We start from the raw sequence: 228,953 nt of genomic DNA, 5'->3' as shown, positions 1-228,953 counted from the left end.
AAGACTCTTTAAAAAACTTTGTAAACTTGAGTTGGGATTGATAAGGAAGTTTTATTTTATTTAAATTAATATTAAAGATAATTAAGCATGAATAAGTATATTTAACTCAAAAGCCTTCAATGCAATTGACGATATGTGACTTATTTCAAGTAGAATTAAGTAAGCTGTGAAGAAGAATTTTGTGTTTTGTATCGCTTCGTTTAAAGAAACTATGAAGTTGTTTTCCAGAGCTCATTAAAATAGGTTATCCAGGAAAAAAATCACTGCATAGCCGGTAATGTGGTTATATTAAAGGCAAAGTGGTTCTTAATACAAAAAAAAGCAAATACACAACTTCCTTAAAAAGCAAAGAATTGACAATCAAGCTTCATCGTCAGCAACTTAACAAGGAAGCCAGTCGAGAAAGGCCCAAATTCAGTTGACCCAAAGAAAGAAAGTAAGAACACATTATCCATTAAATTAAAGAAGCCTAAATCAAGGTCAATTATGAACAAATCAGTCTTAACGATGAATGGCAGTTGAGAACCTCTATCTAACAGCCTTGTGAAAGAATGCAATCCTTTTGCGAATGTAAAAATACTTAAATTCAAATTAAAGACTAAGATAATTGAATTCACCTCAAGACTGTGACATCAAATTTTACAAGTAGCAATCATTTGATCTTAAAGATTGCAATCATTTTTACCCCAATCATTTGAATGAAATCATTTCATTACAATCACTTGAGACTTTAAGCATTCATTTGTAATTTTTGAGTCTTTTTCAAGACCTTTCATTTTTTGTAATTATTAGAAGTTCTTGCAAAAATTACAAATCACTTGATTGAAATCAAATGGTAATAAAATAATTTCCATCTTTTTTAGCTCAAAATCTCTAAGTGAATACAATAAAAAATTGCTTTTAAAAGTCTGTCCAGTGACCTGGGAAGGATTGAACTATTCCATAGTATCCAAAATGACCTATAACATTCTATTGAAAAGGTTTTAAATGACATACTCAAGTTTCTTAAATTAACTAGCAACTGTTGGGGTCAGTTTTGACGTCGCATTGAAAAAGTTATCAATTTGTTTTCTTTAACAAACTCTTCTGACTAACCGAAATGACGCGATGTATCTATATTTTATGATCGAAATTTCAAAACAACAACACTTATGACACAGGATTTATTCAATGAATTACAAATGACTAATAAAGTGCATGCACAAAAATGGTTAACAGAGTCAATATGAATGACGTTAAGTTGACCATTTTTTGTTGATATCCGGAGGATTAAATCAAGTGGTTTGATTTTTACACTTGATTAAATCAGGCAAATCTATCACGGTTGCCCTTTTGTTTAAAAAAAAAACTTAATTAGCTCGTGATTTATTTCTTCTTCTTGTCACAAGCCCAGCCGCCATAATATTGCAATTATCGCCATATTTCAAAATATTTCATAAAGCTGTTTATACACTTAATTAAACTTCTTATTTTACTATTTTTCAAGGGCTGATAATACAATGCCACTCTTTGTGTGATAGCGGTATCTTGAGTTCTTTTTTTGAATTTGTTTTTAAAGGGTATGTATTGTTTTCGGTTAAAGAAATAATATCAAATATATTAGCAATCTCACATAAGGTCTATTTGCCAGCATGTCTCCTTGTCTCGGTTGATCAGACTTTCAAACCTCTTGTAAACGAGAAGAATTTCGAATGTTGACGATTGGTTAGTTATGATTTTGGAATTTTCTTGAAAAGAAAGGTTTGAAACTTTTGTTTTACTTCGAAATTCGAGTTTGAAAATAAATCATTTAATATCATTTTTAGAAGCAAAAGCTTTAAGGCGATTTTTAATTGTACACAAATTAAAAAAATTCGATGATAATTTGGTTATGAGTAAATATTTTGGTTCAAATTGAAAAATCTGATATAATTAGGAAAAGTGGAGTGATGGTTAGTGCGTAAGACTGCCACTCTAGAGGTTTTGGGTTGTGTCACCTAAGATTTTGACATTTGACACTGGTACTGCCTCTTGTGAGGTATTGAAAAATCCTCTAAGAGTTATTGTTGTCATCAAAAATGGTCTCTCAAAATCTCCGTTTGTCTTTGGCATAAGAACTATAGGTCTCCTCCATCGTTGAAACGAATCTCACATAGGAATAGGTTGAGAATTTCAAATCAATAGGCCCATTTAATTTATTTTTTTATTAAAAGTTTGGACGGTTTATATTTATGATTTGAAAGTTGAGAATGTTAAACAATTTCAACATTTCTGTGCAGTAAGATTTGGTAATTAATCATGAATCGAGTAACAGCAGAATCACGGTTCCAAATTGTGTACATTATTTTGTTTGTCTATAATGTCCAGAAAGATTAAATCAATTTAAGATCAAGTTTATGCAATTGCCTTGTGAGCCTTTATAATTTTTGATTTTTGATAATCAGGTGTGTATAGAAAGGCTTCAGATTATTTTTGCGTCAATGTTGGCAAATTGTGTTAATCAACAAACAAAATCATGCAGCCAGAAGTCAGAAATCCTGTTCGATTCAGAAAAAATAGAGGTATGGTTATACTTATCTTATTATTATTTTTTTTATAGACACGAGACTATTTCAATTAATTTAGAAATCAACGTAATTCAATTATTACGCTCTATGTCAAGAGCTTTATAGAATTACCTACCAATTTACATCAAGTGTACGCGTGATACTTTGCTTCTCTAGTCTCCAATATTATGAAGGTTACATAAAGGTAGTTGAGATACTTAAGATATACGCGTGTTTATAAAAAGAAATTGTTTAACAAGCTTGTGAAATTTTTCAACGAACTTTGGATTTTTGGTGATTCTTGTATAGAATTTTTGGAACTTACAAAAGATAGTTTATTTTAGTTATGAAGGCTTCAAACTAAAAATAGACTTTATTTTACTTTACGAATTCGTGTTTATATCAAAATATAGAACTTTTTAAAGGAAATCAATGGATGTATATTTCATGAAAGACCATATCAGTAAAATACATAAATTAACACATTTGCGGCTCTTTGTTTTTGATAACTTGACGAATCTTTAACCGAAAGTTGTTCAGGTGCATTTTTATGATTTTAATATTAATGTGGTTTTTATTTTACTCATCAAATGTAAAATGATAACATCTATTCAAAATAGGCAGCTGCTCAAATAACGAGCTGTTAAAAGTAAAACCTGTTAATGGAAAACCTTTTATTAATACAAACAAATTTGTAGATGAATTACAAAATTGAAACATTTCCATTTCTATGAAATTTTATACTTTGAGTTCTTTTCTGTTATTGGGAAATTTTTAAAAAAAAGGCCACAACTATGCGTAGAAAAGCCGAATAGTATTAATTTCGGTCTTTTAGTGTTCGCTAATTATAAAATAAAATTGATTGTGGAAGATAAAACTTATTAATAGTTTTGTTTTGAATCTGTAGACTTAATTAAAAGAAAATATTTAAACTTGGTAAGTTTTTCCATTTTTTTTACAACTATCTGTAAGCAGAATTAAGGGGGTATTCTGGTCTAGAAATTAAAAAAAATCGATTTTTTTTTCTTTTCATATTTTCATAGTTTAACTATTTAAGAATATGTCTACTAGAGGATTTTCCCAAATTCAAATTATTTTCGGAGAAATAAGTATTTTGCTGAGCAGCCATCCAAATCGGTTGGGCTGCAACTAATAGAACAAAAGACATAATGGGGTACTTTAAACGCGTTTTTCTCAGAACTGTCTTTTTGAATCTGATACCCACGATTTCTCAGGTTCTGCCGAACCGATTTACTTGAAATTTTAAGAGAGTCTTCTTTAGGGACTTGTCTACGTCCAGAACTACGGCCATCCCCCAATTTTCATTTTTACTATTTTTAACAAATCGAAGAATTTTCAAAAAAATGGTAAATTTTTTTTATTTTTCTTTAGACAGTCGCCATTTTGTAAAAAAAAATGTTTGTAACTTTTCCGTAGTTCCAGACATTGCGACATTATTGTAGATTAATAATCTTTTTTAGTTTTTGGTTTCAGATTTCTAGGAGAGTTAAAATCGTGGGTATGGTCACGCACCAAATTTTTGAGACGCACCACTCCATCAGCTGATAACTAACGGAATTTTGATTTTTTTTTACTTTTTTATTTTTTTTTGTATGCTTCTAATGTTAATAAATAATGTATACAAAAATTGATGGTAAAATTGTTGCTTGCTTTTTTCTACAGCACTTCAAAAATTACCTAAAATTCATGTCTCTAGACCAGAATACCCCCTTAAGCATTTTTTGAAATATTTTGTTAAGAAACTGGCTACGAAGTCAAGTAAGTATGTTATCATGAAATTAAAGGTAAGACATCAAGCTTAACTTTGGAACAAAAAAGTATATGTCAGCAATAATTTGATCAAGTTCTTCACTGAATCAGGCAGCGTTAAAGAATTTATTTCAAACAATTTTGGAACTATATTACTAGAAATAAATTTAACGTAAACTAATTAAATACGTATAATCTAAAAGATTATTAGAATTTTGTTATCTTTAATTTTCTACAAAAATTATAACGATACGTGAGATATGTGCAAAGTTATGAGCGTTTGTAGAGAAAAAAAGCGATTTCTATGGTGCCAATTTTAAGATCAATTATGTCGAAAACCTCTTTTAGGATTTTCTTAAAACTTGACCATTTCCATATACAAACATCCGTCAAGCCACAAACAAAATTTTTTCTATCTTCTTTGATTTGAAGAAAAAATTTGTTCTCATTAAAAAATGATAGGTAAATGCAAGGAAAAATGAAAAATTATCGTTTGAGTGAAACTTAGTCGTCTATAATTTGAAAAGTACTGAACCGATTTTTATGTATGAAATGTCACTAGAAAGATAAATTTGTCGCAAATAATACTAATTAAAAAAATTTAAATAATTTTACAAATTAAATAACTAAGACGCTAAAACACAAAAAAATTAAGATTTTTTAGAAAATGAGTCATAAAACTTGTGTTTTGCAACCAATTTTCAAAATTCAAATTTTATTATATTCCTGACAAATATACAATGATTTTGGTGTATAAAACATTTTGATACGACCACTACAAGCTTCAATAAAGCGTCTTAAAGGTCCTCCAAAATAAAATGGAACAAATTTCTAGCCTCTTAGTCGTTAAGATTTGTGTTCGGAAAAATTCTGATAAAATTTTCGAAAATGACTCAGAACTTCGGCACTACTTATCCGATTTGAACAAATTAGGCATCAAATGAAAGCTTACAAAAAATACATTTTACAAGTTACCTTTAATTTAACTAATACCATACTTACCGTACCTTTCTGCACTCCGGGTTAGTGACCTGCGCTTATAGAAGCAAAACCCAGATAGAACCTATAAATAAAATTTAGAAAACGTTGCTCCAATAAACTTAACTTACCGTAAACGATATTATATGAAATTCTGACTAAAGTGTCCAAAAAATAAAACTCTATAACAATATTTTATACCATTGTAACTTTTTTGTTTTATTCATTTCGTCTTTGCATTTCGGTTTTTGTGTTTTCTTTATTTTTTAATACTGCAAAATATGTATTAATTTTATTTTTTCACCTAGCAAAATTTAACATATAAATTATACATAAATATCGATTTAAAATATTTAATTTATTTTCGTTTTGTATAAAAAACATTCTTTTTTTTATTCTTGTTTAATTAAAAATAATAAACGACTAGGATTAAGAAATAATTAAACTTATTTATTATTACATTTGTTTAAACTTTTTAAGCAACATGCTGGGGCAGTTAATTAAAAATAATATTAATAATAAGCTCAACGACACGTCGATACGAAACCATAAATGTTCGTTTTATATATTATATAAAAATTATTTTATTTTCAATAACTTTATTTAAAAAAAAAAGAACATAAACATTAAATTAAAACAAAATAATTAATGTTATTAAATTCTATATAGTATTTTATTTTTGTTTTTACAATTTCAATATTAACATTCTTATTTCACAAATTAAAGGCATTTCTCTTATTTGAAACATTTAATTTATTTATTTTTTCTTAGATTTGGTTTTGAATTATTTTCTTAAACAATTAATAGTCTTAGTTCTTAGAAATTTATTGAAAACTTTTGTTTAATTTTTATTTTTTCGATCGAAATTATAATTTTACATTTACATACATCTAATATTTATACCTATGTATATATATATATATCTATTTTTATGTACACTTTGGTTTATTTTTTTTTTTAATTTTTGGATATAACAACAAATTAGATTCTTAATTTATTTTAAAAAATAATTATGTTTGTATTTTCTGCTTTTAAATTCTTGTACTGATGAAATTATTTTTTCTTTCATAGAATTTTGCTTTGGTATTTGAAACATGACTTATTCGTTATGTTATTGAATTGAAAATTGTTTTGATTATTCTTCAATTGTTTTATTTTTTATATTAAAGATGGGGTTTGTGATTTTCGTTTTATTTTATATTTTTTATCATATTATTAGTTTTGTACCATTCAATCTTATGAATCAGGATGATGGGAGTCGTTTAACTATAATTTGTAAACTTTAGGTAGGACAGTATTTTTAATATTTTTTTTTATTGAAGTTGATGAATTGTCGGAATTATATCATAAATTAATATTTATTTTACAAGGTAAGGTAAGAATTTATTATTTAAGAAAACATACAATAAAGAAAAATTTAAGTGAAATCTGGGTTAAAAATGTACTTAAAAGAAGCTTGAGGTTCATATTTGTTTAAGCCCAACTAACTCTACTATCTTATTCACGCTAAGAAATTCGCATTAATTAAACCCAACGAATAAATGCAATAAGCTTAAATAAAAAAGATTTCTATGACCTTAATTTCATGGTTCAAGTTCTTTCCCAGGCTAAGAAGGGAAAAACCAACTACAAGTTGTTTTCAGCTTAGTGCGAATATTATTTTTTTATATATTCAGTTTGTAATTGATTTTCGTGAAATTTATTTTACATTTATTTTACATAAGGGCCGTTTTTTGCAGCTGTTTTGTGAACGTTTTAGTTTTTAAAGTCAATATTTTTGTTTTGCTCTCATAATACTTGAGTCTAGTTTGAATATCTGTTTTTGTTCCGGAGATCTTTAAGCGAAAACCAACTTCCAAAAATTTGAGTACCATTTTTTGAAAGTTTATGTGAAAAAACATAAAACAAAATACCAATTGAAAAACTATTATCTTACGTTAAAATTCTACACAAAATGAAATAGTTTTGAAATCAATACATTTATTTGACATTTATAAATCACTGTTATTTAATTTTTGTGCCGTAGTTTTTGTAGATTCTTCATAAAATGTTCAAAAAAGATAAAATTAGTTTAAGGCCATAGATGCAAAATTTTAAGCAACCTATTGTTAAGGGCCTAACAATTTACTAGTTATTAATTTGATACCTTTTTAGCAATTTATTGAGGGAGTCCAAAAGTTCAAAACATCGCTAAACACGTCTAAAATGTGACAGTTCTTGAAAAAAAAAACAAAACAAATACGCTCAAACGGACCTATTTATTGAAATTCCCAACTATTGAATGGAAATTTTTTCCACTGCGCTTATAAGAAATAAACAAATTGTTAAAAGATAGTAAAAGGTTAAAATAGTTTAAAGTTAGCTAATTCGCCTTTTAAGCCTAGTAAATTGCTAAAAAAGAAGTTAACATTTTAATAGATTCAAATTTTGGGAAAATATTGTTAATTGTTGAAAAGATATTCGAATCGAAAATCTATTTTTAACAATTCTTATTCGATTTTTTTAACGTTTTTTTTGTTTGCTTAAAAAACAGTCAATTTGATTTTACCAGAGGTCAAAAAGTTATTCTTCGATGAACACAATTATTTGAATGTCTAATATCATTTGTTGTTCGCAAAATATTTGAGGTGACAAACATTTTACGTTAGTTCTTTTAAATAACAAATTTTGTATCACGTTACAATCAATAATTTAAATTGTAATTGAAGTCTCTAGCGTAATTGTTTCGAGAGATATTTTGGGCCAGTAAATCTGCCCATTGGTTTTCGAAAGATCTTTCGTCATCTTTTGGTGTTGATTTTTTTGTTTAGGTTTTTATTTTTTGTAAAAAAAACTGTCAATTTGATTTTTTCCAAATTTTTACCAGATGTTAGAAATGCTATTTTTCATTGTAACAATTTTTTTTAAGTGTTTCGATTTATAAAAAAACCGCTGATTGGATTTTTTTCTTTCCAAAAATACACTTGTTTGGTATCACGTTACAATATATTATATACAATTTAATTCAAGTCTCTAGCGTTTTTGGTTCGTAAGAGATTTAGGGTTTATCAAAATTTTCAAACTTATTTAAACTGCTATGGTAAAAAAACCCGTCAAGCAATTTTCTTGAGAACCCTTTCTGCATCTTTCTGTCTTATTATCTGTACAACAACAATTATTTGAAGTCGATATCTCTTCTGGTTCTTGAGTTATAGACGACGAAAAAAACGTCGCAATCGTACGGACGTACGAACATCGCACAGACATCTTTCTAAAAATCTTTTATTTCAACTCTAAGTACCTTGAAACGTCAAGAAATGTCAACATTTTCAAATTGCCAAATCGGACTCATTAAATTCTTATGGGAAGTTAATAACTTGAGGATACATTAAGTGCCATTATAAAACTGAAAACTAAAATTATTTAAGAGAGGCCATGGCCATTCGTAAAACAGTACGGAATTAAATTAGAAGCGAATCCAGATCCGAATAACATTCTACGGTTAAGGATTTGTATCAATTTGTTAATCTTTATATAGAAAATATCTCAAGAAATATCTTTTGTATTTTACGATCATCAAAACTACGCGGATTCCTATAAGTAGTTAATTTAAAAAAATGTATTTCCCCCTAAAACTTATTACTTACATAAATACATAAGTAAATTAATTTCAAGAATACTTAAAAGTAGATTGAATATCGATCCACGCAAAGAGATTATTATTTTATTAAAAAGAAGAGTTAATTAATTTAATAGATAATTGTTGTTTTTCAAAATAAACAAGTTGCAAATAATTATTAACGATTCTTGCTTTGAAAAATAAAAAAAAAATTCTTTTATATTTTGATAAAAACAAAAATCTATAGGTTATACGAGTACAAGTTCAGTTTTCAGTACCTACTGCATAACAAGCGTATAGGAAATGCAGTTGTTTATTTACTTTAGAATATTTTCTTTGATCTTGATTCGGTGAAATGAAATAATACTTACTTAATATTTGATAAAACAAAATGACGTCAATTTTCTATTAGATACCAAAAAAGGGTGTAAATAGAATAAACAAAATGATTTTTATTTGGATTAAGTAGATAAACAACGACATAAACCTTCTTATTAAGATTATTTATTATTTAGTAGCTACTAGTGAAAAGAGCTATTAAGGTTAATTCTAGATTTTTATTTGCACTTGAATAATAAGATGCCCTTTCAATTCGTTACCATACAATTTATCAAAACACGAAAGATGATTTGGCTTTCTTCAATACAGTCGTTTTGAATATTCATTCCTTGTGGATACAATAAATGACATTTAAAAACGACCTGTGTAAGGTGGAAATGGAAATCACTTTTGAAAGCTATGTTTCCTATGAAGTCGAAGTTTTTGTAGCAATAAAAATAGATTTGCCAGACATTTACAAAAATGCAACTTTTCTTCGTTCACTTTTTCAGCTGAACATAATTTTTCGTTGAAAATCCGAATCATTTTTATATATTTCAAGGAGTCAATCAGATATGTTAAGATAGCTTGAGTTCTTGAATTTAAATGAACTGTAAAAGCCATACATTGTCGATCGTAGCGAGGTATCGTAAGACCCATGTTTTCCACAACACTACAGCCTAAAACAGAAAAATGTTTGCAGTTGTTCTTGAGTAACGCACACGACTTCTTTATCACGCATTCCTTTTAGAAATTGAGATGTTTTTGCCTGTCAAATGTCAAAAGATGACACCTTCCAAAATAGCGGACTATTCAAAATGAAATCACTTATTGGAAAACCTTTCTAAATACAGACAGGTACTATAACACATTTACAAAAAATTCGGTGACGAAAAAAATAGTGACCTAAAAGAAGCGATGGTGAGTATGCATTCAAAAATAGAATTTCTTGATTGGGAATTTTAAATTTATGCACATAAATTTCATATTAAGTACATAATTTTCCTTCCAAAATTATTCAAAATCAAATACATATAATTTAAAAAGCAATTAAACTGGTACCTGTGCTACAACTAAAATTAATTTCATGTTTATTTATATAAACAAAAAATTGTAAAACGTGTGTCCTAAACATAACCATTCAAAAGTTTGTATGCATCTTTATTCGGAGAAATTAATTGGGTAATTATAAGAGGCTAAGAAATTTATTTATTTTGTTCATATAAGAATGAATTTTCATTTTTTGGAAAGACATGTTACTTGTTGAATATCTAATTTATTGAAGTTTGAATTTTATGTATGTATTTCTATTAACTGAAAAGATTATACTGTTGCTGAGCGGAAAGGCAAAATTTTGGATTTTATTACCATTTCCTATAACAGAAATTAGGCGAAATAATTAAATTCACAGACCAAGGGGGCATATAATAACTTGATAAGAAAATAATTTATAATTGTGGATAAGAAAGCAAATCAAAGATTTTAATGAAACTTTTGTATGCTTGCTATAAATTTAAAATTAACTAAAATAACACAAACAAGGGGTGAAAAAGCACCTTCACCTCAATAATAGATAATAAATTATTCAGTATTTTATATTTGATTAACATATATTTAATTAATTTTAAGCCTTGTACTTATCTATTTATATGTTTTTGCAATTAAAAAGAGCCACATTTTTGGATAAAGTTAATAAAAACTTGCAGTTATGTGTCCAGCAGCTAGATTAAAATTTTATATTTTAAGCACGATCAATCAATTGACGTAAGCATAAACCTCTTCAGGTGCAGAACACTGTACAGAACATGTCTGTAATTTGACGCTTCTTGGTTTTCAAATCAATTTATTTTGAATAAAGTAAAGAAAGCTTCAAATAGCAATTATTATGATATAAACTATAGAGATACTTCGATCTTATTGCTTTTAAATACATCAAAACATGTGTTTTGTAATTTAAGTAATTTACAAAAATGAGCAATCTAACTCTCAGTTCAGGATCACATGTTTTACTCATATCATTTATTGATTGTTAGAATTTCTTGACCGGAACAGGAGAGCTTATTTATTTATTACGTGTAATTAGATATATCACGAGCATTAAAGATGATTTCAATTTACGTTAGTCTCTTATTGATTATTTAAATTTGTTTTGTAATTTTTCTTTATAAAAGATTTATTTTGAATTTTTATAACGTTTTAACTTCTAGACAAGAATGTCCCTTAAAACATTTTTGAAGGATACGTAATTTGATTGTTGATAATTATTTCGTCTTGCAAACTGTCCATCTCTCAAAATGTAAGCATGAATAAATAATAATAAAAGGTTCTCCAATAAAAGGTTCCAATTTGAGTAGTCCGTTATTTGTTAAGTTATCATTTTTAAAACTGTCATCTTTTGACTTTTGATAATCAAAAACCAAGCCATTTCTAAAAATGGAATACCTTATTAATACAAATTTAACAGTCAAGCTTCGAAGTTTTGCCAAACAAATTTCCTGACGATGTTATTTTTTGAAGAGGTAATCACAAATGGTCAACGAGATCTTGTGATTTAAAAGCTTTATACTATTTTCTTTAGCTTCGCATAAAAGATAAGGTCGATTCCAATCCTCCACATTCAATTCAAGGCCCTAAATTGGAATTAGTGAAGTTATCGATTACCTGGAAAATGTCATAAAAAGTATACAGAGATGCAACCGCAGTCGTGGTGGCCATTATGACAGTCATACCTTTCAAAATCCCACAGTTTTAAAGGCAATAAAACAGACTATTCATGACGTCGAAATGTTGTTAGATATGTAGTAACGGGTACTTTTCGTATGACAACTGGACTCAACTTTTCTCGACGTTTCAAGGTCCCTAGAGTCGAAATAAAAGATTTTTAGAAAGATGTCTGTGCGTGCGTGTGTACGTACGTTCGTACGTCCGTACGTTCGCGAGTTTTTTCGTCGTCCATAGCTCAAGAACCAGAAGAGATATCAATTTCAAATAAATTTTGTTATACAGATAATAAGCAGAAAGATGCAGAAAGGGCTCTCACGAAAATTGCGTGGTTGGTTTTTTTACCATAGCAGTTTGAAAAAAAGGTGAACATTTTGGTTAACCCTAAATCTCTTTTTTTATAATATATTGTAACGTGATATCAAATAAGTATATTTTTTGACAAAAATCCATATAACGGTTTTTTTTTATAAATCAAAAAATATGAAAAAAAAATGTACACTTCCAAAATTTTACGACTGAAATATGATTTCATCTCCAAAACAATTTTGTGCAACGAAGAATAATGTTTTTGACATCTGATCAAATTTTGAGAAAAATCGAATTGACAGTTTTTTTTAATAAAAAATAAAAATCTAAAAAAAAACAATACTCAAAGTTGGTAAAAATTGAATATCGATTCAAATATCTTTTCAAAAACTTGAAAATTAGGCTTCAAACTTATTTTATCTTTTAAGAAATATTGTTTTCAACATTCTGATAAATGTTGAGAAAAATCGAATTGACAGTTTTCTTACAAAAAATAAAAACCTAAAAAAAAATAATAAACGTTGTTAAAAATTGATTTTCGACTCAAATAACTTTTCAAAACTTTGATATATTGGCTTTAATTTACTTTTTTCCTCCAAAAATAATGTTGTCAACATTCAGTAAAATTTTGAAAAAAATCGAATAGACAGTTTTTTTTTACAAAAAACTAAAAACCAAAAAAAAAGTTAACAAAAGTTGGTAAAAAATGATCTTTTCAAAACTTTAAGATAATAGCTTCTAACTAATTTTTACTTATAAGAAATATTGTTTCCAACATTCGGTAAAATTTTTAAGAATATCGAATCTACAGTTTTTTTTTTACAAAAAATTAAACTCTTAAAAAAAAAACAATACTAAAACTTGGTAAACATTTACTTTCGACTCAAATAGCTTTTTAAAAATTAAAAATATTGGCTTCAAACTTATTTTAGTTCACAGAAAATATTGTTTTAGATATTCAGTAATTTTTATATAAAAATCTAACAGTCCGTTTTTTCATAAAAAATAAAATCTACAAAAAATAGTACTCAAATTTGGTAAAAATTGATACGAGTACATATAGACAAACTTTTAAGCAGGACAAATCGACACCCAGCCTCTCTTCTTTCATCATAACAGCCACACAAGTGGAAAGTGACCTTGTCCAATTTGGACTGCAGAATAACTACAAACATCTAGCTTAGGGACCGATCTAGATGGAGAAGTTTGTTGGGTGAGATAAAATAAAATGTGTAGTTAAAAGTCTTGACCTTTCAATCTATTTAATTAAACATTTAAAAAGCTGAATTTGAGAAACTACAGAGACGATTCATTTAGAACTAAGTTTGCAAATTGAATCTACATAATTTTGTAATTTGACATTAAATCGTAATTCAAAGTAATTGGAAAAATGATAGGGAAAATGTGCTTCTTTTTTAAAATTTTGTTGCCTGATTCTAATCAAGCAATCATACATCCAAGTTAAAAGGGTAATAAGTATATTGACATTGGGCTTAATCTTTGAACCACATAAGATACAGAAATTGAATATTTAATCGTTAAGTATTTTTAAAAATAAGTTTTTTTTTATGATACCATGTATTAGAATTAAGTCATAGCTATAAAAGGATAATTTTGTGCGAGTGCGAAAGGTTCTTGAAATAAAAATGAGAAAACTTAATTAATAACAAAAGAAATCATTGTTTAAATTATAATTTTGTTTTTCATAACCAAAGCTTGAATAAAATGTTTTTATTCTTTTTTAAATGCAGTTGTTTTAAAATTGTTTATGTATTTAATTTTTGAGTATTGATAAATATTTAATTAAACTAAAAAGATTTATATAATTAATTATATTATAATATGTTTGCATTTTTTAATTTTTTTTAATACTTATGTATTAAAATTTTTGATTTTACTATTTCATTTATAAATTATTATTTTAGGTTTTTTGTTTTTTTAATTAATTTAAATAATAATTTAATCTTTGTATAAATATAACTACTCAGTGTATTATATAAACTACAAGTGTTGACTCCTCATCTCAGACTGCCGTTTCGTGGTCTGTTTCATCTATTCGTCCCAATCGCCATGAATTTGGATCACCTGCTATAAAAAGTTTATTTTTTCTTTTAAATTATTTTAATTACAATAAACATTGAGTTATTTATTTTATTTTATTTATGTGTATGTATGTAATAGTTATGGAAAATTCCCTAAAAGCTTTTGAATAACATGCTGACACATTTAATTGAACTAACTAACTATTTATATATAAATTGATAAATAATATAATATGTACCAAATAGCATTATTTAAAAATGCAGGATTTAATCATTCATTTGTTTTTTTTTTCTTTTAAAGGGAAGGGAAATTATTTAAACAAACATTTCTTTTAATTTTAAAATGTAAATAGAAAACTTTTATATTATTTTTAAATTGCTTAAAATTTACATATTAATTTTTTTTAATGTGGTCAGCTACATAAGTATTTAATTTAACTGGAAAATAATAATTCATAACGCTATTTACACTAAATTTCCTACATTTAAATTAAAACACTAAATTAATTTAAGTGAATATTTGCTGGTGTTTATATATTTTACTGATTATTTTTTAAAGAGTCAATAATTATTGTTTAAAAAAAATTTAGTTAATTGAATTTTAATTGATTCAAAATGGAATGTATCATCTTTGTTTTTTGACAGATGTATTATTTTAAAATTAAAGAGGTGGGAATGGGCTATTTCAAATTATTTTCCTATTGTGTATAAATTTAAAATCATTTCTAACCTCAATATGGTTTTTTTAAGAATAAGTAAATACAAAATAATTTTAAATTTCGACTACAAATCTTCATCAAAATTAATGTTCTCAATAATTAATTTCGAACTTTAATTAATTTGTTGAATTAGACTTAATTTTTGTCCTTTTGGTGCTTTCATTTGGTTGTATTAAATTTGTGGAAAATATCAGAGATCTGGACTAAACGTGTCAAAACCATTTTTAAAAGTATTTTTCTTAATAAAAAATAATATATTTTAGACCAAAATTTCTTGACAGGTTTCCTGATTTCTTATTACCTTAGTGTGTTACTTTTGTAATTTAATTAAATTAATAGAAAAATATTTTCCTTTAGGTTTTTATTAGAAATTAATAAATTTGTATCCCTAACTCTTAAGTTATAAACAAAATTAAATAAATAAAAATACAATTTAATATAATTAAAAATAAAATCATCACAACTTACCGCAATAATAATACTTTGATATCCTAGGCAGAGCTGGGTTATGTATGGTTTTATTTTTGGTTTTTAATAATTTATAATTTTTTTTTGTTCAAAACAAATCGAACGAACAAAAATTAGAAAAAAGAAAAGAAACAAATATTTTTTGGATTTTTATCAAAAAACTCAGATTTTTTTGTTTGGTTTGTTTTTGAATAAAGTATATTTTTTTATTATTATAATTAATTTTAATTTCACAAAAAATGTTTATGATGGTAGGATAAAGAGAGTAAGTGATGATTTTAATGAATCAGTGAAAGATATAGGTACATAAAATAAAATTAAATGATTTTATTGTTGTTATAATGTTAAATTAGTATAAGTAAGGTTTGGTTGTTAAAATTAGTTTTATTTTTATTTTTGGAATTTTCGTTAAGGTGTGTTTATAAGTTTTATTTTTAAATGTTTATGTTATTTGTTTTGGAAAGTATTGTGATGTTTACAAGGCTTTTTGTGCATATTAATATAAAGAATATAAATGTAATATATTATATTAAAAACAACATTTAAAACATATAACATGCAAATTAAATGTGAACTGGTTATTTATTTATTCGACTTTTTAAGTTTTATGTTTGCAGAGTTTAAGTGTGTAGTGTGTTAAATTAAATATATTTATTTTCAAACTGAAAGACTTATAATATTAAATTTCAAATAAAAGCCAATTTATTAATTTTTTTTTCAAGAAAGTTTATTAATTTTTTTATTTGTTTTTGGTTGCTGTTTTAATTGACAAAATTAATTTTAAGAAAATACAAACTAAACTTAAAACAATAATAATAATAAAAATAATAATTAAGCTAAAACATCAAAACATTTTGGAACAATAGAGGTTGTTAGTTAGAATAACAGAAGAAGAAGTTAGATTTTTTAGTTTTTGTTTTTATTAATTTTTATAACACGCATGGTTTTCAATCTAAAAATACTATTTTCGTAGTAGGTCTTTCTGACAGCTATCATTTAATTTATTTTCAATTGATAGTTTGATTTCGCTTTTTATAATGAATAGACTCGTGCAGATTTATTGTCAACATAATTGCGTCTGATATTTGGTCTGGCCTCCTAGACCGTGTGATTTAACACCGTTGGACTATTTTTTGTAGGCGAAGTCGCTTGTCTACGGCCATAATTGCTGCGAAAAGTGTTCGAAAATTGGGTTTATCGACTAGAATTGATTCGAGCGGCCACTTGCCCTAAATGTTTTTTTTATTTTGTAATGACAAAACTATTGTTTCTATAATAAAGCTAAATTCTTATCCACCGCATTGAATTATATAAGTTTTATTTCTTTATAAAAACAAAACTTAAAAAATACCCTTTACATGAAATGCTACTAAGTTCTGGGTTTTTACTTCATTACTTTCTTGAAAGGAATCTAAGCTTTAGAAAAAAGTCGTTTTGCTTTTAAGAACGAAAAATGTAGGTATACCATTTCGTATTTTTATACTTTTTGTTTCACTTGTTGGGATTTTACGTGGTAAAAATGAATTTTTGACCTTTGAAAATTGTTTTTACACGCTGTGCAACATTAAACATACATATGTTTTTGGAAAGATCTAACATGATTGAACCTATGGCTGTGTAGATCATTTGATTTGACTTTAGAACACCTTGGAAATCAAGTAAATTATATTTATTTTTAAATAATTAGTATTTTCCAAATTTAAACTCGAAAACACCAGAAAAGATCTTGGACCTTGTAAGGTTGAATATTTCTGCTGCTGGTTCATAGAAGATGAAGATTTTTTCTAAATCAATCACATTGGTCAAGAAAGTAATATCTACATATTAGAGACAAGTGATTTTAAATGATAAATGAACGGGGAGCAAAACAATAGAAACAAATGTCAAAACCATTTCGAAGTGGTAACTTAGAGCTTTACCAAAGAAAGGATAGTTTGAAAAAAAAAAAACAAAATTCTCAATTTTTATAAAATACATTTTTCACAAAAATTATTACTTATTTTCAAAAGTAAATGTATATAATTTATTTCCAACGAAAATAAAACAAATCTCTAACGATTTAGAATAAAATATTTTTATAATTGATGGTTTAATTTGTAATTGTTTTAAAAATACAATTTCATTAAATCCTTTTTTTTAATTAAATTTTAAGATGGAATTAACAAAGTTTCGAACATTATTTTAATTGCTTTAAAAAATAGTACTTGTTAAATTTTAAAGAACACAGCTCTTAAAAATTGTAATAATTTTTGTAGAAAAAGTATATTCTTAGACTTTATAATTTTGTTCATGTTTTTTTTTTTTTAAAGCTTAGTAAACAATTAAAATATCATAAACAGTGTTGGAAAAATTAGACAAAATAACTTTAGGTATGAAATGTTTTTTGAGTATATTGGTGTTACTAAAAAACATCGTGCAAAAACGTTTCTACTTAAAATGATACTTCAGGGAAGTTTAGGCTGTGTATTCTTTAGATTCCAGACACGACGACGTGCAGAATCTGTTGAAGATTCTAGAAAACTATTTTTTTAAATGCTTTACTTTTGTTCAGACAAACAACGACAGGAATTGTTCGTTTATTTTATTGCTTAGTTATAGAAAGATTATTATTTTTTAACAATTATTATTGTGAATATTGAAAGAAATGATATGTAAACCAACAATAAAAACAAGTTATTAATTATCTTAAGTTTTGGTCAAAACTACATAATTCTTTAAAGATTCATTATCGGTTGATCAACTATTCTGAAATTTGGTGTAAGCATATTAAGACTGAGCTTGGATGCACAAGTAGGTACAAAATTATCAGAAAGACAGAAATTTCGGGGCTTACTTTTTTGATTATTTTAAAACTTTTAACTTCTATTTGTATCTGTTATTTAAACATTTATCTCCTAGTCCCAATGCTTTTGAAAACAACAAATTATTATTAATACAAAAAATCAAACAAAATTATTAAATAAATATTGAAATATTTACAAAAATTATACAATTATACAAAAAAACTATATTAGTTAAATTATAATTATATTTGTATGTGTGTTTTTGTTTTCACAAATCAAACAAAAAAATATATAATAAAAATAATAACAAAAAAATTAAGTTTTAGAAGAAAATTAGAAAAGAAACAACATTAATTTAAGAAAAACAAAAAAAAATAATTGAAAAATTAATTTTAGTATACATATAATTTGTATACATGTATTTTTTTAATTTAAATGTATCAGTATGTTAGCAGGGAGATGTCGTTTGATCTCTATAAGCTACATTATTATTTTTACTCGAAGTAGAATCTGAAGCAGCAGCAGCAGAGGACACCAATTGAATTCGCTTTTGATATGTACGGCCAAGCAGAGGGGCATGCTCTTCTATAAAATATAAACAAAAAACAAAAATATTTACGAAAAACGAAGAATAAATTAGGTACGAATAATAACAACAAATTACGATTGATTTTTTTTTGTTCAATTAAAAGAGGGATGATGTGTGATTTTAAGAAAAAAGTATTAAGACGGCTTTCGGTTTTTATTTTTGGCAATAGAAAAAAGACAACAAATGAATATGAAAGATATAAGCTTTAAGGAAAAAGAAAAGCCCTTAAAATGAATAGTAAAAATGGGAAAAAGAATAATTAAAATTAAAAATTATTAAGAATCGCTAATCTTATTTCCTTCTGTATTATTTAATTGTAAAAGGTTTTCTAATGATGCAATATTTTCGAACAAAAATATTTCAAAGTTTTCAATAGTTAAAAAATTATTTTACAAGATTAAGTTTTAAAAAAAAGAAAAATGTATTCTCAAATAACTTGTTTTAAAATTTCATCAATATTGATTTATAAAGGTTTTTTTTAATAAGAGAGCACCTGATGTCACTTTCAAAGCTATGAAATTTTGAAATTTGACACGTAAGAACAACGCCACTACTTTGTGTAACGATAGACTTATCAACAATTCTGAAAATTTACAGTCAGCATCACAAAATATTTTAAAACATGTTTGAACTATGTCAGTGAATAGTGGAATTGTCAGCAATGTCACGAAAGAACAACTGAAAACGTTTTTGCTGTAAAAGATCAAGAAAGCCCAGGTATTTTGGTCCAAGTCGGTTTTTGGAACTACGCTTTCCACAAGACTTGAGTCATAGAACTTTTTAAAATAAAGTAACATATCTCGTATAATCTACCAATCGTTTCTTCGCTGATTTGTTATTTGAAATTGTAAGCTTTCAAAACACCCAAATGTGGAAAGAATTTTTTTTACTAAGTTTATAAATACAAAGTTTATGTCGGGTTTTCCGAAGAAGGTCATATTCACATGAATAGGGGCACTATCTAATTTTAACTGTAAGACGCTATAAAGCAAAGAAAATGACAACAAATCTTATCTTTTAGGTAAATACTGGTTTTATTGAATGGATTTAAATAATTTTTAGTAATGTGTGCTGCCTGCTGATTTCTGAATTACTTTGAGTAACCTGTGGTTTATGAAGGATTCACAGAGTTCTGTCAGATAATTAAACGAAATTTGGTTAAAGGACTTTTTTATGGCTTTACTTATCTCTTCGGTTTTTGTATTGTCGTCTTTTTTCGTAGACTTTTATTGAAAGTAAAAATGTTGAAGTTAGAAGAATATGGGGGCTATGGTAATAGGGTCACATTTTGCCACTGACTCCAGGATTTTGTTGTTCGTGCGGTATGTATTGGTGCATTATCTTGTTAGAAAGTTCATCGTTGGCGACCTAATAATTCAGAAAACTGCTGAAGAGCTCGGTCCAAAATCGATTTGTAAGTGATTGCCGTCATTTCAAAGCATTTAAAATCCAGCTCTACGGTCCCGTAATAGGAAATTGCTCCCCGTACTATTACACAGCCTTCTTTGCTGTGCCGTTTTTTAAGACAAATTTCTTCCTTTCTTAAATTATAGAAATAGCAGCTGTATCCATCAGATACGTCCAAATTAAATTTGTTTTCATCTACAAAGGCAACGGTATACCAAGCTCGATTCTACATAATGTGATTTGTTGCAAAATCAAGGCGATGGATCCTGCGTGCAGCATTCAATTGTGATTTTTCTCCATTTTGTTGCTGTCGTATATGGTTTGTCCCATATCAGCCATACAATAGTCGATCTACTTGTATTAACCACAGCCTTGATTTTACTAATGGAAAGTCTTAAATTTGAAGCAGCTCTCACTATCCTGAAATGATGTGGATTTCTTGACTCTTCCTCTGTAGTTTTTCTATACCTCTCTGGGTGCTTGAGGTAGTTATATATAAAATTTGAACTTGTTCTTATTTTGCTGGTCATAACACGGATGGTTTTGCCAGAAATACCGGTAAGCTCGGATTTGACCAATTTCCTCATTGGTTAAAACTTTACTTCTAGCCATATTTCTTGATTCTATCAAATTAATACTCGTGCTATAAGCTTGCAAACAATAAGAGTATCCTTTTATCTGATTTATAACAAGCTAATACGTAAATTTAGATACTGTCCCTATTCATAGGAGACAAAAAAAACAACAGGTACTTTTTATGACCTTCTTCGGAAAAACTTCCATAAAACTTGTTTTCATCAACTTAATCTAATTTTTTTATCGTCAAATTTAAAAAATAAAAAGTGTATTTTCAATTATGGGTCAAATTTTCACGTCGAAGGCTACGTTAAAAAGGAGCAAAGAATATCGAAGAATAATTTTAGCAAAGCCCATCCATTGTAAACGTACCACTGTTTTGTACAATTTTTGGGCTTGCTGTATGAATGGACTTTACAAAAAGGTGCAGTTTTAAAGGTGAATGAATTGCTCTACTCATCTGATTTTGTATAGATGGAATTGGAAATTATTAATTAGACTACATTACAAGTCACGCAAGCAATGAAAAAATTCCATTGTTGCAAGAAAAGTTTCAAAATAAACCACGTAGTAGAAAACCCTTTACATACTTCCTAACGAGACAGTTGAACTATAAAAATGGTCAAATAAAAGCAATCGTTATCGGCTATATGTTCTTTAACGTTTTTTTAGTCAAATTTGAGGCTTTATTCCAATATAATAGGTACCATAATTTTTGGGTCTACAAAACAAATCAATCAATTTTCCATCTAAGGAACTATAAAAACGAATGTCTTTTAAAAAAAAGTTTAAAGAAATTCCCTTTAAGTTGTAGCTTTCACAACTTTCGTGATATTGAATTTGACTGAAATTGATTTCTGTATGCAACAAAATCCTGAAGTAGGAACCTTAATTACACGTAAAAAGGAAGCATGGTAAGCACATAAAATATGTTAAAACTTATATGAAAAGCAAAAAAAAACATAAAAAAAAACAATTTGAAACAAAAATTAAATAAATGCATAAAACAATTAATATACATGCATCGGAAACTCTGTGAAACAACATCGATTCAACAACATGCAACAACAAGTGGAACTCATATAAAAGAAGCAAAAAAGCTTACAATAATTATGTGAAAAAAAGGAATCAGAAAGCATATTTATTATAAGTTAATATAAATCCTGACACTAAGTAGGTATATAATATTTCAATTATATATAAAACCAACCACCATAACATAATAATTATTTAAATTGTTTTTGTTTTTAAATTTTACATTGAACCCAACTTACCCTGCAGCTGACGGTTGATTAAAGCTGTTAGCCCGTGTCCTTCGGCACCTTTTTTCATAACCAACATTGGCTTATCTTCAGCATCGTCATAGCCACCGGATGGCAAGAAACCATTGCTGGCCATTGTTTCACTAACCTTTAGTAGAAATTGCCAAAATAAATTACATTAAAAAATGTGTAATTATTTTATTTATTGGGATCCAATAAAGTACATAAAAATGTTTAAATACAAGGTCATTCAATTTTTGGGTTCAAAAAGAAAAAAATTGATTAACATTTTTTTCATAACAAAGTTTGAATTTTTTCAATATTATTATTAAAATGGTAGCTTTATTTTTTCATTATTAACCAAATGACAGCTGCGTTTGACAGATGTCAACGTTCTACTTGAAATCGTAAAATGAATGACCGTACATGTAGCTCTTACATTCATGTGATATTTTGTATCAAGAACTTACCTGCGTCACTTGCATCAGCTTTTTGACAACGTCCCTTCCAAGGATGTGATCGAATACAGATTGCAGGAATGGTTCAGCCATTATTGAAAGTTTCAGTTTATCTCGATGCCAAATTAACACCCGAGACTCCTCCATTGCCATAATTGACACCTTTATAAAATACAACAAAAATAAAATAAAGTTCAATTTTAATCCTTTACCCAATCAAATTACACGAATGCAATTCATATAGTCAAGTATAAATTACCTGAAAATAGTCGTCCGTTGACACCCCGAACCATTCGGGTGAGTCTAGGAACTGATGAGGAAACACTATGTGCAAAGCTCTTTGATTTTGTGATACGACTAATCTGTAAACAAAAAGTACAAATAATTTATTTTTTTTGTTACAAAAAAAGAAAACCAAAGTGCATAAAAATGGTATACATCTTTTGGATAAAAACAAAGAACAAATGGAATACTTAATGCTAATGACTTTTTGCTCTATGGAAATGGTTTTTGATGGGTGGTAAGTAAATTCCTACTCTACATACATTACTCTCTCGAATTAGGGTAAATAGAATTAAAACCATAAAAGTTCTTCTTTTTTTTAACGTACGTTGATATATCTACATTTAGAATCCTGGTTGGAAGTCTCTTTGGTATAAAAAGCAATCTAAATAAAAACATACCCTCTAAGTACTTTGCCTAGAAGTGACGACTAATAAAGTCCAAAATTGTTTGTGGTTAAGCTTAATTACGTGCTTTTTGCGTGTACATTTTCATTATGTTCTCAAAGGAGGATCTACATAATATATTTTTTTTTGTTTTTATTCCAAATGAATAAATTAAGATATTGATTTGTGTTGTCGTGCGTTTTATTATATTGGGTATTCGAAGATATAGATCAGAAAAGGTTATAGGACCTACAAGCTAACAATTTCGAGTACGTTTTTTTGTCATAAGGAAAAATGTTATGATTACATTATGTTGGTTCTAATTGATTAATTATTATTGCGTGGGACATAATATCGTGAATTTAAAGAAGAGCATCAAAATTGGTCGAAAAGATCTATAACAAATACACTACTTTTTAAATACCTGAAAATCCGTTTCTATACCTTTAAACTCACTATTATTCAAAAATCAAATCCTTACTTCAGATTTAGAATGGAACCTTCCATTTGATTTTGAAATGAGTCAAATCTAGAACAGTAAGGATACCTTTTTGTTTTACTATATAGCATGTGTTGTTTTTTATGTTAGAGGCAGACTTGTCTTTGCGTACTCGGCGATTTTTTCTGAAAATAAAAATTGTTTACTTTTGATCAGAAGCAGCATCGCATGAACATTGCCGAAGACATGTTGAACGACGTCAATGATGATCCTGATCTGCTCAAAAGTTTTATAACTGGTGACGAATCATGGGTATATGGTTATGACCTCGAAACCAAAGGCCAATCATCCCAATAGAAGAGCCCAGGAGAGAAAATACCAAAAAAGGCAGGCCAAGCTCGTTGAAATGTGAAGTTTTCTTTGATTACCATGGCTTTGTGCATCAAGAATCACTAACACAAGGGCATACGGTAAACAAGGAGTATTACCTTGAAGTTATGCAGTGTTTGCGTGAATCAATAAGGAAAAAATGGCTGGAAATGTGGAAAGAAAATTCATGGATTTTCAACCATGATAATGCAGCTGCGAACAAGTCGTTATTTGCGAGTTGTTTTTAGACCAAAAACAGGACTTCCATCATGCCTCAGCCACCGTATTCACCAGACTTGTTCCCATTGGCCTTTTTTTCTTTCCGAAAATGAAAAGGCCCATGAAAGGACGAAGATTTACAACGATTGAGGGGATTAAGGCTGAATCGTTGAAGGAGCTCAAGGTAATACAAAAAAATATATTTCAGAAGTGTGTTGATGACTGGAAAAAGCGCTGGCACAAGTGCACAAGTTCATGGTAGAGGGAGATTATTTGGAAGGGGATAGATAAATAAATGTATATTTTTTTTTATAACAATAAAAACTCACCTTACTTTTTGATCACATCTCGTATTTCTCTAGATTCGCAAATATAAATTTGTTGAATGGATTTTCTTATCCCACAATCTAAGAGCCAACATTAATAATCAAGTTATTGTGCAAAGTTTTGGATGTGAAATCAATAGATATGTGTTGAGCTTTGGAACAGGGACTCAAGTCACCCCACTCATAACCGTGACAACCAAAGGTATGACAAATTAATTCTAGTCATTTCCAAAATTTAATTGTTTAAAGGGGGGGGGGGCATCTTTGACTTGTATCTTAAACCCAACAGGCATACTTGTTTAAAGGTGTGACAAAAATGGGCTCATTCAAAATGTAAAAATTTGATTTTAACACCTTCTTTTTAAGACCCTTTTTCGATCCACAAATGTATTTACTGTTCGCTTAGAGTTTTTATGCAGATCTTCTTTCTTCTAAGCTATGTTTACCTTGAGGTCACACAAGATAACCATCTAGATCCTCTTCTGTTTGTTAAATAAATAAATAAATTAAGTGGCGTACGAGTTCATTGAGAACTAATTTCTAGTGACTTACATTCCTGTGTGCGAGTAATATTGGCAGCGATAGAGGGGATCAACAGTTTCAAGCCGAATCTAAACGACTAATTTGAGAAAGCACTTTTCATGACAAGAATTACTCTTGAAGGAGTTGTCAATTCCTCTCAAGAGGAGTAACTTGCAAAAAACTTTTGATGGCACAGGCGGCGATTGAACCCAAACCACTGGCATAACAGTCCTGCACATTAACCATCATGCCATCGGTACTACTTCAGTTTATTATTTTTTTAAATATAGAAGCATGGGGACTTATGAATCCAATATTTTATTTTAGCTTGTTTGGAGCAATATCTGTATACCGTCACCAGTTGGTGTTTGGGATTTGACATATGCCAACTTTACAAAACACTTTATCTCTTCAACTAATATCTGCTTTTCCAATACTTTTTCATAATGCTTTAAATGCACTTTGTATCAAAAATTATACCATAACTTTAAGTCGCTCTAAAAGTGTTTTTGTTTAAATCAACAACAAACGGAATTTTTTATAAGAGAGAACAAATATTTCTAGACTTAAGATAAAACAAAAACAAATCATGATCGATCCTTTACCAGTGATTTATGAGTTATCATTAAAATTACGTGCGTTTTTTGGAACTCCATATATAGTACACTCAAAAATTGCCAACAAAACGATCCGCAGTGACCAGATTTTTGTATTTAAAAATTGGTAGAACTGAAAGAAGATCTGTCAAAATAATAATAAAAAAACGCACAAATAGAAGAAATTTTAAAACTAAGAAAATGGAATTGATTTATTAAATAAAACGAATTCTGCATTTCAACGATAAACACAGGCCTGAAACCACTCCAATTATGACAGGCTCCATAAGCTTCATCCAGTGATAGACCACCTCAACGAAAGGTATGCTCCCATGGGTCAGTGACTCTCTGTTGATAAGCAAATGTGAGCAACAAAAATGGGTAATTTCATGGAACAATATTTAACCTTAAATTTAAGATTCAAACTGCATATGCTGTGTCCATTGATGGGATATGACTATAAGTCAATCATCTATTCCGGAAAAGACAATGATCCCATCTTGGAAAATGATATGGACGTTGGAGTGGTTGGAAATGTTATGATAAAACTTTCTCGGGTAATAGAAAGAAGAGTCAATCACATTGTTTATTTTGACAATTTTTACAGCTCCCTGCCAAATGTGTATAACATAGCCAAGGAAGGAATTTGATGCCTGGGACTGTGCAAAGAAACCGCTTCAAAAAAATTTTAAGCTACCGACGAAACAAGAAGTTATGGCTATATCGGTGTCAAGAGGATCGTTACGAAAATATCGAGATAACTGCCTTGAGCTGGAAGGATAACAAACAAGTGACTTTTTGGTGAACGTATGTGGGTGCAGATCCTGTTTCAAGCGGAGAAAAGTACGACAAGACTAAAAAGAGAAGATAAAAAATATTCTGTCCAAAAAGCGTCAACGTACAAGGCCAAATGGGCGGATTGGATTTGATGGATACGTATAATTAGGACGGTACCGTATCGCATGAAAAGTAGAAAATTGCAATTGAGACTTTTTATCACCGCCTGGACTTAACTGTGACAAACTCATGGTTGGTATATAAGCAAATTTTGTCTAAGGAAATGAAAGGACCGAACAAAATTTTGAATCTAGTCGATTTTAAAAGCGACTTGCCGAAACGTTTTGTAAATATAAGGCATAAAATTAGCCAAAAAGAGGTTGGTCAAGAAGCAGCAGTAGTTTTTCGGAGGAAAAGGCCACAAAGCGAAGAAATGTTCCGTCAATGGATGTGATACACGATGGGATGAGCAAACACGGAAGTTACTTTGTTCTTGTAGCTTTAATTATTAAAGCCTCGAAGATTTGAAATTATTCTTTTTTTCATTTTAAACAATCTCTTGTTAAGGGCTAAGTATTGTACTAGATTTCAATATAATAAATATTTACCAAGTTTATTTATTTCAAAACTTTACCTTTATTCTCTTTTATTTTTAACGTGAAAATCCATAATAAAAAACATTACGATTTTAACTTAAGTAAATTGTTAATAGAAAATTAGATATTTAACATGATATTTTATTAAGCAAAATTATCTTTTGAGCTTAGTTATTAAAATGGATGTGCAAGTTTGTATATCAATCGTTTAAGATTTTGTGGCATTAACCTTAAAAATGTACTTTTAATGTTTTTCTGGCATAATTAAAAAAAATAAAACAAAAGTTAAGCTGACCCTTTGTTTCATATTAATTAAACTTTTAGAACATTTCCTAGGTAAAACTTAAAAAATTAAAGAAAAATAAATAGAAATTTCCAATCTCACGCTTTCCTCACATAAAAATGTTAAATCAATATTTTACTCCCTGACTGCTAAAGCAATTTATTTTACTTTTTTCAATCAATTGAATAAGTGCATACCGAAGAAATGTTGTTACAGCTTCTTAGCAATAAGGTGCAAAATTTTTGGATAGCAACGATAAAAAGAAATTTTCCATTCGAAAAAAAGGAAAAACATATTTATTTTAAAAATTATTACCCATTTCATTGAAGTTCAATGCACTTTGAATGTGTTATCGTTATAAGTATTGCAATTTTTATGGCATTGACCTAAATGTACGATTTTCATTTTGTTTATTTGAAAACTTAAATTTTATAGCATAACAATAATTTTTGAAATATTTTACACACTTTCCTATTCCTATACGTGATGCTCAACACTTAAGTAGTTGTTTATAGAAGATAAACATTTTGGATTATTGTTTAAATTATAATTGAAGGCCATTAAACACGAGTATTATGAAAAATTTTGTCTGATGTAATAATTGAAAAATATATTGAAATATAAAAGTAAAATAGGTTAAGAAAAAATTAACTTACTTTCCGGATAACACTAGTGATAAGCTATCGACTTTAGTTACTTTTTCTTGAGCGTACACTTCCTGATACTTAAGCGATCGTATCAGTTTCATGCAATTTAAAATTTTTCTAAACTGATGCCTGGACACACGCAACGGTTTGAAGAGAGATTCATATACCTGAAAATAGAAAGAAAAAAATATATTTAACTTTTTGCTGAAAAAGAAGATATTTCAGTGTTTAAAAGTTTTATTCATATATAAACACAGTTGGGGTACCCGTGGCATGATGGTTAGTGCGTTGGACTGTCATGCAAGAGGTCTTGGGTTCGATCCCTGCCTATTCCATCTAAAGTCTTTTCACGGGTACTGCCTCTTGCGAGGAATTGACAATTTCTCCAAGAGTAACTATTGTCATGAAAAAGTGCTTCCTCAAAAATTAGCCGTTCGGAGTCGGCATATAAATTGTAGGTCCCCTCCATTCCTGACAACATTACTCGCACACAGGAATGGTTGAGAGTTGTAAGTCACTAGGCCTTGGTTCTCAACGGACTGTCGCGCCACCCAATTTATTTATTTTTTTTTTTTTTTATATAAACACAGTGGAAACTTCCACAATCCTTAAATTTGAAATTGTAAGTAAAGAATTGCAAAACATTTTGACAGCTGTCAGTTTGTGTTCAGGGTTGCCATTTCAGTTTGTTTCCAAATCAGGCGATTATTTATATCACTTAGTTCTATAATTTAGTTTACAATTGAAATTATTCATTTTTTTAAAATGCTGTTTAGTTTTAGTGTGATCTAAAAATTGAGAAGTGCAATTTATACACACGTCAATTTCTTATTCGAACACATGTCTTATTCGAACCTTGAAAGAAACTTTTGTTAGTATTTTTGTTTCTCTATGTTTGTTTGAAAAATAAGCACTTTTAGGCTCTTATGAATGTTTTTTTAGAATATTTGGCACGGTTTTTGACAAATGTCTTTTTTATTTTTTGTCATTTTTCAATTGTTTAATTTTGTATATGCAGTGTCAAACTTGATACACATTGACATTTGCTATATTTGACTCGAAAAAAATAAAAATCGCCATTTGGCTATTTTTGGATATTTAAAATTTACGATTTTGAAATAAATAAAGCTATAATTACTTAGCCTTGTGACTAAGTATGTTATGATTTTTAATAATAAGCATGTGCTAGATACAATTATTAACAACCTGTGAAAGTATTTAAAAGTAAAATTTCCGTAAAAATTTACGACCCCACAATAGAAAAATAGGTAGATCTTGGCCGTGAACCAAAAAAATTAACCGAAAAATAATAATATTCTTTTCGAGAAGCCAAAAAAAAAAACATTACTCGTGATATTTTGAGAGATAAGAAAAATTAAGAAAACAAAATATTTGCACTTGGGTAAAATGTCAACGATTCCATTAGCATTGAAAAACCAAATGCCAATGTCAATAACGTTTACCAAAAATGCACACCCTCCTCCTGCTACCACCAAAACTGTCAACAAAATAATAAATAAAATGTGGACGAAAAGTAGTGTTAATAATTTAATAAACAAATTGAATGTATGCTGTATAAAACATATAAAATGTGTAGGTATTAAGACTATGACATTAAGCACGAAATTCTGTAACAACAGGAGGTGTGTCAATTTTGACGTAACCAAAACAGTTGTTTTGTATAAAATACGCGTCACAAAAATCGCTCAAATACACACATATGTATGTATGTATATGTGTATCACGCTTATTTATTTTGTTCCTGTTTACTTATCAATAAAAAAAATATCACCCCATTAGCAAAAGTTCTTTAAATGATGCGATAATCAACAGTGTTGTGAACAAAATTCAACCAATTTGTTAAATTAAAAAAAGTCCTCTCTGATAACTTCCCATTCGCTCCCGTCAGTTGATTACTCTAAAAGTTAAAAAAAAATTAATAACATAGTTATGTGTGAGCCCAATAAATTTTAAGGCAATGACTTAATTTTTTCTCATAATACTTGAGACGATTTCTTATCAGTTTTTTTTAAATACTTGTAGTTGTAGGTTGTCGTGTTTTGTAAAAAAAGATGCCTGTTGAATTTTTCTAAGAAATTTACTAAAAATAAGAAGTAATATTGTTCATGTATAAATAAGTTTTCTTTTAATACCTATTTTCGTTCCCGAAGCGGAAAACCAATTTTAATAGCATTTTTTGAAAGTTTTTATTTCCTTTATGAAAAAATACGGTTTGGATTTTTGTAAAAAATGTTATGAACATTTTGCATTGAGTTTTTAAGCCAATACGTTTATTTATCCTCGAGATATTGGGAATCTTATTTTTAATAATTTTGTGTAGTATTTCTTAAAAAAAATTATTTACAATTGGATTTTTTTAAAAATTAAATCAAAAATGTTTAAAAAGATAAAATTAGCTTAAACCGAAGCCCAAAACCTATTTTTACCAACTTTAAGTAGTGTTTTTTGGCTTTTACTCTTTTCCTCATAATTTAAACAGATGGTAAAAACGGATGAAATATCCTTTTTTGTTTGCAAAATGTTCATAGTGACAAAAACACCGGTAGGCATCTCTCTATGAAATTTGTATTAAGGGTCTAAGGAATTTGAAACGTTGTTAATTTTAAAATTTTAAATTACACAAATCTTATGGATAAAAATAACTTGCTTTGAGTAGTTTAAAAGTTATGCATCTAACTGACAGAGTTTTAAAACTGAAAATTGTTTTCAAAAGTCAAAGAGATATTGTGATCTTTTCTAACCTGCCTTGCCATTTCATATATATATACCATATCATTAGAGGTATCTCGATACTTTTATTGGTTTTAAAGATGGCTCAAGCAGACATTGATAAAACCGGATACTATTCTCCGAGCTTTTTCTTATATTTTAAAGTCTAATTGAAATAAGGACAATTACCAGGACTAATTGTCCATTTGATTAAAACTACATAAGTTTATAATAAAAAACAATATGAGGCAAATGACTGTTAAGTTATCGGTTGCATCACCAAATCCTTTTCATAAATTTGTTTAATTAAAATCTTATAATTCCTGACCAAAGAAATAATCGATTATAATACGATAACGTCATTTTATTTACCGTTGCACTAGCCTCATTTTTAAATAGCCATCAGCAGCTTAAAAATCAAACCACTATAAAAATGGAGAGGCTTTTCAACTATCATTAGTCCGTGCCTCAAATACGACTGTTCTACCTTTTTTTTTGTGAAAATGAGAACCGATAAAAGATCTATAACATTCAAGCCTTACGGACTATAGAAGCAATAATCTCAGTTGAACGACTTAAAAGGCTACGATTCTTTGAATCAATAATTCATTCGAACAATTGAAATTATTCTTACAGGTGCTCTACATGCAACTCGAAAGGTGCTTGGCCACTGCTCTTGTCAATTTAAAAAGCTTCGAATCATACAACATTCAGTTCTCAGATTTTTTACAGAAAAAGTCAGAAATTTGTATGACAATTTTTGTTTATGTTTCTGAAAATACGGAATTCTCTAATATCTTCGAAATATAAACTGTCCAAGTGTTTACTTGGACAGTGTTTACTTTTAAATGTCAAAAAATTAATGGCTGAAACACAAACACGCTTCAGCTTTGCCTGACGTTTACGAGCTACGAAATTCAATGCATGCTATCACAATAAAGCTTCGACCTCACGTTTTATTTGACAATCTTAAGGAAATAACGTAATGTTACGTAATGTGACTCCAAACGGAAGCTCTAGTTCAACAGCTGTAAAACAGTCAAAAAACAAAATACATTTGCTTTTAGAGGGAATCTAATTGGTTATTATAGGCTGGGTAAGCTACTTTTATCAATTTCAAAACTCATAAATTTTGTTTTTATTTTGTACAAAAATAACAGCTGCTAATGACAGAAGTGCCATTTTAGAAATGTCATATATGATAAATGTCATTCAAAGCAAATACGAAGCAGACAAAACGTAACACAGACGAAGCCGAAGCTTAAGCGTGTTTGTGTTTCAGCTATAAAGCTTCAAAAGTGACAGGTGCTTATCTAAAATCAAAAAGGCTCAAAAGAACACCGATCGTAAAAACGACAGCAGGAAGCATGTACAACTGGCCATGGACATTAGACATCATCACTAAAGATGGTTTTTGAAATTTCGGTACCAAATTTAAGTTCATCATTCTTAAACTTCACGAGCCTTCTTAAATTGTTGTTCTTATTGTATGTTGCGTCATTGATAAGTTGGTCGTTGAATTAAGTTTGCGTTAACAATAAAATATCAGAGTTGTCAACTTTAAATTAGAGTATTTTACATTTTGAAATAAATTTTAAAAACTTCTTCACACATCACTGTTTTTATTTTTATTATATATATGTGACGACGTAACTTATTTTGGCATCATTAAACCGTCCGAATAATGGAATACAAAAAATTTCCGATAGCCGTTCGTCAAATTATGGTCTTGTGACTTTGAAGTCTGTTTGATGGTTGACTGGGTTGGCAAGATGTCAAAAGAAAAATTCTGTAGTATTTAAATATTATTTCTACGCGCTTTCTTAATGCTGGCTGATGAATTCAATCAACTCAAAAGCGCGTGGGTATATTTATAAGTTTATGCAGAGGGTGCTAGTGCTATATTTAATGAAAAACTAGGGTGCTTTTTTTGGGAGGGCTACAGCAGAATAGGTAGCTCTTTATGTATACTCTGTTTCTTCTTATACCTATTACTGTCCAACAAATTGATTTATGTAAGTTGTTATTGTTGGGAACAATTGTGAAAATTGGTTTGACAAGAATAAGGGAGGGCTGTGGGGACATGGGGATGTGACTGGGACAACTAGGGACCTACGTACACTACACCTATCTAACTACATATACATAGGCATAAACAGGGAATACGAACAACACGAACAACAAGAATGAAGCTTCTAAGTTATGCATTCAATTCAATCGAGGAAATTAGAATAGCAAATGGATTCGCTTACACAATTTGACGGTTGTTGTGCGTGATTACATAAATTATTAGAACAACACGGTGTTGGTTTTTATGGTGTATACGGTAGGTAGGTTTAATATATTTTACCTATGAAAATTTATACTATACAAAAGTGTGGTTTATTTCCATTGGGGGTAGGGAACCCCTAAAGGAACGTTCCTTATACAATATAAAATATATAATATTTTGCTGTATGAATTAGGTGTCAATAACAGTTTTTAAGCACGCAACTGACAATTATTGTGCTTGTAATGCGACAGGTGAATTAGTGATTTATATTACATATTCATGTTTAACTTTCACTCTTATCAAAGTGTCGGAAATGTACTGTTTGTTTGTTTGTTTTTTGTTTTTTATTATTATTTTTATAATTCAATTTTAAGGGCACAGTTCTCGTTAAAGTTGATTTTGTTTAATAAAAACAAAATTGATATGGTTGTTTTTAACGTATACATTGTTACACTTTAATTAAGTTAATAAATCATTGGAGGTATTGTAAGTTATCAATCATCTTTGTTATATTTAAGAAGAAGCGAATACAGATGGTTCTTGCATATCCTAAACTGAATGTACAACCACATTATTGTTTTTCTAATTTAAAGTGACTAAAGAAAATGTGATTAAGAAGAAAGAAAAGGAAGTGCACCTGCAATCTAAATAATAAGTACTAATTTATCACTTTTTCTAATACAGAAAAATGGATTAATGATAACCAACATTATTTCCACAGAGAAATCTTGATGTGAAAACTTATTTACATACATATATAACATTGGTCTCCTTATAAAGTGGTTAATAAAATACATATAATGCAAATAAAGTCTTATATGGGAATTATTGTAATCGTAAACAAAATTCGATTCAAACGGCACATTACTATGAGAATTGGAAAAAAATGAGTCCGGATTAGCGTAAGGCAGTTTTTTGGTAGTTTCTACTAATTTTAAGTTCCCGGTCAAAAATATAAGGATTTTATTCAAAACGAACCGATAGATTTTTATTAAATTTTCTCTAAAATGTTTTCTTCACTTTTCTTCACAAGCTCTTATACTGTCTTAATAAAATGTTAAAAATGGAATGTACTTAAAAAATATGTGTACGCAAAAATAAAAAAAATATCATAGAATATACAAATATAGTTTAAAAAACGATCTAACGATTTTCAAAAAAAAGAATTTAATCAATCAAGGCTTTTTCAACAGCTTTGCACTTTCAAGTTCAAATACAACATATCCACAAGGTCTGATCACAAAGGATAAGTTACAATGGGCTCTCAACAGCTTCAAACCATTTAAAGCTGCAGGACCAGATGGAATAATACCAGCAGAATTACAAAAAGCCTCTGATATAATTGCACCAATCCTTGAGGCAATTTTTACCAGCTGTCTTTACTTGGTCCATGTTCCCTGGGCATGGAGAGAAGTCAAAGTTGTCTTTATACCTAAAGCAGGTAAATGCTCCCAAGTTAATCCTAAAGATCCACGACCTATAAGTTTATCATCATTCCTTCTTAAGACCCTGGAAAGATTGATTGATATCCATTTAAGGGCACGTATCGATACAAGACTTCTGTCTTCGTCTCAACATGCCTACTGTAAGGGTAAATCGGTGGAAACAGCGTTACACACTTTAGTACGCACCATCGAATATTCCCTCCATCATAAAGAGTTCACTATGGTTGCTTTCCTTGACATCGAAGGTGCCTTTAACAACGTGGAAACATCTGCAATTACTTCTGCACTGACATCTCTAAATGTAGAGAGTTCGCTTCGGGAGTTAATTCATTTAATGCTTACTAGCAGAATAATTAATTCAAAACTGGGCAACTCTTCTAGCAGACGATTCGTTAGTAGAGGGACACCGCAAGGTGGCGTTCTATCCCCTCTCCTCTGGAACCTAGTGGTGAATGAAATCCTAACTAGTCTGGATGCGGAGGGTTTCAGAGTGATAGCCTATGCGGACGACGTTGCTATAGCAGTTTCAGGAAAGCATCTTAATATCCTAAAAGAACTCTTACAAAATGCCTTGGACAGACTAATACTCTGGGCTGATCGGTGTGGACTGGGTGTTAACCCACACAAAACCGATCTGGTCTTATTTTCGAGGAGATACAAAATTCCATTTGTCAACCCTCCTTACATTAAAGGAATCCAATTAAAATTCTCAGACGAGGCCAAATACCTAGGTTTTGTCTTAGACAAAAAACTAAATTGGAAACGCAACGTACAGGAAAGAGTCAAAAAAGCTACTGTAGCTCTCTTTTCTTGCAAAAAAGCTATTGGTAATAAATGGGGTTTACAACCCAGAATCACGCATTGGCTATACACATCGGTAATCAGACCGATTTTAACGTACGGTGTGGCAGTATGGTGGACTGCTTTAGAGAAAGGTATAAACAGGGATAAGTTGAATAAAGTTCAACGTTCAGCCTGCCTATGTATAAGCGGATCGCTTCGCACGACCCCGTCTGCGGCACTGGACACCTTGCTCTACCTTACACCTCTTGACATATTTAGTAAACAAATAGCTGCAAGCTCTGCTATCCGCCTCAATGCTTCGTCGCAGTGGACTAACAACAACATTGGCCACTCCGTAATTCTAAGGTACTTAGAATCAATTCCAAAGCACACAGACTACACCATCCCCCAACTACAATTCGATAGGAATTTCCAGATTTCTATACCTACCAGATCTTTTTGGGAGGATAGGACATTCTTAGAGGATGAGTCAATCCACTTTTACACACATGGCTCAAAGACCAAAGAAGGGGTTGGTGGTGGTGTGTACTCTGAACGACTGAAATTAAGTCTCTCATTCCGCCTTCCCAATCATTGTAGCGTGTTCCAGGCGGAACTTTTGGCGATTAAGGAAGTCTTGTCTTGGCTCAAAGAAAACGTGATATCAACATCTGATATCCGTATTTTCTCCGACAGCCAGGCCGCTATCAAATCTCTGGACTCTGTCTCTACAAACTCTATAACAGTCCATAACTGTCGATCATCTCTAATGGAGATGGCGCAACAGTTTAATATTCACCTTTGCTGGGTGCCGGGCCATAGAGACATTCCAGGTAACTGTAAGGCAGATGAACTCGCCAGGAACGGTACAGTACAACCCATCCTACCACGTTTGGCAAGTACTGGCATACCAATCGCTACTTGTAAACTGCTACTAATGCAAGACGCTGTGAGGAGGGCAGGCACCAGGTGGACCAACATCACCACGTGTCAAGCCACAAAAAACATCTGGCCCACACTGGATTTAAAACGTTCAAGGTGCTTGCTCTCTCTAAGCAGATCGCATATAAGCTCGATAATAGGTGTCATAACCGGACACTGTCTAATAGGAAAGCACGCCATGAGACTAGGCGTATTTTCAAATGACTTTTGCAGAAGCTGTATGGACGAGGAAGAGGAAGAAACGGTTCTTCATCTTCTCTGCACATGCCCTGCTCTAGCTCGAAAACGGAAGAATTACCTAGGAGAATTCTTCTTTAACGATCTAAACGATCTAAATCATATCGGGATAATCAGCCTCTCACGTTTCGTAAGAGACTCTAACTGGTTCCATTGAGCTTAGGAGGAAGCCTCAAGATTCATGTGGTATCACAATGGGCCATTAAACTGGCCTAAGTGTGTCCGTTCCATCTTGGACAGCCACTATAACATAACCTAACCTAAGGTTTTTTCTTAATTAATAAAATGGTAGTTTTTTTTTACTTATTTATTTATAAGTTCTATTGTTAAAAGAGTCTTTGGATACAGGGGTAGATTCGTGCCATTAAGCTGTGCACTTTATTAACTTCCCTTACTAAGTTATTGTAATGGGTCCGATTTGTCGAATTGAAAGTTTTGACATTTCTCGACGTTTCAAGGTCCAAAGTCCGTACGTTCGCGACGTTTTTTTCGTCGTCCATAGCTCAAGAATCAGAAGAGATATCGACTTCACAAAAAAATATTACTCAAAGTTGGTAAAAATTAAATTTCGACTCAAATATCGTTTCAAAATTTGAGATTATGGCTTCAAACTCATTTTATCTTATAACAAATATTGGTTTGACTATTCGGTAGAATTTTGAGAAAAATCGATGGACAGTTTTTTTACACAAAATAAAACCCTAAAAAAAAATGTATACAATTCAGTAAAAATTAATTTTCGACTCAAATAACTTTTCAAAACTTTAAGACATTCGCTTTAAACTAATTTTATTTATTAAAAAATTTGTTGTCAACATTCCGTAACATTTTGAGAAAAATCGAATTAATAGTTTTCTTACAAAAAAATAAAAACCTAAAAAAAAACATTACTAAAAAAAAGTTGGTAAAAACTGGTTTGAGATATAGGCTTCAAATTGATTTTATTTTATAAAAAATATTGATTTCAACATTCAGTAATTTTTTTGTAAAAATCTAGCAGTAAGTTTTTTTCATAAAAAATTAAAATCTACGAAAAATAGTACGCAGAATTTTTAAAAATTGATTTTTGGTTCTTGATATCTCGTGAATAATAGAAAACATTGACTTTAAATTCATTTCATTCATCCAATTTGTTTTTTAAAAATGCTAATTAAATTGTTAAAAAACGGTTAACGGTTAACGACCCCGTTCACAAAAATAGATTTTAAAATCAAACTATTTCATCATATCCAAAATATTGATGGTTATTTTTTAATTTTTTAGAATATTTGAACTGATACATTTTTTAACAAAACTCGAAAACCTACAAACTATTAACAAGACAAATTGACAGACAGGATGGGAAGTTATCAGTGTGGGTCGCATCACAGACTCTTTTTTATAAACACTTAATACCAGCCCCAAATCGTACAGATTTTATGTTTTGTACCAAAAAAATATCATATTTAAAAGAAATGTTTTGTTCTTGTTTATGTTTTTGAATTTATTTCAATATCTATTAATGAATCACTTAAAAATATCTATTTTAAAAAAGTCCACAAATTATTATTGACATGTTTTTTAAAAAATAATAATCATTGAAAAAAAATGAAGAAAATAGTGTTTTTTTGGTGATAGTGTGCGGTGGCGTATTTACGACACATTTTCAATAACGAGTTTTTAGTTAAATGAATGAAATATTGAAAATACTTAAATCTTTCAAGAGTTCAAAAATGAAATGTTAACAACTAGAAGTAGCTCGTAGAAGGAATGCTTTTTAATGGGGGACAGTATCGCTTTTGTATCAATACGTCTACTGCTGATCTTATGGTTTATCTTATGAACAGTTAACAAATCTTTACATCGTTTTTGAGAAAGTAAAATTATTGCGCTTGATATTTCAAAGGCATCGAAAATGCGGGCATTTGGTATTGATGAATGTCTTCTTTGTTGAACCGTTTTCAGTTCTAGGTAATTAGGTACAGACAAATGGACAAGTCGTTCTAATAAGAAGAACTTCCAATTGGTGGAAAGTTGATACAACATTCAAATATTGCAAAAATTTGCGTAGAGTGGTTCTATAAAAACCATACGAATTATTGGTTCTAAATTTCCTGGAAGAAAAAATAATATTTAAGAAGAACATTTGTGCTATTTTTCATTACTTCGGGGGATATTTTACTATCAGAATTATTGATTTACTCATTTTGACTTTTGAAATATGTTATTACAACCAATCAATAATAATTTGACCTAGAAACATTTATGTTTGTGTTGCTAATTTTCTGAAAGGTTTAAGAAAAGTTTTTTAGAAAGTAATATAAAATGATCCCAGCTTATCTTTAAGCATTATGTCATAATCGCAAAATCTCTTAAGTATTTGAAAACTTTTGAATCATTTTTGGAATAATTAGTTTCAAATTTTAATTTCTTCTTCTTAAGTAGTAAGGTTTTCATACAAACCATAATATTAGATTTGAATTAAATTTCGAGTTACATTTTTTTCGGAATACTGAAAATATTTGAAATCTAGGTAAAAATTGAGAAACATCTTTTTTTCTGAAACATAATCTGCCTGAAATGTTGATTTGTCTAAAATAAAAACAGAATTAGAAAACTATCAGTAGGATTTTCATATGTTTTCTAATAAAAAGGTTTTACTATGCCACTTGCAAGTTTTGAATGTTTGTTTTGGGTTTCTCCAGATTTTAGACGTTAGTTAAAACATTTCACGTCATTTTCTAATAAAGTATACTATTACCTTACTATCATACTATTTTCCTATTGGTTTTGATAACATCCGCACTTTCAAGTAAACAATTTTAAAAATAGTAATCAATAACATACTTGAGAAATTATATTTTTAGTTCTCAATATCTATAAAATTTTCTTGAATTGATTTTCTTCTATTTATTTTCATGTCTGTAGATAACGAACAATTTGAAAAACACTTACTTCATACCGGCATATGTACATATGTAATAAGTTCGTCAAAAGAAGTACTTTTCTGATAATGATAATGAACTTTCATAAGTGATGTTGATGCTATTAATATTTTCATTGAGAACTTACATCCGATTTGGAAGTAAGGAACAAGTAATGTGGCTATTGGAATAGATACAAAACTGAAAACATAAATAGTTATTTTTCGTCCTTCCATCATTTTATGATCCATAAATTGACCAATAACAACTTTTAAACCGAAACGAAGCCATCTTACCTATAAATTTTGATACAAAAAACAACCCACATTATTGCTAGCCTTAAGGACAAAGCTTTGACGTTCTTTTCACATACTCGTATATGCCTTCTAGCCCTTCACATAAATGTTCCTCTTTTCGTTTCGCATTGCTGAAGGCTTAAACGTAATTCTTTTTACGAGCAGAAGCTTCAAAAATAATAACATCCATTTCCCAAATTATGTACCTACCTACATATATGTAAGGTAGAGAGGTAGGCTTAATCCCCGTAAATTGGCACACAAACTGTATTCTATAAGTATATATATAAGATTCTGTCTCTTAAGGCCATGGCTATAATTTGCTTTACTTGGCTCAAATCCCAAATCTGACGAACCTGTACCGGTACCAACTTCACATAGCTAGGTTTGTGTATTTCCTGTGCCATCTTTGTCGTTTGTATAGCAAAGTCGTTTTTAATTTGCTATGGCTCTGCATATCAGGTGGAAGAAGAGAAGCCCGAGACGTGTGTCTGTTTAGCGTGTGTCTGTTTAGCGTGTTTAGAACAGAAGTTCTTCTTCGAGTTCTGCTAAAAGACAACGAAAACTTTGGTGTTTCTACCTTTGCTTCTAAAAATACCAACAACAACGTCGTCATCTTCGCTCGTCGCGCCAGCTATAAACAACTTTGCAAAAGACCTCACACACTATATTGCAGCAATAATCACATCACACATATCACATAATGCGCTTTGGCTTTGGGTTTGGCTATAATGGTCATGGGGCTGGCGTTGGGGCATGAATTCCAGATGCATGCCAAGTGCCCAATAAAACACGAGGCGTCTACTTTAATTATGCGCCAGCCATCCGTGATCCAACGCAATTTACAAGTGGCGATGTTGATAAGTTATAAGCAGGCACATTTGCTGCCCAAGCCCATAATGCAGCAGGGCAGGGCTGGTTGTGTGTAAACTGCAAGTGAAGTCGTAAAAAGACGAACGCACTAAACCTAACCATACTCCTCACCAGACTTCAACCACAATGACGATGATGATGACGACGCGGACGAGTCGAGTTGAGTCGAGACGATGCGATGGATGGAAATGAATATGTGCCAAAATGATTAATCTTTAAAGCGAGTTCAATTGCAGGAGCGACAACCGACCGACAACGCCAAGGAAGTAAAATTGCTTACCAATTTGTTGCGTCTTAAACCAACAGAAGGGTCGGTGGCAGAGAATGGATTGCTCCTACCAGGATACCACTGAAAGGCTTTTATAATATTTATGGAGTCAATTCCCTAATATAGTTATGGATGTCATCGGTGTACCCTGCTGGCAACAAATTACGTATTCCCACAATTCGTCAGACAGGTTCGCCTCAAGTTTCGGCATTGTTTGTAGTTTCAAGGCATTCGACACGTTCGACGTGTCCCTTTCGGTTTTATGTGGGACATTTAATGCGCGAGTCTGAGCAATTAGGTTGGGATTGTTGTAAAATTTTAGCAAAAATGCAAAAGGAACTTGAAATATGTATGTCTGGATTTTTTTTGTATATATAGGCGTAAATATTTTATAGTACTCATAAATGATGAACATACAGCTGAGTGGCTTAATTATCAGAGAGCTCGTAAAAATTAAAGCCATAATCACTAAGTAAGCTTAAGAATATATACATTGGAGAATTTAGTTATCCGCTGAACTATTAAGGATGTAGTGAACTATTTTATAAAATGATATTTAAATAAAAAACAATACAGTAGCATGTTTTTCAACTTTTCTATTGTGTATGTAATTGGTTAAAACATTTTTGTTCAGTTGTTTTGATGTAAAAAACAAAAAATTTAATTAAAATGGAAAGAATTGTTGGTTAACGACATATCTGAGGCCACCCAAAAATTGTTTAAATTGTTTTGAAAGTCTTTGCTGGTTTTGGTTCTCTTTGAAAACCATGAAATTATATTCTGGGAGCCCATTAAATGTCAAAAATATTAAACATTTTCAATTCGGCAATTCGGACTGACTTCAATAACGGGGAAGCTGAAAACTAATAAGATATCAACTTTGCAATATGTGAATTCCCAATTCAAAGCAAAACTATTCGGTAATAACATTTTTGCTTAGAAACAAACATCTTAAAAAGTGTCTGCGACCCACACTGATAACTTCCCACCTAGCCTGGTGATTTGTCTTGCTTAAAACTTCAACAAAATATTTAGAGTCGAAAATCTTTTCTTAACATTTTTTTTGTAAGTTTTCAGTTGAATTTTTCTAAAAGATTAACTAAAAATTAACAAAAATATTTTGCATATGATGAAATAGTTTCATTTCAAATTCCATTTTTGTTAATGAGATTTTTAGTCGAAAAGCAATTTTTACCAATTTTAGTAGCATTTTTTAAAGTTTTTATTTCTTATATAAACAAGATTAGATTTATTTAAGAACAATATCTGGAGTTAACAACAAAACCTAGTACAGAGTGAAATAATTTTGAAGACAATACCTTGATTGAGATTCGAATATCAATTTTTTCCAATTTTGCGTATTGACTGTTATATTTCTATAAATATTTTACTGAATGTCGAAAACAATATTTTTGTATAAGATAAAATTAATGTTTTAAATTTTTGAATAGATATTTTAGTCGAAATTCAAATTTTACCAACTTTTAGTAATGTTTTTTTTTGTCTAGGTTTTATTTTTTGTAAAAAATTATTATTTTTATTTTTCTAAAATTTGTACTCGTTGTCAAAAACGTTATTCTTCGTTGTATAACATTATTAACTTCCCATAGGAAGTTATTGTAATGGGTCCGATTTGTCAAATTGAAAATGTTGACATTGCAAGATCCTTAGAGTCGAAATAAAAGGTTTTTAGAAAGATGTCTGTTCGTGCGTGTGTGCGCACGTTCGTACGTCCGTACGTTCGCGGAGTTTTTTTCTTTGTCCATAGCTCAAGAACCAGTTGAAATATCGACTTTAAATAAATTTCGTTATACAGATAATAATGCAGAAAGATGCAGAAAGGGCTCTCAAAAAAATTGAGTGCGTGGTTTTTTTACTATACCAGTTTAAAAAAAGGTGAACATTTACTGGTTAACCCTAAATATCTCATTAACCACCCTAGAGATTTGATATAAATTGTGTATAATAAATTGTAGCGTGATACCAAACAAGTTTATTTTTTGAAGAAAATCGAATTAACGGTTTTTTATAAATCAATTAAACTAAAAAAAAATTTTACACCTCGAAAATTTTACGAATACAAAATGATTTTATCTCCAAAACATGTTTGGGCAACGAAAAATAAAGTTTTTAACATTTTGTAAAATTTTGAGCAAAATCGATTAGACAGTTCTTTTTTTATAAAAAATAAAAACCTAAAAAAACATTACTCAAAGATGGTAAAAATTGATTTGAGATATTAGCTTTAAATCGCTTTTCTCTTTTAAAAAATATTGTTTTAAGCATTCAGTAAAATTTTGAGAAAAATTGAATTGACAGTTTTTTACAAAAAATAAAAACCTTAACAAAAAAATTAATAAAAGTTTGTAAAAATTATTTTTTGAACCAAATATCTTTTCAAAACCTTGAGATATTGGCTTTAAACTGCTTTTATCTTATAAAAAATACTGCTGTCAACTCTCGGTAACGTTTTGAGAAAAATCTAATTTCTTACAAAAAATAAAAACCTTAGAAAAAAATTAAAAGTATTGTCTTTAAACTCTTTTTATTTCAACGAAAATACTGTTTTCGATATTCATTTTTATGAAAATCCAAAAGTCCGTTTTGTCATAAAAAATAAAATCTTTAAAAAATAGTACGCAAATTGGGTAAACATTGATGTTCGGTTCTTGATATCTCTCAAATTAATTTTATTGATCCAATTTGTAAAAATTTAAGAAATGTTACTTAAATTGGTACAAATTTGTTTTCTAATAAAAATCGTTTTAACAAAACTAGATTTTCAAACTAAACTATTTCTTTATATGAAAAATATTGTTGGTAATTTTAAAATTTGTTAGAATAATTTAACTGGCAACTTTTTTAACCCAACACGAAAACCTACAAACTTCTAAGCAAGACAAATCGACAAACAGGATTCGAAGTTATCAGTGTGGTTATCAGCTGGGATGCCAGCCTTTTTTACTTGCGACATATAGGAACTATATGGCAAGTTTTGCATTCGTGCAAAATTTCGAACTCGAGATTTTAATCAAACATGATATTACGATGGTAGACAAGTCGAAAAAAGTGGGTCCCGCGATTCCGTCCGGTCGGTTTTGTCTGTCTGTCCACGCTCCTACAGCCTAAACCATTGGGTCGATTGAGTTCAAACTTAGAAGTTAAGGTTTTGAGCAGATTCGCGTTAGGCGTTTTTTTCATTTTTTTTTTAAGATCGAAACTAACAGTGGCCCCCATACATTTTTTTTGGTCAAAAACCGAAAGTTCGAATTTTCTCAAAAACAAACCGATAGATTTTTTTTAAATTTTCTCTAAAATTTTATTTTTTAACTTGGCTTCTTTTTATAAGAAAACCATATTTTTGTATTGCTCAGGAAAGGTACCGCTCATAGAACCGTTATTTTGTTTTTTAATTTTCTCAGCAACTTGTTAACTGATTTTAATTAATTTTTTTCTGAATAAGCTCCTATATTGCTTTTACAATATTTGATTAACAAAAATGCAATTTTTAATTGTTTGGATTTTTTAAAAAATATTGAAATTTTATTTTTCAAAAATCTATATCTCAAAAACGGGTCAACAATTTTTTACGAAATTCAAACGTAAAACGTATATTAACAATCACTAAACAACTGCATTCCAAAAATATTTTTAGAACAAAATTGGAAAATTTTATATATAAAAAATTAATTTAAAAAAAACCGCTCTAACGATTTTCAAAATAAAAATTTGAAAAATCAACGGTTTTTTTATTTATAACATGGCATTTAAATTTTTGAAGACAAACTTATTTTTCAGGTAAAACTTTGAATCTTAAAATATTTTTTTTTAAATTATTTTTACTGTGCATGAGCCCGAAAGTGAAAGAGCGCATTATTTTGACAAAATTGTAATTAGATTCATATCTTTTATCCAAATTAATGCATTTGGTACACATTTATATGATATATTTAATCAACAATCTATTTTAAAGAGTCTATCAAGAATATTATTCATTACGAATAAGGTTGTGAAACAACCTGGCCTTCGCCTATATAAAAAAATAATTACTTAGTACAAGTTAAAGAAACGGGCCAGAAAGAGTATATGTATTTTCTATTAGAATCACTTTTTCAACGCATACACATTGTACCTATTTATAAAGGTATTACGTACAACTTCTACAACTAATGCTTACGTGTCACTTCTTAACTAAAATCCAAAACGCACAAGAGCCTGACTGTAAACAACACATGAACAGCAATTTCTTGTACTTGTTCGTATGCTTGTTTTTTAAAACTTTAGTGAACAAAATAGACTGAACGTAAGAACTCCATGTTTGCGCTGAAAACTTAAGAAGGAATGTAGTATGTACCTTCTAGCCACCAATAACATTCCTTCATTATCATTATAAACATGTCCTTATCTATCTATCTGCATAAAGCTAAGCACGCCAAGTGAACTATTCTATGGTCGTTTTAGACATCTACCTGTTACCTAACAACACAACTAATAGGCGATCGAATTGCAATTTAAACATTCATGGTCTGCCTCTTTCTTATCTTATTTATTTTCCATCCTGGTTCTTCTAATATGAAATTACAATAAAGCTATCTAAAGGAAAAAAGCTTTTAAGGAACAAGTTGAATCATGAATCGCATCGTAGCTTTATACATAATAGAAACCATTTTTCATATACAAAGATCGTACCCAAGTAAAAGCAGACTAATGAATGTAAATAAAAACAAATATCGGTAAAAGATCCTAAACAGCTGACTTAAGCATGCAAAAGTTTGTTTCATCCCCTTATTAGATACAAAATAAGCCATTTTGTTTGTTATATGAAGTGCATTGATATAAATAAAACAAAAACAAATTCATCAACCTTCCTATGGAAGCCTTTTATGTGAAAACATATTCGGGGATAGACTCAAATAAAATGAAGGAAATTGTGTTGACTTTTTGGGTCGAAAATTAATTATCTCCCTTATTCTGCTGGCTGCTTATGGGAATGGGAATAATATTTTTCTCTCGCTCCCGCTGAATTTCTCCACTTTCGATACTAACGCCACGCCAACGACTCGCATCTGGTCGCCCCAAAAGTTTCTGCTCATGAGAGTACTACGGTTTTCATATACAAAGATCGTGCGGTTTTTTTTGACAAATTAAATGGCATTTATATCTTTGAAGACAAACTTACATTACAGGTATATTTTTAAATCTTATATAAGTAGTTTTTTAAACAGACTCTTAGCATACAGGAGCAAGTTCGTGCGACCCAGTCGTGCATTTTATTTTTAAATAAATTCATAAAAATAAATTAGTTCAAGATGTTATTGGTTCGTGAGATATTTTGGGTTAGCCAAACTTAAATTGCTACAGTCAGTATAGGAAAACCACCCGCTCAATTTTTTTGAAAGTCCGTTCTGCATCTTTCTGTGTTATTATCTTTATAAAAAAAAAATGTATTTGAAGTCGATACTTAAGTGGTTCCTGAGATATGGACATATGGACGACGAAAAAGCTTACAAATGTACATACACACGCACACACAGACATCGCTCTAAAAATCTCATTAAGATTCTAAGGAAAATTTATGGCAAGTATTCCATTCGTAAAAAGTTCGAAACTTCAGATTTTTATCAAACATGATAATTATGATGGTAGAGAAGTCAAAAGAAATAGGTCCTCCGATCCCGCCCGTCTGTCTGCTTGTTCTCCCCTATACAGCCAAACCATTTTGTCGATTAAGTTCCAATTTAAAAAATTAGGTTTTAAGCCGATTCATTTTAGACATTTTTCTTTAGACGGAAAACAACTGTCGCAATTATATTTGATGATAAAATAATGTTATTGTTTATGTTTTGATTTTTAAGAAAATATTAAACTTTTTTTTTAATTCGATATCTCTAAAATGGATCATAATTTGTTTACGATATTGAAATATAAAAGAACATTGAAATGAATTTCAGTTGCACCTAAATAACTGTTGTACTCGCATTTCAATACTATCAGTTAGACTGAAGTTATTTATTTCTTTCTTTTAAGTCCTTAGCTTAAGAAACAAAAACTTATGATCATGACTTAAATTATTCCTTGAGTTTAAAAACTGAAATAAGTTTAGGTAAACTTAGGTGACTTAGAGGAAAAAGTGCTTATCACAAGCCGCAACTTCACAGTCCTGTTCTTTTCTTGATTTGAGAATTGTATCAATTTTGTCAAGATATAATTTTATTAGCAGAAACAAAATTGCAAATGTTATCTCATCCGAATCTGATATCAAAGCCAATATAAATTCCTTTCTTTTTGAAAATAATATGATTTGTTTGAACGAACTAACTTATGGAAACAATTAAGAAGACAAATGTCTGCAATAATTGCTTTTTTGATAAATTAGTTTTGGCTCTTCTATAGATACTATAGGTTCTGATCTTACATCTGTTTCATGTAAAATACTACTTTATAGAAATTTCAAACTCTTGAGGTAGTAACAAAAATATTACAGATATATATTTTCTATATTGTTATAATTTGTTTGCTTTGGCAAAGTCAGTTTAATAAAGATGTACGTCTATTATGGAAAACTCCAGAAACAGGACGTTCCTTTTTGTGTAGATAGCTATTTTCTTCGTTATTTAATTATACACTTTTGTAAACAATTATCTTACGTTTGTAGTAATTGTTCTCCAGTCATTAATCTTAATTCGTTTAACAACAAATAATAAGATTGGCGAACTCTAAATTTCAAAATAAAAGCAAGAGAAAATTTGTTTTAATAACAGACACTATGTCATAAAATGTCAATTTTTAAATACCCTACGAATTTTTAGTTTTACTTTTTTTTATGTATAGAGTGTTCTTTCAACATTTAGCAACTATTTTTCAGCACCTAACAAAAATAACAAATGTTCACTTAAGCTCATTCCTTACAATTTATAAGGTGAGTTATGTTAAAATAATAGAAACATAATGTTCCGCATTCAACATTAATTAATAAGACAAATTGTTTCAGAGCAATTATATTGTGTAAGGCAGGTTATGTTTCTGCATTGAAAAAATACAAGCATCTCATTCATAAGTTAACATCTGTTCGTAAGGCTACAGTAGAAATTAATAAACATTATTGTCAATGCTTTCTTTCCAACTGAAAGTAAGTACTATTATGATATAAAAATGCACATGATTTTTTTTGCAATGAAACATTGGACCACATAGTCTCTAATTTATTAATTTATTTCGCTTTCCAATTAAAGCTAATACAAAAAAATAACTGATACAATTAATCGCCTTAATTTATTGCGTTCTTCAGATTCTATAAATTATAAAAATGCGACTCTCGTAAAATATACGTATAATAAATATGAGGACTTTGGTCAAAGCCTTATTTGAAAAGCCAGTCATAAGTTACGACTAGATTGTAACTTAAGATATGCTTAGCTGTAGATAATGCTCGTGTTATAAGTCACTCCCACAAAATGTAGACTGGGTAAGCTTGTTTTGAGTAGAGTTGTCATGTGACTATTAAATATTGAAAATGGTTTTAAAATAAAATGTTGAATTTAACATATGTTTGAATAAAGGGTGTTATTCATGTTTTCAATGCCAAGCAGGAATTTATGTATAAACTTGGCTAAAAATACTGATTTGCTTAAGAAGCTTACATAAAAACCGTCGATTAATCCGCAAAAGTTGAGAATAATTCTGTAGCGGTCTTAAAAATCCAATACGGACCTTGTTTCTATTTTCTATTAAGAGAACAGTTTCTAACAATAAACACAATCATGTTAAAAATCCATGGTTGCAGATTAAAGTCTAAAATGTTGACAGAATAAATTACTTTTATTTTTATAATTTCAAATTCGATTATAAAGTCTATTTTTTATAGAAAAACTTATCAAATATCTGTCAAGAATAAGAATACTAAGACGTTGAACTTTTATATGATTCCATAATGAAGATAGTTAGACAGGTGTTGATGCTTATCTTGATTCAGAGTTCTAAAATTGGAATTTGACCTTTAAAAGCCTTTTTAAATTTCATGTCTTTGTACATGCATATAGCTAAAGGTATTTCAATGGAGCTGTTAACATTTTTGAATAACATAATTAATGATTTGAATAGGTACTTCGTGTTATCAAATATTTGCGAAGAAGACACAGAAAATGTAAATCGCAAAAATAAAATGATTGATTAGCTTGGGTTATGTTAATGCCTTAGTCTCCAAATAAGATGAATTGGTTTTGATAATATGCTCAAATGAATATTGAGCAGGAAACATAAAATGGCAAAAAGTGAACAAATACATGGAAAAATAAAGAAAAAAAGGATAATTTGTGCGAAATGTGATTTTTATTTTTACAGAACTTGAGATATATTGAAACATAAAGTTTTTAGTGTACTTTATTATATGTATAATGAATGATACTGATGATACAAAAAAATAAATTGTTATAACTAAACTATGGTTAATATTAAATACATAATCTAAACAACCCATTTAGTCGATAGATTAAATTTAACTTTAAAGGATGTTGGTTTTTGATAACCTTGAAGAAAGGGCAGTGCGACAAGGCAATCAATTTTTTTTCTTAAAAATTTAAGATTGAAGTTCAAAGATCTAATGGACTATATTAAACTTTGTTATCAAGCAAAACTTGAAAGTCATGCTTTTTTGTTGATTTGAGATTTTTATCAATTTGTCAAGATAAAATTTTATAAGCATAAGTAAAAATCTAAAACATTTATCTTATCCGAATCTAAAATCAAATATAATATTTTATTATGTTTGAAATAATGTTTATACCACAATTCTTTTAAAGGAAAAAATTGTAATAAACTACTGGAAAAAGTTCTTTATTTCAGTTTTGTTTGTATTGAAATTTAAAAAAGATGTTGGAACATAAATTTTTATTATTCATTTTATTCCAAAATACTTTAAGTAATGTTCCAATAATCTATACCAAATAGCTTTTTTCTAATTTCCATTCTTTTAATCAATGGTTACGACCAGTTATTGGCTTTGAGATCAAGAAGGATGCTTTTGATTATTATCGACGATATCCCAACAGTTGAACAAGAATCTACCACGATCTTGAGGAAACAGATATATTTTGTTCGTAACATAAATTCGAAAAAAACATGAAAATATAGAACTGTACGGTTTTTTTTAAATCTTCATAAAAGAATTAATGTAAGGTTTCAAATTGATATTACTTTGTTCTAAACTACCAAGATTTTAAAAATAAATTATAGCCCGTTGGAAAAATTTAAAAAAATGTTCCCTTAATTTTTTTCTCAGAGCTTTAAAATGATTTTTTTTATCTTCTCAATATATATAAATTATGCGTCATGATGTTCGTCCGCGAGGGACTCTTAATCTACTTAACCGGTTTTCATCAAATTTGTACACCGTGTGCAGTTTGATCCAACTTGAAGATAAGACAGCTAACATCTCAATTTATGATTTCAATATTATTTTATTGCAAATTTATTTGTCTATTATTTAAAAGTCAAAATTATCAGTTAGTTCCAAACGATTCTTACAGATGACAGCATCTGTTTATTGGATTGAGAAAGTGTTCAATAGATGGTGCTAATTTATTTTGTAGTAAACAAAATACAGTGGATTTTACTTTTCGATTTTTGGTTTAAGCATAGCCGGCCACGTGTTATTGAGTGTAGTATAAATTAAATTCATATTATAGTGAATACAATACAACCAAATACGCAATGCATAACAGGAAGAGAGCTGCTCCTGAGCTCTATGAGCAGAAGAGGCGAGAGGAACGCCGACTTCTCAGAAGGAAAAACAGAGGGCATGAGAAGCGTGCGGTCGAAGATGTTGAGAGGTATAAAAGCAGGAATGAGGTTCGAAAGTTTTATGAACAAGTGAAACGAAATTCACAGGTACATAAACCTAGAACCGAAGGCTGCAAAGACGAAAGTGGAAACATCATAGTGGAACCGCAGTCAATGCTGAGGATATGGAGGACCACTTCTGCAGACTGTATAACGGCGATGAAGAACTGATTTCCGATGTCAGGCAGGATGACCCATTCGATATAGACGACGAAAGCCAACAATCCCGTCCTCCCGACTTAGACGAAGTAAAGATTGCCATATCTAAGTTGAAGTCTAATAAAGCCGCTGGAGCAGATGGCTTGAATGCCGAGCTCTTTAAAGCAGCTGGGGATAAGCTGGTTAGGAGCATGCACCGACTTATCTGTAAGATATGGTCGGAAGAAAACATGCCCGATGAATGGAACCTCAGTATTGTTTGCCCGATCCTGAAAAAAGGAGACCCTCTAAACTGCACCAACTATAGAGGAATAAGTCTACTTAGCATCGCCTATAAAATCTTCTCTGCCGTAATATGTGAACGTCTAAAGCCCATCGTCAACAACCTGATAGGTCCTTATCAGTGTGGTTTTAGACCAGGAAAGTCCACAGTTGATCAAATATTCACATTACGGCAGATCCTGGAAAAAACTCAAGAACACCAAATCGACACCCACCATCTTTTCATCGATTTCAAGGCCGCATATGACAGCATCTACAGGGACGAGCTGTATAGAGCCATGTCTAGTTTTGGCATCAATGCCAAACTAGTGGTTTGTGCAGGATGACCATGGAGAATTCACGGTGCTCCATAAAGTTTGCAAACAACTTACAGAACCTTTTGATGTCAAAAAAGGCTTTAGACAAGGTGATGCGCTGTCATGCGATCTTTTTAACATCGTGCTTGAAAGAATAGTGCAGAGCTCACACGTCAACACTAGAGGCACTATCTTTCAAAAGTCTGTCCAATTACTGGCTTATGCTGATGACATTGACATAATCGGAAGAACTCAGCGTGATGTCAATGGGGCTTTTGTGAGTATTGAGGCAGAAGCGGCAAAAATGGGTTTAACGGTTAATGAGGGCAAAACAAAGTACATGTTGTCGTCTAGAAAGGACATACAACACGGACGTTCTGGTCAAAACGTCACAATCGACAGACGTAACTTTGAGGTAGTCAAGGACTTCGTCTACCTAGGCTCCGCTGTAAACGCAGAAAATAACACCAGCGCTGAGATCAAACGCAGAATAACTCTTGCTAACCGCTGTTTCTTTGGACTAAGGAAGCAATTGAGTGTTAAAGTCCTCTCTCGAGGGACCAAAGTGTTGCTATATAAGACCCTTATCATCCCCGTCCTGCTATACGGTGCAGAAGCATGGACCATGACAAAAGCGGATGAAAGCACCTTGGGTCGCTTCGAGAGAAAAGTTCTTCGTGTGATCTACGGTCCCGTATGCATCGAAGGGGAGTGGAAGAGAAGATGGAACGACGAACTGTACGGGCTGTACACCGACGTAGACTTAGCCAGAAGAGTAAAAGTCCAACGACTAAGATGGCTGGGTCACGTAGAGCGCATGGAAACCAATGCTCCGGCCCGGAAAGTCTTCGAATCCGCATCCACGGGACAGCGCAGTAGAGGAAGACCGCGGATCAGGTGGCGCGCACAAGTGGAAGGTGACCTCACCCAACTTGGAGCGCGAAACTGGAGACATCTAGCTAGGGACCGAGCTAGATGGAGAAGTTTGTTGGGTGAGGCCCTAGTTCACACAGGACTGTAGCGCCACCTTAAGTAAGTAAGTAAATACGCAATGCATTAAACTGTCAGATAATTTCTGCTCTCTTCTTTAGACATCAGGCTATTTTGGCAACCAAAAATGTTGATGTTGACAAAATTAACTTCCAAATACAGTTGTTGCCAGGCAATCTGATGTCTTTAAAATCAATCGATACTGTTGTTAATGTAACGTCTCTACGATCAATTGTGTTCAAAGTCCTTCGACTTCAAATCTAAAAACAATGAATTTTTATACCAGATTTAACGTTTCCGTTCGTAAATAATAGTTTCATTGTAATAAGGGGTAACGGTAGTAGAAAATAAGTCGTGACGGTGGCCATGTTTTCTTACAAATCGCACCTATGTAAAAAAGCAATGTGGTGCCCATGTCTGTTGTTCTCTTATTAATTCCTTTAATTAGCTTACAACAATATAATATGACAAGAAATGTTAGCCATAGCAACCAACCCGTGGCCGGATCAGCTAGTAAACTATAGGCGCAACCATTTTTTACTGATTGTTTTAAACATTTTAGAACAATTTGAAAAAGAAACCCGTTCGAACGGTTTGTATGAATGCCATACCTTCCCTTAAAGACCTTAACATGTACTCGTTTTATTGATCTCAAGTAAAAAGATATTAAAACATAAAATAGCATAAAAATCACATGGCCATAATTGATAAACCGATCGTTCAAAATTTTGTTTGTTTTTTTAAAAATTAATTTACGATTCTTCTAACAAAACACGAACAAAAAATTGAGACAATTATTTTAAAAGCATTTAACCAAATGATCATTTTTTGTACTTTAGACCTGTATCAGTTTTCTTGTCAGACAGGTAGACAATCATCATTTTGAAACAAGATCCGCAACTTACGTTAAAGAAATTTGTACACGCTTACGTAGGTGAATGCAGAAAACTTTAAAAATATAAGAATTTAAAAAGAAGACCGCAACCATTCAGCTGTTTTTTGTTTTAAAGTACTCGTATAAATGATATCTGAGAAAAAAAGTCTGTCTAGCAATTCTGCACATGCACACGTGCCACCGATATAATTTTACATGTCTATCAGTAATTTTGTTAACATTGCAATTTTTATAATTTACATAAAAAAAGAACAAGGTTAGTGAATGAGTAATGACGAACATGACCATAAAAAATGCTTAAATTATGTTGATATGAATTTAATTTCTCATCATATGAAATATAGTTTTCCGATACAAAATTAAATTTTCCCAGACGTTACAAATAATATAATGCTGAACGCAGTTATTCAATTGTTGACATATTGACATTGTTTCGAAACAAAATTAAAATTCATTGGAATTAAGTGATGAAGTTCCTTTTTCAAAAGCTTTTGATGAATGGATATTTCTCAACTTTAATATCGATTTATTTCGTACTGACGTATGGATTCAAAACAAAACTGAAAGGTGAGAACTGCTTTTGGGTTGAAGAATTGAAAATTGATTTACAACAAATAAAAGCTTGACCTTATAAAAACCAGATTTATATATGTGCGTATGTTGTTTGAATAAATAAATTAATGCCACGCGAAGATCATTAATACATACTTTTAATGACTAAACTATTTAAGAACTAATTTTAATTGTCATATCTATATAAGCTTGCTCATAAATACATATTATATTCTTACATGTAATTAAGATTGGTAGTTTTGAAACAAAGCTTATTAGGATTTTATAGCAACCACGCGCAAGTTGCAAGCGGAAATAAACCAAATACAAATTGAAGTTTGAACTTTAAAGTTTTATAGAAGGGTAATTCGTATATCAGATGAATTTTGAACGTTACCACTCTTTTGAACGGACATAAATACATTCTAAATAATGACAGAGAAGTGGAGTAAGGGTAAAGTGTGCCAATATGGAAATCAATAATTAAATAGTTCGTTTGTTGCAGCAGCAGCTGTCAGTGTTACCTATGACATTCAAGTAACAACAAGGTTTGCCATTTTATTATGCCGTGTTGCATTCGTGTTGTTGAACGTGTAAAAATTAGTAAAACATAATGCTTTAGATTTGAATACACAGCGTGTATTTGCCGTCAAGTTGGTCTTTGACATGGCTCCAATCCATGGATTTTTCCTACAATTTCTTGGAACTAAGGGAGCTATAAACAATAACAATAATTGTTGATACAAGAAGAAGAATAGGTAGCAGACGCATGGCGGGCAGGATCAAAGAATACCCAGAAATGTCGATTTAGCTTCATTTCAGCTGAATTGGTCATCAAATAACTCTGTGGAACTCAAATTATATCGGTACTACTTTGAAGTAGAGTTTGCAGTGCGAAAGTACATACTTTAATATTACTGCTAGATCTCAAAAGCAATAGATTATTCTTAAAAATATGTTTACAAGTTTTTTTTGATACTTTTTATTGAAAATCTTGCTTACAAATCTTGGAAATCACGTTTTATGTAGTAATTACTAAAAATGTTGTCAAGAATGGAGGGGACCTACAGTTTATATGCCTAATCCGAACGGCTAATTTACGAAAGCAGTTTTTCATGACAAGAGTTACTCTTGGAGAATTTGTCAATTCCTCACAAGAGGCAGTACCCGTGAAAAGACTTTAGATGGCATAGGCAGGAATCGAACCCAAAACCTCTGGCATGACAGTCCAACGCACTAACCATCATGCCACGGGTACACGGGTAGAGCTTTGGCAGGACTTTATTTTTTATAAGAACGTCTGGAACTAGCTGGGAAATATTTGTAGTTTTTTATAACAAAAAAAATGTTAATAAATAGTATGGCCTCATAATGTGTAAGTTAAGTACCATAACATGGTCTACGCAGTCATTGCGTTAATCTCTAGCAGGTAATTTCAAAAGTTATTTGCATTGTAATGGATAACACCGTTGACACCGTAGACCATCGAAAAGTTTTCCGAATATTATCGTTTGGAATGAGATCTTGTTTATGATATGGCTGATTCGGCGTTTCTACATGAGGTACATTCAAAAATAAATTGTTTTTGAGGTTTTAGAAAATTTAAATTTTTACACAATGGGAAATAATTTGTTTGTATTTATTATGAGTTAATTTATTTTTAAATAAGCATTTTTCCATGAATGGAAAAACCTTTATTTAAGCCTATTCTACATTTCAAAACCACAAAACCAAAATGCAAATTTATTTAAAAAAAAAAACACCTTTTTCATTTGAACATTTAAATGAATCAAAAGTCGAATTATAAAAACAAACTTTACATACTCTTACTGTTAAAAAGTTATAAGACCCTTAAAATAAATATGTAAGCCCAAAGGAGACCAATAGATTTTATGTTACGAGAAAGTTATTGTTAACGGGCCGATTTACCGAATCCAAAATGAAGATCTTTGTTGACGTTTCAAGGGTCCTAGATCCTTTTGATAAATGTCTATCGGTGTATACCTTTTTTCGTTGGCCATATGTGGGAACCAGAACACCGAAAAATGCAGAAAAGACTTTTAAATAAAACACAACTGGGTCGTAGGAATTTGCTTGTGTTTTGAAAAAGTCGCTTTAAAAATATTTCCTGTAAGATTTAAAAATGTACCTGAAGAAAAAGTTGTTTTTCAAAAATTTAAACACCTGTGCAGAAACAAATTATTGAAATCAGTTCATTATTTCTTATAACAAATACAAAAAAAAAATAACGATTCATTTGGGGGTACCCTTCTGAATAGAAAAAAAAATATTTTTATTGAAAGACGCCAAGTTAAGAAAAGATTTATATGGGCAATACTGTTATATTTAGTCTTTGCAAACATTTTAAATAACCCAACGCAAATCTGCCTTAAACCTTATCTTCAAAGTTTTAACTCAATCGACACATTGGTATGGGCTTTAGCGGCGAGGACAGACACTTTTTTCGACTTGATTGACCCCAAATATGTACATATGTATATTTTGAACCAATAAAAATAACAACTTCAATTAAATATTATTATTATTTACATTGTGATGTGATACTAAATTAAAAAAAAGGCTGGGATGCGACCCACACTCATAACTTCACATCCTTTCTGTCGATTTGTCTTGCTTAAAAGATTTGTAGGTTTTCGTTTTGTGTTAAAAAAGCTGTAAATTTATTCTAACAAAATTTTAAATTTTGCATATGATGAAATAGTTTGATTACAAAATCAATTTTTGTTAACAGATTTTTTAGTCGTTAACCAATGTTTTATAATTTTAGTAGTATTTCTTAAAAGTTTTTATTTTTTATATAAACAAATACAAATTGGATAAATAAAATTAATTTAAATTCAATACTTTCTATTGTTCACGTAAAATAGAGAACCGAAAATCATTTATACCAAATGTTTGTACTGGTTTTTGAAAATTTTATTTTTTTATGAAAAAACGGATTGTTAGATTTTTATCAAAAATTCACTGAATGTCGAAAACAATATTTTATATGGGATAAAATAAATTAAAAACCAACATTTTTAGTTTTTGAAAAGAGATTTGAGTAGATAGTCAATTTTTACAAAATATTTAGAAATGCTTTTTTAGGTTTTTATTTATTTTTGTTAAAAAACTTTCAATTCGATTTTTCAAAAAAAAAATTTCGAATGTTTAAAACATATTTTTCATAAGATAAAATTTGATTTACGAAAAAATAAAAATTCATAAAGTTTTGAAAAGATATTTAAGTCGAAAATCAATTTTTACCAACTTTGAGTAATAATCATTTTATTCATAAGATAAAATCATTTTTTATTCGTAACAATTTTTCAGTTTTTTTGATTTATAAAAAAAATTAATTGGATTTTTTTCCAAAAATATATTTGTTTGGTATCACGTTACAATTTAATATATAAAATTTTCCAGTCACAGTGTTAGTTGTCATACTCCTCCTAAAGGGCTTAACTGATCTCAATGAAATTTTACGGATACATTTGGTAGATCTGGGAATATGTTTTTGTCTATTTTTTAAGTGCTATGGTTTAATTGCATCAACATCGTACACGGTGCAACTGTCTTACGATGGTATTCAGAGACGCTATGTACATTGATTGCTATTGAGGATCTTTGCATTATCATTGCCAACTTACCACTCATTTATTTCATGTTTAATACACACTGAATTAAATCGTGAACTACAATACAATACTGTAGAAATGACCGCGATTATTGCTCGCAACGTCCCACTAATGAATGAAGAACAAAAAACCACTTATGACCACATTATGCTCGCAGTTTCGGCAGGACAAGGTGGAATCTTTTTTTTTTTTGGATGCACCAGGTGGAACTGCTGAAAATTCCTTATTTCGCCAATTCTTGCTAAAATACGATCAAAAAATGGTATCGCATTGGCTATTGCATCTTCTGAGATTGCTGAAACTTTATTGGATGGAGGCAGAACAGCTCATTCAGTATTTAAACTGCCACTAAATATTCAAAATAACCTATGGCAACAGTGTAAAATTATAACCGAGGAGGAATGCATTATGGCACACAAAAATTCGCTTGAGGCGTTGAACAGCGATGTCAACGAATAAAATCTTAATATACAACATTTGTTACCAGGAGACTTGGTGTCATACAAATCTATTGACATAGTTTGTAATACTACCGAAGCTGTAAATTATCCAAATGATTTTTTTAACTCATTGGATTTACCAGGCATGTCACCGCATAATTTTCGACTGAAGGTTGGATCTCCGTTAATTTTACTTGGTAAAACCACGATTGTGCAACGGCACGCGATCATTGATTAAAAATTAATGAAAAATGTTATCGAAGCCATAATTCCAAATGGCAAATTCAGAGGTGAAAGCCCTATTATACCCACAGATGTTCCAATTCGATTCAAACGCCTTTAGTTACCAATTAGATTGACATTTGCAATGACTATCAATAAGTCTCAAGGCCAAAAGATCCCTGTCTGCGGCTTAGATTTGAGCACTTGATGTGTCTGACATGGATAACTATAAGTGGCGTGCTCTCGAGTGGGCAAAACATTCAGTTTGTTTGTATTGGGGAAAGATGGGATCACAAAAAATATTGTACACTCTGTTGCATAAAAGGATTGATATTTTTTTTGGTAATATTGTCTTAATTAGCGATATGTTCATAATTTTAAAGAATTTCATATTTTGTCACCGTTTACATTATATACCACATCCATACACACTTACACTTAGTTATTTATTTCTAGCAAAATATTCTCTAGAAATTATTTATATGACAAAACAACGTGTGTCGGGTCAGCTAGTATATTATATAAAATTTAATTGAAGTCACTAGCGTTTAGAGGTTATCCAAAATGTTTTTTTTTTAAACAGTTATAGTAAAAAAAAAAACACCAACTAAATTTTCTTGACAGTCCTTTCTGCATCTTTTTGCATTATTATCTGTATAACAAAATTTATTTGAAGTCTATTGTCGACTGGTTCTTGAGTTATGGATGAAACGTCGCGAAAGTACTTACCTACGTACACACGCACGCACAGAAATCGTTCTAAAAATCTTTTATTTTGACTCTAGGGGCGTTGAAACGTCGAGAAATGTCAAAATTTTCAATTTGAAATGGGTGCAATAACTTCCTATAAGAAGCTAACAAGTTCGAACAAATAATAGAACTTCTTTTTTATAAATAAAAACAAATAAAAGACAAATATTTGGCATCTAGAATATTTTGCGAACAGAAAATGGGTTAACGTTCAAAATAATGTTTTAAATCAAAAATTACGTTTTTTACTTTAAAGTTTAAGAAAAATCGAATTGAACATGTTTTTACAAATTGTAAAAAAAAGTTTGTAACCATTTATTTTCTGCACAAATATTTGACAGCAATTTAATAAATTGCCATTTTAAAAAAATACAAATCTTCTATAAAAATTTACAAAATTAACGGAAACTGATTTTCGACTCATGTAGATATTTCGAGAACAAATGAAGATATTAATTTTTAAAATTACTACCATGGTTTTTAATTATATATTTTTGCTAACGATATTTTCTCAAAATAATTCAACCGACATTTTGTATAAGAAATTAAAAAATATTTTTCTACTAAAATATCTCATGAATAAAACAAATATTGAAAACGAACTTATATGTAAAATGCTGTTTTAGCTTTTAGTTCCTTTTTTACAAAAATTCAACAACTTGTCTTATACAAATCTAAAGCCTTCAAAAGCAACTAAAACGGATAAGAAATAGTTTTTGAGTCATATATCTTGAGAACAAAGCAAAATATTGACTTCAAACTTTTTATCTTGGAGAAAATTTCGTTATTAATATTTTGTTAATCTATTAGAAATATAAAAAAACCAGACATGAATGACAAGTTACCAGTGTATGTAGGGTATTGAATACCTTTAATAAACCAACAATCCAGTCTGGAGCATTAAAAAAAAAGGACAATCTGGATTATTCCGCAGTGAAGAACCATAAACAATTAAATTTGCATTTATTTAATTATATATTTTTATTTAATATTTAAATGTTCATAGTTTAAAACTTAAATGTCCAAGGCATGATTTGCTCACAGTTTTAATGTATTTGACATTCACTTTTTCTTTCAAAACTCTTTTGATCTCTCAATACATAAATGCTTTTAGTCTTACCTAATACAATTTTGCCTCATCTCCTTTTATTAAATTCTAAATAAACAAACCAATTATCGTTATTAACATAATTTTCTCTAAAAATAGTTTATTTTTTCCATTAATTTCGTCTTTTGATGGGATTTTGACAGCCAATCATTTTTTCGTCTTAATAAAAAAAACTGTTGACATTTTAACAAAGTGTTGATTGACATTGAAAATGCAAAATCCAAATCAAATTGTGAAATACATTAAAAGTTCAACAATATTATACTATACCTAATTATTTACTCAACTGATATCGCAACCATTTATATCTACAACAACAACAACATCAATTATTTTTATCTCTCATAAAACACGACATCGAATTGAAACGACCTGTCGCCAGCCACTGTGTTTTGATAAAATGTATAAAGTTCCAAAGGAAGTAAATAATAAAAGAACAGTGATCGTTCAAAATGCCATTAACCTTAGTGATAAATATTCAAGAAAGCCTGTAAGACCTACTCCAAAACCACTTTTTTCTTCCGTTCATATGCTGAGCTTATTATGTCACAATTCTTTTACTTGCACCTATTGTGCAAGTGCAAAAGTTAACCTCACCATTTTTGTAAATAATTGTTAATTGATTTTATTGTTAACACCATGCGGCTAAATAGAGTGCGTTATATGCATTGTAAGTGATCTTGACGAAAGATGACGATGCAGTAAAACTGTAAACATTTTACAGCTTGCCTTACAAGATTAACCTCGATTGGTCTCTCGGGTTGCGGATGTGTGCCACTTAACGAGTTCCATATTTGATCGACAGTGCCGGAGGCCGGAGGCGATTAACCACAATAGTCTTGCGACTCTATAGCTAAAATCTCTGATTTGACAGGTTTTTTGACAGTTTAAGAAGACAGTAGAACATCGATAGTTCACCAGGTGTAAACCGTTTAAAGAAATTCACATCTTTTCCTCATATTTTCACTCTTTCCAATTAACTAACTCGTATATCAAAGCTGCTTAACCTAGCCTATAGCTTAGTTAGAATATCAGGTCTCTATCATATTTATGTGTATGTACGTAAGGTACTTTGTTCCCATAACATTATAATAACGTCAAACGCGATCATTGTCATTCGTTAGCTAGCGTGTAGCTTTTAGTAGGTAGGTATAATTTTATATCAGCCACCATGCCATATGCTTTCATTTCGCTGCCCTGCCACCACCATTTCAGTATCAGTATATTATATTAGAAAAAATAAAACAATGCAATTTGCAATTTTACACCAAATTTGCACAACAGCAAACGTCAAACGGCGTCATCGGGGGCAGCGGGCAACCTAGAAAAACACGACCCGCTTGTGGCTGGCTATGCAGACATGAATGATAGTTAGTTAGTCACGTACACCACAGAGCTCAGAGCTAAAAGCCAGCAGAACCAGAGCCACGCTGCCAAACGATGGCTTCCCTTCCCATAATCATCAACCATTAAATCGGTACTCCTTTATTGAGGAGCTCTTATCTGGTCGCGAATGTTTCTCTTAAAAAAGAAACGCGTGATTTGAGAGAAATTTGCTGAATTGAGAGTTTGCAAAATTAAAAAGTTGGTCTCTTAACATTTTTTATTTTCTACCTTCAACAAAGCTGCAAAAGCAATAAACATTAGAATCAGGCTTCAGCTAGAGTGGTTAAACAAGCTAAGAGATAGCAGCTGGACGGTATGTGACGCGGCTTGTGTCGACCATCCCCCTAGCCTCCTGTACAGCTGGGGTCTTTATTATTTCTGTCATCATTGTAGGTTCTGTCATTATCACCTCACTCTCTCTTCCGTGACGGGGCTCTGGCTCTGGTAATTCAACGCGTAAAAAGATCACAAAATGAGAAACTTTGCAGTCCAAACGTTCAGCACTGACGTCGACGACGACGGACGGCCGCGATCGGAATCATGTAAAACATGTGTATGACGTTAATGAGAAATGCCAACAATTAAATGTATGTTTTTTTTTTTCTCACCCGTAAATAACTTTGACGTTTAAAAAGTCTTGAACAAAGACAGTGGGGGGAGGGTTTTTCTGGCTTATGGGGGTCAATCCTATTGGCAGTTGGCGCTTGGGGCTTGCAGAAAATGAAGAATTAAAAGCCGCAAAGAGGTGTGACTTTTTTGTATGAGTAATTATTTTAAAAAAAAGTTATTAAAGGTAAAAGAGGAATAGAGTGTCAGGGAAAGAAAAAAAAAGAGTTAAGAACCTAGGTCATGGTTTGCTGTTTACTCACCATGATGGTAAAAAATCCTATTCATTGAATTTATTGACAGACGATTGATTTAAAGAACCCGTCGAGTCGTCGTTGTCGTCGGTGGCGGCGGAGTTCGTTCGGTTGGGGAATCACATCAGCTCTGAGCTAGCAGCAGCGTGATCAGTGATGACTTCGACAGTTTGTATATATTTTTGAAAGGAATGTGAATAACTACAAAAAACCAAAGAGTAATTCACTTTGTATAGCTTAATGGATTCAATTTCAATCCGGTTTATGAAGCATGGTTTGGAATCTTTGCCATATTAAACGGATATTTAGAAAATTTTAAAAATGACGAGTTTTTTTTATTGGCATAGGTAAGAGAGGGATTTACAGAATGTTGTCTAGCTTTTTGTTTGGTCTGTTTAATCGGTAAAATGTTGCAAAGTTAGGTTAGCTAAGATATTATAGAAAACACAATAAAATGGAAATAGCTGCATGACTAAGATTGAATCCAACATCTGGTTTCTCATGATAGATGTTTCGTCTTATAAATATATTTTAGATGAAATATTTAAATTTGTTGGTGATACACAGATTTGTCAAACTTTTACTCATGCAAGAGTCAAATTTATATTTGTTAAGAATTTAGTCTGTTTGAGGATACGCATGCACTCTATAGTCTTTAATTATCTTAATGGGCTTAAATCGATGAGAAAACTTTGCATAATTTATGATTTGAAACAGTCAGCTGCTAAATCCCATTTTAAGACTTAAAATAGAGCCATGATTTTTGTCACATGAAATTAAGAACAGAGGGCAAAAATGACAACTTAGTTAAAAATTGGGACCCCTATCTGTCAAAAATATAAGTCAGCCATACTGAAATTTATCAATGGAGATATAACATAATTTCGTTTTTTTTTTTTAATTTCTGCTTCACCAAATATCAATTCAATTTATATAAACTACTAGCTTAACCGGTCATGCATTGCTATGGCCGATTTTCTTCTAACGTTACCCCTTATTGCAATGAAATTACTACTTACGACCGAAGACGGAATCGTTAAAATTGATATACAAATTTACTATTTTGGGATTTGAATGGGGGAAGAACTTTGAACAAAATTGATCAAAATGTTTGTAGAGAATCAATATGAAGGAATTAATTTTAAAATTTATTATTATTGTAAATGATACGAAGTTTTTAGCAAATAACATGTGACAGTTAAACTTAGAAATGATGTAGATACGGGGGATAGTTTAAAATGTTGTAACAATAATATTTATTTGAATTATAAATACTTTTAATTTCAATTTAATTTAGCATTAATCGGTGCGCGATATTTTTTCGCTTTCACAAATAGTTTCGACGGTTTTGTCGATTGATTTAAAAGACATCAGATGCGCTGGCAACAACTGTATCTAGAAGTTAATTTCGTCAACATCAACATTTTTGGCTACCAAAATAACACGATAACTGATCCAGTTATGATTCAAATAATTACTCTGTAGAACCGGAAAATACTTTAAAACAATTTGTTTTATTCCTATACTTTAGCCTCAGCAACATGTGGTGGTTATGCTATTAAATTGTAGGTTATATGAAATGTTTGGATGTTTGACATAGCGCCATCTATTGAATACTTAATCAATCCAGTCAACAGATGTTGTCATCTGTTAAAATCGTTAGAAGCTACAAGATAATTGTGGCTGTCAAACAATAGACAAATAATTTGCAAAAAAAAATAAAATCGGTTTAAATCGTATTAAAATTGGTTAAGTTGTTAAGGATTCCATCGTGGACATACACCGTGACACGTATTTTATATATATTAAGAAGATGAAACAACTTTTCACTTCGGATTGTAGGTGAACGAAACTATTATGAATTATTAATTTTTTTTTTGCTTTTACTCACAGTTCAGGAAAAATAGACAAATAATGATTATTACTTTAAAAGTCCTAACGTTCACCAAAGTTAAGCTATATCAGAATTGTTTCGAAGTCAAGAACTTATATTTGTGTGTCATATTTTTGACACTTATTTTAAAATGAGCCCGATGTAACCCAGATTGGATTGAGCTACCGAGCTATGATTAATGAATTTTGATCGCCAGAATTAAGAAGGAAGACGGTGTTTTGGGGCTTGAGGTGCTACAAAAAGAGGACAAAGTAACTTTACCTTGTTATTTCTGGTAGTTGCAATTGGCTTACGAGGTCTTTGGATTAACATTTTTAGACTTGTTTCTTTGAGACCACTTAAGATATAACGTCTATACAATTGCTCTACATTCAATTCAATACATTAAAGATAAAATTCGTGAAGTGACCGATGATATAAAACTGTAAATGAGTGAATAAATTATAGAAAATTTCATAAAAAGGATATGGTGCTGCAACATTTAGTTGATTTCGTTTTAGGTCTAATAAACAAATTGATTTTGTTTGCGGGCACATTTTTTGAAAACAAAGCAATACTTGCAATGGAAATGTACAAACACTTGAAATTTTAGTTGCTAAAAATGTCCTTGAACTTTTTATTTTAAAAATAAGGTATTTATGAGATATTATTAAACTGTCCCGTTAACCATATTTTGGGTTTATCTGAATTGTTCAGCGAACTTAAAATAAACTACTTTCATTTTAAAGAACCTACGTACAAGAAATCAAAAAATAAATTAAATGCACCCGAAGAAAATAAATTTGTGTTAATGATAATAAATGTTGAAAATTTTTAATAAATGAATATATTGACCCAAATCCAATGAATTTTTGTCTTGTATCAGGTTCTTGAGGAATGTTACGTATGTTTGGTTGTACGTATTTGTGATAACTTACATTATTATACAAATTAAATGGTAATTAACATACTACTTTATGTGAGGTTATATGATAAAATAAAGATTAAACAATTTTGTTTCATCTTTTTCTTTTAATTGGGATGATTTTGTTTCTGATTTGTTTTATAATATTTATAAGCGCAGTGTTAATGAAATTGCCTGATAAAAAACTAAACAACTTAAAGCAATTCATCCTCATTTTTAAAAGTGAAAATTATTATGTTTAAATTATTCAAGTTATAAGTCACTTTAAATGTTATGACAACAAAAAATTATATATTCATTTTACCATGAGTTACATATACAATTAAACAAACTGATTAAATTACCTATAATATTGATTTTTATCAGAGGAAATACCTTTTTTTACTAACATTCTTGGAAAAGATACAATCATTTAAACAAATGGTGTAATTGGTAATTCGTTTCAAATTTCATACTACAATGAATTAACCTTAAACAAAAATGTAATATGTCAGTTCAACTGAATTATTAATTTTCTTTGTAATCAAATTTATATTTAAATGTTATCAAAGAAAAAGTAATGATTGGGTTTTTAATTTAAAAATATTTTAAGATCTAAAAGTTATATTAGGGAAAATCTAAGTATCTAAACAAATTTCAGCTTAAATATCTTGTCCACGTGGAGAACCAGGGCCTAGTGACTTACAACTCTCAACCAGGGATGGAGGTGACCTACAGTTTATATGCCGAATCCGAATGGCTAATTTGATAAAGCACTTCATGACAAGAATTACTCTTGGAGAATTTGTCAAATCCTAGCAAGAGGCAGTACCCGTGAATAAAACTTAAGGTGGTATAGTTTATGTAGAATTTATATATTTAAAAATTGTCAGAAAGTTTTTTAAGGCAATTTTACTTGCTTGAAAATGTGTTGTAAAATAAATCTAAACTAAGAATATATATTTGCACTTATTTTTCTGCTTGTACTTAATTGCTTTAAAAACTTTATATTAATATTAATATTCAAGGCAGTTTTCACAAAAAAATATGTTGTATTGTAAATGTCAGTTTTAGAAATCATACAAAAATTATTGGTTAAGGGATGGTGCAGTTCTAATTACTTAGGAACTACGGAATGGCCAACGTTGTTGTTAATCCACTGCGATGAAGCTTTGAGTTATTATTTCTTCAACTAATAGTTTAACCTTTAAAAATTAGAAGTATCTAAGCTTAAGTCGAATACATTAGCTTTTTGATAACTCTGTCCATACTGGCTTAGTTTGTATTCTTCGGAATATGGAAGCAAATGTTACCAAACTTACCTAATTCATTAATTTGAGTTTTTTAATTTGTGTTAACTTACCTGAAATAGAAAAAAACGGAAATATTAAAAATTAGTCATTACATGTAATGTTTATTTATTTATTTTATAAATCGAACTTATTTATTGTGGGTTCAATTGTTTAATGATAACTGTACTTTTATCAGGTTTAATTTAACAATGAAATAAAAAAAGGCCCAAAAGAAGTTTAAAATTAAAACATCATTTGTCTGTATCTCGGTTTTTAGCCTAAATCATATAACGTTTCCGATTAAAAATTGAGGTTTATATATGTAAATTAAGGTATAATCATAACGTACCAAACAGTGACTTGTTGAGAACGGGATTTGCAAAATCATTCTTCGATTTTCTGATCTCCAAAATACGACAATGCAGCTTATTAAAATAGACTCGGAGTTAAAAATTGATCTTATCACTAAAGATGATAATTTAAGCATAAAATCTTGCAGGTAGTTAAACGGCTTGAGTTCTTGTGCCAATTAAACTTTTAAGAGCATTCAGACCTTATGTTTTTCTATTATGAAAAGCTTTTATTAACTTTCCACAGGAAGTTATTGTAATGGGTCCGATTTGTCAAATTGAAAATTTTGACATTTCTTGACGTTTAAACGTCCTTAGAGTCGAAATAAAAGATTTTAACAAAGATGTCTGTGCGTACGTGTGTACGTTCGTACATCCGTACGTTCGCAAAGTTTTTCAACGTCCATAGCTCAAGAACCAGAAGAGATATTATTTTATTATACAGATAATAAGGCAGAAAGATGCATAAAGGGCTCTCAAGAAAATTACTTGCGTGGTTGTTTTTACCATAGCAGTTTAAAATAAAAGTGAACATTTTGGTTAACCCTAAATATCTCAGGAATGTTCACCTCGAAAATTTTACGAATTGTTTATTTTTTTATACAAAATAAAATCCTAAAAATACATTACTCAAAGTTGGTAAACATTGACTTTAAGATTATGGCTTTCAGTTAATTTTAGCTTATAAACAATATTGTTTTCAACATTCTGACAAATTTTGAGAAAAATCAAATTGACAGTTTTTTTTACAAAAAATAAAAACCTTAAAAAAAACAATACTAATACCTTCTAAAAATTTAATTTCAACTCATATAGCCTTTCAAAAATTAAAAATATTGTCTTCAAACTTTTTTTTTCACAGATAATATTATTCAGTAGTTTTTTTTTCATAAAAATCTAACACTCCGTTTTTTCATAAAAAAAAATAAAATCTACAAGAAATAGTATGAAAATTTGGAAAAAATTGATGATCGGTTCTTGATATCTCTCAAATTACTTTCATTCATCCAATTTGTAAGAATTTAAGAAATGCTACTTAAATTGGTAAAAATTTGTTTTCGTCCAAAAATCTTTTTAAAAAAACAAGATTTTTAAACTAAACTATTTCCTTAATAGAAAAATATTGTTGGTAATTTTAAATTTTTTAAGAGTAATTCAACTAACAACTTTTTTAGCCCAACACGAAAATCTACAAACTTTTAAGCAAGACAAATCGACAGACGGTATGGGAAGTTATCAGTGTGGGTCGCATCCCAGCCTCTATTTTTAATTATATTTTCGAAACCACTTCTTAAAGACTAGTCAAGCGTGAACTTAAACGTCACTTAAAATCCAAACTGTTAAACATAAAATTGAATGAGTTAACTTTCATAACTAAAGGTGAGAGGATATATTAAAGCACATTACACTCAACATTTAACCTTTAATTCTAATATTTTTTTAGCTCATTTTTCTTGAGTCATGTTTAAATTAAGGGATATTAAAGTTCAAATAAAAATAAAAAAAAAAAACAAAAAAATTGTTAAGTGCAGCAACAATTTTGCAAAATTTTTATTTCTAACAACGCACAAATATATCTCAAAATTTAAAACTCTGACGTAAATCAAAATTGCTCCACACATCAATTAATAAAATAAAATTTTCCAATTCAAGGCACAATTATTATTGTTCATTTGCCAAAAAGTAAGTTAATAGTTCAAATTATTTTAACAGAATTTATTCAATTAGAGGTGAATATTTCACTAAGCGTATGACGCTAGGAGGGTTGTTGTTTTGCTAAGAGGTCACTTTGAAGCAAAATATAGTCAAAGATGGTTAAACTCTTTTTTTTTTCGTTTTATAAAATTGTTCTAGTCTTTCATGTTACGATTTAGTTTGATAACTTTTTGCTAATTTAAGAACTTGAATTTTTTTTGTAAATTATTTTCCAAAGCCAATAAAATTGTTTGTTTTCAGGAAATTTTAAATTTACTGCTTCATTTTTCCATAAATGTTAACCAATTTTTTTTCTAACTTCCCATATAGGAAGTTTTGTAATTGGTCCTATTTGTCAAATTAAAAATTTTGACATTTCTCGATGTGTCTATGTCCCTAAAGTCGAAATAAAAGATTTTTAGAGAAATGTCTGTGCGTGCGTGTGTATATGTACATCCGTACCTTCGCGATTTCTCGTCCATAGCTCAAGAACCAGTAGAGATAATATCAACTTCAAATAAATATTTGTATACAGATAATAATGCAGAATGATGAGAAAGGACTCTCAAAAAATTGCGTGGGTGGTTTTTTTACCATAGCAATTTAAAAAAAAGGTGAACATTTTGGTTAACCCTAAATATCTCACGAACCAATAACACTATCGACTTAAATTAAATATTATATTATGTATTGCAACGTGATACCAAACTAATATATTTTGGAAAAAATTCCAACATACTGTTTTTTTTATAAATCAAAAAAACTAAAAAAAAAATATAAACGTTGAATATTTTAAGAATAAAATACAACGAAAAATAACGTTTTTGACATCTGGTAAAATTTTGAGAAAAATCAAATTGACAGTTCTTTTAAGAAAAATAAAGGAGATGAAAAAATATAATAAAAGTTGGTAAAAATTGATTTTCGACTCAAATATCTTTTTAAAATTTGAGATATTGGCTGCAAGTTACTTTTATTTTATAAATCAATATTTTTTAACATTTGAATCGAAATCGAAAATTGAATTGAAAGTATTTTTTACAAAGAATAAAAAAGCTAAAGAAAAATTGTTGGTAAAATTTGATTTTGGACTCAAATATCTTTTCAAAAATTTAAAATATCTGCTTTAAATTAACTTTATATCAGAGAAAATGTTGTTTTCGACATTAAGTAAATTTTTCGTAAAATTCCAACATTCTGTTTTTTATGAAAAAAAATAAAATCTACACAAAATTGTACTCAAATTTTGTAAAAATTGATCTTCGGTTCTCGATATCTCATTCATCATTCATTCATATTTTGTATATAATATAAATATTTTTTTAAATGCTACTAAATTTAGCAACAATTGTTTTTCGTCTAAAAATCTCGTTAACAACAATAGATTTTGAAATCAAAATATTTCATTTAATGCAAAATTTTATTGGTAATTTTTAATTTTTTAAGAATAATTCAACTAACAACTTTTGTAACAAAACACGAAAACCAACGAACCTTTTAAGTAAGACAAATTGACCGACGGGATGAAAAAGTTATCAGTGTGGGTCGCATCCTAGCATTTTTTTTTAAATTCCGTTCTGAACATTTTGATTTTATTATTTGTAAAACAAAATTGATTTTTAATACATTAATTTTTTAGATGTGGCCTAAACTAAACACCACACCAAAATCTTTGTTAAGACGATGGTTTATAATACATCGACAGATGCCAAAATTTAAATTTCACAAATTAAAACGGTTATGATAATCATTTTGAAAGCAGAATGTACAGTAGATATTTTTTGACTGTCGGTACTAACCGTAGTTTCCTATTAAGATAATTTATTAAATTATTCTTATCTCAAATTATGTATACGATGTCTGTTAACTCTTTAAATTTACAAATCTATAATATGCTACTTCAAACTTTCCCCAAGCAGTCGTAATTCCTTAATTTGACATTCTTATCATAATACTACAATTTGATCTCAAAACTTTCCGGCAGCAATTAATAATTTTATAGGTTTTATGTGATTGAAGTGTGATTGATATAGAACACAAATCTGATAAAGATAGAAAACTACTTAATATTTATTATCGATATTATGGTCTTCTTAAATAATACCTTCTTATAAAAGACCAACCGATAGTATTGTGATAAGACAAATATTAAAATTTCCTTAACAAATTGTTTAATTATTTTTATTGAAAATCAAATTAAATAACACAAATTTATTGCTAGGAAAATTATTTTATGATGAAATTGTCTTATCGAAAAGCAAAGATTTAATAAAATGTATATTAAATTAAGTACTTGATCCTTAATTTGTGGACATTTTATGATAAATTGTTTTTGAAGTATACAACAACAACAAAAAAAAAAACAATATTTAAAGTCAAATGAAAGGTAGTTTTAGTATTAGAATTATCAATTTTTTTTAAATTAAATATTATTTGATTATATTTTATTGATAAAAAAACCTATCTCCGGATTTGACGTGAATGTTTGTTGATATGAGATCCTAGATCTAAATTTTACTGATTTTTTCAAGTTCAAACAAGTCGGTTATTAAAAAGCAGGTACATTGCTATAATAGGTTCTTTTTATCTATAGGTTTAGGTTTTCACTGGAGAACTTAGACAAGTAATTTATTTCTTTGTATCTAAACATGAGTTTGGACATGTGTGGTGTGACGTCAGTCACACATTCTGTCAACATACTGTTTTGTGCAATTCTATTGTAAGTTTATTTTTATAATGTAAAATACGCATCATAACTTTTCACATTCAGAACGAAAATATCTCATAAAGACAAATATGAATAATTTATAGTTATATCACAATGAATTCGGCAGAGAAGGTTTTATTTACAGAGAAACGTTGTTAAAAATAATGTACGTTTAAAATATTGAACATATTTATAATAAAATAATACATTTAAAAAGTGACACTTTAATGCCACTGTTATTAAAATCATGCGTTATCATATTTAGGTTTTTCCATAACAAAAAACAATCAACTACTATCAACTCCTAGCCTATTTTGTAATTGCGATTTTTGTAAGATATCTTTAATCAAAATAAGATCAAACTTATCAAATTATTAAACCCTTAAATAAGTATCTCAAAAGTAAATCAATGATTAAAAAAATCCCAAATAATGTGCTTTACAAAAAAAGAAATTAGGAAAACATCATGACAAATGCCTTTTTCATAGAAACTTAAGGGTACTTTTACTTTAGAAACTTAAAATCAAAATTATGTCACATTTAAATCCACAAATAGGTATATGTTTAAAAACAAGGAATAATTAAAGTTTAAACATCCGTAAATAACAATCATCTTGGAAATTCCATCTTGAACGAAAAACTTTTCCACTCCTTGAAATTTGCATTTGAGTGCAAAAACATTACTCATACGCCGCAGTGGACCACAAAAATGTAAATAAATTTGTGTTAAGCTATGGCTTTTTCATTTAAGGTAATATTTATTATTTCTCTCTTAACTCGTATGTAGAACAGATTTTAACTTCTTTCAGCAAATTCATTAAAAGTCACGAGAGCCGGAAATTAGCGGAGGATTCCATTTGGTTGTCTTCCGTGTCGCTCGTCTGCAGCCGGCGTCGTCGTAGTCGTTGTCGGTGCCGTTAGTCGCCATTTTAGTTCGTATATGAAGGTGGTATAGTAGTTCAAACCCGCAATAGTCATTAGCATTTCTAACATTTGTGGTGACTTTGCATAAATTTAATATAAACGATTTTGTATATGTATGAAGGAAGAGAGGGTGTTAAATTTATACAAGGATTAAAGCCTACGCTCTTGATGATGATGACGATGATAATAATCGATTCTGCTTGTACATTCGCACACAATTCATGTACTTATTTAAATGTAAGCATATACTACAGCAATATCCTAACCATCAACCCTATATCCTTTCTGTGACCTATATGCTTCTTATCCTTGAATGTTTCGTGTGAAAAAACCAGTGAAAAACATTACTGTAGAACGAGGCATTTAACTTCAAGCAGCTGTTGCGTTTTTCTTCCTTTAAGAGGTTTCAAGGACATGATGAGATGGCTTACTGCTGAAATGGCACGTTCACTAGAAAAACTAAACACATTTGTTTTACTGTCATCAGCACATAATCTCTCTTTCTCTCTGTGCGGGGAACATTAAGTTTATTTAGTTTATACATTTTTTGTTTTTTATTTTGCAAAAGATGAATTGAAACCGTTTAATGAATTCCATAGGTACGCGCAACAAAAGTGCCTGTGTACTATGCCTCGCTGTATAGTATGGGGGCCGCCGACGAGTCGTTTGAATGAAATGGGGTTGCAATTTTTGTTTCATTCAATTGAGGGGATTGTGCAAAAATAATCAAAGAACAAATCATCTGCGAAAGTCTGCTTCGAATGTGCATAGAATGTTATTATTTATTATTATCATTGCGTTTATAGTGTTACTTTCATCATCATCATCATCGGAGGAGTGGTGCAGGGAGATGGGGATGTAGGGTATAGTGACCGCCAGTGATGCGGGAGGCTATCGCGGATGGAGGAATTTCGTGTGGAGCATGGCGTTTGGTCACGTATCACTTTTCTGCGAACAAACATGAACCGTACAACCGTACCGTCTTCATCTCAACTCAACTCAATTCGATTAGAGAATTTTCCGCGCGTTTGACTTATGTTTATCTTTTTTGTGTGATATTTTCAGATTTATTTTAAAGGGTGTGGTTTTTGCAGTATTGACTACGTGCATCTTCATATTTCAATATATTTGTTTCATGAATGTCTGAATATTTATTGATTAATTCAGATATGCATCATTAATTAAATGTCTAAAGAGTTGATGATTGAAAGCGACTTTTTGTTTTAAAGTTTTGTTTAAGTACTTTTGGGGGTTATTTGAAGTCACATTCTTCGGTTTTTCTAATCAATTTTGACTTGACATATTTTCTGAAATATTTAATATGTACATTTATTATTTAAAAGGCTTGTTTTGTTTTGCTGGTAATCTTTCTAAAACAGAATATCCCTAAAATTCACTTAAGATTGTCTTGTTGAATTTTTATTCTGTCAGCCACTATATTAATTCAAAATAACAACAACATTTTAAAAGCCAAATGGGGTTGAGAGTTGTTGTAGGTGACGTTTGGACAAAAAATAGCAGCATAAAAACCAAGCGAAATATTTGGTGTGCTTCCGGCTAACGTGACTTACTGAAATTAATTCACAGAAAAGGATGTAGGTGTAGAAAATCAAGTGATACATTTTCGAATTGGCCATTTTAAACCTCATGTTAAGCACTTAAGATATTTATAAGGGTTGATTGTAGGAAAAAAGAAATTAAAAACATTTATATAACACTCTCGCGTATGAGTGATATTTTTAAACAGCTAAACATTATGTATTTTTGCTTGAGATTTCCCAATATTTTATTTTAATGTTAGCACAATATACATTGTGATGTTAAGTATTTAATAATAACAATAGATAGTCAAAATTTTATAAACAAAGAAAATATAATTCACTATCTTAGCTGCTGTGTTGTAATTTACAATTACTACAGGTTTTTTTCCTAAATTATACTAGGCTATAAATGTTTGTTTTATTTTTTTATGGTAATTTTCGACTGATTTAAAATGTGAGAAGCATTTTTCACTACACTGACTAGGTATGCTCCTAAAAAATTGTATATTTGAAACAAAAATTGATCTTTGTCATTGTAAGAGATTTTATATAAAGAGGAGCATCTCAGAAAAATTTAATTTTGAATATGAACATTTTTCTTGTTATCTAAACGCAAACAAAATCTAAAATATTTAATTTTCATGAATTTCTATAAAATTTCTTAAAATTAGTTGCTAATTCTACTTAAGACTTTTTATCGGCATTGATAAACAAATTTATTTTTATAACAGAAAATCTAGTTAGCATATGAGATATTCAAATTTGTCAACAAATGACTAAATTTGCACCCGATAATGTTTGAGGGTTGGGTTGCAAAAAACTTTAAACGATATAATAATCTATTCATACAACATTTTGGTTGTTTAAATAAAATTTATATCTAAGCAAAGGATGCATTAAATTTAAAATTAGAATCAAAAAAGTTAATTAAACTTTTAAATTAAATTTTCACAAATTTACAAAGAACGGGTTATCCATTTTGCGTATATAAAAGTACAAGACTGGAGTTTCATATCTGTCAAACTAAGTTTCTAAACCAATTTTTTTTTCAGTTGACATTCACGAATTTGGATCCCGCTTAACTATCGCAGAAAGCTTACAACCTGTTAAAACCTATTACAAAAATGGTGAATCGGACACAGCCACATATCGTGCTTTAAGAGATTATGGTTAACATAATCACTCAACTACGTAAGCAATTGGTAGAATTGTTAAGAAATTTGAAAAGAGTGGACTGGTTACAGATATTGTAAAGCCTGTGCATCATTATTTCGCTCGTAGTACTGAATATATCGCTGCTGTAACCTCTGTAAGGGAAAGTGTTGCCGAAGACCCGAAAGAGTCGATTCTTCGTTGTTCTCAGGAATTAAGCACATTTCACATTTGGATCACCTACATCCATATATGTCCATGCAAAAACCGAAGCCAGGTGACAAAAAGTCATAGATACGTCAAATGGGTGCTAGAAAAACAGGCGGTTTGATTTTTCTCGAAAATTTTTCGAATGTTGAACACAATATTTTTTATAAGTGAAAATTTGTTGGAAGCTATAATCTCAAGCTTTTGAAAAGATATTTGAGATGAAATTCAATTTTTACAAACTTTGAGTAATGTTTTATTTAAGTTTTATTATTTGTAAAAAAACTGTCAATTCGATTTTTCTCAAAATTCTATCAAATGTTAAAAACATTTTTTCACGTTACATAAAATTGTTTTGAAACTGAAATCATTTTTTATTCGTAAAATTTTTGAGGTGAAAAATTTTGTTTGTCAGTTTTTTTTATTTATAAAAAAACCGGTTATTGGATTTTTAACATTTTCAGTTCGCCAAATCGGACCCATTACAATAACTTCATATGTGAAGTTAATAGGTCCCTGTTTGGCGCGCTCTTTGGTTTGCAAGAGACATTTCCTGGTCGTGTAATTTCTCGTCGTGGCCATCCAAATTATGCTATATGACACCGCTGAACTTTTTTTGTGAGGCTACGTCAAAGCCTTTAACTCTTTATCACTTAAAAAACCATATTCGTCAAGATTATGGCTGAAATATCGCCCAATATGTGTCATATATGGTCTTAAAAGAATCGATGCTTGGAACAATTGAGGATCTTGCATCAGAAGGGGGGGGGGATTATTCCCGTGGTTGTTTTTATTATGATTTAGTATTTCATTATTATAAGAAGTAAGAAATATCACGAAACAAAAATATTTTATAAGTGTTTAATTTATAGTTCAACTTTTAAAACCTCAAAATGGATAACTTTGTACAATGGAAAATTTTGGTTATGAACGTATTTGGGAAAAAAGTGCGTAATTTTAGTTTGGAATTTTTGGTGTTCTGGAATTTGTCAACCAAACAATGTTTAGTAATTTTTTTAAAACAAAATTTTGACAATTTTCAATTACTACATATTTTTTCCTAAATTATATTAGACTATAAATGTTTAATTTATTTCTTTCGGGTCATTTTCAAAAAGTTTAGTTCTTTTTTCAACTGATTTAAAACGTGAGAAAGTACTTTTCACTACACGGAATAGTTATGCTCCTAAAAAATTGTATATTTGAAACAAAAATTTACAGATTTAAAAAAGAGAAACAGCTCAGAAAATTAACATTTGTATGTGAACAAATTTTGTAATCTTACCGAAAACAAAATTTGAACATTTCAGAAAGTACAATATATCTGATATCTTAGTATAAAAGTTTTGTTCAAAATCATGAATTTTATTGTATGAAAAAATGTCTGGCGGTTTTTTTTCAAACAAAATTAAGTTATTCTAAATGCACTAAGATAATTAAAAGACTCCAAGAAAACAGCGGTCCAAATAGCTCTAAAACTTACCCTAATTTTGCTTGGATCAATTTTCTTATGTTATGCACTATAAAATAATAATTTTTTAGTTATTTTTTTTTCGTACTCGAAAAAGTATCTGATTTTTGATTTTTTCAGTCATTTTTATAAAAACATGTATGGGCCAACTAATATTACCTTAATCAAAGTTTTTTTTTTTTATTTTTCAAAAAAGGGCACAAATATAGAAACATTTTCTTTTTGCACGTTTTGTAATAATTGCACCATGTTCAAACATCAGGGAAACTGAACATTACACAAGAAAAAAAGTGTCGGTAACACTTTTCAGCTTGTTCTCATTCAACCCACGTTTTGAATTTCAACTAATTGCAACTACACAAAAACTAATTAAAATCAGCAAAGCCAGCAACACCAACTTGTAAATGAATACACATATTTGTGTTTATAGGTATACTGAGACATGCAATCCATTTTATAGTTACAATTGGGTGGTCAAATTTGAATTGTCCTTTTGCGTCCTTTAGGTAACATAACTGACAACAATGCAACAACTAAAGCACTTAACTATATACAAAAACAAAATGTCAATCCTTACAGCGATGCTGATGTCCTTGCCATACCATCCGCCACTAAATTACTTCATCAGAGTGATACAAAAAGGTGAACTTTAAACAAAAATTTGAATAACGACCATGACTGCTAAATAACTTTGCACCGCTCTGGCTGATGTCCATTAGGTTTTACATGAAAATTCTTGTGGTTGATCTTTGCTTAAAATGATTGCTTTGCATCTGTTTTAATTGTTGCACTGTTGCTTGCTAAAGTTTATTTTTGGACCAACCGACCTATGTAACTTTAAATTCTATTTGCATCAAAAATGATAATGAAGCACGATGGAAACGGGATGAATGTTTATGTTTGCCTTATTGCAATTATCAAGAGTATTGCAAATAATTTACAAGAGCCAGTAATGCTCCAGAAAATTGTTTATTTTGACGTTAAGGCCAACAAACATATCGGCTTATTTAGAAAGAAACCTCTTATTGGACCAATTATCACGTCTCGTCACCCAAAATAATCACTGAAATGAGACAGGAAATTTACTTTCCGTCAAAGAGTGGGGACGTAGTAAAATAATATGACGTCATAATGTGTTAAGTATGGTCGATTTGGAAAACTACAGCAGACTAAAAAAACATCCTCCACATAATAAATCAGTTTTAATTGTTTTACTCCACAAACAAATCTAACGCATTTATGTTGCCTTCATTTTTTTCTACAGATTGTTTCTAATTTGTATTGGAATAAATTTTAATATTGTCAAAAAAATAATCATCAAATCAAAATTAAGTGTGATTAAAAGCTTATAACATCTAGATTTTGTCACATTATTTTATTTGATTCTGAATTTTAAATTTCAATACAGGCATTTTTGGATATAAATCAATTTAAGTTTTAAAATACGAAATTGGCTGAATTGCTCAAGTTTAAATTATTTATACATATATTTAATGCCATAATAAAGAAAATCAGACAAAACAAAAATCTTAAAATTCTATTCATTAAATGAACTCGTGTCATAAGACTCAAAAATAAATCCACAAGTTGTTTCTTTTTTTTTCAAGTATTTTAAAACAAATTTATTTTATTTCACGAGCGTTAAGATATACGAGCACTCGTATGTTTAGACGAATTGGAAAAAATACAAACATTTTAGTCAACAAAATTATATTGCTTCTTGGACTTTACGATATCAAGTGCAGCATATGGATAATCACTTTGTAATTTGATCTTAAGATAATATTTATAAGACAAATTCAAGGAAGTACCTTTCGTATCGTCGTTTACCAAATCAATCATGTTTGTGTGACTAATTTGTTTATTTAGTTTCGGTTTTTGAAATTTTTGAGAATAAAATAAAATTAAAATGAAATGTTTATGCTACGTCATGTGATGTCTTCAAAAGAGGAGAGGAGGAGGAGAGAGAGAAATTTTTGACTTTATAGACATTATAAATGTTGTTCTTTAAAAATAAAATAAAAAAAACATATTTAGGTTATAAAGTTATTAGCTAATTTAAGTTTTCTTTTCCCGAGGATGTAATAATATAATGTATAAATTTGTTGTTATGCTTTTTGATTGTTTTGTTACGAAGTATACATTTTTAAAATTAAACCAGGAAATAACTTTCAAGAGACAACAACTCCTGTGTATTTGTTATAAGTTATGGGAAGGGTAGTAGCTATTTTTTGCTAAACAGTGTACTTCGATTAAATAAGTTTTTTTAAATGTTTGTTTTTAATTTATGTTCTATTAATTAAATTTCCTTAAGAACTTGTACGTTGGATAAATTTTTAAAGAGAAAAACGATCAAATTATTTTGTTTTTAGTTGTAATATTTAAAAACATAGAACAATGTAACTTAGTGCCTAAATTAATATTAAATTGAATAAAATTAATTTTTTTTCAATCGAGACACATTAAAATGTTAAACTGTTCTGAAAGCAACAATTTTTGTATATTTTTTCGGCGAAAAAATAATATCATAGACATACTTGAAATATGATGAATCTGTACTTAACGATTTAAATTTTGGATTTCCAGAATCTGGGAATCTAGTTTTTGGGGATTTGGGGTTTTAGCCTTTAGATTTGGGGCTTTTGTTTTGGGGATTTCTTGTTTGTGATTCTGTTATAGGAATTCTTGCTTTGGGCCAGGGTACCTAACCCACTTTTATGCATTTTTGAAAAAAGTTTCTGATTGTTTCCCATACTATTTTTTTATATCGTAAATGTACACATTTTTCAACTTATTTTATTTGTCAATTTTTGAAAATAAAAATTTTACAAAATGATTTATTTCTTAATACGAATTTTGTTCTCTGTTTTTATTTTTAACTTTCCACAGAAAGTTATTGTAATCGGTCCAATTTATCGAATTAAACTTTTTTTTTCGAAGTTTTAAGGTCCCTAGAGTCGATGTAAAAGATTTTAAGAAAAATGTCTGTGTGTACGTTCCTACGCCCGCTATTTTGCTAAGTTCTTTTGTCATCTACTCAAGAACTAGTAGAGATTTTGACTTCAAATAAATTTTATTACACAGATAATAACGCAGAAATTACTGCCCAAAAAATTGAGTGGGTGTTGTTTTTACTATAACAATTTAATAAAAAAGGTAACAATTGTTTATATCTCACGAACTAATAATGTGACGTGTTACAAAATAAGTATATTTTTGGAAAAAAAATCAATTAATGTTATTTTGTATAAATACAAAAAAAACTGACAAAAAATGACTGTCGCCTCGAATATTTTACGAACAAAAAATGATTTTACCTCCAAAATTATTTGATGAAACAAAAAATAACGTTATTGACATCTGGTTAAATTTAAAGAAAAATCGAATTGACAGTTTTTTTTATAAAAAATAAAAACCTAAAAAAATACATTACATTGTTTTCGACATTTGGTATTTTTTTATAAAATCAAACAGTTTTTTATAAAAAATTAAAATCTACAAAAAATAGTACGTTTCTCGATATCTCGAGAATAATAGAAGATATTGACTTGAAATCAATTTCATTCATCCGGTTTTTATTTGTTTATATAAGAAATAAAAATTTTTAAGAAATGCTACTTAAATTGGTAAAATTTGTTTTCCAATAAAAATCTTGTTAACCAAAATAGATTTTGAAATCAAACTCTTTTATCATATGCAAAATATTGTTGGTAATTGTATTTTTTTTTTTAGAATATTTCAACTCACGACTTTTTATAACAAGACAAAGTTACAGACGGGATGGGAAGTTAATACCCTTTCAGGTAGGAACTTTTTCCCGGTTTCTTTCAATTTCTTCTGGACACCCTGTAGAATGAGTTTTAATACACAGACAAAAAAGTTGTCATATTAACAATCGTCGATATTCAACCTGGAATTTGGCCAAATTGTCGCATTGACTACCAAAATAGTCAATATGACAATCTTGTTCTTTAAAATTGACTACTGGATAGCCAATAGAACAATTTTCGATTGTCAATTTTGGGTAGTCAATATGACAACAAAAGTAGTCAATAGAAAAACTTCGGTAGTCAATATGACAATTTGGTTGTTATCGAGAATTGTTGTGTTTACTACCGTCGTATTGATTACAGCTGTTGTCGTTTTAGTTAATATGACAACCGGAGTTTCAAATTCCTTCAACCAAAGTTGTCATATTGACTACAAAAGTTGTCATATTGACAAGCGAAAATTGTTATCGGCTTAAAATTGACTACCAAATAGTCATATTGACTACAAAAATATTCAAGAGAATGGTTTTTTTCGTTCCGTGTAACAGGCTTTGATTGAAACTAAATTTTTCGCATTGTAAATTATATTTTTAAAAAAAATCATTTTCGTTTTATTAGAAAAAAAAAAAACAATTTAAATGATGCAAACTTTGATTTAAAACTGGTCAGTTAAATTATGAGCAAAACTGTATCTTACTTATTTTGTCTAAATTTTAAACTTGTACACATTTGAGGAAAATTATTGTCATCATCAGTTTTTTTTTTACTTTGAACTAAAAAATTAATAGACTCAATACCAATGTTATTCTTTGGCAATACAAAATTTGTAAATTATGACCTTTTTTAAATTGAGGGAGGATGTGAGTTAAAAATCGACTGAAATTGTTCATTCAAAAACAAAAGCTAAGACTAGAAACTAACCTGGTAAAAATTATACAAACAAATTGAATAGGTATGACAAGAATTTTGTTATAAAAGTGTGCCCAGACCTTTACGAAAGATATAAATCACCGTCAAACAAAAGAACTATTAGAACTTCACACTTCATATCTATATAAAAAATCTTCTTAATTTTATTAACACTAACTTTTAGTATGGTACTTATCTGAAATCCTTGACACAATGTAATTAAGTTTCATAGTTTTTGTTAAGTTTTATCAATTATTTTACGTTTTGCCTACATATGTTGATATGTACTGAGAATAACCTACCATCATTTATCAACAAATAACCAGACTTTTTTCAAGTTCATATCAACAAATCACCGTCATTATAATTAATCTTTGGACTTTAACCTGCAGGACTTTCACCTTTCTATATACAGTAAATAAATAATACGCATATTGATTTTCTATTGAAACTTTATTAGACATTATTATGACTAAATTATTGTTAACCAAAAGGTTGATTTTTGTTTTTAAATGTATCTTTATTTTTGACACCACGTGATATTTTTTGTGACACACCTTTTTTTATTGAATAAACTGACCTAGGCGATTATTTGAAAAGTGATAAGCGAAAACTGTCCAAAAGTTTATCACTATTCTTAGAATTTAAATGACCAAATTTTGTCTACGCAAATGAAGAGGGAAAGAATATTATTTTTGAAGTGATAAGTAGATCGTTATAATACTGATGTTTAAAAAGATTTTTTTCGACAGATAATTTATATTTAAAAAATATTATATCAGGTAGATAATCAAAATCAGGTGATGGTATTGCATCAGTCAATTTAAAAAATACCATTTATCGAAAAACTGTGACCAAGTTAAGCAAAAAAAAGAAGAAGAAGTTACTTCCTCAGACGTCAATTGAAATGAAAAGTGACTAGAAAGAACAATTCTTCCAATTTATGTGGAACCTTACAAATTGCACGTCCTCCACCAATTGTTTCCTTTTTAAATACAAAACTTCATATATACAAACAATATGATTAAAATCTATTTATTTATTTGTTCGTATAATATGAACGAAAGGTACGTACAAGGGTAAGAGCGGGGTACTCCTATCAAAATGATAGTTGAACAAAGATAACCGCCGACGCTCGCCATCGCCAGCTGCCAACAGAGTTATAATTTATAACAACCTGATCCATCGATACAAGCGAATTGAGCTTTGCAGGGTGTTATTAGATAAATATTTCACTTGAATTATTATTCGTAAATTTAATTTTTCTAATATTTTTTATAGAGCAATTTTTTTCTTCTTACAAATAATTGTCCGAAGGAAGTGCTCAAAACTGCAACAGAATTTGCTCAATAAAAAAAATCCAAAAATTGAATTTGGACATATTTATTTTAAGTCTATGCTTAGGAATATTAAAAAAAAACTCCTCAATTAGGAATATGTCAAGACAGTCACTGATAAAGCATCGGTTAACATCGACCACCGAAATCAAGCATCAATAATCGCTGCTAAACTAGGATGCGCTCAACCCTGATAACTTCCAACTAGTGCACTTAACAACTTTACCAAAAAATGTTTGTAATTTTGATTTTTAGAACTAAGAGAAGTATGGTGAACAAATTTAGCTGTGTTTTCGTAGAATTTTGTAAAAATTTCTTGAAAAAATATGTCAGTTAATTTTCTATAATAAATTTGTTATGAATTAAAATAAGATCAGAGTCAATATCGTTGTTTTTTTCAATAGATGTTTGAGTGGAAATCTGTATATTGCACAATAATCACGTGTTTTTTTTAACATTTTAAATTATGCCGAAAACGTCATTTTTGGTTTAATTTAAAATTATTTTGAGGGTAACATATGACTTTTAAGTCCTGTGGGGTTTCCCTTCTGGAGCAATACAAACTTTTTTGTATGTTCAAAGAATACAAATTTGTTCACAAAAATTTTGTATGGGCACTACTGTTATTCTTGGTTTAGAAAAAAATGCCTAAGACAAATCTGCTTAAAACCAAATTTCAAAGTTTGTACGAAGTTTGATAGACAGAGGGACGCAATCAGGGGACCCACTTTGTTCATGACATACTTTATTAATTTCCCATAGAAAGTTATTATAAACGGTTCGATTTTCCAAATTGAAAATTTTGACATTTTTTAGAAAGATGTCTGTGCGTGCGTTTGTACGTACGTTCGTACGTTCGTACGTCCTTACATCCATACGTTCGCGACGTTTTTTTCTTAATCAAATAATAACGCAGAAAGATACAGAAAGGGCTCTCAAGAAAATTCCGTGCTTGGTTTTTTTACCATAGCAGTTTAAAAAAAAGGTGAACATTTTGGTTAACCCTAAATATCTCACGAACCCAAAACGCTAAAGACTTGAACTAAATTGTATATTATATATTGTAACATGATACCAAACCAATATATTTTTGTAAAAAAATCTTTTTTATTAATCAAAAAAAGTGAAAATAAATTTGTCACCTCGAAAATTTTCCGAATATAAATGATTTTATCTGCAAAACAATTGTGCACAACGAAAAATAATGTTTTTAACGTCTCTTTAAATTTTGAGAAAAATCTAATTGGCATTTTGTTTATAAAAAATAAAAACCTAATTACTCAAGGATATTAAAAATAATTTTCGACTCAAATAACTTTGCAAAACTGTTTGATCATGACTTCAAACTAAATTTCTCTTATAAGAAATATTGTTTTAAACATTCGGAAAAATTTTGAGAAAAATCGAATTAACAGTTTTTTTTACAAAAAATAAAAACCTAAACAAAAAATTAATAAAAACTGCTAAAAACTGATTTTCGACCCAAATAACTTTTCAAAACTTTGCGATATTGGCTTTGAACTGCTTTTATCTTTTTTTAAAAAAATATTGTAGTTAACATTCAGTAAAATTTTGAGAAAAATCGATTTTACAATTTTTTAGAAAAAAAAGAACCTACAAAAAAATTAAAGTTCGTAAAAAATGATTTACAACTCAAATATCTTTTCAAACATTTGAGATTATGGCTTCCAACTAATTTTTACTTTTAAAACAAATATTGTTTTCACCACTGGGAAAAACTTTGAGAAAAATCGAATTGACAGTTTTATTACAAAAAATAAAAACCTAAACAAAATTTAATAAAAGATAATAATAAATTGGTTTTCGACTCGAATTACTTTTTGAAAATTTGACATTATGGCTTTAAACTAATTTAATTTTGTCAACATTCTGAAAAATTTTGACAAAAATCAAATTAACAGTTTTATTAAAAAAAAAAACCCAAACAAAAAATTAATAAAAATTGATTTTCGACTCAAAAATCTTTTCAAAACTTTGCGATATTGGCTTTAAACAACTTTTATATTTTAAAAAACATTGTTGTCAACATTCAGTAAAATTTTAAGAAAAATCGAATTGACAGTTTTCTTACAAAAAACAAAAACATAAAAAAACAAAACAAAACTTGGTAAACATTTACTTTCAACTCAAATAGCTTTTCAAAAATTAAAAATATTGACTTTCACATTTTTTATTTCACAGAAAAAATTGATTTCGGTATTTAGTAGTTTTTGTTATAAAAATCCAACAGTCCGTTTATCATAAAAAAATAAAATCTACAAAAAATAATACGCAAATTTGGTAAAAAATTGATGTTCGGTTCTTGATACCTCTCAAATTAATTTCATTCACCCAATTTATAAACATTTAAGAAATGCTACTAAAATTAGTTTTCGACTAAAAATCTATTTAACAAAACTAGATTTTCAAACTAAACTATTTCTTTATATGAAAAATAATTATGGTAATTTTCAAATTTTTTAGAATAATTCAACTGACAACTTTTTTAACATAGCACTAAAACGTACAAACTTTTAAGCAAGACAAATCGACAGAAGGGATGGCAAGTTATCTGTGGGGTTCGCATTCCAGCCTCTTTTCTTTAGTTAAATAAATATAATTTTATCTCTAGTAAAAAAAATTCTTGTATTCATTATCAAAATGAAACTACATATTAAAAAAGTGAAATTATTGGAAAATATTGTTACTAAAAATGGCAGATGTATTTAATATATCATTATTAATGGCCAAGTCTTATAAGCCCTGTTTTGACGAAACAACTAAATTAGGAACACTTTTTCTTAACAACTTTGTTTATGTACAGTTGTGTTTAGGAAAACTTCAAGATGGAAACTTTGTATTGCTTAAAAAATTGTGAAAAAGAAGACATTTTTAGTTTTCTTTTACTTAAATCAACTTTAGTTTGGAATTTTTTTGACCTGAACTACCACTTTGATCGAATTACTGTTTTTGATTGATTTTAAAAAAAAAAACATTTGTATGGAAGTACCTACTATAAAGAAAATACCAGCATCTACAAAGAATGACTAAAAACTCAGCTGAACTTTGCACCTAATGGAACGATTTCTCATAACTTGTATTTTGATTTGCTTTTCATCATATCTTTAAAACATAAAGTTCAAACTTCAAAACACCTTGTAAAATATAATAAAATCATAAAATGTTATATTATGTTAAGCTGTTAAAAGATCATAATCATAAAATAAGTCTACACAAAAAAAATCTGCCCCTAAGTCAATTTTTAAATATTTACATACGATAACTGATGACTGATGATGATAAAGACTCTGACGTCTTCAATAACTTATAACTTATATCTACAAAATATTATTTTAAATTTCCATTGAAAACAAACTGTTATGGAAAAAATAAACCCTTAGAAAATTTTACACAATCTTAACTAATAAAACAAAAATATATGATTAAGAGCAACAACAACAAAAACAATATCATATCATCAATGGCGCTTATTTTGCTGAAAAAAGAGCAAATTATATCAATTTAAAAAGAGAATTGAGAATAATTGAAAACAACAAATAAAGAGAAAAAATTTAAAAATAAAATCCTATAAAAGTTCTGCGAGGTCTCTGAAATAATTCAAACTAAAAGTTTATTTCGCGACGAGAACCACGACGACGACGACGTTTACAATCGTATCCGTCGGTATATAAAGAAAAAAATAAAAAAACGATCGTCAAAATTCTAATTTCTCCAAATACCTAGATTTGCATATATCTAAACGGTCGTATAAACCCGCTTTCAAACTAACAACTATTCCTTTTTTTTCGACAAAAGATCCCATTTTTTTTAAACTTAACTGGAGAAAGTGAAATCAAAGTGATTTATAAATTTAAACAAAATAAAAGTCATTTTTGTCAAATTTAAAAAGAAATAAAATCAAACTTTTTTTTTCTTGGACTTAAATGCAAATTATATATGTGTCGACTGTGCGTGACTGAACTTTTAGACCAATTTAAACTTTCCATCACCTTTTTTGCTCTATAATTAAAAACCAAAACAAATATATCAAAAAATTAATTAAAAATGTGCCAACAGCAACAAAACGATATGAATTCACAAATTGAAATTTTTCTTGAAAACGGTATGCCGCGCAAATTTGGAAAATCTGTTGCGAAAACTCTTAAAAAAAGAGCTGCTGCGGCTGCTGCAAAAAATAACAACAACAACAAAAACAGAACTAACTGCACAAACTGTCCCAATTGTAGTGGATGCATAAATCCCAACAATGATTTCCTAAATAATCCTTGCGTCTGCAGTTATAGCAGCACAAGTGGTAATAGCAGTGCCGCCGAGGATGACTCCTCTTCGCCTCTAACCGATGATGAGATTTTAAATAAATTAATTCGTTCTTCAGCATCATCAGCAAAAAGTAGTAAAAATAATTCAACTACCGAAGATGAAGACTCAGATGAATCACTGGTTGATTCAGATACTGGATTCCGTAGTAGTCGTAGGAAATCATCATCGAGTCAAGTTAAAATTAATCAAACTGTGCGACCGTCAGGATGTCCAATGGCAGCTATGTTAGCTGCTAGAAACAAAATCATTGGTACATTATCATCAGCATCCTCTTCAGCATCCGCATCCACATCTCCAGCAGTAACATCATCATCTGCAACAGCAGCAGAATCTCATTCATCAGTATCTTCGATAGGAGCCGAATCGGCTTTGGCCATATCAACAGAAACAACATTAAAAGATGATCTTTTGGCTATATTCACAAAGCTTACAATAAAAGTCATCCACAGATTTAACCAAATTTCAACAAAAGTGCAAAAATCTAAAACATTCAGGTAAGAATAATAAATCGATGATTTTAATTTAAGACTGTTAAAAGCATGAGGGTTACTTTTTCTCTTGTTTTAAACACTTTGAAACATAGTAAGGGACAAAAGCTAAATTTTATGTTCGAGTTTTTAAATTAAACAAAATTAATATTTTTTTGCAAATGAGTGAAATATATTTAGATAAACTCTAGTTTAACGTCACTAAACTGTTAAGTGTGGTAAAGTTCTTGTAAATGATTTCATGAGATTCCTTATGAGAACTTTAAAACATATCTTATGAATGATATTATCCCTTATTTTGTTTTGCATAGTTTAAAATAATATAAAAAAAACCTTGTCATTTGTGTTTTAAAAACGAACGTCTGATGATTGCAAAAAAAAAAAACATATCTTTCAATGTCTCAACCCTCTTTCTATAGTATATGATGTGTTGTGCAGTGTTAATGAACTTCCCATCAGAAACTAGACATGAGATGCTTTAAGGCCGAGTACAAAAAAAGTCCCAAGAGAGAATACAAAAGACCACATTCTTGTCCATTCCTTATAGTTTTGTGTTCTGGACTTGATTTATACATATAGATACTTTTTCTCTTAAACAAAAAAATATAAATACATCTTTCCGGTCTTTTGTCAACCTGGATTATTTCTTTTTGTTTGTTAAGTTAAAATATTCAAAACTGCATTTATCAGTTTAGCCAAATCAGCAAGTTGTAAAACGTGCTCTAAAAATAAAAATTCGGTTCTTTTTTTTAAATACATTTACTTTGTTTTGTTGCTACATTTTGGTGACGCAGGAATATTTTTGAAATATATATTTATTTAAATTTTTAAATAAAAAAAAAAACATCTGTGCCAAAAAATAATGTAGCAATTTATTTGTCTAAAAGAAAATAACCTAAGACGTTTTAAAGGCAATAAATAATTCCAAACAGAATTTTTTGTCCTTCTATTAATTATATAAAATATATATTGAAAATTATATTTTTTTTTTAAATTAAGTAATTTATTTAATAAAGATGTGTTTATTCGTTTTATGCTTAATAAAAAATTCAAAAACCGCCCACAAAATCAAAAAAATCAAATCCAATTCTCTGCGCCAAAAATGAAGAGGGAAAAGTTATTTTTAGATCGTGACTTTTTTGTTACCTTTCTTACTGTCGGTTGTCCCTTCAGTTTGGTCCAAAGTCGAAAGTCCATCTTTAGGTCATACCTTTTATATGTGTTTCTTTATGTGTAGGTATAAGGTATTCATTAAATTGTAATAAATTTCAAACCCAGCAAAAATTGTTGGTGGAGAAAAGATTTAAAGATTATGGGAAGGCACCTTTACACTACTTGAGCTAAAAATAAAAATAAAATTGTTGTATAATATGCGAAAGTGATCGTTGTCATGTGGAACGAGAATGTTATTTAGTCTTAAAGAAAAGGTCAGGGGACTTGTTTTATTTTTATTTTTCTGTAATTTTTCTTGTAAGATTTAAAATTCCGGTACCTACATGAAGGAAAAAAAAACTTTGCTAAAATTGGGAACTTTAAAGCCCCAAAAAAAAGAAGAATGACTGGGGCCAAGTCATTGAGATTTGTCGGTAAATTTTTTCCTCCTTTCTCAAAGTTTTTTTTTATATTTTCTTACTCTCAAGACGATGACAACATGTGGTACAGAGGTTGTTATAAAAATTGCCTTGTTTTCTTAATGTAGGTTAAGCCTTTTTCAAACGAATTCTGGATTCTTTTTTGTTCCTTTTTTTAAGGGAATATGTACAAAAAAGGGAAGAACTCGTGCTTGTTTTTTGTTTTTCGGAGACGATAACTCCTTCAGATGCCAATCATATTATTTAATTGAATTTTGACAGATGACTTAAGGCATGTTTTAAAATGGAAAAAAATAAGTTATGAATTATTTTAAACGATAATTTTGACAAATTTATTCCATATTTTTCTTTAGTTTTTTGATAAAGTGACATGACATTTGCTGGTTTTTCTGTTTCAAATTAAAATGTATCATACAACTTGAGACGCATTACATTATAAAGACTCTTGAAACATTATCTTAATTTTTCACTCGGGCTGTTCAAAATGAAACCTCTTATTGAAAAATGGTATAAAGTTTTATCTTTAAAGCTGCCTTTTTACCAAAGTGTTCTGTTTTCTTTGTTTTAAATTAACATTTTTCGTTATAAAATTCAAACAAAGTAAATTAAAAAAGTCACGTTGTTTGAGGTTAAGATGATTCCAATAATGCAGTGCTTAATATACAAAGGAACTGCAGACAATTATGATAAATCTTTAGAAAAGGTCTGAGTTTATGCACCAAAAACTACCTAAAAATGTACAAGTAAAAACATTTTACTATTGAACGAAATTTTAATAAATAATCATTTTTATTTTCTTAATTATTCGTGAATGTACGACATGAAATTTGCATAAAACATAAATTCTTTGTACCCCTGCTGATGTTTAATTACTTCAAAGTTATATTAGTAACTATTACATACTTGTTTTACAAGATTATAAGATTCAATCATAAACAAAATATGTTGTCAAAATACTTTTTTTTTTAAAAAATCTAATTATCAAGCACTATGAGAAACCAGAGAATAAAATAATAAACTTAAGTCGTATTTAAAAAAAAGATGTCATAGTTATATTGAGCTTTTTTAAGCTTGTTATTATGGTTCAAGGTTTTATTTCCAAGTTTATATGATCCAGTTTTAAGAGTGTGTATAAAATACAAACCCCAAACGTTTATTTATTAATTTTATTCACAATCAAAGTCTACATATATTGTTGCTTTATAATTTTAGATCAATTGGTCATGCTTAATATTCTAATCTACTTTATTCAAATTGAAAGAAAGGCATTGTTTTATTTTTATCATTAGCCAAAAGTTAGCTACTTGACAACACTCACGTCCACTTTCAAAGCTCAGACCATACAGGGAGTAAAGGTACAATGTACCTTTCCTTCTAGCCCCCCAAAGTCAATAAACCAGACAATAAATTACTGCCTTCCGATATTTATCAAACATTAAAAAATAAGATAAGAAGTGAAAGATTAAAAATCAATTAATTATCTTTATTCGTCAGAGCAGGTGTGGTGGTATGGTGGTAAGGTGGTTAAAGTTCTTTAACTTGAATAAACGTCATATAAATCAGAATAAACTTAGTTTATTTTTCGAAAAGATTAAAGTACGATGTATTTATTTGTTTATTTTTATTTTTTACTATAGGTGTGTAAAAAGGTAAAATAGTGATAGTAATTTTGTTATCATTTTTATGATTGTGATAAAAAAAGTGTTTTAAGTCTAAAAAAAAGCAAAACCGTATCAATATCTAAATGTATCTTGGATTTTTAACTACAATTGAGTTAATTGGATTTTTTCGTGATTAAAATTTTAAGAAATTCAAGAAAAAGAATGAAACCTCTTTACATAGTCAAAGAAACTCGTTTTTTTTTTCATTTAAAACAAAATTATACCAGTCATAGTTACGTTCACAGCAAGTACAAGTTTGTATTTAAAACTTGGCTGTTTACTTTTATAAAGCTCTTACAATAATAATCGTATTCAAATACAATTTTCCGCTTTTAAGTGAATGGTATAAAATTCACTTAGAAAGGAAAAAATCAAAAAATGTACGTTATAATTTTCTATCGACACAAACATATCCTATCATATGTTTTAAGTAAATAATAATTGGTATAAACTGGCCTAAATCACAAAATTAAATCCTTATAGATTAAACATTGATAGCAAATGAACTTAAAACTTCTTTAAATGTTCACTAAGTCATATTCTTATTGGTATAAACTGGTATAAATCACCAAAAAACATTAGTAAGGACCAGTTTAATAGCGAATATTTTCTTAACATGTTTTCATTCCTACTTGATAACTTTCTTATTTTTATAAATTGGTCTAAAAAACTTTTTAAAAACTTCACACAATAATAAAAATGTTTCGTCAAGACGTAGAACTTCTTCTGAATTCTAATTTTACAAAGAAGAAAATACAAACAACAAAAATGCAAAATTTATTTTTTCAAAATTGGTATAATGTGAGGTACATCTGTTTCACGAAACATTCCAAAAAAGAAGGAATATTTCGTTTGAGAAATATTTTTGCATGACTATGCGTTGCGTACCTAACTAATGAATGCACACACATTTTCAGTCAAACGTGAAATTATTCAACAGTCATATTTTCATCCCCCTACAATCGTCATACCAACAGTTCTAGAGCTTTTTGCTCTACAAAAACAGTAAGCAAATGAAAAACAAGGAATCGAATGAGAAGAACCAAACTCAAGGATATAAACATACTCGTAAACAGCAAAAAGATGAAAATAGAGATACAATTTCATTGAAGTGCATTTTAAAATCATGTTTGTTGAATGATGATGATGATGACGAAAGATGACATTAAAAACCAAGTCACAATCACATAACATACATTCATGTATGGTGTATTTATGCACCTTGATATAATACTAGAAAAGTATGGATACAATATACAAACACTATAGTGTGTATTGCATTTGTTTTGTTATTGTTATTTTCTATTTATATGAATTTTAATAAGGTGTAGGTATCACTATCATTATAACTATTTGTTGCACTGGAATATTGCATTAGGGAAGCTTGGCATGTTATAGGCATACATGCATATTTATGAATCATGTTTTATGGTAATTAACAAAATGTTTTCAATGCGTTTTGCTAATTTATTGGTATAAACATATAAACATATTTAATATTGACAGGTTAGGTGATAGACATAGATAAAATATTTGACGCAAAAGATAGCGAATGAAGTGTAATTTGCTAAATGTCTATAATATCTCAAAAACTCGCAAATAAATCAAATAATGTGACAGGTTTAACTGGTATAATTATACTTTTTACTATACTTTGATCACTTAACTTTGCAAAACCAGTGTTTTTTGTTGTTGTTTATTAGGATAAATAAAAAAAATAGATAAAATGACAGGTTCCGTCAATAAAAGTGAGTGCCAATTTAACAAATGGAAGTATTTTGGTAGTTATGGTAAAGTTTATCATCCTATCACTTTATTTTGCCTAAATTTAGCTGTGACCTTTTCTCTATTTATTTAAACCATGATTTTTTGTTTAACATTTCTTCGTTAGACCTATTTTCCACCTTGTTTGAAATGGTTGTTTTATTTCAAAAATTTCACCTCAGGTTTTATTAAATCGATTCTTCTCTTCAAAACACGAACATACAAATAATATAAACCCACACAGTTATACCTTTTTTGATATACGAGTAGATACGTATAAATTTAAGCACATTTTGTAGTTAGAGGCAAGCGCATATTTCAAAAAGCAGATGAATGTTCAAAATACAAACATTTATCTGGTTCATAGCAATAAAACTCAAATGTAGAACATGGTTGAATGATTTCATTCATTCTATAGAAAGGTATAACTTTTTTTTTGTTGTGTTTTTGGAGTTGTTGTTATAACTACAATTTATCACATTTTGAGCTTGATGGATTTGTGTTTTATAATCAGCTTTTCATATATTTATATATGCTAGCCCTGTTTTACCAACCATACGTTCCTACTAAACAAGAACAAAAAAGTAGTACTAATTTGTTGGTTCGAATAAGCCAACAAAACACTTAAGAGAGCCTATCTCATCCTACATACCTTCATGCATTTCATAACGGATATTAATGTTGGATAATATTATGAAAAATAAGAAAAAAATTGCAAATTAAATGGTAAACAATTTTCCACTTTAATATGCCCGATAAGCACACTTAATACTTAAAAACGCACAGCCACACAAAAAGATACATTCATCCTGCAGGCTAATATTTGTATCTAGTAGATACCTATACTACACTTACTATACTTAATGACTATAATTACATCTTTACGCTTTTATACCTATCGCAGAATACTAGTACTGGGTATAGGAGCTGTATAGATTCAGTCTTTAGTCTTTATACACTTATGTATATCTGAATTATTTACTTTTCTTGTAGTTGTTGTAGTTGTTGCGTGTAAATTGTGAATTGAACACTATATATTTGCATGAGATAATGAAGTGTGATTTCCCTGCACCACTAGTGGGATTAATTTTTCCCGTCTTGACGTCGTCATTCGTCGGTGATGTTCTTGTCGGTGATCTCTTTCACCGGGACAGAGACATCGAGTTTAATGACTAAACGCACATCTCACAGGTGCAATGTGATTTGTACTTATACGTGTTTACGATATAAATGGAGGACTTCTTGAGATACCTATAAAATGTACTCTCAGAGATTGACGCGTTTCATTCGATAAACAGAGAAAAAAGTATCTACTGCGGGATTTCTTGTTGTGCGCGTTGAGTGCATAAACGTCACGATTCGTGTTACCCACAACTCTATAAAATGTGGATACCTATTTCTATCTACTTAACCTAGGATGCGGAAAAATGCTTTTAGTGATTGGATACATGTTGGTATGCAAATTACTCTAAGTGCATTTCTGTGCCTCAGATAGGAATGTGATCCTACAACTTGGGGGATATCAGAAGTCATTTAGATATAACATGAGAGTTGTAAAATTTGTCTCATTTTATTTTTATGTAATTGGTATTAAAAAAATGGGAAAAATCATAAAACATAGAATAAACATAGAATCGGTCATAATTCTTTTAGTGTGCTTAACCTGAAGATAAATATGAACTTTTAGCATCAAAATTTTATTAATTTACTTTTAAAAGGAATTTAATGAATCATTTTGAATCTTGTTTATGATTCACGTAAAACGAGAGATGCCAAAACGATTGAATTAAATGATAAATGTATTAAAAAAAATGTTGACAACAAAATTTATATGAAGTAAACAAAATTTATATGAAGTAAACAACTTGTATGTATTATTGCTCTCGTTTAAAATATTTCCATACTTCCTTTTTACAAATACTTGTGTATGTATATAATTTAAATCTGATACATCCGTAACAAGAAAATATATTCAATTAAAGTCTTTTTAAACAAACGAAACAAATTAAATTAATTTACAAAAAGAGTCATACAACGAACATACAATATGGCAATGTTATTTTATATTCAATATAAATATCATATTACTTATAGTTGATTGATTTATCAATATTATATAATTATATTTGGTATTTTGTATACATTATTCTTTGGATAAACATTCATTAACATAAATTGTTTTGTCTGATGCAAACAAATATTCGTATGCGTGCGAATTTATGATACAAAAAATCGAAAATATAATTTAATTTATGGAACGAAAAGTAAACTATTTGCTTGATTGGAGATTGTACAGAAACAAGAAAAGTCAAGGTTGATCTTTATAATTACTCTTTTTGTATTTTATTTTTCTCGTATTTTAGTGGTGTCGTCGTAGAAAGACAATTGAATGCTTAATTTGTATTTTTGTGACAAAAAATGAAAACAAACCTCAAATATTTGAATTGCGATTGATTTAGGTAAAACATAGAATAACATAGAATAACATAGATAACATAGAAAAAACATAGAATTATCTTTTGAAACTCAATTATGTCTTAGACACACAGAAGTTAGTCCATACAATATTTAAGATTCAAATTTAAAGGTAAATTGCTTAAGTACTGCACATGTTTCCAGCAATCAAAAGTCTTCAATAATTACCTTGAATATAAAATTTTAACCAAATCGTTATTTATCTCTTGTAAATCATGGCGTTAAAAATATCTCCTTTTGTGTTTCTGTACAAAAATACAAACTTCAAGGTTTGTTTTCTTAAATTTGAATAAAATGCATTTTTTTGGTACTTTATGGCGCCATAATCATGTTCTTGTATCGATTTTGTATTGCTACATCGCTATCAATAAAAAGCATCTTAAATTTCTTTTAATAACGATTGTGCGAGGTAACCCTTGCAAAATTTTTTTTGAATCGCCTGCGGTTTCAGTTCCTTGAGGTTATTATAAATCAACCACCAACTGTCGAATTGTTGTTGGCAAACATTACATTTTTCCTATTGTTGTGCGTGATTCCTATAAGGGAGTTTCATGATTATGATTACCGTGAGCTAGTTCATGATGTATTTTCCTATAAAAAATACACAGCGAGAAAAAAATACTCATATAATTTCAAACATCGAAATAACGACCAATACAAAACTTTAAACAAAATCAAGTTGAAATTCCTTAACTTAAATCGATATAAATTGATCTCACTTTATTAAGTTATAAAATGAAGTTAAAAATAAAGTTTAGGGATTTAAAAAATTAATTAACGAAAATTTATTATTTTTTTTCTCATTCGACTTTTTTTTTAGTGTACAAACTTTGCCTTTGATTTATTTATACGTATAGTTTTTTGTTGTTATTTAGTTTTCTGCTTTAAAGTTTGTTTCTTATGGCCCCTTGCATTTAATTTTTTAATTTTATTTTATAAATCCGATTCGTTCGTTCGTTGAGGCGAGTGCGTTTTAGCACGTACGCCACTTTTGCAAAACACGAGACTTTTCTTTGATTTTTCAGATGCAGTGTTGCTATGCAACAAAACGCGATTGATTCATTTAAATTACTTCACACAAATGACAGGGTCACACTTAAGTATTTTTAAAATTTTACAAAAAAAGTAAAATGCAAATATTTATTTTTGTAACAATAAAAAAAAACATTGTATATTTATGTTATTTTTCTTTGTTTGTTTCTTTTTAGAATTTTAAGTAAAACAACACAACCGGCCCATGTGATAGCCGTAAGCATTGTTTCATTTGTTTTGTTGGCCGTATGGCCAAATCTACTCGAGAACGAGGAGGCTGCATTGAATGCAAATAAGAGACGTAGTGGTTTAGCATTGGTTACGTATCTAGGAGCATTTGCAACACATTTTGGTGCACAAATTTGGATGACATTTGTCTCAGGTAAGCATCGCATCATCGAATTCCCCCAAAAATTCACACCTTTCATTCATATGAAACTTTTGGCTCACCAACATCTGTCTTATTTTTAATTGCAGGTCTTGCATTGTACTTTGCTCTACCGCGACACACCTTCGGTCTTTGTCAGCAAATCCTGTTTCCAAAATATTTTGCCATGAACTCAATGCTCAGCATCCTCACCTTGATACTGTTTATCAAAGTCATAGCCGGCCGTTGGGAGTTCTCGTCGTATGTACAAGTTATTGCCCTTTCAACTTGTGCTGTCATTGAAGTCACTGTCCGCCTTTATTTGGCTCCACCACTCCTACGTTTGATGCGAGAAAAACACAAGTTCGAGGTCACTGTTGGCAGTGGACAAGAAATCGGAACACTTGAACCTGGTGACTTAGTCAAATGCCCCCACTATCAAGGAATTCACAAGGCATTCCGTCGCATTCATATGACAGTTGCCATGGGCAATATGACAGTTTTGGTGTGTACATTCTTGCATCTGCATTATTTGGCTTCCAAAATCAGCGTTGGATAAGAATGCACATAGTACACCCACTACCTACCTACATCATCCAAGATAAAATAAAAGATGAGTCAAGAAATCATCATTGGATCCAAAGTAGATATTTAGAAGCTCCTAAATTGGAGTTGACCCATAGACAAAAATATAGAAGAAAAAATTAAGATTCCTTCAAAAGAAAAGAGATTTTAGACAGAAATATGTTAACAACAATCTAAAGACTAACAACGCCATTCGGGCTAAAAATATGAAATACATTTCAAGCATAAATAAAATATTGAAAATATTTGAATTATGTCTGTGATATCTAAGCAAATTCGGCAAAAGCAGGAACTTTTGTTAAAAAATCAAGCCGAATACGAATTATAACCCAAAAAAACAAAACCCAAGGGGTTAAGGTTGCACATGAAACAAAGAATCATATGTAATGAATTTTAAAGCCTATCCCACGCATTATTTATTAAAATGCCAGAAAATATAGAAACAACGTATGCCCACATGATAATATTTAAACAAAAAATAGCATCCTTCACATCATCCTAATTTATAAAATATGTATTTTAAAAAATATCCCAGCGAAAATTTTACGAAAATTAAAATTTAATAAACTCATTTACTTTCATTTTAAAAATCAAAAAAATTAAAATTATAAGATTATATAGGTACATCATTTTTAAAATTTATTAATAATTATATAAAAAAAAAAACAAATTTAATTTTATTATTTATTTTAGAATTTATTTAAATCATAACAGAAACAAAAGTTATAAATTTTATGTATGTTTGTATAATTGTGGATCGAAAAATGTTTTCTTCTCTTGTGTTAAAATTTGTTTAAATTCGAAAAAAGCCAAAAATAAATAAATTAAATTTAATAATTATTATTGTGTATGTTCTTGAATATTTTATGCATGTTTTTATTTTTATTTTCATTTTTATTTTTTCCGAATCGATATTAATGTTTTTTAGTGATGTATTTATTGTGTTTTTATCTAAGTTTGGCAAGAGAAAGAAGGAGACAAAAAGTATTACTAAATATTGTGTTCTGTTTAAGAAATTGTTTAGAATATAAAATTTAGGTTATAAGAAAGTTAAAATTATTTAAATTTAGATAAGAAACTGAGAGAATCAAAAAGTAAATGTATCTCGACTTCCAAGAGTTGAGTGACCAGAAAATGAAAGAAGATATGAATCAAAATATAAATTATGGTAACAAAAATTTAAAAATTTAATTTTGTGTTTTTATTTTTTGTTGAATTTGATACAATTTAACAAAAGAGTTTCTTGTTTAATTTATATTTATCATAAGTTAACATAAGTTAAAGGCGGTCAATTAAAAGGTAAGAACATTTGCAGTAATTCCTCAATATCTTGACACTGTCTGATATGCTTTGGAAAGTATGGTCAAGGAATAGAGCTGGCGATAACAACGATTGTTGAAAATGAAAGTTCATATGGACCTGTATAGATTTTTTGAGGAAATAGCAGTGAATAGAAGTGAAACAGCACTTTATTGAATGCTATAAAGAAGGGTAAGAAAAGATAAAAGAAAAGAAACGGTTATACAATTGCATAAAAGTAATCTGCATGGCCTTGATGCAAGGCAAACCTAGATCTAAATTCGTATGAGCTTCCAGGACGAGCACTGCTTGGGTTTGTGATGTGATTTATAATCCTTTCATTGTTTAATTAGTTATATGAATTCCAGACCTGTAACTCCTATGACTTTAAAAATTAGAAAATCTCATCTTTTTCTCTGCAGTTCCAGCAGTTTCAAGGACATAATATACATGTAAAGCATTTATTATAAGGTAATTTATATTTCGGTATCGAAAGTAAAGTATTTCAAGTAACATTTTATTTTATTAAGAAGAAAGGTTTTTTCGATTAAGTGTAAGAAACAATAGCATTCAAATGACCACCGTTTTGCGGATTGTTGCCCTATCTTGTTGGAATCATTCATTAAGATTAAGATTTTGAAATTCTGACCATTAGCCAAAACAAAAACATTAGAGTGCTTTAAAATTTCTACAGAATTTTCCTGATTGCTTGTGTTAGTAAATATATCGGCTATGAAACGACCATAACTCGCATAATGCGAAAAAATGGAATACGTTTTAATCACAATTTTGAAGTAAGTTGGTCGATTATTAAATCAAACAAAATAAAACTAGCATTCTCACACTTAAAATGAGATTTGACAGCTGTCAATTAGAAGCTTGAATACTTGAATGAATTTATTTTTTAAATTTTTGGTCAATCTTCCATTTCAGAACTTGTTTACGATACGTCTGTGTTATAATTCATTAAAGAACAAGTTAAAATAAAAGCAAATAATAAGGTATATCCATATTACATATGTATTTGTTAAACTCGGTCTATAATCTGACTGATTCAACAGATTTAATTATTGACTTGACATTGTGTAAATATTTGATCTACATTTAATATTGATTCAATTGTCTGCGTTGAAATGTACACAATCTAAATTAGATGCACACTGCACAGCACTGTATTTCAATATTTATTTTCTGACTTGTGTTTTGGTAAACATCTTTTTAAACAACAATGGTATCCAACAATTGATTTAGAGCTAAAATGCTTTCTACAAGATACGAATTGTGAACTGCAAATTCTAGGTTAAATTTTGAAAAATTGAAACATTTCCATAAGAGCTAATCATTTCCATAAGAAATAATCAAATAAACTCTACTGCCATCTAAAGTATGATGACTTCAATAAATCAAATTAATAATTACAAGGCAGATCATTTTAAATATAAAAACTTTAGAAATTCCAGACACACATCAGCAGAACAATAATATACAAATAAAAATACTGTTTTCAAAACTTAGGCATTGTAAATAACGAGTGATTTATTACTCTTTAATTTTATGTGAAATAAAATTTCATAAAGTCTGATATGATCACTCAAGAATCAGGTGGCAACAGACAGAATAATCTCTATAGACATAGACCGACACCAAAATATTTCCATCCCAAATTATTTAAATTATACCATCCGACGATAAACTGGTAGAATTTAATTGAATTAACTAAAACACGTGAAATCATAAAACCAACATCACACCGCTGAGACTGGCGCTGACTGTGCCGAAACTGGATCGAAACATTTGTGTCTATAGAACTAGAACACTAAAATTTAAATATTTTACGTATTAATCTCAAGTACTTGTTTCGCAAGAAAATATTAACCGATTTTATAAACATTTTGGGAAATTCTCAAAAACTATAATTATTTACTATTTTTGGACAATACGAATCAACCAAAAATGGGATTTTTCTAACCACGAGTTCTAATAAGTTTGTTTAAATTTTGAAAAACGATTGGAAAAACTTTAGCTCTTGAAAACAGCGTCAATTATGATTTTAAGAATAAATTGATAAGGTACACATTTCTTTACAGTAATTTTGATATAAAATATATACTTAATTATCAACAAAATTTTAATATTTGTAGAAGCATGTTCTTGCGACCTAAATATACATTTAAAATGTAAAATTCATGAATGGTGTTTGCTCATAGGGTTACCAGACTAAATGAAAAAAAGGAGACAATTTTATGAAGTATCTATTCAATGGTATTTGAATAGCTAAAATAAGTTGTGTAAAGCAAAAACGATCTTGAATATAAAGGTTGCCCTATATTTGATTGGTATAATTTAAAAATTCTTCTTTTAAACTTTTGGAAATTTTTAGTAACACGAAAATAATTGTTAAAAGTTGCTATTGAATAACTGTTAGAAGTTGCTTGAAATCAAGTTTGTAATAATCTTTCCTATTTTCTATGGTTTTATACCTTTAAAACAGACCAAATGAAAAAAATGGACTTTGAAAAGAGGAGTTTTGAAAATTACGATTGGGATAGTTGCCATTTGTTTCAACTTATTTAGTAATAAAGGAATTTTTAAAAGAAACAAATATATGTAAAGATCTTTAATTTCGTCCTATTCTTTGCAGAATTTTGAACAATGAGCGTATTTTTCCAATTGACGCCGAAGTGCAGTAGAAGCAGCTTGGTGATATCTTTTTTTTTTCAAATCTTTGATCACACCATCCATTGGCAGAGCATTTATTTTCATATCAGAAATTTGTTTTCCAACTCTTAGCAACTCCCACATATTAAAAGAAACTTCAGCCTTAACCGACCAGACAGTTAAACCCATGAAAAGTCTCAAAATAAAAAAGGTTCCGGAATTTTTAAATGTCATTGTAATACATGTGTCAAACGGTTGCTTGAACAATAAGCGATTTACGGGGATTTTTCGAACAGCAACGAAGCACATATCTCACTTGGTGTGTATGTTAATAAACAAAATTGTCGTATTTGGGGTTCTGAAAATCTGAGAAATAATTGAAGAGAGGCCATTAAATCCACAAAAAGTCACTGTTTGGTGCTCTCTTTGGTCCGCGGAGGTGTGGTTGGACCTTACATTTTCGAAAATGACGATGGAACGGCTGTCACCGTGAAATGGGACCATTACGGACTTTTTCTTGCCTGCTATTGAACTTGGAGAATATGTAGTTTTAACAAGACGGTGTCCCATAACTCAATCGAATGTGGCTTTATTGCAAGAGACATTTCCTGGCCGAGTAATTTCTCGTCGTGGCGATATCAACCGGCCACCAACATCATGCGATTTGACACCGCTGTTTTTTTTTTGGAGCTACGTAAAAGACCGTGTTTATGCAACTCTTGAGCACCAACATTCATCAAGTTAGTGTTGAGATAGCACCCAATATGTGTCAAAAATTTCTCGAAAATTACCTCACAAGAATCGATGTTTGCAACTAATCGCGTGGTGGTCATAAAAATGATGGAGTGTTTCACTTATAATGTTATTTTCATTTATAACAAAAAGAAATGTCATGAAAAAAAATTATTTTATAGGTATTTTATTTACATTTACTTTTGAAACCGTAAAATGGATAATCTTGTATTTTTAGGATTATAAAAATCAACGCAAAGCTTTCTGTACATTTTAACATTTATCGTCAAAAATGAAACATACTGAATTTGATAAAAATATATTGGTATGAGCAGATGGCAACTCTATTCATTCACATTACATATATACATAAGACTATGTTATACATACTTTTGTTGCATTGGCCACCCAGAATAAAAATTACTTTCATATCCTCTATCAGAATGACATTAATTAAATGTTTATTTAAATGTATGTATTTCCTTATACCTTTAAGTTGATAAACTTCAACTTGAGCAAGCCTAAGTACACACAAGATTGACAGTCATAATTTTTCCCTTGTATCGAAGACAACAAAACAAGGTCATGAAACAACATAATATTCTTGGCGTCAGGAATAATCAATGTAATTTGAAAAAAAAATCATAAAAAAAGAAGGAACATATAGCCCCCATGGGACATGTATTTGTAATATGTAAGATGTTACATTGAAATTCGAAAAAGTTCTTGAAAACTCCACAGGGAACACTCTCTTTTAAAACTCTTGAGACATTTAAGTTTAAGAGTTGACAGTAATCTTAATGGTTTTTAAGTGGATCACAATGCAAGTTCAAGAAAATGTAATTTTTTTTCTGTTTTAAGTTTGAAATTGAAAGAAGAAATAAAAACATTTGTAGGTATTTGTAGATTTTTTTTTCGAAGGCAATCAATTAAGAATTGGTCACCAGAAAAAAATGTCAATGGAATGCAGTTGGCGCCTTCCTCAAGATGCGTGGTGCATTGAAAGAAATGTAAAAACTATAGCGTGTAGTTAGATCAAGTAAAGGTGTAGGGTATATTTATTTTTTTAAATTGTCTTAATGGCTTATACATTGATTCTCTAAAACAGGGACAAGGGAAGGCACTTTTGAACAGAATCTGAAACTGCTTTTTATATTTACTGACGGACTATTCTTGGATTTTCTGAGATTTTTCCCAAAAGAAAGAATTTTTGCAACCACCAAAAAACTTAAATCAAATAAGTCCAATAAAGTCAAAAGCATTGACTGACAAAAAAAAAATTGATAAAAACTAATTAATGAAAAGTGTTGATAAGGAAATTCAAAGACATTAAGATTAAGAGACATTTAAAAAAAAAATGAAACATTTCAAAACAACAAGGGTTCGAAAAAGAAGAAATAAATATGGTTTACTTACTACCCTGGAACTCTTGAAAATAAATGAGATGAAATGATTGCAGACACGATGATACTATGATAGCAAACTTATCGCTTTTTAACATACTTTTTTTTTTAACTTTGTAATAAAAGTCATAAGCATGCATAGGCATACCTATATGGCAGGGGAAAAATTAATTAAAGTAATTCACTTATCCAAATATCTCAACCGGAGTAACATCTTCTTCATTTTTAATGGTTTTGTTCCCTTATTGAACTTAAGGTAGTACTTTTTGTGTTTGTATGCAAACGGAAGCAGAATAATACGAAATTGAAAAAGTTAACTGGGATAGGCCTACACTGAAAACTTACCATCCCATCTGTCAAATTGACTTGCTTAAAACTGTAACAAAAAATGCTCATAACAATATTTTGTGTGAGATAAATAATCAATATTTTTCTTTTTTTCTTTTAATAGTTGAGTCGAAAATCATTTTATATTAGTTTTTTGTTGTTTTTGTGTTTTGTTATAAAATTTGTTCGTGGAATTTTTTTTAAGAAATTTACAATTAACAACAATATTTCGGATAATTTGAAACAATTTGATTTTAAAATCTATTATTGCTAACGAGATCTTTAGTCGAAAACCAATTGCTACTAATTAAGTAGCATTTATAGAAAGTTTTTATTCCTTATGTAAACAAATACAGATTGGATTTTTCTTAGAAAACTTCAAAAATCAATGTTTACAACGTTTAGTATTGATTTTTTCTTTAAGTTTTTATTTTTTTTTAAGAAAACTGTCGATTCGATTTTTCTAAAACATTTGACCATGTATCAAAAACATTATTTTTCAAATCAAATCTTTTTCTTTTTTTTGTAAAATATTTAATGTGATAATTCCTTGTTTTTGGATTTATTAAAAACAATTAGTTGATTTTTTTTTAATTTCATTAGTTAGGTATCACGTCACAATGTATAATAGAAAATTTAATTTAAGTCAAAAGTTTTGCTGGTATGTGAGATATTTTGGGTTAACCAACATTTTAACTATTTTTAAGAAAGGTCTGGATCTTTCTGCATTATTATCTTTATTGCAAAATTTATTTGAAGTCCATATTTCTGATGGTTCTGGAGATATGGATGACGAAACGAAGGTTGAATAAATGAACGTACGTACACTGTCATGTACTGACATCTTTCTAAAAACTCTAGGGACGTCGACAAATGTCAAAATTTTCAATTCGAAAATTCGGATCGATTACAGTAACTTCCTAAATAGCAGAGATGTTTCGTTTTGGTTTTGGTCTTCATAAGGTGTAGTATATTTTGATAAATGATTCTTTGGGAGTGCTTTGTGTCCGATGTAATCAGCATCGACACTTTAGAAGAAGGCATCATCCTAAAGGGTTATCCATTTTGCTGTTTCAAATAAGTGAATGTTATTTTTTAAGTCCTCAAGTATCTTGGTGGTCAGTTGATATCGGGACGACGCGACGAGAAATTACGCGGCCAGGAAATGTCTCTTGCAATAAAGCCATATTTGTTCAAGTTTTGTTACGTGTGGCGTGAGGCATGCAGCACCCTCTTGTTGAAACCACTTATTCTTCAAGTCGTATTCCTCAATAAAATGGAAAAAAAGTCGTTTATCAAATGACCATAACACTCCGAACTGACAATGACAGTCGTTCCATCGTCGTTTTCAAAAAATTATGGTCCAATCACACCTCCTGGCCAAAAAGCGCATCAAACAGTGACTTTTTGTCCACGTAATGGACTCTGTTTAATTACTAGAGAATTTTCAAAACCCCAAATAGGACAATTTTGTTTTTTAACATACCTACCGGGTGAGAAATGTGCTTCGTCACTGATGAAATTTTATTCAAAAACTCGCCGTCCACCGCCTGTTGTTCAAGAGCGCATTTGACGCTAACCATTCGACTTTGTGAATGGTCAGCTGGTTTCAGTTGTTGTGTGAGCTGGACTTTAAATACGGATGTAGGTGTAGATCCAATTGCAAATTACGCTAAACTGTGCCACAAGATAGTCCTTATTTCTGAGAACAAGGAGAAATCAACTTATTGGGGTCTTTGGCAACACTTTAACTTACAGCAGCGATATTTTCAGTGATAATTTACACACCCTTACAATACCTGTACAGAATCAAGTCTCTTCAAATTCCTTCACAATTTTGCCAATTGCTAGCGTTGTTGAACGATTATGTAAACCATAATCTCCTCTTAAAGCTCGATATGTGGCTGTGGAAGAATCAATATTTTCGTAGTAGGTCCTTTTTCGTAAATGTCAGACTTTCAACTGACAAAAAAAATTGGTTTAACAACTTAGTTTGACAGATGTCGAATTAGAGTCCTATAGTTTTGAAACCGCAAAATGGATAACGCGTTATAAGTTCACCGCTCATATTTTTCATTTTATTCCAAAAATTAGACTAATTGCAGATTCTCAAATTAAAGTCCTTACGCCAGCATTTTTGATATTGATTCAGGGCCGTATAACAGCTTTAGTGACCGAGTGAGTGAGTTCCATTAGCGATCGAATGAACGAGTAACAACTTCGGGATGATTGTACTCGTATCGTCTCGTTTTTTGAACTGCTAGGCGTTGTATTCTTCTACTTCTATTTTCTTTGAGACTTAATTGGCTGGCAGGTGAAATGTTTTGTAATCGTTTATTTTGTTCCTATTCAGCCATTTAATATCTTATTAGGAAAAGTTACTCTGAAGAAAGGCAAGCCTCAAACATTTTTGCCGGAAGCTGTTGTGTCCCTTCAAAATTTCGTCCGAACAATTGGTCTGATTTTTAATTACTTTCTTATAATTGGATTGGTAATTTCACATTCACCTCTCTCGATAGAGTACTAAATCGATAAGGGCTCTTTACTTTTAAAGTTCAATTTAAAAATACATTAATCTAAAAATATAAGTCAAGAGAAAATGAATTACATTACTTATGTTCTGAAAGAAATGCCTCTTATAGCCTTCAAGAAACTCCAATTTATAATAAACGCATGCCTTAAACTAAGATATGTGCCACATCATTGGAAAATTGCAGAAGTCATTGTTATACCTAAACAAGGTAAGCCACCAACAGAAGTTACATGTTACAGACCAATATCGCTTATACCAATCATGGCAAAAGTTTTTGAAAAACTGCTACTGAAAAGGCTTAACAAAATAATTGAAGAAAGAAGACTAATTCCGAGCCATCAGTTTGGATTTAGAAATAAACATTAAACGATAGACCAAGTGCATCGAATTACGGATGTTGTGGAAAAGGCACTTGAAGAAAAACAAGTATGCTCGTCTGTATTCTTAGATGTTGCTCAAGCTTTTGACAAGGTTTGGCACTTGGGACTTGAGTACAAACTGCATAGGGACTTCCCCAGGCAGTACTACGAAATACTGAAATCCTACGTTACGAACCGACTCTTTAGAGTACGGTACGACCAAAATTACTCGGAACTTAAGAAAATTGAAGCCGGTGTACCACAAGGAAGTGTCCTAGGACCAACCCTGTATCTGTTATATACAAGGGATATTCCAGTGGACATCAACGCTATCATGGCCACCTTTGCTGATGATACTGCAATATTGGTGCCAGATAAAACCGTTACGAAGGCTACACAAAAATTGCAAAATGCAGTCGATAAAGTTAGTGATTGGACGCGCAAATGGCGTATCAAATTAAACGAAACAAAATCGACGCATATAAACTTTACAAACAAAAACATAAACAATGTTCCAATTTTTATAAACAGTACAGGAGCACCTTACTCCAATACCGCCAAATACCTTGGAATGAATTTGGATGCAAAGCTTAAATGGAAAGAACACATCAAAAAGAAAAGAGAAGAACTAAACTTGAAGTACAGAAAAATGTACTGGTTAATAGGAAAGAACTCTGACCTATCTATCCAGAACAAACTAATGTTATATAAGCAAGTATTGAAACTCGTTTGGACATATGGCATCCAACTATGGGGTTGTACAAAGAAAACAAATGCTGAACCCATCCAAAAATTCCAAAGCAAGGTCCTTCGTGGAATAATAAATGCCCCTTGGTATATAAGAAATAGCGATCTACATCGTGACCTTCAAATTGAAATGGTTACAGAAGTGGTTAAGAAACACGCTGTATCACACAATCAGCGACTGCAAATTCATACTAACTCTGAAATGGAGACCGTATTAAATGTACGAGACAATGTTCGGAGATTAAGAAGAACCAAGCCTCATGAGCTGATGGGCTAAAAGCTACGGGAAAGTGTTATAACCGTAAACTTCCCCCAATGCGATTTAAAAATCAAGATATAAAAATCATTTGTCGATCTTTCATAGATTGGTCCTGATTCACCGGTGCTTTTAGTGCGGTAAGATTCCCACACTACTCGGTACCGATTCTTACCGAGAGTCTTTTGAAGATTTCCATGGGATAAAAAAAAAAAAAAAATGCTTATGTTTGAGAATCCATAATAAATCGTTCAGAATTAAAAAAATATTAGTCACATGATTGAATCTTTAAGTTATAATAATTCCGATGTTTAAATTTGTTGACCCGAATGCAAGTAAAGTTATTAACTATTATAGAAGAAGATGTTTTTTATTTTTTAGGTTCATGATAATAATTTAGTATTTACGTTTTTTGTTTTATGTTTTTTGAGATGAATCATTTCCTTAAAAAAACGTTTCTGATGTGAGAATTTAATGACATCACTATGGTGTACAAAAACATACTTTTACAACATCCGCATAGACAAAACAAACCGGATATAATTTATACATTACTTATATATACATACATACATACATATGTATATACAATGTAGTCATTTTCAAAACATTGATTGAACAGAACATACAACGTATTGTATGACACTATGAATTTATTATTGTTAAACTGCGGCGATTGTCTATAAAATGTCTGTTCGAAAATTGGATTACGTACCTCCATTCATATATAGGTATGATGCATGTACATATGCACCACCTGTAATAATTGTATTAAAATTCAAAAACTACATCTATACAAATATGTATAATATTTGTATTTTAAATTAGTTTAAAATCGAATTTATTTAAATCAATGTGAAAATTCAGTTTGAGATCAATTGAGTTTGTTTTCTGGATTTAATCGAATTTACTATTGAATTTATTTTGTGTGCAACCTCAAATAATATGGGAATTCCATTTATCTGCATACCATTTTAAATATAGTATTTGCATATATCTAAAATGCGAATAGATGTAGGGATGTGCTACACAAATAATGTTATTTCGTCACTGAAAAATGGAATTGATAAAAATGGCAAAAATAGGTTAGGTTGTGTTTAAGGTTTTCTTATGCAATTTAATTGTTTAATTAATGAATTTTAAAATGTGAAAAAATGCACAGTTGAGCTGAATCGATTATTAACTTTCCATTAGAAGTTACTTATATCGGTTGGAATTGCAAATATTTACATTCTTCGATGTTTCAAGACCCTAAAACTTACCATAAAATATAATTGGACTTTTATTTGAATAAAGCAATATGCATACATCTTAACCTTCTAAATAGACAACTGTTGTCCAGCTTAGAATGGTCTTAATAGTAGGCTAGAAACTATCTGAAAATGTAAGTTCTTGCTTACAAATTTTAAGTATATTTTAATCAAACAAAAACAAATCAAAACTGCCGAAAAATATCAGCTGTTGGCCAAGTTGGCGATGTGAAGAATCGAAACCGTGTGCCTTCTTAAAAAAAACTACATGACACCATATTTTCCATAAGCACTTAAGTGTTAGCAAATTTAAAGTCCAGTTGACACAAAAACTAGACCCGTCCAATCATTAGCTGATCTGGTTCCTTGATAGGCATAAAAATGCCTGAAAAATTATCTTAAGTGATGAGGCCCTAGAAAGTTACGTCAATAAGCTGAACTGTTACATCTCGGGGATTGTAAAATCCTCGATGATGGTGTGTTTGGACCTTACTTATTCGAAAATGAGGGTTGTGCAACTGTTACGATGAATGGATTACGCTACAGAACTTTGAATAATGATTTTTTTTCGCCAGAAGTTGCCCATATTAATGTAGACTTAAGAATACTTTTATTTAATGAAATGATTTTTTGACATGTGGTTAAATTTTTATAAAAATCCAATTAACATTACTTTGTACAACATACTCGTATAACTTCTTTAAAAAAACTACTTAAAATTGGTAAATCTTAATCAATTTCAAACTAATTTATTTTCAAATAAAATGTTGTATTAATTTGTGGTAAACTTTTTATAAAAACACAACCGACATTTTATTTGTAAAAATAAAAACTTCTACCATAATTTATTTAATGTTTCGAATACATTGATTGAAAACAACTTTAACTTAAATTTGCTTTTTTTTTAAGTTTTTAAAAAGTTTTAATTTTTTAAAGTTTTTTAAATAATAGTTTGTCCTCAAAAACAAAAAGAAATATCATTTAAATTCACAAATAGAAATTTGTCGTTGTAGGTGTAGCCTAAAAAGGAAAGCAAACAAGATGAAATGGCATTTTAGAGGAAATCTTCTTTAATCGAAACTTTTACACCAAATTACTATATTTTAACACAGTTAAAAAAAAAATGGAAAACAGTTACTTAACATCTTTACGGAAATTACAGTCAAATCATTAGCAAAAAGATTATCTATCATTATTGCTAAAAAAAAGTTTCAAAAGATACGGTAAACATCAACAGCCTTATATATGTGCTCTGAAGACAAAACGATTATTATAAAGACCCAGCTGGTGCCCTCATGAAAGAACTCTGATGGGTGCATTGAACTTCTTGTCTTTTTATCATAAGATACGGTATACACGCAAAATACATTCTACTGGTATTTTAAAAGCCCAACGTCCATCAGAATGAAACCAGGTATGAATCAAAGACCCATAATTTAATAATCATGATATAACCTATAGAGATATGTCTTACCTTCGTTTAAGGGCCATTCACTTTTTGTTTATATATTTTTTTTTAAACTGCCAGAGCTTTTCATTTCCTTTATGTTTTCACTTTATAATTTGCACGTACTTATTTTCCAACAAGAGGGTCGGAAATATTTTTAATTAAAACACGTCCTCAAATAAAAATAATTGTATGTACCAGCATTTATCTTCTCCTGTGAAATTCAAACTTCCAAAGCAGAGAAATTAGGCTATCTACACTCCCCCAAGAGAGTTAAATAGGTCACACCCATGTTCTTTTTTTGTTTGTTTGTTATATTTGTGATGAAACCAATTTTATAGCTTCAAAAATGCGTTTAGACACCAAAATCCTTTTTTTTTTAATGTTCAAAGTAGGCCGCAGACGGGTTGACCTCCTCATTTCTCTGTCATTTCTCACATTTTCAATGCCCATTAAGTTTAGCCCCTAAGCTATATAACTTTCCACCTACATACTATAGGTACATGGTGAAATGTCACCCTTGTGCTGATATACATGTACTGATACCGTCAAAACAAACGAGGAAAACTGTCTCAAAGGACATGGATATAGGATATGGCTTCAAGTACAGAAAATATATGCCTACACAAACTTTAACCCATATATTGTATATTCAAATCTAAAGGAAATTTATATATTCTTTTGTCCTGTGATGGCATGGCTTATATTTTCTTGTTTTTGTCATCATTAGACAATAGATACATATGTATCTCCACATTTTCACTTTCACATAACCTCCTGACCAAGCACATAATGAACATACGACGACAGAATCAAAGTTTCTAAAACAAGGTCGCAACTCAATTCGCACACACCAACTACATACTTATATAAATATAAATATACGTATAAGATAGTCGAATCTATGGAGTTTAGAGAGAGCTAGAGCTTGTATCTTCATGATGCAGCTTAAGTTTTAGCTCAATTCTACGCGATATTTTGATATTTTTAGTATAAACTTCGGAGATTTTTATTTTGAAATCTTATAATTAAACTAATAACCATGATTTTTTGAGAACACACATTTTGATTTTATCCCAAAATTCTATCTAAAAATGTTGACTTCTGAAATTATTAAATAAGTGGAATAAATAAAAAAATTCTAAAAGTCTTTTAATTTGCTTCATTTAACATTCGTGCCTTTCATACAATTTATACCTTAGATAAAAAGCTAAAAAAAGGATGTCCCTGTGTAGTGTTCACTTATTGATTTTAGATTAATCAAAATTTTGATACAAGGAAACGAAAATAAAAAGGTTGAAATTGAATATTGATGAACAAAATAAAAATAAACTCAATATATAAATAGAAATCTGGAAGGTTTTATAATTTATGATGGGCCATTTTTTTGTATTCCCTTAAATCCTTATAACTGTAGGGTTTTTAAATGCCAAGTAGTGGATTTGTTAAATAATATTTAAAAATGAGATTAGATTTTGGTTGTTTAAAATTCAAGCTTTCAAAAAGATAGTTTCCTGTTCTCCTTTGTTTTTTAAATTTTTAACTTCTTATAGGAAGTTATTGTAATGGGTTCGATTTTGTCAAATTGAAAATTTTGACTTTTCTCGACGTTTCGAGGTCTCTAGAGTCGAAATAAAAGATTTTTGAAGCGACGGTTTTTCGTTGTCCGTAGTTCAAGAACCAGGAGAGATATCGACTTCAAATAAATGTTGTTATACAGATAATAATGCAGAAAGATGCGGAAATTGCGTGGGAGGTTTTTTTTTACCATAGCAGTTTAAAAAAAGGTGAACATTTTGGTTAATCTTAAATATCTTACAAGACTTGAATTAAATTTCGTATAATATATTGTAACGTGAAACCAAACAAGTTTATTTAAAAAAAAATTGTCAAAACTGATTTTATCTCCAAAACAATTTTGTGCAACGAAAAATTAAGTTCTTAACATCTAGTAAAATTTTGAAAAAAATCGAATTCACAGTTTTTTTATAAAAAATAAAAACCTAAAAAAAAATCAATAAAAGTTGGTAAAAATTGATTTTCGACTCAAATATCTTTTCAAAACATTGAGATTATGGCTTTCAATTAGTTTTAGCTTATAAAAACTATTGTTTTCAACATTTAAAATTGTTTGAGAAAAATAAATTTGACAGTTTTTTAACAAAAAATAGAAACATAAACAAAAAAATTAATAAAAGTTGGTAAAAATTGATTTTCGACTCAAATATCTTTTCAAAACTTTGAGATATTGGCTTTAAACTACTTTTATCTTTTAAAAAATATTGTTGTTAACACTCAGTACAATTTTGAGGAAAATCTAATTGACAGTTTTTTTTTTACAAAAAATAAAAACCTCAAATAGCTTTTCAAACTCTTTTTATTTCATAGAAAATATTCTTTTCAATATTCAGTTGTTTTTTTTTATAAAAAAAATAAAATCTACAAAAAATAGTTAGCAAATTTGGTAAAAATTGATGTTCGGTTCTTGATATCTCTCAAATTAATTTCATTCATCCAATTAGTAAAAATTTAAGAAATGCTTCTAAAATTATAAAAAAAAATTCTTTTCGACTAAAAATCCTTTTAACAAAACTAGATTTTCAAACTAAACTATTCCTTTATATTAAAAATATTGTTAGTTATTTTAAAATTTGTAAGAATAATTCAACTTAAAACTTTTTTAACCCATCACGAAAATCTACAAACTTTTAAGCAAGACAAAAAGACAGAGGGGATGGAAAGTTATCAGTGTGGGTCGCATCCCAATTTTTAAGTTCTTAACTTAAAACAACTTCTTAAAGTTAGGCTGATTTCTTGACAAAGTAAGCCTCTAAAACTTAATTTATTGGAAAATTAGAACTTGATTGATCTCTAACGATGATTTAAATCTGAGTCTGCGATATAGAAGTTCGATTTGCTGGACCACCGAATTCGGGTTGTTTAGGATATAAAAACTCTGTTCAGCAATGTTTTTTGCTTAATAAACGATTTTGAGAAACATTTCAATATAATAGTTTCTATGATTTAAAATGTATGCATCACTTTACATTCCAGAGATTGCCGAAATTTAACATTTGAAAAAATGGTTCGAGTTTTCAAGAAAGAGTGAAAAAATATGAAGTCGCAACAATTTTTCTTAAACTTTATTTGAGTGAAGATGTTCGGTGCAATACGAATATGGGATATCAAAAAATGAACAATTTAAACACCAATCTCAAAATACGTATTTTTTTATTTAGACAAAAGTTAGAGTATAAAAATTATATCCTTAAATAAATTACCACTCTAACGAGCTTTTAATTTTGTTCGTAAAACTTCAAACCAGCTACGTGAACCTCTAAATTGCGCCAACTAGAGAGGCATCAGTCTCCTTAACATTGCATATAAGATCCTCTCTGCGTGTTATGTGAACGTCTGAAGCCGTTCGTCAACAACCTGATAGGTCCTTATCAGTGTGGTTTCAGACCGGGAAAGTCCACTATCAACCAAATATTCGCTCTACGGCAGACCTTGGAAAAAACCCAGGAGCTTCAAATCTATTCCCGCCATCTCTTTATCGATTTTAAAGCCGCGTATGACAGCATCCATAGGGAAGAGCTCTACAGAGCAATGTTTAGTTTTGGCATCCCTGTCGAACTTATCCGTTTGTGCAGAATGACGATGGAAAATGCACGCTGCTCTATCAACGTCGGAAAAGATCTCACCAACTCATTTGATGACAAAAAAGGTTTTAGACAAGGCGATGCACTGTCATGCGACGTCAATATCGTTCTGGAAAGGAAAGAATTGTGCAAAACTCAACCGTCAACACTAGAGGCACAATCTTCCAAAGGTCTATTCAATTACTGGGATACGCAGATGATATTGACATAAGTGGAGTGTTTTTGAGCTTTGCGACGGAAGCGAAGCAGATGGGTTTAGTGGTCAATGAGGGCAAGACCAAGTATATGCTGTCATCAAAAAACATTGAACAACGACGATTTGGCCAAAACGTCACCATGGACATCTATAAGTTTGAGGTAGTTAAGGTCTACCTAAGCATCGCTATTAAATCAAACGAAGAATAACACTTGCAAATCGTTGCTTCTTTGGACTTAGAAGGCAATTGAGAAGAAAAGTCCCACCATCACCATCTATAAGACACTCATCATCCCGGTTCTCATTTATGGCGCTGAGGCCCGGACCCTGTCAAAGAAAGATGGATGCTTCGAGATGAAAATTCTTTGGTTGATTTTTGGTCCCGTATGCTTCGATGGAGGAAAAGATATAACGAAGAACTGTACGGGCTGTACAGCGACACTGACCTAGTAAACAGAATTAAAGTCCAACGGCTTAGATGGCTAGATCATCATGTAGAGTGGATGGACATCAACGCTCCAGCCCGGAAGGTTTTCGAAACCAATTCCGAGGGACAGCGCAGTAGAAGAAGACCGAGGTGGGTGAAGACCTCTACCAACTTGGCGTGTGAAACTGGAGACAGATTGCTAGGGACCATGCTGACTGGAGACCTATGTTGGTTGTGGCCCAGGTCCGCCCCGGACTATATCGACACCTTAAGTAAGTTAGTAAGCTACAGGAACAAAAATAGCAAAAATCCCTCAGAACTCAGTTCCATTCAAATGAAATCTAAAATTCGTTGAACACAAAAATGACTTCTACAGGTATGAGATCTGACGAAATTCTCATGTTAAAAATATTTTTAAAATAAAATTCCAAGGATTAAGCGAGAATTACTAAAATTAAATAAAGATGACAATAAAATCAACATTGTGTTTGAATATAAGTATTGATAATTTTATAGACACTAAATAAAATTTTTAAAAAACCTATAACATTTGCAGCTGTATGTACTCTATAACTTCATAACAAAGTCCATCTTTAACGTCTTAAATCGATTGCTAGGCATTTGCTGTGAATTGACCTCATTCCCCACGAGTCCATAAAAAGTCGAAATGTATTAAATCACGATTTATCAGTGGTAAATTGTTATCAAATCCTCGAGAAATAATACAGACTTTGTGTATTGAAATCCATTCCAATTTAGCCACCTTTGTCAGCCCAAAAATTGCACCAAATAGTGACACGTTAAGGTTTCATTGGATTTTCATTATTCATTTTTGGTACCAAATTATAAAGTTGACAATTTTGTGTAGTAACGTAGCTTCTTAATGTGAAATTGGAGTTCGATGGAAATCTGGATCATTTTTATAAATTCCAAGGAGCCTTAAAAACAAAAATAGCGTCGTTTATGGAACTGCAAAGATGGACCGACCTAGGTTTTTATATCATATATCATTTTATTAAATGACGTAGTACTTCCCAATTGTCAAAATATAGCAAAATAAAAACATTTATTGGAAAATCCGATATTAAAAAAAGAATTAAAAATTTAGAAACGCATATTGTTTCTAAGAAAAGTGTAGCTCCTTCAATTCCGATTGCAAAATTGCTGATATGAATAGGTACATAGTGATTTTCTAAATTATAGAAATGAGTTTGGTTTTTGGAATACATTTAGATGAATAAGCTCATATTTAGTATTTAAACTTAATTCTAGTTATCATGAAAAGCAGTAACAACAGACTTTACGTAGCTTTAATTTGCTTAATTTTCTTTTATAAAAATACTTTTCTATAGATAAAAAAGGATATACCCTTTGAATCCTTATAAATTAGCAAACAGAAGAAAAAAAAAGAATCATTTCGTGGCTGTTCAGCTTATTTTTGTATAAGCATTTTCATTGCAACAGGATGGGTATTAAACGATTAAATAAAGGGTATCGAAACACAGAAGACAAACCGTGTAGGAGTTTTACTTTTGTCGCAAAAAAGCTAACATCCTGGCTGCAAAAAAAAGACATCCTTGATGGGAATTTTGTTGCAGTCCCTCAAGTCTTCATTGTATCGAGGTGTACGACCGCATTTGTCAATTGTCGGTAAAAGCCTTTTTTTTCTGTTTCTGTGTTTGTTTAGTAGACGGCTATATACATTTCAGATGCAACCAAAACGCTTTTTCAATTGTTGTCTCTTATCTCCTACCACAATCCTTTTGGAGCTGGTTTTATTCCTTTACTTTTTTTTTGAAACTCTTTTGGAAACATCTTTATCCATTGAATTAATTTAGTACTTGGGAATTGCCAAAACAAAGAAAACTCATAAAAGTATATATGGTTTTTTTTTTGATTTGTTTTGATGGGGAGGGGAGGATAGGGAAGTAGGTTTTTAAATCCATAAGGAGTTTTTGATGGTTTTTGGTGATGGTTTTGTTCGTGCAAAGACAGCAAATTGCTTTTTGAAATAAATACCACAAACTGTAGGAATGAAGAGAAAAGAAGCTTAAAAACTTTTATTATTATTTTAAATTAAATATTGACTGGAAGGATATTGATTTGGAATCATGATGCATTTTTCATTCATGATATGATGTATCATGAATCATGATGTGAGATGAATTTCAAAAATGAATAACGATAACTCTGTCAATATTTGTTTTAATTATTGTTGGGAATTATATGCATAAAAACAAAAATTCTATTGTTTAAAGGGAAAAATCTTATTTATTTTCAGTTTCAAAGGATTTAGTCCTTTTTTGTCAAAAGCAAGTTTTCGATCAGTTTGTACTTTTCAAATAAAAAAAAAGACTTAAGACTCTCCACATTCACTTTTTTTGCATTTTAAAAAAGTCTACAGATATATTTAAACAATTGCATAGTTTTAGGATAAACCATTCAAAAAATCCCTCATGGGATATTTCCAAAATAACAATTATCTCCTAACAATGCATTTTAATCACAAGGCATATTTTTAGGATGACAATTTTATTCAACACTTTATTTTAACTGCCACATACATTTGAAATGAAATACATATATAAAAAATGAAATTTAACAAAGTGCTTTAAAAAAATAAAAAAATCTATTTCCACTTCAAAAATTACATGAGAATATCTACAACATATTTTAACATTGCACACTGTGCATTGAAATTGCCACATATCTGTAGGTTTTGTATGCATGTCTCGGAAAAAAATACTTTTCTTATTTTTTGCCTCTAGTAGCTTTTTATATTGTTGATGGCATTGGAATGGTTTTGTGAACCATCATCACCAACAAATACTCATAATAAAAATCCGTGAAAAATCGCTTTAGGGTTTTTATTCATCATCCAGGCAAACAATGTAAAATCTTTTGTGTATCTATCTACACTACATAGAGCTCAGTTACGAGTAGGCTTATATATTTGCTCTGAAAACATTTTAAATTCAAGCCAACCGAATATTTTTTAGAAAACGAGGCTATGGACTCAACATTCATGTATCTTTAGTAGGCCTTTGAAGGGGGTTCAAAAAAGAGTTTGTTTTTTTATAGACATTGCTCGTAGAACATTTTAGGAAACTCAGTCCACTAAGGCAGCTCTCCTTATCCAGACGGCAGCGGAGGAAACTACCTCATAGAGCTATAACGACATTTTTTGAGCGTAGGCCTGTAAGGAGCGGCTTACTTCCTTTTGCCCTTGGAGTTAAATCAAGAACCTTCAGGTTGAAGGTGGTGCGTCAGGGTGACTTCCTGACCATAAACAAAACACCCAATTGCGAAGCACCAACAAACTTCTGAAACAGGCGGATTTACTGTGGACAACCCACGCAAAAGAACTAAGGACAATGAACTTCAGATATGCAAGTGGAATGTTAGGTCCCTCAATAGACCACGTGCAGCAGAAGAATGAGCAGATTACGTAGACTGCTTTAAAGCAAACATCACTGCTATTCAGGCGTGGAATGGGCTAACGTAAGGTGATAGTCAAATTGATACCTACAAAGCTCTTCGAGCTCTTAGACAAACATATGAGCGGTCTTCTGGCTACGATATTGCGAATTTAATCCAAAGCTAGAAAATGAAGACATCTTTAATGAAATAATCGGGAAAACAGCCTGCACGACAAGACTTCCGATAATGGATTAAGGCTTATCGATTTTTGGGGTAAAACGTCGTGGTATCCAGTACGTATTTTCCACAACTCCACATCGACACAGGAACTTGGAGTTCTCCAGATCAATCCACCGTTAACCAAATCGATCACGTTCAGATCGACGCTAGACACGCTTTCAGCATCATAAATTTGCGCACCTCCCGAGAATAGACTTTAACCAATATCTCGCAGTAGCTAAGGTAGCACTTCAGGTTTCCAGACCCCATGCAAAACAGAGAGATGCTGGGAGAAATTACAACATCCAACTGCTACAATCGCAAGAGATCGCCAAATCCTTCTCCGACTGAGTCACAAGTAACCTCTTTCAAGTTCTCTGACGCCAACGCAATGTATAGAGAACCAGTGGCAACATTTCTAAGATGCAATCAGAGAAGCCACCTCTTACACGCTGGGTTTTAAGACAACAAGAAACCCAAGTTTTGAAGGAAAATGTCGGCAGGCAAACAACAGTCACGCAAAGCGGTGCTGCATTAAAGGACGAGAGCAAGAAGAGGAGAGAGGAACACCGAACCGACTTCTCAGAAGAAAAAGGAGAGAACATGAGAAGCGTGCTGTCGAAGATGTTGAGACGTTTAAAAAGCAGAAATGAAGTTCGAAAGTTTTATGAGCAGGTGAAACGAAATTCAGAAATATATAAGTCTTGACCAAAGGCTGCAAAGACGAAAGTGGAAACATCATAATGGAACCGCAGTCAATACTGAGGATATGGAAGGACCACTTCTGCAGTCTGTATAAAGTCGCCAACGAACCGAATCCAGCTGTCAAGTAGGATGATTCATTCAATAAAGACGACGAAAGCCAACTATCCCGTCTTCCCGACTTGATGAAATAAAGATTACCATATCTAATATAAAGTTAACAAAACCGCCAGAGTAGAGGGCTTGAATGTCGAGCTCTTCAAAGCATCTGGAGATAATTTGGTTAGAAGCATGCACCAACTTATCTGTAAGATATTTTCTGAAGAAAGCTTGCCCCACGAATGGAACCTCAGTAATGTTTGGCCGATACTGAAAAAAGAAGACCCTTTAAACTAAACCAATTATAGAGAAATTAGTCTAATTAACATTGCTAACAAAATCTTCTTTACCGTAATATGTGAACGTCTAAAGCCTATCGTCGACAACCTGATAGGTCCTTATCCGTTGATCAAATATTAACATTACGGCAGATCCTGAAAAAAAAACCAAAACCAATCATTAAATTTTTTGAAAAATCATTTCTTCATCTTTTGATGTTATTATCTGTGAGACAAAATGTATTTTTGTACTCGACAGTTCTTGAGACTGTATTTTAAAATGACACTTTTTTTTATCCAGTCATTATTAAAAAAAAAAGAAAATTAGAATTAAAAATACACTCCCGGTCATAAGGTTAGAAGCAGTCATTTTTGAGAAGTAAAATCGACATTTCTTTCGGTTAGAAAAAAAAACAACTATAGTAAATGAAAGCTTATTTTGTTCACAACAAAATGTAAAATTTGGGAATATTAGAGAATTAGCTAACGGATCTTTTATGACAAATTGTCAATTGAGTCGATGCGAAAATAAATCGGGTCATAAGATTAGAAGCAGTGAACATATAAACTTTGTCTTGTGAAGTAAATTATTTTATTTTCGGTATAAACGGTGCATTTCATAAATTAATTGTTGTTTATTGAGTTGTAATAAAAATGGGCAAGAAAAAATGTTTGACAGTAGAGGAAATGGCAAGAATAGATGTTTATTACTCTGAAGGTCTTTCATGCCGTGCTATAGCCCGAAAAATAAATCGAAGTCATCATGGTGTCAGCAACTATTTAAAAAATCCATCGTCGTATCTAAAAAATTATAAAGGAAACACTTCCTCTGCCTTAACACTTCGCGAAACGCGAAATATACTTAGAATAGCGTCAAATTCATCTTTATCGGCAGCTAAAATTAGGGATAAAGCTAATGGTAAGGCAAGCTTATCGACTGTCAAACGCAAGATCCGCAATGCTAAACACATAAAGCGCCTGGAGATTAAAAAAAAACACCACTTAATGACGCAAGGAAGAAGCAACGCTTGTGTTTTGCGAAAGATCACATGAGCTGGGATGTGCAGAATTTAATGACTACAAATGATTGGCGGAAGGTTATTTTTTCCGACGAAAAAAAATTTAACCTAGATCTGCCAGATGGTTATAGTTATTATTTCCATGACATGAGGAAAGAGGAGCGGTTTTTGAAACCGTCACCATAGCAGAGAAGGAAGCGTTATGGTCTGGGGCTCAATTTCGGTTTATGTCACTATAGACTTGGTAGTCCAAGATAGTAAAATGACTGGAAAAACCTACAAAACCTTGCTGGAATCATTTTTCCCCAAAATTACCGAGCTTTTTGGACCAATTATATGGATTTTTCAGCAGGACAACCAACGCTCCGATACACACAGTCCGAGAGGTAAAATCCTTCATTGCAACCCAAAACATCTAGTTGCTGCCTTGGCCACCATATTCCCCGGACCTTAACATAATGAAAAATGTGTGGGGCTGGCTTACACGTAAGGTGTATAAGGAAGGGAAACAATACGATGACAAGGAAGCGCTTATTATTCATGGTATCAAATTGGCCTGGAGTGAGATTTCACTGGACTACTTGGAATCTCTTTATAAATCCCTAAAAGATAGAATTGTTGAAGTTATTTTAAAGGCTGATGGCAGCACACATTATTAAATATTTAATAAAACATAAAAAACTTAAACAAAATATGAATAACTGCATATTATTAACTTCCCATAGGAAGTTATTGTAATGGGTCCGATTTGTCAAATTGAAAATTTTGACATTTCTCGACGTTTCAAGGTCCCTAGAGTCGAAATAAAAGATTTTTAGAAAGATGTCTGTGCGTGCGTGTGTACGTACGTTCGTACGTCCGTACGTCCGTACGTCCGTACGTCCGTACGTCTGTACGTCCGTACGTCCGTACGTTCGCGACGTTTTTTTCGTCGTCCATAGCTCAAGAACCAGAAAAGATATCGACTTCAAATAAATTTTGTTATACAGACAATAAGACAGAAAGATGCAGAAAGGGCTCTCAAGAAAATTGCGTGGGTGGTTTTTTTACCATATCAGTTTAAAAAAAAGGTGAAAATTTTGGTTAACCCTTAATATCTTACGAACCAAAAATGCTAGAGACTTGAATTAAATTTTATATAATAGACTGTAACGTGATTTTAAAGTAGTATATTTTTTGAAAAAAATTTATCTAACGGTTTTTTTTCTAAATCAAAAAAACTGAAAAAAAAAATTTGTCACATCCTAAATTTAACGACTAACATATGATTTCATCTCCAAAACAATTTTGGGCAACGGAGAATAGTGTTTTAAAAAACTTATAAAATTTTGAGAAAAATCGAATTGACAGTTTTTTTTATAAAAAATAAAAATCTAAAAAAAACATTACTCAAAGTTCGTAAAAATTAAATATCTATTCAAATATCTTTTCAAAAACTTGAAATTTAGGATTCAAGCTTATTTTATCTTATAAGAAATTATGTTTTTAACATTCAGTAAAATTTTGGGAAAAATCGAATTGACAGTTTTTTTACAAAAAACAAAAACCTAAAAAAAAAATTAATAAAAGTTGGTAAAAATTGATTTTCGACTCAAATATCTTTTCAAAACTTTTAGATATTGGCTTTAATTTACTTTTATATTTCAAAAAATATTGTTGTCAACATTCAGTAAAATTTTGAACAAAATCGCATTGACAGTTTTTTTTATACAAAATTAAAAACCGTACAAAAATTAACAAAAGTTGGTAAAAATTGAATATGGATTCAAATATCTTTTCAAAAATTTGAAAGTTAGACTTCAAACTTATTTTATCTTATAAGAAATATTGTTTTAAGCATTCTGAAAGATGTTGAGAAAAATCGAATTGACAGTTTTTTTTACAAAAAATAAAAACCTTAAAAAAAATTTATAAAAGTTGGTAAAAATTGATTTTCGACTCAAATATCTTTTCAAAAATTGTAGATATTGGCTTTTAACTACTTTTATCTTTTAAAAAATATTGTTGTTAACATTTAATAAAATTTTGAAAAAAATCGAATTGATAGTTTTTGTACAAAAAATTAAATACCTAAAAAAAAAATTAACAAAAGTTGGTAAAAATTGATTTTCGACTCAAATATCTTTTCAAATCTATAAAATATTGGCTTCAAACTAATTTTACTTATAGAAAATATTGTTTTCAACATTCAATAGAATTTTGAAGAAAATCGAATTGACGGCTTTTTTACAAAAAATAAAACTCTAAAAAAAAACAATACTAAAACTTGGTAAACATTTACTTTCGACTCAAATAGCTTTTCAAAAATTCAAAATATTGGCTTCAAACTTATTTTATTTTACAAAAAATATTGTTTTCAATATTCAGTGATTTTTTTATAATCCAACAGTCCGTTTTTTCATAAAAAAATAAAATCTATAAAAAATAGTACGCAAATTTGGTAAAATCGATACTAGTACATATAGACAAACTCTTAAGCAAGACAAATCGACAGACGGGATGGGAAGTTATCAGTGTGGGTCGCATCCCAGCCTCTTTTTTTCATTTATTTTATGTGCTTCTAATCTAATGACCCGATTTATTTTCGCATATTCTTGACTTAATAAACAATCTGTCTTAGAAGTTCAGTTAGCTTAATCTCATCTATACACAAAATATATGTTGTGTTGTTAACAAAATAGTCTTTCATTAACCATAGTTATTTTTTTTAATCCATTATGTAACGGGAGAAAAAAATCCTGCTTCTAACCTTATGACCCGTAGTAATATCGAACTTCATTGATTGTTCAAACCTTCATTAGTTCGAAGGACATTATTTATTTTTCGCTGTCTAATGAATTTCGAAAGGCTTACGCATCAATTAATCCTTACAAGGATTATTCTACGAACTAGATTTTAAAATGAAATACTTTGACGTTCCAAAAGAAGTCACAATTTAGGTCAAAATATATTTGCCAAAAGAAACAAAAAAAAAACATTACTCAAACTTTCAAAACCCCACTCCATATTTTGTGTTTTTTTGATAAATGAAGCTAGATGATTGTATTTTTCCATATATAGCCTCAAAAATTGGATCAGTAGAATATAGAGTAGAAATGTACATGTACAATACATATTTCGTTTATACCATTGCAGAGACTTCTTGTATAAATTTTCTTTGTTTTTGTTTTGCATTTTAACATCAAATTGGGGATTTTAAAGCAAAAAGGATAAGGAGCAACTATAATAGGTTCCTACATATAAACGAGTTCGAAAGCACGAGTACGAATAGTATCGCATACAATTGAAAGTTGAGATGGAGTATAAAATAAAATAAATGGACTTATCGTGTGCTGCTGAGGGGGTTTCTTTTTTTATATATATGTATATCCTTTATTCATGCCTCTCGCCAATACGTATACTCCTCGCAAAATAGCGCCTTAAGTGGTACTTAGTTTCCTTTCGTTTCATTGTTAGAAAACAATGTTATTACCCCGAAAAATGCATTTCACTCCGGAAGTGAGTTCTTCGTTAGTTTTCCTCGTATAACTCTGTTTCGTGCGAGAGCCAAAAAGGTTTAGATATATACATAGATACGAGTACCTAGAAACGCCAGGACTCTCATTCCCAGCAAACAAAACTTCAATATAACCTCGATACCCGATATAGGACACACAAGAAAAAGGATAAGGTTTCAATTTTCAAATGAACGAAGATGGTTTGAGTGTATTTTGGGAGAGAGGGTTGTTGTTTAAACTTTTTTTTTTTATTTTTCTTAAAAATTTAGTGCCATGCAAATATATTTGGGTATTGGTTCGTTGGGCGATATTGATATAAAATCGATTTTTCTACAAGATAGCTACCTACATATTTCCCAAACAAGACTGCATTTTACTTTAGGGATTTGAGATTTTTTGTCCAACTAATAAATACGTTTTCGATGTAAAAGATGTTGTGTACTTATAAATAACCATAGTAAAGGGTATATCTGAAAGGTAAATTTGCTGAATTAAATTGTGAGGGTCAGAGGGAAAGGACAGATTTTCGTTGGGTTTAAGCAAAAGGATGTAAAGTGAATAAATGGAATCTGGTGCTTTCAAAGTGTTAATTAGATGGAAACTGATTTTAAAAGGAGATTCTTTTCTAAAGGAATTAAAATAACTCTTTAAGTCTTTTAACAAATTTTTCGTTGGAAGTGCATACGTAGTCTAGATTTTAGTGCCCAATCAAACTAGCTTAGTATATAAATGTGTCCTCTCATTTCACATTCCTATGTCCTAGTAGTAGTAACCATAACCCAATTCTTTTCTTTTGACTTTGTGTTCTTTCCATATATTTTCTTCTAATCTGAACTCCCTTATAAACTCTAATTAAAAAGAAGACCTCCAAAAATAAGCTTCATCATCGATTCATTTCTCAATAAAATCCCTAACCTGCTATAATCTTTTGAATGGTATCATCATCATCCATGATCCATCATCCTCTTAAAGGAACCGATAATGCTTGAAATTTCGAGAAGACTATTAACCCGACCACACTATCGTCGTCATCATCATCATCATGGCATCATCCAATACCAACCAAAACCTCTTTAATCTCAAAACTGAAACTCTCATCGTTTTACCAAATCATTTTAAATCCATCTAAAGGTATTTTTTTATCACCTCCAGTGTTGCATGCCCCGATGCTTGATGCTAGGTATAAACCGCCTAGCTTATGTCATCTTCTTGGTCTGTTGACGTTTTTTTATTCCCACTTCATGAAATAAGAAAAAACCTACCTACGTATAGTCAAAGTGTGAACAGGAGAACGTGACACATCGCCCCGATTCGATTATAATCAATTTTGTGTTGAAATTGGATTCGAGAATATGACGATTAAATTATGTCCTTAAGCGCCACGCTTGCTGTCATCCAGAATTCTTTTTTATAGAAGGTACAGTATACAAACGTAGGTACACACATACGTACAAATCTACCCTACTCGTACATATTTTATCAGAGAGTAAGGCTGGAAGTATGTCGGTCGTGATCGTGACGAGTTAAGTTAAGTCTTTGGTAGTCCAGTCAAGGATTTTTATTTTCAAACATATTTCTTAAAGCGTTATGTTTTCTTCTTTTTTTTTGTTGGTTGTTAGAGCCTTCCTCTGAGACTTCATCACGACTTATATATGAGTGAGGGACTGTGTGGTGTATGTATCATACTTGGTTTTATTTTGGAGATGAGCCTCCTGGCCTGTGAGTAGAATAAGTTGCGATACTTACATTTTTTTTCCAGAATTAAGGATTATTTACTGTAGCGTTTTTAATTGGTTTAACTGTCTGAAGAAGCACAACACAAGTTTGTTTACTGAAAAATCTTATGTAAGTATCAGTTTAACAAAAAAAAAACTATTGCATCGCCAATTCTGTAAACGTGCCTTCCCTTTAAGAACAAAACATAAAAGAGTTTATTTAAGAAAAATAAATAGTTTATGGAACAAAAAAATAAATTTATGGTCGAAAATTAAAAATGAAAAACTAAGAATTTTTTTTAATTGTAAATTTTGTTATTAACAATTATAAATAAATAAATAAATTAGGTGGCGCAACAGCCCGTAGAGAACCAGGGCTTAGTGACTTACAACTATCAACCATTCCTGTGTGCGAGTAATTGGAAGGATGGAGAGGACCTACAGTTTATACGCCGAATCCGAACGGCTAATTTGAGAAAGCACTTTTTCATGACAAGAATTATTCTTGGAGAATTTGTTAATTTCTCGCAAGAAGCAGTACCCGTGAGTAAAACTTTAGGTGGAAAAGGCAGGGATCGAACCCAAGACCTCTCGCATGACAGTCCAACGCACTAGCCATCTTGCCACGGGTACTACAATTAAAGGGTTTTAAAATAAATATGCGTTTAAATAATGATTTTGTTCGTTAAACAATAGAATCGTCAGATGATTCTTCAGTTAGCTCCTAACTTGAAGTGCACTTGAAAATTAAATTAAAACATATCCACGTCGATAGACTTAGCTTTAAGAAACAAAACATGTAAGAAAAATGCAGTTCTGAGTTTAATAAACACTTATCTCTCAAGCTTTAAAGTTTTTCTGTACATCTATTATTTAGTGTCCACACTATGGCGAATACTTATTTTGTTTAATCATTTTTATTTTGTTGGTTGGTAGGTTAGGTTAGGTTAAAGTAGCTGCGGATACAGAACCCACACACTTAGGCTAAAAGAAAAGGCCCATTGTGACACCATGTGAATCTAGAGAATTACTTCTTACTAGTCGATCCATTTTGAGCTTTTTATAAAGCGAAGTAGATATTTGATATTCTTATTAGCTAGTTCACTGGGATTATCAAAAAGGTTGTCTCCCAGATGAAGTCAATTGCTGCGCCATCTCCATAAGAGACGATCGACAGATTTGGTTGAGACACCATCAAGAGATTTAATAGCAGACTGACTGTCAGAGTAGATGCGGATATCAGAAGTTGATATCACGTTTTCTCTTAGTCAGGAGAGGACCTCTTTGATCGCTAAAATTTCAGCTTGGAAGTCGCTACAATGATTAGGGAGGCGGAAAGAGATGCTTACATTAAGCTTTTCTGAGTACATACCACTACCAACTCCCTTATTTGTCTTGGGTCCATCTGTGTACATTCATCTCTCGATGGAACGGATACCTGGAAGTTTTTACCAAATTGTTTTTTTTTTGGAATAGTGTAGTCTGTGGTATAGAACCGAAGAGGTTCAACATGATGGAGTGCCCCACAATATTGTTGGTTAATTGAGATGAGGCGTTGAGTCTTATAGCTGTCCTCGCTGCCACTTGTTTGCTGAAGAGAGTGTCTAACGCTGCTGAAGGTGTGGTTCTCAATTTCCCGCTTGTACAGAGATATGCAGTGCGTTGGACTCTGCAGTCCGCCATCCTGCAACCCCGTACATAAGTATTAGTCGGATGACCGATGTGTATAGCCAATAGGTTATGCGAGGTTAAAAACACCATTTGATTCCTTTGGCTTTCTTGCAAGTGAAAACAGCTAAAAATAGCAATTAGTGGTACTCCTTTTATTTGCCCGCCTTGGGAATGAAAACTACCTTTATTTCTCTCCATCGCTGAGGTATATTGCCCAGATCTAGACAACTTTTGAAGATCATCTCAATGATAGGCAAAGTTATATCAATGGTATGTTGTAGCTCAGCTGGTATGATTTGATCTGGACCTGGAGATTTATAAGGTTCGAAACTATTCAGAGCCCCAGTCAATTTTTCTATTGTAAGAAGACCTTGAGGAAAAGTTAAGTTAATACCCGACCTAGGACGGTTTGTTGATCTAACGGATTTGGAGCTAACCGGGAAGTGGGTGTCTAATAGCAGGTTTAGCGTTTCTTCGCAAGAGTTAATCCATGTACCATCTGAGTTTTTAAGACAACTAGGCATGGTTGGATTTGTCGAGAGAATCTTCCTTAGCCTTGATGCCTCCGAAGATTCATCTATTGAGCTACAGAAAGATCTCCATGAGGATCTTTTGGCTATTCTCAATTCTCGTTTATACTTTTTCAGGGATTCCTCAAGGGAATACCATTCATGGGTGTGTCTAGACTTTTTTGCACGATTGAAAAGCCTTCTACAACCTTTCCTGAATACTTCTCGTACAGCAGTCCACCAATATGGTTTCTTCTTTCCCCGTACTGTAGTGTTGGTTGGTAACTTAAATTTCTTTTATTTTGTTTGAACAAACTTATAATACTGATTACATTCACTTAATTTTCAAGAAAGTTGAACACTTAGAGCCGACCATCATTCAAGCCATAAAAAAAGCTTATGTTCCAAGTCCAATTGTTGCCTTAAAATAAGACTAAACAGCAGCTGGAAACTCACAGGCATCTCTCTCAAAATCTTTTATTAAGATTGGAGGGACCTTGAAGCGTCGAAAATGTATACATTTTTACTTTGACAAATCGCACCAATTACAACAACTTCCTATGAAAAATTAAAAATACGTTCTTAGATTTGAATATTTATTTTTAATACAATGGAAGTTTTAATTTTGTAGATCAAAGTAAGATTATTTTATGTAAATTATCAAAATTGGGTTTTTACTGTTTACTTTTCTTTTAAGGTAATCTTACTTTTAAAAATTGTAAAAGTTTATATTTTTGAAAGAAAACTAAGCTTATTCTGTTTTTATTGTTTTTACATTTATTTGTAACAAAATTTAAGAAACAACATTAGTTTTTAAATAAAATCGTATCCTTTTTTTTAGTCCAAGTGTTTAATTTTTGGAACTCAGCTCTAAAAATTGTTTTCGAGTTATTAATGATATCACCCAAAGAAAAAATCCTACTTTGGTTTGTCTTTTAGTCAATGGTCTTGTAAAGTAAATTATTTATTCCACTTAAAAAAGTTTTTTTAAAGAAATTGATACGAGCATTTCCATAAATAATTTATTAGAGAAAAATGGAAAATAAAAATAACTATTTTTGGAGCAAACGTCTTACTCTTTTATTATTTTTTCGGAAAATTCGTTAGTTCCATCAAATTGAAACTTTGAAATATCTAAAAATTAAACTTTAAAAGGCACAATTAACGGAAGTATTTTGCGCAATGTTTTTGATTAGGTGCTTAATTTTCCAAGAAAAGTACGAAGAACCCTCCCATAGATGCTTTTACAATTTCTAATATTATTAGTATTTTTTTAATCAGTAACCCATCTTTTAATCTCTCAAATAAAATATTAAATTGGAGAGTATCAAAGGAGAACTCGTTCTCCGATCATAGATACATCCAATTCTCACTTATTGAAGGGACCCCAAAACCGATCCAATTCCGGAATTATAGAAAAACAGATTGGCCAAAATATAGGGCGACTCTGAAAAATCTGATTAAACCAGAACTTTTGGATCCGCCCTTGTGCGCTCTTGAACTCGATCAAAAGGTCGATGAACTTACAGCAGCCCTCAATAAAGCCATGGAAACTACCTGCCCCCTCACAACAGTGCGAGGAAAAAAAGAAACCATATTGGTGGGCTGCTGAACTAGATATACTCAGGAGAGATTGTAGAAGGCTTTTCAATCAAGCGAAAAAGACTAGACATCCCCAAGATTGGGATTCCTATAAAGAATCTCTCAAAAAGTATAAACTAGAATTGAGAATAGCCAAAAGATCCTCATGGAGATCCTTCTGTAACTCAATAGAAGAATCCGCGGAGGCATCAAGGATAAGGAAGATTCTCTCCACAAGTCCAACCATGCCTAGTTGTCTTAAAAAATCAGATGGTACATGGACTAATTCTTGCGAAGAAACGCTAAACCTGCTATTAGACACCCACTTCCCAGATAGCTCCCAATCCGTTAATACAACATACAGTCCTAGGTCGGGTATTAACTTAATTTTTCCTCAAGGTCTGGTTACAAAAGAAAAATTGACATGGGCTCTGAATAGTTTCAAACCTTACAAATCTCCAGGTCCAGATCAAATCATACCAGCTGAGCTACAATATACCATTGATATAACTTCGCCCATCATTGAGATGATCTTTAAAAGTTGTATAAATCTGGTCTATATACCTCGGCGCTGGAGAGATGTAAAGGTAGTTTTCATTCCCAAGGCGGGCAAATGCTCGCATGTCAACCCTAAGGACCTAGGACCTATTAGCCTATCATCTTTCATTCTCAAAACTCTGGAACGATTGATCGATATCCATATACGTAACAACATTGAGAAGAGACTATCAATGTCTCAGCATGCTTACTGCAAAGGGAAATCGGTAGAAACAGCCTTGCACACTCTGGTAAGAACTATCGAATACTCCCTAGATAAAAAAGAATACACTATGGTGGCCTTCTTGGATATTGAGGGCGCTTTCAACAACGTTGACACATCTGCTATCACTTCTGCTATGACGACCTTAAACGTCGAATACTCAATCTGTGAGTTGATTAATCTAATGCTAAAAAGCAGGATCATCAACTCCAGTTTGGGAGATTTTTGCACAAAAAGGTCTGTCAGTAGAGGCACTCCGCAAGGTGGTGTTCTGTCCCCTCTCCTGTGGAACATAGTGGTTAACCAACTACTAATATCCCTTGAGAGGGATGGCTACAGAGTGGTTGCGTATGCCGATGATGTTGCTATCGCTGTCACAGGTGAACATCCTAATACACTGAGAGACCTCCTCCAAAATGCACTCAATATGCTCACTAGATGGGCTGATAACTGCGGACTTAGTATTAATCCTCAAAAAACAGATCTCGTCCTTTTCACACGGAAATACAAGATCCCAGTAATTGTACCTCCTTCAATAAAAGGTATACCACTAATTTTTACCAATGAAGCCAAATACCTTGGTCTGATATTGGACAAAAAATTAAGTTGGAAATCCAATATACAGGAAAGAGTTAAAAAAGCTACAGTAGCTCTTTTCCTTTGCAAGAAAGCTATAGGAATCAAATGGGGTTTTCAACCTCGCATAACCTACTGGCTATACACATCGGTCATCCGACCAATACTTATGTACGGGGTTGCAGTATGGTGGACTGCACTGGAGAAAGTCACATACTGCGACATACTCAGCAGAGTTCAGCGCACTGCATGTCTCTGCATAAGCGGGGCATTGAGAACCACACCCTCAGCAGCGTTAGACACTCTCCTCCATCTGACACCCCTCGACATCTTCAGTAAACAAGTGGCAGCGAGTACAGCGATAAGACTCGACGCCTCATCTCAATGGACCAACAATAATGTGGGACACTCCATCATTTTGAACCTCTTTGGTTCTATACCAAAGTACATAGACTACACTATACCTAAACCCCTATTTGGAAAAAACTTCCAGGTATCCATTCCATCCAGAGATGAATGGGAGGACAAAAAACTCCTGGATAACAAAAGTATTCATTTTTATACAGATGGATCTAAGACAAATGAGGGAGTGGGTGGTGGTGTGTACTCAGAAAAGCTTAATCTAAGCATCTCATTCCGCCTCCCTAATCATTGTAGCGTTTTTCAAGCGGAAATTTTGGCGATCAAAGAGGTTCTCTCCTGGCTAAGAGAAAACGTGATATCAACTTCTGATATCCGCATCTTCTCTGACAGTCAAGCTGCTATCAAATCCCTTGACGGTGTCTCGACCAAATCCTTGACGGCCCTCGATTGTCGATCGTCTCTTATGGAGATGGCGCAGCAATTTAACATTCACCTCTGTTGGGTGCCGGGCCACAGAGACATAACAGGTAATTGTAGAGCCGATGAACTCGCTAAAAATGGAACCGTCGAACCTATTTCACCTGAAAGGGAGAAGATAGGTATACCGATAGCTACATGTAAACTTATGCTAAAAGAAACATCTTTTGCGATAGCAAATTCTAGGTGGCACAGCTTACCAACATGCGCAGCCACAAAACTCATATGGCCTTCACTGGACCTAAAGCGCTCTAAAGACTTGTTATCTCAAAGCAGACTTCATATTAGCTCCCTAGTAGGTGTCCTTACAGGACACTGTCTTATAGGCAGACACGCAATACGACTGGGCGTAGCCTCAAATGACTTCTGTAGGAGCTGCATGGACGAAGAAGAAGAGGAAACAATCTCTCATCTCTTATGTACCTGCCCTGCTCTTTCAATCAAACGCAAACTTCATCTGGGTGACTACTCTTTTGATAATCCCAGCGAACTAGCTAAAAAGGATATTAAATATCTTCTTCGCTTTATAAAAAGCTCAAAATGGTTCTACTAGTTAGAAGTAATTCTCTAGATTCATGTGGTATCACAATGGGCCTTTCTCTTGGCCTAAGTGTGTGGATTCTAAATCCGCAGCCACGTTAACCTAACCTAACCTAACCCATCTTTTTAGAGGGTTCATTAAAATTTTGGGACCCATCTCGAATTTGCTGTGCGTTTATCAAAGTCAAAATGATCCTTTTCCATTCCGACACCGATACATCAGTGATAAATACTCGTATTGAGGTCTTCAAAAACAAATCGAAGCTGATTTGGTTGGTAGAGAAGTTAAGTAGAAAAAATTAAGCTTTTAAAAACAAAATGGCTACATTAAAATAAAAGGAAATATTAGTGATTTCTTTGAGATTATTGAAACAAAAATTCCAAAATTTAGGTTCAACAATATTCTTTATCTGCTACTCGACCATTTTTAAGGCTCCCGAAAAGTTGGAATTTTTTCTTTTTTGTTTTGAATTGTAGAAAACCTAAGATTATCCACTTTCTCTTGTTTTTACTTATAAAGTTTACAGTTTATGTTTAAGATTTTAAGATAATTACGGGACTTAATTAAAAAATAAATGACAGTTTTGTTTTAAATTATATAGGAATATCTCAAAGATAATCACTTTTCTTTCTAAAATATAGTGTTTGTTGATATAGTTATTGGGAAAATAAGATTTTCCAAAACTAAAAATTGGAGGAAAGTAATTGTCCTTTAAATTCATTAAATTCTTCTTAATGATTCGACATAACTTACCTCATCATGACCTTAATTAAAGTGACCCAAATCCCATCTACACATATAAACTTTATTTTCTTGGAAAAACTAAGATTAATTACATTGTTAAAACTGAGCACAAACTGCTGAGTAAATTCCGCATGACTCATAGAATTCTTAATATATATATATGATTACACGACAGAGTTCTCAGAACCCTCTATTGACAACATATTAAATTAAATGTTTAACTAAGAGGTCATTATTTATACATATAAATAGTTCTGTATAACTGTTAGATCTAAATGCTATCTTCTAACATAATAATAGCATAATAAAAATATCTTCCACATACTTTGTTCAAACAGACTAACCTCCCATTAGGGGTTGGAGTCATGCAGTTCCCTCACCCACTTTACATTTACAAATTGAATATAACCCAACCCCATAGGCAAGGCAAATTTTCTTCGTTCAACCCAACCCCTTTATTTCCCTTAACAACCATTCATATTGATAATAATTATTATCGCTCGTTATAGAAAAGAAAAAAGAAAAGAAACCCCACAGAGGGTAATTGCCTGTGGACCATCATCAAGAAGTTAATATCGTTAAAAGTCACCTAGAAAAAACTTGATGCAATTTGGTCGAGTCACCTTTTTGTTTCCTTACTTTTCTCCGTGTTCCTTTTCCACCAAGAAGAAAATAGAGAAAAATAGCTTTAAAAGTTTTAAGTGAAAAGAGAAAACTTTAAGAATCAACAAATTAAATTGTATTTTGCAACAAACAACTACGACGAAAACGAAAACGACGACGAAGGAACAACATCCACATCCAAGCAAAGGCAACAGAATATAAAATTAAAATTCATTGCACAAAGTCATCGGTAAATAGCCGAGAAACGAGCAACAACGAAATGAATAACGTGATAACTTAAAAAAATATAAATAAGAAACTATACGACAGGGAGCGCTGCGCGACATTAGGGTATAGTATTTTAGACTTTAAAGTACTACCTTTAGTTGGGGTAACTCTTGCCTACTTTTTCACTATAATATCTACCACCCCATTAATCTTTCCACGTTGGTAAGTTTTTCCAACCCACCCTAGAGGTTCTTTTTTTTTTCTAATCATCTATAGACTTTTCCTCTACACAATACACAAGGTGTTCCGTATTCAAAAAAATGTAACCCTTGAATTGTATTGACTTTAAGAAGTCTTAAGTGAATATAATTTATCTTAAAATTGTATGGAAAAAATCAAAAAATATTCTTAAATTTGTAAATATTTTTTTTTTATGGGAGCCAAGCAAGGGTGTGTTTTGAATGCTTTACTCTTAATTTTATTTATAAATGATGATGTAGATAAGTTGAAAAATTAAAAATTTACAAACTTTTTTTTATAAAAATTTACAATATTTTGAAACACAGGATTTAAGGTGTGTACCATTATATCCAAATAATTTAAACGGTACAATCACAATACCAATTTTTTAAATATTGTATTGCGATTTTCGAGACATGAAAGTCGACAGCTTGTGGCGGTCTTATTGTTTCATTTGGTTTCTGTCAAAATATCTTCTTTTAATAAGTCACTAAAGATAAGTTATTATGTGCAAGTTACAACGTCGAACTGACTGAAGTTGAAACCGAACGGAGCGTTTTGAATTCGCTTATTGAATTTTAAAGCAGTTGGAAGTTTATTCCAATTCTTAGCGGTAAGAATCCCGTTTTTAGATGAATGTGTAAGTTATTCACGATTTGCCAATGCATCCCAATGAAATTACTGTTTTGTGTAGGTTCTTGAAAATGTTACTGGCCAGCTCATCACCACCCACGGCGATAGCTGTAGGTTGATGACCATATATTTCACACATAAAATTGATATGTGCCTATAATAAAATGGCACATAATAAGGTTGGAAATAAAAAATGTTCAAGTGTTTTTCAGTGTATTTATGTGTCCTAATAATTTTAACTTCTTAAAATAATTTGAAGGTAAATAAATTGAGATAAGTATAGAGTTATCACGACAGTCGGGGAACGCCACGGATAGAGAGTACGTTAGTGGACCACAGTGCAAGTATTCAGTTATTTCGTGCTAAGGAATTCTAAGTGATCCTCAAGTCGATGATCAGTCTATTAGGCCACCTTTTAAAAATTGTGATGGTTAAAGAAATTAATAAAACGATTAGCCTCATCTACATCCCCCATCTTATGAACGTATATATATTTTGTCATATTTACCATTTAGTACCAGATGTAGAATTCACACAGTTTCGTGTAAGGTTTTTGACAAAAGCATCAAAATCTTATATATTTTAAATGGTTGCTTTGATCGAGAAGAATTGAACAGGAGTTGTAAAATCTATTATTAAACAACACAGTGTTAATGTCATAATATTCATATTTTGGGAATCATATATCAACATGAAATTACCACTGTCAAGTTAGTACAACATTATTCGAAATTATAAAAAACTGAGTATGTAAATTAGTTGTGAAAAAAATTACATTCCTCATGAAATTGCCAGCATTTTTTTTTTTAACCTTGAAATTTAAATTCTATGAATTTTATATTGTACTATTAAACTATGTACCAAACCGTTGACAAATTATGCTATCAGAGAAATTATACAGGGTCCGGCAAAAAGATCTCCAATATTTTAAAGGGAAATGACAAATAAATAAACAATTTAACGTGAAAATTGTATTGAATTTTTTAAATTAATTACTATGCTATTTTACATTAAATAAAATAATTACTAGTTTTAAACATTCAGTCACTAGGCCCTGGTTCTTCATGGACTGTTGTGCCACCTACATACAGTTTTTGCAATAATTTTTTTTTGTATAGAGAGACGATTGTGCGTTTTGCTTTATAGACAATAATAAATAATAAAAAATGCTAATCGGTTCAGTATAGTACGATAGAACGAAAAAACCTGTAATTGGCTTACAACTTTCATGTGGGTGCGGTGGCGTAGTGCGTAGTGCACTAGCTCCTCACACGCTAGATCGCTTGTTCAAGCCCAGCTCGGGCAAAAGTTCTTCAAAAATTAAATTGAACAAAAAGCGATTAAGCACCACTAAAGGAGTCTGATGATCGGGTTGGCCCCCGTGAAATAGCTATAACTCCAGCCTATGAACTTGGTGGTAGCACACACAAGTTGTTGTTGTTTCATTCTTATATTCAATAAATAAAAATGTTAAAAGGATTTTCAACAAAACTTGAACTAAAAAAATCTGAGCTCACAAAAATAATAGTGCCTTAAGAATAATATTATTTTACTAAGAATTTAGTTATTGGTAACATTTTTATAAGAATTAAACTGACAGTTTTTTTATAAATATAAAATCCTGCCAAAAGTACAACTGAATTATTTTAACCTCTCAGATATTTCGACAAAATAAAACAGCTTAAGCTTGAATTATTATAAATTTCAGATTTTTAAGTTCTTACTTAAATGTCACGGTAAAAGGCAGACAAATCGGACAAAAATGGATCGATGCTCAGTACAGGCCAACAGAACAGGTAAATGAACAAATCTACCGAAGTTCCATTGAAATCGCAAACAGCAGGTGGGCAGCTCTTGAAACAGTTTTTAGGAATCTATTATGGCTAAATATTTCCAAAGGTATAACAAAATTCCTTTTGCAACTAGATAGGCCTCAGAGTCCCGTATTAATAGGTATGCCAACGGGTCACAACTCATTGGGCACCAAGTTGAACAGAATGGATACCGGCTCATATGAATTAGTAGAACTGAGGAAGCGGAGACGGAGGAAGATACCTTCCACTTTCTATTCGAATGCCCTAGCCTAGCCAAAAAAAGAATGACAATATGAGGAAATTACTTTTTCCACGACTTATGCGACGTCTCGTTCTCACAATGTAGACCCATTATTAAATTTTCCCAGAAATCAGGATGGTTCAGGGAGGCGGCTTCAACCTAAATTCTCATCAACCTTCACATATCCTTCCCAGTTCTTTCCCTTTCTGGGGGAGCACAATGGATCCAAAAAGAGATTCAAGTGAGATGTTTTCTCGATCTTTGCAGATGCATCACCCCATACAACCTAACGTAACCTATTTAAATGCCAGAGTTTTAAAAACTTAAGTACTTTACTGACTAAAGTCAGTTCCTTTTAATATTAAAAATTCAAAAGCCTGCATTCAAATGACTTTTTAATAACTCTAAGGACTTCATAAAGACAAAGCGACTGACTTTATAAATTGACTTAAAAAAAAACTTAAATTTTAAGTTCAAAGTCAAAGTTATTTTATTTTTCAGTCACCAAGAGACTTTAGTTTTTATCAATCTCAAGTTTAATGTCTATTCAATGTATATATACTAGCGTACCCATAAGTCTCAGTTTGTCTTATTTCTAAAAAAGGAGAACCGTTTTTAATTTTTAGTCAAAAATTAATTTTGAATTCAATTTCTCACACAGCTTATAACAATAAAAATAACTCTTCCCAAAAATATGACATACTAAATCGAAACAGTAACTTTTCGATAGAATGGTTTATGCATTCGATTAGTTCGTTTAAAAACACAAACCCTTTTTATTGTACGTTTTGCAACAAATTATAAGTTTATATTAAATAAAAATAAAATTCGCATAATCTACAGGTACGTGTATGGATCACATTACAGTTCTTATTAAAACCATAATTCAACATTTTTGTTTGTATAAATGCTTGTATCGAACACCCTTTATACCAGAGAACAGGCTTAGGCCTCACTCTTCAAAACCAAGTTTTCACTTACTTAACATTTACCACCTTAAAATCCCATTTCTATCATACATGGGGATGTCGTTTTTTTGTATTCTTTTAGGTATATTGGATGTTTTATTTATAATCTTCCATGGGAATTTACCGTGTTGGTGGTACAATGTTTCGGCTGTGCTGTGAAATATGTGACAGAGGTAGAGGATTTTTGGCTTGGTTGGTCGGTTTCTGACATCATAACAAGAAGCTTCCGTAACTTCAGCCTTTATACGTACTATATATCTACCTACCTACTAAAGCTGAGGCCGAAAATATATTTACTTATAGCTTACGAAGAGGGTGTGTGTGGATGTTTTTGGGGGAGTTTGAATGTTTTTCTAGGTCACATACCGACATGCAGTAGTTAGGAATATTGAATTTGAGGAGTGGGAAAAACCCGATAGAATCATACATATGTAAATACATATATAATTTCAATAACTTTGTTTAGGGGGCAAGTTGGTTGATCCGAATGGTGAAGGCGGTAGCGGGAGTATGATAGGAGAAGGATTTATATTATATTTTTCTTTGGTAATTAATTTGTTTCCCTATTGTAATAAGCTTATCGTTTTTTAACTAAAAGTCGAGTTTTTTTTAAGACGTATTTGAGTACAGTCAACTCCTTTTAACTGCAACTGTTAACTGTTGCTCTCAATAAAATTTCACTTACCCAAGAGTGAGTTCATTTTGCCTTTAAACTATTTGATTCTAACCTATTCGTTATTTAATTAATTTTAAATTACGAATTTTAGTTTAAACAATAAACAAAATATCTTTCAATTATGACAGTTCAAAGGATATTCACTATGAGAGTGGAATGAAATTTAAAATGTCATTTCCCTTTTGGTGTATTCAAACTCCAAAACTCTAGTGATGTGATCAGGAGGCTTATGAAAAATAACAGAAAGTTTTATTTAATTGGAGTTCATTTACTAAAATAAATTGGATGTATCGCAAAAATCTGTTGAGAACTAGGGCCTAGTGACTTACAGCTCTCGAGAATGGAGGAAAACTACAGTTGTGAGCCAAATCCAAACGGCTATTTTGAGAAAGGACTTTTCATGACACTCTTCATTACTCTTAGAGAATTTATCAATTCTTTAGATGACATAGGAAGGCCACGAGTACTACGGAGTTCATATAAGTAACGACGATTTTAATTTGGAATTCACGGAAATGACAAGCACAAAAATATCTTTATTACGTCTAATAAGTTTATAATTATTCTGAAAATGTCCACTTGTAGGAAATCTGAGAAATTCTGCTAACAAATTTTGACTGCTGAAATATGACCTTAATTTTAGCCTCAAAGTAAAATAAACTATGGAGCAGAATACACAAACAATAAGATATTTAATTAAAATATCATCAAACGGAATCAAGGACCATAAACATCGACTCAAAACTTTTTATCCAAATTGACATTTTAATTTGATGAGAGTAAAAGCAGACAAATATAAAAAAATTTGTAAAGTTTCTCCCAAAAAATCTTCTTTGAAATGAAATTCAAACAAAAATCAAGCAACTAAATTAAAAAAAAAATACTGAAAAGTTAATGTTAGCTTTTTAATTATTTTCCACATAAACTGCATAAATTCATAAGATAAAATATAACTTGTGTATAGATGTGTGTTAAACTTATTTACATTGTGCAATTGAGTTTAAAGCAAACACACAAACCAAGCCCAGAAGCAAAACAAGTGTTTATTTAGAATCCACAAAACTCATATATTTCTTCTTTTTAAATAAAAGCAGCAAGATAAAAATATAAATAAGCAAGGAAACTTATATTTACTCATCATGATGAAGACACACGGAACGACGTTAAAACGTCTTGCATGTATCCTGAGCTTTATAATTTAGTTCTATTTTTATGGGCTTACAAAAATACTTAAGAAATACAAATAAAATAAGCATAAGGAAGAAGGAGAGGTCCTTGAAAGTATTTTGCTAATGTTAACTATAAAGGGTGTTTTTAAATTCACACAAATTATAAAGGGGTGTTATAATTGGATAATTTACCCAATCATAAGGGAAAATATTGGGTTCGTAAAAAATAAAGTATAGGGCTGGAACTCAACATCTGTCAAATTAAGTTGTTTTACAAAAAGGACCGCTTAACTATCGCACAACGGTTACAGATTGTTAAAACCAACTACAAAAATGGTGATTCTGCCATAGCCACATATCGTGTCTTATAAGAGGAGATTATGGTTTACATAATCGTCCAACTAGGCAGTCCAATTGGCAAAATTGTGAAGAAATTTGAAAAGACTGGATTAGTTACAGATGTTGTTAGGCCTGTGCATCATCGTTTCTCCCGTTTCACTAAAAATATCGCTTCTTTAAGTGAAAGTGCTGCCAAGGAACCGAATGTGTCGATATCTTGTCGTTTTCAGGAATTAAGATTGTCTTACGGCTCATTATGGCGTATTTTGCATTTGCATCTACACCTACACCTAGTCCAGCTCACTTAACAACTAAAGCCAGCTGACCATTCACAACTTCGTAGATGCGCCGAAAAGGTGCTTTATAACAGGCAGAGTACGGCGATTTTTCGAACCAAATTTTCTTTAGCGACGAAGCTCTTTTGTCACTCGGTTGGTATGTTAACATACAAAACTGTCGTATCTGCGTTTCTGAGAATCTTTGAATAATTAAAGAGAGGCCATTACATCCACGAGAGGTCACTGTTTGGTGCGCTCTTTGGTCCGGAGGTGTGGACCTTACTTCTTCGAAAACGACGATGGAACGACTGTCACCGTGAATTCGGAGAATTATGGCTATATGATAACTGATTGGTTTTGCTTGCTATTGAAAAACACGGCTTGGAGAATATGAGGTTTCAACAAGACGGTACCAGATGCCGGACAACTAGAAAGAATAAAGCTCTATTGCGAGACACATTTCCTGACCAAGATATCATCTAGCCATCATTCGATTTGAAACTGCTGGACTTTTTTTTGTGAGACTACGTGAAAGACAGTGTTCATGCAGATAAATATTTAACTCTTGAGCACTTTAAAACCAACATTCGTCTAGTTATGGCTGAGATCACTTAATATGTTTTAAACAGTGGTCGAAATTACCTCAAAGGAATCGATGCTTGCAACAATTCGCGTGTAAATCATTTAAATGATGTAGTGTTTCACACAATGTCAACGTTCAAACTTTATAATAAAAAGAAATATATGAACAAAAATATTGTACATGTGTTTTATTTACGTTTACTTTTGAAACTGCAAAATGGATAACCCAAAGCTTCGAAAATAATTAAAATTTGAACCAACATTGCAACAATTTCCAATGAGAGACTAAAAAGCATATATTTTTAATGTCATTTTAGAAATATATGAAATCTCAAAGATAAAAATAATTGAAAAATTATTAAAATATTAAAAAAAAAAAATGAATTTTATTTTTTCAGTATCCGATGTCCTCGTTTTTGTTGTCCTTGACTAAGTTCAAAAACAATAAAATCTACTACATTATTTTTAGGTCAAGTAGTCTTGTTTCCTTACACAAAGAGCCGTTTCCTTAAATCTGGTAGATACAATTTTTGTCTACGTGTTAATGATGTTGCTCTTAAAAATTACTTTCGACATTGAGGTCCAAAAATCGACAAAAATTCATAGGTCATACAAGTTTTGCTTTGCTTGTTGCTTTGTTGATTTTAAGCCTGATATAAAAATAAAAATAAATAAACTCTTAAGCTAAGAACTTAATTTAGCTCTTCTAGTTTGAAACCATGGATTTTATTTATGATTTTGAATTGAATGTTAGTTTTTTCGAATCTATACTTTTAATCAATAAAAAAATCATTCAAAAAAGTTTCGATATTAACATTAAGAACATAAACATACGCCCTCGTTTGTGGTCTTAATAATTGCTATTATTTGTGCAATTCATTTAATATCTCGAGAAATTACCTTCCTCAAATAATCTGTGACGATAGCTCTTTGCATTGCTGTGTTTTAGTTTTTAACTCTTAAACAATAAGCTTCTTTATTTTAATCTTCCTCGCGTCTGAATAAATCTTTCTTCTACAGACTTTTTCTCGCTAATAAATCTGAATTTGACAATAAAAGAGTCAACAACATAATCACATAAGTAGTTGAATAAAATCTAAATTAACAAAAACAAACAGATCTATGAAAACAATAGAAAACAACAACAACAATAACAACAAAACAAAACTCATCACTGCAGCTGCTTTAGTCTATGTTGAAGCTTAACTGATGCTGTTAGTAGGTTAAAGATACTTTTTTATTTTAAATTTTGATGCTTATTGTTAAACCTCTCTTTTCAAAGAGCAGAAAAAGTCAGTTCAAATATTTTATGTTAGTTGGTAGCTATGTAGGTATGGCTACAGTCGTGATAGTGACAATAAAATTTGAAAAATACAAGAAATAAAAAATAGTAATAAATGGAATAGCATGACAAAATCACAATAATGATGATGATGGGGATGGGGATGGCGATGAGGATAACACGATAATGGCTGCTATGAATATTTTCCTTTTATAGTTTAGCAGAAGATGAGTCGAACAATGGTGGAAAATAGTTTTCAGTTTCCATCACAATCAAATAGATTGCAGTATTTGCAGATTGTCCCTCACAATCATTCTGACTGCATTTTTATTGTGTTGCATCTACATTTTTGTATGCCTCAACAATGATGGTAAAAAATGTACATATTTCGAAAATATGGAATCAAAAGATTTGTATTTTCATCGACAACAAAACCTGCTTTAGGTGATTTTGAAAGAGTGGTAAGGTTTAAGAGTTTGATGGAGGGAGGTACAGATAGAGCTTAGTAGAGCAAAGACGAAAAGCTATTCATGTTTCTGCTTCTTACCTTTTGTTATTTATCATTTACAAAATAAGTGACTTAATTCAAGCTATGAGAATGATTTTTGCCAAACGACGATTCAAATGGATTTATATCTTATAATTATAAGTGCTAACTTTATTATTAAGTTTCCATTAGAAGTTGTTATAACAGGACCATTTTGTCGAGTTATTGAAAGTATTGATATTTTTCGACGTTTCAAGATCATTACAATCCAAAATTTCGGTTTTGATATGAGTTCCAACTTAAATTCAACTGACAATTTTTTAATTGAAACACAAATATTTTTCACTTCTATGATTCGAAGAACAAAAATTGGTTTTTGTCTTCAAAATAGGTGTATTCGAGTACCTACATTTATCAAATATTGCTGAACTGCAAATCGAGATTTTAATCAAAGATAAAAGAAAAGTCAAACAAAATTGGTTTGGTGACTCCATGCGCCCATCTGTCCTCACAACTACAGACTAAGCCATTGGATCGATAGAATTAAAGTTTTAAGCAGATTTACGTTTTTTAATTTTTTTTAAGTAATACAAGATTTTTTTTAATTTTGGCTTCCATTTATTTGGGTATACCTATAAAACGTTACCTCACATAGTATAATTATTTTGCTCCCGGAATATGTTCAAAACATATACTCCCACCGACAAAGGCTGAGAAAGCTCCTCCAGAGGATCCATCAGATGGAACTCAACAGGGTGAATCCTGAATACCGGACTGTCAGGAGCGAACTGGAATGTTTGAACATCATGTTCCGAAACTCCATCCGACACTACAACGACATCTCCTTCAAAAAGAGATTGAGGGAGATAAAACGGGACCAAACGCCTTCAAGGAAATAAACCGCCTCATCGGTACGAGAAAACCATTGCCGGAAGTCATGATGAGCAACTTCAACAAATGACAAAGTGGAAGCTTTTGCCAAACACTTTGAACAGAGTTTGACTCCAAAACCATCAACAAACCAAGCCTTCTTCAACGAAGTAGAAACCTCCATCCAGTCAATTCAACAGCCAAACATTGAAGTTCAATTTGACGACAACTGCAAAGCTGATGAACCAGCTAATACCCATAAATTCACAGGCTCACTCAACGATCCATCCACTTCTAAAGTTTAAGTCCGTCGTCACCGCTGCTCTCAATTGCCACCGAGCCACAGTTGGATGCTTTCTGGATGTCGAGAAAGCTTTCGACAGCGTATGGATTGAGGCCCTCATCCATAAGCTCCGAATTTTTAATATCCCACAGCCAATAATACAAATTTTGTTTTCTTTTCTTTCTTTCAGAAACTTCTTCGTAGAAATAGATAGTTGCAAGTCATTGATTAGAGACATAAAGGCTGGAATCGCCCAAGGAACGAAACTTGGAACGTTCCTCTACAGCCTGATGACATCTGACCAGCCAGTGCCAACGGATTGTGAGAACCTGCTGTTTGCGAATGACTCACTCACCTATTCGCCCACCATGTTTCCTACGTTAGCAGCCTGAAGAGTAGAAGCACACATAAGCAGACTTTACGAGTACTACCAGCAGTGGGGAATAAGGATATATACCTCCAAATCAGAACTGGTATGCTTCCGGAGACCTGGCGGCAGTGGCCGAAACGTTGTTCTGACGTTCCCGGATGGATCAAGGATTAAAGCCAAGAAGAACGCCAAATACCTGGGAATACACTTCAATGAGCTGCTGCGCTTCAACCCTCACTCTAAGGCTGTGATAACAAAAGCCAACATCGCACTTCACCGAGTTCATCCTCTCTAGAAGAAGAAAACTGGATTAAGTAAACCAACGAAAATGTTGATATACAAACAACTGCTAAGACCGGTTATCACCTACGGTTTTCCGATCTGGTTCACCATATCAAAAACTGCAATGGAAAGACTTATTGTCTTCGAGAGGAAGATACTAAGGATATGCACCGATCTACAATTCGACCGTCAACGACAGAAGCACTATAGTAATCGTAGAGTCTACGAAGAAGCTGAAATCAAGCCACTTGACCAGTTCCTTGCCAGCTTTGTCGCCAGCCACCCTAACCAATTAATGAGAAGGATGACCAATCAGAAACGACACCCGGACCCGAGATACCTTTGTGGTATGGATATCTTGGACAAACTCCCCACTGACGACGACGTCTCCTTCTATGCTGGCCTGGAGTCAGAATAGTACAGCGACTGAACACCGCCAAACCCAACTAACCTCCATCAGGACAACCGGGACTGAACAACCCGAGATGAACATCGCCAACGACACTTTTTTTTTAGCCAGATTTTAGAATTTTGTAATTCATCAATGTATAAAGTAAGGCCGCCTTTGTGCCAAAAAATGTTTTAATTAAAGTTATTGTTAAATATTATTTATCTTAGAATTAAGCAAAATGTATATAAATTTTTATGGTTCAATAAATTAAAATGAAAAAAATGATATATAATTATTTTGTTTATACATTTTCTCCTTATTTTTTTTTTATTCGATTTTCAAAAAACGTCAATTTTCTTTTTAACGAAACTCGAATGTAAAACGTTAATTTTTTTAGAACTACGTAAAAAACCCAAAAAATTGAAAACTGTACGTATAATATATAAGTTTGAAAAAAAACCCTCCTACGATTTTCGAAAAACAATTTTTTTGAGAAATAAAATGCATTTAAATTTTTGAAGACAAACTTATTTGTAGGTATATTTTTTAATTTTAAAATATGGGCAATATTTGGAAATATATACGTTCCGCCATCAAACGTTTTTTTTGGCAACTAGTGCTTATTTCGTGAATGGTAACACTTAGCTCTTGTCTGATTTGACAGATAATTAGTTCTATCCTTCCGCTGATCAAAGCTCATTTTGATCTTGGCGGTATGTAAACAAATAAAATTGTGGGATTTGGGGCACAGAAAACCCTCTAAAAGCCGATACACCCACGAGATACAGTCGATAGGCATAATTGGGCCATTTTTCTTCGCATTTTACATTGAAAAATTAAATTTCAACTTAAATGCTTTGTATAATATCGATTAAGTTCAATGTCAAGGACTTTCTCCTTTGCAAAGATTATCAAATAAAATAATAACAAGACCTTTCTAAAAATGTGACCAACAGCTGTCGAGAACAGAAATATTCATTACATAGAGTAATTCTAAGGATAAAAAGAAATAAAATGGCTAAGATTGTTGACGAAAGTGAATTGTTCTAATGTTGTCAACAAAATTTAAGTTTTTATTAAAATATGGAATTGGCAGTGATAAATTTATAGCAAGTAGAATACTATGCTCTCCACCCTATTTTAAATATTACTGACAAAAATTAAACTTTTTATTTTGTTAGTTATGATTTAATAGAATCTTAAAAAATGATTGAGCTTAAAAATAGATCCTTTGGAATGCATTTAGTTTGGTGTCAAAACAACATTTTCACATGACACAAATAACTAAAAACCGTTTTCAACTTTTTATTTGTATAAAAAGCAAATATCAAAGAAGGGTAAAAATCCATTGTCAGAGTTAAAAAACAAAACTTACATTACATACTTTAAAAGTTCTCTAAAGTCTAAAGTTCATATTCATCAAAATTCAAATTCACTTACCGCTTCGATCTCCTTGTCGAACCGCACCGGTCGCAGTCTGCACAGCAGGACTATCAAATAAATTAAATTAACGCCTAGGAACAGGCCCGCCCACAGCACCACATCCGGTGTGCAATCGATAAGCCACCCATACATCGCCATCAATATACATCCGATAACCATAACCGAGCGCAGCCATAGCATCCCGAAGGGTCCGTGCGGTGCCAGGAAAGCCATAAAGAAGAAAGCATTGCCTAGTTGAAAATACAAATGATGAGGTCGCTGCCAGAGGAGACACTGTTCAATAGACCAGTCACCGGGACCGGCCGATCGCAGGGTTCCATTATTATCCCAGGGTATCGTTGATCCACCGCCATTCGGCGTCGCATGCTCAATCGACGTGCCCGACGAGTGTGCCGACGTCGGAATGGATCCTATCACAGAGTCTGCTATGCCGCCTCCGCCATTGCCGACAGTGCCCGCCCCATTAGCAACATTAAAGCCACCAATATGGGTGCCACTGCCGGCAATATTGGGACTGGTCGTTTCGACCAGACCCAAAGCTAAAGCACTTATAAGGAGCATATTTGAGTTGAGCAGGAAAATGATGAAGATGGTTTTGAGGTGCAGATGCAGATGCAGAAGGGATAGGGAATTTTTTGGTATTTTTGTCTTTGTTTCCGTTTTGATTTTTTTGTTGGATTTTTCTTATTTTTGTCGGTTATACTCGTATGTTTGCTTTTGTGTGCGGTGTCCTTTTTGTCAATAAGCTCTCGTTGAAGTTCCGTTTTATAATTTTTCTTCTTTATCAAATCCAATTGGTGAATTTGAGATGATAACAATGGGACAGCAGCATCTTCTCTTGAATCGATTTCTCATAGTAGGACATCGTTTGGCAAGTTTGTTATTGTTGCTGCAGATGAATTTCTACAAATAGAAAAAAAAAGAGAAAGCATGGATGAAAAAGGATATTAAAGGATTATAGACTTATTATTTTTTCTTTTTTTTTTGTTATTTTCGAAGTCAAAATGGTGTATAAAATATAATGTGAAAGCTTTGGCGTTGATAAGGGATACTCGTTCGTCTCGTACGTTTGTATAAGGCTTACACGGATTGTGAATCCATATCAATTTGAGATGTTAAATTTATGGATGACAAGAAAATTGAAATAAAATATTAGAGTTTCATAAGAAAACGAAAAACTAAATTATATTTGAAAAATTCCCTTAGGATCTTCCAACAAGGATAAGTCCAACATATAACCAGGTTGTAAGCAATTTTAGGAAAATTGATTATGAAACAAGATTATAGTAGGTATACACAGAATAATAAATTGATGTATTTTAACTGTGAAAAGAAATCATTAAAGGGAAAATGTAATATTTTGGTAGGAAAAGAAGAAATCTAAAATATGAATAAGTTTCAAAACTCTTTAGAAAACTTTCAAATAAATAAAAAAAAAATCGATTTTAATCGACTTTAAAAAAATACAGAAAAAATAGTTTTTGACTGTTTTGGTTTTTATATAAATAAACTATTGCATATTAAAATCAATCAAAAGCAGACTTTAATTCAACAACTATCAAACAGTCAAAAATGACATTCAGCTGTCACAATTTCTTAAAAAATGTTACTCTTTTATATGGCGTCGTATAACCCGCTATTGGTGACGTAAATTGGACTTTGATCAATGTTGACGCTGGTCTCACGGACCGGGTTTTTCAACTGAAGATTTTTGGAAATGTGTAAATAATATTTCGTGTTTTTTTTATTATATGCTCCTTGACAATAAAACAATGATATTAAATCAACAGAAGCTCTTTTATTATAATACACAAATTCAAATTCAACAAAAAAAATTAACGGAGAAGAAATGTATTGGCATTTTTTCGCACACACAGTCTCACAGACCAGTAGGTCACCATTGGCGGGTTAATAATTGCCACCAGTGAGAATATTTTTTTAAAACTATGTATATTAGTTACCGTGGATTTAAGGCCTAATAGACAGAGAATTAAATCAAATAAAAAACCAAGATACTCCGCTGAGAGATACTTCAGTATCAGTGTTATTCTAAAAATACTGATTGTTTTTGATCTATCAATATAAGACTTTGCTGAAGCAGGAAATAAAGCGGAATAACACAAGCAAAAGCAAAATGTTAGCCAAAATAACAAGCTTTTAACAAAAAATTAACTTTATTAATTGTTTTTTTTTTTTTTAAACAAACTATAGTGACGTCTTGGAGCAATTAAAATCCATAATGCAAATTAATGAAATGATAAAAAGAAAGTTAATGTCAATAATCGCCTGAAAAATGGGACCATTTTAAGCGCTTTTCAGTGATTCACTATTTCTAAACTGCGCTTACAAAAGGATTAAGCTAGGTTTATAACGCGAAAGAAAATTTAAAGGCTGGGTCATCCCACGGAGATAGATGATTAGGTCTGACTTCTGAGACTGCGTCGATAATCCCCTGACACGAGCTTGAGGCAAACATTTGTGACACAATCACATAAAGCAATCCCCAAATATTGGCTCTAGAAAATTATTTATAGGTTTCATTTTGAATAGCAGCTTTCCCTTTTTAAGCAGTCATATTTTGGGTTTTGACAAGTAAAAACCACGTCATAAAGGAAAACAAGACACACTTCAAATCCGAATTGAAATAGTAAAAATCAGCTAAAAATATGGTAAATATTTTGCAGTCTCCCACGTTCTAGTTTTGCAAAAAAGTATCCTGAACGTTTTGTTTCCCAAGGAGGTGATTTTATGATTTATCACCCTTAGACTTATTTCTTTGGGTCCGTCTGCAGTGAAAGGCATTTTCCAATGCTCGAAAATCTATTCAAAACCATAAATATAGAATTCGTGAAATTATCGAATACCGAATGAATGAAAGCCATTTTTTTGTACAGTGAAATAGAGATATCTATAAATTTATCTTAGAAAATACTTGTTTTTTGTTGTCGTAGTATAACTATTGGGAACAGTTGTTCCGTTTATCATAAAAGTCCTATATTCTTCCATTTTGCCATTTTGGCATAGAAAAAGGATATAGATACTAGTTCACTTCGTATTTCCGAAAAGCAAATAGGTCTTGTTTTAAAATTCTATAGTTTCAGAATAGTTAATTAAAAGAACACATTGACAATCCCATCAAGGACCAAGATCAAACACATAATGGCTCTCATATACCTAAATACCTTCAACCTGCGTCCAAATATTTTCAAAAAAAAAACTAAACTAAACTGAACAACCAATAAAAACCCTTCGTTAAATGAAATTATGACCATGCATGCAGAAAGGTCGGATATATTTGGACCATATAATCAAGCAAGCTGGATTTCATCTTGAAAAAGCATTTATCTTGCCCTGGCAGCAATATGCTCTGGTTCCCCAAATCCCACTATGACGACAACAACCTACGATGAACGATAGTTTTATGACTCCTCTGAGTCACTGTGGATATAGTCGTAGAATGTACCTACGTATACAAACTTTATACCGATGGTCACCAATGATGCAGTGTGTCAGAGACATTTTCATATCTAACGGCGAACCGCATAGCAGTGAGTTCAAAAAGCTGACCTTAACCCTCTTTGCCAGCCGAGGACACATCCTCGATCCTTTTTGGTATATGATAACCCATGAGTCAGATGGCCTAGTATATATAACTTTAAGCCCATCCAGATGGGAGCTATCATGGTGAATTGGTTTTGGCTCCCACCCAATCAATCCTGATGAAATTGGTGACGGTTTCATCAAACATCTAGAAACATACATCTATGTATATAGCTTTCCTCCTAGAGCTCGCTGTATGTAAGTTTTTCTCATCACCAAATGTTGTTCGTCCTTGTTCGCCTCAATGCAAGATAGTTGATAAATCGTCGATTTAATTGCCGCTCTATTATTCCCTGGAGCCTTCCATGGCATCATCGAATTTACCTTGCTTGTACTTGTAGGATAGGGTTTAAGTCGCGTAGTTCGTCAGAGTTAAATTTTTGGAGACTAAAGAATGAGAAACGGAAAAAGTCATAGTCATGAAAAAAATCTTCGTAAAGCTTAAAATTCATGTCCTTTTTCTTCATTCAATGTCTTTTCTCTAAAACGACGACGATAGTGTTGACGATGGTTTGGGTGTACTGTACTGGTGCCAAGTGTAAAAAGGATTCAAAACCTTTTTTTGTTGTATTTTATTGGTTCATCTCGTTGCGGTTTGGTGAGTGCGGGTGTTATTTTTCGAATAAATTGCATCCTTCATCTTTCATCTTCTAGTACTCATGCATTTATCCGGATATATGCAGCCGCTGGTACTGCAGCCACCAGAACAAAATAGTGGGGATTGCATTTTCAGTTTCTCATGAGGATGCAGTTTAATATTATTGTTTACTTGCGTTTTTTAAGTGAGCAACTAAGGGGAGGTTGTGGAAACCATAAAAAGGATAAACACACTGCTCATATTTCTGATGACTGCATCAAAAAAGTAATGAATGTATAAACGGAGATACACTACAGAAATGAAATCGAAATCAATGAATATGGTGCCAGATATCTTTTGTTTTTTGAAGTGTCTCTCTTGGGGGTCATAAAGGATTTTTATTTAATTTGTATTCCCCCTTTTTTGGTTTAAAGTTTTCTCGTTTTTCAAATATGTACATAAAATGCATAACATTTTGGGTTGAAAATTTGAAAACTTAGGAACGAGATAGTTCTTTAAGAGGGTATGAACTTTACTTTAAGTTGGAGTGTAAGATTCATATAAAATTGACTTTGAAAATAATGGCGATAATTCGTTAGTTTTAAAGCACTTTTCAGCTTATTTCTTTTGACTTCCTTAATAGTACTGCATTCAATTTATCATAGAAAGTATCATTTGCCACTATTTGCTGACGAGAACGCAGTTAATAAGAAATTTCAAGAGCAACTTTTCCAAAAAAAAAATCTCGATTAAGTTTGGTAAAATGGACGAAAAAAACTAATTTAACTGAATCACATTTAATAAGCTTTAACTAAATCAAACATAAACTTTAAATTTAAATCTAATGTTGAAATTGTACAAATTCTTGAATTTTTGAAATGTTGGCTGTATTACAATAAAAACAGGAGAATGAAAAGACTTGAATATAACTTATAATGACTTTTGGATTCATTTACGTTAACATATACATTTCTAGCTAAAATATTGTTTTTATTTTTCATGTTGAAATTGTGTAAAATTTTTGAAAAATAAAAAGCTTACTACATTTTTTGTGTTTTTTTTCCAAAATCCAAATGTCAGTAAATATTATCAGAAGGATGGTTATGTCGATGGATTAAAATACCTCTAAAAAATCGGACATTTTTTTAAATTAAGATTACTCCAAAATTCAAAATTCATTTTCTTTGGTCAATTTTTGAAAATTAAAAAAAATAGCCAATTTCCATTGTCTTGTTTCAAAACGGTTCGTATATTTTTTTTATTAATTTTTTACAACTTTTCAAAACAGGCTCTTATTTGCAAGGAAACATTTCTTTTTGCATATTACTGAAAAGCTTTTCAAAATTTTAGATATAATTTTTCAAAGTTTATTGTTTCGTGCAACAAAAAGAAAACTTTTCGAAATAACTTTACACTTTTCAGAAAAGACTTTGCAAAGAGGAAAACTTCATTTAAATAATTTCCTTTTTGCAAATTTGCATTTGGTGAAACGTAACTTGCAAAGAAAAAGTTCAAAGTTGCAAAGTCTTTTGTGAAAAAAGTGTAAGTTTTTAATTTTAACAGATTTAAAATCAATTTAGTTTTTCAGTTTACGATCAGTGAAATCATGGTTTTGAAAAATAAGTCCTGGAATTATTAATTTCCCATAGGAAGTTATTTTAATGGGTCCGATTCGTCAAATTAAAAATTTTGACATTTCTCAACGTTTCAATGTCCCTAGAGTCGAAATAAAAGAAAGATGTCTGCGCGTGCGTGCGTGCGTGTGTACGTACGTTCATACGTCCGTACGTTGGCGACATTTTTTTCGTCGTCCATAACTCAAGAACCAGAAAAAATATCGACTTCAAATAAATTTTGTTATACAGATAATATTGCAGGAAGATGAAGCAAAGGCTCTCAAGAACATTGCGAGGGTGGTTTTTTACAAAAGCAGTTTTAAAAAGAATGGGAATGGAATTGTTTAACCCTAAATATCTCACGAACCAATAACAATAGAGACTTATATTAAATTTATACATATTATATATCGTAACGTTGATACCAAACAAATATATTTTTGGAAAAAAAATCAAACTAACAGTTTTTTTATAAATCAAAACTGAAAAAAATGTTGTCACCACCAAAATTTTACTAATAAAAAATTATTTTATTTCCAAAACAATTTCATGCAACGAAATAAAACGTATTAACATCTGTTAAAATTTTAAGTAAAAACGAATTGACAGATTTTTTATAATAAATAAAAACCTAAAAAACATTGCTCAAAGTTGGTAAAAATTGAATTTCGATTCAAATATCTTTTCAAAAATTTATAATTAAGGCTTCCACCTTATTTTAACTTATAAGAAATATTGTTTTCAACTTTCTGTAAAATCGAGTTGACAGTTTTTTACAAAACATACAAATCTAAACAAAACATTAATAAAAGTTGGTAAAAATTGATTTTCGACTCAAGTATCTTTTCCAAACTTTGAGATATTCGATTTAAGCTACTTTTATCTTTTAAAAAGTATTGTTTTCAACATTCAGTAAAATTTTTAGAAAAATCGAATTGACAGTTTTTTACAAAAATAAAAACCTAACAAAAAAAAAATCCTAAAACTAGGTAAAAATGTACTTTCGACTCAAATAGCTTTTCAAAAATTAAAAATATTGTCTTCAAACTTTTTTATTTCATAGAAAATTTTGTTTTCGATATTCAGTAGTTTTAATTTAAAAATTTAACAGTACGTTTTTTCATAAAAAAATCTATAAAAAATTGTATGCAAATTTGGTAAGAATTAATGATCGGTTCTGGATTTATCTCTCAAATCAATTTCATTCATCCAATTTGTAAAAATTTAAGAAATGCTACTTAAATTGTTATAACTTTGTTTTCTAAACTAAACTATTTCTTTACATGAAAAATATTGTTGGTAATTTAATTTTTTAAGAATAATTCAACTAACAACTTTTTTTACCCAACACGAAAACCTTCAACATTTTAAGAAAGACAAATAGACATATGGCCTGTTTTTCATGTTGAAATTGTGTGAAATTTTTGAAAAGTTAAGAAATTACTAATTTTTGTGTGTTTTTTTTTTTCAAAATCCAAATGTCAGTAAATATTTTCAGAAGGATAGATGGAAATTAAGATTAATTTAAAATTCAAAATTCATTTTCTTTAGTCAATTTTTGAAAATTGAAAGAAAAACAATGTAAATTGTTTTGTTTCAAAACTGTAAACATATTTTTTTTATTAATTTTTTACTACTTTTCAAAACAGAGATTTGCAAGGAAACATTTCTCTTTGCATTTTACTGAAAAGCATTTCAAAATTGTATTAAAAATGTGCAAAGTTTATTGTTTGGTAAAACATAAAAGAATACTTGCAAAATAAGTTTTCACTTTTCAGAAAAGACTTTGTAATTTGCAAATTTGAGTTTAGTAAGACTCATTTTGCAAAGAGGAAAACATCAATTAAATAATATTCTTTTTGCACATTTGGTTAAACGTAATTTGCAAAGAAAATGTTCAAAGTTGCGGAGTGAAAAGACTTTTAAGGCCACGTCATTATTTTTAAGACAGAATTTAAATCTATTTCGTATTTTAGTTCAAAAATTCTCATTAGTCAAAAATGGCTTATAGATCCGTGAAATCATGGTTTTGAAAAATAAGTCCTCGAATTATTTTTAATTTTAAATAAAATCCGTTTTAACATCAATTGTATATTATTCGATATTTCTTTTTCAATGTAAGCATAAACGAAAGGTTCATTATTAAAAAATGGTATTCATATAAAATGTTTTTGACTTTACAAAATTATTTAAGATAAGTAAAGGTTTAAGACTGGAAACTTATGTGAATTTATCTAATAGTTAATAAGAAATTTAAAATATTTTAACTAAAAATTGAATTTACAATATATCATCCAAAAATGTATTGAGGAAAAAATTCCTTATGAATGTGTACCTTCAAAAAGCTTAATATAATTTTTCTTTGATTAAGTGATATCCTTAAAATGTGACTCTACAAAATATATGTATGCATTTATATAAAATTTGGATAATTTCTATCGTAATTTTAAGATTTGAATATAATCTCACTGTCATTTACAATATCTTATAATTTTTAAAAGCATGAGAAAGTGGGATACAAACATGAAGAAATATGTATAGCGGTTTACTTTAATGAACTATCAATTGAATTTGACAGTTTATGCCTTCAAATATGAACAGCAATGTTTGAAATTAATATTCTTTGGTAAAATTTTGGGAACAGAATTAAAAAAACTGTGTGTTTTCAGTAAAATAAAAAGTAATTTTATGTATGTATGTTGAAATTATGAAACCCGAAAAGTTTCAAAAGATCGAAGAAATCTTTGAATTCGATCTCGGCAAATTTTGATTAAAAATATACAGTGTCATTTCGATAGAAATGATAGACTCTTCTATTCTCATGACCATCTTTACCAATGAAATAGTCTGACAATTAAATTCAAAATTAAATTCCTAAAATTATAGTTCGAGAAGAAATTTTTTTAGATACTCCAAGGAAAATGTAGATTAATTTCAATTGAATATTTATTTTATAACAATTGTGTTTATCAGTTGTTGTATTTCTAAGACGCACACTTTAGTCACTCACTATTAAATTTAAACTTTTTTTGTTTTTGTGACTTCTCTTTATTCTCGTAATTTTTTTTAATTATATTATCCTGAGTTATTTTAATGAACTTTAAAATGTTTTACCAGCTCTAGAATAAAAGTACATGAATAATAGCGAAAATCAATATTACATTCAATATTTCGAATACAACACGTACGGTTCAACCAATTATTTTATATTAATTAAAAAATCAATCAAATCAAATACAAAATTTTATCACAAAACTAAATACAATATATGTAACTCTAGATTTATGTAGGTCAATCATCACATCTATCGATATGCATTATAAAACAAGACACTCATTTGTACAGAGGTCATTCTTATATTATATTTCATCATAAACATACTTAAAATCACAATATCTGTATATATATGAACTTCCTGTCTCTCCCCCACATACAAAAAATAAACCATAACCATATGAGAGTCAAAGTATACCAACTTCCATTCATGGTAAATCGAAAACCGTATAAATATAAGTAATAAAGTGGGCGTTAATAGATGTACCCCCAACTTTAGTAACAAACGTACACATATATATATACACATATCCATATCAATGAAAGTATAGTACCAATGGTTTGAGTTTAAGTTGTTATGTTCAATCATCAATCCCACCTTAAACTTTATTTTTTTCTTTTTGAAAAGCTTTAATTTTTAATGAACAAGAAAATCGTTTTCTTGTTCAAGGCGAAGGCGTACAAACTTACAAACTCATGCCTACAAACAAACATACCTACATATTTATTATATTTAGTAAGTTGGTCTATGTCTTTGTCAACATCGTTGTTGTTGTTTTCGTCAGCGGTGGCGGCTTCGTGTCGATGGCGAAGACACCTGTCGCCTACCTATCTTAAACGCCTTCCACACTGTGTTTCAGTTTTTTTTCTTTGAAAAAGTTAGGGTGCTGATGGTAAAAGTATTAGGCATTCTAAATTCTCGATGGTCAAAGAAACTTAAAACTTCAATTCAAAAGAATTCTGGAAAAGAGGACTTTGGTGTTGGCCTTCATATGTCTTAAGCACTTTTAAAAATGAACCTTCAATTTTGGAAGGACTTAACAGTTCTAGGAGGATGGGGTTTGAAGGTGTGAAGTGCAGTTTTATCCAAAATATTTTATACTATTTTTTTATAAACTTAATATATTTCGAGAACAGTAAAAAATATGTTCGATTTTTAAGTGGGAAGTGTTTAAAGGTTGTGCTTAACAAATATTCTCTATCAAAAAAGTTGATTTTTTTACCAAACACATATCTACAAAATGACTTATTAACTATTTAAAATGAAGTACTTTCCGAAATTAAACTTTACCCAATTTTTTAAATGCTCTTTAAATATTTACATTATATTCTTTATTTGGATTCATCACTCTTTGGGTATTGTAAAATAGTTTGTTTTAAGGTTTTTAAAAATGTTTAGACAAAAATCGGATCATATTTTGAAACAATACTGTATACAAAAGTTAATATAGGATCATTCATTTCGTAGGTTCAAGTTAGCAGCACTGTTATTTGACACCTGTCAAATTCAGCTGTCATTGAAAGTGTCATAGTATTAGTTGAACTTGTAATATTTTCGATTATGGATCGCTTTATGAATTAAAAATATTTAAATTTTGTATGTAAAAGTGGTGATTTAAAAGTAACTACTTTTCGCAATATACGCTATGATTGTGTAATCGACCAACCATTCAAGCAATTGGTAACAGTACGATGAAATTTCAAAAGAACAGAAGAGTTACTATACATCATTGAAAAGTATGATCAATTGAAAACGTTAAGGCTGCTAGTGGAAATATTGCTGATCGTCATATGTATATTTTTTCGATGGTGATTGAAGACAATGACTTGAACAATATGTGGTTTCAATATAACGGGCAAAGAGCCAAAAACGTTACCAACCATGGTTTTATTGCGTGAAACGTTTTCTGGTCACTACAATCCTAATCTTTGAAACTGTTTGGTATGCTTTCTGTGAGGCTACGTAAAAGACCGTGTTATGTCAATAATTCCGCAACTTTTAACGTTAACGATAACCTCTTAGAGATTGCATCTTCTCAGAAGGCACATATGAATGTTATTGCTTTTCGCACCTAATCCCAAATTCTATTTTATCAAAAATGCATACTCTATTTTACTTATCTTAACTCCTTATAAAATACTTTTTGAATAAATTAAAAGAAATTTAATGATTTTTTAAAGTGTCGAAGTCACTATTTTGACATTTCTTGATTTTTTGCGCTTCTTAGACAACATTAATTAGTTTTAATTTATTAGTATCCGTAAGGAATACTCCGAGAGAATAAAGATATCAAATTTTAAATTATTTATTTGAATTTTTTGAAGTAAGTATGATATAACCTGATAAGACTTTTACAGCTAATATCTTGAAAAAGTTCTAAAACAAAGTAAAAACTCGATTTAATAATTCTTGGTTTATTTATGGAACTTAATTTTAAATATATTTAGAACTCGAGGATTTCTTTTTATCTAATCATATCTATATATCTCGGTTAAAAATCATTTTTGAGTTCTGGGAACTTAATATCTCCCCATTTAAAGTTCAGACTCAAAATTTTGACATTTTACAAACAAAATTAAAAAAAACTCTGTCAAATTTCGGACTTTTATTTTGGGATTTGATTTTTATATTCACACTTTTATTGAAAAAAAAATTGTGTTTCTTTTTTGAAAAATGTATATCCTGTTGGAGCGAACATCTTACTGAATTAAAATAAAAAAATTTGTTTCGAGTCTTTCAATTTCTTGTATATGATATGTTGCATGCAATTTAAATACTAGAAAGAATTATATTGAACAGTTTTAAGGAATCGTCTTTTCAGTATAAATTCAGTCAAATGATTACTTTCCAGATAAAAAACGAAATAATATTTGATAAAAGTTTAGTATTTTGAAATATTGTTTTTTAGATTTTCATAATTTCAAAACTGGTGTCTTGTCTTCTTTAAACTGATTAATCTACATATTAATGTGTTTATGTTGTCCATGGAAATATTAAGCATTTAAGATTGGATGTCATTTCTCGATATTATTTAAATAGCTTTATGTCTATTTGCACAGACTCAATAGTCAAGGTCATTATAAATCTCACCAACCTTTGATTTAAAATATACTTTAAACAAAAATAAAGAACACGTAAAGTTAAAAGTTTAATAGGTTCAAAATTGTTACACTGTATGAAACTTTCAGAGTCAGTATATTATACAAGTTCTATTTGTGACTTTTTGGCAAACCTTCCATGTTTATGTTTTAAAAAGAAATACTTATGTAAGTGTTGCATATACAAATCCTTGTGTTCTAAAAATTAGGCTTTTCAAACCGAGTTCTAATATCCTAGACCCCCAAATTTGAGAATCTAATAAATTGAAGTTCTATTTAAGACTGAGATCTAAATAAGATTTCTAACTCTTGAGTTAAGAAACTAGCCTTTAGAAACCTAATTCACATTTTTATTATAAAAAATCAAATCCTACCAAAATAAAAATAAATTGGTCTACTTCTTGCTGTTTGAATACCTCAAAAGAAACCAACTTAAATTTTGATAAATATTGGTTGCATATTTTTCGAAATTTTTTAAATTTAAATTTAGATTTAAAAAATGTGTCAATTTAAAGAGAAACAATGGAAAGCAATAAATGCGAATCATTAAAAAAAAGGAAGAAGGTATATTGAAAATATCCGTTTTCAACTTAACTATTTTCGACCAAACGAATTTAACCTGGCAATAAAGACTGCCACCAGCTCCTTCACCATACTTAAAAATCATTGATGATCATTATCTTCGAATAGGTAGGTGCTTGCTGCTGATGGGAATATGAAATAAGTTTATAGGTTCTTGAAGAGAGAAAAGAGTGGAAAAATGTTCGCACTTTTGTTTGCACCTTGTTGTTGCGTACTTACACTGATTTCCTCATCTTGTCCCTTTGATGTGCTTGTGTTGTACTTATAACGACATCAATGACCAATTTAAAATATTATATCTCACTTCATCTTATTGAAAAAGTAAACTTACATAGAAACGCATTACATACCTACATTACATTGTTCTGAAAAAAAAAATATATCTCAAACCTCAAATCATGAAGCATCACAAAACCCAAACCCATCTTTCTAACAAGCACTTGGAGATGTGGGTTTCTTCTTCTTTTTTTCGTATATCTGCTAAACTCTGGATTTTGCTGACATAGTTTTCTCAAAAATGTCACACATTTTGGTGTGAAACTTTCGATGGTCGGTTTTACTTATTTTTAACTTTTTTTAAAAAACTGTATAAAAGTAAAGTTGTTTTTAAATACTATATCTAGATATGCTCGTATTTATGTTGGTACCTATGTACTTATTGTTTGGAAAATTTATTTTCAGATGCCTACTTTTGGATTTGGTTTTTAATTGAAAAACTTTTCTAATAAGCAACACGAGTTGTGTTTATTATACACAAATTTATTTTTTATTTCTTTTGTTCTTTATACGAAAAAGTTTATTTTTTTTTGTTTTTATTTTTACTTTAAAATGTCAAGCAATTATGATGAGAGAATGATTTCATTCTCTTTTAAAAAATGAATTTGTAATTGGACTGAAGTATTCATAGTCTGGGCCGGAGGTATATAGGATGGAGAAATATTAAATTTTACTATGGAGAGAGATTTAAAAGATTTATTTTTATTGTGTCGAGTGGGTAGGTCTAGAGAGTAGGTACCTACCTAATTTGTTTTAAAATTTAATGCTAAAAGTTTAAGCTGACGCAGTTTAGTTCATTATTTTATGATGCAAAGTTTAGAGTAGCGAGAGATTAAGTTTAAAAGTTTTTGTTTGAAATTAATAAACACAAAAACCATAGAAAACAATTTGTAAATTATTTTATTTTGGTTTTGTTGTTTTTATAGCTAAACTATGAGCATAATAAGAAATAAATGTTCTTCAAGGCCGAATGTGGTGTTATTTTGGGTTTTTCTTTTAATATGACCCGAATTTAATGGTCGTGATGCATTAGTTGATATTAATAGTCACCATGAAGGCATGAAATCATACTTTAACTTTTAGGAAACTTTAAAGTTGTCAATGTTATACCCTACAGTTTCCTTGATCAGAATAGCGATATTTCAGCCACCCATCCAAGAAGTCTAATTCACGTGATATGTAAGTTCAAATAAGTTCAAAAACTCTCTCTAGAGCGCTTACTCACCAAGACCAGGCATTGGATAGTTGAAAGTCGATTTTTGTATTGTGTAATGTGATTTATCTCACATTGAAAACAAAATGTTCCACATACGCCCCAGATACCTACTTTAAATATCCTCCCGAAATATAAAGTGCTTATTTACTTAAGGTAAAAATATTTTGTATTCGTTTTAAGACAACAAATAAACTAAAGTACAAATTCAGTCCCTAATTTCAAAATAAAAACCAATTTATGTATCGAATGCATTTGTATGCTTAATTATCCATAGATACTTTCATTAGCGTAATCTCCTCATTATTTCTTACATTATTATCACAACATTATCTTATGTCATCTTGTAAACTATATATATTTATACGTTCAGAACGTACAATGTACTAGTGTACTTTATAGTACAGTTCTACCTTCTCTAAAGATTTATGAGAGTGAGAAGGGGGGAAAGGTTAAACCAGCATGCTATATAGTACGGTCTTCATTTGATCAGATACAAAAATTATTTTATTACTTCTTGGCACGTTCTTCATTAAAAGGTTGATTATTATATGGCCTGACCATACCATACCACACTACAGAACACCATACCATACCATATCATATCATATATAACGGTAGATATATAAGTGTATAAGTGCCATTTATGGTTAAGTGTTACAATATTTTTTAGTAGCAAAACGAAAGGACTAGATTGTGTCAGATTATGAAACAATTATGTAGTTACAATTTTATTTTATTGTCTGTTGGTGTTTTACTTTTTATTAAATATTTAAATTAACAACATTTGTACACAGAAATTTGTGCTGATGCATAATTAATTTAAAAAAACTTTGAGTTTTTAAATCAAATCAAATTGTACCAAAAATCAAGTTTATTAAGTAACAACATTGCGTGGTTTCCAGTTCTGTGCTTGCATTTAATTGACAATATAAATATTAATAAAACTGTCTGTTGGAAGAGTTTTTAAAGAAAACTATCCCTAGTTTTTTTTTAAGTTTCACAAACATAATCGCAAGACAAAAAACAATATTGGAAATAATGTTTTCAGTTTTAAATGCAAATATAAACTGTTTAACGTTAGACTGGGTGATATTTCAATGCAACTTCTTTTGAAAGAATAGCATTGAGATGAAAATAAAAGCTCTGAAAAGAAAATTCACATACACTTGGAAGGCGTTAGATCTATTGGAGTAAAGGCATATCAACCAAATTACAAACAAACCCAATAAATTAATGCTTAAATATTAAAAATGGCGTATTGCCCAAAAACTTTTTCATAAGAAAAAGCCACAAAGTCCAAAATCTTTGCCATATTGCCCAAATTAATTTTAAATTATCATAACACCCAAATTACTAATTGACATATAGCCCAAAAGATGTCAAGTGTTCCAATATTTAGTTTTTTTATTGCCCCGAACAAATGCAACCACAAAACGAAAAAATGTCAGACCAACCAATAACTGGGAACATAAAGAAAGAGTGAGAAATATGTTTTGGCACTTTTAGAAAAATATTTTTGGGGTTATGAAATTTTTAAATTTAAACCCTAATAAATTTAAAGCTGGTTTGGGTGGTATGAAGTTTTATTTGGTCTTTGTAACGTTTTCTTAAAGACATGAGAAACTATAGAGATCATATTCGTCGTAATGCCCAATGTCACAATGCCAAACCCATATTTCATAAAATCCAAATAAAAAATAAAAACTATTTTCTACAATTAATTTAGGTGGTTTTTTGACGATTTATTAACTTCCCATAGGAAGTTATTGTAATGGGTCCGATATGTCGAATTGAAAATTTTGACATTTCTCGAGGTTTCAAAGTCCAGAGTCAAAATAAAAGACTTGTGGAAAGATGTCTGTGCGTGCTTGTGTACGTACATACGTCCGCAACGTTTTTTTAGTTGTCAAGAACCAGAAGACATATCGACTTCAAATAAATTTTGTTGTACAGATAATAATGCAGAAAGTGCTCTCAAGAAAATTGCGTGCGTGGTTTTTTTTACTAAGCAGTTTAAACAACAGGTGACAATTTTGGTTAACCCGAAATATCTCACGAACCAATAACGCTAGAGACTTGAATTAAATTGTATATTATGTATTGTAACGTGATACCAAACAAGTATATCTTTGGAAAATTATTCAATTAACATTTTTTTATAAATCCAAAAACGGAAACAAAATTTTGCCACCCCGAAAATCTTATGAACAAAAAATGGTTTTTTCTATAAAACAATTTTGTGCAACAAAAAATAATGTTTTTGATATCAGGTAAAATTTTGAGTAAACTCGAATTGACACTTTGTTTTATAAAAAAAAAACATTACCCAAAGATATTAAAAATTGATTTTTGACTCAACTTATTTTATCTTATAAGAAATATTGTTTTCAATTTAATTTTTTTGAAATTAACTTTAAACTAATTTTTTTTTTTTTTTTAATATTGTGGTCAGCATTCAGTCAGCATTCAGTAAAATCGAAACTATAGTTTTTTGTATAAAAAAAAAAAAACCTAAAAAAAAAATTAACAAATGTTAGTAAAATTGATTTTCAACTTAAATATGTTTTAAATACTTTGGAATATTTGCTTTAAACCAATTTTATCTTATGAGAAATATTATTTTCAATATTCAGTGAAATTTTGATGAAAATTGATTTTACAGTTTTTTACAAATAATAAAAACCAAAACAAATTAAGAAAAGGTGGTACAAATAGATTTTCGACTTAATTATCTTTTCAAAAATTAAAAATTTTAGCTTCAAACTAATTGTATCTTATAGAAATATCGAAAAATCGAATCGATAGTTTTTTAACAAAAAATAAATACCTAGAAAAAATTAATAAAAGTCGGTAAAAATTGATTTTTGACTCAAACATCTTTTCAAATATTTAAGATAAGGCTTCAAATTAATTTTATGTTATAAAAATTATTGTTTAAAAAATTCAGTTATTATTTATACAAATCTAACAGTCAGTTTTTTCATAAAAAATTAAAATCTATAAAAAATAGTACGCAAAATTGGTTTTCGGTTCTCGATATTTAGTTAGTAATAGAAAACATTTGTATTTTTTTATATTAGAAATAAAAACTTTTAAGAAATGCTACTAAAATTGGTAAAAATTGGTTTTTAAATAAAATCTCATTAACCAAAATAATTTTTTTAGAATAATTGAACTGAAAACTTCTTTCTTCAGTAATGTTTCTTGCAATATTATCACAAAATATCTATGTTCACATAATTGTAAGCTATTTCGAACAGATCTCTTATTGACAGAAGATGACAGTAAGATAATTGCTTAATTTGACTACCTTCTTAACACAGCTTTAGAATCAAAAAAAAACTTTTCAAGGATTAAAATTTTATTCCAGTTTTCATCAAACAACTTCTGATAAACTGACCAGCTAGTCAAGTTTAAGGACATTTTTTAATAAAGTCTTAAAAAAGTTTTAAAAAATTAAAAACAAAAAATCAGAAAAAATTGTTAGTTTTTTGCGCAATGTCTCCAAACTAATCGTATTTTTTCGTCAACATTATTTGCAAAAATGTTTGAAAATCAAAATAGCTTGCATATAATTTTTATAGAGTCAAACTTTTGGAAGCAGTAGCTACTTAAAATCAACCTGTTAGATTATATATTCCAAATTGTTAAAAAAATAATGTATTTAATTAATAAATTTGTTAGTTAAAATGAATGCAGTATAGTATTTTATGAACATTTTTATATTTGGTTAACTTTGATAAACAATTTTTTGAATCATAGACATTTGAAACGAAGTGTCTAAAAATGTATTTGTTCATAACGTTTAGAAAAACTAAAATTTTAAAATAGAAAAATTTTATATTTTCTATAATAGAAATTCATTTTTTAACACTGTAAAAAGTTGTGGTATTGTTTAGAGTCTTAGGTTTTTCGAAAATTTGGATTAGATGCCAATGAAATGAAAATAACATATGAGTAATAATAATTTTATTGACATTTAAGTCAAGTTTCTGACAACCTTAAATTCGAAACCATTTAGAAACATATTTTAAAGAAACCTTATAAATAATATAAACGATAGTAGAAAAGACTTACATATATTTCAAAAAAGTTTAAGATTTTTGATGTCTACTAAAGTTTTTGAGTTGCATAGAATTTGCTACAGACAGAGTTATAGCTTCCATATCTACCACTGCAAAATTACTTAAATATCCCCAGTTTTTTGTTCGTGACCGAAACCACTGTAGCTGCCTACAAATGAGATTTATAACTCTCGGCTGTCGTTAATCGAGCCCGCTGTCTTAAGAGCATACCGTTCATATATTTTAACCAAAGTATTAACATAACAATAATTTATACTTCAGCTTTTTGTAACTATGGATATATGTATGTAAGTGATTCTCGAAACCAACTGTTCTGTTATTTGCAATTACAACGGGCATATGAATATGTATATTCGCACTCCCAAGTCCCGACCACAGTTAACAATTCTTAATCCAGTCTATGACATAGTAGACTATGGCTGCCGCCACATTGTCACTCTATAAATGTTTATATGTACATATTTCCTGACGTAAAAACCAAATAGCAAATCACTTCGACCATTGAACCCCTGGGCCTTACGAACTGTTCGTATAGACCATATGATTTCTATATGAAAAAGGTGTGCTGCGCTGTGTGCTGTTTGTGCAGCTACCGTATAAACACTTCGGGCACAATATTTATAGCTGTACCTCATGGTTGCATTCGTATACTTCCCCTATGCTACACATTATAATATTGTAAAATATGTATGGCATTGTGGCACCATCAAACCGAGCCGTAAACAAATTGTATTACCCATCTAGTGAAGACTCCAAACCCTTCTCCGCCATTATACCACCGCTGCTTGGTCGGTGGCGACTGGTATCGCATGGCGTGGCGTGGTGTGGCGGCAGCAAGGCCTCCGAATACAACTGATTAATCACATACAAACAGCAGAGTGTATGGACTTCCATTTCTGCCTCTGCCCCTTTATTGAGAGTCCGAAACCGTTGCATGCGTTTTTCATTCAGGGTTTTCATATGCTTTACCTCTATCAATGTTATACATATCTCTCTATAACATACGTCTATGGATTTATTAAAAACATGCAGGAAACATGAGAAAAATTGGATGTTGCATTTGAACACAGCAAGAAAACATTGCAACAACAAAAAAAGAAAATGCATGTTGCAAACTACTGCAAATGACGTATCTCATTTCTTATGACGTCAATATGTTGCTATATCGATTTTGTCGTCCATTGTTCTGCCATTGCCATGTCATTTTGTCATTTTTCAGTGATCCGGATCCAAACCATAGGACCAGAACTAAGAGGCCTACCTTCAGTTTTTTCTTCTATGTATGTATTTTTGTATGTTTTCATTTTTCTTTTTTCCTTTTTTATGAATTTTAGAAAATTAAGGATTGCTTTTGAGAATATGTGGAAGCTGCATTGTGTTGAAAGTATGTCAAGAGTCGTACTTTGTAGCTGAACTAATGATTTTGAAGCGTGCGATCAAAGCGAACAAAATTTAAATTAATAAAACTATATATCAACAACACTAAGACTACATGTGTTTTTTTTTTGTAATTTGTTCGTTTAAAAATGTAAATCACGTAATCAGTGGTGTGTGGGCCTGGCTAAAGCTTATTCGTACACTCTGAAAAAATGTCTGCTTTTAATATGTTTTTTAAAAGAAAAAATCAGTGCATATTTTTATTTAAAAACGGTGTGAACCTATAAAATTCCCATTTGCTAAGAATCAACTTAAAAAAAAATAAAGAAAATATTATTAAGCTTTACTTTAAAAATAATCAACCAGAATAAGCCTTAAAATATGATTACTTTATTTTTGTCAAAGTTTTTAATTGATTTTTAAAAACCTATCTAAACAAACAATGATTAGACTTTTCTTAAACCAACTATAATTCTAGTTTGTATTACTCTAGAAATACGGACATACTAGAATCTTTATGATTTGAGCTTAAACAACGACGGGAAAACTGTTTCCAAACTGAAACTATTTCCGAAGTGAGTGCGTATAGCCATTTTGGCTCAAATAAATCACCCAACGTTCCAATTTTATAAAAGTTTTGTGAAAAAGAACGTGAATCTAGTATGTTAATTATCATAATCCTCATGATACAGTCGATAATTTGTTTTGCTGTGGCCGAAAGAGATTTAATTCACAAACATAAAGTCGGCATCGATCCTTACTGCTCAAGATTTCGTGAAACTAGCGATAGAAGATTTTTGCACAGATATCTCGAAATATTCGCTTTCATGGTGAAGGGTTCATTCGCTATTGGTATCGCATTGCAGTTTCGACTTAATTTGAAAAAAGATTTTGGGCAATCAACCATGTGTTTATTTATCTGGATTGGTTATTTTTGGAAACAATGGAAACTGTGCAAGTACTAAATTTAAATAATTTTTAGGGATGCTACAGTGTTTAACCGTCAACGATGCCTTGGAAAATTTAATCAAAAGAACGCGATACTTGAATGACGATCAATTCCAAAATTTTGTTAATTTTAAAAGGTATAAATATTGAAAATTAGCGTACTCCTGCGGGAACTCCCGCAACCAAATTAACTTCAAAGTTTACAATGAATTAAACTGGCCAACAAGATTTTGTTTCTGGCTATTGAATTGTATTTTTTAATCCTTTAAGTTCTTAAATTCAAATCCGTCATCAAAATTACTCTATCACGTGAGGTTTCTGAATATTACTTTTTAAAATAAAAAAACACGTATGTATGCATATAAGGCTTTTTAAGGCTATTTAAATTCATGACGTAGTTTTTCTTGAATAAAATTCGTTGTGGTTTTAAATATCTATAAACCCTTTCTTCAATATTCAGTGAAATATTTATTGTATTTCTTCGAATTTTTGAAAACCTCCAAAAGGTAAAAAAAGCATTTGTACTAAAGCGATTTTCAAAAGCAAAGAGCAAAATGGATTTAAAGTACTTTTTTTGTCCTTGTAAAGAACCCGGAGGCGTCTCAACAATTATATCAAATCAAGCTTTTGAAATATTAAAAGAAATATGTTGTGCTTTAACTAAGCTTTAAAAACTTCACGTTAAGTAGTTACCATTTAAAAGTTCCATATTTTAAAAACCTGTTGTGATAATGTAAAAATAACTTAATTACCCATTAAACAAAGTTGTTTTAAGAGCTTGGCCAAATTTTAGAAAATAAAGATTAAGTAACAATTTACTCCAATATCAATTAGAATTTTGATTATTTTAACAACTGTTTCCGTAATTTGCAATAAAACAAAAAAAATGATGCAAAATCCCTTTAAAATGTTGTTAATACCTGATTCATAAGTTGAGATAACAAACAATTTTAAAAAGTAGAATTCCCATAAAACCTTGTTGGAACAAATTATAAAGGGTGATTTTTAAAGTTTTAGAAAAATCTTTATTTGAATCGATAGCACGGTCCATATAAGTTAATGTTTGAAGATTATTTTATGCAAATGTGGACTTTGGCTGTGCTTCAAATGGTCCATCCGCTTAGTCCAATTGTGGCATACTCTTTTGAAAAAATAGTCGAAAGGCGTTAAAGCGCACGTTCAAGCCGGCCAATTGGCTGGTCCCGTTGCGAGTGCTGTGTGGCATGTGGCACCGTCTTGTTGAAATCAAATGTCATGCAAGTCAAGCTCTTGCATTTTGGGCAAAAAAGTTGGATATAATGACACGGTAGCGCTCACCATTCACAGTAACGTTACGATTGGCATCATCTTTCAAAAAGTACGGTCGTTGCAATGCTTCTGGCTGATATTCACTCTAAAATCAACAACTCTGCTTATTTACGTACCCATTGAGCCAACAATGAACTTTGTCCCTGAACAAAGTGGAAATGGAAGAAGCACGCTATGAACTTCCTTAACAGAACACGCATTTTGATAATAATAAGACGATCCATGAATTAACTATAGACCAAACTGAAGATGTTTGACAGTGAAACAAAATATGAGACGTGCGTGAGCTGTTCAAACCAGTGTTGCCAAAAAGATAATAGCGAAGAAATTACCCTTAATCTTCACAAAGTTTATCACAATGAAAATACAGGCAATTTTTTGACTTCAAAACCTATTTAATGACAATTTCAAAATACAATAGATTAAAAATGTGCGAATTTCTTTCAGTGTGACATTTTTTTGTATCTTTCAAAATATTAGTTCGTGCATTAGAACAGCTTGAACAACGTGTACATTCGCTTAATTACACACCATCAGTGATTAAACAAAACGGGTGGAAGAGTGTCACATACGAGTATGTTTGCAAAAAATGACTAAATACCGCTGGATTAAAGAACACCGGTTTTACATCTAAATGGATATCGTTTTGTTGTTATTTTTTTAACTTTTGGTTACTATTTTGCTTAATAGAAATTGCATTCAAAGGGTATTATTAAAACGTGGAGGTGATTTTGTTCCAATTCGAAATAGGTACCTAGAGATGGATCTATGAGGGCGGTGGCGACTGTGGGGCTAAATAGTATAAATACTTACAGCATCATCACATGAGGCAATAATTACATTCTATGGTTCATTGGCCCGGCTTTGATGATGGCGATGGCGACGACGATGACATAGTGACGACTGACGAGACAATCAACGATTGAGTCACAAATGCAGCACATAACCAGGGTTGCCATGTTCACAAACACAATTTACCAATTCAAAATATTTAGGGGCCAATTATTGCTATCATTGGTTTTCATCAATGAAACCAATTATTGGATTTTTTGACATATTGTTAATAGCTTTCATGGAAAACTTTTGTCATTGGATACACATTTTGTTATTGGAATCAAGCACTTGACGTATGAGTTGATAGTTGAAATACAAACTGCCATGTGGAAATGTAAAGAAAATGGAACACTTTTTGTAAAGTGATATATGTAGCTCCGAATTATGAAATCAAAAATCAGGGGTGGAATCGGCTAAGTTGATGGTTGACTATCATTTTCATTCCGTCTGGGCAAGATGATTCAACTCAATTCAATTCGATTGAACAATTTCAGATTGAAATTGTCAAAATTCATTGGTGCCTTGGTGAAATTTTAAATTTGTTCCTATAAAACATCAAAATAAAAGTATCAAATTGGCTGTTTTTGAATACTATTCTTACTTTTCTTGATTTGCTTTTCAATCTCGTAAGCCTTGTCGGTCACAGGAATGTGTTTTTAAAACGAAAAATAGCTATCTAAGAAAATATTTCAGTCGTATTTGTTTAAAAACGACTGTCATATTTTTGTTCTGACACCTTTTTAGGTATCAATTTGACTATCACCTTACAAAGATCAAATTCGTTCGATTTCGTCATTGAAACACCGTCATACAAGACTTGCGCTACTTGTAGTACAATTATTATTGGGCTATCGATCTTACTTATTTTCGGAGATTTTGGAAAAAGAAAGTTTTTTTCCGAAAAAATATCGCAATCTGGCAAGCCTGCACATAACCAGCATCCATATAGACTACAATATAGAGTCAGTAGACACATCATCGTTGTTCGTTGTCTGGTTGAAGATGCACTCGTATTTTGTATGGAACGAGGTAGACTAGAGATGGGAATCGCATCACAGATCAGGAAATATTTCCGCACCCTCTCACAGCTGGAATTGCTGAAATGCAGCAATTTGCTTCTGTTTTTTATTTTGGTTTTTGTGAACAATATTGCACCACCAGCAGCCACCTACACAAATCAAAACAAAGGAAAAACAATTTTGAACTTTTTTCTTCTTTGTTTCAGTATTTTTTTTTTTTTGAAGTGTTCAAGACAGGAATGTGAAATGTTTTTAACTATGAATTTTTTTTCTTTTGATTCTTTCGTCTCTAGTGTCCAACGCAGAGAAATTCTGCGGTGTGATGGAAGGTGGTATGTTTCTATGCATGTTGCCTTTATAGTGATGAGACAATTGTACTTTAAAAATTTATAGATGCTATATCTATTCGAATGGCGTCGTCATTGTCAGAGCTTCGAAGCTGATGTTTCTACTTCAGTGTATCCATGTTTGATATTTGTATTCATGCTTGTCATATGCGATACCTTATATACATAAGTTTAAGGCCTTGATATCTTAGAAAAAATCATATCTGTATGGATTAATGTAAACTGTACTAAATTGATTTTTGTTTTCAAAGAACGGTTATGTGTGGTCAAAGACAGACAACATAAAAAATGTATTTAAAATTAGATGAAAATCAAAACTTTTTATATATTTTTGAATAGTTGGATTACGTATTCACATCTCACAATTTGCAACTTACTTCATTACTTTAATATATTATATTTTTTATTTTATATTGCACTCGATGCACAAATGAGATTTTGATCAAATTACAGAGTTTTTGTACAAGAAGTTTCATTTTGACATTTAAAAAAATGAGTATATTTTTAGAGAGATCAAGGCTGTTAATTTCATTGTAAGTAAATATGCTTGCCATAAGAAATTAAAATGGATATCAGCTAAATGTGAATTAAAGTGAGCTTTTGAGTTCAATAGTCTTTGATTGTATTTCTTATTTTTCTAAATAGGAAATAAGGGTTTATATTTGCAGAAATCGGGCTTATACAAAAAAAGACCATTAGGAAGTAAAAGCAAACTTGAGTTATCTGCTTTTCTCTTGACCCTTTATTGAAAGGTTGCTTGCTTTACAGAAGTGAGTTTGCGGTTTAAATATTCCCCCATATGTTATTGAATTGATTTTAAAATTAAATAAATTTACCTTATTTCAAAATTACTCTTATTGCCAAAATTTTAAACACAACATTAAATTGCGACCACTGTTTTTGAAAAAATTAGCCTAGAATTAATTTATAGTTGATTTTGGCAAATTATAAGCTTCATGAACTAAGCTTAGACTTAATGGGAAATAAACCGTTTTGAAGGCATTGTTCGATGCCATCTGAAGTTACTCACCAAAAGCTTGAATGTTTCGGAAGTGATAAGCAAAGAATTTGGGTTCCTTACAAATTAAATTCAATGGAGGTTGAGCTTTGTTTTTTTCGAATTTAAACATCTTTTTTAATGCTTAAATGAAGAAGAAGCAAGATATACGATTAACTATAAACAACTAAATAGTAATCACATAGAAGGTAATGGAAAATTTTGCCGACTTAGTCTTAACAAGCAAAAAAGTCATATTTGGAACGATACAAACCCAATCCAGATTCAGCAGGTGATAATACACCCACAGAAAGCTTTCGTTTGGTGCTGATTCAAGAGCGGTTAGATAATTATTATTGGTCCTTACATTTTTTAAAAAGAGGTTTATAGTCATATGGACTTCTGCAGTAGACCGGATCGGACCATACCAATCTAGAAAGCCGAATCGGAAGTTTGAGCTAAGTCATAATGTTAAAAAAATGTCGACTTTGGACCATATGTCAGCAAAAACGCGATTAATATTCTCTTACAATGCGTGAAACGTCTTGGGTTTATTTGCTTAGAAAAGCAACTTTACATAATCTCAAGCAAGTCTATTCATTATAAAATGACAAGCCAAATAAAGCATAAATCAAATAAACTTTGTCAAAAAGATCAACTCGGAAAAAAGTATTGCCAGATTTAATTTCAGACATCAAACAAACAATCGTTATATTTATAATTATGATTAAAGGATTATTCCGATGCATTTGTTTTGAATAATAAAAGAGTGAAAATAAATTGGATGAATATAAGAAAAAACATTTGTGTCAACTTTTTGAATTTTTTCAAAAATTGTCTAATATGGTATTTGTGAATGAGTTTTTAGCGTTTTGTGTAAAAATTTTGGTAGATCCAATCGATTCTTAACTTCCCATAGAAAGTTATTGTAATCGGTCCGATTTGAAAATGTTGACATTTCTCGACATTTCAAGGTCCCTATAGTTGAAATAAAAGGTGTCTGGGCGTTCGTGTGTACGTAAGTTCGTACGTTTTAAACATCTGATAAATTGACAGTTTTTTTTATAAAAAATTAAAATATAGGAAAACACTAATTATTGTTAAAAATTGATTTTCGACTCAAATATCTTTTCAAAACTTTGAGATATTGGCTTTAAACTTTTTATATGTAAAAAATATTATTTTTTAACATTCGTTACAGTTTTGAGAAAAATCGAACTGACAGTTCTTTAACAAAAAATAAAAACCTTATCAAAAATTTGAAAAAGTTGTTAAACATTTATTTTTAACTCATAAATCTTTTCAAAAAAAAATTGAGATTATGTCTTCCAACTAATTTTATCTTTTAAGAAATATTGTTTTCAACACTCCGAAAATTTTTGATAAAAATCGAATCGACAGTTTTTTTTGCAAAAATAAAAACCTAAATAAAAATTAAAAAAGTTTGTAAAAATTGTTTTTCGACTCAAATATTGTTTCAAAACTTTGGGATATTGACTTTAAATTATTTTTTTCTTATAAGAAAAATTTGTTTTCGACGTTTGGACAATTTTTTAGAAAAATCGAATTGACAACATTCTTTTACAAAAAATAGAAACCTAAAAGAAGTAATACTTAAAGGTGGTAAAAATTTACCTTCGATTTCGATATTTTCGATATTTAGTAATATTTTTAATAAAAATCCAACAGTCCGGTTTTTCATAAAAAAAATAAAATCTACAAAAAATAGTACGCAAGTTTGGTGAAAATTGATGTTCGGTTCTCGATATCTTTCAAATTAATTTCATTCATCCAATTTTTATTTGTTTATATAAAAAATGAAAAAAGTTAAGAAATGCTACTAAAATTTGTTTCCTACTAAAAACCTATTTAACGATGCGATGTTTTTTTAATTGTTATTTTAGCTTAGCAGTAGTTTCTAAAAAATCTATTTTTGCCTAACATTTTGGTGTATGAAATTTTTGAACATCATTTGATAATTTTCAATCTCTTACACTGACAGAATCGACAAAAAAAAAAAAAACAAAAATGCATTAATCAACTTAATTTAATATGAATTCATTAACAAAAATAAAAACAAATACCTAACCAAAATTAAAATAAGATGAAACGAAAATTTTATGCATTGATACCTTCTAGTAACATGATCGAAAATATAATTATTTTATAAAACTTTCTCATGATCAATCAACAAGTTTTCATAAAAATGTTTATTTCATATTCATATTTTATAATTTTAAAGAAAATATCAAAGTTATGGAAATATATAACAAAAAAATTAAAATTAAATGTTTGCTACAGCACGAAAGTCTTCAACTCATTACATAATTTTTAATAAAATAATTACTTTTAATTACCCAGATTTCAAGGGCAATAAATTTCAATTGAAAACATCACAAAAAAGGCATACCTTTACTGAAAGTCTAAAGTGCTAATTAAATAGGTATCTACTTTTGCCTATAACCTAAGTACGTGCAAACTATAATTGTCTATTTCTACTTATATGAGCTTGAAAAGAGTGTTTTCTCTATAAAAGCAATCCGTAAGTCTAAGCTGATGGAAAAGATTGTTTCGTATGAGAATATAATGAGCGGTATTATGTAAGCTCATCATATCAAAAAGTCATTTGTCATTATCTAGTATTTTTTTGATGACCTATGAACTGTACATTAACTTCAATTTATATATTTATCATTATAAATAATTTTTTTGTTTGGTTTATAAGCAAAAAGATAAAATTAATCTTTGTCGAACTTATTTACATCACATTAATCACTAACTTACAAGACTGTCCTATGTCAGACGTCTTACACTCAATTTGTATGTTAAGTAAAATCAATATCATTAATTTAAGGGAGGCAACATTTCGACTGATAAATACTTCTTGAATTCAATTCACTTAGTCATCAAACAAAAAGAACGCAGCTGAGAGTGCGACTGCTTCCGTTGGCGCCTGATATAATAAAATGTAAACAACTATTATTATCATCTTTATTGTTAAATAAAAAAAAGTTAAAACCATTAACTTGATAAAATTGTATTTCAACACGGTTTGAAATGGATGTGATGTGGGAAAAGCACATGCTGCTATGAGTAATGCTTACGACAACTGTGATAAAAATAAAAGTCCTCGAGATGGAAACAAAAAACAAAAATGAAGCTATGTCAGATGAGTATATTCCAATTCATATCACAGAGTGAGTATAATAAGTTTTAAGGTTGTCTGGATTATAATTTTTTCCTAGTTGCTTTGTCTCTAGAAAACCAATAGACCACCATTGGTGTCATCAACATCATCATCGTCGTCTTCATCACTATCGCCATCACCATATCACATCATGAACATCATCCATCCGGAGTCCGTAGACTGGAGACTGATATTGAAGAACAAGAACAAGACCAAAAATAGAAAATAGTCATTGTAATTTCCTTCCATTAAATCGACAATTTACTGCCAGAAATCAAATTATTTTATTCGACACGTGCTATAAATGGTCCTGAAGGCGATATGCGATGCTGGCTCACAGAATTCTCTTCTTTGTTGTGGTGGTATTGAACTTATATACTTACTCTTGATGATATAGATTCCTTCATATGGTATGAAGCTATACTTCATCGGTGCGTGTATTATAGGAATGAGAGGTATAGATCTGTTGGGTATTCGTATTCGATTTATTGGAATACTTGAAGGAAATTCCATACGAAAGTGTGTAATTGGTGTTACCTTATTTAAGAAAAATAATTTTGAGTACTTTTAATGCGAAAATAAAACCATCTTTAAAGGAACTTAAACACTTTGAAAATCTTGTAAAGAGCGGATATATTTGAAATACTATGAGCAGAATGTTAAGCATGAAACTAATACAATTTTATCTACATTTTAGTTTTTTAAATAATGAATTAAAAATTGTTCCCTTAGTTTGTTAAAAGGTTTTAGAGGTATAATTTTGATAAACAAAGTTGAAGATATGAGTCTACCGTTTGTCTCTCTTACCCAAAGAGAAATCGACAAAACTGGTGTTTTCGTCAACACTACGGGCTGCAGCAACAATATTCTTTGGACTTTTTACATCAATTGCTTGCCCCAACAGCTCTTTTTCCTTGTTTCCAGTCGAGAAGTTTTTCCGAGTGGATTTGAAAGTTTTGCGAACTAGTATTTTGAAATTATCACCATTTATGTTGTAACATTTAATAAGGTAAATGCGTTATTGCAGCATTTATCTATTCTATTTAAGTTCAATTTTAGAAGAATTCAAATATTAACAGCAGTCCAAATAATGAGCTTTTGAAATTTAAATTTTTAAAACCATAATTTTTTTCGAAACATACTTTTTTATAAACAAAATTAAATTCGTATCATTAAAAAATACAGAAAAAAGTTATCAATTCAAAATTTAAAAAATCATTAAAAATATTTTAATATTTTAATCCATTCAAATTTAAGCTTTTTACGAAACGTCAAATAAGTTTTAAGAGTGATAAATTCCAATCGGTTCCCATTAAAATAATATTTATCGGTGTTAATTTAAATTGCCTTTCTTAATACCTCAACAGGTATGTACTAGGTAAATTTAAGTTTAAGAAAATTCAAAAATCAATTTTAAGTGCAATTTTGTACAGTCTTTTCTTAGAAATATTTTTGGTACGCAATTTCGTAGAAGTATTAATATACCTTAAGCAGTCAAATTTCGTTAGTAGTACCCGTGGCATGATGGTTAGTGCGTTGGACTGTCATGCCAGAGGTCTTGATTTCGATCCCTACCTGTGCCACCTAAAGCTTTATTCACGGGTACTGCCTCTTGCGAGGATTTGACAAATTCTCCAAGAGTAACTCTTGTCATGAAAAAGTGATTTCTCAAATTAGCCGTTCGGATTTGGCATATGAACTGTAGATCCCCTCCATTCCTGACAACATTACTCGCACACAGGATTGGTTGAGAGCTGTAAGTCACTAGGCCCTAGTTCTCAACGGACTGCGCCACCCAATTTAATTTAATTTAAAGTCAATTTTAGTTAAAAAATGATGACCCATTTTCGAGATATCGAATTATAGTTAATTGTTTTTTTTTGAATCCTCAAAACAAATAATGGCATTTTTTATACTTAAGAGCTTGTGCAAAAAGAAATTGTGTTCTTGGGAAATCTTCTAAACAAAATAATGAGAAGTACCCTTCTTTAGCAATATGAACATTTTTTTTTATTGAAACAAGCTAAATTCAGAAAAAGCTTTTTAGAACAAATTTAAGAACAATTTATTGATTTGTTTTTGACAAAGCTCGAATTTTCAATTTTTGACCAAACAATTTGCATGGGAACTTCTGTCATGTTTAGTCTTAAAAAAATGAAAAAACTCTTAAAGAAAATCTGTTTAAAATATTAACTTTTGAACTCAATCGGCTCGATAGTCTGGGCTGTAGGGGCGAGGACAGACAGACAGAATAAGGTAACACACTTTTCTGACTTAACTACCAAAAAAATGTAATGTTTCATTAAATTCTTCAGTTTTAAATTTTTTACTGATGCAATAATTGTTTTTATATGACGCGAGTAAGAACGGTGGCTTACATTTTCCTGAAAATTTTACCAGATCTCCGTTATCAGTTGAACTATTCTTAAACAGTTTAAAATTAATAACAATATTTTTCATATAAAGAAATATTTTAATTTGAAAATCTAGTTTTGTTAAGTAGATTTTTAGTCGAAAACAAATGTTTACCAATTTTAGTAGCATTTCTTAAATTCTTACAAATTGGATGAATTTGAGTGATATCAAGAACCGATCATCAATTTTAACCAAATTTCCGTTCTATTTTTTTTATGAAAAAAACCAAGTGTTGAATTCAAAAACAATAGTTTTTTGTAAAATAAAAAGTTTGAAGACAATATTATTAATTCTTGAAAAGCTATTTGAGTCGAAAGTAAATTTATACCAAGTTTTAGTATTTTTTTGTAAAAAAAACTGTGAATTAGATTTTTCTCAAAATTGTAAAAATTGTTGACAACAATATTTTTAAAAAAGATAAAAGTAGTTTAAAGCCATTAGCTCAAAGTTTTGAAAAGATATTTGAGTCGAAAATCAATTTTTTACCAACTTTTATTAACTTTGTTTGTGGGTTTTTATTTTTTGTAAAAACTGTAACTGTCGGGTAAGAGAAAACTCTTAGTTTTTTTTGTTAAGCTGAGTGGTCACCTTAATTCACAAAGAGCACACTGTTCGCACAAACAGACTGACAAAGGAAGATGACATGACATCATGCCCCAATGGTATTGAGACACAACATTATATCTTTATCTTGTGCGATGGAATGTTAACAATTAAAGTATCTTTATCACTTTCAGTCTTTATCTTCGTCGTCGTCGTCTTGGTTGTCAAAACGAAAACGAAAACGAAAACGTCTGTGTTTTTGTTCCCGTGGGAGTTCAAACTAACTATAATAGGGAATGGCTTCTTTAATTTGTATTGATCTAATTAAATGAAAGAAGCTCTCATACAAACTTTATATCTTTATATGAAACAGCAGGCAGCAGCCACATCAAGTCATCCAGATAGTCCTCCTATCCTCACCCTCTTTCCATATCCTCCCTATTCACTGTCTATTTAATTTCATGGTTTAATTAACGTGGATTGTTATTAGTGTTGTGTGTTTTTTTTTATTTATGTTCTCATTTCAAAACGTGTACCTACGCAATTAGATTGTTGTCTTGTCAAATTGAGGGTGGAAGGGGAAGTTATTATAGTTGCGGTGGTGAATATTCTATTCACGTGCGGTTTACCTTTCCACAATTCTACATAATTATATAAAAAGAGAGAGAGACAATATCCCTATTTTGTTATTGACAATTTTGGTAGTTGAAGGGCTTGAAATTAATTAATTTAAAAAGCTTTTATTCCTAGAACCTCGTTTGGAAACATGCATCAGAACGGTATATAATACAAGTAAAGATAATAAATGACATTTTTGTTCATTTTTGACACAATAAATGACAATTTTTGAAAGAAAAAAATTGATCAGTATGCAGTGGGCTTAAATTTCTGGTCAATACATTTTTGATGAGAAAACAAAATCAATTAAATTTCATTCATTCGCATAACCGAAAAAGGTGCAATAATATTTGTTTCGCTGTTGGAAAAATTGAAATGTTGTTTTTTTTCAATATTTCATACACATCATTGTCAGCATAATTTATGTATTTTTTTCACTTGTCTGTCCGTGATTCCAGTCCACTCCAGATCCTGGGAATCAAAAAAATAATCCTATTACCTTATAGCAATTTGCATATTAAAATATTACGTGAGCGCCACGCTATAATATATTTGAATGCACTTTTTCCTCAATTCAATTGCTATAGAGGCTAGTTTTGACGATAGAGTAAGTTAGGTAAGGTTTATGTATGTAAATACCTCCACTTTATTATTCAAAGTGTTTATAATAACAATTTCTTATGTCACAAAAAGATTTATTTTAACATTTTTTACGAATGGTAAAACAAAAATCATTGAATTGAGACTTTTTGCCAGTCTCTGTGGAGACGATAATGAGAACTATTTTTTTTAGTCAGTACAAGGAAATCAAAAGAAAATAAAAGTTCTTCGAAAGAAATGATAAATTTATTCAAAGTCGATGTTGACAAGAGTTTGTATTGGGGGCTTGCCAATATAGTTTAGAGTATAATTGTTGTATACGATATAAATGTAGTTAGAAGTGACGCATTATGCTTCTCAGAAGCAGAACAAGAGATTTTTTTATATTTAAATTTAAACAAAAAAAATCGATTTTAAATTTGTTAACAGACTTTTAAAATTTTTGTAATTTAACATTTTAACTTTTTTTAATGCTTTAATTTCCCTGCTCTTTGAATAATTTTAAAGGTAAAAACATACACATTTGACACCAGACAAATTTTGTGTACAATTAGTTAAACAGTTTTTTTTTCATAAAAATGTCAGGAGACATTATTCAAAAAATGTTTCTGAAATGTTTCTCTTTCTTTTAAAACGTTTTTTTTGTTTCCTTTCTTTATTATATTTGTACCTCATCATCAGCTTCAATTGAATTTTTGGATATTTGAGGCAAAGCGTTTACGTTTAGGATCCTTTAAAATTTTTATTGTTTCCATATATTTGTATGAACTGATATTCTTATTGCGCTACACTTTTCCATGACCACTTTTTATAACAACTTTCGCACTTTTTACGTATTTAGGAAACAAAGAAAGTTTCCGATTCGGAATAGGAAACTGGGAAACATTTCAGACATTTTTCGGAAGCGTCCAGACCAAAGAAAACATTTCAGAAATGTTTCTATGATTCTAAGATGCACTGAAGCCCAATTTGATGCATTGCAATCAGGTAGTGAGGAGAAGAGTGAAATATTTGTTCGTAGTATTGATGAAAATCTAGATTTTTGTATTCCTTTCCGATATTTGTAATTATGCATTCCACAAACGACATAACACTGTATTTCGCATCAAGTCTAAAGGCCTTTAAAGATCACTTTACATAAGAACACTAAAAACGATGGAATGCAAGCCCCGTCATCGTCATAGCTGTGGCGTTGATTGGGTTTTTGGGACGCATGAAAAAATCCGGCTTTGTATCCCCTTCTATGTCGAGGCTCAAATACAGCTCGGAGGCTAAGTAAGTTACGACAATTGTCTCATTGTATCAATGTATGATTTGGTGCGATTTTTGGGCCGGGTATGATTGTATTTTAATTATTTAAAAATTAAGACTGGTGGAACTATTAAGATGAATGAAATACTTTGTAAAGGTATGATTAATAATTTTGTTTGGTTTTAATATTGATGAGAAACACTTTTATTTTCAACAAGCGCGGATGATTGAAAGCAATATAACCCATCATTCGAAAAGCCTTCCTATGCTTAAATTAACTACACATAGGAAGTTATTTTAATCGGTCCGATTTGCCGAATTGATAATGTTGACATTTCTCGACGTTTCAAGGTCGCTTAAATATAAATAAAAGACTCTCCGAAAGATTTCTGTCATGCGTGTGTACCTAGATTCGTAAGTTCGGGAAGTTTTAGAGGATCCAATAACGCTAGCGATTTGAATAATTTTATATTATACATACACTGTAACGTAATACCAAAGTAAAACAATTTTGAAAAAAAAATCAATTAAGCTGTTCTTATGAACCAAAAAAAAAAACTGAGAACAAAATAATTGTCACTTCGAAAATTTGATTAACAAACAATGATTATGTCTCCTAAATAATTGTATTCAACAAAACCTTGTAAAATTTTGATAAAAATCGATTTGACAGTTTTTTTTTACAAAAAATTTAAATCCAGAAAACATTACTAAAACTTTATAAAAATTGATTTTTGACTCAAATACATATCTTTTCAAAAATGAAAAATATTGTCTTCAAACTATGTATAATTCCATGTTTTAAAAAATAAATTTTTCGACATTCAGTCAACAGTCAGTTTTTTCATAAAAATTAAAATCTAAAATAGTATTTAAAATTGTTTAAAATTGATGTTTGGTTTTTGATATCTCGTGAATAAATAAAGGTAGGTATTGACTTCAAAATGATTTCACTGTGTCATAAATTTTCTTAGAAAAAATTTAATCCGTATTTTTTAAAAAAAATGATACTAAAATTGGTAAAAATTTGCCAACAACAAAAAAATATCTTGGAATCAAACTATTTTATTATATGCAAAATATTGTTTAACATCGCTTACAATATCTTCTCTGCGTAATATGTAAACGTCTAAAGCCTATCGTCAACAACCTGATAGATCCTTATCAACGTGGTTTAGACCAGGAAAGTCCACAGTCGTTTAAATATTCACATTACGGAAGATCCTGGAAAAAACTCAAGAACACCAAATGACACCCACCATCATTTAATCGATTTCAAGGCCGCATATGACTGCATCTACAGGGACGAGCTGTATAGAGCCATGTCTTCAGCCGTTTGTTCAGGTTGACAATAGAGAAATCACGCTTCTCTATAAAGGTTGGAAACAACTTAACAGAATCTTCCGACGTCCAAAAAGGTTTTAGACTGGGTGATGCGCTGTCATTCGTTTTTTTTAGCATCGCACTTAAAAGAATAGTGCAGAGCTCACACGTCAACACTAGAGGCACTATCTTTCAAAAGTTTGTCCAATTGCTAGTACATGATGATTGCATTAACATAATCGGAAGAACTCAGCGTGATGGCAAGTGAGCTTTTATGAGTATTGTGGCAGAGGCGCCAAAAATTGGTTTAACGGTTAATAAGCACAAAACAAAGTACATGCTGTCGCCTAGAAAGGACCTACAACACCGACCGACGTAAATTTGAGGTAAAAAAGGACTTTGTCTATCTAGGCTCCGCTGTAAACGCAGAAAACAACATCAGCGCTGAGATAAACGAAGAACAACTCTTTCTAACCGCTGTTTCCTTAGGCTAAGAAAGCAACTGAGTGGTAAAGTCCTCTCTCGAGGGACCAAAGTGTTGCTTTATAAGACCCTTATCATCCCCGTCCTGCTATACGGTGCAGAAGCATCGACTATGACAAAAGCGGATGAAAGCACCTTGGGTCGCTTCAAGAGAAAATTTCTTCGTGTGATCTACGGTCCCGTATGCATCGAAGGGGAGTCGAGGAGAAGATGGAACGACGAGCTGTACGGCCTCTACAGCGACGTTGACTTAGCCAGAGAGGTAAAAGTCCAAAACCAATGCTTCCGCCCGAAAAGTCTTTCACACCTACAGGACAGCGCAGTAGAGGAAGACCGGCGCGCACAAGTGGTAAGTGAAGCCCTAGTTCACAGAGGACTGCAGCATCACCTCAAGCAAGTAAGTAAGACAAATATTGTTTCTCATTTTAGTCATTTTTTAGATTCAACTGACAAATTAAAAAAAAAACACGAAAACTTACAAAAACCTACAAAAACAACAAAAAACTGATAAGAAATGCTTTCGACTCAAGATCCAAAATATTGTTTTGAACATTTTGTTAAAGTTTTTCGCAACACAAAATCGACAGAATGGAAAGTTATCAGTGTGGATCGAATCCCAGCCTATTTTCGTATTCGAATCACATCGAACAAATGTCTAAAACAAAGATTGATTTGTTTGTACTCAGATCCTGAAGCTGCCCCTTCTCTTACACAGCATATGTATGTATGTATATAAATATAGCATCGTATTTATGACCAAACGCCATATTATACCATACCTTAATTATACGTCCAAATCTCCTCTAAATTGCCTTTTGAGAATCATCTAATCAGAATATATCCAAAAAGTCGATCAATTTATTGATTTTGTGTAAACAAACAAACAATTCAATTTAATTTCCCGGGAAAAGTAACACACCATAAAAGCAAAATGTAAGTATAATTGAATCCAACCAAAAAACACATTTTCTTTTTGCTTATAAATCAATTTTGTCTATATTTATGTTTGTGCATAGGTTTAAATGTGAATAATTTCCTTACGTGCATAGCACATTCGATCAAACTCTAAATCTAGGGAGGCCGATATGGGACGTGAGTCTGATGAGGTACGTAGGTATATAAACCCTATAGATACAAAAACTGTTCTTCGATATACTCTTTTAAACGTCGAGATGTTCTGCATCAATGGTACACTGCGTCTGCTAACTTCCAAAGTTTCATATAAGTTCCGTTTGAGCAGATGGATTTGAAGCTGTTTCTACTTTTTTGTTCTTGTTTCTTTTTATTTTTTAATTGAAGTCTTAAAAGTGATTTTAAAGTGTATAGCTAGCTACAAAGTTGCACTTATATGATACATCAAACAAAAGGAGATGCCACACTTGGGTTTTTGTGTGCTTTAAAGATGTTTAAAGACAAAGAAAGATATTTAATAAGATTTAATTGAATTTACAAAAACGAAAATTTATGAAAGGTCGTAAGGATTTGGTAAATTTACAGTCTTAAATCAAGAATTTTAATTCAATCTGAAGTAAAAATGCGTTTGATTACGAATTAAAATTGAGGTATTGGAAAAAAAATAGGTCTAAGGACTTAAAAGCCAAAAAGTAAAAGGGCTCAGAAAAATGATAAAATTCCAACGTGAAGTGCAGCTCAGCCAACAAATATATCAAACCTTAAGGCATTGCTCCACTTGTATGAAATGTTAAGCTATTTTCTTATCACAGTTTATGACTTTGGATGAGGGCAGCCGATATAAATAATTTTACATTTAACTTTTGTAAATGCTATCAGAAGTGAAACTAATATCTCAATAAATTAGTATTTTGTCAAAAGGGTTCACATAAAAACCTAAAAATACTGACGAGACTAATGAGAATCCCGATAAATTCTGGCTCAAAATGTGTTTTCTCGGCTTAACCACTCTTTGAATGTCAAAACAAACATTTTTGTGTACAACCTTAAATTGAGGGCCTGCGGCATTGCAGATAAGGAAGTTGGCGATTGTCTTAATTTTTTCTTAGACCAGTATTGCAATCTTCTTGCCATGTTGAAGTCTTCTTCCTTGACTCTTCAGGGTAGGTTACGAAGATTAGAACTCTTCGTAACTGAACCCCATCCCTCTATGTAAACCGAAACTACGCCTCAGGATAGATATATTTGGGTTCAGAGAAGTGCGATGGTTGGGATCGGGCAAATACAAGTCACGGACGCGTAGCACTGCCCTGCTCTTCTGGTCACGCTCCCGGAAGCGCTCAAGAAGCTGGAGTTGGGTTACTCCTAACTTGAACGGCAAGGAGCCTTGTTTCGTGTGAGCCCCTTTGAAAAATGCTTATCAAAGCGAGGTTTTCGAGTAGAATACGGCCCGTCACCATTATTCTATACAGTAATACGCCCCGACTGAGCTCGCATCTAATGAAGAGAAAGAATGCTTTTACAGTCAACTAGAATCTGCCTACAACAACACACCTCTCGAAGATATTATTTTGGTTATGAAAGAACTCAATACTAAGGTTGGCAGTAACAACGATTGGCTAAGACATGTAATGGGTGTTCACGAAGTCGGCAGTTACAATGACAATGGTGAGAGGTTCATTGACTTCTGTAACGCCAATGGTTTTTTAATTGTTGGCACTATGTTTGAAAACAAACTGCGTCATAAAATTAGATGAGTGTCGACGGACAGGCAAGTGTCTTCTAACCAAATTGACCAATTTGCGATAAGTCGACGCTTTAGAAGCAGTCTCTTGGATGTCAGAAAACTCAGGTATCTTGTAACATCTATAGCAAGATCATTTAAAAAATTGTAAAAAAGATAGGAGACAAAATAGAGTCTTGGGGAACACCAGCTTTTATTGAACTGTTAAAAAAAAAAAACTTATAACCCAAAGGAGAAAGGACACCGACACCGAAATACGCATTTTTACTCAGAGACCTTATCAAATACTTATGTATTTGATATCAAGTTGAATATTGTTTTCTTGACGCTAAAAGCGGATCTACTTTTTGTACTGCCGGCCATTAAAAAGCTTTGGTTTCTGAGGATATTTAAATGTTTCTTTGACTTTGGAAAGAAGAGATTAAGAAAGAATAATGGCAAGGAGCTATTTCCATGACTTTTAAAACGTCAACTCTATGATTCAGTTTAGTAAAAACCATTTAACCAAAATATATCTAAAAAGAAATATTATGGTTTCATCTCGATTCAGTCCAAAGTGAAATTCGGTTCAAATCCATCTTAGGGTCTTAAAAATCTGCGAAGTATTAATATCTACATTTTAAGAAATAAGGCTCAAAAAATGTCACCTTACTGTATCAAAGGGATCAATATTTATGGATTTAATTTGAAAAAAATGAAGTTTCAAGTTAAAAAATACAACATTTTTAAATTCTAACAATTTTGCCAAATTATAATAATTTATTTATATCTTTGTTTAATTACTTTTTGACATCTTTCTATTCACAGCTGCATAATAAATTGGCAGCACTTAGACACGCAATTACGACTCTTCAATCATCCAGTTTGGTTCTGCTTTTCGTATCTTTACTCGTTTTGTTTTGTATATTTTTTTTTCTGTTTTTAACAACAGCTAAATATACAAAATTCAAGTCGTCTGTCTATCGTTTTGTCGCACGTTTGACAGCTGCTACCAATTCAGTTCAGTTCCGGTAAATTTAATTGCCTCACTTTACTCCCAATGTGTAGGTAGATACTATATACTATATCTCACTACACACATAAACAACAATCGTAATATACAAAAACCGAACATACAAGCACGTATTTATACACGTATAAAATCCTTTGCCATTCATAAACATCATGATGCACCATCACTGGAACTGGAGTATTCCGAGGAGTACCTTCCACGCGAGTACCACACCGCAATCATCTTGCATCTAGCATCTGCATCATCTGCCACTGCCATTACCACAACACAACGCATGGCTACGGCACCAGCAACGGCAACGGCACACTTTAACATCAAAGTGAACCGGGAAACGCTAAAAATATAGTGAATAACAAGTAGAAATAAAGGAATCGAAAACGAAAACGCTTTTGAGGTAAACAATGCTATACCTGATGGGTGGATTGGAGAACGCTTCCGTAGTCGCGCACCACCACCGCCATTCGATATGAGTTTTGAAATGTGAATAGAAAATAGCAATCCAGCAAGGTGCAGCATAGGGAGCAGGTCTAGAGGTACATAGATATTTTTCGATTTCCTTGTTGTTTCTAGCAAGATGCACTTTGTCAAAGAAAATTCTCTGATAGATTGTTTCTTTTTTTTTCTTATGGCTCTAAAGTGTGACTAAAGCAGTTTTGAAAAATTGAGAATTCTGCAGAATAAACCATGAATATTAAACTGAATGAATATTGAACACAAATAACATCAATTTCCTGTGTTTTGTTAGAGTCGTTCCTTGAGTTGGGGTAAGTTATAGTCTACAGTTTGTCTTGTAGTCTTAAAAGAATATCTCATTTGTTCTTGCTTATATAGGAAAAGTAGGTACCTCCTGGTTTCGTGTAAAAAGTAAATCGAGGATTTAATGAAAACACTTTCAAAGTGTTGTTTTTCAAGAGACAATAACTCATTGCTCGGAATTTTGTTTTATAAAATTTTATATAGAAAATGTAACTCTTAAGTAAATTAATATTTAATTTTGGTGCAACAGTCCGTAGAAAACAAGAGCCTAGAAACTAATAACTCTTAATATTTAATGTGTGCGAGTCATTTCAGTGATGTAGGAGACCTACAGTTTTTATGCCGAATACAAAAGGCTTATTTAAGAAAGCACTTTTCATGACAAGATCTATTTTTGGAATATTTGTCAATTCGTTGCAAGAGGCAGTACTTGTAAATAACTGTTAAGGGATTGGCAGGGATTGGACTCAAGGTCTCTTACATGACTAAACACTAACCATCCCGCCACGGGTACTACGTTCCAAATAAAAAAGCAAAAAACCCATACAAAGAAGAAAAATCTATTATTTTGACAATACGAAAGTAAAAACCTACGACACATTAATGTCACCATTTATCAATGTTCGGAAGACAAAGGTTCAAATGAACAAAACTTTTTCTTACGTCTCTGAGAAAAAGTAAATCAGTATCAGTACTATCAAACCAAAACTTGCCTGCTTCAGGAGAACTCAGCTGGAAGAATTCGTTTAAAACTTCATGATAGATCTATCACAGCAATCAAACGGAACGTGAAGTACTAAGGGATTCACTTTAAAGGGTCGTAAAAACAAGCTAGGCATTTCAACTCCTGTAAACTGGTTTTCAAATTTAGAGATAGGCCTGAAGGAACTCCAAGAGATTCAAGAAAGGTACTCTAAATTAACATCACACTGTTCTTCGATGTGCAGTGCCAAAAAAGTCTTAAGGAACAAATCTCTTATCTACGCAGAAGCGAACGTAACTTGAATAGAAAGATATGAAAGAAGAATGGTGTCTGATGAACAACGACTATCAGAACTCAAGTTGATCGAAAGGTCATTCACTGGTTGACCATGCAACTTCATCATCAAGCATTTCTTTTTCTACAGATCTTGACTCCTTCGTAAACTATTCATTTTTATATTACCCCGGATTGTTAAACACAAAATGCAAGATTTTCAAACCTTTAACATCTTTCCATTGGAACATTGATCACTATAATGCCAACACGCATAAATTGTGCGTGATCACCCATAACGACTTGCGGTTAATACAATAATTAATAGTTACACCATCATGGTTCAACACAATCTTTATTAATTAAACCACCATCATTAACCACTTTCGCAATCTTAGAAACGAATCACTCTTTATGATACTTGAATTGTGTGATGTGATGTGTAATAGAAATTATCTTTACAAAAAAAGATGCATTCAAAGTCAAAGGTTAAATTATACATATTTGATCTTTGGACATTTTCCATCATTAAACACTATTATGAAATACGTATGTATTGCTCAAACTCTTTTTATATTTAATTTTACGAGAAATAAACTACATAATTCCGGTTCTTAAACTTCAATCAACTTTATAGTGATTGGACCCGATAAGAGCAAAAGACGCGCACTGTTATGGGGAAAGTGCCAAGAAATAAACAAAAAAACCTTGTTAAAACAAAAAAAAAACTATTTTGAAAAATACAAAAAGGAGTTATGAATTAATTATATCTATAATGTCTCCATAAAGGTTAAACATTGTCTTCTGTAAAAATTGTTACTATTGAAAAAAAAAACTAATCAAAGGACTAGAGTTATTCTTTCAGAAAAGGTTTGACACTTTGTTGTAATTGTATTTAGCCAACAAAATTTAGAACTTTGTTCAAATCCTTTAGGTATATTGCAAGATACTTTTTGTGGATCTTAAGTCTCACACAGAAAATATTATTTCACCATTATAATTTGATTTTTTTTATAAATTTTTAATGTTCTTAAACGTGAAATCTATCAATTAGTCAAATTGCAAGTTATAGACGTTTGCAACGTTTAATAGTTTTTTTACAAACTGTTTTGTTCCAAATTTAATCTCGATCATAATAATCATTCAAAAAAAGTGTTGAAATTTGCTTAAATCACCCTTTTCTGGGCAACAATTCAAATTTGTAGATTTTTTTCTTTAAATGTAAATCCCTTCTTAAATGTTATTAATTATTTCGTGAAGTTTTTTATTAACAACCCATCTAAAAATAAAACATTTTAATTTTAATAGATCTAAACTATTTTAAAACTTGTGTACTTTTTAACTTCCCATATCAAGTTATTGTAATGGGTCCGATTTGTCAAATTGAAAATTTTGACATTTCTCGACGTTTCTAGGTCCCTAGAGTCGAAATAAAAGATTTTTAGAAAGATGTCTGTGCGTGCGTGTGTACGTACGTTCGTACGTCCGTACGTTCGCGACTTTTTTTTTGTCGTCCATAGCTCAAGAACCAGAAGAGATATCGACTTCAAATAAATTTTGTTATACAGATAATAAGGCAGAAAGATGCAGAAAGGGCTCTCAAGAAAATTGCGTGGGTGGTGAAAATTTTGGTTAACCCTAAATATCTTACGAACCAAAAACGCTAGAGACTTGAATTAAATTTTATATAATATATTGAAACGTGATACCAAACAGGTATATTTTTTGAAAAAAATCAACATAACGGTTTTTTTTTATAAATCAATAAAACTGAAAAAAAAATTTGTCACCTCCAAAATTTTACGACTGAAATATGATTTCATCTCTTAAACAATTTTGTGCAACGGAGAATAATGTTTTTGACATCTGATAAAATTTTGAGAAAAATCTAATTGACAGTTTTTTTTACAAAAAATAAAAACCTTAAAAAAATGTATAAAAGTTGGTAAAAATTGATTTTCGACTCAAATATCTTTTCAAAACTTTGAGATATTGGCTTTAATTTACTTTTATCTTTCAAAAAAGTTAAAGTTTGAAAAAAATCGATTCGACAGTTTTTGTACAAAAAATTAAAAACCTAAAAAAAAGTAACAAAAGTTCGTAAATATTGATTTTCGACTCAAATATCTTTTAAAAACTTAGAGATAATAGGTTCTTACTAATTTTTTCTTAAAAGAAATATTGTTTTCAACATAAAGAAAAATTTTGAGAAAAATCGAATTGACAGTTTTTTTTACAAAAACTAAAAACCTAAAAAAAAAATTATAAAAGTTGGTAAAAATTGATTTTCGACTAAAATATCTTTTCAAAACTATAAAATATTGGATTCAAACTAATTTTATCTTATAAAAAATATTGTTTTTAACATTTGGTAAAATTTTAAAAAAATCGAATTGACAATTTTTTTACAAAAAATAAAACTCTAGAAAAAAAACAATACTAAAACTTTGTAAAAATTTACTTTCGGCTCAAATAGCTTTTCAAAAATTAAACATATTGGCTTCAAACTTATTTTATTTCACAGAAAATATTGTTTTCAATATTCAGTAATTAAAAAATAAAGTCTACAAAAAATAGTGCACAAATTTGGTAAAAATTGATACGAGTACATATAGACAAACTTTTAAGCTAGACAAATCGACAGACGGGATGGGAAGTTATCAGTGTGGGTCGCATCCCAGCCTCTTTTTTTTTATATAATAAGCGCACACTCAAGGATATATTAGTACCCTTAGTATGTAAAGACACAGTGTGAGCACTAGCCAAGAAAGAGAGGGGTTCAAAGAAGGTTTCGGTGCACATTAGTCAAATTCCTGAATATTGCAAGGGCTGCGAAAGACAGAGTGTGATAAGGAATTCCACATTCGCGTAGTACGGTACGTAATTCGACTTAAGTTTTGCCGAGGATATACTTGTGAGCATTCCTAGAAGCGTGTTAATTACGGTTGAACTCTTTAAAAGGAGGATACAGCTTCCTATTTATCTAGAGCATAAATCGTTAAAATAACCGTACGAGCTACGTAAACGATCTTATGATGGTATTATCACCAATCCAAAACGCTTAATTAAGTTGCAGGAGCATCAGCTAAGATAGGGGAGTTACATTCAGGCCTTGGAAGTATATAAGTCTTATAGATAACAGTCAGATCAGAGGGGGAGGAAAAACATCTTGCATCACCTTAGAAAACACAAACATCATGCGGCTTTAACGATACATGGGTTTTCGAACCATTAAATTCCACACGGTTTTTTTATTTCTCATTGTACAATGCTTCTTAGCTTAATATGCTTATCATTTTTTGTCATTATAGTCTCATATCTGAAGAATAGGCATGTGATTCTCAAAACGAATATGAAAAGCTAAAAGTACTATCGTTAGCAAAACAATGTATTGGAGATCATTAATAAAAATAAAAAAAAAGTGTTGGAGATAGACATAGCCCTGAGGCACACCAGCATTTCTTTTGTGGTTTTCAGACTTAAACCCATGCAATGCTACTTGTATTGAACGATTCGAAAGGTAATTACTAATCCAATAATGCATTGATTCATGAAAACCGAAAGCACTCATTTTTGATAAGAGATCTTGATGCCAAACTCTATCAAATGAAATATCAATTGAGACTATAGTAAAATTTCGGTACAAAGTATATATCTTGTCTCAGTCCCTTCTTGGAACCTTCAAGAGAAGTATCATATCGTCTCTTTTTGGTGAGACCGAAACTAGTCGCGGTTTCGAAATAAGACTTATATTTATTTGAATAATACCAATAGCATTCCATTTTTTTATGTTCTTGTTATTTAATATAGTTACATTTTACATATGTAAAATTTGTGTTTAAATTTTCCCTCGATAAACACTTTTTGTCTGATTAATTGAGGACAAATTACAATTACACTTTACACTTATTTATCACAGCTAATTATTCCAATAATAAAACAAAAATCCTACCTCTGATAAGGATTCTTTAAAAAGCTTAGAAAATGTGTTAGGGTTTAAAATTTAATAAAATATTTACATCCTTAAGGTTCTAATGTTATTAGGAAGAAACAAATTGATAAATATAAGGAAAAAAAAAAATGTTTGTGTCAATGATCTCAAAAAGCAATTGCAATTCCATTTTAATTTGTAATTTCAGTAATGAGTTTCAAAGAAAAAGAAAATTCATTATTCCGTAGTTTCTACTTTAATAACAAATAATTCTTGTTAAATAAAGTTTAATACATATTAATTAAAGAGGCGTTTAAAACTTCAAAGCCATCACGTCCCTTTGGAAAACAAATCTTAAAAAAAGTGTCTAAATCGAAATTACTTTTTATGCAAAGAGATAAAGAACTCAAATTAATCAAACATGAAAGCTTTAAGTTATTATAGCTATATGACTTATAAATCTATCCTCAAGTAGTTTTAATCTATTCTAATAAATAATTCTATTTACAACACCAGTTTGTGGTTAAATTGGTGTGGTTTCGAGAATTTAACACTTCTGCTTATATCACTTAGTGATTTGCCCAAAAACCACAAAAAGACCTTCATCATTTTACCTTGATTTTAACGGGCTTAGTTGTATTAAACGTTCTTCTGAGACTTTATTAGCCAACTGATGCTATAATTAATTTCTTTGTAGGTAAAATAGTTCACCGGCTTAATATAGTATAACAAAAATCTATAGATGTATACATATAGATGTAGGTACACAATGTATAGGGTTGTAAGTATCTCCATTATAGTGGACGGGGAGTCCCACAGTCGTGTGCTAAGCCGCATAATATGAGAAACTATATCAAATTACGGATATACCTACCTGCATACATATGTATGTATATTTAGGGGATCTAATATCATTTTAACTCACATATGTATATGAATGTGCATAATCCTACTGACCATTAAATTATCCGATTATATGCAAAGTTGGTTTGAAATTATATAAGAAAACCAAAGAACAAAGCAGATTAATGTCAGTTTCCATTTCAAGCAAAATGTTACAACATCATCGTTATATTGCATTTGTTTGTCCCTTTATAATGGCGGCTATCTAACGGGTAACCGACCATATACAAAGATACCTACTTGATGTTAACGAGAGAAGATTGTTGTAAAAAGAGTGAAGTTACCTTTAATACCTTTACCTTCCCGATTGTATGTACGAGTATATTTGGTTTGGGAAAATTGCAACAACTGTCAACAAAGAGTCACAACCTGTGTTATGGGTCGTCGTTGGAGAGAAAGTTTTTGCATCCCTATGTTACAAAAGGAGATACTTTTGAATAAAACACGATTCGCTCAGGACCTGCAGGAAAGTTTATTCCCATCGCCAACGCCATCAGATAAAACTTTCAAGTCAACAAGACTTATTTGTTTAATGCAAAAGCCATGTTTGCAAAACTTCCTTAACGAGAGTTTAAAAATTCAATGTCAATTGTTGGAAATATTGAAGATGTTAGGATTACCTTAATTGAAAGCATAAATATAACAAGCTGGCAGAGGTGTCGCCCGGCATCGAGAATTCCAAGGAATAGTTTCTCGACAATAGTAAAGAGTCTTGAAATTTTGTAAGTTGATCACACAGACATGGTTTGAAGTTTCATCTGTCAAATTGATTGGCAGAACTGTTTGTCATGTCTACCCTTGAAGATTTGCTGAAATATTGCTACTGTGAATAATCTCTTTATGGTTTGCACTTGGAAGTCTTTTAGTCTCTCTGTCAGCACATATCTTCCCTTAAAATGAGTATTCTTTGAGAATTTCACGGTGAAGAAGATACAAAAATGTATAAGACAAATAAAAACAGATTACGTTTTTACCTATCTTTGTTATGATTTTCACGCAAAAACTGTTATATGTCGCTTCAATTTCCCATTTTTTGCATACCGTTTTTATTTTCAATTTTCCAAAGAAGAAAAATTAAAAAGTGAAAGAATTAGATAAAAAAGAAGAAGGAATAAAATACCAAAAGAAAAGTCGGTGTTAATTCTTAATTGGTATGTTATCTCTATCTGGAAAAACTTACACCAACCAATAATTTGTCCTTGTTGTTGTTTTTGTCAATCTTTTCCTACTTTCTATCTCCCGCTTTGTATATCTTTGCAAAAATTTGTAATTATTTTGAAGCTCATTAATTAAATGTCAAATTTAATGGAATCTTCAAAATCTATCTTGCTTTATTCAGGCATAGATTTTAAGGTCATTGGTACTGAAAAAAATGATTTGTAATAATGTTGAAAGATTGGAAAAACTTCTTTACTTTACTTCTTTTTTTATCTATTTATAAAATGATTGCAATTTATTTTCACGAGGACTTAAAAAATGGTAATTCACTCTTTAACCCTAATCAATTCCCCGAACCTTTGAAACATGCTTTGCGTTAGGCAACTAATTAGACCTAAAGTACAAAATGGTGTCTCTTCTATTTAAACTTATTTAATCTATAAGAAGGATTTATCTATAGGGAAAATTTGACAAAAAAGTCTAAAATAAAAAATCAAAGTACCACAGAGTGTTCTAATAATTACAATCAAGTTTTTACTCGAAATGATATCTTACTGATACCATTGTCAACTAATTTCTAAAGGAATGGACAGCTTACAGTAATTAAATTAGTTGTTTTTAACTAATAAATATTTATATTTAAGTATCAATGCATTGAAACTTTTAAAACCCATTATTTCGGTTGGCAATCGGTAAAAATTTTAGTTTTCTTTAGGGAAAAATATCCACGTTACAAACAATGCAGATCACTACGGAAACATGTTTAAATGTTATACAATTGGTCAATTCCACATACTGTATTTAACTGATGAAATTTTTTGTCAAACTATCAAACTGGGTTGACATTTTTGTTCACTACGGTTTGGCAATTCATCACAAAGCGTTTAACGAAAGTAAACGATTTCAAGTTTTCGAAATTTACATTGAAATGAAAATTTCTACGCCGACGATTTAGTTTTACTGATTTACTAGCTGACAATCTATCTACTCTTTAGCTGCAAATCAACAAACTTAATATATTTTGTGAATCGTGGTGCCTCTCCTCAAAGAAAAAGACTCGCAGAAGAAAACTGGTCCTTCAACAACGCGCCTATTGAGGTCGTTTATTATTTCAAAAATCTTGGGTTTTTGCTGTCTTAAAATCTTAATATTTCGAAGCACGGGAAAGAAAAATTCAACAAAGCCAAAGTAGATTTAAACTTGATGTGCCCTAAGTTTTACTCTAACCAAAAAATCGATCTTAAATCCAAATATCGTGTTTTTCAAACAACTGTGAACTGCTACATTTGCTACGGGACAAAAGTTTTTGGATATTTACAACTGGAGGAGTTTGAAGCTGTGGAAAGGTATTTCTTCAAACTCTTGTTCAGTTGCTTTCCTCAACGCCCAATTATGTAGAATCTGGCACAACACCTCTTTACATTATACAAACCTTAAAACTAACTCAGAATACTAATTGAAAGTTATGAGGAGGGATGAAAGAAGCCTTCACAAATCCATTATGACAAGGCTTATGCAAACCCCGTTAAATGAATGGAACCAGATAGCTTCTTCAAATGACAGTAATCTTTTCTTTTTGGAGTCCAATTTGAATCAAGAGGCTCAATAACATTATCAAGAAATGTGTATAGAAACTTCAACTACCAAATAACATCACAAGCCAATTATTTTTCCTCTGAAGCTATTATTTACATATGAAGAGGCCGAATCAAAATACTGAATCTTCCACAAATATGTAGCCTTTGTAACACCGGAGAAGCAGAAGGCATCACGCACTTCTTTGCATCGTGTCCTCTTTGCCAATAGATTCAAAGGCTGTAGTTCAAACTGAGTTTTATTCCCCCAAACTCGGCTCTATGCAATCCTTAATGGATATTTTATATGGTCAACCGTCTATTGATGCTTTAAACATGCTCAAAATTATCTCAATAGTTTTCCATAACTCTACAACCAGTCATTGCAATTGAAGGTTCAAACAAAGTTTTCTAATTACTATTTTGTGTTTCAAATCATTCATATATTTTTTATTTCAAATTCATCCCAAAATTGTTGAATTCGCACTACATGCTTTAACAAACTATTATTTTTTTTAAATAATTAGTTGAACTAACGTTTATTATTTGAATTTTAACTTCTTTACCTTTAAATTGGGTTTTTGTAATGAAATGACGGCAGAATTACCGTCTGCCTGATCGATAGAAAAATATTTGTTAATAATTTATATCTTAAAATAAAGAAACTATCTATCTATCAATGACAGAAAACAAACTAAAAGGACCACTTCTACAGACTGTATAAAGGTGACGACGAACCGAATCTCGCAGTCAAGCAGAATCCCACTAGAGTCGCTTTCTTTTTCCAATCACTAGAATATGCTGATGTAAAGAACAGAACAGTCCAATAGAATAAGACCGCTAATCAAGTGGCGAGCAAAAATGGAAACAGACCTCTCCCTACTTGGGGTGCCCAACTGGAGACATCTAGCTAGGTACCGAGATAGGAGAAGTTTGAGGCCCGTGTTCACACCGAACTGAAGAGCCACCTTAAGTAAGGAAGCAAGTAAACGAACTTAAACATGGATTTGTATTCCCAATTGCAGATTGAACCATTTTATCCACTGCTCTAATAATATTACATGTACAAGCTCGAATTTCATTAGGAAGTTTAATTACCAACATGAGACTAGAGCATATTATTCTTATAAGAAAATAAATTAAGTGATACGTGTACTTGCAATTCTAAACTATTAAAAACTCAGCTTACAATTTGTTATTCGGTCTTAGGTGACTAGGTTATCAGGCAAGAACTAAACTATTAACTTTTTAATTGAGCTCGTCTTAGGGATGTTCTCCAGACATAAAACATCGCACTTTTCTGCACGAATCATCAAATACTTCGATCTTCATCTTTCGAAAGTGTTTTCTTAATTTAAGGCAAAACTATTATAGCTCTTGAGTAATAAACAAACAAATCGACTGTTTCAATTAAAATTGGCAAGAAATTTTGTCTAAATGCTAAAAAATTACTAAAAGTTAAACTAGAAATCCCGTGATTTTAACTTTATTAAAGTGTTAAGCGATAAAAATATGTCAAAATTCTGTGCCATTGGCTTAATAACAACTTTAGGCTAATTTTTTTAGGAAAATCCATTAAAATTTTTTTTAATTATAAAAATTTACAAAAAATACTACGGAAAACTTCTAAAAGTTGGTTATCGACTAAACTATCTTTTTTGTCGAAATAAAACTTATGTATAATTTATAATGTTTTTTAAAATTTAAAGACAGTGTTTCATAACAATCAAAGTTCAACCAAAAATATTAATACAAATATTGATTTGAATTCTCTTAAACTTTCAATTATATGATCTTTTAAAGTCTTCATATAAAAAAATTTGCCTGTTACCAGAAATACCATTTGCAAATTTTAAGAAGGTACCAACAGGAAGCTAAACAGTGTTTAATGTATCCCAATCTATTTTTTTAAATAGTTTCACAAAAAATAAACTAAATCAAGAGTTCGTGATGGAAGGTAATTATGACACTTTTGTTGATATTAATTCACACATTTATTCGAAATTTATTCACAAAAACGTGATGACCTAATATAAGTTCAAAACATACATTTATTTCAATTAATTTAGCCATGTTCAACTTTCGATTGATATTGAAGGTATGGTTAGGCACAAGTACCTTTTGGAAGTCATTGACTCATATTTGTCTTATTGTATAATAATTTCATAACCTTTCTTTTTTTGAAACTAAGTCAAAGTTTTCTACTTGCTCAAAGTCACATGAACCTGCACATCGAATATTTGTATGCCTATGCCCTTATGCCTATATCATTTCCAAAAAGGAAGGACTTTAGCAGAAAAACAAACCTGATGAAGGTTAAAAGTTGTAGGTACCTTTTATTATCAAGGTAGCTAAAACTGAAATTTCAACCCCTATTTGAAAAATTTAAAATATAGTACCAACATTTTTTTTGAAAAATATCACTCATTCTGCGACTTTTTCTATCTTGTTATACCAATGCTGTTGATGAAAAACAATGAAAATCAAGGTCAACCTTATGTTCTATACATTTAAAGTTTATCCAAACTAAAATGTGAATGTGTGTACCTATAACTTTTTTGTTGAATATAGTTCACATCACATAACTACCTATATGTAGAGGGGGGATGGGTTGATGGTTGAAAATGCCTTTAAGGGTAATAAGTAAATATCCATTTGCCTTTGTACGAGTATATGAGTGTAGTGTACAGTATACATACATATGTAATTTATCTATGTATGTATTCGAAAAGAACAGAAAATATCAAATATAAATCTTCATAAAAGGGAAACTGTTGTAAGTTACAATGCCCAAGCTTGAATGAATTTTGGTGTACCTACCTAACGAGCCACGGGAGGCGGATTGGTATGGTAAGACCAGTTATACTTCCTTCTATACTCTTTTATACATGTTGGTAGTTGAAAAGGTCAAAAGGTTTTTGTGCAAGCCGTCAGGGAAGAAAAAGTTAACATGATGGGTGCCGACATGTTGTTATACCTATTTTATGTCAAAAAGGTACAAGCTATAAAATATTTAAAAAAATATTTATTAAAAATTCAAAAAACAAATGAAAACTTATGGAAAGTGCATTTAAATTAACAAACTTTTACTTTTTGTTATTTGTATGCATATTTAATATTGTGCTGATAGTATAGTGGAAAAATCAAGTGTTTTGTAATTGCTCATTCACTTATTAGAGGGTACCACGTCATAGTTAGCGCTAGATTGATTTTTTTTAGAAAATACAGATATTTTTTATAACAGTCTGGATCAATAATGCCTTAAGCCCAAAATCGTCATTCGGCTATTAACACATTGTTTTTTCATTTAGATGAAACGAAATGCTGTTACAAACCAGAAAAAAATTATGTATAAATAAGCAAAAGAATACAGGACAAAATATAGAGCCCTGTGGAACATCTTTTCTGAATTAAATATGTCCTGAATCAAGTCATGACACTTCAGATAATTGTTGAGAGCGATGTGTACGTACACACCCTAAAGGCCAGTAGTTACTCCAACCAAATGTAAGAGGGACCTTTAATCTGTTCATTACAAAATTCAATCGACAAACAAAAAACAGATTTAATTTTCTAAATTTAGCTGTGCAATTTTGTAAGCCATTAGGCAACTTATTTTCCAGAATAGAACATTTTAACTAGAAGACTAAGTAAATAAGACCATTTATGAATTCACGTGTAATAATACTTATTGTTTTCCAAATAAAGGATTTGTAACCCACCATAAGAACTTCCAAATTTTTAGTTTCTTTTTGCGTTCACAAACCAGTCTTCATTGTGACTAAACTGTCGCATCAATGCTTTTTCAATAAAGTACACATAAAATTTTAGTGGTTTTAATTTGCACTATGTTGATGCACCTATCACCTAGCTTTAGGATTGCAGATCTTTGCGATCCGATAACATAGCTTGGGAAAAACTCTGTTGTCGATGCCTAGTTTTTGAATGTATCAGCTCTTAAAACAACAATGTTTTACTCGAAATGTTATGGATATTTGACGTACTGGAAAGAAGTTTTAAATGTTTTGTCCGTTCCCGCAACTACAAAGAAGAAGCTGCAACTTCTCACATACCAAGTGCATTACATAAGGAAGTTAAGGTTTATTTCCATAAAGTGAAAATATTAGTGTTTTTAAACAATTTCCTCTTATCGAATTGAAATAGCACGAACTTACTATGGTCGAGAAGAGTATTTAAGACGAGAAGAGTACTTAAGACGCACCCTTGCCTAACGCCCATTGAAGTACCAAACTCATCTGAAAGAGAATTCCCATCCCAAACTCGTGCGACATTTTCTTCGTACATGGATCTAATGAGAAATATAAGTTTTGTTGAGATTCCATTTTTAGAAAGCTTGTAAAAAAGTGCTTCCCGGGGAATTGAATCGAAGGCTGCTCGAAAATCCACAAAAAAGCGTAAAGCTTCTTTCCTTTACTTTTATAAATATCAGTAATATTCATTAATGAACAAATTTGGTCAATTGTCGAGTAGTTTTTCCTAAAGCCACCCGTTGAGTCTATTATAAAGTACCGAGGCAAAGATCTTTACTGCTGTATTTAAAATCGAGATGCCTCTATAATTTGATGGATCTTCAAAATTACCTTTTTTATGTAGCGGAAAAATAATTGCCTTTCGAAAACTCTCGGGGACGTCGCCGGTGTCGAAAGTTTTGTTGTACTCCAAAGTTAGAAGCCGTAAGAAATCTCTTGTAATATTTTAAAAATATTTCCAGTAAACCATTTCTTGAACCACAACACTTACTTCTTGGCCAAAAACAGTACACAAAAAATCAGCTGGTTATTTAAAGTAAGAGGTGAACTTATCAATTTGAACTACATTCCTCACCTTTCAAAATTGTCAATGTTGTGCCATTTATGCATACGCGAAGATGTATTTCATTTAGTGGGAGTTTGTCCAATACTCAAGGAGTTCCGAAAGTGCTATTTTGGGATAGATATACTTGGTTTAGAAGAAACAATCAACATCTTGAATGGAGAACTAGGTTGGGACCTTCTGTATGAATACTCATTGAACGCTCTTCGCTATAGAATTAGAATAGTTGAGGAAAATTTTTAAGGTTTTAAAGTTTGAAAATTATAAAGTTTATTTTATTGAATTGTATCTACTTAGCTTTTTTCGTATATATAAATTTAAAAAAAATGTCAGTCTGGTAGACGGCCCTCGGCCAAACCATTTACAGTCCTCTGCAATATTAAAATTAAGAATATAATGTTTTGTTCCTGTATCTTTTGAAGTCAATAAAACTTAACTAAAATAATCTACAAGCCTAAGGGTAACATACACTTGACATATTTAAGCATGGTGAGAGCGTGTATTCTTGATGTCCGGCGGAAAAAAGAATCTCTATTGTTATAAGTACGTCTAAAATAGAGCTCATGTGTCAATTGATTAATATTATTATTTAGTTGAAAAAATGTTAAAGTTCAACTGTTTATTTCGATAAAATATTGTTTATAAAAATATCATACAAACTAAGGAAACCATAAAAATGTCAGCGGTTTTCAAGTGATGTGAAAATGTCTGTTATAGTTCAATTAGCTACTTTATTTAATTCTTCTTTTTAAATTCTTGTGATCTTCTTTATGTGATCCCACTTACTGACTTAAGGTGGCCCTACAGTCCGGGGCGGACCTGGGCCTCAACCAACAAGCGTCTCCAGCCAGCTCGGTCCCTAGCTAGCTGTCTCCAGTTTCGCACGCCAAGTTGTTTGAGGTCCTCTCCCACCTGGGTGTGCCACCTGCGTCGTGGTCTTCCTCGACTGCGCCGTCCCTCGGGATTGGATTCGAAGACCTTCCGGGCTGGAGCGTTGATGTCCATCCGCTCTACATGACCTAGCCATCTAAGCCTTTGGACTTTAATTCTGCTAACTAGGTCAGTGTTGCTGTACAGCCCGTACAGTTCGTCGTTATATCTTCTCCTCCATTCTCCATCTATGCGTACGGGACCAAAAATCACCCGAAGAATTTTTCTCTCGAAGCATCCTAAGACGTTCTCGTCTTTCTTTGACAGGGTCCAGCCCTCAGCGCCATAAATGAGAACCGGGATGATGAGTGTCTTATAGATGGTGATTTTACATGCTCGAGACAGGACTTTACTTCTCAATTGCCTTCTAAGTCCAAAGAAGCAGCGATTTGCAAGAGTTATTCTTCGTTTGATTTCAGCGCTGGTGTAGTTGTATTATATTTTTTTGTTCGACCTTGATAGAGCAGCGTGCATTCTCCATCGTCATTCTGCACAAACGGATAAGTTTGACAGGGATGCCAAAACTAGACATTGCTCGGTAGAGCTCTTCCCTATGGATGCTGTCATACGCGGCTTTAAAATCGATAAAGAGATGGTGGGTATCGATTTTAAGCTCCTGGGTTTTTTCCAAGATCTGCCGTAGTGTGAATATTTAGTCGATAGTGGAGTTTCCTGGTCTGAAGCCACACTGATAAGGACCAATCAGGTTGTTGACGAATGGCTTCAGACGTTCACATAATACGGCAGAGAGGATCTTATACCCAATGTTAAGGAGACTTATGCCTCTGTAGTTGGCGCAGTTTAGAGGATCTCCTTTCTTATGTATCGGGCACACTATGCTGAGATTCCACTCATCGGGCATGCTTTCTTCCGACCTTATTTTGTAGATTAGTTAGTGTATGCTCCGTACCAAGTCATCGGCTGCTGCTTTAAATAGTTCGGCAGCGATGCCGTCAGCTCCAGCAGCTTTGTTTGACTTAAGTTTAGATATAGCTATCTTTACTTCGTCAAGGTCGGGTAGGCGGAATTGTTGATCTGCGTCGCCGAGGTTGAGTGATTCTGTCTCCCTTACAGCGGAATTCGGTTCGTCATCGCCGTTATATAATTTGGAGAAGTGATCTTTCCATATTCCGCATGTTCCGCTGATCGTCTTTACAGGCTTCGGTTCGTGGCTGGTACCCTTGGCACGTTTTTTTTACCTTTTGGTAAAATTTACGAACCTCATTCCTGTTGTGACATCCCTTTATCTCCTCGATCGCGCGCTTCTCATGCTCTCTTTTTTTCCATCTAAGAAGCCGGTGTTCCTCTCTCTTCTTCTGCTCGTAGAGCTCGCGAGCAGCTCTAGTCCTTTTGTGCAGCGCCGTTTTGTAGCCTCTTGTTTCGCTGCGTGCGCTTGCCGGCATTCGTCGTCAATCCAGGGGTATGTGATCCCACTACCTTCCATAAAAAAACTGTCAGATCCTAACTAACTATTTTTTAAACTTTAAACGTGTAAATTATTGTGTTGAAATGGAACGCAAGGAATATTTCATCTTCTATTTTTGTATTCTTCTTCATTATCTTCATTATTTTCAATCCGTGTTTGTTCGCTCGAAATCCTTTATGCTACTGAAATTCTCTCCATTTCAAAAATTGCTATACAGATAATACTAATCGTAAAATGAGCCTTCAAAATCAGTAAGCAGAGTCATGTCGAAGGTCAAATTTGGGGCAATTCCTTAGACTTGACAAATAACAAAAGGCTGCGAAAACACGAGATGAATTAAAAAAAAGAACGTGAATTACTCGTATATCCTCTTTTTGCAACATTTGAAGCTTGCACATTTAATTTTCCCAGCGCCATTTGTTTCCTTTTCTTTCTTCTTTTCTTATACTTATACTCGTACTTTTTTCCGTATTGTTTGCTTTTTCATTACATCTACTTTGAACCATTTAAACATTGCTGAGCTGTAGGACTTTCGTCACCCTCTTGAGACTCATTTCAAAAATAATACTACGTTGGTGCTGGATAATGGGTAGGTTAGGTATAGGTACACGGTACGGTACCTTACTTACCTCCCTACTGCTTTTAATCAAAATCCAGTTCAACCAGAAAAGGAAAAGGGTGAATTCTTGGGATTAATAGCACTGCCTTTAAATTTATACATGTATATGTGTAGGGTATAGGTTTACATCTATATAGGTATGTTTGTGCATAATGTAGCTTCTTGTTTGTTTTGGGGTTTTGCATGCCTCCCAAAACCAAATCATCATCAGCCTTAGCCGAACCTATGGAATATGGAATGGCTCTGCACCCATATTTTCAGTTTCTTGCATTTTCCTCTTAAAACAATGAAAATTCCGTTCGACTTGTTGGCTTTTACTTCGTGCGTCGTGTAGTCATTGTCGTGTCGGTTTTCCGTAATATTCCTTCCTCTATACAGGTATAGACAGAGTTATAGAGCCTGGCCCGGCCTCGCTTTAGAATTTTTCACATCCGTGGTTAGGTACAAGTTTTTGTTGAAGGTAGGTACTTACTTTAGCAGAAATTTTCTCAGGGTAAAAAAATAGCGACGACCGACGACGCGATGTGAAAATTAAGGTTTTCATCTTGGCCTGGAACGGGTTAATATCTTTGAGTTCATAACTCGTGTGATGTTGCTGTGTAAACGCAGTAAAAGGGGGTTCGTTTTTTTTTGTATATGATTATGATGACGGTAACAGCGACAGCTACGACAACTCTCTGCATTCCCGGAGCGTTGAGATGATGTAATGCTTTTGTCATAAGCGTCAACCGTCAAGTTGCTTTTTGCCATTTTTATGCAAAATATAATAACAAAAAAAAAAATCAAATAAATTCAGTTTTTTGTGTTATTGTTGTTGTTGGTTCGTCTTGTGGGGTTGAATTGAATATATGGGGTGCAAACCTTAGTTTAGGGTGCAAGGTACCTTTGCAACTTAATTCTATACATTTCTCTACTTGCTACACATATTCAACATTCACCCTCCTTGCTGCAACACACTCCCCCTTCTATTCGTCTCACGTCTCACCCCTTGACTTTGAGAATTTATTGCACAAATTCTACATACCTACATCTGTATATGCTGCATGCATAGGTATCATGAAGCAAGAGGGTATAGTTACATGAGCTTCATGATTTTATATGCCATATTTTTTTCTGTGGTAGTGTTTTTCTTTTGTACATTTATAAGGGTTGGAGCTATTGCTATATCTAGTTTTTTTGTATGTATTAATAAAGGAAGGTAGATTTTCTTCTTTATTTTTATAAAAACAATGAATGCCGAGGGTATGAAATAACATAGCAAAGGTCAAAGAAGTTTTTCAACACAATTTCACGCAAGCAAAGTTGAGGCTAAGGTAAGGTATAAATAAGGTGGTGTGGTTATAATAAGAACAAAGCCAAAGATAATAATGATCATCATCATGAAGGTAGGTTTTTTCCTTTTTTTTAAGTTTTGATTTTTAGTGTCGTAAATAGCCGTTTTGTGGTGTTACTTGCACCTTCTTTTTTTTCGATGACTGATAGTGATAGGTAAATTTGAATTTTTAATAATTTATTCGTCTACGAATACTGAGACTTTTGTTAATAAAATAATCGATGACAAGATGTCGAAATGCTTTGAACGTGAACGATATACTTGCAAAAGGGTGCTTTTTTATAGGGATTTTTGTTTGAAATTTAAAAAATTGTAGATACTCGTCTGTCGCAAAAAAAAACATCCAAACCTAAATAATTTGCTTCCAACAGCTCAAACAATAACTAAAATGTTTAAGCGGAGCTTACACATTTAAAGGTCTATGTGATAGTCTATTCTCCAAAAGGACTAGGTTGATTAATTTGAGTCGTAAGATCTGCTTAAAATACCTCCCCTATCAGCGAGAGTGTAGAGGACAATCTTAGGGAACAAATTCAAGTAGATAATAAATGAATTGTACATTTTGTAGAAGGTAACATGGCGAATGTTGCATTTATGACATTTGATAATTTAACTGATGAATTCGGAAATTGAGGCCAAGCTCATTACAAAACCATTTTGAGACGGTAAAAAGTCACACATATCAATTTTGTCAGTGGTTATTTTACACTACTGTCGATATTTATTAGTAGAATAAACTGTAAGGGCTATGAGTCGATGATCTTGATCTAGATTTGACAGAAGTAAAAGAAATTTGAAAAACATCGTGCCTACAAATAATATATATACACAAAAACATTTCCCTCGAAAAAACTCATTAAAATTTCTCGTATTTAATTATAATTTAAACTTAATGTACACTACCAAATTTAATTTATTGAGAGACTTTATACTTTAACTGACATCGTCTACTCAATCAGCGTTCTGGCATGAAAGTAGTCCCCACTTATTCAATCCTGATATTTACTACTGCTCTACGCATTTTCTTAGGCACTGGAAAAATTAAAAGCTCTCTGTAAGAATTCTTTTTCTGTAAACCATTGCGCATTGGAGGAATTTGTAAAGTTAATCCCAGCCTTTTGCTCCCAAAATTGTCTGCACGAATTTCTTGGATAATTGGAAGAAATCCTAAAAAGTGGCCAATATTCTCTCTCTCATGGGTGTTGCAGAGTTGGCACTCGATAAGCAGGTCTGGTCTGTGAGGTATGTAGTTCAGAGAAAGTACCTCACCTCTGGCTCTTAGAATTGAAGAAATCACATCCGTTGAGTTCTTGTCGTCGAAGTAGTTTGATTCTCCAAGATCAAACTTTAACTTACTATAGAAGTCTCCATACTGCGATGCTTTGGCATGGTTTATGAAATTCTGCCTATATTTCTCATCCAATTTAGCAACAAGGGAGTTAATACTTCCTTTAAAACCCGTTGGATTATCCCAATCAAATTCGATCGATTCACTCGTCAAATTAGCAAAATAGATCTCAGTTTGTAAAAAATTAATCCGATTTATGATGATACATTTTAATACTCTATTGACCAGCCTTAATGAATCCAATCGGAGTATTTTGATATTGAAATCGAAATGAATCTTAAGCGTGTCGATAAACAACGGTGGCAAACTTGTTTCGATATGAAGCAAATAATTAGGCGTTGTTGATGGGAGAGCAAAGACTCGCTTCAAAAAGAAACGTAATATATTGTTTGTAGCCCCACACTTGCAAGGAGTAAAGCATAATAGATTTTGTCATAGCTTGAAACAGTTTATATATTGCTGAGTGATGGATGCATTTATTTACAACGCACTTTTTCCAGGAAACGCAGAGGGCAGACTTCGCCTCCTGAAGTTTTAACGTGATATGTTTTTTTTTTATACAAAAGTTACTTGTTATGGTCACACCGAGGTATTAAACTTCCTCAACAACTTGAACTTCCTGATCTTGGTACTTCCATTTCTCATAACTAGCGTATCTTCCGTGTCCTTTCCTGAAGATCATTTTGTTAGATTTGCTAAGGTTGACTGATAAATTCTATGTATCGTAGTATTTTCCAAGCTTGACGATCATTTCTTGGAGTTGGATTCCGATAAAAAAACGAAATCATCAGCATACAATAACCCCGGAACATTTCCTACCGCAAAGTTCACCCCCTCCCTCCACTTAATCCTTAATAAATAGAGTGAATAATAGAGTACTCAACGCCATCCTTGTTTAAGGCCCATTGAAGAACTGAAATCTTCGGAAAGGCATTCTCCATCCCAAACGGCTAATAAATCTTTAGCATAAAGAGCTCTTAATATATTGATAATTTTGGAAGATATACCGATATTCAAAAGTTTTAGAAAAAATTCCACTGGATCAATGCTGTCAAATGCTGCCTGATCTGTAGTTGAATATCCAGAGCGAAATTCAGCTTGGAGCTTACTGAGCTTGGAGTTCACGTTCACCCACGAAGTAAGTCTACTGAATATCATACATAAATATACAAATATCTTCATAGACGCGTTTAAAAAGGATATCCCTCGATAATTCTCTGGAGCATATGCATCTCCTTTTTTAAATAATGGGACAACCGAAGACAGAAAATTAGGATAAATGAATCCAAACTCGAAGATTCTATTATAACAACATAGAAGTTGGGCTATTAAGGGCATGTCGCATGCAAAAAATTTGATTGGTGTTTTGCGCTTAGCTTTGTAGCGTTCACATTTTTTTAAATATTTAAACGAAATAAACGGGTTTTAATTAAAAAAAATATTGGGCTAAATTTGTATAAAGGAATAAAAAATTTAATTTATTTTATTCCTTAACAGCACTAGAATCACTAAAAAATCATTAAATTCAGGTAGTTACTTGCGAAAATCAATGGGGCAGTGTGTAAAATATAATTTTTTATTTTTTTTATATTTTTTTCCAAAAAACAATAAATTTTTATAAATAGTATCGATTTTCTTTTTTTTTTAATTTATTTATTTATTCCAAGAAAAATTGTAGAAAACTATGAAAAATAGGGCAAATTTGCATTGTGGCATAGGTGCAATATTTGATAAAACTTCCAAAGTATAACAGCTAGCTAAGTCAATTTAACTTTTTTTCAAATTCTAAATATATGTTCAGATATTTGCTTTTAAATTTTTTTTTTTAAAATAGTTATAGTAACTTTTTTAGACAAAAAATTAAAAATGCATTCTTTTTTTTCCAATATTTTTTGCGAATTCATGGGGCGAGCTGATTTTTTTTTTTTTAGTTTTAATTTTTTTTTTAAAAAAAAGGTCCATATATATTACTCTTACTATCGATTTTGAAAAAAAAAAAATATTTTTCGCAACATAATTAAAAATGCATTTCAATATAACAACATTTGTGGTGCAATTGTGAAAGATCGGGAGCTTATATAATTCCAAAATATTTTTTTTATTTTTTTTTTGGCATTTTGTTTATTCTTTTTAAAAAAGTAAAAAGTTCTTGCGTCTACTGTTTATTTAATTTAATTTTTATAAAAGAGGTCTATTTTGCATTTTTTAACAACAAATTTCTTTGTAAACGCACACAATGAAGTTTCCAGTTCCCAAGAATGCCACTGCATCTCAGCGCTCAAGAAGAGAATTCTTTGCAAAAGAATTTCGCCCGCCCATCCTCTCTCAGATTTTTTTTTTGTTGTTGGTCTCATGGCTCATTTAGTTTTTGTATTCTTTGTTTTGCTTGCGGTATACAATAACAGAAAATACAACAAAAAAAAGACTTTCCTTAGAAATATTTTTTTATTTCTAGTATGTGGTATGATGTAAGGTCATGGACTCGTGATTTGGGTGTTACGTAGTCAATCGTATACGCAGAATTTGATTTTTGGTTCAACTTTCGGCAAATTTTTTTGGTTGCACATTGTAGTGTAGGTATAAAAAAGGGTAAAGAGGTATTGTAGGTATCGTGAATTCGCTGTCATATATTTTGTTTTTTTTTGATTTTTTTGCGTACTATCACTCCCGGGTATTGCATTTTTTTAACTTCTAATAGGAAGTTATTATAATGGGTCCGAATTGTCAAATTGAAAATTTTGACATTTCTCGACGTTTCAAGGTGCCTTGAGTCGAAATAAAATATTTTTAGGAACATGTCTGTGCGTGCGTGTGTACGTACGTTCGTACGTCCGTACTTTCGCGACGTTTTTTTCGTCGTCCATAGCTCAAGAACCAGAAGAGATATCGACTTCAAATAAATTTTGTTATACAGATAATAAGGCGGAAAGATGCAGAAAGGGCTCTCAAGAAAATTGCGTAGGTGGTTTTTTTTACCATAGCAGTTTGAAAAAAGGTGAAATTGTTGGTTAACCCTAAATATCTTACGAACCAAAAACGCTAGAGACTTGAATTAAATTTTATATAATATATTGTAACGTGATATCAACCAAGTATATTTTTTGAAAAAATCCATTAAACAGTTTTTGTCATAAATCAAAAAAACTAAAAAAAAATGTGTCACCTACCAAATTTTACGACTAAAATATGATTTCATCTCCAAAACAATTTTGTGCAATGAAGAATAATGTTTTTGACATCTGATAAAATTTTGAGAAAAATTTTTTATAAAAAATAAAAACCTAAAAAAAATGAATAAAAGTTGGTAAAAATTGATTTTCGACTCAAATATCTTTTCAAAACTTTGAGATATTGGCTTTAATTTACTTTTATCTTTCAAAAAATATTGTTGTCAACACTTAATAAAATTTTGAACAAAATCGAATTGACAATTTGTTTACAAAAAATTAAAAACCGAAAAAAAATTAACAAAAGTTGGTAAAAATTGATTTTCACCTAAAATATCTTTTCAAAAATTTGAATTATTGGCTTTAAACTAATTTTATCTTATATGAAATATTGTTTTCAAATTTTTATAGAAATTTGAAGAAAATCTCATTGACAGTTTTTTTACAAAAAATAAAATAATTCAAATTTTTGAAAAGATATTTTAGGTGAAAATCAATTTTTACCAACTTTTGTTAATTTTTTTTTTAGGTTTTTAATTTTTTGTACAAAAACTATCAATTTGATTATGTTCAAAATTTTACTGAATATTGAAAACAATATTTCTTATAAGATAAAATAAGTTTGAAGTCTAACTTTCAAGTTTTTGAAAAGAGTTTTGAATCGATATTCAATTTTTACCAACTTTTGTTAATTTTTTTTCGGTTTTTAATTTTTTGTAAACAAATTGTCAATCCGATTTTTCTCAAAATTTTATCAGATGTCAAAAACATTATTCTTCATTGCACAAAATTGTTTTGGAGATGAAATCATATTTTAGTCGTAAAATTTGGTAGGTGACACATTTTTTTTCAGTTTTTTTGATTTATGACAAAAACTGTTTAATGGATTTTTTTCAAAAAATATACTTGGTTGATATCACGTTACAATATATTATATAAAATTTAATTCAAGTCTCTAGCGTTTTTGGTTCGTAAGATATTTAGGGTTAACCAACAATTTCACCTTTTTTCAAACTGCTATGGTAAAAAAAACCACCTACGCAATTTTCTTGAGAGCCCTTTCTGCATCTTTCCGCCTTATTATCTGTATAACAAAATTTATTTGAAGTCGATATCTCTTCTGGTTCTTGAGCTATGGACGACGAAAAAAACGTCGCGAAAGTACGGACGTACGAATGTACGTACACACGCACGCACAGACATGTTTCTAAAAACCTTTTATTTCGACTCTAGGGACCTTGAAATCGCGAGAAATGTCAAAATTTTCAATTTGACAAATCGGACCCATTACAATAACTTCCAATGGGAAGTTAAAAAAATATTAAAATAAAATAGGTATTTTCAATAATTAGAAAATGTCGACCAAAAAAAGAAATTCAAGAAAAAAACATCTCCTTCGATAACAAAATACCCACTTGCTTTATAAAATTCGAACCATATGCAAAAGACAACAATAAATCTACCTAACTAGCCATACAAAAAAAACCGGTTTATCATGCAACGTTGTTCTATTTCTTATTTCTTTGATTGGCTGCTTGTGCGGTCCTCACTCTGAGAGACAAAAAAGATCAAGAGGCAAATATAGAGTAATTGGAAATTCAAATTTTGAATTTGATAATGAAGAGAGTAACGATCTTTCACTAATACATTCAAATACATTTACATGAGTTCTGAGTTCGCTTCTGCGGGAGACATACCCTTAAATCGTGGGAGGAATACTTGAAAAATTCAACTGCAATTCGGTATGTTCCAGCTGCCTTGTGTAGTTTTGCTCTGTCTATCGCTGCAATCAATTTTTCTTCCGAAAAGGTTGAATCCAGAAAATTATATATGGCGCAGCTTAGTGGAAATTGGTATAAACTTATAAACTTAGGTATGTAAATTTATGCTAAAGCTTGGCACCATAGGAAAAAAAAACAACCATATATTTAGCTGGACCACCACCACTTGCACCTAACAGTAAGCATTTTTGCTTGGAGCTTCTGCAATTGAGATATAGCCTATCAGAAGACTTCTTATAATAAATTTCGCCATTCAATGTCTCAAACGCTTTGTTAAAAGACTCAAGAAGTTGAACTAGTAGGTCAGTCCCTTAGATCCATGTGCGTCTAAGTGCGTTGGCGTTGTGATCGGCACAATTCTCTTTATATCTCAATTTTTAAAAGTTATTTGATTGTCTCAGTACAATTTCATCAGCAACCTGAACCTTTACATTAAATTATTAAATTATATTTATTTTACTTATTATAAGTTAAATATTTAGGTCTCATTTTAGACAAAAAACTTAACTGGAAGGCAAATATTGATGAAAGGGTGAAAAAGGCTATTGTAGCGCTTTTTACTTGTAAAAAGGCCATAGTATCAAAATGGGGCTTCTCCCCAAAAATAACCCACTGGCTATACACTTCGGTAATCAGACCGATACTCATTTATGAAGCTGTCGTATGGTGGACAGCACTGGACAAGATGGTAAATCTAAATAAGTTCATCAAAGTCCAGCGGTCAGCAGGTATGTGCATCACAGGAGCACTTCTCTCCAACCGCAGCACTGGAAGTGCTTTTAAACCTAGCACCTCTTGACATCTTCCCCAAAATGGTGGCAGTAAAAATACTGGACATACTACTATTCTAGACAGTTTCAGATCTATCCCAGGTCGCTAAGACTATACCACCCCAAAAATGGTATTCGGTAAAAGCTTCCATGTGTCCATCCCTTCAAGATCCTCCTGGGAAGAAGAGAGACCCCTGAAAGACGATGCGGTACACTTCTATATAGTTGGTTCAAAGACCGATCCCGGAGTTGGAAGTGGTATCTTTTCAGAACAACTGAATCTCAGTCTATCCTATAGACTTTCCAATCAATGTAGTGTATTCCAGGCAGAAGTAATGGCGAAAAGAAGCACTATCCTGGCTCAAAAAAACGTTATATCTTGCTGCTCTTAAATCTCTCACGTCTGTCTCCACAAACTCTCAAACAGTCCACGACTGTCGATCATCTCTGAATGAGATGACGGAACAGTTTAACATTCACCTCATTTGGGTGCCGGGCCACAGAGACATTCTGGGAAATTGCAAAGCCGGTGAGCTCGCCAAAAACGGAACACTTCTGCCTAATGTTAGACAAAAACATAACATAGGAACACCACTTGCTACATGCAAATATCTTCTCAAGCAATATGCTTTAGAAACAACAAATACTAGATGGTCACAAAGTACCACCTGCCTAGCAACCAAGCAAATATGGCCAAGTATAGACTTAAAACGGTCAAAAGGCTTGATATCACTGAGCAGACAAAGTAAAAGCTCTACAATTGGAGTAATAACAGGACACTGCTTCATAGGAAGACATGCTCTGAAGCTAGGGGTTACACATATGACTTCTGTAGAAGCTGCATGGCCGAGGAGGACGAGAAAACAGTTCAACACCTTCTATGTACATGTCCAGCACTCTCCATTAGAAGGAATAACTTTCTCGGTAATCCCTTTTTCGATAATAGCAGTGAACTGGCAACGATTGACACAAAACGTCTCCCTAACTTTATTAAAATTACAAAATGGTTTGTTTAAGGTCATTACTCTCCCATGAGTAACCTCATTAGTGGTATCACAATGGACCCTTGAGGCCTACGTGCGTCAATGACATCTGGACAGCCACTCCAACCTAACCCTAACCTACTTATTATACGAACACAAAATTTGATCAAATCAACGGTGAATCAATAAGTTAACTAAGATAAATATTTAACAAAGGAAAAGTTGTTACAAACAATATTGGCAAAGATTCTTGAAAAAGCGAGTTTTTGAAGGGTTTTCAAGGTTAAACCAACTATAGCTATGATTTTATGTTTTAAAGTATATTTTAATGTTTTGCAATATTAGATTACACATCGATAAAACTATTATCTTTTCATTAAAAAAAAACTGTGTATCTCTTTGCCTTCTAAGGTTTGAAGCATTTTACATTATAAGCTGCATCACTTTACACCTTTTGATTTGAAGTGATGCATAATTCGACTATTCTGTTAATCTAACACTGAAATTATCTCAAAATGACAATCAATACACGTTTCCAAATTAGTAGTGATTTTCTAACGACTTCTGAATAAGTTTCTTGATACAAAATTAGCAAACTCAAACCAAACAATCAAGAAATGAAAGATAATTTATAAGATTTAATGTTTGTAAAGATTATCAACTTCAATATAAAACAATCAAATTAAATGTCTTACCATTCCTGTCGTGTCATTGAAATTCTCATATTAAATCCTCGTTTCGTTGTAAAAGAAATTAATCCAACAAAGTTACAGCTGCAGCTGATAATAAATTAATAATTAAGGTACATGTAGAGGGTTGCTAGAGGTATTCCTCTTTTTTTACACTTTCGCTGAAATATCAAAAATATAAAAAAAAAATTGCATACACATTCCTTTTCACCACACTTTTTTATATTTTCTTAATCATATATATCTACTCCCCCACACACATTAAAACAACAAAAAAAAAGAAGATGGGTATTTTATATTAACCACACTTTTATAAGGAAGATAGAAGTAAACCGACGAACTATTAAAACAAAAAAATAAGATTATCAAAAACACCGATATGATATTTTATAATAAAATTAGTGACACGCAAAAATAAAAATGATTTTATCTAACCCCTCGCGATAAACGATAAACTGAATTGCATTAGATATTCACCACACTTTAAAGATGAAAGGTAGATATAGAAGCAGAAAAAAAATTAAATAATTCCAAACGAGATCTAGGGGTACATAATTCTTTCTTATTTAGAATACCGATGATGGTTATAAACTTTGGAAAAACACACACTAAACAAAATTCACCACAATTTTATTTCTGAGAGAATTAAAATTTCACACGGAATTTGTGAAATTAAATTGGTTAATATTTCCATCGACCAAGTATCGTTGCGTAAACATTATATTCTCTTAATATTTCAACTCCAAAAACTGACGGAACAACCGACCGAAGTTCCGACCCCTGTGAGGATGCTTTTAGTTTATTAAATTCACACTAAACCCCTTTTTGTAGTAAGAAAAAGAAACACACTCATATAAATTCACCCCTCTAACAGTATAGTTATTAAATTTGTATCTTCACTTTTGTTTTTTGACGTTTACATGTCATGTGTTTCTCTCGAAGATGAATACAAAAAAATATGTAATTTCCCAAATCCCGAAGGTGTCTTTTACCGGGACTGGGACCGGGAAGAACAACCACCGAACGCTGATGACTGAGAAACTATCTTGACAATATTATTCCTCCTTCTTGCAATAGCCTAGGTCTGGGGGGTTTACTGTCAAAATGTCTCATTGCTAAAAAGTCACCTCACCCACTCACCATAATACCAAAAAGGATGACAGGAAGAGAGTGGTGAAAAAATGAGATGTGTACTAAAATTAAATTGATTGGTTGTCTTATGCGTCGAATGCGCGCGTTTTACAAACGTCAATCTCAACACCGTGTTTAGCTCCGGGAATTATCTCTTTTTCTTGTTAAACTCTTTTTGACTTTTACTTCACCACCTCGAACACCATTCCAGTATTGAAGCCTCAAACAACGGCTGACCCAATGCGATGCATAATGGAGGTATTCTACTTTATTCGTCAATCGTCAACGGACAGCGTACAGAAACGGAAATTAACACAAAATAAACAACGGTGCTTAATGTGTAAACATGGCCCGTTCGAATGTGTACACTACGTTTTTTTTTTTTATTTTGTTTAACTCTGTCAGTTCAATACGCGTGGTAGGTTGGATAAACAAAACTTAAAGTAAAAAGAAAACAGATTCTTCCCCCGAACTGAAAAGGTGTGTTATTTTTGTACGCAAATGACACTAAATCAAATAGGAATCGAATGAAATAAAAAGAAAAACAAGAATTTTTGTATATTCTTTTTAACTCATGATAGGTACCGGTTATTTTTTAGTTATTTACAAATCAACGATATAATTTTTTTTATAAACAAGAGAAATTTTCAATGCGAAGGTTACGTTGCACAGTGCACACACAATATTGATGGCTCCGAAAAATAAACACTGACGTATGAACGCGCCGCCCGGCATCTGCTCACATGCAATGCTCTCTCGAAACTGTGCGATGTGCGAGCCATATAATATTTGCTCGGTTTGGTTGGGTATCGTGCTCGTGCTTCCGGGGGTTAAGCAATCGAGCGACGACTCTGCTACGTAATTTGTTGTTATGTTTTCGTTGTTGTTGTTTTGGTATGACAGTTGTTGTTAATGTCAGCTGTGATGGTGCGTGCGCTTTAAAGTCGAATATAAATATGAATGTAGTTGTAGGTTTATGTATATGCATTATAAAAATATTGATATTTCAATAAATGGCTGCGTTTTATTGTTTTCGATGGATTTATTATTTTTCTAGTAAAAGCATCTTCCAACGGTAGATGCATGAAGCTTAAAAAGTACAGTTGATGAAAAATTTCTTACAAATTTTTGAAGAAGGTACTTTTTTTAATGTATGCAACATTTTGAAGTTTGAAGAAAGATGAAGATAACAAAATTTAATGTCATAATTTTGACAGGACAGGTTTGGCGCTTAGTTGAGGAAGACTTTTAAAAAAACGTATTTTATGTATTGACAACCACAAAATATAGTTGTATTATGTAGTATTTTGACATTTTATTGGTGAAAACAAGTTTTGCTGCAAAACTAGTTTAAACCGAATTAATTATAATGGCTATTGGACAAGTTGCCAATAAACAAGGTTAAGATATTGAAATCTTTAACCATATTTAGATGAGTAATTACTGCATTCTATATGTACATTAACCTAAGTTTTCTCGCATGTCAACGAATTTTATTCAACGAAGAAAATATTATTTGTTAGTTCATCAAAACAGATTATGAAAAACTGTGAAATATATTTAAAGGATTATGTAATCTTTTAAGAACTTACATATTTTATTGTTTTTGAAAACAAATTTAAGAAGTATCTTAACAAAATATTGGTCTTCCTCCCAAAAAATGGGCGAGGAATCGAAACTAACTAACTTCACAGACAAATATTTTTTTAAGTGTAATTTATGATTATATCTCTTAAGTGTTTGCTGCGCCACCTACATTCTCATAACAGAAACAACTCTTATTTAGTGTGTGCCTATAGGAGAAAGCTTTTATACAACGGAGATATCAATTCATTTTTCAATTTGAATAAAATAAAAAAGGTTGTGCAAAGGATTATTGATACCAGGGGTGGAATCGCGTAAGGCGATAGTTAACTGTCACTGTTTTGACAGTCAATTTTGATTATCAACTCTTCTTTGTACTGCGTAAGTTGATCACTAAAAGTTTATGATTGCTTGGTAGAACTTATGTACATGTTATTATTGGTATGTTTATCCACATGAAATTTTTTGCGATTTTTAAGAAAATTTAAATACATAACATGATGTATAAACCCATAAAAAAAAACCCAAGTTTGGGAAACTTGGTGAAATTTTCATGCTACCAAACAGGCTTGAATGTCATTTCGATCAGCTGTTGTGATTTATTGTGATATTTTGTTATGTGGTGCATTTATAAATTGTTTTTGTTGTGCTTTTGCTTTGTTTTGGATTTAAAAGTTTTGTTTATTGTTTGTTTCTTAAATAAAATGTTATTGAAAACAAATATTTTCTTGACATTGTTTTTTTTTTTGTATTTATTTCGCTTAGCAACATTTTTATTTACCTAATTTCCGCATGCAAATCAACCCTAATACCATCGCGGATTCTTTTGGCTGTTGTACTCCAAGAGTTTCCTCCAGCTGCAGGTACTTTAAGCCCATAGTTTTTAGGAACATTACGTTCAGGTCGTGATACATTGCGAGTGCTGCATATGCTGTGCAATGCAGCACATAATTTAATCACTTCCACTACTCTTATCGGCTGTGTCATAACTTTCTTTCTTCCAAAATGTATACGCCATCAACCTTAATTAATAAAATTGATAGTTTTAAGGAAGTTCCAAAATATTTGCTTTATTCTTTTTGAGTTGATTCTTAGCAATTGAACTTTCTTGTAGTCATTTCTGGTTTGAGTGCTCTGATAGAAAATTTGCATTGAAGTATACTTTACTTATAAACTTCCCATAGGAAGTTATTGTAATGGGTGCGATTTGTCAAATTGAAAATTTTGACTTTTCTCGAAGTTTCAAGGTCCCTAGAGTCGAAATAAAAGATTTTTAGAAAGATATCTGTGCGTGCGTGTGTACGTACGTTTGTACGTTCGTACGTTCGCGACGTTTTTTTCGTCGTCCATAGCTCAAGAACCAGAAGAGATATCGACTTCAAATAAATTTTGTTATACTGATAGTAAGGCAGAAAGATGCAGAAAGGGCTCTCAACAAAATTGCGTGGGTGGTTTTTTTTACCATAGCAGTTTGAAAAAAAGGTGAAAATTTTGGTTAACCCTAAATATCTTACGAACCAAAAACGCTAGAGACTTGAATTAAATTTTATACAATATACTGTAACGTGATACCAAACAGGTATATTTTTTGAAAAAAGTCAATATAACGGTTTTCTTATAAATCAATAAAACTGAAAAAAAAAAAATTGTCACCTGCAATATTTTACGACTGAAATATGATTTCATCTCTAAAACAATTTTGTGCTACGAAGAATAATGTTTTTGACATCTGATAAAATTTTGAGAAAAATCGATAAAATAAAAATCTAAAAAAAACATTACTCAAAGTTCGAAAAAATTGAATATCGATTCAAATATCTTTTCAAAAACTTGAAATTTTGGCTTCAAGCTTATTTTATCTTTTAAGAAATATTGTTTTCAACATTCTTAAAAATATTGAGAAAAATCGAATTGACAGTTTTTTTACAAAAAATAAAAACCTAAAAAAAAATTTTATAAAAGTTGGTAAAAATTGATTTTCGACTCAAATATCTTTTCAAAACTTTGAGATATTGCCTTTAATTTACTTTTATCTTTCAAAAAGTATTGTTGTCAACATTAAGTAAAATTTTGAACAAAATCGAATTGACATTTTTTTTATAAAAAATTAAAAACCGAACAAAAATTAACAAAAGTTGGTAAAAATTGAATATGGATTCAAATAAGCTGGCAAACGCCGTGAACAGACGTGAGTTTATACTGTGTGAGCTGTGATTTACTCTTAAAGACTCTTAATTATTTTTTCCACTCAATTTATTACCATCTGCGGTGAGTGAATTTTAAATATTTAAGAAAAGAATATACATATTCAATAAAACTCACACATAAATTTCTATTATGGACGGGGGGACGGATCCCCCCAATCATAACCGGTTTAAAATCCTCGAATCAGAGGTAATTTTAAACCGGAACAAAAAACACAAAAGAAAATATAATGGTGATGATTTCCCTAATCTACCGGTAATTCAAAACGATGATAACGTGCCTCGATACATCGTCATCACTGGTTTAGAAAAAGAAGGCGATCAATTGCGTAAATTATCTACCTACAATCCTATTAGAATCAATCGCGGATTAGAGCACATTTCCAAAGATATATTGGAGGTTAAGTCAATGAGGTCAGGTGACTTGCTACTAAAAGTACTTAATGTTGCAACAGCTGATAAATTCATTAAATGCAAACTTATCGACTCAATCCCAGTCAAAGTGACAAATCACATTAGCCTTAATTCTGTTCAGGGTAGAATTTATTCCATGCACATCAAAAATATAACTGAAGAGGAATTACTCGAAGAACTAAAAAAATTCAAGGTTATCGAGGTCCGAAAAATGATGAAAAAAGAAAATGATTTATTAGTTGCAACCGGAGCAGCTATCCTCACTTTCGATCAAATTCGCCGTCCAAATGAAGTTAAAATAGGTTGGTTGAACTGCAAAGTCGAGGAATATATACAAAATCCAATGCGTTGTGTCAGTTGTCAAAAGTTTGGCCACACCAAAAACCGATGCACAAATTCGGTGATTTGCAAAGATTGCTGTCTCCCTCCACCTCATTATAAATGCGTTCGTATTTACTGCATTAATTGCAACGACGAAAATCACACTTCATATGATCCCTCCTGCCCTGCCTTCCTCAGGTACAAGTCAGTCAACAAAATCAAAGCGGATCGTCGTTGCACTGTTCGCGACGCTTGGCAAATTTATAATGATAATCCTAATCTTCATCAGCTACCACCACCTAAAAAAAGAAATAGTTCGAAGCCTTCAATGGCAGAGATAATAAAAAGAGAATTGAAAATGAGAAAAATCTCTCAAACATTCTCCAATCTTCAAATCCCGCTCCTACCTCAATAACATCACCACCAAGTACAATCGAAACCACTCACGATTTAAATCACGACCGAAATCTAACACAATCTAAGTTCTCTCTCATCGAAACCAAAATCAACAATAATCCCACAACTCAATCCTCAAACCTGCAGCATCACTCTCTTATGGAAGAGCTGAGCTCAGTTGACAAATCTCTCATCACTCCCACTCCTACTCATTCCGAAAATTACATACACAATACTCCTACAGAAGAAACACAACTGTCATCGCTATCTGACACAGAAATGTGTGATATTTCTGACTCCGATAACTCGCATACTAACTCTACTTCTGCAAAAGAAATTACATACAACTCACTCCCACTCACCAACCAAACTAACTCAAAAAACTATACTCACTCAACTAAAAACTTTAAAAAACAATAATGACTCTGTTGGATAATGATTTCATCATCCTCCAATGGAACATCCAAGGCTATACTAATAACAAACATACTCTAGAACGATTAATCGCAAAATACAATCCACACATCATAGCACTACAGGAAACACACTTCATTGCATCAAATTCATACATGTTTAAAATTAAGAACTACAAACCATTTCATCATAATAAAGGCTATGACTACTCGAAATCAGTCGTAGGGTTCTTAGTTAAAACTAGTATACCTGTCACCTCCCACACCATTTCATCTACAAATCTTCTCTACCATTCAATAGAAATTCCGGCAAAAATACCAATTAAGCTAACAAATATTTATAGAGAGCACGATGTTTACATTACAAGTGAAATTCTTGATGACATCCGATGTGATAAAACCAATCATCATTTGATCTTAGGAGATTTAAATGCCAAAAACACAATTTGGGGTTCTAACATAACCAACAGGTTAGGTACTCTTTTTGAAAATTTTGCTAATGATAAAGGCCTGGTGGTCTTAAACGATGGTTCACCTACTCTATTTAATACAAGAAACACCTTCTCTGCTGTTGATGTAACATTTGCATCTGAAGATTTTGCTCCACTTCTTCAATGGGAGGTACTTCCTTATGCGGAAAATAGAGACCATATTCCAATAATGATACGCACCCAAGAAAGAAAACTGTTGAATAAACGATCTGTAAGATTCAAAGAAAGTCAGGCTAACTGGAACCTTTTTGTCTCTTCAACACATTCTCTATGCGCAACTAACCCTACATCTAACAACACCAACCAAGAAGCAGCCAAAATCAAAAAAATCTTAAGAAGTGCTGCCTCGAAATCAATGCCAACAACTAGACAAAAACAAGACACTCCTAAAAAAAATCCAGTATGGTTTAATTCATATATTCAGACTTTAGTTAAAACAAAAAATGTAGCCTGGAAAAATGCGCGTAGATACCCCACATCCGTTAATTGTATAGCATATCGGAAGGCTTGTGCCAAAGTTAAACTCGAATCTATTAAAGCAAAAAGATCATCGTGGGAAAACTTCGTGAATACCATGGATCCGGCTTTAGACTCAAAAACACTATGGAATAGAATAAAATCTTTGCGATCATCGAATTCAGTTCAAAACTTCCCATATATTTTTCTAGATGGCTCATTAGAAAACGATCCAGAAAAAATAGCCAATACGTTCTCAAAGACATGGGCAAGCTATAGTGAAAATAAAACCTTCCCGGACAACGTTATTAGGAAGAAACTGACATTTAACTTAAATGACCTTCCTCATCAAGAAAACTTGTACTCACACCTCGCAGATGATATTTCCAGGATAGAGTTTGACACGACATTACAAACACTTAACGGAACTTCTCCTGGAGGTGATAAAATCACATATAATATGGTTAAATCAGCTGCCGATAACCTTAAAAACCGAATCTGCGCTTTATATAGCAACATTCTTCGGACTGGTATCTTTCCTCACGATTGGAAGAAAGCTATACTCAAGCCGATTCCCAAGAGCTCCCAGAATTATCACCACATAGAAGGGTATCGACCGATTTCTCTTCTCCCTGTTCTCTCAAAAATTTTTGAAAAAATTATTGGACGTAGAATAGGCTGGTTCATGGAAGAAACTGTAAGTAATGAACAACATGCTTTTAGACCTAACAGAGGAGTTCAATCCTTAATCCACCTAATGGAACATAAACTATCAGATAACCTCTCATCTTGTAAGCACAGTGTAGTCATGTCATCTGACCTCGAGAAAGCTTTTGACCGCGTTACCACATTTCCCATCATCGAACAATTACACAAATGGGGAGTCCCCAAGCAAATGTTAAAGGTTATTATATCATTTTTATCTGGAAGAACTTTTTGTGTTGATGTCAACGGCTTTACTTCAAAAAAGTTAAAATTGGAAAACGGAACTCCACAAGGATCTCCCTTGTCTGTGTATCTATATAATGCCTACATTGAAGCACTCATTAGAGAGCTTACACTACCAAAACACGGTCTAGATTTCGTTGGTCTATATGTAGACAATATCTTCATAGTAGCCTCTGGTGACCCATCAAAGGTAAACGAAATTTTGAAATCTGCAGATTCTATAATCTATGCTTGGACACAAGAAACCGGTGCGAAAGTTCCACCTAGCAAAACAGAAGCGCTTCACCTTTGTCGGAAAAAAAAATGTTCAATTACTCCTCTTACGATTCGTAACACCACAGTCAACATCAAAAAAGAACTCAGAGTCTTAGGAGTTACTTTCAATAGTAATCTGAAATGGGATCTCCATATAAAAAACACCATCAACCAACTAAAGAAACGAAACAATGCTCTGAGAATGATATGTTCCCGCCGGAAAGGTCCCCATCTAGAAACGGCCCTAAAAATAGCCAAAGCTTTAGTTGAAGGAACTCTCCAGCATGGACTCACTATTTTTATGTGGACAACTAAAAAGAACCTGGAAAGCATTGATACAGCCATAAATGAGTGCTACCGAACTGCTACAGGAGCACTTAAAATAACTCCAATTGAAGCTCTCAGAATAGAAGCTGGCTATAAAACAATTAATAGGCTAGGACAAAAAAGAGCAATTAATTTAATAAGTAAAGCACTTACAGACATAAATCACCCTCTTTATTCTGCTTCACAAGAAGTTCAACACAGACCAAAACAAAACAGGAAGAATTCAATATCTTCCCTTAGTAAAATATTAAGCCTTGTCTCAGCTCATGGAAGTATGCCTTTAGAAACGTCTTTGAAGCTCAACTATTCGTCCCCCCCTCCATGGAAAAGACACTTACTGCCAATCGACACCAGCCTCTCTAGTCACAGGAAAGAAAACACTCCAAATGAACACTTCCTTATGCTTCACCGTGAGCTGATCGAAAACATCAAACCAGTGAGAATTTTGTACACAGATGGATCCTATAGGAATAAAATCTCAACATACGCCGTCATCGAGCTCAAAGCGAACCACGAAGAAATCCTCACTTTTCAAGGACTCCTTCCAGACGCGGCTGGCAGCTATCTAGCAGAATTAACAGCAATATTGAAAGCACTGTCCGTGGCAAAAACATGGACAGAAAGGACATTGATACTCACTGACAGCTTAAGTATCCTTACCGGAATCAAAAGTGCAACTAACAACTGCTCCACTCTTAATTACATCCGGAGCATCCTATTTGACAAAACCAACATAACCCTAGCTTGGATACCAGGCCACGCTGGTATAAGAGGAAATGAGCTAGCAGATACTGCAGCAAAAGACGCCACTAACCATCCATATTTAAAAGAACTGCCACCTATATCTCAGCTTATCCGCAAAATGTTCATGGCTAATGAGCAAGAAGATCTCAAAAGCTCTTGGCTAAAAGAGGAGAACTTTCTTCGTAAACACCACTCAACACACCTCAGAACTCCATACAACAAAAACCTAACCAGAGAAGAATGTATTTCTCTATTTCGGATCAGAGTTGGAAAAACTTTGTTTACGAGTCGCCACTTCTTCACAAACGATCCCCCAGAGGAGTGCGAAAGTTGTAAAGAAGTTCTCTCAATCTGGCATATTTTTGCAGAATGTCGGATTTCTCGTCTAATCAAAAATACCATCCCATTGGAAGACAAGCAGAAACAGATCGGTGAAATACTAAACCCATCTGACATTAATACTTATCAACGCATAAAATCAACAACAACCCTACACAACAAATTTAAAGATATTTGAACTTTAATATTAGTTAAATTTTTTTTGTGTAAATAAATAACATAACATTACATCATATTTTTCTTTTCGATTTTAATTTTTTTCATAAATTACATATTAATATTTTTACATAAAAAAAAAAAACAAATTAAATACGACATCTATGGCCTTGCCGCCCTGATGTCTTCAATATAAATAATTTTATAAATTTATTTTTGTAAGTTATTTTTTGATAAATAAATAAATAAATATCTTTTCAAAAACTTGAAAGTTAGACTTCAAACTTATTTTATCTTATAAGAAATATTGTTTTAAGCATTCTGAAAGATGTTGAGAAAAATCAAATTCACAGTTTTTTTTACATAAAATAAAAACATAAAAAAAAATGTATAAAAGTTGGTAAAAATTGATTTTCGACTCAAATATCTTTTTAAAAATTGTAGATATTGGCTTTTACTTACTTTTATCTTTCAAAAAATATTGTTGTTAACATTTAGTAAAATTTAAAAAAAAATCGAATTGATAGTTTTTGTACAAAAAATTAAATACCTACAAAAAAATTTAACAAAAGTTGGTAAAAATTGATTTTCGACTCAAATATCATTTCAAAAATTGAAAATATTGGCTTCAAACTTATTTTATTTTACAGAAAATATTGTTTTCGATATCCAGTGATTTTTATGTAAAAATCGAACAGTCCGTTTTTTCATAAAATCTATAAAATTAGTACGCAAATTGGTAAAATTGATACTATAGTACATATAGACAAACTTTTAAGCAAGACAAATCGACAGACGGGAAGTTAACAGTGTGGGTCGCATCCCAGCCTCTTTTTTTTATTTTAACTTTGATATTTTTCCACCAAATTTAAGATTTCAAGTGGTGCTGAATTTCACACAAATTATCTTACTCACAAAAAATTAATCAAAATATGTGAAAGTGACAGCTATATAGCTGTCACTTACAAACCAGACTTAGTGAGTATACAGAGAATACATACAGCCTTATTGTGAGTTTCACGTGAACAAGATTCCACCTGAAAAATATCCCTTTTTTCGATTCGCCTATTTTGCCTCTTTTTTGCGAGCTCAGCTCTATGAACAGAACATGTCAATTATTCGAACTGTCAGTCCTGATTCGAAGTGAAATTTTATTCGGGTGAAACTCACAATAACTTTTAAAATTCCGGGCGAACACAAATATTTCGGGCGAACGATTTTCCGGGTGAAACTCACAATAAGGCTGATTTTAAGATGACAGAAGTTCAACCATAAAGTTAATAGGTTTGTTGCTCAGATTTTTGGGCAGAAATTGTTGTTCTCTTAAATTATGATTTTTGATAAAAGAAATAATATTTAATTTTATTTTACGACGCAAACGATCTTCCTAAATTGAAAAATCATAAATCCATGTCGTTAAGTATGAACGTAACACATATACAGCTACGAGCAATAAAATAGTAATGCCTGTTAGTTGAAGTTATTCTACTACATATTTCGCGTATTGTTCACCATCGGTCTCCATTATGCATTATTTAATTAACGATCATGTGTGTCAACCCTGACTTTGCATTTTCAGGTGCCAAAGTTTAACCGTTATTATTCACCGATTGTTCTATTTTTTGATTTGATTTTCCAAGCGATATTGAATTTACAACAAAAGATTAAATTATTAGTACAAAAAGTACAACAAAAAGTACAACAAACAAAATTGGACTTTTCATAATTTAGTGGGACGAGAAAAACATTGTAGCGAAGAAAAAAGAATGTTGATTCAAAATCTTATAAAACAAGGCAAGACCTATAAGGAGGTGAAAAAACTCGTCGGCTGCTCAGCCCCAATGATACACAATGCTATCGATCACCTGCAAAAAAAAGAAATGAAAAACGTGGTAAAAAGAGGATTCTTTCAGAGGCTACAGTTCGACAAGTTACTCGTTGTGCTAAAAATCGACCAACAATGTATGCTATAAAAATCCGCGACGAGCTGAACCTAGCCTGTGGTGTTCACACGGTACGCAGACGTCTAGACGTCTACGAGAGCATAAATTGAATGCTCGCCGCCCTCGCAACGTGCCACTTTTGAAGAAAAGTCATGTGACACGACATCTTCAATTTGCCAAGGAACATCTTACTTGGCCCACTGACAACTGGAGTAATATTTTATGGACTGATGAATCTAAAATTGTTTTACATTGGCTACCGTCAGTACGTAAGGCGCCCCCCTAATACAGAATATGATCACAGATACACCATTAAGGCAGTAAAACATTTCGGGTCTAGTATTATAGTTTAGGGCTGCTTTTCCTACAGAGGTGTGGGTCGATGGCATAATGGATAAGCACGCTTACGTCGAAATACTGCAGATTGCTATGCTGCCCTTTGCTGAAGATGACATTCCGCTGAAATGGATATTTCAGCGAGATAACGATCCAAAGCATACGAGAAAGTTGGTAAAGGAATGGTTTCGCGACAATGGAATTAAGGTTATGCATTGGTAAATCTCCTGACCTCAATCCAATAGAAAACCTGTGGGCAGACATTAAGAAAGCAGTATGGGGTGCTAAGCCAAAAAACAACAACGAACTTTGGGCTGTAGTTCATCACGTGTGGCAGACTATACCATCTAAGAGGTGTCAAGGCCTTGTAGATTCCATGAAAAGGCGTTGTGAAGCCGTTATCAAAAATCATGGTCATTCTTCTAAGTATTAAGTTTATTTAAAAAAATATTTTGAAATATACCCATATTTTCAAATTACTTTTCATTGCTCTTGAAAATCTAATTGTATCATATATCAAACGAAAAAATATTTGCGAATAAATAAATCAGATTTTTGTATTTAACCCTAGAAAGATAACCCACGTCGAATCGACGTATAAATCATGTGTATCACTTATGGTCTATCAAATATGGTTACCTTTCTAGGGTTAAAAACAAAGTAGGTACATATATACAACTATCTTTTAGCACTGCAGTTCATGTTACAAAAGCTTTTGTATTTTAACCTACTCAAAGGTATACTTAATTTCAGTACCCACTACTATTACATTGCTCGTAGCTGTATGTAAATTGTATTAAATTAGAAAGGGTTCAAAATAATACCTTGTTCTAAAATATTTGTTTTTAATTTTCGATTTTGATTCTTAAACTGAAGCTGAAAATTGCTACATTTTGTTTTTGTTTCTTTTAAAGCGGATTTTTTAAAGAAAAGATTTTTAAAGAGTAAATAAAATAAAACAAAATTAAAGATGAATTTTTTTAAGTCAAACATAGATTTATTGACAGATGTTTTACGCTCGAAATCTTAACAGAAAGAAGGTTGATGTGTTAACAACAATATTAAAAACTTATTTCACGTAATAGACTGAACAAAATTTCAATCTACTCAGAAATTTACAATGATTATACAGAATATTTAAATAAAATTAATTTGATATTATAAATTAAAATAGAAAAATTCCATTGTCAAATGAAAGACAATTCGACAAAATAACAATATTGGGTGGCGCAACAGTCCGTTGAGAACTAGTGTGAGAGTACTTTTGGGTAAGTTCATTAATGTAAAAATGCATCACTAATGCAAGATGGGTTTAACGGTTAATGAGGGCAAAACAAAGTACATGCTGTCGTCTAGAAAGGACATACAACACCAAAGTTTTGGTCAAAACGTCACAATCGACAGACGTAACTTTGAGGTAGTCAAGGACTTCGTCTACCTAGGCTCCGATGTAAACGCAGAAAACTACATCAGCGCTGAGATCAAACGCAGAATAACTCTTGCTAACCGCTGTTTCTTTGGACTAAGAAAGCAATTGAGTGGTAAAGTCCTCTCTCGAGGGACCAAAGTGTTGTTATATAAGACCCTTATCATCCCCGTCCTGCTATGCGGTGCAGAAGCATGTACCATGACAAAAGCGGATGAAAGCACCTTGGATCGTTTCGAGAGAAAAGTTCTTCGTGTGATCTACGGTCCCGTATGCATCGAAGGGGAGTGGAAGAGAAGATGGAACGACGAACTGTACGGGCTGTACGGGCTATACAGCGACGTAGACTTAGCAAGAAAAGTAAAAGTCCAACGACTAAGATGGCTGGGTCACGTAGAGCGCATGGAAACCAATGCTCCGGCCAGGAAAGTCTTCGAATCCGCACCCACAGGACAGCGCAGTAGAGGAAGACCGCGGATCAGGTGGCGCGCACAAGTGGAGCGCGAAACTGGAGACATCTAGCTAGGGACCGAGCTAGATGGAGAAGTTTGTTGGGTGAGGCCCTAGTTCACACAGGACTGTAGCGCCACCTTAAGTTAGTAAGTAATGCAAGATTTGCGTTCATAAATGTAAACATACTCTGTTCAAAAGAACAGTCTGACAGCTGAAATGCGATGAAACCTGCAGTCATTTTATTTCTGTTGCCGCTCTGCAGGAAAATGTCAGAATAAGATGTGTGGGTAAAATAATTGAATATTAATTAAATTGTTGGCAAAAAATTAAATGATTTGTTATTAATAAGTTGAAATACATATAATATTTTCACTTCATATAAACGAATGAATTTGTTTTATTCAAAAAATTTTAAATAAGTACTAATAAAACATTTTTATTGGACATTTGAAATAATTATGTTAGGACTCTAAAAAACCGAAACCCGCGTTACTCAAAGAAAAAACTAAATTATTTCTGTTATCCTTTTTTTGATTACATAAATGAACTGGTTTTTGATATTGTATATCTGCCGCATTCTTGCAGAAGTTTCTGTTCTTGAAACTTAACGTTTTTCAAGGATATATAATAAAACAATATTGTTATATCATCATTATTCAACGACTTAAGACTTACAGCTGGGTTCCAGAATTCGAAGGAAATGAAAGTGAAATCGAAATTGCAAATCGAGTGAATTCATTTTCAGTGTTCTACATTTCGAACGATTTGGTACCTTCGAATTTTTTTCGAAATCACTTTTCGTAAAATTGAAATCAGCTGATATCTGTCACTTGGTCAGTTGTTGAAGTATTTTTATTTTTGCAAATTGTTTTAGTGTAAATAATTACAGATTATATAACGGATCGTATAATGAGTGGACAAAATAAAAAGACGAAGGCTGCGAGATGTATCTAGCTCGGTCTCTTAAATACCAGCCAAATAAAGTGGTGCAAATAATAAATGTTTGTTGTGCATTACACAACATCTGTAGACATTACAAGATACGAAATGAAAGAGAGTCCACAGATTTCTGCAGCGGATTTTAAATTGTCCCACAAAGCTTCTGCGACAACTGGGTCCCCTTTCATAAATCCCCTAGCGAGATCCTTGTGCTGCTCCATAAAATTTATAAATATTGCCTCCTGCGCATTATTTTTGTGTTTTCCCCTGTTTCAAATATGTTTAAAATGCAATAAACTTAGGAAGTTTCATTAAAAAAATCATTTTTTTACTTACATTTTTCAACGCGTCTTTTTTGTTCCACTATTTCACATCAAATGAACAAGATCGATTTGAAATCGCTCGGAAACCGATAAAATCGAATTGTGGAATACAACAATTTCACTTCGTTTCGATTTCGATAAATTCGAAATTGAAATCGATAAAATCGAATTGTAGAACACCGAATTATATTATCGATCGATTTCGATTTCATTTCGAGTGAAAGTGAAATGTAGAACCTAGCTGTTAATTTTAATTCCAAAATCTATACATTGCATAAAACTTATGGAAGAAAAGTAGCAAAATTTTTTGTCAAAAGGAACTAAATCTTGTATAAGCTAAAAACTGAACCTGAACTTATTTTCACATAAAATAATTTACGTTCCAATATGTAAAATAACTTTTTTTTTAACTTAATGACTAAATCCATTTTTTATATTAAAAACAATTTTTAAAATTCAAATTAAGGTAACGGGTTATTCATTTTGCGGTTTCAAAAATAAAATCGCTTAACTATCACGCAACACATACAAATTGTTAAAACCTACTACAAAAATGGTGCTACTGCCACAGAGATTATGGTTTACATATCCGTCTAACTACTCAAGCAAGTGACGAATTTGTGAATAAATTTAAAAAGAATAGATTGGTTACAGATATTGTAAGACCTGTGCATCATCGTTGCGCTCATACCACTAAAAACATCGCTGCTGTAAGTGAAAGTGTTGTCAAAGACCCATATGTGTCGATTTCTCGTCGTTCTCAGGAATAAGGACTGTCTTACGGCACATTATGTCGTATGTTGGATTTGAGTCTACACCTAAATCCATATAAATCCAGCTTATACAAAAACTGAAGCCAGCTGACCATTCACAACGTCGTAGATACGTCAAATGGATGCTTTAACAACAGCCGGGGATTTTTCAAACAAAAACTTTTTTCATCGCCGAAGCACATTTCTCATGTGGGTATGTTAATAAACAAAATTGTATTATTTGGGATTCTGAGAATTCTCAAGTATTTGAAGAGAGGCCATTACGCCCACAAAAAGTCACTGTTTGGTGAGCTTTTTTGTCCGGTGGTGTTACTGGACTTTACTTCTTCGTAAACGACTGTAACCGTCAACTCGGAGCATTATGGTCAAATGATTACCGACGTTTTTGTCCTGCTAGTGAAGAATACGACTTGGAGAATATAGGGTTTCAACAAGACGTTACCACATCTCACACAACTCAAACAAATATGGCTTTATTACAAGAGACATTCCTGGACTGCAAGAGACATTTTCTCGGCACGTGCGTTGTCGTGCCGATATCAAGTGTCCACCAAGATCATGCGATTTGACACCGCTGGATTTCTTTTTGTGAAGTATGGGAAAGACATTTAAATCTTGAGCACTTAAAAACCAACATTCGTCAAGTTATGGCTGAGATACCGCCCAATATGTGTCAAAAAGTTGTCAAAAATTGCCCCAAAAGAACGGATGCTTGCAAGCTTGCAACAGTTAGTGTAGTGTTTCAAACATAATATCAACGTTCAAAATGTATAGTAGAAAATAAATATGATTGCAAAAATTATTTTACATGTGTTTTATTTACCTTTGAAACCGAAAAATGGATAACCTTGTATAAACAACATTTCATGAAATTCGTAGGGAAATGCTCATTACTCATTACTATATTTGGATCAGCGAATCTTAAATGTCAAAACTAGAACGAATTAAAATTTCATATCTTAAAGATAAATCAAATGGCCAAACTAATTTTATTTTTTAAGTTCTAAGTTCTGAATAATAATTCGAATTCTAACGACACTCGTTTTCAAGTAATAATAAACAAATGAACCCCTCTTGTGCACTGTTTTACGAGTAATATGGGTTGCAAGCTGATGGTCAGCCGCGACTTCTTAAAGTAGAAACTATTAAACAGGTTTCGTAGTACCGGT

The 228,953-nt window shown here is 31.1% G+C and overlaps 3 protein-coding genes across 10 annotated transcripts; 2 read left to right on the top strand and 1 right to left on the bottom strand.

The window, feature by feature from the left end:
• Positions 1-14,198: 14,198 nt before the first annotated feature.
• LOC129948277 (blood vessel epicardial substance) lies at positions 14,199-213,305 on the bottom strand. Of its 8 annotated transcripts, none has more exons than XM_056059217.1 (9): positions 213,129-213,305; positions 211,419-211,573; positions 145,210-146,115; positions 27,975-28,132; positions 22,783-22,885; positions 22,536-22,685; positions 22,078-22,213; positions 15,449-15,481; positions 14,199-14,307 (listed from the first exon to the last, which is right to left on the bottom strand). In XM_056059217.1, the coding sequence occupies exons 3-9, from the start codon at positions 145,771-145,773 to the stop codon at positions 14,243-14,245; spliced, it is 1,209 nt and encodes a 402-aa protein (XP_055915192.1). In that variant the 5' UTR covers positions 145,774-146,115; positions 211,419-211,573; positions 213,129-213,305; the 3' UTR covers positions 14,199-14,242. The 8 variants fall into 8 exon arrangements, with proteins under 8 accessions (XP_055915192.1, XP_055915193.1, XP_055915186.1 ...); XM_056059218.1 differs by having other exon boundaries at positions 14,206-14,304; XM_056059211.1 differs by lacking the exons at positions 14,199-14,307; positions 15,449-15,481 and adding an exon at positions 17,767-18,816.
• On the top strand, positions 85,884-97,757 carry LOC129948276 (uncharacterized). Its single transcript, XM_056059210.1, has 3 exons — positions 85,884-87,096; positions 95,791-95,996; positions 96,092-97,757. Exons 1-3 carry the CDS (start codon positions 86,327-86,329, stop codon positions 96,538-96,540), a joined length of 1,425 nt encoding a protein of 474 aa, XP_055915185.1. The 5' UTR covers positions 85,884-86,326; the 3' UTR covers positions 96,541-97,757.
• A 3,159-nt stretch (positions 213,306-216,464) lies between the features above and the next one.
• Positions 216,465-217,481, top strand: LOC129944883 (uncharacterized). Its single transcript, XM_056054545.1, has one exon. The coding sequence runs from the start codon at positions 216,465-216,467 to the stop codon at positions 217,479-217,481; it is 1,017 nt and encodes a 338-aa protein (XP_055910520.1).
• Positions 217,482-228,953: the final 11,472 nt, after the last annotated feature.

This window comes from Eupeodes corollae, chromosome 2 (genome assembly GCF_945859685.1).
Source record: "Eupeodes corollae chromosome 2, idEupCoro1.1, whole genome shotgun sequence".
NCBI classification, from domain to species: domain Eukaryota; kingdom Metazoa; phylum Arthropoda; class Insecta; order Diptera; family Syrphidae; genus Eupeodes; species Eupeodes corollae.
This window is presented reverse-complemented; position numbering and strand designations above follow the sequence as displayed.

Bases quoted from the DNA above. Each gene is read 5' to 3' on its own strand.
- LOC129948277 (XM_056059211.1), bottom strand. From the start codon at position 145,773: ATGCTCCTTATAAGTGCTTTAGCTTTGGGTCTGGTCGAAACGACCAGT. The intron at 22,886-27,974 runs GTAAGTTAATTT...TTTTGTTTACAG, and splicing joins TCACTAGTGTTATCCGGAAA to ATTAGTCGTATCACAAAATC. The intron at 22,686-22,782 runs GTAATTTATACT...TATTTTATAAAG, and splicing joins CAACGGACGACTATTTTCAG to GTGTCAATTATGGCAATGGA.
- LOC129948276 (XM_056059210.1), top strand. From the start codon at position 86,327: ATGTGCCAACAGCAACAAAACGATATGAATTCACAAATTGAAATTTTT. The intron at 87,097-95,790 runs GTAAGAATAATA...GTTTCTTTTTAG, and splicing joins CAAAAATCTAAAACATTCAG to AATTTTAAGTAAAACAACAC. The intron at 95,997-96,091 runs GTAAGCATCGCA...TTTTAATTGCAG, and splicing joins TTGGATGACATTTGTCTCAG to GTCTTGCATTGTACTTTGCT.
- LOC129944883 (XM_056054545.1), top strand. From the start codon at position 216,465: ATGGACGGGGGGACGGATCCCCCCAATCATAACCGGTTTAAAATCCTC.